This window comes from Euleptes europaea, chromosome 5 (genome assembly GCF_029931775.1).
Source record: "Euleptes europaea isolate rEulEur1 chromosome 5, rEulEur1.hap1, whole genome shotgun sequence".
NCBI lineage: Eukaryota > Metazoa > Chordata > Lepidosauria > Squamata > Sphaerodactylidae > Euleptes > Euleptes europaea.
In genome coordinates, this window is record NC_079316.1 from 89,726,445 (window position 1) to 90,014,802 (window position 288,358).

At 43.9% G+C, this 288,358-nt stretch overlaps 5 protein-coding genes across 6 annotated transcripts; 2 read left to right on the forward strand and 3 right to left on the reverse strand.

Annotated features, from left to right (window-relative positions):
- The first annotated feature begins 5,370 nt into the window (after positions 1 to 5,370).
- Positions 5,371 to 92,032, forward strand: ADAMTS14 (ADAM metallopeptidase with thrombospondin type 1 motif 14). Of its 2 annotated transcripts, none has more exons than XM_056849706.1 (22): positions 5,371 to 5,465; positions 10,433 to 10,851; positions 36,340 to 36,496; positions 36,990 to 37,180; positions 54,391 to 54,474; positions 55,893 to 56,049; positions 61,839 to 61,944; positions 65,184 to 65,327; positions 65,577 to 65,709; positions 67,568 to 67,681; positions 69,621 to 69,769; positions 71,559 to 71,734; positions 73,727 to 73,860; positions 78,440 to 78,563; positions 79,803 to 79,886; positions 81,566 to 81,729; positions 82,237 to 82,402; positions 83,740 to 83,872; positions 84,736 to 84,943; positions 87,951 to 88,080; positions 88,778 to 88,888; positions 91,428 to 92,032. In XM_056849706.1, exons 1-22 carry the CDS (start codon positions 5,378 to 5,380, stop codon positions 92,030 to 92,032), a joined length of 3,777 nt encoding a protein of 1,258 aa, XP_056705684.1. In that variant the 5' UTR covers positions 5,371 to 5,377. The 2 variants fall into 2 exon arrangements, with proteins under 2 accessions (XP_056705684.1, XP_056705685.1); XM_056849707.1 differs by having other exon boundaries at positions 55,893 to 56,040.
- An 11,424-nt stretch (positions 92,033 to 103,456) lies between these two features.
- On the reverse strand, positions 103,457 to 138,138 carry LOC130478150 (microsomal triglyceride transfer protein-like). Its single transcript, XM_056850281.1, has 18 exons — positions 138,072 to 138,138; positions 134,318 to 134,505; positions 132,380 to 132,514; positions 130,042 to 130,149; positions 128,312 to 128,428; positions 127,440 to 127,579; positions 126,166 to 126,316; positions 123,308 to 123,465; positions 120,411 to 120,579; positions 118,375 to 118,482; positions 118,032 to 118,244; positions 115,580 to 115,794; positions 113,527 to 113,627; positions 112,696 to 112,817; positions 110,433 to 110,657; positions 107,705 to 107,829; positions 106,023 to 106,187; positions 103,457 to 103,601 (listed from the first exon to the last, which is right to left on the reverse strand). The coding sequence occupies exons 1-18, from the start codon at positions 138,136 to 138,138 to the stop codon at positions 103,457 to 103,459; spliced, it is 2,652 nt and encodes an 883-aa protein (XP_056706259.1).
- A 7,864-nt stretch (positions 138,139 to 146,002) lies between these two features.
- On the reverse strand, positions 146,003 to 164,867 carry TBATA (thymus, brain and testes associated). The gene is made up of 9 exons (XM_056850299.1): positions 164,728 to 164,867; positions 160,784 to 161,031; positions 159,740 to 159,910; positions 158,329 to 158,414; positions 154,816 to 154,980; positions 151,265 to 151,346; positions 150,263 to 150,422; positions 148,988 to 149,040; positions 146,003 to 146,082 (listed from the first exon to the last, which is right to left on the reverse strand). The coding sequence occupies exons 1-9, from the start codon at positions 164,865 to 164,867 to the stop codon at positions 146,003 to 146,005; spliced, it is 1,185 nt and encodes a 394-aa protein (XP_056706277.1).
- Positions 164,868 to 196,469: 31,602 nt separating this feature from the next.
- Positions 196,470 to 238,050, forward strand: SGPL1 (sphingosine-1-phosphate lyase 1). The gene is made up of 14 exons (XM_056850507.1): positions 196,470 to 196,511; positions 200,687 to 200,852; positions 204,158 to 204,225; positions 210,921 to 211,068; positions 212,925 to 213,004; positions 219,894 to 220,022; positions 224,548 to 224,636; positions 228,596 to 228,701; positions 229,939 to 230,037; positions 232,283 to 232,432; positions 233,949 to 234,187; positions 235,242 to 235,388; positions 237,685 to 237,805; positions 237,910 to 238,050. Exons 1-14 carry the CDS (start codon positions 196,470 to 196,472, stop codon positions 238,048 to 238,050), a joined length of 1,725 nt encoding a protein of 574 aa, XP_056706485.1.
- A 2,270-nt stretch (positions 238,051 to 240,320) lies between these two features.
- PCBD1 (pterin-4 alpha-carbinolamine dehydratase 1) lies at positions 240,321 to 246,760 on the reverse strand. The gene is made up of 4 exons (XM_056850053.1): positions 246,751 to 246,760; positions 242,766 to 242,897; positions 241,431 to 241,511; positions 240,321 to 240,433 (listed from the first exon to the last, which is right to left on the reverse strand). Exons 1-4 carry the CDS (start codon positions 246,751 to 246,753, stop codon positions 240,335 to 240,337), a joined length of 315 nt encoding a protein of 104 aa, XP_056706031.1. The 5' UTR covers positions 246,754 to 246,760; the 3' UTR covers positions 240,321 to 240,334.
- Positions 246,761 to 288,358: the final 41,598 nt, after the last annotated feature.

Consider the following 288,358-nt stretch of genomic DNA (forward strand, 5'->3'; position numbering starts at 1 on the left):
TACTCAGATGTGAGACCACCAAGGAAATCCAGGGTTGCTGAGCAGAGGCAGGCAATGGAAAACCACCTCTGTTTGTTTCTCACCTTGAGAACCCTATGGGGTCACCATAAATTGGCTACAACTTGATGTCACTTTCCACCACCACCACTTTGTCCCCACAGCATTCTTCAGTAGCAGCTAATGATGGTGTGGGAAAATGTGGAACACTGATTTTGCAAACTGGGAAAGTACTGCTAGATAAAGAGGAAAGCTAGATGGATAGCGAGATATGTGAAGCGGGGGCATGAAGAAAATAAAGGAAGTTATTTTAAAGGACTTTTCCCCCAATGCAAAACTGGGTAAGGTGTTGTCAAGTTGCAGCCGACTTATGGCGACCCCTTATGGGGTTTTCATGGCAAGAGGTAGTTTGCCAGTGCCTTCCTCTGCCCAGCAGCCCTGGTATTCCTTGGTGGTCTCCCAGCCAAGTACTAGCTAGGACCTACTCTGCTTGGCTTCTGAGATTTGACAAGATCAGACTAGCCTGGGCCATCTAGGACAGGGCTGGAAATTTTAAGGAACACTAAAAATAAAAACCTCCTACAGAATGTTTTCTCTTTCAGAATGAGTTAAGCACTTTTTAAAGACGTTTTACTCAAAACGGGTCATATGAAGCCATTTATGTACGACAATCTACAACACATGATAATGATAATTCCTGTGTTCAGTGTAGGCATATGCAACATATTTTCAAGCTATATTTATAGTTAAAATGTGACTAATTTTGTCTTCTGTTACAGCATAATCCTAAACAGAGTTACATCCTTCAAAGCCAGTTGACTTCAGTGGGCTTAAATGGGCATAATTGTGTTTGTGACTATACTTTCAATAAGCTACAATGAGCATTATGTGCTTTTTAAGTGTAATTTGATATCCAAATTTACCGTCCTACTGTGACTGAGACTGTACCTGTCCAAACAATTCTTTATTTCACTACATAATTTGTTTTCTATTTTCAACTTTTGTTTTTTTTCCCTACCCCAGACAGCAAAAATGTGATGAGCAAACATAGGATTTAGCAGTTTTCAGTGCTCTGTTTCTCCAGTAGTGGGTATATTTGCGGTCTGGATTGTAGAAAGCTAACAGTTCAATACTATGCACCCTGCTAAGTAACTCAACGGGTTGGGAAGCATGCAACTCTGTTTCAGATCACACTGTAACGTTCACATATGCAGGAATGCATGCAATAATAATTCAGTAAAGAAGAGGGTCAATTCTCTTCTGGGTCAATTCTCTTCTGGGTCATTTGGTACTTTCACTCATGTTCTCCCCAAACCGGTCTGTCTCGGTTGTTCCTTGGAGTTATGCATGAGTTTTCTCTCCATTAGAGATGACCTTGCTGCCAGCCCACACAAATCCTGGGACTTCTCGTCCCTCTATTAACTCGATTCTTCCCTCTCCCCTAAGCTCAGCCCGCTTGAAATCCCTATGCATAAGGCAAAGTGTGGGACACAGAAGCTTGGTTTCTCTCACAGCCAGCAGATGGCCAATTACAAAGGAGCATGTCAAAGGGCAGGGATTCAAATGCTTCCCACTTCCTCTGAGTTCTTTCTGAGCAGAAGGCTTTTAAAAACGAGGGTTGTGTTTCTCCCCCCACCCGTTCCTTTCAAATAGCTTCATTTTTTGTTTTTGTTCTAAAAATGCTGTTTTGATGCAGCAATTGGGTTTGGGGGGGGACTTTTCTCTCACTACAGCCAATTACAAAGCAGCATTTAAAGGGGCGGGGATTCAAATACTCTTGATATGAGCTTGGAGACTGCTGGTGCATAGACTCCCAGCAGGAAGTGTGGGTCCAGCGAGCAATGAACCTCAGGTAAAACTCCCATGCATAAACGGCCCTGGGTTACTTTTCTCTGGCACCTTTCCTACCATCAGAGAGTTTGATTCACAAACCTGTGACTTCAACTCCAGTGCTTTGAAAGAAGAGTAGCATCATGGCATTTTCTTAAAAGAAGCGTGTTCTCAATCAAATTTTACTAATAATTTTTAATAAAGGGAATACAGCTGTAGTATAAGAGAATGGGGGGCACTTTTTAAAAGGGAACATGATTATCATCTATAGTCCACTCTTTGCTGTATTTCTTACTCTTACTGCATTACTTTCGACTTCTGTAATTCCATTCTTTTTGTATTTTTTAACAACCTATGCCTTGATTTTATTTGCATTGTTTCTAGTTTTTGTGGATTGTTTGTTGGATGGCTCACACTATCTGACTGTGTGGTTTTACACTGTGTAATCCACTTTGAGTCTGAGTGAAAAAGGCAGGCTATAAATAAATGTCTGAACAACAGAGTGGCAATTCCAAACACAGGATGAAGAGAGAGGTTCTGAGAACTATGCTTTGGCACCGTGACCACAAGCCCCTCTGACCTCTGAACCTGGGATGTGTGCCTTCACTATGATTACACAACCTATGCCTGTTCATTACCTGTTTGTCATCACTGCTTTATGTTTTAGGACTCAGAACACCTGTTTTAGTCTTCTGGGACAGGGAAAGCGAATTGAAGAGCTGCCTGGCTCTCATGTTCCCTGCCCACGGCTGTTTCGTATATGGTTGGATTCCTCAGCGTTAGGGCAAGGAAGAGCATCCATAAAAAACTACAAAGCAGGTTTGACCCAATTTTCCTTCCCAGATTGAACAAGGACCTGCTTAATCACTACAGCCATAACTAACCATTTTAGTAAAACCTGCAACTCCCCACCCATTAGAGCTGTAAGCGAGTGCTTGCCCTTTAGATTAGATTTCAAATTTGTACATAATTAATTTCACCCTGTACTTCTGCATTTCATGGTTGATTGACCCTGTTTTTTCCTGCCCCCTGCACCATTTATATGAAATGACTGCTTAGTGAGGAGCCACTCACTCCTTGCACCTGAAGAAGTAGGCACTTCTGGGGCATGAAATGCTGGAAATGATCCATCAACAGGTCCTGACATGTTTCAGTTGTTAACCTCAGATATCTCTGTGCCCACCTGGACTAGTAGGTTAGACAAGATTTCCCCTTCCAGTAGAGCGACTGAAAGCTGCAAGGAATAGTACTCAGAAAGCAAGCTGTAGTGTAAACAATTGCAAAACAAGATCTTAAATGAGGATTGGTCCTTAGTGATTAAGGACGCGTTCACCTCATTTCTTCCAGATACCCTTCAACAAAACTTTCTCCTTGCCAGATTATTTCCGCTGGTTAGAAATTCATAGGTTTAAATGAGCTTTCTTATTGGCAAAATGTAATGCCCCAGACCAGGGGTGGGGAACCTCCGGCCAGTGAGCCGTTTAAGGACTGCGACACCATTTGCTGCGGCCTGCAGACTCTCCTGTAGAAGCCGCCGCCATTGCCACCGCAGGGCCATGTGAGTGTGTGCGTGTTTGTATGTAACCCAGGAAGACTTCACCCCAATTGCGCCAGGCTGCATGCGCAGCGGGGTGCATGCATGCGTGTGTGCGGGGGAAAGCCAGGAAGGCTTCACCCCAATCGTGCTGCACCTGCGTGTGTGTGGGAAGCCGGGAAGGCTTTTCCCCAATCGTGCCGGTGTGTGCATCCATGCGTGTGTGTGTGTGTGTGTGTGTGGGAAGTCAGGAAGGCATTTCCCAGATTTTGCCGGGCCGCTTGCACGGCCGAATGCATGCATGTGTGTAAACTGGGAAGGCTTTTCCCGGATCATGCCGGGCTGCTTCCTTCCTTCCTTTCCTTCCCTCCCTTCGCTGCATAGCCTCTCCTAGGGTTGCCAACCTCCAGGTGGTGGCTGGAGATCTCCTGCTATTACAATTGATCTCCAGCCAATAGAGATCAGTTCTCCTGGAGAAAATGGCTGCTTTGACAATTGGGCTCTATGGCACTGAAGTCCCTCCCCTCCCCAAACCCTGCCCTCCTCAGGCTCCACCCCAAAAACCTCCCTTTGGTGGTGAAGAGGACCTGGCAATCCTAGCCTCCCCCCCCCCAGCCGGGAGATCTATGCTTGGTATGGCCCCCGAATGATGTTATAAATATGCAAATAGCCCTTGGCAGAAAAAAGGTTCCCCACCCCTGCCCTAGACTCAGCTGAGACACAAGGGTGATACAATAAAATTATTGCAGAAGAACAAAAATGCCCATTTTGTCCGGATCAAATAGACTCCCTAGCCCGCATTGTTTTAGCATGTCCACAAAAGAATATTGCACGAAATAAATGCATCACTCCCTGGATAAAACAGCTAAATACACTTTCTGAGAAGCGGATACTGCATTAACGGCTGTCAAATAGATCGGTCAAGCGGCAACCTTCCTCTTTGCAGCGTCAAGAAAAAAAATTAAATTTCATTTCCCCCTTGCAAAGCGTGAAGCGCTTGATGGACCGCCAGCGGCGGTTAAATCTAGGGAAAGGAAATGCTGGAGTGAAAAGGCGGCTCCTCTTTCATCCCCTGCCCCAGCCAGCCCACTCCTGGCCGCTGAGCAGGGTCAGCCCCGGTTCATCCTCGGATGGGAGACCCCCAAGGAAGGGACACCCTCGACGTGACTCTCAGGCCTCCCCAAGCCCCCTGTTCACTTTCGCTGCAACAGGCCAAGGGGGCTGGAAAGAGAGGCGCCCCTGCCCTGCCCCCTGGCAGGCCTCCCGGGCCTTGCACAGGTGCGCGCCAGGCCGGCAGCCAGCAGGTGCCCCTTCCCAGGCCCAGAGAAGCCTCCCCCCCCCCCCAGCAAGCCGGGCCGGGGCCTCCAGGGTGACGTCAGGCGTCCAGGGCGCGGCGTCCAGGCGGCAGGTGGGCGCGAGGCGCGGGGAGGACGCGCGCGCGCGCTGCAGGGGCCTGCCGGGGGGCCAGGGGCGCGAGGAGGGGGCGTGGCCTGCGCCCTTTGGGGGGGGACCCCGGCGGGCGAGGAGAGGGGCGGAGCTTGGCCCCCACCCCACCCCACCCCGTCCAATCGCAAGTGGCGCAGCGCTGGAAGCGCCACGTGCAATGGAAAGTCCTCTCTCGGCGTGCCTCCTGTGGAGGAGAGGAGGGGAGGGGAGGAGGAGGACGGGGGGGGGGAGGTCGTGGCGGCCCCCTCCCCTTCACCTCAGTTGTAGTTCACTGGCACACACACACACACACACACACTCAGGCGCGCCGCGGCTCTCGCCCCAGCTGGCACCAGCCTCGCCCCGCCGCGGGAAGCGCCTCCTCCTCTCCTCTCCTCTCCCCCCCGGCCGCCGGCCCTTGGCGTTGCATGGAGGGGCCTTGGCCGGGCGTGGGGCGGCGAGGGGGCCGGCGGGAGGGCGGGCTCCTGGGGCGCTCTCGGCGTCGGGGCTGAGCGGCCGGCGAGGCGAGGCGAGGCGCTTTCCTCTCCGCTCGCTCGCTCCCTCCGGCCGGCCGGGCTGCTGCCTCCCCCAATGGATTATCCCCCCTTCTATGTGATGCTGTCGTGCTTGGTGCCGCTGCACTGCTGGCTCGCCGCGGGCCGGGGAGCCAGAGCCCAAGGTAGGGGGGCGGGCGGGGGGCGAGGGGGGGGGGCAAGGCGCAAGCGCGGACGCCGGAGGAGCGGCTGCATCCCCGCGCGCCTCGCGGCTCCCGGGGCTCCGCGTTCTCCGGGCTCGCAGGGGCCGCGTTGCAGCGGCTCCCCTCTTTTGCAGCGGAGGGGCCGGCTTGGGATGCCCGCTTCCAAGCAGCGGTGTGTGTGTGTGTCTGCAATCTGTGTGCGTCCGGAAACAGCTCAACTAGATGACAGGTGTCCAGGACTGCATACCCAGTAAGGCCAGGGTCATCTGTATTGCACATTTCAGAATCGGTGGGTGGAAGGCAGCTGTCAAGACCCCTTTGTCTGGCTGGACCTTCCAAGAACTGGCTTTGATGCTAGGAAAGTTGTCTTCAGCCCTCTTGTCCCTTGTTCCTGGCACTGATTTCCCTGGCTGGCCCCCCTTTTTCTACTGTCTTCACCCCAGTCCCCGAAGCGGCTTTCTGCCTTTGGGATCGCGTCCCTCAAACAGATCTCGGAGTCGCAGGCGCCGGCTCCGTGACGCATCGGCGTCAACCTTGAACGGCATAAAAATGGTCGAAGGCTTTCACGGTCAGAGTTCATGGGTTCTTGTAGGTGATCCGGGCTGTGGGACCGTGGTCTTGGTCTTTTCTTTCCTGTCGTTTCGCCAGCAGCTGTGGCCGGCATCTGCGAACGTCAGGAAAGAAAGTACCAAGACCACGGTTACACAGCCCGGATAACCTACAAGGCGTAAAAATGGTTACAAAAAGGGATCATAAAACATAAAACCGGTGAAACAAAACAAAGAGCAATACAATCAAATATCAGAGCAAGTTTTTGCACTTTCAGCCGTTGCTCCCTGCCCTTATGCCCGAAAACACGTGTGGGCGTCAAGTGCCGTCAAGTCGCGGCCGACTTATGGCGACCCCTTTTGGGGGTTTTCACGGCAAGGGACTAACGGGTGGTTTTGCCAGGGCCTTCCTGTGCACAGCGACCCTGGACTTCCTCGGTGGTCTTCCATCCCAATACTAACCAGGGCTGACCCTGCTTTGCTTCTGAGATCTGACCAGATCAGGCTAGCCTGGGCCACCCAGGTTGGTGCTATGCCATAAATATGGGAAGAATATTATAGATATATTGGTGCTTTTTACACAGCCCAAATAATGCACTTTCAATGCACTTTGAAGGAGGATTTTACTGTGTGAACCAGCAAGATCCAATTGCAAACAATCGTTAAGGTGCACTGAAAGTGGATTGAAAGTGCGTTATTTGGGCTGTGTAAATAGCACCAATGATTGAGACTTTATTCCCCCCCCCCGACCCCAGAAGTGGTTTGTGTGTGTGTGTAAAGTGCTGTCAAGTTAGTATCCGACTTATGGTGACCCCTTTTGGGGTTTTCATGGCAAGAGACTAACAGAGGTGGTTTGCCAGTGCTTTCCTCTGCACAGCAACCCTGGTATTATTCCTTGATGGTCTCCCATCCAAATACTAACCAGGGCTGACCCTGCTTAGTTTCTGAGATCCGATGAGATCAGGCTAGCCTGGACCATCCAGGTCAGGGCAGAAGTGGTTTACAGTGCTGCAAGCAAGTACCCAGCTTGCTGGGGGTAAAGGGAGGAGGACTGGGGAAGGCACTGGCAAACCACCCCGTAAACTAAGTCTGCCTTGGAAACGTCAGGATGTGACGTCACCCCAGGGGTCAGGAATGACCCAGTGCTTGCACAGGGGACCTTTACCTTTTTTAAAAAAATGGGAGAGAGCACCAAAGCATTTTATCTAGCACCAGCAGCATTTTTGTTGGAAGTCGCATTGTAAAGCCACCTCACTGAAGCTACGCAAGTCTGGGTCTGGCTAGTGTGTGGGTGAGAGACCTCTTGGGACCCCTGTGCAGGCTGCCTTGACTGCCATGACGCAACAAAAGTGGGATATAAATGCAATAGAACAAAGTTACTTTCCACACACAAAAAAAAGTTTTATTTATGTGGTTGTGGTGGTGCATGGAAGTGAAAGGTCCTGGTCAAAGCTTGCAACCTGGCATTACGTTTTGACTCCCTGTGACTACGTTGCCAGATATTCAAAGTATCATTTGACCTCTGATTTCAAGGATGTTTCCTTGGAGGTCAGTCACAAGAATTGCAGTAAAGTTTATTCCTGAAGACGTGTGCTCAGGTCCATTTGTGTGTGTTTAAAGCGGCGTCAAGTCGCAGCTGACTTTTGGCAACCCAGTAGGGTTTTCAAGGCGAGAGAGGTGGTTTGCCACTGCCATCCTCTGCATAGAGACCCTGGTATTCCTTGGTGGTCTCCCATCCAAATACTAACCAGGGCTGACCCTGCTTAGCTTCTGAGGTCTGGAGCCATCCAGGTCAGAGCCAGGCCCATCTACGTTGAATATTTGATCTTGTATTTTATCATCCTCTGTTTATGGCATTTTGTTATGCCAAGACTGATTATTTTCTCTCTCTTAATTAAAGCACAGAAGTCTTTTTAAAATTTATTTTTTAAATGCTGTTCCCTAAATTTGTTTGGATATTTGATGTAATTGTTGATTTGGCTGTATTAGTAAACTGAATTTTGGAGCCAGTACATGAGACCTTATTGTGAGCTCTTTCAAAGAGTGTTGTGATGCTGACATAGGGTTTTTAAAATAATAATAAAAAAAGAATTTCAGTGGAATTCTTTATTTTAGGGGAATGATGTTGCATGGATGCTGTGCAATGAATAGTTTGCATGCTTGGTGTTAGCTGGGCATGTAAGAGGCATAAGTGTGTGTCAGCATGAATTTTTTCTGCTGTGTTGAACATACCCAGTCAACACTCCATAAGCCACAGCTTATGAGGGGGAAGTAATAAAGGTCCTGCAGGTGGGAGGAATGGCTGCCCGCTTTTCCTATAGGCCCCCAAACAGGAAAAAAAATGTTATCAGTAGCCTGCCTCTATTATTTCAAGGAAAGAAAGATTAAATTAAGAATAGTGGTGGAGAGTGCCCTCAAGTTAAGTGTCAGCTGACCCACGGTGACCCTGTAGGGTTTTCAAGGCAAGAGACAAACTGAGGAGGTTTGCCATTGCTTGTTTCTGCGAAGCCACCCTGGACTTCCTCAGTGGTCTCCTGTCCAAGTATGAACCAGGGCCAACTCTGCTTAGCTTCTGAGATCTGATGAGATCAGGCTAGCCTGGGCCATCCAGGTCAGAGCAATTAGGAATGCCCGCAGAAATTGTGGGCAAATTGTGAATTTAAACCAGAACCTTTCAGCCGGAAATGTTTACCAGTTGGACATCTCTGCGTAGGGCTGTCTATATGCTGGGATTCTGCAGTAGCACAGGAAAAAATAGTTCATTCTTTTGCACAGAATTCAACTCACTGTGATTTTCAGCTTTAATTTAAAAAGCCATCTACTTAGAAAGTTTGATGTAGGAGAGTATGTATTTTTTTTTTAAGTTCCAAGCCCTTAAGGATGCGAAGTATGTGGGCAATACCTGATCAGCTGCTAGATCTGATATGCAGGGAAATGAGGTGGTAAGAGGATTTCACAACCAGATTTCACTACCAGATAGGGGTTTAAAGTTTTTGAATGCCCCCTGATGTTAAAACTATTGTCAATTTTTTTCACACCAAAGGTGGCAAATATATTCCAGGGGCTGTTCAGGTTTTTAACCTGAAAATTACCCCAATTATCCTCTTTGGTGTTGCCATCTGGATTACAGTCATCAATGAATCTATAGATCGTCCACTGCTTCAGTTCTTACGAAAACTCCTAAATGCCCCTCGATGTGTTGCTGGCGTTACTCTTCGTTCCGAGTTTGGCCAAATGTCACTTGAAGCTAGGGCGTGGTTGGTCGCTAAACTGTGCTTTAGCACTGAGGGGTTCCTAGCTTCTCTGAAGCATGACCCTTTCAAATCCTCATGGCAAAAAATCTTAGATGAGAAACTGGCGTTGCTGGGCTTCTCGCAGGATATGTTATCAGATCTTGGGACAACTGAAGCTTTTGCCAAAATTAAAAAGTGCATTAAAGAGCTCGATTATAACTGCACTACTTTTCGTGCTCGTCGCGTCTGTTCATCCCAGTTCTTCGGAATACCCCCTCCACGTGATCTGCCTGCCTATACATATTATCTGACAACTCCTCGTCTCTGTAGAGCTTTTTGCTTGGCTAGATTGAATGCTAACCCTTCTATGGTAATGCAGGGCAGAATTCTGAATATACCATACTCAGACAGGATCTGCCCTTGCTCTTCTGGCTCTATTGACACATTAGCCCATGCCCTTCTGGAATGCCGCTTTTACGAGGAACTTCAATCGCACTATATTTCCCCCCTTTTAATATACAAATCCAATGCCTCTGTGACTGACATAATGCCTTTTTTACTAAGCGACAGGGACCCCAAGGCTACATTGTCAGTGGCAAGATTTGTTTCAGTCCTTATATCCCTCCAACACTAGATATATGCTGCTCAAGATCAATTGATCAAGGAGCTTCTAAGGGATAAAAGGAAAGGAAAGGAAAACTCACTACCAATGGAAAGACAGGGCAGTAATCACAGGGTAAGGCTATATAATGTTTCTTTTCATGGTTGTGCACCTGTGGACTAGCTCAAAATTTCTACTTGCTTGTTCCCTTGACTAGCAAAACCAGAATAAATTATGCAAAACAATGAATGATACGAAGTAAATTTTGCAGGATACAATAGATTGTGAAAGGGCAGAATTTAGGGGCTGTTGGAGAAGTTTTAACTTCTGTTAGTTTCCTTTTTGTGGTAGTGTGCGTTATGGGATGTCTTGAGCAAGATAGTTCCTTCAAACTATTGTCGTGGAAGGAGCTATGACTTGGCCTTACGCGAATGGCCAATGGAAGAACCAAGCTCTCTAGTGCTGAAGTCACAAGCGTACCTGAAGAGGGCAGGCTTTTAACCCAAAGAGGATTTCTCTTTGTTTTGAATGTATTGAAGTGTGTCTATCTGTATTTATTTCCACTAGAGCTCCTCCTGTCTGGAAAGCTAAGTGAATATGGTGTGATTGTGCCCTTCAGTGCAGATCGCCAGGGACGGTTCCTCTCACATATGGTGTCTGGCTCAGGGGCAACAAGGAGGGGGGAAGCCAGCCGCCCCTCCACCGTTCCGTCACACCCAGGTCGACACAGAGTGGTCCGCAGTGCACCTCTACACCAAAGCATGCCCAGGAACCACTTGTTCTACTTCAATGTCACTGTTTTGGGGAAGGAACTGCATCTTTGGCTCAAGCCCAACCGGCGGCTGATATCCCCAGGGGCTTTGGCTGAATGGCAAGAGGACTTCCAGGAGGTCTTTCGGGAGCCCCTGCAGCAGGAATGCGTCTTCACAGGAGGTGTCTCGGGCATGCCAGGAGCCGTGGTGGCCGTCAGCAATTGTGATGGGCTGGTAAGCGAAAGGGGGATTCTACCCTCGTGTATATTTCCGCACTGCTCACCTGTTGCTCAAATCAGCCTTGCTTTGTCCTGTGCTCCCTCATGAATTTTGCAAGTAGAAATCACAAGATGTGTTGCATGCAGAACCGGCCTTAATTGGATATGGATTTTATTACAGGTTGCCACTTCTGATTTCAAAAACCAGAAGTGCCTGGGTGGGAACTGGGATGAGGCCAGCAGGTGGCACTTGGTGAGCTCTGGTGGGTCAGGAGGGATGGGAGCCAGCATGGTGTAGTGGTTAAGAGCGGCGGTTTAGAGCGGTGGACTCTGATCTGGAGAACCGGGTTTGATTTCCCACTCCTCCACATGAGCGGCGGAGTCTAATCTGGTGAATTGGATTTGTTTCCCCACTCCTACACATGAAGCCAGCTGAGTGACCTTGGGCTAGTCACATTCTCTCAGCCCCACCTACCTCACAGGGTATCTGTTGTGGGGAGGGGAAGGTGATTGTAGGCCGGTTTGATTCTTCCTTAAGTGGTGGAGAAAGTCGGCATATAAAAACCAACTCTTCTTCTTCTTCTTCATCCCCTTGCCTGTAGTTTTAAGTGGTACAGTCCCAAGGGGGGGAAGGTGGCATGGTATAGCTCTTCTTCTCCTTTTCCTTCTCCTTTTCCTTCTCCTCCTCCTCCTCCTTCTTCTCCTTCTTCACCAGCATGAGGGCAGTGTCCCTTGCAATACCTCTATCACCTATCTTTTCCCCCTTCTGATCTTCTGCAACCCTGTTTCTCACAGCTCAGTGGAGCCTGAGTAGTAATGGTGGAACAGACGAATCCATCTGTAATAGTGTGGAATGATACAGCAGAGGCACACTCAGTGTTTAGTTCATGTGCTTAGGAATGCTACTGTTAGCTTTTACACACACACACACACACACACACACACACACACACACACACACACACACACACAGAGTTGGTCCAAAAGTCAATGATTGTTTTCTGACCTGTTGGCAATTCTATTTTGGGATCTTGTTCAAGAATATAAGGGGCAAGTGTATTGACCTTGATGGGTCAATGGAACATGTGAAGAGGCACTGAGAACCCGTTGCTGGGGAGAAACAAAAGGGGGCTTTGGTCATCCCCCCCTTTGTGCCCTGCCTGAGAGCTCCAGAGGGTGAGATAGAGAATTCTGGCCTAGGGGAACCTTGGCATGATTTTATTTTTAGCAAGGGGTCTTTGTGACCCATTGACAGGGCCATGGAACTGGACCACATGTGGACTGGGTCTGAGGGCAGTGGTCCCAGCTGAAGATGCCTGCAGGAAATGTGTGCTGTTTTTCAAATTTTGGAAACAACATATAGTTGCAGACCCCTAAATTTCTTATTTATAGCTGAGTCTGTTCCAGTTCCAAAGAGCTGCTTAGGTTCAAGTGATGGACTTGTGGTATTGGGATGTTTTCCTTCGGATGGCTGTCCCTATATGACTGACCTCACTTTCCAAAGTAGTTTGCTGTGTGCCATGGGAAGAGGGGATGGACGCTGCATGAGGAAAACCACATCTTAAGCCCCCTTGCATTAATTGCTTCTTGGGTTCTGGCCAATCTGCGTACCTTCTGAATCCATGATCACGACACCCAAGCACAGCATTTTACACTGAGAACACATTAGAAACGGACAGAGAACACATGAAGCTGCCTTATTGTCAGACTTCAGTACCTCGTTGCATCTCAGCAATAGTAAACTTCACTCCAGACGTTGCAGAGAGTTTAAAGTTTTATTAAGAAAGCTAACGGGTTCAGTAGATCTATACAAACTTAAGGTCAGAATACAGATGGGGGGAATACTGCTCATATTTATAGGGAACATACAATACAATCGATTACATCAAGGGTAGGACATGAAAGGATGAGGTGCAGCAGAGTTGTTTTGAATGTGAAAGGATACAAGGTGATAATAAGGAAGTGTTCGCAAGGGTAGGACATGAAAGGATGAGGTGCAGCAGAGTTGTTTTGAATGTGAAAGGATACAAGGTGACAATAAGGAAGTGTTCACCGGTGATTGCCCACTACTAAACCTCCTGGTGAAATTGACTAGCAAATGACCGGGTGATCTCTCGGGCTCCCAGGCATTTGTTCTGTGGCGCCAGAGATCTCACAGCGGACCTGTATTGAAATGCTAATGCCTGGCAAGCAAAAGAATGAGAACGGGGTGGGTGGGTGGGAAGGAGACAGGGCTTGCTTATCCGTGGCCCGACTGGATTCCCTCGCTGACACTTATATTGAATCAGACCCTCGGTCCATCAAAGTCAGTATTGTCTACTCAGACCGGCAGCAGCTCTCCTGGGTCTCAGGTGGAGGTCTTTCACATCACCTATGTGCCTAGTCCCTTTAACTGGAGATGCCGGGGATTGAACCTGGGACCCCCTGCATGCCAAGCAGATGCTCTACCACTGAGGCACAGCCTCTCCCTGCCATGTATCTTACCTAAGTAGGCTTCATGCTGTTTTCTTCCATTGCAGGAAAAGCCCCTTAAGTTGGAGGAAGGCTTCAAATTTTGTTCAGTGGAGTGGTAGGATAAAAGGTAAAGGTCCCCCGTGCAAGCACCAGGTCATTCCTGACCCATGGGGTGACGTTACATCCCGACGTTTCCTAGGCAGACTTCGTTTGTGGGGTGGTTTGCCAGTGCTTTCCCCAGTCATCTTCCCTACCCCCAGCAAGCTGGGTACTCATTTTACCGACCTCGGAAGGATGGAAGGCTGAGTCAACCTCGAGCTGGCTACCTGAAACTGACTTCCGTCGGGATCGAACTCAGGTCATGAGCAGAGCTTGGGACTGCAGTACTGCAGCTTAACACTCTGTGCCACGGGGCTCCTGGAGTGGTAGGATACATGTCATAAATTCATCATTTAAAAAAACTTCAGTTTTGGTTTTCACTCATTAGGTTTAGAGGCCAGTCGAGCCGCAATGCAATGAGAATTGGGGTCCGTTCAGCTAGCCCTGCCTCACTCTTGTTCACTGGTTTCTGGGCTCAGCTGATGTTGGTTCCTGGGTCACATTTGCTTAAGCGCCCAAGTCACATGTATAGAACGCAAGCCATCTTATCTATGCACCACATAATAGGTAAAACTGTATGCAGCCGTAATGCTCAACTCACAGATATCAGGTGGGCTGAAGGCAGGGTGGATGTGCCCTGAGGACGGAAAGGGGGAGCAAGGTGAGTTGGATCAGGGGCTGTGGCTCAGTTTGTAGAGCATCTGCTTGGCATGCAGAAGGTCCCAGGTTCAACCCCACATTTCCAGTTAAAGGGACTAGGCTAGTAGGTGATGTGAAAGACCTCACCCTGAGACCCTGGAGAGCTGCTGCTGGTCTGAGTAGAGAATACTGACTTTGATGGACCAGTGGTCTGATTCAGTATAAGGCAACTTCATGTGTTCATCATCTCTGCTGTATACCATACATTTGATCAATTGTCTGTGCATAATTTAACTTTATCAAAAATAGACTAAAAAGCAGAATTGTGATGTTTTTCCCTGTACCAACTCTCTGTGATTACAAATCTGTTGCTACTAGTAGACCCTTTTCTTTGTATTTCTAAATATAAGTAAGTTACAAAGTCCTTTTATCAGGTAGAGTACAGCTTTGACTGGATAGCTGCCTCTATGCACTATACTTTCCAGTGCCACATTACCGGCAGTTCAGCGAATGTGCAAAGAGGGTTCTGCAGGAAGTCTGGCAGGTAAATTATGTTTTCCGTCTTGGATTCCAGTTGGGAGTACCTGATGGCTTTGTGTTCAACTGCTGGCATTCACTTTCTACCCTGTAGGTCTGTTCTGCCTCCAGAATTCCCCATGGTCCTTCCTCTGTTACAAAAATATATTGATGCTTTTAGTTGTATAAAGAGGAAACACGACAGACTTTTTCCATAAGTACTATTCTGTTGTGCACCTCTCAGCCCACTTTCTCTTTTTTGTAGCCAAGAGAGCAAACTTTTCTTAGAATAATAACTACTTTGGATGCAGGGAGCTCATGCACACTGGCCTGTTTCACTTGGAGTTGATTTGGTGATGGAATACTTTTAGTAAGTCTGAGTGCATAACTAGATACGCCATTTTAATAGCAGCATAATAAAGCCTGAACATTTTTAGGCAGGTCCATCTTAAAGCATGGGAACTCTGGGCGGTTGCCTGGGGGCCCCACGAGCACAGGGCCCCCATGCTAATCTATGTATGTCGTGACTTGTTGCAATGAATAAATAAATACTATACTAAACTATAAATATTTGTTATTGGAAAATGCATATTTAGCGTGTGTTTTACTAAACTCTGATTTTGTTGGGAGTAACAATGAATATATCTTTGATTTCATCGACCATTTACATTTTTATTCCTGTGAGTGGTTGTGGAGGTAGGGGCCTTGGGCACTACTTTGCCTGGGGGCCTATAATGCTGTTAAGATGGCCCTGCCTTTAGGAGAATGTTTAATAAATAATTGTTATGCCAAATTAATTATTTCAAATTCTACAATATTTAGGTCCACAGTCTCCACACCTACTGAGCTACTGTTTCAAATTTTGCAACCTCTTTTCATGAAGCACTTCATTGACGGTAGTCCCCTGTACAAGCACCGGGTCATTACTGACCCATGGGGTGACGTCACATCCCGATATTTACTAGGCAGACTGTGTTTACGGGGTGGTTTGCCATTGCCTTCCCCAGTTGTCTACACTTTACCCCCAGCAAGCTGGGTACTAATTTTACCGACCTCGGAAGGATGGAAGGCTGGGTCAGCCTTGAGCCAGCTACCTAAAACCTTTGGGATCGAACTCAGGTTGTGAACAGAGCTTTTGACCGCAGTACTGCAGCTTACCACTCTGCACCACAGGGCTGGTATAAATGAAGAACATATGATCAGCATAGGAAATAATGCCCTTCTGCATGTTGTGTACCTCCAACAGAGCAGCTGGAATAGCCCAGACTAGCCTAAGCTTGTCAGAGCTTGGAAGCTCAGCAGGGTCAGCCATGGTTAGTGTTTGGATGGGAGACCATCAGAGAAAACTGGCTGCTGGGAGAAATAAGCTGCTGCCATGCTGTCTTTGAACTGCTGTTCCAAGTTGCTGGATTTTATGTTATCAACAAGATAAAACATTTAGTTCTTTTGTAAATAGATGCCCCCACAATCTTCCCTAAGTAACCATCTTAGCCCAGTTTGAATGGCTGATCTCAAAATTTGAATTAGTAGCCCTAAAATTAAACCAACAGAAAAGTTGCTTGTCTTTCAGAACTGGTGTTGGCTGACTATTTGGCTAGGCAATTAGTGACCAAGGAGAAACAGGCATTTTAGCGGTATGTACCACCCCCTTCCAATATTTTTTAAGGTTCATAAACAGTTTTACAAATGTTGTTCTCATCCTCAGGGATGTGGTGGGTTTAAAAGAATAAATACAGAGTGGACCTCTCTTTGAAGTTAAAGATCAGGCGACAACTAACAGTAATTACAAGATATGTAGGAACAAAACACCTTCAGCCCCATTTCCACGTCCACCAAAATACCTTTGTACTGCTCTACCATATAATTATCCAGACAGGAATGAAATCTTTCAAAGTGATTTAGAAAATTAGAACTTCTAATTCCTGTGGCACTGTGTGTCCTTTGTCCTACCGGTATATAATTTTGCAAATCGTAGCACTAGGCCAGTTGAACAGGTCTGGAATGAACAGGGCCTGACCAGGGGCTAAGGGCTTCCTATGAGAGATGTTTTGCCAACTGTTCTTTTAAACCATGGTTTGTCTATGGATGTCACCACAGTGTGCTTTTTTCTTTCTCAAAAATGAGAAAGAAAAACAGAGACTGACCAAGCTGCGTTGGATAATGCATTTTCAATGCATTTTCAGTACACTTTAGCAATCACATGCAAGTGGATTTTCCCATGTGAAACAGTTGCAAATGATTGCAAAAGTGCATTGAAAGTACAGCATCCAAGGTGTGTGAAGGCAGCCCAAAAGTCAGAGACACGTGAATGGCAGATACTAGGATGGGGTTTTGCTACAGCATAGTGTGATGTCGAATTGTTGGCAGAACTCTTGTGCCTGGATCTGCACATCAGCAGATCCAGTGGCGGTGCTGAGTGTGTGCACTAATTTTATTATTACCATTTACAGTACTATCTAAGCCCCCCCCCCAAATCTTCCATCTGTCCATCTTTATGGCTTTCAAGTAGGGTTGCCAACCTCCAGGTAATTGATGCAAATAACAGCAGTAAAGACAAAATATACTAGCAAAACAGTGATATATGCAAATAGTGAAATTCATTCAAAGTGCTATTTCCATTAGTATATGTTGAACACAATATAGTTAACAACAATATAATTCCAATATACACAGTGGTATGGTCGAAGTCCAAGGATAGAGTAAAAAAAAACAAGATACTCCTTGAGACCAAGGAACCTTATCCCGCTATTACAACTGATCTCCAGCCGATAAATATCAGATCACCTGGTGAAAATGGCCACTTTGGCAATTGGACTCTATGGCATTGCAGTCCCTCCCCTCCCCAAATGCCACCCAAAAACCTCCTGATGGTGGCAAAGAGGGACCTGGCAACCCTTCTTTCAAGGTGTACAACTTCCTTCTGTTGCTTTTTTTCCTGAAAAGTATGAGACAAATTCTGGGGGATGAAAACTCATGAGGCTGTGCTCATCTGGCTTCCAAATGGGTGCTCCCTGCAGGCACAAAAGTCCTGGTCTTTTCTGTGCCAATGAAATGGAGCAAAGCTTGAGTTGGCTCTTTTCTCCGGAAAAGCCCAGCGGCTGCCATACTGAGGATCACTGGTGGATCAGACGTTACGTTTTTAGAACTGAAGTTGTGTATTAGATGTATTTTAGACCATCTAAAATAGCTGCTGTTTGGTAGGCATCACAGAACTGCCGCCTCATCTTGGCATACTTTTGTGCTGTTGGCCGGTCTGTCTACTAAGAGAAAGCCAAAAATCATAACAGTAGAGGTTTTGGCAAGCCAGACGGATGTGATGGACAGAACTATGTCCAGGCAGTAGACCAGAAGAAGAAGTGGAAGGTCATGATTGGAAGTGTAGTGGCAAAGCTTTTCAGGAAAAATCTAACGTACTGTCTCAGGCAGGTTTGGAAACAGACTGGGCAGACGTTGTGGTTCAAAGTCCTTCTCGGAATATTCCACCCCCCCCATCTGTTTCAATAAAGAGGGGAAAAACCCCAGTTCTCTGCCTGCATGAGGATATCTCATTGCTTACCCTGAGCGCTCCCCTGCTTGTGAAACAGAATGACAAAGCTCTGTTTGGGATCTGTGTATGGCATAAACCTAAATATAATCTGCACCGTGATGGAATTTATCAAGTATTCAATGAATTTTATCAGGTGTACTGTTCTTATAACAACTTTGGTGGATGGACACATTGCAGTTACTCAAGCAGTGCCTTAGGGCATCAGGATTGGAACTGCTGTGGGGCTAACCCAGCAGTGAGCCCTTCAGTCTGTAGGGAAAGTAGATTCACAATCTGTTAGTTTACCCTTCTGGTAGGAAAGAACCCGTGGAGATTCCTGCTCCTGTACCAGTTGCTTATGCTCCCGTCCCCTGTCTAAATCCTTGCAAGCCCCATTGCCTCGAGAACATGGCCCCTGAGGCTGAGCACTTTACTGTTGCTGCACCATCACAAATTCCTAGGTGCTTCCTGCTCTCAAGTTGTGTGAGTCAGCGTGGTGTGGTGGTTAAAAGCGGTGGTTTGGAGCGGTGGACTCTGATCTGGAGAATCGAGTTTGATTCCCCACTCCTCCATAGGAGCAATGGACGCTAATCTGGTGAACTGGATTTGTTTCCCCACTCCTACACATGAAGCCAGCGAGGTGACCTTGGGCTAGTCACGATTCTCTTAGAGCTCTCTCAGCCCCACTTACCTCACAAGATATCTGTTGTGGGGAGGGGAAAGGAAGGTGATTGTAAGCCGGTTTGATTCTATCTTAAGTGGTAGAGAAAGTCGGCATATAAAAACCAACTCTTCTTCTTCTCTCAGGATTTGAGCATCCATCCCTGTGAGATTCAGATCCTGGTCCCAGCTAATACAAAAGCTCTCTTGCAGTCTTCTGCATGGAATTGCTAAATTCTTGTTTACATGGTGCTACCAGTATGCTCAGTGCTTTATAGAGTTTTACATGAGCATGCTGAAGAATCCACCTAACACTAGGCCAGGCCATCGTTCTGTCTCTGTACATCGTTCTGTACAGTGGTTCCCAAAGTAGGCAATACCACCCCCTGGGGGGGATTACCTAGGGGGGCACTAAGAGGCAAGGGGGCAGCAGGAGGGTGCTAGAGGTGGGCCCCTTCAACTATGTTGTTGGATAGGGTAGGGGGCGCTGGGGTTAAGTTTGTGGAACCGGGGGGCCATGGCTTGAAAAGTTTGGGAACCACTGGTCTAGTAGAATGCTGTCTGGCTGCTGCTATTCAGGGTAGTGGTCAGGAGTCTTTTCCTGCATGCTTCCCTTTCTCCAAAAGCCCAATCCCTCTCGCCTGGGAAACATGGCCACCAAGCCTGAGCACTTTAGATTTGTCACATGGCCACAGTTTCCTAGATGCCGCCAACTCGAGATCCTTTAAAACTGAGGAATAATAGATAGGATCTGGAGCCTTTTGCATGTAAAGCGTGAGTTTTCCCACTGTGATGTGGTCCCTCACAAGCAAGAAAGGCGAGCCATTGCCTCCCAAGGAGTTCTTATTTCAACTTCTGGGAATATGGGTGGAGTTTTCAGTTTTTTGTATAATTGTGCAGTCCTAAGCAAAGCTCCACCCTACTAAGCCCATGGAGCTCAATGAATTTACAAGGATTTAACTCTGCTTAAGATGGCCTTCAAATGTGCAGGATCTCATTTTACATTGAAAGCTGTAGAAAACGTCTTTGGAAAAAAATGTTTGGTTCGTAATACACTTGAGTCTCACATGCTTGTATTCCGCACCAGGTAATTATAAATGATGGTGACATCACTAGCTTTGAAGAGAGATCTAGAGAAGGAGAGATTATGGGGGTCTTACATTTATGTTTAGGGAAGGGAGTCTGTGGTCCCCAGACTGCCTTTACCCACAGGGATTTGCTATGGAAGGAAATGGTCCCAGGTGTTTTGCTTTGACTGCATTCACCAGCATGGATATCCCTAGTGTTATGTATGCTTGCATTAGCATAAACCTGCAAGCGTTTAAGTGAACGGCATCATATGCATGATACGTTTGTGTGCCCTGTCACATGTGATGTTAAAGGTCCACATACTTCCATGATGCTCTTGCTAATACTTGGATTCTGAACATTCATGCTGCATTTTTCCACTTCTAAATCCTCCTGGCTTAGTTAGGCTGCACCCGACAGGAAGCTTAGTTAATGTTTTCATTAACGGCACCAATGTGTGTGTTAGTTGAAGACCACGATGGTTCATAGTTGTCTGATACTAAGCATTACAGGTAAATACAGCTGGATCCTCAATCAAATTTAAAATTATATATCATGCTGCCATTGATATCATATGCAGGTGCCCCCAGAGAGACAAAACTATGAAAACAATCTCAACCTGTCTTGATAAGAAGAATTAATTCTGTCTCTCTTCCCATTCCTCCCCAGTGCATAGTTTCTAATCAGCCTCTTGGAGGTTCAGAAGAACCAATCTCAGGTGCTGGTGGAAAGTGCCATCAAGATGAACTCACTTGTGGTGACCCCATAGGGTTTTCAAGGCAAGAGAAGTCCAGAGGTGGTTTGCTGTTGCCTGCCTCTGAGTAGTGTCCCTGGACTTCCTTGGTGGTCTCCCATCCAAGTACTAACTAGGGCTGACCCTGCTTAGCTTCAGAGATCTGATGAGATCGGGCTAGCCTGAGCTATCCAGGTCAAGGCAAATACAGGACTGTCTTCTTCAACACTGGTTCCAGGAAATTGGGTGGCATTTAAAACAGGGATGGTAGAACTAGCAATGGTGGTAATGCACATTAATAGTCAGTGTGCGGGAGGATCCATCTTGCCTTGACAGGCAGGGCCAATTCCTGAGTTGTCTTCCAAGTACTGGAAAAAGGTATGTAATTATTTGAGCCTCTGTCTTTCAGCCTTTATAGCTCTCCTGCGTGCGAAACCTTTGTAGCTCTGTCAGTGTGAGAGACATTCAGCCTTTCACGAAAGGGCAGGGGAAGCAACCTCTTCACGAGCTCAGAGATTTTTTTCAGGTGCTCTTAACAGTATACAAAAAGCCATTCCCTGTAGCCAACTTGGACTGATTTGTGTGTCTCCTGAAAATGCCTCTCTGTTTGGCTGGTGTCATTCCAAATTCTTTTTATCTGAGTGAAATGTTAGTTTCAGTGGGACTGTTCTTTTCAAGTCAAGGCAGCCTTCCTCTTTCCCCTGCTGTCGGAAGGTAACTTTAAAAAAGAAATGAAAAACAACAACAACACCATCAGGTCTCTCACATTTCAGCCATGTTTCAGTGTCAGCATTTTGGTGAGTTGTGTGGAGTGTCATAGTCTTTTTCCTCCACTCCTATTGATTTATTGAGGAGTCACTATAGAGGGCAGTAATTTTATCTGTGGCACAATGGATAGCGGCTGTGCCAAGCTGTCTGACTTTTCATTAAAAGACTGGCACATCTCCAGCATGGAGGATTCCACTGCTGTATTTCAAAGCAGACAATCAACTAAGTTTTTTTTTTAAAGCAAAATCTGTCCATCCTCCATTCTCTTTCCATAACATCTTTTCCTCTTGACAGTCAGACTCTGCTTAAAATAAGTTTGTTTTAATATTTTTAAAAAGCGAATTAACAGCATTCACGCTGGATTCCTGTGATAAAGAAGTGCTGATTGTGACAATGCCTGACTTGATAAGGGCTGCTTCAAATTACGCAAAGCTTGTAGGTTTCTGAAGCACATTCAGTCATCACAACACCTCCCGCTGGCTTTTGAAAACCCATCCGAAGAGATGGTTTCTTTGAAGTTCAAAGATAAAAGAGCTGGACTCCTTAAGTAATGTGGCAGACATCTCCTATTCTGCTGCAGGACTACTAACCTTTTGTTACATTGGCCAATTCGCGAGAGGGATGGTGTGTGTGTGTAAGTGCCATCAAGTCGCTTCTGACTCATGGCTACCCTATGTCCTCCAAAACGTCCTATCCTTACAGCCTTGCTCAGATCTTTCAAATTGAGGGCTGTGGCTTCCTTTGTAGAGCCAATCCATCTCTTGCTGGGTCTTCCTCTTTTCCTGCTGCCTTCATCTTTTCCTAGCATGATTGCTAGCATGAGAGGGATGATGGTGAATCACAAAGGTAAAGGCGTGACTTCTTTCTTCTAGGGGTGGGTGGAACTGCTGGATTCTGCTGCAGGCAAGGTCGGTGGACCTTATTCTGAGCAATACTGTTGCATAGCAGAGCCTTATTATCTGACGAAAGAGGCCTTGACTCTTGGTAGTCTCTCAGCTGCTACTGGCCTTGAGTGTACTGCAGACCAGCACAACTACCCTCTTAAGCCAACTCACTTCTTCTAGTCTTCATTTGTGCACGAATGGGCAAAACATGTAAATAAAGCTATCTTGTTCTTTCAAATGGGCATGCTTACAAAATGTTAAGTGCCCGACTTCCTTGGCAGAGACTGAAGGGGCTGCTCTGGAGTCCACTTGGATTTTTGCTTTTTTAGAATACTCTCATTGTAAGTGAAATGTGTGCACCAGTCATTATTCCATTTAGAGTGTAATGGGAACTTGTTGGACTTTGATTAATGGATAGGGATGGAAGGTTGCTTTTAACTTTCCCCCGTAGCCTTTACAAACATCACTGAGTCCGCAGCTTGTACAGATGTTGCTTTATAACTGCATAAAGCAAGGCTCAGAACTTGTTGCTGTTTCTTCGGCAGCAACAGCATGCAAGATCCTGTTTATTCTAGGACTGAGCAGTGGCAAAAGTACCCCCCCTTCGTCATTTTGCAGGGAGGGTGCTGTCAAAAAAAAAAAAAAGGATGAAAGCAATGACTTACTGTATTGTGTAGGGATTATGAGTGACTCATCGGGAGTGGAGGCAATGGAGGTACAGGTGTGGGTGGGGGAGGAGCCACAATGTGGCAGACAAGGATGCGCTGGCTCATGGCAGTCACTGACTGCACTATGATGGGACATCAGCTCACTTGCGCATTGATCCCTGATTGATAAGAGTTTGCTAATCCCAGGAAGATGAATTCTGTTGAGATTGTGGTATTAGTCTGGTGCAGCCAAATCAACAAATCTTATGACACCTTATAGATGAACAAGTTTATTGTTATGCATTGTTATCAGATGCATGAAGTGATATATCTGATTAGCTACAAACAGCAAAAGATTGTTTGAGGTTAAAAAAAAAAGTAAAGGTCGTGCCCTGTGCAAGCACCGGGTCATTCCTGACCCACGGCGTGACGTCACATCCCGACATTTACTAGGCAGACTATGTTTACGGGGTGGTTTGCCACTGCCTTCCCCAGTTGCCTACACTTTACCCCCAGCAAGCCGGGTTCTCATTTTACTGACCTCAGAAGGATGGAAGGCTGAGTCAACCTTGAGCTGGCTACCTGAAACTGACTTCTGTCTGCATTGAACTCAGGTCGTGAGCAGAGCTTGGATTGCAGGAGGGGGGATTAATTAGCAAAATAGGATGTATGTGAATAATTTACATAAACCTGAGAGGAGGGATGCCTACTTTTTCTGGTGAGCTAACCCTCTTCAAATCTCTATTGTGTCCACATCTGATAGTATGAATTCCAACTCAGCAGCTTCTTGCTGGAACCTCCCTTTAAAACGAGGGTTGAAACTGGCTGTAATTTCAGTTTCCATAAAATGGAATATTCTTTCTTACTAAAGTTGTAGCAAAACAATATAGTGGTCACCTCTGCAGAGTCTATCATTTGCTTACGCATTGGCCTTAGAGTTAGCTAATACTTAAAATAAAACTTTCTATCCCGGGTAAGATCTACTCTGCACTCCTCTTGGAGAGGCTACAGGATTGGCTTGACGAAGAGGCCTATCTCCACCCTGAACAGTGTGTTTTCCGTCGAGGTACCTCTACCACAGACCATTGTCTGACCCTCCTTCAGTTGGCCTCTAAGTATTCGAGTCGCCCGAGGGGATGTTTATATGCGGCCTTTATGGACCTAAGGGCTGCATTTGATTCTATCTCCTGACATAGACTTTGGAAGAAACTGATGAACACCAGTATAGACCGCAGACTCCTAGTTTTGATTATGGCCCTTTACTCTAGAACAACTGCCTCAGTGTGGGTTGATCCCAGTGGTACACTGACAGATTCTTTCCCAGTTCAAAAGGGGGTAAGACAGGGATGCCTGCTTGCTCCCTCTCTGTTTAACATCTTTATCAACGATTTGGTGCCGCATATCAAAGAGGGAGCAAAACACCCCCCATATCTGGCCGGTCAGCCCATACCACTCTTATTATATGCGGACGATGCGGTTTTGTTGCCGACATCAGAAGTGGGGCTGAGGTCCACTATCAATCTCTTCTTGGAATATTGTGACCAAGAAGCTCTCACTGTGAATTATGCCAAGTCAAAGGTGCTTCGCTTTTCTGCCACCAAGAGAAGAGGCTCCCAGTTTTTCAAGGTCAAAAACGGACAACTCGAATGGGTTTCCACCTTCCGCTACTTGGGCATTGTCTTTAGTTACACCTATCTTGGTCTGCCCATCTGGACCATGTGAAGAAGACAGCAAGATCCACCAGTATAATGGTAGAGAGGTTTTTTCGAACCAAGGGGGCCAAGAACATCCCGTCTGCCATTGATGTCTTTAACGCGAAGGTGGTTTCCCAGATTCTGTATGGAGCAGACATTTGGATTTCTGGTGTGGATGAGAAACTACATTGCCTTTTGAACAATTTTCTCAGGAGAATTACTGGAACCCCTAGGTGTGTTGCTGGGCCTGCCCTCCGTATGGAATTGGCCCAACCCTCGCTTGAGGCATGTGCATGGAGGAGAGCAATTAAGCTTAGGTTTAAGTTTCCTGACGACAATCTCCCGTCCCAGGCGGGGTTTCTTCATCTTACTCTTAAGGACCCGGCCCCCAACCCCTGGCTGAATCTGTCAGCGGAAAAACTAAAAGTACTGGGACTCCCAATCTCTGCTCCCTCTGGCAACCTGGTTCCATCTCATTTAGTGGCAATCTTGAAGAGATTGAAGGAGTTAGATTGGGCCACTACGGTTGGGAGGGCCAGATGTACCTGCTCCGGTCTTGGGATTCCTCCCCCCCCCCACCAGAGAAGCTTCCAGAGTTCCACTCTACGGTTTCAGTCTTCTCACATCGTCGGGCTCTTCTTTTAGCTCGTTTAAATGCCTTTCCATCCATGGTCATGTTGGGCAGATATACCGGGATACCTTTTCCGGACCATCTCTGCCCATGTAACACGGGCGAAATTGAAACGTTGGACCATCTGATGCTCCCCTGTCCTCACTGGTCTCAAGATAGAGATGCTCTTATTGCTCCAATCCTCACCAGCTTGAGCCTCCCTCTACATGCCTGGGTGCTGCCTTTTTTGCTTGGCGACTCAACTAATGGTGCAGCCACATCGAATGTTGCCCGCTTTTTGGCCAGAGTGGCTGCTCTTAAGAAGAAAGAACTCTCAACGCCTACCTCTGACAATTTTTAGTCAGTTCGCTCCGCCCCAGTTTATTTTAGTTAGGATTTTTACTTATTGGGCTGATGCCCAATTTTTACCATTATTAACATAAGATTGTATTATCCTTATCATGTTTACTGTGTATTATGCTTCCTATCCTCCCTCGTCTTCTCCTCCCTTCCTTTCCTCCCCCCTTGGTCAAAGGCTGCGGTCATAGATCTAAGAATAAATTTATTGTATCTTTGTTAAAAACTTTCTGGTACTTGAGCAGGGCTGGGGTGGAGCCCCATTTGGGGTTAGGGATGTGGCCAGCACTTTTTGACAGAGCTGAGCTGGATCACTGTGATTTGGGCAGGAGAGGGGCCTTTGACAAGTGCGAGAGTTTTCATTTAAGCTGTACAACTAAAATAAGGTGGGGTGCTGACATCGCCCCTCCCTCCCAGGCCTTGGCAGTTGCCTGAAAGTGGTTACAAAAAACAACCACACCATGTTTGTGTTTTTCTCATCAGGCCACCTGTTGCTGACATGATGGGTCACCAGGGCAGCAGATCTTTTTCTCCTGTGGGAGAAGAATTGTTGGACACTAACCTGGAGCCTACTTACCTATTTATGGATATATTTTTTAAAGGCCCTACTGACTAGCCTGAAGAGGAGAAGACTGAGAGGGGATATGATAACCATCTTCAGGTACTTGAAGGGCTGTCATATAGAGGATGGTGCCGAGTGGTTTTCTGTTGTCCCAGAAGGTCGGACCAGGACCAACAAGTTGAAATTAAATCAAAAGTGTTTCTGTCTAGACATTAGGAAGAATTTTCTAGCAGTTAGAGTGGTTCCTCAGTGGAACAGGCTTCCTCGGGAGGTGGTAAGTGCTCCTTCCCTGGAGGTTTTTAAGCAGAGGCTAGATGGCCATCTGTCAGCAATGCTGATTCTATGACCTTAGGCAGATGATGAGGGAGGGCATCTTGGCCATCTTCTGGGCATGGAGTAGGGGTCACTGGGAGTGTGTGTGGGGAGGTAATTGTGAATTTCCTGCATTGTGCAGGGGGTTGGGCTAGATGACCCTGGTGGTCCCTTCCAACTCTATGATCCTATGATTCTAACTCCCTTGATGTTGTTTATGGTACCAAAGCACTGCCTTCAATTGAGCTTTTATTGTGAGCTTGTAGTGCAATTTGAGGAGCAAATTGTGAGCCAAGCCTTTCCTGGTTTGAATCTTGCATCTTCTGTGAAGTCATCAGGTGGTCCTAGACAAGCCAGGACACCTCACTCTCTACTTTTCCAAGTGCAATTATGGGGGTAATAATGTCGATCAGCGTGACATAATTGACATAAGAGTGTAGAATAGGTGTTATATAAATGGCAAGTTGCCACTGTTACTTTCAGGATAGAGGTGAGAACCTGATAAATATGGAAGACCTGTGCAACCCTGTGGCTAGAATGTTGGATTCTGATCTTGGAGTTTTGCTTCAATCTGTGCTTAGATTTGAATGTACTAGATAGTCTTGGGCAAGTCGCGTACTTTTTCGGTCCCACTGGGAAAATGTATGACCCTCCTTGCAAAATCCCTAACTTAGACTAGGCCTGCCTGGAGTCCCCGACTTGGAACTGTACCACTTCAGAATACAGGTGACAGGATCACACACTTAAGTACATCTCACTTCAAATTCCAGATATGTACAGGTACGCTGCATTGCTTTGTAGGCCCTTTGTACATATTCATGCACTCACTTGGGTGTGACTTTATGTTGCAGGCAGGTCTGAGTCATGTGAAAAATAAGCACCCTGGCTAAGATTAACCTTAATTTTTGGAGGAGAGCAATGAGATGGAGAGATTGTTTAAAGATACTTAATGCAGAATGGGAAAATAGGAGGTTCGGATAGGAATGGAACAGGAGAATTTCCTTTCTTCTCTTGTCCCTATGTACTCATAAATAGGTAAAAGGTAAAGGTCCCCTGTGCAAGCACCGGGTCATTCCTGACCCATGGGGTGACCTCACATCCCAACATTTACTAGGCAGACTTTGTTTACGGGGTGGTTTGCCAGTGCCTTCCCCAGTCGTCTTCCCTTTACCCCCAGCAAGCTGGGTCCTCATTTTACCGACCTCGGAAGAATGGAAGGCTGAGTCAACCTTGAGCTGGCTACCTGAAACCAACTTCCATTGGGATCGAACTCAGGTCTTGAGCAGAGCTTGGACTGCAGTACTGCAGCTTACCACTCTGCACCATGGGGCTCATAAATAGCTAGGAGGAAACTGCGAAGCAAGTCTAAGGAGTCTGCAGTCCATGCCAGGACAGCAGCTAGCCCTGTTTTATTTTTGGCTGTTCAAGACCAGATGAAGACTGCCTTGAACAGAGGAAAGGCTATTCCTTCCTCTGCCCATGCAGATTCTGAACAGCTGGCAACTTTAATGGATCCAAAGTACTTGAGCACCGAGTGCTGCTGGCAGATTTTAAAGTCAGGAAAAATCATGTGATACTAAAGTCCAGAGGGACAGCTATGCTGGTTTGCTGCAGTAAGATCAGCAACCCTGTGACATCCTAAAGACGAATACAGTTGTTGCATCCGTCTGGAGGTCTGGCCAAGAAGCACTGATGCTGTAGTACATGTTAGTCTTTAAGGTCACACAAGATTCCATGTGGCTTTAGTGCTCTTGGGATTGTGGGTGTGCGTAAAGTGCCATCAAGTCACAGCTGACTTAAAGTGACCCAAGCGAGGAGCTTTCAAGGCAAGTGAGAAGCAGATGTGGTTTTCCATGGCCTTCCCCAGCAAAGTCTTCCAAGTACCTGCCCTGCTTAGCTTTAGATATCTGATGCGATCGAGCTATACCATGTCACCTTCCCCCCCCTTGGGACTGTACCACTTAAAAATACAGGCAAGGGGATGAAGAAGAGCTGTTTTTTATATGCCAACTTTCTCTACCACTTAAGGGAGAATCAAAGCAGCTTACAATCACCTTCCCTTCCCCTCCCCACAACAGACACCCTGTGAGGTAGGTGGGGCTGAGAGAGTGTGACTAGCTCAAGGTCACCCTGCTGGCTTCACGTGTAGGAGTGGGGAAACCAACCCAATTCACCAGATTAGTGTCCGCTGCTCATGTGGAGGAGTGGGGAATCAAACCCGGTTCTCCAGATCAGAGTCCGCCGCTCCAAACCACTGCTTTTAACCACTACACCGTGCTGGCTCCCACATGCTTAAGAACATCTCACTTCAAAACTACCTCTACGTTCAGAAAAGGGCTAGGTTGGAACCCTTCCTGATAGGCTGGCTTTTCACAGGGAGAGACAACTTTGTTTTACATTGGGTAGCATTCCAACATGTAGTCCCTCTGTCTGCAGTGGCACATTCTCGGCATCACGTTATTGTCTTAAATATGTAAATCAGCTTTGATTGAGTTTGGATTCATACACGGTGCACTTCAGTTCTTTTAGAGGGCAAAATCTGGTAGTTTAAGGGTCAGCCATATCTTGCTACCACCGTTTTGACTAAAAATGTTTAAGTCCTCGCTTTACCAGAGGGCTGGCAAGCAGCTGCAAATGTTGGCAGGGACTACTGAAGCCTTGTCTCCTGTGTGCCCGAGCTGGGGGCTGCCGGGAGCTCCTGCCAAGCAAATCTCTCTTGGCGTGGAGTTTGCTTCGGACTCTGGAGCTGCTCAGCAGACGGGATTCCAGAGGAGAACGCACTTGCGTGAAATGTCTGGGGCTGGGTCCGTTGAGAGAAGTGAAAATAATGGGATTAGGCTTCTGTTTGAGTTCATTTTGGGATATTTGCTTTCACGTCTGTTGTTTTGGCCCTGTCCCAAAAGAAAGGGAGAAATATACAAATAATGGAATTGTGCTACTACAGCTTTGTTTTTTGAAGGAATCCCATGTTTTATATGTAGTCCTAGCGATGTTGAGTAAGCCAGGTGATTTCTTGAGTATTCTGTGTCTGCAGTTGGTCTATGGTAGAGGAATCGACTGAAGACTTTCAGTTCTCCATTTTGGTCATTCATTCATTCATTTTTTAAAAAATTATTATTGCTTTCTTCTAGAAAAAACCCCCAAGGTGACATAAATCCAGAAATAATTTTTTTAGAAATGCTAAAGTTAACACAATAATGATTCTCTCAAGGAAACGTACAAAGCTTGGCAGTATGAAGGGACCACACCAAATAAAAATGCCTGAGAAAACAAAGATGTAAATGACCACAAACTACTGCAATTATTGCAAGATGACATTTACTTAAAAAAAAATTCATGCTGCTGCTCCATGCTTACTTAATTTCTCAGAGAAACTTTCTGTTCAGCCAGTTGTGACTATTCCAGTCTATGCAATCTTAGCTATAGTAACTTTGTGGGGAGGTAATAGTGTGAGATGATTATTTTTATTGGTATTCATTTAAAGTATTGTTTGGTCTTGGGTTTCTGAATATTGTTTTGTCTTGTTTTAGACATTCTGGCTTCTCTGTTTTGCTCTATATAATTTCTGGTATTTTTTTACGGAACAGTTACTAATAAACACTATAAAATAAAAAAGAACTCAAAGTTGTCAGGTCCATCAGGTTTTCAGTCACTCTACCATCTGCCCCTCTACCCTGGAAATCTCCTGGTTATCAGTTAATGGGCCTCTCCACATTGGACTGGATCAGGGATCTCCAGCAGTTATCTTGTGCATCCCCTAGAAGGCCCAAGAAAAGATTATGAAAAGATCTGCTCTGTGTTCCTTTTTTCGTTTAAAGCTTTATGTGATAGGATTTTTCTCTGTGCTGCTTAGCTGATAACTTCACTCCTGGTGTTCTTCCTAGTCCTTATGATGTTTCTAGGGCAGAACAAAACTTGGTGGCATGATGGTGGTGGTGGGGAGGGAGCTTGGGTAAGGAACTCTGATTGAAATAATGCGAAGGAACTCTGGTTGAAGAAAAGGCTGGCCAGTTCTGGATTGGATGCTTGGACAGAACAGCGAAAGAGTGCATATGCACACTGCCACTGTACTGTTGTCCAGTCTTCCCTATAACTTTTCCTCCTCTTCCTTTAAATACTGATGTATTTAAAAAGCTTGCATCTTGCATTTCTTCAGAAAAGGGTTCAAGGTGGCTTGCAGAAAAACAAGCTAAAACAATGGTGCACAATACATCCTAAAGCATATCAAAATGCATTATAAAAAACAATCCCCAAGCCACCAAGAGACAAAACAGAAGAGCCAGACCTCTAATTAACTTAAGCAACTATGGTAGCAGCCTGAAGGATACTTCCCTGAGACTGAGATAAGCCCTGCTGAATAAATGGGAACAACTTCTGATTAGCTGGAATGTGTCTAGAAGAGGGCAACGAAGACAGTGAGGGGACTGGAGACCAAGTCCTATGAGAAAAGGTTGAAGGAGCTGGGTGTATTTAGCCTGTAGAGGAGACAATTGAGAGGTGACATGATAGCCATCTTCAAGTACATGAAGGGCTGTCATATAGAGGATGGTGCAGTTATTTTCTGTTGCCACAGAAGGTCAGACTAGAACCAAATGTTTGAAATTAAACTGAAAGAGGTTTTGGCTAAATGTTAGGAAGAATTTCCTGACAGAGTGCTTCCTCAATGGAACAGGCTTCTTTGGGACGTACTCCTTTGGAGGTTTTTAAGCAGAGGCTAGATGGCCATCTGACAGCAAGGCTGATTCTATGAACGTAGGCAGATCATGAGAGGGAGGGCAGGAAAGGATGAGCAAGTGTTTGGCTCTTGTGGCCCTTTCTTATATGCGCAGGCTAATTCTGATCGCCACTTTGGGATCTGGAAGGAATTTTCCTCCAGGCCAAATCAGATCCTGGAGATTTTTTGCCTTCCTCTGGGCAGGGATCACTGGGGGAGTGGAGGGGGAGGTAGTTGTGAATTTCTTGTGTTGTGCAGGAGGGTTGGACTAGATGACTCTTGAGGTCCCTTCCAGCTCTATGTTTCTATGCTTAGACCAAGGGTCTGATTCAGTATAAGGCAGCTTCATGTGTCCAAGGCCATTTATGCATGGGAGGTTTTGCCTTGGATTTGCCACTCTTTAGATGCACATTTTTCCCATCCAAATTCTCAGAACTCAACAATAAGCACCCATGCAGAGTTTTGAGAATTTGGATGGGGAAAATGTGCATCCAGAGAGCAGCAAATCCAAGGCAAAACCTCCCATGCATAAATGGCCTAAGTAATTGGATGAATTGGGTCTGCAGGCAATTCTTGCTCATGTGAAAGGAATGGGTTATGGCATGGCTGACTTGCACAATACATTCTATTTGTAGAATCTGGCTTTTTTTGGCTTGTAAAGATTGGAGGGACTTTTATAGTGTTTGATTGTAGATTTTGGACCAAGTGTTGTATTCCACTCATTAGCAGAGGCCCACTGCCACCTGCAGTTTCGTGGCCTTAATCTGTTCAGAGGAACTATTAAATCATGGAAAAAATATTGCCCAGCAGGCAACAGATCATTAAAATCAATTGTCTAGACTAGCTAGCTTTTTGGTCTTTCCAGGATGTTGACTATGTATGTAAGAGGTTACAGGGAGTTTCCAAAAGTCATAAAAGGTGCTGTTTGTATTCTCTGCAGAAATGTAGTGCAGCCAATAACATTAGGGCAGCAGATCACAGGCACCTTTACCAGGAAGTAAGGCCTATTGAGTTGGTCTGGGAACTTCTAAGTAAACAAGAATAGATTCTTTGGGTTCTTAAAGAGATTGAGTAAATTGCTAGCTTTTTTAAAACATGCCTTTCCAACAGTCTTTTGCTGTTTTTCAATATCTTTTAGGGCTTCTTAGGCTTTGGATGCCAAGTAGTATACTTCCTCCAATGGCCAAGTTGCATTTTTATGGGTTATTTTTCTTTAGAAAATAACAAACATTAACTTCTGGGTTGTTGTTTTTTAAAGAGCAAAGGGAAATGAATTTCTAAGACGAATGCTTCCATGGATTATAATTACTAGTTAGGTATTGCCAGCACCAGCTTGGGGAGGTTTGGGAGCAGAGCTTGGGGAGGGGAGGGAGCTCATCAGGGATGTAATGCCATACAGTCTACCCTCCAAAGCTGCCATTTTCTCCAGAGGAAATGATCCCTGTAGTCAGGAGATCAGTTGTAATTCTGGGACATCTCCAGGCTCTGCCTGCAGGTTGGCAACCCTTATCCTGGTATAGGGTTGGCAGGTCCCTCTTCACCACTGGCGGGAGGTTTTGGGGGTGGAGCCTGAGGAGGGCGGGGTTTGGGGAGGGGAGTGACTTCAATGCCATGGAGTCCAATTGCCAAAGCAGCCATTTTCTTTAGGTGAACTGATCTCTATTGGCTGGAGATCAGTTGTAATAGTGGGAGATCTCCAGCTACTATCTGGAGGATGGCAACCCATATCCTGGTACCTATATAAAAATGACTTAAAATAGTTCAACTTTGGTTACTTCTGTATGGGTTCATTACTGTTTGTTGATCTAACATATTTATTGTCCACTTCCTTGTAAAAAAATGCTTAAATATGATATAAGAAATACCTCATCTCGTTGAAGCTTTAAAAAAAATTATTGGTTTTTTAAATGAGGGGTACAGAAATTAAAAAGGGATATTGGGAAGGAAAAACAAAAAAAATCATAAACATAGGCCAAGTAAAACAACCACCTGAAGCATTATTATTGGAATCCCTGCTATATTCACTACTTGGATATATTCTATCATTATTAAAAAATATTACTGAACAGAAATATAAATTACCTGATTTTATACCAGTTACTACATTGGTTTGAACTTTAAGTACAATATCATATTATTTGATTTTTAAACAGTTCTGCCTTTCTGCATCTATATTTGTACCTAACTATGACAAAAAGCTTCTGTTGTATATATCTCACACTTTATTTCAATTTGGTTATGTATCTTCCCAAAATTGGTGCATTTTCTTGATCTCTTAGTAAGTTCTCATTTTCATGTTATAGCATTCATATTATAATGTTATATTTCCTTATTTCACCTCTATATATTATCAACATCATAATTCTTGATGTTAGTATTCTTATATTGATTATCTTAAACAAATTATGTCATCCACTTGAAGCTTGATATGCAGAATATTTTAGCCCAGTGAATCCAGTGTAGGGTGACGCACCTTACCTTTGGTAGTGCAATCACCTGACGGCTATAGGTGCTTGGCACCATTGAAATCCTACTGTGGTCCAGCTGGTATGCTTGGAAAAGGTTGTGGCAACAGATTAACCCTGGAGTGTAATAGACTGGAGGCCACCAAATATGGTAATATGGCAGATCTCAGTTTCAAATTCCCAAAGAGTTCTGTTGATTTAGTGGGGACAAAAAATATTTCTTAAAAAAATAGTCTGGATTGTTGCAGAGCTTCAAAGGGTGTCTCTGGTATGTGTTACAAAAGCGGTTTCTCTTAGCCAACGGATGAAGTGAAAGTGGATAGTGAGTAGGCAGAATCAGTTGACCTCTAGGTCAGTATTGTCACCCTTGCCAAAACCAATCCATCTCCAGTGCATGTGATTTGACTTCCTTCCGATTGCCCAAAGCAAAACTGTAACTAGACCGAGTTTCAGAATATAACTGAGCCTGCAGTTTCAGTGCAGATTTGCTGGAAGCTTAATTATTATTCCTAACAGCTGGCATTTCAGGTATTTCTGATGTCTCTGGTTGTTTCACGCATCCACTTCTTTGTCCAGGGCTGTTCATCACTGTAATAGAAGAAAAAGAGTTGGTTTTTCTATGCTGACTTTCTCTGCCACTTCCCCTCCCCACAACAGACACCCTGTGAGGTGGGTGAGCCTAAGAGTGTGTGACTTGCCCAAGGTCACCTAGCTGGCTTCATGTGTAGGAGTGGGGAAACAAATCCAGTTCACCAGATTAGCCTCCTCAGCTCATGTGGAGGAGTGGGGAATCAAACTCGGTTCTCCAGATCAGACTCCACCGCTCCAAACCACCGCTCTTACCACTACACCACGCTGGCTGTCATAGTTGGCATTTCTAAAGCCAGCTTCTGGTTGAATTGGTCAAACTGTAGGATGTCAGAATTGTGATGCTATTAGAACCCAGAAAGCCACCTGAAAACTTAGTTTTGAAGAGTTAGAATTTGGGAGTGGCCTTCTTACTGTGCAATTCTAAGCAGGGTTACACCCTTCTAAATCTATTGAATCAGTGGGTTTAGAAGAGTATAACTCTGTTTAGGATTGCACTATTAGTCTCATGTTGAGAAAATACAGGAAATCTGGAAAGAGTTTAGAAGCTCCACAAAAGATTCTGATAGCTCTAAATGAGAAGAAAGTAGAAGAAAAAGAGTTGGTTTTTATATGCCGACTTTCTCTACCACTTAAGGAAGAATCAAACCGGCTTACAATCACCTTCCCTTCAACCCCCCACCACAGACACCCTGTGAGGTAGGTGGGGCTGAGAGAGCTGTGACTAGATCAGGCAGATCTTGATAGGACAGCCACATTGATGGTTATGCAAACGTCCCAATCTCCTGTCCATTGTCCAAGATAGATTCCAGTTCACTTCCTTGTCATGATCCATATTGCTGCTTGCCATGTGCGAAGTCCTCCTGGCTCCATACAGCTTGGTCCAGGATAGTGTCTGGGTCACTTCCATCCTTGGGCACCTGTGCCGTGGGCCCTCTGTATGCTAGTCCATGTATTGCCAGGAAAGGCCAGATATGGTAGGATAGGGTCACATCGTCTAATAATTTGCTGTATTTTTGGTTGTTGTTTTTTTGCCTTTTCTTTGTAACAAATGCAGTAAGTCTTGCCATGTTAATAGTTACAAATTTATATTTCTCTGCAACATATTGAATTAACCTTGGTTACTGCAGAATAAATAGCACCTATGGGATCAAAGATTAGAATAAGCTGAAGTTTTGTTTAAGTCACCACAAACAATGTGTGCATTTGTTTTGTGTACGGAAATATATTTTAACTAGTTGTGCTTTGTTGTGTTATCTTTAAAAATACCTTTGGAAAGCTTATTTTGAAGCGACTGTATCAAATTTTTAATGTTTGCCGCCTTGGGGACCCTGAATGGGGTGGCAAGGCAGCATTACAATGTTTTAAATAAATAATAAATTGCTAAAAATTAATTTAATAAATGTGTTCACTATTCCTTAATAGTGATTCCAAGTGGGAATTTAACTGTGTATGGGCCCCAGCGGAACTGATGTCTGATTGCATTTTCTTTTCAGAAGCAAGTTAATGCCTAAATTCTAGAGTGTCTAATACAAGAAGATCATAACCCAACTGCTGCTTTACTAGCAAATGATGTCACTAGGGCTCTTCATGGTATTAAGCCTTACAAATAATAATTAGCACAACCAGTGTGAGGCCTGTATTTATACTTCAGAGGGAAATGGAGTCAGGGACATGCTTGTTGTCCTTAGTTCATTTGACTGGGACAGAAGATACCCCGTGGTCTATGTATGCATTTATTTACATTATTTATTGTCTGCCTTTCTCACTGGGACTCAAGGCGGATTACACAGAGTGAGTCAATAAGATCAACAGGATGGGACTTTCAACAAACAATGAAATAGGATTTGGTTTGTAGAACCTACCAGCAGTCTAGAAACAGAACTGAAGCAAGGCATAAGTGTTAACATGACACATTGCATGATGCACAATTACACACTAGGATCCAACCCACATCAAACTATACACGATAGGACAGACCACTGTCCCCAATAATTTATCCAAGTAACTTGTGACGCCTTTTGTGACAGTGCTACCCTATTGCCTGTGTAGAAAAGCACTCTTGCGTAATTCAGTTTTGCATAGTTTGCAGAAAGCCAGGAGAGCAGGAGCCTTCCTGACCTCCTCAGATCATGAACTTTCCTGCAAATACCACAAATAAATATGCACTTTATTTTCATGTTCCCATTATTTTCTGTGCTTTTTCAGGCAGGCCTGATTCGAACAGACAGTGGTGAGTTTTTTATTGAACCCCTGGAGCGGGGTCAGCGGGAGACAGAAAAGAATGGAAGAGCACATGTGGTCTACCGCAGGTCTACCATCCAACAAGAGAAAACAGAAACGTTCAAGGATCATCACAACAAAGGCAGGACTATGCCTACATGTAACATTGTGTAGAATAGATGATGGCAAATTTCAAGTTTCTTCTTAATTCCTCCCGTCCCATGTCTGTTCCAGATGGCATTGGCAACCCTTGATTCAGAGGCAATGCCCGTCACTTGAATATCTCCAGAGCAGAAAGGTAGAAAAGTATCTCCAGTGTAGGCATGGCAGTGTTGCATGTACCCCTCTCCCATCTACCATGAAGCTTATCTGGGGTCTTGTCCGGGAAACTTCTATCCTGGAACATTGCGTTGGTCTTTAAGTTGCTACTGGACTCCAGTTTTGTTTGCAAAGTGTAACTTTGTGTTCATTAGCTTGACTCTTTTAGGAGGAAACTGCATATTCTATTTATACAGAGAAGCCCCTCTTTTGTCAACCTTTTCAGAATCTAAAAAGATACCAGGATAATAACGGAAACTTCTTCGCTGTGCTTATGGTGTCATTCTGTCTCTCTCTTTTTACCTTCATAGTTCCAGCCTTTAGCCTGGGTCAGCTCCCAAACACTCTGGACATGATTGAAGACCAGCTTGGTGAAGCAGAGCGGAAGAAACGCCATGCCAAGAAGGATGACTACAACATAGAGGTTCTGCTAGCTGTGGATGATTCAGTTGTGCGGTTCCATGGGAAGGAACATGTCCAGAACTATGTCCTCACCCTCATGAACATAGTGAGGCCCTTTTGGTTTGTTGTTGTTGTGTTGCAGTTGTTACTAATGGGAACCAGAAGGCAGTTGTGTGTGAGTGTGAACATGCCTGGTTACGACATATAGTCTTCCTTCCACTGGTGTGTATGCTTTGCTTCCTTGTATGTGCATACTCTCAGGCTGTGGTCATATTCTAGTGTGTGTGTGTGTAAAGTGCCTTCAAGTCGCAGCCGACTTATGGTGACCCCTTTTTTTTGGGGGGGGGTGTTCATGGCAAGAGACTAACAGAGGTGGATTGCCAGTACCTTCTGCACAGCAACCCTGGTATTCCTTGGTGGTCTCCCATCCAAATACTAACCAGGGCTGACCCTGCTTAGCTTCTGAGATCTGACGAGATCAGGCTAGCCTGGGCCATCCAGGTCAGGGCCATATTCTAGTACAAGGTATGAAATTTAGATGTCTGTGGTTACAGCACATCTTGGAAGGGAGGAGGGAATTTGTGCAGAAGATGAAAGGACAGAGAGATGAGGAAATCTGCAGTGCATTTCCCAACTTCAAATTTCAGTTCAGAGATTAGGAATGTTACTTCTAAACTGGACCTTAAAATACCTCTTGGTTCATTTGGTGTATATAAATTTACCTTGGCTGGAATACTCATTCTCAAAACAAATGCCTCTCTTTCACCCTACCCCCTTTTTTGCATTGAACAGACAGTTAATACAAATGGCACAAAGAAGTCTCAATAGCAGCTTATGCCTTGTGTTGGAAAATGACTGTAGAGGATGCTTTATTTTTCCAATACGTATGCAATTATGTTGGAAGATTTCTCTCCCCTGTGCCTGATCTCTCCTGTGTGCTCCAAGTAATCTGGCTCCTTTGAAAGCTATGATATCTTTTTTTGTGTGTGTCTCGATTGCTTAGAGGAACTTCTGTTTTATTCTTTTATTAACAAAGAAGGAAAACAATAAGAGATACTCCCCAAGTTCTAGAGAATGTGGAAGACCATTATTGATTTTGTCTCTCTTAATTTTAGAGATTATTTGCTATGTTCCACTTCTGGCATCTAAATATCTTCAGACACTTTCTTAAAGATTTCAGTCTGTTTCCCTTCCTCTGATTTCAGTTTGCTCATTCCTTCCTTTCTTCCTGGCTGGGTAGAATGGTAGAAGTCAGTAGGATGCAGAGTCTGGGCACCAGATGGCCCCTGAATAGTTCCTGATGCTCTTTTGCCCCTCTGATTGGCTGCTTTTCTGTCTGGAGTGCAGAGACGAGGGCTCCTTCCTTGGACTTCTGCTTTAATGGGCTCAGTCACCAAGCAGTATTGGCTAGACGAGCAGAAATGCTATAGGGTGGTTCAAGATAAAGAGGAAGGTGACCGATACTGGGAAATATCTCCCCTGCATGGTGTAGTGGTTAAAAGCGGTGGTTTGGAGCGGTGGAGTCTGATCTGGAGAACCGGGTTTGATTCCCCACTCCTCCACATGAACTGCGGAGGCTAATCTGGTGAACCAGGTTGGTTTCCCCACTCCTATACATGAAGCTAGCTGGGTGACCTTTGGCTAGTCACAGCTCTCAGCCCCACCTACCTGACAGGGTGTCTGTTGTGGGGAGGGGGAGAGAAGGTGATTGTAAGCTGGTTTGATTCTGCCTTAAGTGGTAGAGAAAGTTGGCATATAAAAACCAACTCTTCTTCTTGTTCCTTCTCCCTTCTTTCTTCTTCTTCCTTCTTCCCATTGCAAGTGTTTTTCCTCTTGCACTGTAGCAGAATGTCTCCCTATAAGCATGATAAATCTTTGCAATGATCTTATTTAGGGGTGCGGGAGAAATATCTTGCCCCAACATGGAGGCTGGGAGAAAAGGGCCAGAGAGTTAAGCAGATGAGGATGTGCCATGCTATCCTAGAAGTAGGCCCTCTCCACACTACAATTTGAGGCCAATATGAAGGTTACTGATGAGGCCATATGAAGAAATGAGCTGTGACTCACAAAAGCTTATACCCTGCCAGAAATTTTGTTAGTTTTTAAGGTGCTACTGGACTCTTGCTCTTTTCTACCAATATGAAGGTAACTGATTAAAATGAATAGTGTTATGTCATGAGGCATTTCAGTTCATAGATTAAAACACTGAGCAAGCTGTAGTATATTTATAATTTATATTCTTTGATTTTTTTTAAAGCAGTTGGTCTGCAGCATTGTGTGGATTATGGAAGAAATACTCTGTTAGGTGAAGGAATGGAGAGAAGACAGATGGGTGCATATTGTGCATGCCTTTGTTGGGAGTTTCTGGAGGGTGTGTGAGCTAGTTATGGAAGGAAAAAATATCAAGTGAGAATGGAAGAAGGAAATGCTTGAAGCAGGGATGCAGAAGAGTGGAAAGCACTTCCCTACCATCAGATTCCAAGGAGGAAATGTAGATGAAGCAGGGAATTACTCAGAAGTAGTTTACAAATAAAGTTTGATTCATTATCAGAAGATTTGATTTGGAGGTTGGGAGTAATGGGTTTTCAAATTGGTCTTTAAGTCAGGATTGTCATTTCAAGATCCTGCTACAGATTTAGGGGTTTCTATCCTCATTGCTCTTATCAGCATCTCCACTGTACATGCAGACCCTATCTGAAAGACTGGATGATTCTTGACCATAGTTAGAGAGCAATCCTAAGCAGGTCTACTCAAAATCCTGCTCAAGTGTATTCACTGGGGCTTACTCCTAAGAAAGCATTCTTAGGACTGCGCTGTCAGATGTTTGGATATATAATGGAATTTGTTTGAAGTGATCTGCAACGGCTGAGTTTACCTGAACTTTATAAAAATCAAACAAATCACTGCTGAGAATTGAAAGTCCTAGAACTAGAACAGATTGGTGGTAGTCAAGTGAATGATCTTTTTTTGTTTTTGTTTTGTTAGAGTTGAAATTCCCAGTCCAACTGCTTGTGCAATTTCTGAAAGACTGTTAGAAAGGACTGGTTTTTTTTCTTTTTGGTCCAAACTTATTTTTCATTTTTTATGGTAGCTGTCAAGGGACCGTTCCACGTTTTACACCTTCTGTGCATAAACTTCTAAATGTGCAAAGTGACCATTTGAAATCTGTTCGTATAATCAAATTGTGTAGTCTTGTCAAATAACAAAGTGAAAATGCAAATATTTCTCATGTATATAATGCTGATGGCTAAAGCCGCCCAAGCTGTGGAGCAGAGATAGGGCTTCAATGCCCTGGCGGGGACTTTTCCTTTTCCTTGTCTTGGTTGATGTCATTTTTGTTAAGGGTGTGTGCTTGTGTGTGTTGTTAGGGGGGATGACGGCATGAGAAGCTCAGAATTGTCAGGCTTAATCAAAAGCTTTATTTTCAACCTCATTTCATGGGTTATACTCAGCAGGGAATGCTTTTCACTGTGTGAATGTTCAGGATGCTATGGGGGGAACTGAAAGAGGGGCAGCTGCCTTTTCAGATGGAAAAAGGACCCATTGGGGAGCTTAATGAGCTAACCGAAAAGATCAATAAAACATGACCTCTTTGGGTAAGATGCAAAACGGGAATAGTTTACCAAAGCATTATTTCCTCCATCAGCCTTTGGGCAGGCCTTTCCCTTTGTTCCCTGCTTCTGATTCTGACACTTTCCTTTTGCGGTTTTGTCACATCTTCCGGCAATCAGTCGGCAACACCCACAGTTTAATGACCTCGCCTGCTAGTTATCCGTCATTGCTGGTGACCTTTGAGAGGCTCTCTTCAGGCTGGGCTCCCACTGTGCCATGACGTCAGCTTGGGGCCATGGTACTTCAAAAGGCACTTGGGCCTAAATTGTTTCCCAAGCAGCTTTCCTTAAAATTTGACAAGGCTTCCTTCAGTGCTAAAGATTAGAGGTGAGACAGGTTTTTAAATTCATATGAATCTGGGGTAGAAATTGAGGGGATTTTATTTATTTAATAACTTCATTTATAACTCACTTTTCTCCCTAGGGAAGACTCAAGGTAGCTTACGTCATTCTGTTCATCTCCATTTTTTTCCTCACAACAACCACGAGGTAGGTTAGGTTGAGTGTGTATGACTGGCCTAACGCCACCCAGTGAGCTTCCATGGCAGAGTGGAGTCTACCAGATCTTAGTCCAAATGGGAAGATGGTTGTAGTGTAGCTTAGTGGGTGAGAGCAGAAAGTGCCAAAGCAGGATTACAGCAGAACATCAAGAAGATAAAAGTACTGACTACTGGGGAATTACACAACTTCTCTCTCAGAGGGTCCAAAGGGCATCTTCATGAAGGGTGCTTCCATTTCCTCTTAACTCGGGAGACAGGAATAAATATTAAAATTGTCTAGCCCCCTGGGGTAAACTCCCCTATTGCCATTCTACTTCCTGCCTTTATCGGGAGAGCAGCCTTTTTCGCAGCTCTCAGCTTAAAAAGGGATTAGATAGCCTTATTCTTTCTATCTTTTCTTATATTCTATCCTACTGCTAAATTCTTTACTTATCTAACTCTCTCTCTTTCTTCCTTTCCTAATAGTTTAGGAAAATAGAAAAGGGAAAAGAGGGTAGTCATTTTTTACTGTGCAACAAAGTGGCTGCCGGGCAAGAGGATTCCTATATTGCGCAGACAGATTTAGATCCTAGCCTTCTGTCGGCAGCTCCACGGAGTTCCCCTCCGGGCTCCAACCAGCCTTCTTGCAGCTATGCAGCCGATTCTAAGGGGAAATCGAAAGTAAAATCAGGCGCGAGTGGTGCCAACAAGCGCAAGAGAGCCGGCTCGGCTACCAACAAACGCGCTAAACGATTCCCCGCCACCGCCCGCTCTGCAAAAGCTGCGCCGCCCAAAAGCAGAGAGAATTCCGCAGCGTTTTGCAGCGGGGATACTACAGCGGCCGAGTTCGTTACTCCCTTACCGCCTGAAAGGGGAGAAGTTACTGAGGCTGGTGGCTCGCCCTTGCCTTTGGAAACCCCGTCCACAGGCGGCTCGCCTCAAAATCAGGGACGGGACGCGTCAGCGGAGACTGCGACTTCTGGTAGGACAATTCCTCCCCTGATCCAAGAGAGCGGTTTGGCCTTTCTAAAAGCAGAGCTCTCCACTTTAATCAGAGACGCCTTCACAGAAGGCTTAAGGATGGCTCAACCTCCTCCTCCTTCCTCTTCTCCTCAGGGAAGCTCCTCCTGGGGGGCAAGGGCTATAGAAACTTCTGCTGATACTGCAAGCAGGGCAGATACTTCTGGGGATAGTAGATGGCCCACAAAGGTGGCTTTAAAAGACACTTCTGGGTCTCAGTCTTACCAGATGCAAGGTGGCAACTCCTCAGCCTCATCTGGAGAGAATTCTGATAAAGAGGAGGGAGAGTTCAGTTCTGACGGAGAGGACATTATTGAGCAACCCAAACAATCCAGAATTTTTAATGCAGAGAAATTTCCTCTTTTACTCTCCAAAACCTTAGCAGCCCTAGACTTGGCAGAGGACTCTGAAGCTTCTCACCCAAAGAGAAAAAAGGGAACCAAGGAGTTCTTCAATATGCATGACACCCCAGACAGGGTAGTCCCAGTACCAGACTACTTATTAACCCTTATGAAATCAGAGTGGGAGAAGCCAATGACTTCCAAGCAATTCCCACTCACATCAAAAAAGTTTTATAACATTGACCATAACACCTCAGAGTTACTGAAAGTACCCTTTGTGGAAGCACCAGTTACTGCATTACACACATCTGATTTGGTAACTGAAGAAGGCCAAGCTATGATCAGGGACCCTGCAGATAGGAAAGCAGAGCTAGCATGTAAAAAAGCTCATGAGGCTTCTGCTCTAGCTATCAGCGCTTCCATTACCTCTGCACTAGTTTCTAGGGCAGCTATTATTTGGGCAAGAAAACTGGCACAGCTCATTCCTCAGGAGGAGAAGCAGGCCTGTGAAGGGGTATATAGACTTCTGAGAGCAGTCTCCTTTCTAGCTGATTCTACACTAGACACTATGTCTTTTGCTGCTAGAGCCTTAGCCACGTCATCAGCAGCCAGACAAGCACTGTGGTTACGCCCTTGGCAGATCGAACATCGTTCAAAATCTGTCCTCATGGGCTTCCCTTCTCAAGGGAAGAGGCTCTTTGGGGATAAGTTGGACCCCATTCTCATTGAGACCAAGGATAAAAAGAAAGCCTTACCTAAGAGCCTTCCAAAAGAATCCAGGGGCTTCTCCCAATCCACTTCCTTTAGAACTTACCACACTCTTCAGAAATACAGACCTGATCAGCGCTGGTTTCAATGGAACCAAAACCGCAGCTCCTTTCGTAGAGGAGAGAGGTTCAATAGGACAACAAAGTTCTCCCTTTTCCAAGGCAGCAAAGGGGATAAACCCAGCTGCCAAAACAAGCAATGACGCCATATCTCCTCTGGTGGGAAGAAAGCTCAGCCTGTTTCTACCTCAATGGTCTTCCTCCCATCCAGACCAGGGGGTAGAGAGCATCATCACTCATGGCTACAAAATAGAATTTTCACGCATACCACCCAACAGAGTAGTTGTATCCCCAACCTCAAAGAACAAACTCAAACTACAAAGGACCTCAGAAGCTATACAGCACCTATTAAGCATAAAAGCCATAGAGATAGTCCCTCCAATGGAGCGTTCATCAGGAATTTATTCTATTTTCTTTACCGTTCCCAAAAGGGACGGGGGATGGAGACCCATTCTAGATCTCAATTTTTTGAACAAGTTCATTCCCTTAAAACGTTTCTGGATGGAAACACTGAGGTCAGTCACAGAGGCTCTTTGACCATTGGACTTTCTAACGTTTATAGATCTCACCGAAGCTTATCTACATATTCTCATTTACCCCACACACCGCCGCTTCCTCAGATTCCTGTATCAGGGAATGCAGTTCCAATTCAGGGCCCTCCCATTCGGATTAACTTCTGCTCTGAGGGTATTCACCAAAGTGTTAGTGATGCTCATAGCAGTTCTACGCAGAGAGGGGATCAGAATATACCCTTATCTCGACTACATACTAGTATGCACAGACTCAAAACAGCAAAGCCTAGAACACACGCAGAGGGTAATAGAATTGTTGACAAGTCACTGTTTCATCATCAACTACAAAAAGAGCCAATTATCTCCTGCCGAAAGACTGAGACACCTTGGAGTAGACATAGACACAAAACACAGCAAACTCTATCTCACACAAGCAAAGGTACATCTAATCACTTCCCTGGCCAAAAAAGCATACACTTCCCGATCCTCCAAGCTAATGTCCCTAGCAAAGCTGCAGGGGCACATGGTAGCATGTATCCCGACCATTCAGTGGGCGCGTTTGCATGCAAGGCCTCTACCATGGCTTCTCAGACCTTACCAGGGAGACATCCAGCAGAAAAGAGACAAAAATGTCCTACTTTACAAGGAAGCAAAAAAGAGTTTACAATGGTGGTCTGTTCCAAGAAACCTATCCAAGGGACTTCTGTTCATCTGCCTCATCCCACAGACGCTTGCCCTACAGGTTGGGGGGCAACATTACAGGATCTCCCGACACAGGGCACTTGGAATCCCCAGGAGCAAAAACTGCACATAAACATTCTCGAAATCAGGGCAATCTTCAGAGCTCTTCAGGCCTTCCATCCTCAAATCCAGGGAAAGGACGTTCTAATCAGGACGGACAATGTAGCCGCAAAGGCTCACTTAAACAAGCAGGGGGGATCGAGGTCCTCAGCCCTACACAGAGAAGCACTGAAAATACTGACATGGGCCGAGAGCAATCTGGCCTCCCTCTCAGCCGAACACATACAGGGCTCTGTCAACATCCAAGCCGATTGGCTTAGCAGGGAGACGCTCAGCGAGGCAGAGTGGTCCCTTCATCCGGAAGTTTTTCACATCATCACTCAGAAATTCGGAACACCACAGATGGACCTGTTTGCCACAAACAACAACAACCAAATGAACAGGTTCTTCACCAGGTACAAGCAACAGGGAGCAGAGAAGACAGATGCACTGATAGCTCCGTGGCCCAACGAACTGCTATATGCGTTCCCTCCCTCTCATACCAAGAGTCCTGAGAAGGGTACGTCTCCTAAAAGCACACGTATTGTTCATAGCCCCATTTTGGCCCAGACGACCATGGTTCTCATGGTGACTTGACAGCACTTAATACACAGTGGGTGAGAGACTGTTCTGTGTACCAGAAAATTCCTGGTTCAAATCCTGCCTTTAGAACAAACTCATTCGGCGATATTTATAAGCCATTATTATGTCATCCTCATTGTCTCATCTGCAATGTAGAGATGATGAAGATGATAATTAACGATAATAATAATAAATTTTATTTGCATCCCGCTCTCCACTGACAAACTGGGCTCAGTGGGGCTTACATCATATATCATCATATAATGATATTGCGATGCGTTCCAGGGTTGTTGTAAGTGTTACTGATAGATATAATACATGGGATCGCCCTTTAGGGTCTTTTCAGAAACTTCAGTTGTTCCTTATGGTAGCCAACCTCCAGGGGGGGCCTGGAGGTGTCCTGGAATTACTACTGATCTCCAGCCTAAAGTCCCCCTGGAGAAAATGGCTGCTTTGGAGGGTGGACTCTATGGCATTATATCCCATTAAGGTCCCTGTCCTTCCCCAAAGTCCGATTGGCTCAGCAGGTATCCCCAGTATCCCCCACCAAATCTCCATGAATTTCCCAGCACAGAGTTGACAACATTATCCAACATGCATCTTCCTTGCTTATTAGTAAGCGTGATCCAGTAGTTATAAACCACTCCTCTGCTGAAATAATAGTACTGGCTCCCAGGTGGTTTCAGTACATAACGCAAAGTGCTGGTGTTAATCCTAAATGACCTGGATCCATGATATCATGAGGGGCACCTCCTCCCTCATGAGCACCTGTGTACAGTAAGGTTAACAGTGTTGTCTTCGTTCTGAGTTACATTGCCAGTTACATTTGTTAAGAGAAGAGGAAGGGCCTCCTTAGTGGTAGCATGCAGGCCAGCACCCTTCTTAAAGAAATTTATAAAGCTTGCTTGCTTAATTATTTGTTTAAAAATTTCTATCCAGCCTTTTCATAAAAATTGTGAGACAGCTACTAATCCTTTAAAATAATACAATACAATAATAAATATTACCCACAATTGTAAAAGGTAAATGCTGTACACATAAAAACACATCTCTAAAAGTGCAAAATATAATAAAATAAGACAATAAATCAAAAGAGCAATAAGGCAAAACAGCAGCACCTATCTCCAATAAAATGCAGTGTGGCATAACGGGGCTTTTCCACCTTGAAAGGACTGTTGAAAACTCCTGTTTCAATAGGCATTTGGGTGTTTGGCCTGAATGAATGTTTTATTGATTGTTTTAGCAGCTGCTGCAAATTGACTGATTTTGCTTTTAGCTACTGTGCTGTTGGTATATAGGAGAGAATTTTAAAAGTTTGGTCTGTTGCAAGTTGCCTTGCTTGAAGTCGTGCAAGCAAATGGAAAAGTAATAAATAAAGGGTTTTGAACACTCAAGTGCTTTCTAAATGTTAAATGTTACATATAGAAATCAGAAAAGTGGGGGGAAGTCTCAGCCATTGAACAGAGGAGATTGAGGTCATATGGAGTGAGTGAAAGATGAGAGCAAGCTGGGAGGTTAACTTTACACTGAAGTAGCTTGTTCTCTGTCTGCCCGTGTCTCTCAAATAGGAAATATGCTGGTGAATGCACACTTAAGCAGAATGCCCTGTGCTTTTGTGGGAGAGCAAGATGGTGTAGGGAGTTCATCAGCAAGGAGCACACAATGGAACCATGCCAGCAGCTATAAATCACAGCCTCACCAGGACCACACAAATGAACACTAATCCTATTAGTTCAAGGCCAGGCTAAAGAGGGGAGTCTTGGTTCGGCTATTGTCAGACTGTAGGAAAAAAGGATTTGATGAACTGGCTGCTTGGGCTGGGCACAGCGATCAGAGATTGCCGCATGAATAGAGAACAGAGAGCAAGGCAGAGCTCAATTGAGAGACAGACTTTCTTAGAAAGTCTTTGAGATTTTCATTACAGCTGGTTGTTGAAAGGGGATATGTGAGCCCTGAACGTAGAACCCAGCAGTAGTTGTTTGTTTCTTCAAGGATGTTCCTGTAGTGGGCTTTCTGGAAAAGGATGTTCCCTAAAAATGATTGGGGCCAACCACAGAACGTCTCTATATTACAAATCCCTGCAAATGAAAGTTCTTGAAGGTCGCTTTGTTGAGTATAGAAAACAAAGTTGAAAGTTCCGAAAATAAGGTGTTTAGTTGCTTGGTATGAAGGATGTTTTTTTGTAAAATAAGTTAAAAATTCCTTAGCATTAAAAGATGATTTTCCTACCAGATATTAGCTCAAAAAAGGGGACTGCTATAAGGTGCAATTTCCAGGGGTTCCTGGTGGATGGGAAATCATCTGTATATTTATACAGTGCCTGCTATACCTGACATACTGCGTGTGCATAAGGAAATCTGCATGTGCAAAGGACTACACACATAGGTCAGTTGCATCCATGTCGATGTTTTGTTCCACCTTGACCCTCTAACTGGAGCAGTGATGTTTTGAGCATCTAAACGTCTTCTTCCAGTTTTCCACTTCCCAGGGCTTTCCCTGCTTTGTTTCAATTGTTCTCAAATGTGATTTGCTATGATTGTCCTTGAAAGATGACAGCCAGTTTACTGCTGTCATCCCCTTGCAGGTGCCATTTTCCCCGCTATAGTGATATAGCAACTACCGTGCCCCATGTTCCAGGAAATTGGAGAAAGCGATTACCTAGTAGGGCTCATGGTTGGCAGGTGGTTTACACCTTGAAACAGCTGCTGCTGGAGGGATTGGAAGAGGGGTAAACTGGGAGGGGTAAACTGGGAAGCATATTGATATCGAAGAGTTAAAGTGCAAATATTTTTTCTAGAAATTTGTAATATATGTTAGGTGGCTTGCCGATGTTGGAAGTTTTGACATGTTGCGCTGTTGGAAAATGAGAGCTTAGTGAAATAATTTTGCAGGACTCAAGAAGGGAAAACGTTCCCAATTGATCCTCTGTGTGCGATAGGGAGGTAGGAGGAGGCGTTTGAGGCTGCTGTCTGGTGAAAATGCTGGGTTTTCATGAGGAGGGCCCACTAGTTCCTGCCACCCTAATCTGATTAGTGGGAGAAAATCCTTCTCTCCTATTCTTGCAATGGGTCTGGGTCAAATCTGTAACAGTTACCATTTGGCACTAATCAGGAGGCCCGATTACCGTCAGTGGTCGAAACACTGGCTTTGGAAATAGTAGGCGCTCTGTTCAGGAAAGTTGGGAGACAGCAACGTGCAAGCTTGGAGAATGTATTATTGCTTTGCCATTGACTGCATTCAGCACTGCTGACTGTTGTCAACGTTGGAACTGATCTCTTCTTTTATGAGAGTGAGAAAACCCCTTTACAAAGTTAGCTTTACCTACAATTTGGGTCATTTATGCATGGGAGTTTTACCTGAGGTTCATTGCTCGCTGGACCCACACTTTCCTGTTGGGAATCTATGCACCGGCAGTCTCCAAGCTCAAATCAAGTCCCCGCCCCTTTAAATGCTGCTTTTTTAATTGGCTTACTTGTAGTGCTTACTATGAGAGAAAATCCCCCCCCAAAAAAACACAATTGCCACTTACAATTTTTTAAAGAACAACAACAAAAACAGAGCAATCTGAAAGGGGAGGGTGTGAATCCAAGCCTCGGTTTTAAAAAGCCATTCCTCTGCTCAGAAAGAGCTCCCAGGAAGCAGGAAGTATTTGAATCCCTGCCTCTGGACATGCTGCATTGTAACTGGCTGTGAGAGAAAGCAAGCTTGTGTGCCCCGCACTTTGCTTTATGCATGGGGATTTCGCCTGGGCTTTGCTTAGGAGAGAGGGAAGTGTTGGGTTAACAGAGGAATGGGAAGACCCAGACATTGCAATGGCTGGGCACGAGGTAATCTCTAATGGACAGAAAACTCATGCATAACTCCAAGGAACAACCGATTCAGACCGGGGGGCGAACGTGAATGAAAGTACCCATGCATAAACGACCTTGGTGTCATTGGGATTCTGAGGAACTCCCTCTGTTATCATTAATGATGCATTCCTTTCTATCGGAAATATCTTTACGTGTATAGGGGCAAGCTCTGTGCTGTGATATCTGAACTTGTTGCTGGAATAGTACAGTGTGAGAAGGTGTCCTTCTGGCATTTGTGTTGCAGTATTATTTTGGATATCTGCTTTGTTAGTTCAGTAAGTGTTCTTGCAATTCTCAAAGCCAGGAATGTGCAGTTCTGAAGTCACCAAGTTAAATACACCCCCTCCAGCTATGTACTGTGGCCTGCCGGAGGGTTAATAATGCTCCTGTTCTTGCAAGTCCACATTAGCAGCAGAACTGGAGAATTAAAAACCCTGGTAGGCCACCATATAGCTGCTTTGCCTCGTTCAGAGACTGATGAGCTACACATGGTGTGGGCCTGGTATGAGTGTCTGGATGACGGGTGTTGGAAGTTCAGTTTTGGGGGGAGGGCAGCAGCAAACCAATGAATCTAGAACTGCCTTAAGATGAGTCACTCCAGGTAAAATAATAAGCTTGTCAAATAAATTGATACGGTTCTGTTAAACTGCAGTTCCAAAAGCTGGTGATATTTTTCCAGGCCCTCTGTGTGATGTGCGGCATTAGGCCTTGTTTGGCAAGGAACAAAGATTGGCTGCTGCAGTAGCAATGAAGTCGTTTCTGCCAAAGGAGCAGGGAAAACCAGAACATAAAGGGATTTTATTTTATACAGAGGGTCAGAATAGAAAGCTGGATTCTGTGCATGTATATTCTTTTTTAAAAAATTGGATATTAACATTGTACAGGTTTTATGGAAAGAACAGCACCCAACTCCCTGAAGCCCTTCTCCTTTTCCCAATGACATGCAGACTTCATTTCCCTTAAAATATTTATTTCCGTCTCCTAATATGTAAGAAAAGAAAAAGAGAGGAAGTTTAGGGAAAGTGGTGGCTTTTAGGTAGGAGATGGAAAACCTAAAAAAAAGGGAGGGGCTGTGGCTCAGTGGTAGAGCATCTGCTTGGCATGCAGAAGGTCCCTGGTTCAGTCCCTGACACCTCCAGTTAAAGGGACTAGGCAAGTAGGTGATGTGAAAGACCTCTGCCTGAGACCCTGGGGAGCCGCTGCCAGTCTGAGTAGACAATACTGGCTTTGATGGACCAAGGGTCTGATTCAGTAAAAGGCAGATTCATGTGTTCACGTGTTCAGTTATTCCAAATGCCATCCTCGGTCCTCTATTCCCATATTTTCATATGCTTTAAGGTTGTTTCCGTGACATCTTAGATAGGTACCATGTTATAAAGTAAGCGGTGAAGCCTGTGCATGAGAAAAGCTCCCCTTCAGTTTTGCCATCTTAGGTGGTGCTCCAGAGTGTTGGCCTAATCCCCAGTCACCATGCTTGTTAGTTGTTTTTGGCCATTTCTTTGGGTAGCCAAATGCCTTACCATGAGGACATGGAGGTTGAGAATAAGAGCCCAGCCCCCTGTTTTTTACCCTAAATATGACACAATAAGGGCAGAAAGCCTTGTCCTTTCCCCTTTTAAACGTTATGATGATGCAGGCATAGCCAGTGAGATTTGCCTGAATGACATGTGTGATCAAAAGAGAGTGAGCCAATATCTTCCACAGTACCTCTTAAATCGCCCCATGTTAGTTGTAAACAGATTAAGAGTGAGAGGCACAAACTGCCCCCAAAGTCTGAGGGTGAGTTTTTGTACCATCTGTTTCTTTCAGTCTGACCCTTTACAAGCATTAATAGAGCAGAACTGTGCTGTGTATACATGTTGACCTGCTCTCTGTGTCTTTAAAAAGTATCAGAAAGATTAATTCTCTCCTCCCAGCCATGAAAATGTTCTCTGGAGTATGTAGGAACAAGTGCACAGCACATTTCTGCCAGCTGTAGAGATTCGGTTCTTCCACTCTGAGCGGCCTTGGGCATGCTCCAGGGTACGCTGCAAGGAAACTCTTTCTTTCCTGTTAGTAAGGGGGAAGAAAGTCATATTATCTTGGAGAGAGTAAGCGAGGGTTTCTTCTGCCCACCCTTTCAGCTTCTGTCTGAATTAAAATCATGTGCATGTGCAGCAAACATGTCAGTCACTTTGGAGGTGGGAAGGGGGAATGAATTTAGCTCTTAAGGCAGAGTGAAGCAAAGTGCTACCAATTGGCAGGCCCCTTTTGTTTGCTTAGCTTAAAGATTAAAGACATAGTTTTGCTCTCTCTTCTCTCATGCAGCCCTCATTCTTTCCCCTTTTTTCTTGACTCGCCCTTGTTTGTAAGCTGCCAAAGCTTTTTGGAGGCACTTCAGGTCAGAGCCGACAGGTTCAGAGAGGCGTTGGCATGCCCGGTGTTCTCCCCACACCTCTCAAATAGATATTGTTTGTATCCCAAAGGCAAGGAGATCACTAGGCTGTGTTTTTTGCCATATGGTCTTTCTGATTGTAACCAGATTCATTACGTTGTAAAGGAACAATTCTCTGCTTTTTAATTTTTTTTTTTTTTTGCCAAATGAGCATCTGACGATTCAGCTGGAATCCTTAACTATATAGCTGTGGACATACATAATGTATGCATTGGAGAACCCATATGCCCTAGAAACTGCCTATTTTTGATGTTGTTACAACCTCTGGTCCTAGTTTTTTCTAAACAGGGAGGCATAATACGGATCACATGTTCAGAGCTGGATGAGCAGTTCCCAATCCTGGGTGTGCAGTCCAAACTGATGGATGCAGAGATCCAGCTCTGAGTACTGTGTGAAGCTCTTTTTCCGTAAGCGTCTTGCCGTTAAGAAGGGAAGGAATATGTGAAAGTCAGCTTCATACGCACTGTCATCTCTAGATCTGTTCACCTCAACCCACTGAGAAAAGCCACTGGGTTGTGCCCTTAGTACATACAAGGGTAGAGAAGAGGCAGTTCATGGTAGGTTGGAGGTCCCTTCCATATGACGTTTGTTAAAGTCCAAGGTTTCCCCCCCTGTAGATGATGTATATTGACAAGTACACATCTGGTGTGGAAAACTGAGGTTCTGGGTGTCTGCTTATGTCCACATTTCAGCCACCAAAATATATATTGCTCATGTATTGAAACTATTCATAGTGTGGAAATTTCTGACGGTGCACAAGGGAAATATTTCCGTCTTGGATATGTGGAAAATATTTTAATCAGCTTGTTTAGTTGCCAGATTATTAGGTTTGTCTCCTCTGTCTGAAAGGAGAACCTGCTCCTGATATACATGTGTGAATTCATATAAATATATGTGCCTGTGTTTAGTGATAAAAAGTCTGAGAAGAGAGAATATGCACATTACCTAAAGGTCATCTGGGGGAGGCTTGTTGAACAGTTAAGAGACTGCTCTAAGTGAAGGATGTATTAATTTGAGATGCTGTCTCAGCTGGTCCAGGACAGCTGATCTCCATATACCCACAGTGAGCAGTGGGGGATCTGCAGGAGTTGGACTGAAGGGAAGGAATTTGGAGGAAGGGAAGGAAACACTTCCCCTCTGCCTCATTGTCTTCAGCAACCCTGTGTGCAGCACATGTGAACGAAACTAGTAAGATTCCCTCTGAAGCCTGGTTCAGGCACATGTGTAAAGGGCCGTCAAGTCACAGGTGACATATGGCGACCCCGTAGGGTTTTCAAGGCAAGAGACTAACAGAGGTGGTTTGCCATTGCCTTCCACTGCATAACGACCCTGGTATTCCTTGGTGGCCTCCCATCCAAATACCAGGGCTGACCCTACTTAGCTTCAGAGATCTGATGAGATCGAACTAGCCTGGGCCATCCAGGTCAAGGTGTTCAGCCACAAGGAAGTATGAGTGAGTTGGTAGTATGCGTCAGTGGTAAAATGGACTGCTCCAGTGTAGACTGCAGGTGAAGGATCAGGATTTCGAATGTTGCCGTGTATTTAAAAACTCATTGCAAATAGAAAGCCAGCAAGCAAAAAGGGTGTAGAACCTCTCTCCTTGTTGTCTTATTTTCTATTTGCAGGGAGCTTCTTTTTGTAAATGTGGAGGACCATTCAAAACTGGATTCTCACCTCTAATCAGAAGAGGGGTAGCTCTTGGTTCTATGACCTCTTTCTCTTACACACATTAATCAAGCATTAAATTGAGTTTCCAAGCCAGACTCTAGTTTGGGTACTTTTCTCCTGAAATGACCAATTTGGATGTGAACAGTTTCCCCCCTTCTGGTGGATGAATTCCATCCATTTCCTGGCCATTGTATCTGCTGAATGCTAGTAGGATGTTCCATAGCTGATGATTCCGCATAAGAAATCCAGCTGTTCTCAGTTCCTTTTGGTGATATTATAATGGTTATTATCATCTAGCCTTGTACCCTTATTTGTATAGTTTGTTTGTTCAAGAAGACTGGCCTGTGGCCTGTTTATTATAAGGGAAGATACTCTTTCAGCACCTGGCAATGTAGGGTAGGAGTGGTGGGGAAAGGGCATGGAGGAAAAGGAAAGAAGGGAAATTGAGTAATGTTTAAATATTGTGTGATTGAGAGTACTTGGAAAGACGAGCAAATCTCTGTTAAGTATTTATTTGCTGTTATGCTTAAGGAAGAGTCTGCCTTCTAAACAATTATTCTAACAATCAATTCATGGACTAACTTGGGTACCCTCTTCGGAATAATTCCACTATCCTTTAGAAATGTTAAAAATTATTTTCATTTCTTTTTTGTGATAAAGAGGATATGAAGGCGTATATAGTCCAAGATGACCAAAGCTTCCTGCTTAGATATCATTTTGGCAAAGGAAAGTGACATTCTTCCCTTGTTTACATTACCCATCCTGTTGTGCGAAAGTCTAATTTGCAAGCCTCTGCGAGATTTTTTTTTTTTTTGCATTTGATACATCATGTCATTATATTGATATTGTATAAGGAAGGGCCCATATGTGAGAATATTTTGTGTTGTGTGACCAGAATACTTTTCTCAGAAGATCTCTTGCTATCTTCTTTGGGAGCCCTTGTTTACTATCTGAAGCAGTCTCCTTACTGAGTTGCCATTGGCCTTCCCAGAGGTCACTTCTTGCGCAACAAGAGTTGGATCTAGGGAGCCATGTTGAAATCCCTGCTCAATCATGGAATCCTTGGGTTGCCTTGGCCGTCTTTCCCATTTTACAGAAGGAGAACTGTCGATGTGAAGATGAATGAGGTAAAAGGTGAAAGGTACCTCACGCTCAATAATGGTTACATAAGGAATTTTAATATATATTTGCCTGATTTTTTTTCTCCTTAGGTAGATGAAATTTACCATGATGAGTCTTTGGGAGTTCACATCAACATTGTTCTGGTTAGAATGATCATGGTGGGCTACAGACAGGTAAAATACTGAAATACTGCTAGCACCCACATATCTCTTTGTCTAGCTCTCTACATTCAACAAATGTGTGGACACAGCCAGTATGTTTAAAGGGAAGCGTGTGTATACTGGCCCCACCCATGCTGATAGTTGGGTATGCCGGCCCCATTCCTCACCTACTCATGTTCACCATACATAGGCTCAGCACCAGTGTGTGTACATATGTAGTCCCGTTCTCCATGATTGGGAATGCTTCTTTTCAAACATTCCTGATCATAGGAATGGAGTTTATGTGCATGCAGGGCCGGCTGGCCCACCTCCTGTCTCTGTATGATTACTTGGTCATCTGCAGAGTGTGACACTGTGGAGGGAGTAGCCACGTACATACCCCTCCTAGTGGTCAGCATTGCAGATCATAGGGAAGGAGTGAATGAGTGACCATGGTCGAACTCTGTAGACCGGGCAATCATGTGGGGGCAGGGGAAGGGGCCAACATGCTTGTGCTTGTTGTTCCTCCATGTGCAGTGTCAATGTGCAGTGTGTGTGTGTATGGTCATCTATACTATGCTTATTTGTCTCTTTGATTTGGGCAGAGAAGATTCAAACATGTTGGTTTTAAAATAACATTTTTATACTTGCTATTTCCTGTTTAGTTTGACATCAACATCTCTTGTGTTAGAGTAGAGATAATGATAGTATTGAATTGTATTTTGATTTGAAGATCCCCCAGAAACTGAACAATGAAAACATTGTTTTTAAAGCTGATGTAGCCTTTAGATGATTCACATGGTTGCCACATTTGGCTGCATGGAAGTGGTTTTTATTCTTTAAGAAAGGTAAAGTGTGCCATTGAGTCGCAACTGACTCATGGTGACCCCATGCATTTTCACCGTGTGCGTTTTCAAGGTAAGAGATGAGCAGAGGTGGTTTGCCATTGTCTTCCTCTGCATAGCAGCTCGTTTTCTTTGGTGGTTTCCCATCCAAGTACCAACCCTGCTGTTAATGCTACTAATTTAAATAAAAACATCCTGCCTGCATGCCAAAAGGCAGATACAGGGATCTGGTGCTTTTTATTTAAATGGACTAGGGAGGAAGATTGTGGAAATCTCTTGTTGGCTTGTCATGCTATGATCGGCACTTTAAAGATTCTGCCTGTTTCCATTAATAGTGTAGGCAGTGGCCTCCATGCATGTGTGGATGTTCTTGCTATAGACTCATATTTCTTAAATAATGGAAGAAATAAACAGATATCTGATCCTGGTTTTTGACACTCAAATGAACATGTGTTTTCAGCCATCCATTACTCAACCTCTAGCTGCTAGCCTTGGTAGTTCAAGCACAGGATTTTGAACTGTCCTTTTTTGAAACCGCAGTCTAAACTCTGGTATGGCCAGTTTCACACTTCCTGAATTAAATCCTTTTTTTCTTGCCTTCTACAGTCAATCAGTCTAATAGAGCGTGGGAACCCCTCTCGGAGCTTAGAGCAGGTCTGTCGCTGGGCCCATTCTCAGCAGCGCTCAGATCCTGAACATGCTGAATACCACGACCACGCAGTGTTCCTCACCAGGCAAGATTTTGGTCCCGCAGGTATGCAAGGTACTGTATTTATCTCGATCAGGTACGTGCCGTTCATTGGGCATCGGAAAGGGCCATCAATCGGAAAGCACTGCCCATTGGCACAGTCTGTAGGGCTTTGCCACTGATGTTTGACAAAAGACCATATAGGTTGGTATTTGATTAAATTGGAAGCATAGGACACAGAGCTGTGTTTCTTCCCCTTGCATTTTTTATTTCGTTGTGGCCTTCTGCCACAAGAATAGGGTTGCCAGCTCTGGGTTGGGAAATACCTGGAGATTTGGGGAGGTGGAGCATGAGGAGGGCGGGGTTTGGAGAGGGGAAGGACTTTAATGCTATAGAATACAATTGCCAAAGCAGCCATTTTCTCCAGGGGAACTGATCTCTGTTGCCTGGAGGCTTGCAAGCCTACACAAAAGAGAGAGGGGACAATTGTTTACCCTTGCCCAACTTAGTGGGCTCTGCCTGACAAAGAATTTTTAGGCCTGTTTCAATAATTATGGGTGGCAGGGAAGGTGAAGAAACTACTGCTGGTCGAAGAACATTTGGGCTAGTCAATGTGATATCAACTGTAAAAAGAAATATAGTCGTTATATCCTGATGGGCTGGCTTCTCAAAAGTGGTATCTCCTGAGACCTGATGAACTGATTCTCTTTGCTAGGGAGGATATACTCCCCTGCCATGTATACTGCTCCATCTATTAGGAGCTGACCCGCTTTTGACAAAAGAAGTACCAATGAACGAATTTTGATCAGAATCGGCAATGTCTTTTGGGGTGCCAAGAAATCCAAGTAGAAACTGAGCCATGTTATATTTTTATTTATAAATCCCTGGGGCTCTCCAACACAGCTGCAGTAGTCACAATTATGACAGTGTTTTATTAAATCCAATTTACATTTCCTTGGCTTCCTTATCAGGAATCGGATCCTACCACAGTGCTCATTGAATGAGTTACTAATAGACTTTTGTTTTGAATGAGCTTCCCAGGACTCTGGATACTTTTTTATATATACCCCTCATTTTATTCCCTTTGTTCAGTCCTGCTAAACCCAACCATTGAGTTTATAAATCTGTTTCAACCAGAATGCATTTGTGCTAATATAGAGCCCTTTGCCTGATAATTCACATTTGTTCTTCTGCTGTTGGGTATCTGTGGAATGAACCAGTTGGAAAGATATTGGCATGGCGAGGTCAGGATAAGGTAGATGGTTCTTGGAAAAAGCAGTCACACCACAATGTTTGGGCTCAGCACAGGGATATCAGCCAAGGGAGGTAGTCAGCAAAACTGCAGTGGTAATTAGAGCGCACACGCTGGTGGCTGACCTTCTTTTTAAAAAAGGGAGGGTAGCGTTGATCCTGCTAAAACCATTTACTTTAATAGAAAGTGCTCTGGGCCTTTAAAGCCAGTAGCTATGCAGTGCCTTGTAAATGAAAGATCAAAGTTACAAAGGTGGCCATTCATGACTTTGGCAGCATTCCCTGACTTTTCAGTTTGATTTTGGCAATCCTGCCTGCTTTAAAATGCTGAGGCCTCTGTTTGTTTGAAATGTAGTGCTTGGGGTTGTGTGTGGCAGTTTACTATGGGGAGGGGGGAAGGGTTCATTCCTCACCAATGCCCTGCTGTTTGTACAAGTTCTGCCATGTTGTTACAATGAGCCGCCAGGACAACGTAACCTCCACCTGAACAATTTTGCCTCCCTTTTCCCATGCCAGCATCAGTGATCTCTGGGAACATGGGACACAGCGTTTCCTGTGGGAGTATCTCCTGCGTGAATTGCCATGCACAGGGAAATCTTAGGTTTTCTTCTTCTGCATTGCTGACTACTGACTGACATTGTTCAGGTTCTTTTTAAGCTGACTTTATTTGAGCCAGTTGTTTTGTCTTTCATATTTGAATCTGTTCTGCCTTTGTTTCTGGGTACCCAAGGTTGGGTGGGATAAATAAAATATATAGATAATGATAATTGCACACATTTTATATGGGAGACATATACAGCCCAGCATAACAACTTGACACAATCTCACCAGATGTTGGTAATATATTATATTGGTAATATATTATATTGTATAATTGGTAATATATTATACAACCTATATACATGCCTGGTCTGATATATATTGTGTGTATATATATCTGTAAATGTGTGTATGTTTTACATGGGTTTCAATTGACCACTGAGGAAGGCCAAACAGGCCGAAATGTGTCTAGCATGTGGTTATAGATATCAACCTTAGGAAATGCCATTCTGCTGTCTTAACATTTTAAAAATATTTTTTTTATCTTGACATAGCTCTTTAAATAAATTATATTTTCCTTATCTATATATTTTATCCCACCCAACCTTGGGTACCCAGCTTTTGTTTTCTAGGTTGGGTTTCATTTTCCTCTTTTTTCTTCTGCCTTTGTTTCTGTCTACTTTGTATTTTTCTAAGTTGCTGCAAGTATTGCTTTTTAATAATTTTAAATTATAATAATAATTGGGAGACATTTGTCTCCCAATTACCAGCAGCTGCCCATAGGAAGTTGCCGTGCTGAGGTTTCACATACTCCTGCGTAACATCCTGGTTACAAAGTTGCAGAGGTTACTACTGCAGCGTATGGATCAGCCATCAGCTAAATTTGTTTTATGCAGCACATGTAATGCCATGAAAACGTAAAAGTCAGGCCACAGAAATCTCTGACTGTAAGCAAGAGTGTTGTTCCTCTGCCTCCATTCTTTCTTGAAATGGGCTGGGTTCACAAAAACTAACCGAAATTCCAGAGGGGTAGCCCTGTTCAAGAATAATAATAATAATCTAATGCCACCTTAAAGAATAAACAAATTTTATTCCAGCATAAATTTTTGTGGGCTTTTTTTTGTCGTCATCAAGTCATAGCTGACCTATGGTGACCTCTGCTGGGGTTTTCAAGGCAAGAGGCGTGGTCTGCCATTGCCTTCCTCTATGCCATTGCATATTGACCCTGGTATTCCTTGGTGGTCCCTCTTCCAAATACTAACCAGGGCTAACCCTGCTTAGCTTCTAAGATCTGACGAGATCAGGCTAGCCTGGGGCTATCCAGGTCAGGGCTTTGTGGACCAGAGCCCACTTTTTCAGATCCTATGAGTCGATCCTCATTATGCAGACGTATTTTTTCTGTTCCTGTATTTTTCTTGATTAGATTTGAATTTTGCATAATTATATTTCACCCTGTACCTCCTGCATTTCATGGACCATTGTCCTTCCTCTTTGCTTTTTTCTTCCCACACCTCCTACATAAGATGTTTACATTAAGAGGATCCACTCATAGCATCTGAAGAAGTGGGCCTAGTCCACAAAAGCTTATGGCAGAATTAAATTTTTCATCTTTTAGGTTACACAACTCTGCTGTTTATCAAAGTCAGCAAAGAAGCTGCAAATTCTCCCGACTTCCTATTATTTCCAGGTGGAAGCAGAATAAAACAAACAGCAGTGGGATTTAAAAACACAATCTGATTGGTTAAAAGCTATTGCCATTAACACCGTGGAAAAAATTAGGAGCCTATATCTATTTCTATCCTTGGCAATGAAAGCCAAGATGACTTCACTGGAAGTCAAGTCTATGTGCCCTCTTGGCTGCTTTCCAAGTGTTTCCCCAGCTATTTGGCAAAGTCCTTGGTTTATTCTTCTTCCTTGGGACAGAGCTACTCACAAGATTAGAGACAGGGAGTAGTTTTTGAAACAGAGAGTGAGACACACGTTTTTGTGAGTTTTTTTGGTAGGGTGAGAGAGTTTATGAGAAACAGGTTCCAGGAGAATGAGGAGAGGTGAGTGTTTAATGTTTCTTGCTTTAATGCTGCTTATCCAGCATCCATTGGTTTGATGGTGCTGTTGTTATTGATTGTATTATTTGCAGTTATTTTATTGTATGTTGCCTTGAGAACTTTTTGTTGAGCATTACTGTAGAAACATCTGAGATAAACCAATAAGAGAAGGAATGGTGGTGGCGGCAATGCCTGTGGTCAGTCATGAACTCATACTGATGTGGGGGTTATATGTGGGCCTGCTTGTTTTTCTGGATCAGCTCAGGCAGACACTGAAAAGAAGAGATGGTGGTACAGCAATAGTGGCAGTAATGTCTCCTGTGGGGGAGCTCCTACTCTAGAATTTGTAATCTTGTGCACTTGAAGGGTCATCAAATCAGCACCCCCTGCCTCTGAGGCATGCTGTTACCTTTTCTTGTTCCCCTTCCGCTGTCCATCTGCTGTAGCTTCCAGTACCAGCCACTAGTCCCTGGCTTTTGCTGTTCTCCGCTCACAACAGACTAGCACTACATTCTCCCCTGTCTTCTCGGTCATGCACTCCGCCAGACCGCAAGGGCTAGAATGGCTCTGATAGTATGTACTTTCCCATCCTGTGAAAACTAAAATAGTGCCCAGTAACGAAAAAATGTTCTGAGTGGTACTTTGAGCATCATGGAGCCAGGAGTTCACAGTCCGAGCCGGGGTGGTCAGGGTGGTTGCTGCTCACTTATGGTCGATAACAACCATCTCTTTCCCTCCTGATATAGCAGCTTCTTTATGTTGTTAACACAGAAGCTGCCATGTTGAAAAGCAGTCTTTCCCAACTTTGCACCTCCGCTTTAAATTGGATGGGGTTGAAAGCTGATGTAGCACAGTGGCTAAGATGTGAGCTGCAAGCCAGAAAAAAGCTTTGGTTCAACTGTGGATCATAGCAGGGATTCCACTTAGGAGCAAGGTATGAAGTCAACAGCCTTCTCTCATCCCCAGAATCTGGTATTCAGAGGTATGCTGCTTCTGGACAGGGAACCTCTTAAGAAGAACCATTCTGTTTCTGCCACAGTTCTGCATCCACAATAAGGGGTGGTGATAATGGTTTTTCTTACAGGTTTGTTTTGAAGATTACTGAGCATTATGTGAAGTACTCCAAATGTGCTATGCAAATGCTAAATGTGGTATTGTTAAAAAGAAGAAGCTTTCATCTACAGACAAGCGTTTTGGTTCTTTCAGCTTAAGGCTTTTAAGCAGAGGTGTCTTTGTGATGCTGTAAATTGAGCTGAGTCCGATGCTCGATGGTGATCTAAATAATTCACATATGTAGAACTGGGTCTTGTGGACGCCTCATTGCCCCCATTTTCCATTAGATTATTTCAGGATGTCCAGTGTACAGATCTAAGACTTGTGTGCCAAAATTGTCATACAGCCAGGAGCCTCAAGATATACACCTTTCACCATTTGCCAGTGATCTTCTGTATTCTCCACTTCTCCAAGCCTGTGCAGCTCGCAGTCATCCATCAAGCCTGAACACAGCCTGCTACCCAAATATGGTGACCCACCAGAGGCTGGATGAATTTCCTGCTTTTGCTGCCTCCCCAGGGCTGTGGAAACTGGAGAGTTGTGAGGCACCTGGCAAGTCACTGCATACGGCTGGTGGTCTGTGTTCAGCTTGGACTGTTGTTTCTGTTAGATGGCTTGAATGATTTCTCTGCTGTGTCTCTGTGAGAATGCCAAACGGAAATGAATGCAAAGTAATTATCGTACGGGGGTGTATGGTGAGATTTAAGTCATTTTATAATTCCCTCCAAGCACACAGCTCTCAGGCAATATGAGCAGTGGAATCTTTTATGGGTTTTATTAATATTTCCCAAGCATCTGTGAGGTTTGTATTCCTCAGAGGGAGCTGGGTGTGAAATAGGATTGGAACATCTCCAGTATGTGGTTTTTTTCTTTCTCATGTGACCTCTCCCTTCTCTCTCTCTTTCCCTCTCTCTCTCTCTCTCTCTCTCTCCTTTTTGTGCTTTTTCTTTGCTTTATTTCTCTGCCTCATTTCAGGATATGCCCCGGTCACTGGGATGTGCCATCCTCTGCGCAGTTGTACCCTCAACCATGAAGATGGATTCTCCTCTGCATTTGTGGTTGCCCATGAGACTGGCCATGTGTAAGTTGATGTGTTCAGTTGTTCACTGTGTCTCACACATCTTTGCTAGTGCTTGGAGCCTTAATGGGGCATCTAATTCCAGTCCTAACAGCTGCTCTTAAAAAGTGCCAGCTTAATGAGGACTTTCATTCCAGGTCTTGGCTTAATGAACCTGGTAAAAGGTAAAGGTAAAGGTCCCCTGTGCAAGCACCGGGTCATTCCTGACCCATGGGGCGACGTCACATCCCGACGTTTTCTAGGCATACTTTGTTTACGGGGTGGTTTGCCAGTGCCTTCCCCAGTCATCTTCCCTTTACCCCCAGCAAGCTGGGTACTCATTTTACTGACCTCGGAAGGATGGAAGGCTGAGTCAACTTTGAGCCGGCTACCTGAAACCAACTTCCGTTGGGATCGAACTCAGGTCATGAGCAGAGCCTGGACTGCAATACTGCAGCTTACCTCTCTGCGCCACCTGACCCATCCCAAAAACTTCCCTTTTGAGGTGAAAAACTGCCATTTACCCTCTCGAGTATACTTGGAGGTATGTAGACCCATGCCAGTAAAATTACTGTCATGGTTTGGAAACCGGCAGGAGAAACTGAATGCTGCTGATGCAGAGAGACAATTCAGCACCCTGAGTCACGTTCCTTGTGTGGGGATGATGGCTGTAGAAAGCCACTAGGTGTTCATGGCATTGATCTGAAGTGGACCTGTTTATTCCTGTCAGGGTTACCAGAGCAAGTGTACATGAGCAGTTAACCATCATCTGGTCAAAAGTCTTCCTGTGGGCTTTTTTTTTTTTGCAAGTTACCGCCTGATCCCTGCTCCTGTTCAATACACATATAAGGCAATGTAGTATGGCTCCCATGTTATCTATCTATCTGTCTGTCTGTCTGTCTGTCATCTGTCATTAATCTATTTATCATCCTATCTATCATCCTGTCTGTCTGTCTGTCTATCTATCATTTTAAAAGCTGCTTTTTCACCCAACTAAGGTCTCCCTAAAGTGATGAACCATAAAACAATATTAAAAATACATATAAAGAAAAAGCAATTAAAGCAGAAGGTATCAATAAACACATGGCTGAGGAGAAGGGTAAATGAGAATCAGTGAGAGCACATCAGACAAAACAAAAACAAGTCTTCACCTGCTGGCAGAAGACAATGACAGAAGGGGACAGACTAATTTCCCTGCGGAGGGAATTCCTTAATTTTGGTGCCACGAATGAGAAGGCTCTTTCCCAGGTTGCCACCCATTTAGCCTCAGATGGTGGGGGGCATCTGAATCAGGAGCTCCAAAGATGACCATAGTAGTCAGGTACGTTCATATGTGAGTAGGTGGTCCTTAAGGTATGCAGGTCCCAAGTTGTATAGGGCTTTAAAGGTCAATACCAGCACCTTGAATTGAGCCCGAAAGCAAATTGGGAGCCAGTGTAGGTGCAACAAGACTGGAGTAATATGGTCCCTAAGACCCACTTCAACCAGATTCTGCACTAACAGCCCAATCCAAATGGGGGCCCGAAAGAAAATAAGAGCCGGCACTAAAGCTGGCGCGGGGACATTCATGCCGATTCTGGGGAGCTGTGCAGCAGTGCAAGCTGTGGGCATGGGCGCAGCCTCACCATTAGTGTTTTCCCCGCACAGAGGCTCGCGCCAGCATCAAAAGGGGCATTCCTGGGGGTGGAGCAGACATTAGTCAACTCCCTAAGCCCTTTCGACCTGGTAATGCTCATTTCTGCAGGTGCCAAGTTACACCTGCAAAAAGGCAGGCATAGCGCCATGGAACTCTGGAGAGTTTCACAGGGTTTTCTCTAAAATCACATTTTCGGCTTGCTGCATCCAGCAGCAAGCTGCTCAGGAGTTGGTGCAACTGGGCCATCCCCATCCATGGCAGAACTAACCCCCATTAGGATTGGGCTGTAATTGTAGCTTCCGGACACTCTTCAGGGGCAGCACCACATAGAGTGCGTTGCAGTAATCTTATGTAGATATGTACTAGGGCATGCACCACCATGGAAATAGTCTTTTTGTAAAGGATAAAATGATGGTACTGCTAATTCCCATTATCATTTCTGTGGACTCAACATGCGCAGACAAGAATTAAATAAGGCATGTTGGCTTATCTTGAGAGATACGTCATTGATGAGGACCAGCCTTCCCTGGTCCACTTGATTTGTACACTATCTAATAGCAACCAATAAATCTATTTGTATTATATACTGTGCACAATTGCGTTTAAGAACAAAAGGCCTAATATACAGGCTTCCTAAAAAGCACAAACAAAGTTACAAATATAACCAGCACATAACAGTTGATGTTAGTGCATAAAATGACCAAAAACTGACCAGACACGTTTCGGCTTTTTGTAGGCCTACCTCAGTGGTCATACATACACAGTTTTACAACACACAGAGACACACACACACTTTTATTCTGTGTGGCTTAATGTTAAAATAGTTTGTCCACGTGCCTTAAAACATGGCTCATGGCTCACATCTTGTATATGGTATCCAGCGTTTCAGGATGTGTATACCATCAACAAACGTGGAGAACAGAAGAACACTTGTAAAACTGTGTATGTATTTCCACTGAGGAAGGCCTGCAAAAGGCCGAAACACATCTGGTCAGTTTTTGGTCATTTTATGTATTAACATTAACTATTATGTGCTGGTTAAATTTGTAACTTTGTTTCTGCTTTCTTAGGAAGCCTGAATATTAGGCTCTGGATAAATTAATTCATTTGTTATCAAAAGGTAAAGGTCCCTTGTGCAAGCACTGGGTCATTCCTGACCCATGGGGTGACGTCACATCCCGATGTTTACTAGGCAGACTTTGTTTATGGGGTGGTTTGTCAGTGCCTTCCTCAGTCATCTTCCCTTTACCCCCAGCAAGCTGGGTACTCATTTACTGACCTCGGAAGGATGGAAGGCTGAGTCAACCTGAGCTGGCTACCTGAAACCATTGGGTTCGAACTCAGATTGTGAACAGAGCTTTTGACCGCAGTACTGCAACTTACCACTCTGCGCCCCAGGGCTTTCTTTAGCTACTTGATTTGTACTTGATTTGTAGCCTGAGACCAGTCTTTCATCAAGCCTTATGCCTAGGAAGTCTGGTCAGGTTATAATGATGACCAAGATCACTTTGATACCAGTTTCGGGCCTGAGGCAATGACCTTGTGAGAGGTGGTGGCTCCTACTGTTTCAGTATCCATTGCTATTCATTATCTACTTGGAAACCCCACTAACAGGTTTTTTTAACAGGTTAGGTATGGAACACGATGGGCAAGGTAACCGATGTGCTGATGAGACCAGCATGGGAAGCATTATGGCACCATTGGTGCAGGCTGCATTTCACCGTTACCATTGGTCCCGATGTAGCAAGCAGGAGCTGAACCGTTATATACAGTAGGTCTGCTTAAATAAAAATTCAACTCTTGCAGCTGGGTTTTTTTGGTGTAGCATGAATGAGTGGAGAGGGAAGGTAATCATGGAAATAGGAGATATTTTTAATTTGCAGTGTACTTCAGATGACAGTAGTATCCAGAATGCACATCTTATGAGTGCCAGGATCTTTGGAATAGACAAAATGAAGAGGTCAGAGTTGCATGACGAATAACCTATGTAACACGCAGTCTTTGTTCTTCTGTGGTGTAGCTCCTACGATTGCCTCTTGGATGATCCCTTTGAGCACAAGTGGCCCAAACTGCCGGAGCTGCCTGGAATCAATTACTCCATGGATGAGCAGTGCCGCTTTGATTTTGGTGTGGGCTACAGAACATGCACAGCTGTGAGTACAGAAGCTATTCTCTTGCTACACTTGTATCTCACCTTCCCTCCGAGGAGCTCAGAGCAGCGTACATAGTTCTCCCCTCTTCCGTTTTAGCCTCACAACAAGCCTGTGAGGTCGATTAAGCTGCATTTACTGCAGCTCCATGTTGATTGCCAAGCCACACAGTGTGTGGAAAGAGGGACGTATTTTTCTATTCGGCAGTGCCCTAAAGGCTACTCTTGAACTGATAACCAAAAGGGTTAAACCATTTGGGAATCACTTTTCATGAGAGTATTATTGCCTGACTGAATGTCAGAGCTGGCTATATTTTTTACCAAACAACAATCCTTCTCACAAAAGCACTTCGGTCATGACTCCTTTGCTTTCACACTTTAAAATTAAGGGACATGGACCGACTGATTTCCAATTTTTTGCTACAGAGAAATTGTTCATACATCCGTACAATCAAGTGGATGTTGATAGATGCTTACATCAACGTGAATCCTATTGGATATACATTTTGCAAACTTTGGTTCCCAATGGTCTGTATTTTCACCACACCATTCTCCTGGCAACGATAGGCACATTCTGAAGCACCTTTCACCTTTCTCTCAACTGTGGATTCACTGGATGCGCTGAAACGGTGGCCTGGATTTCCAGAACGGGTTCCTTTATAGATGTTACTGCAGTGGATTCATGATTGAGAGAACATCTAAAACATCTTAAACCTTCTTCCTGTGTGGTTGGATGGCTCTGATGTCAGGGCTAGCAATCACACACAATACACATCTCTCCCCCAGCAAGGCTGAGCTCCACCTGTGTTTGTGGAAGCTGCAGCCAAGCAGGCACCCATGTAGGTGGGTGGGTGGGATGCCTTTAGAAATTCCATTGACTGATGTTGGAGCAGCTGTGGGAGATGCTGCAAATGTGCTGGTAAGAGAACATTGAAAGGGGGCCTCACAGCTGACTAGATTTAGATCTGTTTTGTTGTTGTTAATCTGGCCTTATTTCTGTTTCTTCAACAGCAAACTGGCATGCAGGATTATGCAGGCAAAGATTTTTTCCTCAAAATATAATATATAATGAGGAAAGCTTCACCTGCTAAAATTTTGGATCTATATTAGAGACAGGGAAAGCTTCACGTGCTAAAGGAAGTAAAGGAAGACGGCAATCCTAATTGAGACATGACCTTAATATTAAGAAATTGTTTGACTGTTTGATCCCCAAGACTCTCTATATGTATACATCCCATAATGTAGATTCGTAATAGGCCTGTGGCAGCTCACAAGTTGAGATGCAGCTATGAATGAGCTGCTGAAGTTTTTTTTTAGGTGAAAAGTACAGAGAGACTTTCAGCCCATCCCTGAACTTTTTGACGGCTGGGGACGGCGTAGCCGAGGCACCACTGTGGCGCCTCCAAAGCCGTTCCCCAGCCGCTTAAAGGCTTAAAAAAGCCTTTTAAATTTTTATTTTGGGGAAATGGAGGATTTGGCCCCATTGAAAACAGCGAGGCTGTGCCAGCAAAAAGCTGGTGCAGCAATGCTCTTTCAGAGAAGGGGAGGTCCCCACCCACAAGGGGTCAGGAAGCTGCTTATTGGCAGCTACGCCCCCAGAACACCCTGGGAACGCCCCCCAGCATGCCGGCATGCCCTGGGAACGCCCCCAAGGATGCCGGCCATGGCAGCACAGGGAGGCCGGCATGAACGCCCCAACTCTGGCGTCCTTGCCTTTCGCGGCAGCAGAAGTGGCCCAGGTGCTGGCGCAAGCAGCCCGGACACCTGCCCGGGCACTTGCGCTCCTCCTGAGCTCTTTCTGGCCAAGAGCTCAGGAATGGGCTGTTAATTTGATGCATACTGCTTCTTTTTCTTTTTCATAGTTCAGAACTTTTGACCCTTGCAAGCAGCTGTGGTGCAGCCATCCTGATAATCCCTACTTCTGCAAAACAAAGAAAGGACCACCCTTGGATGGAACTGAGTGTGCATCTGGCAAGGTACCCCATACTGCTGAATAGAACCTTGGTCAATTTCAATTTTAGTAGGAGTCTGGTGCTCCTCCGTGCACACTTCTGTATGCTTGTGTGCATGAGGGCCCACAGATATATCACCCCATAGGAATATAAACATGCATGTGCCTGTTCAGGCAACATTACACTCTTCTGTGCACACACCTGTATTAATCTACAGCATTCACAACCACAGTACATACAAATAATTTCCCCCCTGCTGCCACATTGCCATATGTAGTTAGGGGTATGGAACAAGCACAGTTTGAGATTTGTACCATTGAGAATATATTTTTAAAATCAGTACAAAAGTACCAGGTATTTACAGGCAATGATGCAGCACGGGAACTGAACGCTGATTTACTGAGAATCCTCTCCACACTCCACTATGAGAACTGTTGCATCACAGTGTATGATTTATATCTTCTTTCTAACACTTTGCTTGCACATTAATGTCAGCAATAAAATGCTTCTTCATTTCTGTTCTCACCATCTGAGTGAGGATAAAGTTACCACTGTTTCCCTCTCCTTTGCTCCCAGTCCCAGGACAAAAGTAAGAATGATGTGTTCCAAAATGCAGGAAATGACTTTTGTCAGGTGTTAGTTATGGGGGACATGCAACAGCTGTCCTTCGTGAGCTGCATTGGTGACCCAGGTGTTTTTGGAGCTACGTTGGTCTAGATGCCACTGCCACCAGAAATAGTCTTTTCAGTCTGGGTTATAAATCCATCTTCCTAGAGAGGCCCACCAGATCCATTCTGTTGAGAATTTTAGATCTAGAGAAGATGCATTTATTCCACTTAGCTGTCAATTAAAATTTAATTCTTAGTTTTAATGTTGTTCTTCTGTGTTGTTTTAAAATGAAATGCTTAAAAAATTAATTCCTTTATGTTTTAATTCTCTGTAGCACACTGCTTTAACCAACATGGTAGAAACACAGGCTATAAATGCAAATTAAATCATAATGATAATAATGTCTTTACACTGTTTTTTTTTCTACACTGTTTTTTTAATATGAAGGCCAGCTTCCTATTACATGGTCAGAGCAACTACTGCCCTTAGGGGAGGGGCTGTGGTTCATTTTGTAGAGCATCTGCTTGGCATGCATAAGATCCCAGGTTCAATCCCCAGCATCTCTAGTTAAAGAGACTAGGTAAGGAGGTGATGTGAAAGACCTCTGCCTGAGACCCTGGAGAGCCGCTGCCAGTCTGAGTAGACAGTACTGCCTTTGATGGACCAAGGGACTGATTCAGTATAAGGCAGCTTCATGTGTTCATATTACATAGCAAATATGTTTATGATGGCCATGCTGGCTTTACACTGTTATTACCCACAGTGAGTCTGTAGAATGTGAAGAGCCAGCACCCACCTCTAAACATTCATGGGCACCTGCCAGAGTATCTTGATCAGCCAGTAACTCCCTTGTGCACGTCCACTTCATTTTTTGGACCAGGCATATGCTGTTCACGCTCAATACATTTATGGTTGCTCATGCAGGTGCAGCCATGGCAAATATATTTGCTGATTTATCCTTTAGGGTTCTGGTTTTTGGACTTTTTCAAGTATATACTGCCAATTTGCAACCTGGGAAAAATAATCAGGGCTAGGATAAGGGGAGTTGACCGCAGTGCCGTTTTGTGTTCACAATCTGTGCCAGGGTGTAAATCTGGTTCTCCAGAGGTGACAGGCTTATTTCATGAATGCACTGTGCCATCCAGGCCCCCTGAGACCTTTCTTTATTACTTTAAGGTTTCGTGACTTCACAGTCGTCACTGTCCGCCTGACCTGTGAGAGTGGGAGAAACAGATTCCGAACCATGTTGTAAAGCCGGGTGCTTCCGTGGCTGTAGAACTGCTCTCCTCACTAACACTGGACAGTTATGAAGAGGCAGGTGTTCAGGTAACCCCTGTTTCTTCTCCTGTTCCAGTGGTGTTTCAAGGGTCACTGCATCTGGAAGACTTCAGAACAACCTTACAGCCAGGATGGCAGCTGGAGTTCCTGGTCCAAAGTTGGTTCCTGCTCCAGGACCTGTGGGGGTGGGGTACGCTCCCGCAGCAGGAACTGCAACAACCCGCCGTAAGTTTGGCCTTCTGCTAGATAAGCCATCACTTGGCAAATTGCATCTAGTAGGAGACATAAGGGGATGCTTTTCCTTGAATGGGTCCAGTCACAAAAAAGAGGAGAGAGATAAGGCAAAGAAAGGCAGAGGATTCAAGGAATTCATTCTTTTCCTCTCTTGGGAGTGGTAATTTTTTATATAATTTCCTTTTTCCTTTCCTTTTATTTCAAGCTCATCCGACCAAAGATCTTGAGCGCAACATACATAAGACAAAAAACAAAATTTACAACATCATAGAGTTAAAATATTTAAAAGATACATAAGATAAAAACAAAATTTGCAACATCATAAAGTGATAAAATATTATAAACAATATGGCTTTAAAATCTTGGGATTTATAAATTATTTTAAAATTTCAAATATAAGAATAAATAAATATCTTTATAGGGAGCACTATAGACAATACATAGATGATATTTCTGTTTAGCACATGGTTAAACTTTATTGTGCCTTTAAAGCCAGGACTATTGCCAGATATTTGGCAACACCTCTTGTATTCCTGGGTTCGTGTCTCCCATCAGTAATGAAACTACCCAGGGGTCAGCAGGAAGATGGTGTTTTGATATAATCTAGAGTCATAATATAGAATTAGAACTCTAAATAGTGGACTTTATTTCTGGGCATGGACTTGCGTATGGAACAGGGTTCAACCAATGTTACAAAAAGATTGATGGGATTGTACTAGTTAAAGCCGAAGAGAAGAGAGTGATGAAATTTAGGAAGCTAGAAAAAGAAAGGCTTTCTAGTTAAAAGGAAAGGTTGCTGTAAAAGTTTAGTTTTCGGTAGAATATCACAATCTTTTACAGGTGGTTGAGCAGCTGGGTCAATGAACTCTTTGTGTTAGTTTCTGAAGCAGTCCACTTCCTTGTGATACTAAAACGTATTTAATGGTAGTATGGGTGGTCTATGGCTTTCTTCATAAATTCTTCCTTTGTAACGAAACTGGTTTAAAGTATCCTGTCAACTTCTCGTGCCTATTACCCACTTACCAAGAATAGGGCAGGAAACGATTTATCCCTAAATTGGGACATCACTTTAGGCTTTGGTAAAATGCATATTTGTGTGGGCGTGTGAGTGTGCAGTTTAAAGAACAGCTCCAAGTGGTGGTAGTGGGAAGGAGGAAGGCAGCTGGTGGGAGGTAGCTGATAGTGAGAAGGACGCTGAAATGCCCTGCCTGGATCCACTACCTAGGAAAACTGGGCAGTTGGCAGAGTGTGGTGCTGCTGACCATTTTGCCACAGTCAATAGCTGGACAGGAATATCTAATCCTGGCTATTTTGGAACTACTTCTTCATTCGCCCACACAAAAGCTGCAAATGCCAGCATGATGTAGTGGTAAAGAGTGGTGGTTTGGAGTGGTAGGCTTTGATCTGGAGAACTGGGTTGGATTCCCCACTCCTCCACATAAGTGGTAGAAGCTAATCTGGTGAACTGAATTTGTTTCCCCACTCCTACACATGAAGCCAGCTGGGTGACCTTGGGCTAGTCCTCCTCTCTCAGCCCCACCTACCTCACAGGGTATCTATTGTGGGGAGGGGAAGGGAAGGTGATTGTAGGCCGGTTTGATTCTTCCTTAAGTGGTGGAGAAAGTCGGCATATAAAAACCAACTCTTCTTCTTCTCCTTCTCCTCCTCCTCCTCCTCCTCCACCACCACCACCAAAAGCATCAGACTGAATGTGGTTTCCAGCTTTGTGATATTTTGGGGGGATAGGAATGTGTAATACAACCTTGATTTATTTTTCCAGCCCGGCCTATGGAGGGCGCCAGTGCCCAGGTGCCACTTACGAGTACCAGGTTTGCAACACTGAAGAATGCAGAGGGCCCTATGAAGATTTCCGTGCCCAGCAGTGCTCCAAGCGGAATTCTTACTACACCCACCAGAACTCTAAGCACACCTGGCTTCCCTATGAACACCATGATGGTAAGCTACGAAACTTGCAGGCCTGGGAATAGATAGCGAGTTGGCTGTTGTCTTTTCAATGCCTTTATATCTGTCTCTGAGAAAATGGAAATGTGTGGCTCTTTGAGCATAGCTGGCCTTAGTTTATGTCCTAGGGGACATTGTATATGTAAAGATGTTTGACGCTAACTGACTGTGGCTCAGTGGCAGAGCATCTGCTTAGCATGCAGACGGTCCCAGGTTCAATCCCCAGCATCTCCAGTTAAAGGGACTAGGCAAGTGTGTGTGTGTTAAGTGCCGTCAAGTCGCTTCCGACTCATGGCGACCCTATGAATGAAAGTCCTCCAAAATGTCCTATCTTTGACAGCCTTGCCCAGATCTTGCAAATTGAAGGCTGTGGCTTCCTTTATTTACTTGCTACTAGGCAAGTAGGTTATGTGAAAAACTCCTGCCTGAGACCCTGGAGAGCCGCTGCCAGTCTGAGTAGACAATACTGACTTTGATGGACCAAGGGTCTGATTCAGTATAAGGCAGCTTCATGTGTTCATGTGACACACTCATATGAAGATTGTTAGGGTACTTCCACACTGGTCAGAAGTCTGAAATTTGATATGCACATAGTCAAATACTTTAGAAAAATCTGAATTTGGAACACTTTTAATATTGTTATCAAAATGGGGAGTTTGAAGGTATTGGGCAACTTCATGTTAGCCAGAAAGCTAAAATATGGTTCATATGTAATCCAAGACATTGATTACTAGACAAAGTCTTGAAATGGCACATGGGGATGTCTGTCAATCAGCACTTGGGATCTGACATTTAACTCTCATTTGAGAGGTAGAGCAAGCCAGACGACACATGGGAAAGGGCTGTGAGTGTTTCGCTGCTTCTGCAGGCACTTAAATCAGTTCTGAATTGAGTTCTGAATGGAAAAGAAATGATTTCCAGTAGCAACCAGAAGTGCAACTATATATACAAAAGCCTTTATTGGCATTAAAAAGGACATCATGCAATGCAGTTTACAGTACAATCATATTATAAAAGATATGCAAGTATCATACAATAAAAATTACAATAAAATGATATTGTAGAAACATACAGATACACTAGGTTGGTTATCACTATCCCAAGTCAGCCATTATGTGGTGCAAACTTATGATCGCGTTCTCTGATTGCGAGCTGGAGGAACCTTGCCACCGAGTCTATTATTAATGGGTCCCGTGTGGTCATCAGGAAGGACGCCTTAGTTTTAGCAGGTAACCATTCCCTGTCAGCAAATAACAGGTCTATAAGTTGAGATCGGCCCCTAGCATAGAGTGAACACTTAAGGAGGACATGACAAACTGTTTCTATATCACCTTCCCCACATGGACAAACCAGAAGTGCAGAATGCAAACTATGTTTGCTACTATTTCAGTGGGATCCCTCTTCCCAAATATTGGAAATCGTCTGACCCTCCTTGGCCTCTAGACACGTGGTTTGTTCACCATCTTTCCACTTCCTGCCTTCCAATATAAACAGCATCACACTGCCATGCCCTCGTTCTTCACTGCTTTTGTGTTGGAAAAGTGCGTGGACCAAAGTTAGACGGAGAGTGAAAGCCATTCCCACCTGATGCTGCAGTAAAAGTGTTGCCTGAGGCAAACAGTCATTCGGGAATAAAGCACGCTCTGACCCAGAGTGACCCCAAGCGCCTGTTGGGAGGATTTGCGTGCTGCAGAGCTGCCAATGCTACCATTTCAAAATCCATTGTATTTTCCTCTGTGGCTTCTATAAGAGTCCAGGGCAACGTCCACCCCTCTGCTTGTCTGTTATCCAAATTTCTGCTTGCTTCCCTGTCCTGTTTAGCCAGGGTGCAATATTTCACATTTTATATCCACAATAAATGATGCAAATTAGATATTTTTGTATGTATTTACGGCACTTTGCTTAGTTACGTTGTTTAAGTCCAGATTCTCACACAGTATGGGTTTGGGTGTGCATATTATTTTGTCTGTATCTATTTTGCTACAGATGCTCAGAAGTGTGAATTGATTTGCCAGTCTGAGGAAACAGGAGATGTGGTATTCATGAACCAGGTTGTTCATGATGGCACCAGATGCAGCTATAAAGATCCATACAGCGTCTGTGTGAGAGGGGAGTGTGTGGTATGTAACGAAACCTGGATGGCTATCGATTTTCCCAGATTTTGTTTTTTGTTCAGAAGAAAGCGAGAGAGCAGGCAGAGGATGCCTTTACCATGTCAGCTTAATCTTCACAGACTTTAGCTTTTTTAAAAATATTATTTATTATACAACAACAAAAAAGGAACACAAATGGTTAACTGGGAAACTATTTGGGGCAAGTAAACGCATAATCTAAATAAAGGGGACTATATGCTAATAAATACAGCAAGAAATGAGCTTATCTGATTACTCCCAACTGTCTAAAAGGTCTAATGGCAATATTGAACTGCAAAGCAGGAACTAATACAACAACAAGCTACAAAAAACTAATCACAACAACCTAAGAAATAAATGATGGTACACAAATTAAAACAGTGAGTACAAAATGCAAAAATCAACAGCTAAAGTAGCAAGGGCCCTGACCTGGATGGCCCAGGCTAGCCTGATCTCGTCAGATCTCAGGGTCAGGGTCAGTCCTGGTTAGTATTTGGATGGGAGACCACCAAGGAATACCAGGGTTGCTGTGCAGAGGAAGGCACTGACAAACCACCTCTGTTAGTCTCTTGCAATGAAAACCCCAAAAAGGGTTCACCATAAGTCGGCTGCGACTTGAAGGCACTTTACACACACACACACACAAAGTAACAAGGGATCCAATGATTTCTACATTGAAAATGTAGAAGTTGGGAGAATCTCAACAGTTGAGGTTCTCTAGAGACTTTAGCTTTTCTATACAGTTTTTTTGGGAATACAGTTTAAAATAAATCTGTGCTGAATGTTCCCCTGTTTTTCTCCTTGCTTCAAAAATATCACAATTGATGCAGCCAGGCAGATTGCTGAAGAAATATTCACCTCACAGTTCATGTTACTTTGTTTTAGTTTGGCGACGTTTTGTTCTTCTGGCTCCATTTTCTCCTTCTGTGCCCTCATAGTTCTTGGATTCACTTGTCCGCTGTGCTGTTGAATTTGGTTGCGGTAATCCACTTAAGGTTGTTTGCGTGTCCAGGATATCATTAGTCAGAAGTAGCATTGTAAAGACATCAATATGCACCACTGCAGTCAGTAGTATTAAAGCTTGGCTAAGGATTGTGATGGCAAAGAAAAATGAAAATAGCACCAAGAAGACCTTCAAAACATTGCAAAAATTGCCAGAAAAGAATGACCAAAACAGAGTGGCTTTCGACAAACACAAAGAAATAAGCAACAAAATAGAAGTTTCAAATTAGCCCTAATTTAACATTCTGTTCAGAATTTAAACTTTGTATTGAAGAGAAATCAGTGGCATGCTTCTGGGGTATGGCTAGCTAAAGAAATATATAGCAGACAGGCGTGCCAGATGGATAACAGAGGAGTGCTCTCTCCTGCTGCCGAAGTCTCTGTGTTTGGGGCATGTTAATGCCCTTCTTAAATACATTTCACTTGGGTCTTCTTGACGGCATGGATGGAACTTCCTTCTAACTCAGTGTCCTGGGGCTATATTTTCCTTTCAGAGAGGCTTTTGAAGTAGGCCTCTGTCTTGCTGTTTTGCAGTTGGGCGAACTGATCTGTGAGAGGCTGTACTTGCATAAGGCTAAATTAGTGGCTGTTGAGCTTTGGCCTCTCAAATGCAACACTCTTTCCACCTCATTTCATTGTTCTTTCCTTTGGCTGTAATTCACTTGGGCCACACATATGCTAGTAATTATGAGGAACAGCAATACATCTTCTGGCTTAGTATTGTAATATTTATGTGTGTGTGTGTGTAAAGTGCCGTCAAGTCGCAGCCGACTTATGGCGACCCCTTTTTGGGGTTTTCATGGCAAGAGACTAACAGAGGTGGTTTGCCAGTGCCTTCCTCTGCACATCAACCCTGGTATTCCTTGGTGGTCTCCCATCCAAATACTAACCAGGGCTGACCCTGCTTAGTTTCTGAGATCTGACGAGATCAGGCTAGCCTGGGCCATCCAGGTCAGGACATTGTAATATTTATAGTAGACTGCAAAGTAACCCCTAGAGGCTGAACAAATTCTTGTTGCTTACGGGGTCACAGGAGGGGTTTATTTTGTTTTTGTTCTGTCTTTTATAATCTTATGCAATTTGGATAGTATTTTTTCAAACATCTAAAATCTCTTGGATTATAATGATGTTGGTAATACAGATGGTTTTGACCAGATATTTTGGTGTATATTTTTTTTCATTTGGATCTGCCATTAAAGATGTTACCTTCACCTATAGCATCAGTGGCTGTGATAATCTCAGAGCAATACAACACACATCTCTTATACAAGAGAGAGTGCCACTTCATATTGTTCTGCATTAGTTGTAGTTTTAAGTGACAAATGGCCAGTGTTCTTATTTTCGTGGCCAGTTTATTCTCTAGAACAGTGGTTTTCCAAGGTGCTTGGGTTTCCTCACTGTGAAATGGCAGGGCAGAAATGGCAGCCCAACTTCTTTGAAAGATAGCTTGAACACTACCAGTGTTCCCATGCCAAAGAGCTATTGGTTTCTAGGTCTCAGTTCAAATGTGGTCTACAGGCCTCCCAAGTGAGCAGAGTAAGCTAAAGTACAAGGTTTTCTCTGCAGGTAAGTCAAGGTAGAAAGAGTGCCATGAAGAAAAGTTCTGTAGGTAGTCATATGGGGACCAGGTGTAAATTACACTTCATCTTCCCCATGGGTGGTCAATTATATAGTAAGATATCCCAGAAGTTGGGATATTATATAACAACTCAAGAGACTATTAATCTTATAATATGTAACTTCTTTGTCCTCTCAGCTTTTGAAAACTGTATTTTGCTTGGCTGAACCTATGTTGGCAAAAACTAATTGGTTCTATTTTTGCTGGTAATGTAAAATCAGAGGTACCAAACCATGAAGTACAGTTTCCCCCTGTAGTTCTCTAGGATTTTTGACCTGCGGTAAGCTGCTCTGAGCCAATGGCTAAAGCAAGATATAAATCAAAGCGATTAAAGAGATTAAATCTGCTACTGAAAACATGCATATTAGATCTCAGAACAGGGTAAGTCCAGCAGACTTCTTTGGGATTGGGTATCTGGTATTACAGTTTGCTGAGGACTAGGGACTCTCTGTAAAGTTTTGTATGTTTATATTTGAGAATTCTAATTATAAATCGATTCTTTCATTTCAGTTTTTCTCACCAGGTTTTCCATGGCTCCATATAATGATATTATTTGGAGTACAATATGTGATCAACAAGTATTACGATGTTACAGATGCTTTTAATAATGTTGTGTTCTGTATTGTAAAGTGACACATTTAGGGAACAGAACTGTGTTAATATTATTGTTCATTTATAGATTGGTAGGAAACATTGGGAGATATAAAAAGGCAAGTGTTTGAACTGAGTTTAGCCACCAGGTAGGAGTTGAGTTTGGCCACCTATTTTATTAATGCCTTCTGTAAACATATGGTAATTTCCATGTTGTTTTGTACTATATACAGTTGTAATAAATGTGTATTAAGCAAGTGGATTACCCTATAATTAAAATAAGACATTTCCAAATAATGAAGTGTGTTAGCTTGGGGAGAAGCCATCATTAGGGGAATATGCCATAGCAAGTAAGTATTTGTTTATTTGTTTAGCCATAGGCTATTACAAAACTTCCTTACATAAATACAGAAAACTTAAAATGATATATAAAAAAAGATAGAATTACAGCAGTATGCATTTCCCTGGTAAATCAATTACATACGCAATCTCTGTTAAAATATTATTTGGATTCCTGTGCAGAATTTTTCTTAATAACTTCAAGAGCTCTAATCTTCCTGGCTGCAATAGCAAATTGTGATACTCTCACAGGCCATTCCTGAAATTGCAGCGTGCAGAGTCAGCGGGAAAGAGGCGTTGCGGCGCCTCTTCCTATGCCGAATCGCTCACACCGCAAAAAAAAAAAAAAAAAAGCCGTTTCGTGGCTTTTTTTTGGTTTTACTGGGGCCTTTTGCCCCATAGGGCAAGGCTGTGCCTGCTAAAAAGCTAAAAAGCAGGCGCAGCGCTGCTGTTCCCGGCACCGGAAGCAAGGGCCGAAATGGGATAGGAAGCCGCCTACCTGGCGGCTTCTCCCCCTGGAATGCCTCCCTGCGCCGGCACGGCCTCTCTCCGCCATGGCCTGTGCCACGGAGAGGCTGCGCCGGCGGAGGGGCGAGGCGCGGTCCCACGGCGCTCGATTACACGCACGATTACACGCACTTACGCTGGTGGCGAGGTCACACTGCCTCCAAAGAACTATTGGCCCAATTCTCAGTAATGGGCTGTCAAGGTTACATCAGAGTCAGAAAGTAGGAAGATCAATTTATCAAATTCAGAACAAAAAGTTACTCTCTTCAGAATTCCATCCAGAAATTTGGCTCTAGGCTCACTATACAGTGGACATATTATGATCATGTCAGTTTGATAAAAATGACTGACATGAGAGTATGAAAACGAGTACTGCTGAACTCTTGACACCCAGATATGATCTCAGGAGTGGGAGAGTGGCCAAATCCTGTTAATGAGGACGCCCTTTTGAAACGGTGTCCTTAACACCATATTTCTGTGTTTTTATTTCTCTTTTTTTCATAACGACAGCACGTCGGTTGTGACAAAGAAATTGGCTCCCTGAAGCAAGATGACAAGTGTGGGGTTTGTGGTGGTGACAATTCCCACTGCCGGACGGTAAAAGGGACTTTGGTCAAATCTCCCAAACAGCCAGGTGAGGCTTCAAATTTAAAATTAATGGAACAAAACCAAGTCAGTGAGTTGGAGAGAGTTAAGGAATACATCCATGTGACGTAATGCTAGACAAGGTACAAGTGAACGGCGCAGATAGGTAATTACTTTGTACTGTCTGGCCAATGTGCACAGGGTTCGAGTGGAGGGGGAAGGAGAACTCATCCATGGTGTTTCATACATTAGTCAATATGCAAAGGATGGGTCCCCCTCTGTTTTTTATACCAGTGAAGATTCTTTGCCAGCAAAAGGGCCACTGGTGAAAAAAGCAGGATGGGGGGATTTGGGCTAGCTTTTCCCGTCTTTATTCCTGACACCCATGTTGCATGGCTTTTTGCCCACTGTATACCCAAGTGCTCATCCTCACCTTTTGGTGCTTCTGGGCTTTTGGAGGAAGCAAGAAAAAAATCTACTTCTACCTGTACTTTACACTGGTGGTGCATAGAATCAAACCCAGTGTCTCCAAATGGAGGCAACGAAAATTGGCCAAGCCAACTGTAAAAAAGCCTGTTTAATCTGTCAATTTGTGCAGGTTTTATGTGACATTGCAGGCAGCGTGTGAGTATGGTTACCAACCTCCAGGTGGGGCCTCGAGATCTCCCACTTTTACAACTGATCTACAAATGACGGAGATCAGTTACCCAGGAGAAAATAGCTGCTTTGGAGGGTGAACTCTATGGCATTGTTCCCTGCTGAGGTCCCTCCCCAAATTCTGCCCTCTCAAGGCTCCACCCTCCAAATCTCCAGGTATTTTCCAACCCAAAGCTGGCAACCCTACATATGAGATTTTCTGCTTTTGCTGTCCATTTAAGCAAGTTTTCCATACAGTTCTCATTAATTACATGTTTTTTCATGTGCAAGTGTGAATCTCAGTGTACAAGAAATAATATGGTGGTTGTTCCTCAGCCTGTTAGCTCAGGAAACTGTTCACTGCTTTATTGTACCTGAGCTCTGTAGAACTGGAGTCCAGTGGGAGCATCTTCATTTCAGCATGGTTTGTGTAGTAGGTATTCCCAAGGAACTGAGTACATAATAAATATGGCTCAGAAAATGCAGCAAAGCCAAGAGATAAAATCTTTTAAAAAAACCAACAACCTGTTTATATTTCCTCTTAGTAAAGATCCCCGCAGTGTCAGAGTCTCATAGGAAGTTTTTGTGGAATTCGTATCTTGCTGTAGCGTAACCCATTTTGAGAATGGCTTCCTTTCTTTGCATTTTGCAGTGGGTGCTTTGAAAATGTTTGAGATTCCGGCTGGCGCCAGGCATGTTCAGATTGAAGAAGTGGAGCCTGCATCCCATACAATTGGTAAGAGCCAACCACGGGCAATAGGTAGACAGAGAGTGAATTCTGCCTAGCACTATTTATGTAAAGGGACATTTAACTGTCTAGTTCTTAAAAAGAGCTTGTTGAAAACTTGCAGAGTGCAATCCAGCTATTATTAAGTATTTGGGAATTGCACTTGTTTTCATTGGTAAATGAGAGATGTGTAACTCTCCTGTTGAAATCAGGACTGTTTAACTGGATTTTATTTTTTCTGGGAGCTGTCTTTAGGAATTAGATTGGTCCTTGTTAAACATTTTAGTAACTCACAGTGGGTAGCTGTGTTAGTCTGTTTGCAGTAGTCAAAAAGGGCAAGAGTCCAGTAGCACCTTAAAGACTAACAAAAATATTTTCTGGTAGGGTATGAGCTTTCGTGAGCCACAGCTGAAGAAGTGAGCTGTGGCTCACGAAAGCTCATACCCTACCAGAAAATATATTTGTTAGTCTTTAAGGTGCTACTGGACTCTTGCCCTTTTTGACTATTTTAGTAACTGTTGATAAATATCCCAAACATACAGTGATTTTTCTCTCTTTTTCTATGTCACTTACATACAATTATTTCCATAGTTTAAATAAGCCCTGCAGGATTGATTCATGCAGGTGTGAATAAATGATGTATGCCCAGGGTGGGTGGGGGATGAGGGGACACATGGAATTAAACTCTAACAAAATATTCTGTATTGTAATCAAAACATTAAGATGTAGTGTTTTGACATCACACTACTTAAATTCATCTATAAAATATAAGATTTGAACCTTCAGCTAAATACAGTGGTCAGTTACTACGTATGATTGATGCTAGGTATAGATTATCATTTATTATTTCTATACTATAATCTTTGTACAACATACTTTAAAGATGAAAGCTCCCAGTTAAATTGGCAAGTAGAAATATAGGAGATGCTGTGTGATCCTTTCTTGAGTGGTCATACAATGCTTCTCTATGTGCTGAACAAACTTGAAGAGGGCAGAACTTGAAGCCAAATCTCTCTCTCCCTCTTGCTTATAGGGAGGGAGAGTGTGTATGTTTTCTTTCCACTCAGAAGTGCTATTAAGTTGGAAGATGACTTGGAATACCAGGCAGGACTTGGTATGTCAGTGGTACAAACAAGCCAAGCAGGCACTTTAAAGGAAATGAAAAGCAAGTTGAAATTTAAACCAGAGGGCAGTTGGAACAATGGGAGGAGAGGGAATTTCAGTTCTCTTAGCAGGTGAAGAAAAAAATATCTCCAAAATGCAAGGTTTAAAAGAAGGATTTTATTAAATTCTAGCAATACGTTCGCCATTCTAGTTGATAGGGTGTATAAAGAGGGAGGGCTTGTGTATTACAAGGCCCCCCTCTGCAGGGTGTGAGTGTGCAATTCACATCATAGTTTTGCTGTCACTGTAACAATTCCCCATGAGGGACATGAGATCTGAACCTGGGGTTTCTTGGTTCATGGGGCTCTTAGGCCCTTTCACTAATAGATAAGCAGGGAAGGAAAGGCAACATTCTGACTCATAGAGACCATGGAGGGTGGCACAAAGGTATGCAGCACCAAGTGAGGTTAAAGAGCTGAAACAACACTAGGTAAACAGTTTTGACATTTTGATTGCCACTTGTTCTGCTGTAAGTGAAGCATGTTGATCGAGAGGAAATTGCCTCCATGAACTTCTTTCTCCAGCTGTTAAGAACCAGGCCTCTGGCAACTTCATCCTGAATCCCAAGAGCAAAAGTGCCAAGAGCAACACCTTCATAGAAATGGGGTTGGAATGGGAATACACCGTTGAAAACAGCAAGGAAAGCTTGAAAACCAGCGGCCCCCTGCATGAAGCCATCAGTGTGCTGGTGAGTTCCAGAGAGATGTCCTGAGTTGACGTGGATGAGCACATACAAAGGGGCCTGCAGGCATGTTTCTCTGTGAATGTTTTGCTGGGTTTACATGGATACACAACTTCTTGAGATAGATATGCTTTTAAGGCACTTTGCAGTCTTTATTTTATTTATAGACTGTGCAAAGCGGGATTATCAACATCGTTACTCTTGTTTTACCAATGAGAAGCCGAGGCTGAGAGAGGTTAACTGGGCTATCTTTGAAACTTGTGTCTCCTGCCTTGTAATTTCCTCTCTTCTCACTGGATTACATCTGTATCCTTTTAAAGTTCCTGCTGGTATTTAAGATTTTTTGGAAACCTTGCTCTTTAAACTTGCTAGTGGGGCTATGCCTTTTATCACTAGACATGGCAACTCTCTGCTATGGTGAGCTGCCTGTGTGCGTGTGCATTAGTGCACATTTGTGTGAAGAGAGGATAGAACTTTCATACTGCAATGTCTTCCTTTTTCCTCTGCTTCTAGGTTGTCCCACAAGAGGATGATTCTAAGAGCAGCCTCATGTATAAGTACATCATACATGAAGATCTCCTTCCTGTCATTGGAAACAACAATGTCCTCCTTGAAGAAATGGATACCTATGAGTGGGCTCTGAAGAGCTGGTCTCAGTGCTCAAAAGCTTGTGGTGGAGGTATTTTCTTTTCTTCTTGTCCTGCTAGAAGAACATATGAAGAGCCCTGATGGATTAGACTAAAGATCCATCAAGTCCTGTTTCACACAGCATCCTGTATCACACAGCATCCAACCAGTTGCCCTTGAGTGCCAACAAACAGGTACAGAAACCAAGGCCTTCTCTGATGCTGCCTCCCAGCACTGGTATTCAGAGGTTTGCTGCTCTGAATATGGAGATTCCCTTTAGCCACCATGGTTAGTAAGCATTGACTAACCTCTCCAGGATGAACCTGCCTAGCGTCCTTTCAAAACCATCTATGCTTGTGACAATCAGTAAGTCCTTTGGCAGTGAATTTCATTGTTTAATTACTGAATAAAGAAGTATTTCATTTTGTCTGTTCTTAACCTGTTTCCCAGCAGGTAGGATCTTAGGCTTCTGTTTACCTATCCTAGGGTGCAATTCCATACAATGCCCATTTGTAAATTTGTGAAATTGTAAATATTGAGTAAATCGGAGCATTTAAATGGACAAAGTAGGTTTTTGAAAAGTCAAGTTAGAATTTGCTGGCTCAGGATTTTTCTCTGAACTTTATTTACTTTTATGATTCTCCACAATGGGGGCCCAGAGTAGCTTACTTTGTCCTCCTCTTCTCCATTTTAACCACACAACAACCCTGTGAGTTAGATTAGGCTGAGAGTGTGTAACTGGCCCAAGCTCACCCAAAAAGCTTTCATGGCAGAGTGAGGATTCGAACCCGGGTCTCCTAGATCCTAGTGTGATACTCTAACCACTATACAACACTGGCTGTCAGGATGTAGTTATATATTCTTACATTTCTGGGGATATTTTCTGGGGACAGTTGGTGCAGTGGATAATGTATTCCTGATTATAGATTGATATCTGTTTCTATTCTTTTTTTGCTGGAAATTGAATTACTCATTTAAAACACACATAGGGCGAAAACGCATGGTCACTTTAGCCTCCTTTATTCCCTGTTTCAGCCAGGATCCAGCCAGGATCGAACACATGCGTTTTCGCCAAACGTGTGTTCGATCCTGGCTGAAACAGGGAATAAAGGAGGCTAAAGCGACTATGTGTTTTCGCCCATACTCTTCCTGTATCCCAATGTACCCTCCCCTCCTGATACTTTTTTGGTGAGGTTAAGAGTGTGTACTTGCAGGTAAATTTACAGACAGTAGCCACCCCTGACTGTCAAGTGGAATCACAGATTCTGATCTAATCAATCTTGCTTGTTGCTGGCTAGGAGGGAATGATGCTCAACATATATTTCTTGCCTTTCCCCAGTTTTAAACGTGCCATTTCCCTCATTTTAGTGTTGCTCCTGTGTTATGCAGGGATCCAGTACACCAAGTATGGCTGCCGGAGAAAGAGCGACAACCGAATGGTGCATCGGAACTTCTGTGATAGTGGCAAGAAACCAAAGCCAATCCGCAGGAGATGCAACATGCAGGAATGCTCTCAGCCAATGTGAGTTCTGCTCTCTTCCCATTATGTCATCCTTCAGCTCTTCCCGAGGTAAATTGCACCATTTAACAGGCTTGGGGGCCCATCCATGCAACCACTTTTGAAGTGCCACCACCTTTCCATTAATATTCACATGATAACAGCAGTCTTCTGAAATGGCCCCTTGTGATAAAATCTTTCGAAGCTGTAGGGGAAAAAGACACTTTTTCAAGTGAATTTCAAGGGAGAAATTCATCATGTGGCTACTCATATATTAAACATGCTCATGTCAGTTAGCCCCTAATATTGTTGCTGAAGCTTATTCCATGACGAGCAGAGTGAAATCTGTTCAAAAGTCAGTCCTGTGTCTATTAGCTTCAGTGGAGGTTTGACAGTGTATTCAGTCAGGATTTCACTGCAGAACTCTTAATAGTGTAAGAACAGCTGGCTCACAGAAAAGGTCTGTCTAGTCCAGCATTTGATTTTTGGTGGCGGCCACCAGAATCTAGAAGCATGGCCCCGTACTTTGAAATCCCAGCCCCTACCAGGTTTGCAACCATGATGGCCTAATTCTCACTAAGGTACCACTTCAGACTGCAATCTGAAAGAGACACATGATCAACTGCTTCCCGGTTCCAAATGACTAAATCCTCACATGCAGAGAACTGGCATGGCAGGAGAAGGCTAGACTGAAATCCTCTTCCCTGATGCCTAGTTTTTTACATGCAGGGATTTGTTAATTTTTTTGTATGGAGGAGCATTCATTCGTGTGAGCCCCCACCTGCAGTCTGAAGTGCTGCCAGCCCAGGCACAGGTAAGAACCAGGCAGATGAGTCGTTCCTCATTGCTGGGCTAATAGTTCAAGGGGTCTATGATTCTTTCTGCAGGTGGGGAGCGGAGGAATGGGGTGCCTGCAGCAAGTCCTGTGGCAAGCTGGGAGTCCAGATCAGGGTGGTACAGTGCATCCAGCACCTCCAGAATGGCACAAATCGGACAGTGCACACAAAATACTGCCCAGGAGACAAACCAGACACCCGCCGGCCCTGCAGTCGCATCCCGTGTCCTGCCCAGTGGAGAACAGGGGCCTGGTCTCAGGTAAGAAGGTGCTGCCAAGGGTAGCTGGCCTTGTGACTTTCAGCACCCTGGGCAAAATACCAATATCCCCATCCCCTTCTTGCTTCTGCACCGTGTTGTGGAGCTCCTAGGACTGGCAGCTCGGCTTGCTCACTGCAGCAGGGTTGCGCAAAGGCAGCAGGGTGTCGTCTTTGCTTCCTGCTCAAAACCTCCCATCCCCTTTACCAAGCTGCCTCTTTCTGGGGCTCCCTCCATAGAACTCCCAGGGAGGTGTGGTGCCTGGTTCCAAACAGGCCGCTTTCTGCATTTTGCTTTGCCCTACTGAGGTCATTTATGCATAGGAGTTTTGCCTGAGGTTCGTTGCTCGCTGGACCCACACTTTCCTGTTGGGAATCTGTGCACCAGCACTCTCCAAGCTCAGATCAAGTCCCGCCCCTTTAAATGCTGTTTTGTAGTTGTCTTACTTTGTCGTGCTTACTGTGAGGAAAAAAACCCCCCTTAAACCCAACTGCTGCATAAAAAAGCATTTTAAGAACAAAAAACATAAAACGGAGCAATCTGAAAGGGGGGAGGAAGAAATCCACGTCTCAGATTTAAAAAGCTTTCCTTCTGCTAAGAAAGAACTCTGAGGAAGCAGGAAGCATTTGAATCCCTGCCTCTTTACACTTTGCTTTGTAATTGGCTGTGAGAGAAACCAAGCTTGTGTGTCCCGCGCTTTGCCTTATGCACAGGAATTTCACCCAGGCTGAGTCAGGGGAGAGGGAATAATTGGTTTAATAAAGGAACAGGAAGCCCCAGACAGGAACCCCCGGGATTTGTGAGGACTGGCAGTGAGGTCATCTCTAATGGATGGGAAACTCATGCGTTAACTCCAAGGAACAACTGAGACATACTGGGGGCAAACATGAGTGAAAGTACCCATGCATAAATGACCTAGGTGTCCTTCTCTGCTGCTGCCAAAACCCTTTGTTTATCGCCCGCATCTTTAATGTCCCTTGATAGCACTAAGGCTCTGTCCTTTTTGAGCATTGCTGTTTTTGAATGCCTCAAACACATTCACTAAGGCAGTGTTAGGTCACCGGCTTGCCCTGAGTGCCACAGAGCCTGTTGAATTGGGTTTGCTGTTGGGGAAAAGCCTAGCTTAGTTTATGGCATTTGTTGCAAGCTTGAAGGATTCAGAAGCATTTTGTGTGCAAATAAATCTGGGGTTTACAGTTGCAGAGAAATTTGAAAATGTCTAGCTAAAAGATCAGAGAAATTTGTTTTATTTACATTATTCATAGTCCATCATTCACTGAGACTCAAGGAGGATTACACAATGTAGATGCACTCAGTAGGATGATACATTTAATAAGCAATGTAATAGGACTAGGGAATGCAGAATTTTGAAATGGAGCTACTATCTGATTCAAGCATAAATATTGAACATAATCTTCAATAATGCAGAACATGGTATTGCCACAGTAGAAACACAGTGCATAGCCCTGGACCTTTTAAGATGCAGCTCTGTTTCCTTTATAAAAATACCCTTACAAACAATTCTGTTTTATGCAGTTTGTGAAATGCCAGCAGCATGGGAGCCTTCCTGACCTCCACTGGCACGTCACTCAACAGGGTGGGGGCTAGTATAGGGAAGGCATGTGTATGGGCAGTTGTTGATACTGCCCATCTGCAAGAGGCCCTGCTCAGATGAGCAAAGTTGATGTGGTGAGACAGGTGTAGAGGCAGTGCTGCAGATATGAGGGTCCAAGGCCATGACGGGCTTTGTATGTGGTAGCCCAGGCCCTGTGCTGTGCTCAGGAACTGATAGGCAGTGAATGGAGTGACGACAGAATGGGTGTAATATGGTTCCTCTGCCTAGTTCCTGATAATAATTGAGCTGCAGCATTCTGCACCAACTGGAGTCTCCAAGTTGGTTTTGAGGGGAGACCTGTGTAGAGGGCATGACGCTACTCTAGTCTTGATGTTACTGTGGCATTGATCCAGGTGGCCAGATTGACTGATTTACGGTAGGGGTCCCATCTTCCGGGCTAAACTAACTTGGAACAAAGCGTTTTTAAAAGCCATGTTAACTTGCTTCTCCAGCTTGGTCCACTACAACCCCTAGGCTCTTAAGTGAGTCAGTAAGCATCAGCTGAAGCCCATCAAAAGAAGGAAGCACAATGTTGTTTAAGACATCAGGTTTCCCAACCAGCATTACTTCCATTTTGTCTGGGTTTGGTTTCAACTTGTTCACTTTCAGCCATTTAACCACAGCGGTCCAAAGCTTACAAAAGATTTATTTGAAAAGCTTTACTTCTTATTTGCATAATAAATGAGAACATAGGTTTTAGCTTACAGAGTGGTACAGAGTGGTAAGCTGAAGTACTTCACTCAAAGTTCTGCCCAAGACCTGAGTTCGATCCCGACAGAAGTCGGTTTCAGGTAGCCGGCTCAAGGTTGACTCAGCCTTCCATCCTTCCGAGGGCAGTAAAATGAGTACCCGGTTTGAGTCTCCCTTAAGTGGTAGAGAAAAGCAGCATATAAAAACCAACTCTTCTTCTTCTACCCAGCTTGCTGGGGGTAAAGTGTAGACGCCAGGGGAAGGCAATGGCAAACCACCCCGTAAACATAGTCTGCCTAGTCGACGTCGCAATGTGATGTCGTCATCCCATGGTTCAGTGATGACCCGGTGCTTGCCCCTTTACCTTTTAAATCTATGTATCAACACTTATGATGATCCTGTCTCTGCTTCTTCTTTTGCTGTCAAGTCACAGCTGACTTATGGTGACCCCGTAGAGTTTTCAAGGCAAGGGACATTCAGAAGAGGCTTGCCATTGCCTGCCTCCATGTCACGACCCTGGTATCCCTTGGAGGCCTCCCATCCAAGTACTTGCCAGGGTCGAGGCTGAGTGTGTGTGACTGGCCCAAGGTCACCCAGCAAGTTTCCATAGCAGAGTAGGGATTCAAACCTGGGTCTCCCAGATCCTAGTCCGACACCTTAACCACTTCACTACCACTGGCCCTTACCCCTCTTCCTTTGTATTAGTGCTCTGTCAGTTGTGGAGAAGGGATCCAGCAGCGCCAGGTGGTGTGTAAGTCCAGTGACAACAGCCTTGGTCAGTGTGAGAGCGAGAAGCCAGAGACCATCCAGGTTTGCAGAATGGCAGCATGCCCAGGTGAGGCTGGAACTGTGCAAAGCATTTCGTAAGTATGAATGCGCATGTGTGATATGGATAAAATGGCTGAGGTGTTTTTTTTTTTTTATGTGTGCTTGAGGGCTACCGTGCTTGTTTATACATAGCAAGTAGGTTTGTTTGCACTGTGGACAATATGCATGTGTAGTATCCCTAAGGAACTGTGGCTGCCAGGAAAAGCAGGTGTCCAGGACTGGAGGATGCACCAGGACAGCAGGGTAGAGGGTAGTGCAGAGTTGCCCCATGTAAAAATTGCAGGAATTAACTGCTGTAGGCCAGGCTAGATTTAATTTAAAGCTGAGTATGCAAATCATGGGCAATAAGAGGACATTTTATTCCTTATTTTTATTCCTTATTTTTCCTAGTTTCTAGCACCTTAAATACTTGGTGTGCCTTTAGTATTCCTGGGTCTAGATGCTGCTGCTTGAAGTATTTTTCTCTGAATTTGTCTGGGATTTCTTGGATGCTGTTCTTGGCCACCAGTATTTTGGATGGCAGACATATGAGTTAATACGCATTGAGGTCTGTGCTTTGCTGTGTGAAACCCTCAAAAGAGTTAATCTGTATCACCAAAGATTGAGAAGTATCACAAGAACAGTCTCCAGAACAGTCACCTGACCTCCAGTTATTTCACTCTGCATTGTGATCCAGACACGGTGGCCTAATTTTATACCCCCAGGAAAGCTATCAAGCATCACGGCAACTGCAGACACCGGTGATCATGTGACTCCGAAGGTCCAGTGGGTGCCACAGGAGAGTGCCAAGAACCCAGTTATGAAGATATCATCAAGTAAGTGCAGTCCTGCTTCTGAACTTTGCATTGGGATCATCATCTGTTTCTACCGCACCTCTTTTTGTTGTTGTTGTAAACCTTGAAATATTCCGCTGGCAGAATAGCAGAATTATTGTTTGGGCTTTGACAGTCTGCGCAGTCATGCTGCTTAACTTCCTGCATTGTCTGTGTAGTCTCTCAGGGAAAAAAACACTTGTCGGGCTGCTGGTTTGTAAGCATGGAAAGCAGCCGTCTTGGTTATGCCCTTCTTCTGTCATGTCATATTAATGCTGTAGCCAGAGTTCAGTGGATGGAAATCAATATATATCCCACTGCAAATTGAATACTCTGTAAATCAGGCCTGCACAGCCTGTAACTCACCCTGCTGAATGCAGCTCACCAGCCGTGCATGCAGTGTGATCTGCTGGGCTGCCTTATGTATCTGTCTAGCACCTCGTAATGTTCCCCTTCCTTCAAGGAGCTCAGAGTGGCATACATGTTTCTCCCTTCCCCCTATTATCCTCACAACAGCACTGTGAGCAGTAGAAAAGAGCAAGAGTCCAGTAGCACCTTAAAGACTAACAAAATTTCTGGCAGGATGTGAGCTTTCGTGAGCCACAGCTCACTTCTTCTGTTACAGCTAGAATGTGAGTCCATCCATCCTTAAGTAGAGACGAGTGAATTAGACACACAATGGCAACAGAAATAAACAAATTTTATTTGCGGCTAGTATGCCAGTTAGGCAAGGAAAATGTCAACAGCAAGTAAATGGCATTAGCAGGCATGATTGGATTAGGTGTGATATGCAGAGGGGTAGTAATGGAGAAATCAGCGTTGGTAATGAGACAGGAACCCCAGATCTCTGTTAAGTCCAGGATAATGCATTGTCTTGAGCTTCATTATTAGTTGTAATTCATGAGCTGTAATTGGTGAGCTGTGGCTCGCGAAAGCTGCCAGAAATTTTGTTAGTCTTTTAGGTGCTACTGGACTCTTGTTCTTTTCTACAACTTGTGACAGACTAACACGGCTACCCATCGTGACCTAACATCACTGTGAGTAAGGCTAGGCTGAGAGTGACTAGCCCAAGGTCACCCAGCGAGCTTCCACGGCAGTGCGGGAATGTGAACCTAAGCCGGCCAGATTCTAGTCTGGCTCTCTAGCCATTACATCACCCTGGCCCTGGGCAACCCCTTCCTGTTGCTTCCCTGCCTGCGATTGCAAAAGCAGAAGGTTTATATAGATGCTGGGGAACTGCATCTGGCTTGATGGATCACATGTTTCCCAGGAGTGCTGTAAATAAAAATGAAGTAAAATAAATAACTTCCTGCACCTTTATAAGCCCAAATCAGAATTTTGTTCCTGTGACTGCTAATGACTGTGGCCTATGTGCTTTTATCACCTGAGTGCTTATAATTAAGTAAATGAGCAATCCTTTGGAGAGACAGGCCTATGTAGCCTAGGGAGTCAGTAAATCCTCCCACACCTTACAATAAATTGAATAATGCTGGAAGTCTTCAGCTATCCAGATGCACAGTCTCAGTTTAGGACGACTTCGCGCTCAGTATCGATGCAAGAGCTTAGAGAGGATTGCTTGTGCATGAAGCCCTGTTAGGCATTCAAGTGCCATCTAGTGTTCCTTGGCTCATCTGCAGGAGACTTTAGCTATAGTCCCCCCCCCCGGGCCGTCTCTGCATAGTACATAAGTATTTTGCATGCCTGCTTGCCTGTCTTTTGAGCAATCGTCACCCTTGTTTCTCCCCGACTTCTACATTCCATTTTTTGTCTTCCCATCTTCAGCTGCTATGCTGAGACGCCGCAGTTGCTGACATACCCATAAGCCTAATGCCATTTGGCGTATGCTATTATGCACCTCGTCTCCCATAAACAGTAAAGAATGCAGTGGTTGTCTCTGCCCATGCCATCATTTTGCATCCTCAGTGCTTGTGTTTCTAAATGAGCTCTTATTTCATTAGGTTTCCCTTTGGGGAATAAGACACAAGTCTTGCAGTTAACTTGTAATGCTGGAGGTGCCCAGGGAGAGCGTTTGAAGAGTGACACAAAGCCATCTCCTGAGTAAAACTGCTATATAAGGCCAGGACTGTAGTGTGGATGGGGGGGGGGACACTCACCTTATCCATATCCCCTGTATCTCTGATGCCCTGAGCTGCTGGCCTCAGAGAGATTGTCGTACCTATGGCAGGCTTCAATTGATGGCCGTTCTGCAGGGCTTGATCTGGCTTTGTCTCTATCTCTGTGCAATTCTCTCCCCCCACCCCATTTCCCTATTGCTATTATGTATATAATATTTAAAGTATATGCCACCCTCCAGCACTGCTCAGAGCGGTGTAGGCCAGGTTGGCTTGAATTGAACCCAACTGCATTCATGCGGTGTACAACATGGAAATTTGTTTTCACAGCAACACACTGTTACCATTTACAAGCCATCTGTGTGCAGTACTTTGATGTCACAATGGATGTGGTGGCAGTTTGCCAGTCTGATAGATGCATACGCTCGCTCCCCTTACAAAACCCTCTTTGTAACTTTTCTTGTTTGCAGAGGAGCCTTGCCTTGGAGACAAGTCCATATTCTGCCAGATGGAGGTCTTGGCTCGCTACTGCTCCATCCCTGGCTACAACAAGCTCTGCTGTGAATCCTGTAGCAAGAAGGTCTCCACCACCAGTCAGCCGCCCAGCACCAACCAAGGAGTTCTGGAGACGGGGACACGCGGGGATGCTGTTCTTCCCAGCCCTCTCCCCCAGCTGCCTTTCCACCCCACCATTATGAGCCACCTGCAGAGGATAAAAGGCACAGTTCCCAAAGAGACAGAGGCAGCCCATGGACCCCTGCCTGCCTCAACTGCCCTTGGGTCCTGTCAGGCTAAGACTGCTTCACAGTTTCCGGGCAGTTCCAGCAACAACTCTTCAAAAGATGACATGTCAAGAGTTCTACCTCCTACTCGACAAACGGCGGAAGGGAGGGGCCCTAGAGACCTCCGGAGCAGCTCGGCTTCCCGACACCTCCCAGCGGTCTTGGACAACCCTTTATCTGTGTCACAAAGAGAAAGCAAACTTCTTTTTCTCCCTCAAGGACGAAGGAAGGACATCACAGAGTCCAAACAGTCAGCTGGCAACCTTAGGACTTCCTCGCCTGTAGGGACATGAGAGAGGGTTTCTTTTTCTAGTATCTTCACTCATCGTGCGCTCTTTCTCCACAGTTTACATTGGGCAAAGCCACCGCATTTCTGGGCCCCTTTCCAAAATGGGAAGGAATACCAATTTCAAACACAGTCATGTTAATTTAATGATACCGACATGTGATTTTTTTCTTTTTTCTTTTCTTTTTGTCTGTGGCACTTTTAAAAATGCTTTTATTTAAAAAAAAGAAAAAGAAATTCAAAGGAAGAGACATGCAGGAAAAGAGCTGTAGCAGCCATTCCGTTGCAAACAAACCATGGTGAGCTATTAAATGCACAGAGCTCATGTAGCCCAAGTTCAGAATGTGGCTTGAATCGGTCAGGATTTTTCTTCAAGGGTGCTACAAACATATTTTCAAGCAATACGATTTTGAGAATGCCAAGAGAGGACCCTCTTCCTCCAGTTCCTGCTCATCGCTGCTGCGGTTCCAGCCACCAGGAGCATGCTGGGTTCTGAAACGGTGCTGCACATGTCCCTGTTGTAGTCTTTCCTATGGTGAAGCCTGGTGTGTCTTGGTAACAGACGGCCCCAAGAACTGATGTTTGTCGTGGAGGGAGAGATAAGGAAACTTAATTTGGATGGCATGGAGGGATAGTGTGGTATTTGACCCAGCGGCCCTCTGAGTCAGCTCTCTATCGTCCACATGTCGCTGAGGTGCTGTGTTAAGACTCTTGGGGAAGGGGAGTGTTTGATTTCACAACTCACATTGAGTGTCTCTTGAACTGCGTACGAATAGCAAGTACTGGTTCCTTTAAAACCAGCTCTCTCATTTTGGGGCATGATGGCCTTTATTTAGCATGGCAGTGATACTTGTCAGTCACATAGAGGTGGGACTATATGGTGATAAACAGAGACTTGCCGGATCAGGCCCAGTATCCAGCTACTCCACTGTTTAGTCTCCAACCCTGGCCGTATAGTCTCCAACCCTGGCCGTATAGAAACTGACATGCTAGGAGTCATTCATTGTTTGCCCCCAATTTCTGCCCTGTATTATCATTCAGCCCTGAAAGGAGAGTATATGAGGAGACTTGTAGGGCGGGCCAGGGAACTGGAGGCAGTAACAATGCTGACAAATACCTCTCTGTTTAAATAGTGACCCTCCTGCAAATAATTTGGTTGGATACCCTTTGTCTCTCACCGTTCTCTTCATTTCACTTTCTAGTTAGAATTTGAAGGTATTTTCTCTTGCATTTTTGAGGTGCTATTTTGGACCCTGCTGAGATGGGAAGTGAGGCTAGTGCCCCTGGCCTGAGTCAAATATGTCTAGCAGGTGCCTTCTCAAACAGTGCTGAAGTGACATTTACCCAGGAACTGTATCCGCTGCAGTCAATAGCTTTGGCAGTATCTGAAGATGCAAACCACATTGTGCTGAGCAGTGGTGGCAGCAAAAAGCTGGAAAATGGTAAGATGGTAAGAATGGACCGCGGGGATAGTGTTTGTCCTGCTATTGTAGACAGCAACATAATTTTTTTAGCTGGGAGGTAGAGGCCAGCTACCAGATGAATTTAATGTTAATACCCTTTTCCCCACCCCCTCTGCTCACACACTTAAAGTCCTCCTTCATTTTCCTTTAAAGATGTTTACTACATATGGCATCTGAAGGGCATTGTCTATCCTTTCTTAGACACTTTTAAGCACCACCACAGGTGTAGTCTCAGGGATCAGGACAGCACTGAGCAATGCCCGGTGAACCACATGAATCTTTACTTTGCAGCACATGTGCAGGCTTTTTTAAAAAATTTGAGAGAGATACTTCTGACATAGGCTCAGAAAACCAACAAAGTTCCTAATGTGGCCATTGGCCATTTCCACACAGGTTATTTGCCCTAGTTTGGATGCTGTTAGGAAACAGGCTTTTAACCTGCTTCACCCCAGAGTTGTGGCCCATTTGTGTACCTCCTGGGAGTTCACTGGCTTTTCCTCAATCTTCCTCAAACATTGTTTGCTCCAAAGTTTTGGGAAATATTATAGCAAAGCCTGGATGGTTGTTATGTGGGTGGGAAAATTCAGGTTTCCCCACATGGCAACCATTTTTCCCACAGCGGTCATTTCCTCGCCCAGGTTCCGGGGGGCTTTTTTGATTTTTAAGTGGCAACTGAATACCATTATATTGATATAATGCTGTAACAGTATGTGTAGCAGGTTCTCAGATTCCCAGCTTTCATTTTACCCCTTTAAAGTTCATTTCTATCTTGTAGCAGAAATTTAAGGGGGAAGGCATATCTCCACAACAGAAGGAGGCAGAGATTTCCTTTTTTTAAAATGGAAACTGGGAATTCAGAGAACTTGTTACACATAGATATCATGTTAGGTTGATATAACAGTATTCAATTGCCTATTTTTAAAAAACCAAAAAAACCCTGGAAAGGCCCTGGTGGGTAGGGGAGGGGGAATGGCTGCTGCTGAAGGAAAAACTATGGGGCAGGGAAACTGTGAGTAAATCTGCCGTGTGGAAGCCTAGTTGCTGCTCTACTATGTTGGCTGCCACAGTAGCAATGGGGAAACTACGCTTGCCTGTCCCCATGTGGAAAGCACCATTGTAAGACCTAGAAAAACAAACCTTGGCAGGAATTCAGATGAGTGCCACTCTAGAAATCTCTACAAAGATGACATGTCTGCTCAGAGAAAAAGAGAGGCACATATTTTAAAATGCATCAGTTAATGTTTATGAAGCATAAACTATTCTCTCCACATCATCTGCTACCATAGGTTATACATGCTCTGTTATAGGTTACAGTGAATGCACATATATCCTGCATGTATGTGTGTGATCTGTTTTGTAAGGAAGAGCCAATGTGTGTTCACTTTACAGGTGAAACTGCGGAGTAGTAGCTGGATAAATGCGGGGTTTAAATCACATGTTTAGCTGTACATGTGTTAAATGTAACATGAGAATGACTGAACAGACATATAAAGAAAAATCAAGCATACACTGTACATTGATTGCATGTGTGTTCACTGTAACTTGTGAACAGGGCTGCAGAAATGGTCTTTGCAGTGTAAACATTGAAATTTATTGTACAAAATTGAGGAGACAGATGAGAAATCTAGAGTACAGAAGTCCAACGCATATGCCAAGAGCTAAAAAGTTGGTTGGTTATGGATGTGGGGATTTCAGCCTTCCTGGGCATGTGGGGCTTCTCCTGTGGCCATTTTGTCTCTCAATTTTCTTTTCCCCTCTAATAACCCTCTGATTTCTCTGGAGCACAACCAATCCTCCCTTCCTAGATTCCACTGCTTCCTTTGGCCTGCTGCCACGTTGTGTGTGTGTGTGTAAAGTGCCGTCAAGTTGCAGCCGACTTATGGCGACCCCTTATAGTGTTTTCAAGGCAAGAGACTAACAGAGGTGATTTGCCAGTGCCTTCCTCTGTATAGCAACCCTGGTATTCCTTGGTGGTATCCCATCCAAATACCAGGGCTGACCCTGCTTAGCTTCTGAGATCTGACGAGATCAGGTTAGCCTGGGCCATCCATGTCAGGGAACTGCCACTTTAGCTCCCTGTTTTCTTCCCTGGGCCCTGCCTGCTCTCCCCCTGTCTGTGATATGAGCAGCTCAGCTAAAGGCAGATAGGCAGGGACCTTTCTGTCCACTCTGACCTTCTGCAAATGTACAAGAACTCCTCCAAGATGTTTTGTTGCTGTTGCCCCTCCACATTCCTGTCAGCACATCAGTTAGTGCATTACAATGTAGATCCTGAATAAGCCAATCAGAATTTGATAGACTGTGTAACCCTTCAGATGTTTTATTGCTGCATGCTCTAATAAGGCCAATAAGGCTCATATCTATAGTACAGCCAATCCCAAACTCTGTGGTGGGGCACATTAGTGTGCTATGATGGAAACCTTTAACCTGCCACAGGGGAAGTAAATAATTAAAGGTTCCTGAGGGGTTGTGGGGAATACTGTCCACTGCATCTCTGCATGATGTACTGTCCTGTGTGTGCCTTTCTCCAACCAGCCGCTGCAGGATTGCAGGTAATTTTGCCATGTTTTTTGTACTGAGTGTGATTGAATCAGCCACTCCCAATATATAAATGTGGCAGAGTGACCCAGTGTAGCACACTCTGGGGGCAGGAGAACATCATACCTGGAGGCCATGGGGGTCTTTAGATCCCAAGCCCAGTCACTGTTTCATTATGCCAGTTATTTGATCCCTGAAGGTGTGGTTCACTTCATCCACCTTAGGGTCACACTGGGTTACATAAGTAACCTCCAGGTGGTAGCTGGAGATCTCCTGTTATTACAACTGATCTCCAGCCGATAGAGATCAGTTCCCCTGGAGAAAATGGCCGCTTTGGCAATTGGAATCTATGGCTTGGAAGTCCCTTCCCTCTCCAAACCCCGTCTTCCTCAGGCTCTGCCCCTAAAATCTCCAGGTGTTTCCCAACCCGGAGCTGATAACCCTAAAGAGAAGAGCCACGGCACTGCAACCAGCCTCCTACTTCTGCTTTCTTCTCCTGCCAGCAGCCTCCTCCCATTTCCTCTTCCTCCCTAGCTTTACACCTTGATTAAACTCCCCCCTCTTCTCCTCTGTTCCCTGCTGCAAAACGCCGAGTCATTGTTCTTCCATCAAGGCTTGCTTCCTGCCACCACGTCCTTCCCTGGGCCTGACTGCAGTGGCTGCCCTGGATCCCAACCTGCTCCTCCCAGGTGAGTCTTGCTGCTGGGTCCAAGGGCCTGTTCTGCCCTGTCAGGCAGTTTGTTTCCAGGTAGCCTGCCACACCAGCCTCCCAGGAGGCTCTCTGACTAAGCTGCTTTCACTCAGGTGTATGTAGGAACATAGGCGTTGGGTCTACTATGGTTCTTACCTACACTCCTCTGTGGTTAAAAATAGGAAAGTGAGTGAAATATGTGCCTCAGAATTCAGAAGAGAAGTGTGCCTCCGTTATAAGACGTTTGAGAAGCACTGCCTTCGCTTCAAACCTTTTCTTGGCCTACAGAATTCTGGTTCTCACGTTCATTTGGAATCAGTAGTGAAACAATGGTTTAGGTTTCATGCCCAATGAAGTGCCAGCTGTGTCTCCCAACCAGTGTCCTGGCCCTTTTCAAACACTGGAGATCAAAGTGGTCTTCCACTTACTTTGTCAACAGGCAGCTTTAACCCCTGGTTTGAGATTGGTGTATGTGTGTGATATATATATATTACCAATGCCTTTAGCAATTTACATTTATACATTTGCATGATCTGTATATAATGCCAGCGTGGATGTACATGAAAAATGAAGGCAAAGAATACACCCACAACTGTCCCTTTGGTTCAATAAACTGCCCTGAAATCCCACTCCCTATGACTGCCACTCTGTGTACAGGATAGGGCTCTTTTTATAGCTGAGTGGAGGGAGATGTGAGAAAGGAGGAGGGGGAGGAAGGATGTTAGGATGAAGCCTTTATCCATATCTATCGGAATATATATGTAGAATGCATACACATCCACATGTGGAAAGTACCCAGGACTTTTTACGCACTTCAACTCTATTTATGCACTCCAATGAGCATGCATAGGTCCAGGACCAAATTTCCCTTTGTAATTCCTCTTTCTCCTTTGCACATTCACAGATACACACACACCACTTAAAACATCTGAAAAGGGCTTTGAGTTTTTCCACCCAGTAGCCCTGGAGCCAACCTTGGCTGTTGAACAGTGGCCAGAAGCCAGATGAAAGGCTAACAAATGAATGGTGGTCTTGTTTAGTGGTAGCAATACTGTGATAGCTCTTTTTGGGAACACAGAACTATCTTGGATTCTTTATTATGGGAAACAATGGTGAGTGGCTTTTCTTAAAGCATTAGCTTACTTTACTTGACCATCCTTTCATCATTTTAAGCTCTATGTTTACTTGGAATGAAGCATTCACTGTCAGGAAGGGGGTGGTACCTATGATACCACTTCCTAGCGCTATCTTGCTTTCTGTGCTGTGGGTAGTTGTAGTAGCTCCAGGATATCACTATATAAAGCTAAGAAAAAGGCAAAAGAACCAGTTCCTTAAAACTTATTTGTAACTCTGGTCATTTCCACAGAGGTTATTTGCCCTGAGGTTAATGCTGTTGGGAAGTAGGGTTTCCCCCCCTGCTTCCCCACAGTATTGTGGTGCATTGGTGCACCTCTTGGGGTTTCCCTGACCTTTCTCAAGTCTTTCTCAAAACTGTTTTGCTCTGATGTTTTGGGAAAGATCACAGGGAAGGCTAGATTTTCAAACCCACATGGCAGCCATTTCCCCTGAAACTCCCCCTGGCAGCAATTTTCTCTCCCCACGCCAACCATCAGGCTTAAAAAAATAAGCACTAGAATATTATTGTAGCAATATACTGCTGTAACAATCTGTACAAGGTTCTCTTCTCATCTTTGTGTTTTTAAAAAAAGTCAAGGGGAAAGGTGTATTGCTGCAATGTCTTCCAAAGAGATGAAACTGGATTACAGAAAGCGAACAAGGTTGGCTGTTTTGGCTTCAGATGATGACAACAAGCAACCGTTAGTTTAGGAAACCCCTCACAGAGAGAATAACAACGTGTTTCTTTGCTCCTTTAGCAGCTGCTGTGACACAAAGTTAAGTCTAAGTTAAAACAGGTTATTTTCATTTGAAAGGACGATTACACCTGAACTAGAAATACTCTGATCCTTACTCCACATATGTAAAGCAATACTCAAAAAGGTCACATATGCATAGCCTCTTGCACCTATACCAAAGAATCATTTGGGTCATGTGGCTGGGATGGGATTTCCTAGTTCATCATCTTGACCATTCTTTTCCAGCTGCATTGGATAATGTTGGTTTTCACCTTCGCAGCTTAACTAGAAGCCCCAATGCCCACAACAAGGCTAAGCACTAAGGGAAATTAACTGTAATGAGGAGCCCAAGGACACTGGTACCGTCAAATGTTACTTTAGATACACTGAGGCGGCCCAATCATGGAAAAGGTGGGGAAATTGCATTGTTACAATGCAAGAAAGTGTCCCTTCTATGTTCTCTTTTTGCGAATATGTTTCTTTGTGGAGTGGGGTGCTGGTCATTTACCTATCAGGTTGCAGTTGCCAGGAAGGATGCATCCACTGACCTGAAAGTCTGTGAAACTGACCGGTTGAAATGCTTTGCTCCCTGCTGCAGATACAGTGAGCCAGGCCTCTGCCTGCCAGTGTGATCTGGTTTTGCTTCTCACTCATCTGGAAGTGGCTGTTCAGAGGCTGGAATGTCAGGAAATTTCCTCTTTTCTAGGCAAAATCATGCTTGTGCTGTAACCTTGTCTGGTGTTATGATGTATAAGAATTTTGTATATATGAGATTTGGAGCTTTAAAAAATATTTATTAACTTCATTGACTTTCAGTTGTCCTTTGTTGGAAGGGAAATGGAAGTTGACCTTATCGAAGAAAAGCTTCCAGCAATAAATGATTGAGGTTGGTACTGTTTTTTAAAGGGTAGAGTAAAATAGCTCATGAGTCACTCATAACCTGGTTGAGTAGTTGCTGAAAGAAGGACTGGCACATAACAGAAAAAAATGTGCAGCCACAGTCAGCCCCCAAATGCCTAGCCTATTAGAACGACTGTGATAGAAATCCTATTCTGAAGATGCAGGGTGTTTATTTTTATGCATGTTTAAGCATCTACACAATGGTGTCCCCTAATTGTCTACTTTGTCCTCCCTCCCTCCCCGGTCTTCAGGAATCTTTCTCAAATTTGGTTTTGTATCTTTTTGGAAAGATTACACTCAAAGCATGTTCATATTCTGTGAAGATAAGAAGGTGTGGATTTTTGCAGCTCCCACTCATGTCAGTTTCTTTTCTCAGCTCATCCAACACCACTGGAGGGCTTTGAAGGCTTTTTTAAAAAAAAATCAGCAGTTAAAACATCACTATAGCATTATAAAGCTAGAATCAACTATGGGTTAGTTACTCTGAATTTAAGGGCCCCTGAACAGGGTGCCCCCAGCCACCCTCCATTATTTCCTGTGTGTGTGTGTAAAGTGCCATCAAGTTGCAGTTGACTTATGGCGACCCCTTTAGGGGTTTTCATGGCAAGAGACTAACAGAGGTGGTTTGCCAGTGCCTTCCTCTGCACAGCAACCCTGATATTCCTTGGTGGTCTCCCATCCAAATACTAACCAGGGCTGACCCTGCTTAGCTTCTGAGATCTGACGAGATCAGGCTAGCCTGGGCCATGGGGCAAAAACAACCCCTCCAAGCTCCTTCCTGGGCAAAACCAAGCTGCAAGCAGCAATCACTGGTGAAATGTCTCCCATGGAAGAACTAACACAACAAGCCCAACAGAACCAATGCAGAACCCATTAATCCCACTATAACCATAAGCAATTGTCCAAGCCAAAGAGAACCAAAATCAAACCAGAGAATCTTTGCAGTGAAAACTGTTTTGCAAGCCCAACAGAACCAGTGGCAATGTGCAGAAACCCAGCAGAACCTAGAACCACTGTGACAGTGCAAGCCCAACAGAACCAATGCCAAACCAAAGAATATCCATCCAGAAACTGACGGTGGGGGGTGCACTTTTGCAAGCTGAGCAGAACCAATGACCATGTACATATGCCCAGCACACCACAGTGTTACTCTGATAGAGCAAGCCCAACAAAAGTAATGTCTAACCAGAGAATCTCTACAGTGTAAGCTCAAAGTAGGGGGCACTTTTGCAAGCTCAGCAAAACCAATTGCAATGTGCAGAAGCTCAGTAGAACCCAGTGCCACTCTGGCAGTGCAAGCTCAACAGACCAAAGTAAAACCAGAGAATCTCTACAATGGAAACGGAAGGGAGGGGGGCTTCGCATGCCCAACAGAACCATTGGCAATGTATAGATGCCCAGCAGAACCCAGTGCCACTGTGGCTAGTTCAAGCCCAAAAGAAGTCAAACTGGAGAACCACAGCAGAACAAATCCAAGCAAGGGGACAGGGGACACAAAGCAACTCTGTCAAAGAAAAAAAATCTTGAAATTATCAGACTTGAAATAGACGGAAGCACCCTGGCAAGCTGATAGAGAAACCCCAGGAGACACAGAACCAAAGAAAAACAAATAAAGGAAAACTGGGGGTGTAGAGAAAAAGCAGTCTTGGGAGCCTGAAAAAGCTGCTTTCCAATCTTGTGGGTTGATCCGGATATTTCCAGGATTTTTTGGAACCAATTTTCGGTATCCTGAAAAATTCTCAGATGTATTTGAGATGCCGAATATACCCCCAAAATACCAATATGGTATTTTTCGGGGTGTATTCGGCATCCCAAATACATCGGAGAATTTTTCAGGATACTGAAAATTGGTCTCAAAAAATCCTGGAAATATTCAGGATTAACCCGCAAGATCCCAAATACATCTGGTATTTTTCAGATGTATTTTCGGTACTGTTTTACTCGAATGCACATCCCTAATCCATCATCCTTGTAACAATTCGGTAAGGTTGGTATTTTGATCATCCCCATCTGGATCACTTGTTGGATAAGTCTGTTTGATATGACTAGAAGTGGACTGTAGGCATAATCCTTGGCACAGGCAGATCTGGCTTCAATGTGATGACTGCAAAGGGACTTGCAAATACACAGCTATAGTCTGCCACCCAGCTCTTGAGGTCATCTTAACCAGGCACAGTCACAGTGCTATTGCTTTGCACCATACCATGCTGGGGTGCACCCGGGAGCCTCTTTGAAAAGCCACAGCTGAGGTTTAGATCACGGGACCCACCCCTCTGAACACGACAGGCTAGTAGTTTAGCTGTTTTGTGTAGGAGTGGCTATGACAAGAAAAGCTTAGTGGGCGCTACAGCGAGCTTTCCTTCCTCACTGGCTGGTCTAGGAAGGCAGGAACTGCATGGCTGCATGCTATTCAAACCCCAATTTATTACAGCTGGCAAAACAATACTCTGGAGGCTGAAAACTGGAGATGTGCAATTTTGTTGTAGCTTTCATTCCAGTTTAAAAAATTGCCTTCATTTTTAATAATATGATTGCAAGCTTGCTTTCATTATTATATTTGTTTTGCTACTGTTACATCCTTTCTCTCCTCTTTCCTCACCCCCATAGATGCTTATTGGGCTTCACCAGAAGTCAGCTTCTGCAGCAGTGAGAGGGCTTCAGGCTTCAATCAGCAAACCAGTGGGTGGGCAGAGGATCTAATGCTGTGTCTCCCCCACCCATTTCTGCCTTAGTGCTGCTCAGGCACTTTGTCTAGAACCTCTGGGCTACCCTTCCCAGGGTGAACAGAGGCACTGAGAAGCAGGGGGCACAGACTGAGGTGGTGGGAGACAGATCCTCTGTCCTAACTGTTGGCTTGATCTGGATGTATGGCTGCCAACTCTGGGTTGGGAAATTCCTGGAGATATGGTGGTGGAGCCTGTTGAGGGTGGGGTTTTGGGAGAGGTGTGAGCTCAGCAGGGTATAATGTCATAGAGTCTATTCTCCAAAGCAGCCATTTTGTCCAGGGGATCTGATCAGCTCAGTTTGTAGAGCATCTGCTTGGCATGCAGAAGGTCCCAGGTTCAATCCCCAGCATCACCAGTTAAAGGGACTAGGCAAGTAGGTGATGTGAAAGACCCCTGCCTGAGACCCTGGAGAGCTGCTGCCGGTCTGAGTAGACAATACTGTCTTTGATGGACCAAGGGTCTGATTCAGTATAAGGCAGCTTCATGTGTTATGTGTGTTCAGTCATCTGGAGAGGAAGGGTAATAATGGGAGATCTCCAGCCCCCATCATCAGCTTAGAACTGTCCTGCAACAGTAAGTTTTGTGGGGAAGGAGAGGGGAGCAAGACGAAATAATCAATAAATGTTCATTTATCATTATTCGCCTTTTGTTTTGTTGCCAAAATGACTGAAACAAATGGAACCTTTTCCAGTGCTGCCAGCAGTGTGTGTGAGAGAGATCTTTATTCTCTCCCCCCCCCATGCCATTTTTCTGCTAATAAGTCCTTTCCCCCAAGCTGCTTTCCTCCCCTTGTTGTCAAAAAGCAAGAGCGAGGAGGAGGAATTTTAGCAGAAAAATGACAAAAAAAGGATTTAAAAAACCTACCTCTCCCCATGCCTAATGCTAGTCTTCCGCTTTAGTTTGCAGCTTCCACAGTTTGTAACAGACAAGGAAGCTGTATGGAGCATATTGCGTTCTTCGGGCTTGAGAAACTTGATCTAGGCAGAAACACTAAACAGTGAGACTGGAAAGATGGGTTGTAGGGATTTCTGACCCACTTTTTTGTAGTGTTCAGTTTCTGTTCAGGTTGCGGTTATTTTAGCATTATCAGATATTTTTTAAAAGCTGGCATGCTCTTTAGGAAAGCTGGACCTCGGGCTATCTTCAAAACTCTTTGGCCTCAGTTAGGCATGGAACAGAAAAGAAGAATCACCAGTCTCAGCTGATGCCATACGGACATGGTCTCCACGGTTCTGTCTCAGCTGATGGATGTCACGCCCATTATTTTGTGTTTGCAAGCAGGATTTTGCACATTTCAGAGTTGGCCCTGTGGAAGGGGAAGGCCCGCCCAGGGATGGTGGCCCGCCTTCCTTTGTGGATGGTTGCGTTGTGGCTTGCAGAGGCTTCAAAGACGGAGAAGATTTCTCTGTGAGGATTAAAAAACAAACAGATGTTAAGGCCAATTTTGATCTAATGTTTGGCATTGATGGGATGGTTTTCGCAATGCATATTACAGCATGATAATGTACATGAAACACTCTGACACTGGTGCTAAGAACTGTTGTGACACACATGTAAAATGTTAACTGGAAAGAGTTATCCGCACCTATGGCGTTATAGATTATCCCATGTGTTGAAGCTGGGTTTTCAGATAGATGTCATTCACAGAATTCCCTAAAGCAAACTGCATTGGGGAAACTGCATTCACAGAAATTATTCTGGGAGTAACATAATTGATCAGATCCAGGCTAAAGTTTCAAAAGGTGCAAGGATTTCTGCCCACAGTGCATGATTTTCCTGCCTCCTCCCTCCTGCAGCAGCCCCAAATGCCCCCTGATATCCTGTTCTTGGGGTGAGGAAATGCCCAGGAACAGGTTTGGGTTTTTTTTTGGGGGGGGGGGTCTTTACAGCAGGAGAGGGAGAAATCACACCCTGTGGTCAGAATTCCTTGTTCCCATGGGAACGTCTTGTCTACATCCAGGCAATGTTACTTTTGAATCTTTATGTTCGTCTCGTGAGGTATTTACTTCCCACAATAGTTAATTTCCCGTTTCACATGGTGGATGCAGTCTTAATGTGGTGATAGTCAGAGGACATGCAGCACTTCACAGTTTTCCTCCCTCCTCTTCAAACTGTTTTATGTTAAGAGACATTTTATCTTGGGAAACTCTTGGCAATTCCCATCTGCAGCCTGCTCTCCACAGGAGTTTGATTTTGAGTCCTGGGAAGGAAGTCAAGAGTAACAATTTATGCAGTGTCAGATGGCAAGACTGTATTACTTCCAAGAAAGAGGGTGAGGGCAATACACAATGCTTGCTTCTCCTTGCTGCTGAATCCTCAACCTGTGGGTAAACCTGTGGGAAATATTCCTCTCACATCTCTAAGGAGGCTGAAAGTACCAAGACTTTTTTTTTCTGGGAACAAAGCTTGAATTAGCCCTGGGATTCTCGCCAAGTGTGTATCTGCTACCGCTGCCATAAAGCGAGAGAAGCCTGCTCTGAGTCTGTTTATGTCAAGAGGCATCCATGAAAGATTTATCAGCAAGAACAAGAAAGCTGTGATGTTATGTCTGGTGGGGGAAATGAATCTTGGCACTAGATGCAGCCATAATAGTACCACAGAAGGGATTTGTTGCTATAACACTGAAAGAGAAGCCAGCCTTCTTTGTACGTAGGGCTCTGCTTGAAGTTCTGTGGTCAGGTATTACCCAAGGCTTCCGTTAACTTTCCCATGACGGTTGCAGATGATAGTTCAAAGAGAACCTGTGTTAACTCAAGTGGTGGGTACTGAAACCATTATTACTTGTTATCAAAGACAAGGCCAATAAAACATTGGTGCACTAAAGTACTTTAATGATACTGTTCGTATGGCCAATTCGGCCCTGAACAATATGTCACACTGAGATCAAAAATGAAAGAAAAAGAACTATTTAGATAACCCATAAGAAAATTAGTATTTTTAAATCTTGATTGACTGGGGGAAAAACTTGGCAACTGCCAATGTAGTATTAAAATCCACCCCTGCTAAAAGAACCCTCAGATTATCCAATTCACAGATTCCCAAATAAAAGGCTTTATCTATCTGTCTCTAGCTTCGTTGAGCAGGTCCCAGCTAAACAAGGAATGCTGAAGAGTGTCTATTTGGCCAGAACCACACCGGCATACTCCCTCGCAATATGGTACCCTATTTAAACGGCCCATTAACTCCCCTGATGGAATGGCATTCAGTCTAGCCAACATAAATAATCGTCTATATGGTGGGATTATCAGAAAATCAAAATACATTGGGAGGGATTGCGGCAAGTTTAGACCGAGGTATAGAGGTGAGCATACTCTACATGCTCTTACTGTAGTACTTCTAAAGTGAGGGAATACCCCAGCCTTCCTATGCCAGTTGTTTTATCATTCTTACCAAACTCATGTTCTTATGACTCAGTTGAACTCAGGCCATAAAGTCATCCAGTATGTGGGACATATTCCCATGATAAAAGCAGCAGGCTGACAAGCAGCAGAACATTATAGGGTGGCAGAATACTACAGCCAAGCAAGAGCCAGTCCACAGTTACAAGGCAACGAACCTAGGTTTCCTATTCAACAGCTGCAGCCAATCTCTGATCTCTTTCAATTGTAACACACATAGGGCATGTTCACACATACTGAATAATGTACTTTCAATCCACTTTTAATGCACTTTAATGATCCTTTGCAAATGGATTTTGACCTTTCACACAGTAAAATCTGGCTGCAAAGTGCATTGAAAGTGGATTGAAAGTGCATTATTTGGCATGTGTGAAAGTGCCCATCATGTGTGTCCATATCTTTCTCCTGACTTGAGGGCTATAGCTTACCTGCAAGAGCCATGTTCCTCTGTCATCTGCAGACATACGAGACCCCCAGAAAGCTGTAGAAAAGCGTTCAAATTTATGGCTGATTCTAATTCTGACTGGCTTTGAACCGTGGCTTGAAAGAATGGAGCATCTATTTCTGCTTGGAAATCCATGGTCATAGCAGCCCTGTAATTGGAGGAAAAAAACACACACACATGCAATGCTTTTTCAAGAAAGCTGGCTGTCCGTGGTTGGTGAAGGGCAGGTATTTTTGAAAGGTTTCCATTGCATTAGATGAACTTTCCTTATAAAAGAGCAAGAGTCCAGTAGCACCTTAAAGACTAACAAAAATATTTTCTGGCAGGGTATGAGCTTTCGTGAGCCACAGCTCACTTCTCCAGATACCCATCTGTTAGACAGACTAACACAGCTACCCACTGTGAATTTCATTATAAAATAACAGAAATTAAGTTGAGTTGGCTGGAGCTGAATACAAAATGGCAGATTATATGGAGAATGTGAAAGATAACACCAGCTGAGACAAGAATAAACAGCTATTAAGAATTCAACTCAAAAAAATTTTTGGCCATCAGGTCATGGCTGATGAATTCCAACCCCATAGGATTTTCAAGGCAAGAGACATTCAGAGGTGGTTTGCCATGGTCTGCCTCCGCATCATGCCTCTAGTATTCCATGGAGGTGTCCCATCCAAATACTTTCCAGGGTTGATGCTGAGTTCAATGTTATTACCTGATGGTGTTTAGTTAGCTCTGCTACTAATTCATCATATTGGGTATCAAAGAGAACCCTCTGGAAACAAAGGTGGAGACCCACGTCAATATGTCTGTCAATATGTCTTCACCACTTAAGAATTTGAATAGCACTAGCCTATCCACTTCTACCTCTCCTTCTGGCTGCTTGATCTACCAAACACATCTCACAACTGGTTCTTGTAGGTTATCCGGGCTGTGTAACCGTGGTCTTGGTATTTTCTTTCCTGACATTTCGCCAGCAGCTGTGGCAGGCATCTTCAGAGGAGTAACACTGAAGGACAGTGTCTCTCAGTGTCAAGTGTGTAGGAAGAGTAATATATACTCAGAAAGGGGTTGGGTTGAGCTGAGTTTTGGATTTAACTCATTCAGATCACTTCAGGATACAATGGTTCCATATTAACATACCACACCCTCATTAGCACATTATCTTGATATTTACAGGACAATGATTAGCACATTATTTTTGATACTTTTTGCAGGACAATGATTCAGCTCAACCCAACCCCTTTCTGAGTATACATTACTCTTCCTACATACTTGACACTGAGAGACACTGTCCTTCAGTGTTACTCCTCTGAAGATGCCTTCCACAGCTGCTGGCAAAACGTCAGGAAAGAAAATACCAAGACCACGGTTACACAGCCCGTATAACCTACAAGAACCAATGAACTCTGACCATGAAAGCCTTCGACAACACCTCACAACTGTTACAATCTGCAGAACTGGTAGAAAGCCTCCTGGTTGTAACTAGGGATGCCAAGAACTTCCTGATGAACATGTTTGGCAGGCAAGCCTATCTTGTTCATCCGTTGTGATAATTTCCTTCTGCCTTGTGGCTGCTTTTGTACCTGAACAGTAAGGAAAATAGATTTTCCCCATATGGTTGGGCCTTTAGGCTTGGGAGGCAGAAATAGGATCTTATCCACATACCTTGCTTTAATGCTTGTTTTGAGCTCTTGCTCCCACAAATTTGCGTCGATGTTGGATGAAATGTCTAGTCCAAGGCCTCCCTGAACGGTAAGTACAGCTTGCAAGCCAGACTGCAGTGGGATTACCTGTGCAACACACCAGTATGCATTCAATTACTGGATTATCCAAGTCTTTAACTGGAGCTGAAAAACTCTTTGAAGTCACAAGATCTTGGCCATAAAGTGGTAATGTAACATTTGTCCGAATGGACAGCCAGTGTGGTTGCTGTTAGAAGGCTGTTAGACAGGCTGTTGTTGTTTCTTGTTACGTTTCTTATCTGCCTTTTTCTAAAGCGTAAGTTCAAAGTGGATAGCAAACTACTAAATCAATAGTAGTAAAACAATTAATGCAACAAAACTGTCATCAAATATACAGTAAAAATTAAAAACAAAAAAGTGGAACTCCTGAGGGTTTCATGTGTCGATGCATAACAGAACCTCTACCACAAGCCCGTAAATTGGTATATGCGAGTAAAGTGCCGTCAAATCGCAGCTGACTTATGACAACCCCTTATGGGGTTTTCAAGGCAAGAGACTAATGGAGATGGTTTGCCAGTCCCCTCCTCAGCATAGTAACCCTGGTATTCCTTGGCGGTCTCCCATCCAAATACTAACCAAGACCCACCCTATTTAGTTTCCCAGATCTGACGAGATCAGTCTATACCATGCTGCCTTCCCTCCTACATGCAGTCATATACTCAGAGCTAAGTCCTAGGCTTGTAAACATTTGCAGAGCTTGGGGGAAAGATATGGACATTGCACTTGGCTCATCTTTGGATAGAAATCTTGTAAAATAGTGTAAAAGCAAACATCACTGGATCCATCTACAACTGATATGATACAAATTAAGCCTACAAATATATTGGACCCATCAGCTTAGTGAGGTTGGGCTTAGTATCATAGGACTTGCTGCTGGTGCTGCCACGAGGAAAGAGGGACCTCATTTTCTATGATGTGGTCCTGCCCTGTGATAGCCCTGTCATGATATAGAGATGTAAGGTGCTGTGACGCTCACCAGGGAGTTCCTTTGGACCTTGGCAGCCACTTGCTTTCCCAGGGAAGAAAGCCATAAAATTCACCAAGAGGTCAGCAAGAGCAGACATGCATTTCCTCATAGAGATAAACATTTGCTCTATCTGCCAGGAAGGGCAAGATGGATAGCTGTTGTAAAACATGAACTGGGTATTGAGATGTGTGGAATGTGTGCCCTTGGTGGATTGGGAGATCAATAAATATTTATTTCAATACAGAATCAGCTCCATATATAAGTGAAAGGCAATGAAATGTAAACTAGATTAATAGTATTAATAGTAGGTTAACAATATTATTAATAATAAAAATAATATAAAAAATAAGCTATAAAAGGGGAGATAGTACCATCTATGGGATAAGACAATTTATCTCAGTCAGCTGTTTATGTATCCCACACATCTGGAGACAGAATTTGGCTACTGATTGGGAGATCAGGGTTCGTCTTTCCATGTGGCAGCAACTTCTTTAATCTGGATTGGGTAAGAGGCTTCCCGCCAGCTAAGGAAGGAAGTCTTAACAGGGTTGAAAATATCCAGTAATGTGGTTCAAATGCTAAGATTCAGCTGCATGGAGCGGGTGTGTGTGTGTGTGTCAGGATTTGCATTTGCTTCACAGACATCGAGGGAAGGATGTCAGAGGTAAACCTTCTGTATTGTTAAGTTTAGTTTAGTGAGATAAATCACAATGAAGAAGTGAGCTGTGACTTTTGGCTCATACTCTGCCAAAATTTCTGTTAGTCTTTAAGATGCTACTGGACTCTTTGCTCTTTTCTTAGCTTAGTGAGGTGATTCTTTTTGTTTTTCCCCTTAGATCTGTAAATGAGTAGGAATTATAGTTATTTTCCCTGTCTTGTGCTCTAGCTTAACCTGTAGCAATAAAGTTTTCCTGTTTAAGAGCACAGACTGTGCTTCAGATTCCTCTTCATGTGCCTCAGCCACTTGCTCACACTAAACACACATGCACAGGGGAAGAGCTAAAGGAATTGGAAAACTCTGCCCTTTGTATTTGCTCAGAGGCAGCCTTTACTAGTGTTCCCCAAGCCACTGGTAACATGGGAGGATGGAAGAGCATGCTTTATCTGCACATGAACAAGCTACACACATGTAAACACACATAAACCCAGGGCAGATTTATGGCAAGCTCCACTGTGTCATGAAATGAAAAAGCAGGTAAATTTTCTTTTAAATATGCATTTAGAGGTGTCAGCAGTGTGTTTATTGCTCTATTCATCTGGTGTGGTTGTCTTAGAAAGAATAACCAATTATGGATCTTGTGGGCAACAGCAGTAGCCAAAAGACTAGCCCTGCGGTGTTGGAAATCCAATGCCACGTCACATATACAACTTTGGAAAAAGGGGAAGTTGAATTTGGGTACAAAAGAGCGTATAGGGCTTTCCAGAAGAGATGTGAACAAGAAACATGAGAACACTTTGTTAGACTTTTCACAGTAATATGTCTTGGGTTGACTAGTTTCGTATAAGTTTGTGTGGGGATCCCATTTGTTGGGCATTTGTCATGTTGCTTACTTTTAATAAATTTACAATGCTTTGACACAAGTAGGACTTAAGCTATTGGACAGAAAGCCCCCTCATGATGGTTCTGGACTGCCATCACATGCCAAGACATCATTGGGATGTATGGAAAATTAAGTGTTAATACCTGTTGATGATCCATCAGTAGCATATTCCCTTTGATTACGGTGGTAGGCTCAGCACCACTCAGAAGGACCTTGGACATTAGGTCGGTGTACCCTTGGAAAAAAGTAACAGGCCGTAGCTGGACATCAAGCAAAACAGACGACAGGCCAGCTGTGATTTCTTGCTCCTCTTCATCATCATCACTACCGCCCATCATACTCTCAATCCCTGCTGCTTCAGTAACCAACTAGGAGACATTAAAAGGGAGGGGGGAGAGGTTGTGTGACGCACTGGGCTAACACCTCTCCTGCAATAGGAGTGTATTTCCTTTTGTATATATAATATTTGTTCTTTAAAGGAGTATATTAGGAGCCCTGTGGCACAGAGTGGTAAGCTGCAGTACTGCAGTCCAAGCTCAGCTCACGACCTGAGTTCAATCCCGATGGAAGTTGGTTTCAGGTAGCCGGCTTGAGGTTGACTCAGCCTTCCATCCTTCCGAGGTGGGTAAAATGAGTACCCAGCTTGCGGGGGATAAAGGGGAGATGACTGGGGAAGGCACTGGCAAACCACCCTGTAAACAAAGTCTGCCTAGTGAACGTTGGGATGTGATGTCACCCCATGGGTCAGGAATGACCCAGTACTTGCACAGGGGACCTTTACCTTTACCTTTTTAAAGGAGTATACTTTTCCAGTGATCAGCACTTCAGTTTTGGAGCAGGAAAGGACAAAGAAATTTCCACTCACTACAGCCAAACTCCCCCATCTTTCCTCTCTCCATCTTACTGCATTAGGCTTGTTGGAACACTTTTCAGGCATCAGGGATACTGTCAGTATAAAATGGCCCATGGGGGGCAGGGAGGGGACTGCTTTGGAGGCTTTTCTCTGTTTTTTCAAAGTTGAAGCACTGGTGCTTATGTTTTGAGAAAGTGAATGGAAGGAATGATCTGGACAAAGTTAAAGCGCTTTGCACTGAAGTTCTTTGGAGAGTTATTCCAGTCTAAGCTGCATGAATTTAGACTGTAGTAACTCTACTATTTATTATTTAGATATTTATACTCAGGTTTTCTCCACAATGGGGGCCCAAAACAGTTTGCAGCATTAAGAACATAAGAAAAGCCCTGCTGGATCAGACCCAGGCCCATCAAGTCCAGCAGTCTGCTCACACAGTGGCCAACCAGGTGACTCTAGGAAGCCCCCAAACAAGACGACTGCAGCAGCACCATCCTGCCTGTGTTCCACAGCACCCAAGATAAAAGGCATGCTCCTCTGATCCTGGAGAGAAAAGGCATGCATCATGACTAGAATCCATTGTAACTAGTAGCCATGAATACCCCCACCTCCATTTTATCCTAACAACCACTCTAGGGAGCTTGGGTGTGTGTGTCATGGGGGGGGGGCTGGTGTTGCATGCGCCAATGACATCACAGAACTGGGAAGAGTTGATGTTGTATTGCCCCAGGGCATATCTGGGTGTTACATCACAATCATTGCACAATGCTGTAGGAATCCCTTCCATCTCTATGGCGAAAACTATAGAGATTAGGGGAATTTCTAGAGCACTCTGTGACACTGTGTCACTTCCCCTACTCACCCAAGGATGATGCCACGGCTTTGCGTGATATTGTTTTCCCTGGTCTCTGATCCTCTAAATGTTCCTGCCCTCCAAAGGCTACTGTCTGGCAAACCTAAGGTCTCTGACCCATAGAGTTGCCAGATACCAGGTAATGCTGGGCAATTGCCTGCCAATTAAGGGGTCTGCCCACCACCCCTCAGCTGGCCTGCGGGTGGAAGCAAGCCAGCTGAAGTGGGGCGGTGATCAATGTCCCTTCCTGGTTTACTCTGGAAGTGACTGGAGCGCTCTAGCACATTCCTCCAAAAACTCTATGGTTTCCATAGAGAAAGTTTCCATTGAGTTTTTTTGGGAACATGTTAGAGTGTCCCCGTTGCTTCCAGGGTAAACTGGGGAATTGTGCCAATCAGCTCCCTCCAGCTCCACCACAAGGAAGGTCCTGCCGGTGGCGAGGGGGGACCTGGCAACCCTACTGACCCATAAGAACAGAAAACTGGCCAGACTGAGCTAGTGCATATTGTGATATCATCTATGAATTCATTTATGTTTGGAGATGTCATTGGGGCCATTATCAAGGACCAGAAAATAGTTTGGCCTTTCCCCACTGATTTAACGTAAGACCAAGGTGATCTCTGAACAAAACATCTTGAGAGGTGTCTCGGGCCTTCTGGTGGTGCGGGGCAAGTTGCAGGGGGAAAGACACATAGCGTAAGACCTGAACAACTTGGAGTTGATGGCCATGGCTTAAGACATTCAAACTGGTGATGCTTTTTTTCAGGAGCCCACTCTCTGTGAACAGGATCTCTTGGCCATAGGTAGAGAACACGTCACTGGTGACTGAAAAAGAAAAAGGGAACATAGTATGAAGACATGCATAAAGTTATGGGAATTGTAAGCCCGTACTTCAGAAGATTTAAGAAAGGAGTAAAGGTGTGTGTGAAGCCTGTGGTTGTCTGGCTAAATATTGTAGAATCTGTACTTTTGAGGTTGTACTTCATGGACAGATGTTTCAGGAACCTTAAATTAGGGTTGCCAACCTCCAGCTGGAGCCTGGAGTTCTCCTGGAATTACAACTAATCCACAAGCTACAGAGAACAGTTCCGCTGGAGATGATGGCAGCTTTGGAGGGTAGCCTCTATGGCATCACATCCCCGTTGAGCTTCCTCCCCTCCTCAGACTCCACCCATAAATCTCCATGGATTTCCCAAACTGGAGTTGCCAGTTCCACTTAATATCCATCTACTTCACTGCTCAATGAGGCTTCCCGTATATAAAGGGACATGAATTTGCCACATTAAGCATCTGAATACCATTTAAGTTCCAACCTAGGTTTATTGTATTTCTTAAACAGGTATAAAAATGGCTGCACAACTCAGCCTAATAGCAAGCCAGATCTTCTCCGTCTACTTTCTGTTTTCTGTTCTACTATACTACACCTCCCAGCAAGCAGTGCTCCCCACTCTGTTTATGGCCATCCATAATCACCCCAAATTGAATTCTTTCTCTTTTTTGAGGGATGATTACACAGAACTGCCTGGTCAGTCACCTTTCAGTGGTCCTGAGAAGACGTCAGAGCTGCCAATCTGTGTTGAGAGGATGTAGTAATTATTTATTTGTGGATCTTTCAGAATGCCTCTAATAATCTGCCTGAAAAATAATTAGGAGAATGATAAGGCAGAATGGGAAAATATGACTGGGAAAAATATGTACTGGAAAAAGTTAAATTTACAAATATATAAATTTTAATAAGGGGCACATGTAGATTAAAAGCATAAAATTCCTAGTAAAGGCCTTTACTAGGAATTTTATGCTTTTAATCTACATGTGCCCCTTATTAAAATTTATATATTTGTAATTTTAACTTTTTCCAGCTCAACCTCTTTGGCTTGCAATCGGTATTTTGGTTGAGTTCCATCAGGATTCCCCCCACTTTTGTTGTTTTTTAAAAATATGTACTGACCATATCTTCATAAGTGAGCTACTAGTCTCAGAAAATCAGGCTGAGGTTTAGCATTTGAGGAAATAATAAACACAGGTAAGCAGGGTGTGCAATAGTTCTTCCCCAGTGGGGGTGGGGGGAGATCCTATTCTTGCGAGTGTGTTTCATCACTCAACCAGTAAGGATTTTTTAAAACTGTAATTGAGGTAGGCTGAAACCAGCCATGAGCTTTTCATCCAGGGAATGTCTGCCAGATGCATAGGGTTGCCATCCCTGGGTTGGGAAATACCTGGAGTTTTTTTTTGGGCGGGGGCGGAAATTGAGGAGGGCGGGGTTTGGTGAGGGGAAGCACTTCAATGGGATATAATGCCACAGAGTCCACCTTCCAAAGTGGCCATTTTCTCCTGGTGAACTGATCTCTGTCACCTGGAGATCAGATATAATGGCAGGAGATCTCCCACCACCACCTGTAGGATGGCATCCCTATGGATGGGTTAGAGACAACAAACATAAAAGGAGAAGATGTCCAGCTCCCACACAGAGTGAGACACCTGGGAAGAGAGAGACCCATTTCCTATTCTCTTCTGCAATCCAATTGCTAGAACTAATTTGCTTAGGCAGCAGTGGTAGCTAGGTACTTGACTTTTTGCACCCCTGCAGATAATGCCCTTGAAAAATACTTTTTCAACAAAGAGAAACAACTTCTTCAGCCTGGTCCAGTCCACAGCTCTTGTTTTCCCACGGCGGAGGAATAGGTGGGTGACCCCTCTTCCACATTCATTATTTTAATTTGCTTCAAATGTTTTTATTCTGCTTTTTCTGCACACACTGTGGTCTCCAGAAATATAAAACACGGTGAAACAATTACAGTACTAAAATGTAATATATGATGTGTGGATTTTGAACAGGTTCTCTGGAAAAGTGGGATAGAACTCTTCTAAATAACGAATAATTCCAAGAAGACACCTGTATGTGTGAAAAGTCAGATTCCATGTACTGATCCACCTTCCTTGTTAAGGGAAATAATTGTGCTACGTGGACCTCTGTGCATGTAGGAGTCTGCAACAGAGCACCTATGCAAAGTGTAATGTTTCAAGGGGACATGTGTAGCCATTTCTCCCTCACAGGAGCAGGATATTTGGTCCAGGTAAGGGTCTGATCCAGGCTTTCCCTTGTGCCTCTCTTTTTGTGCCTTTAATTGGATTTAATGTTGGAAATCTCACTCACTGTGCTTCGGGTAAGTCTAAATATTTCATATGTCATTAACAGTTAATCACACCATATCGAATATTTGTGTGGTCTGTTCTGAGCTTACATTCTGTCTCCTGTGGTCTGATGCTGGTAAGAAAAGAAAGAGCCTCAACCTTGTTCTTTGCTAGTGAAATGTTATTTGCTTCTTCATTCAGCACTTAAGTGAGGTGAGCCATTTGTCTCAGGCAACAGTTATAATCAGAAGGACTTGGATCTCTTCAGATAAAATGGGAGAATCTCCCCCCCCCCCAGTTGTTCTGCTGGAGGAATGGGGAAGGGGTTTTCCAATGTCACCTGAAGAGGACTGAAAACTTCCTTGGTGGCTGACAGTGTAGAGAGTTCCCACAGTGAGTTTCTCCCACCTCCCATTGTTTTCAGAAGTGCATGTGTGCTGGAGGTGGTGCATTACCTGGTTGGATGTTGGTGGGAGTGTAGAATGCTTTTGATTTTTGACAGCAGTAATCTTGACATTTCTGGTTGTAGTTCTCTGGTAGCCAACAGGATATTGATGAAGTCAATTGGTGAGGGCTCATTGTCTAACAGGATTTCCGCAGCGATCAATCTTGACGCTTTTGGATAGAGATGCTGAGTTTGATGGAAAATCCGATTCATTGCCATTTTAACCTAGTACCAGAAATACAGGTGCTAAAATTCAGTTCCTTTCCATGACTCACATCGAATGTATCACATATCTCTCTTCAGAATCATTGGCTGTCTATTGTAGTTTTAATATAAAACCCCAACTGATAGCCCAATTGCCTCACAATTAGATTTGCATAGTGGTTTTCCAGATGCCAATGAGTCATTATTCTAGGCTAGAGCTTTCTCTGTGTCCTAGTTTTCTGTGGGCAGGAGTTTGGTTTTTTTACATAATAAGTGGTATTCAACATTATGAGCAAACATTTTGCAGCTTGAATTGTAATTGGGTTGCCAGTTATGACATAAGAACATAAGAAAGGCCCTGCTGGATCAGACCAAGGCCCATTAAGTCCAGCAGTCTGCTCACACAGTGGCCAACCAGGTGCCTCTAGGAAGCCCCCAAACAAGATGACTGCAGCAGCACCATCCTGCCTGTGTTCCACCGCACCCAAAATAATAGGCATGCTCCTCTGGTACTGGAGAGAATAGGCATGCACCATGACTAGTATCCATTTTAACTAGTAGCCATGAATACCCCTTTCCTCCATGAACATGTCCACTCCCCTCTTAAAGCCTTCCAAGTTGGCAGCCATCACCACATTTTGGGGCAGGGAATTCCACAATTTAACTATGCATTGTGTGAAAAAAATACTTCCTTTTATCTGTTTTGAATCTCTCACCCTCCAGCTTCAGCAGATGACCCCACGTTCTAGTATTATGGGAGAGGGAGAAAAACGTCTCCCTGTCCACTCTCTCCAAACCATGTATAATTGTATAAACCTCTATCATGTCTCCCCTCAGCAGCCTTCTTTCCAAGCTAAACAGCCCTAAGCATTTTAACCGCTCCTCACAGGGCAGTTGCTCTAGTCCCCTAATCATTTTGGTCGCTCTTTTCTGCACCTTCTCAAGCTCTGTAATATCCTTTTGTAGGTGTGGTGACCAGAACTGTACACAGTATTCCAAGTGTGGTCTCACCATAGATTTGTACAAGGGCTGTATTATATCAGCAGTTTTATTCTCAATTCCTCATCTAATTATGGCCAGCATCTATGACTGCTCAAAACGAAGATTTACTGAGAGTTCTAAACTGGCTCCCCTTTTTTGGTGCTGCTGGTTGGAATTGTAGTGCAGGTGTGAGAGAAAGCGTTACATTGCCTCTGCAACCATGTGACGCCCCCCTTGCCTTCCATGTGAGTGGTGCTTCATGGCATCCTTGACATATGACTGGTTCCTTGCCTATACTGTATGCTGAAGAGTCAGGATCTCCTTGTGGAGGAGGAGGTCACATATACATAATGCCCCGGGCATATGAGATTCTGGGTGTTGTATTATTTTGTGTATCGTGTGTGTGTAAAGTGCCGTCAAGTCGCAGCTGACTTATGGCAACCCCTTTTGGGATTTTCATGACAAGAGACTAATAGAGGTGGTTTGCCAGTGCCTTCCTCTGTATAGCAACCCTGGACTTCCTTGGTGGTCTCCCATCCAAATACTAACCAGGGCTGACCCTGCTTAGCTTCTGAGATCTGACGAGATCAGGCTAGCCTGGGCCATCCAGGCCAGGACATTTTGTATATTACATCCCCATTTACAGAAAGCTCAAATCAAGTTTCAGCACTGGGTTTCATGGAGATTAAGAGATTAAAGTAATTAACAGAGAAACACTTGTATTTTGAGCCCTGTCTTCATCATTTATGTTCCACTGTGGTGCTGGTACATTCCCAGGGAAACCACACCACATGCTTTTCCCTGAACACATAGTTCAGTTCTCACTCTTCCTAGCTTGGGGGGAGGGGGCAACATCACATGAACACATGAAGTTGCCTTATACTGAATCAGACCCTTGGTCCATCAAGGTCAGTATTGCCTACTCTGACTGGCAGCAGCTCTCCAGGATCTCAGGCATCACCTACTGCCTGGTCCTTTCAACTGGAGATGCTGGTACCTTCTGCATGCCAAGTAAATGCTCTACCTCTGAGCCACAGCCACAGCCTGTAATTGGGTTTAACAGACAGAGGGAGAGGGAGAAGAAGCAGGTAGAATAGTTCAAGAAAAAAAGAAAGCAAAAGGTGTGTGGAGTCGGTGGAATTGTTTTCGGTAAGACACTAGACAAAGGAAGAATTGAACTGCCCCTGCAGTTCTAGCACCAAGCGCTTGGAACACTTTGTTAAATTTTAAACTCTAAAGGAAAAAAAGACCTGCCTTGTGACAAGACCATCTCATACCTGGCCGGTAATGTGCTGAGTGGAGTACCTCTGCAGTGCGGAGAGTGCTGCAGCTGAGACTGCCGTAGAGCCCTCCTCCGCGTAACGCAGGAAGGTAGGGATGGTTTCTGGGAGCAGAGCATTTTTCAGGGCTAACAAATAGAGCACCTTCTCGGTGTTGTCCCTGGTGCGTTTGAGACTTTGCAGGATTGCCTCAATTACAGTCTTGGCTTCCTGTTTTATTGGAGAGAAGGAAATGAGCCAATGCAAAAGAGGAGGGCAGTAAAGCAAAACCAGCCCCCAACCAAATTGTCAGTGCTGAAAACCGGCAGCCCATGGAACGAGCGACTGGGCTGGCCCTTACCTGCAGATCGCACAGTTTCATCCGACACAGCTTGCCAACCAAGGTGCCAATGACTAAGTTTCCTGTTTCCCAGATAATTGGATCTAGTTTCTTCCCACTCATCTTATCCTGGAAGAGGAACGTAAAGTGGTCAGAGTCCCTAGTTTATCAACGCCTTACTGACATTGAGCTGCACAACGAGACAGCTCTCCTTCCAAACCTATACATGCCTCTAAAGTCGTGGGTGAGAATCTCTGCTGCACCATATTTGACAGCTATCACCTTCTCTAAATACAGATGGGCTTTCTCTAGAGCTCAGTTTAATGCCTTTCCATCAACCCTGCCTAGTGGAAGATTCCAACACTGGCCTGTGGAGGCACAGTTATGCCCCTGCAGTTCAAACACAATCGAGTCAGTTGTTCATATTTAACTGAACTGTGAATGTTATAGGGATCTCAGAAATCACTTAATCTCACCTCTGCTGTCCAGGTTCCCTGGCTACACTAGCCACTCTAGTCATGATAGTGTTTTAATGGTGAATTTTCTGCTTGAAGACAAGAAGCCCACCGTCTCTCATACAGTGGTAAAGTTTTTCTATATTGCTACCAGAATACGGAGATCGTTGCTGCTATGTGAAACAGCTCACTAATTATACTGTTGTACGATTGTGTACTATTGTGATTGCTTTTTTATTGTTATGCTGATCAATGACTGCATTTAATAAACCTTATCTTATGTAAAGTGGTCAGAGAAGATTTATTCTTATTTATATTTTTACAAATATTTATTTGATGCAATAAAAAGATATCCATAATAAATAGACTATGCATAATAGGTACAAGGCCAACATGTCTTTTTGAACCATAAAAACCCTGTGAAATTAAGAGCTTCATTTCTCACATTTTGAGAAAGTTCCATTCTCTGCATAAACCTCAACCGTACTGAGTCGACCCTGGAAGTTTCTCTAATATTCAGAACTGAAGGTAAGGAATGCCACCTCCTTCAGCTTTTCACAGTGGATGATAGCTTAACATTCACCATAGTATTGTGTGATTTACAGCACAATGCCAAGCACGGTGACTCCAGTTTAAGCCCATTTAAGTCAATGGACAGAGACTCCACTAACTTTGCCAGATAGCTAGGATCAGCATAGAAAACAAAAGGCTACACCCCAAGGATCAGAAGAATCCCTCACTTGTTGACTGTAGCGTTAAGTGGTGACTTGCATGTGTGAAAGACCTGTCCCTCATTAATTGCCACAGATACTTCCTGCCACAGATACTTCCGTGGAAGATCAGGGCCATGATAGAAAGCTGTCGGAAAAGTGAAAGGCTGCAGGCTTTGCAGAGAGCACTAAGTGATGATGAAACCAGGAATACCTGAACGCCTAATGAGTGACAGTTGGTGTGCATTAAGATAAGGTCTATTTAGGCAGGCAATGAGCTCAGCATTTTGTGGGAGCAATTTGTTCGCTTACAGCCACCTCGGGTCTCTGCTATTCTCTGGACTCCTGGACCTCTGCTACCCTGACCCTGGGAACTGAATCTGACCTTGAATTCAGATTACCCCTCTGCTTAGACGTTGGGCTCGAACAACATGGTACCCAACCTTGGACTGTTTCCTGATTATGCTGCCTGCCTCTGGCTCTTGTCTCTGCCAGCACCCCAGACAGTCCCTCAATGGGCTCCATCGGCAAATGGGAATGTGAACCTGGGTTTCCCATCAGAAACTGTGGCATTTTCCAGACAGCCTTAATGTTCCAGTTTCATTTCCCCTTGTTATCTTCCCCCCCCTCGTTTCCACACAGATTCATTAGCAATCCCTTGTTGTCCTTGTTTTTCAACATCCCCCCCACTCTTTCTGACACCTATCCCTACATTTCAGAAACACTGGGGGCGGTGGGCGGGGAGGAACCTTAAAAACTGGAACAGTGAGGGATTGCTAATGAAGCTGTGTGGAATCAGTGGGGAAAAACAGTAACAAAGGGAAATGAAACAGGAACATTAAAGTTTTCTGGAAAATACTTGCCTACCTATACTACACTCACTAGTACTTACTAGCACCAAGCTGAACAGTTCCTTGGAAGGCCGGGGAGATAAAGCTGCCGCATAGAGGAACTTCTCCAGCAAGGGTGTCTGCCTCTCATTCCCAAAATCTAGAAATTCAGATAGTGCCATCAAGGATGTTGTTGACTGGGCAGCCACTGCAGCGTCTACATAGAAGGAGCTAAAAGGAGAGAGGAAGAGAGGATCAGGTAGAAAGAACATTGTGGAGCACTTGGGACTTTTAAGTCAATTGCAAATATAAAACTCGTACATTAGTATAAATCTGGGGAGTGCTTGTGATATCATTTGAAAGGTATAATACTTCTGTACAGCTTGTGAGCTCACCAACCTGAAGGTACTCTATCATCTGTGCATTGGGTCTACTAGGTACTTGATGTTACTTTCCCTGCCCCTAGTCCTTGGCAACAGTACCAGGAACTGAAATGAGCCACTTTTGGGCCATCATATATGGCTTGTGGGCTGCATTCAGCAGGTTTGGCTTGATGTATACCTAGAAGCCGTGAATTATGAGTACCTATCAGCCCATGAGAAAGGGTGGTGATTATTGCCATGCTAGTTTGCAACCAAGCTCGCTTTGCTGCTATAGTGACTAGAAGACGTTAAAGATCAGGAGGTGATTTTTCCTATGTTACTGCTCTATCTCCCAGTCAAAGAAATCTTAGTCGGTTAACTGCATCAGTTTTAAGGAATTAACCAATTAAATCTGCATACATCTACATGTGCATAAAACAATGAAAATAGCATGTTCTTGTTTTTTAGGTGATAAGCATATGCTGTACTAGGCACTGTCATAGAAGAGCTATTCCCTGCTGTGTGAAAGAAAAAGAATTATACTTTAAAAAGAAGGAGTGCATCCTGCCTATAGTTTTGTAAGTATTACAAAATAGTTAATAAAATAGTTCCTGCCCAGCTTACTTAGGGATGCCTTATTTAATTGAATGGAGGGAAGGCGACATTGTATAGCCCAATTTCTCAAATCTTGGAAGCTAAGCAGAGTTGGTATTTGGATGGGGGACCACCAAGGAAGACTGCAGAAGAAGGCAATGGCAGACCACCTCTGCTTCTCCCTTGCCTTGAAAGCCCTTACTGTGGTCGATATAAGTTGGTTGCGACTTGATGGCACTTAGGTATGTATTTAATTGATTAAAAATGTTAAGGGAGCAATCGTAAACATGTCTACATTGAAGTAAATTCCATTTTAAACTCCCAGGTTTGAGTTCTTAGGTTGGCCCTGTAAATCACTTGAAATATCATTACATAAATAGAATTTTAACCATTTAGTCTAAGTATTTAATCTGAGAATGCTCAGATTACACACACAACACTAATTACGATTTCAAGATGTTGCCATTAAGCCTCCATTTTGCTTTGTCTTACACTCCTCCTCCATCAAGATGTGGAACCACCTCTTTCTGATAGTTTCAGAAACTAACATGAAACTAACAAGTGATCCTGCCATGTTTATATTCTGCCAAAGAAGGAATGATAACCACATGAGTATTTCTTACAAATAGAAATAGATTGTCCCAGTAATGTAATCTGGACCCTTTGAATTCCACTGAACAATGAGGTTCAGTGGACAATTCAGTGGACAATGAGGTAACCTCATTCAGTGGACAATGAAGTAACCAAGACTTCTTTTGAACACACCACTGACTTTCCTGGTTATGCTCCCCTCTCTTGTTTTGGAAACGTTGTCAGAACCCTACCCTCTTCCTAAGTCAATCAGGTAACATATATTAACAATCCTATCCCCTCTTTCCAAGCCTCAAAAGAAAATAGTCTTTTATTTTTTACTCAGATGCCCTATAACCAGAGTCAGAACCTGCCCCAAATGGTATTCTGTTGGTTCTCCGCCTTGCCATGTCACCTGAGGCATAGTACTCTTCTGAGATCAGTTGTAGTACAGTTATGCTTTTTTTACACCTAGATGCTCCTAGATACGCTTCCTCAGTGACACATCAGGTGTCTCCACCTTCTTTTGGCTCACAACAAGATTTGGCCTTATAGCACTGATCCTTTGTACTGCCTTCTAGATGTCCAGGTAGTTATAACTTTGCTGTAGGAACAGGACCTTAGCTGATCTTGTACAAATATTGCCCATATTTTGCTCTTACAATACTTTGTTGACTTTATGCCTCCACCAGTTTAGAGTGGAGTGTGTGGTGGTTTGGAATATTTGGTCCCTGGCCCTAAGAGTGTGCAGCTGTCCTCCATGAGAGCCAGGGCCTTTTCGGTCCTGGCACCGGCCTGGTGGATTCTCTGTCTGGTGACATCAGGGCCCTGCGGGACCTTAAAGAGTTCCACAGGGCCTGCAAGACAGAGCTATTCCACCAGGCCTATGGCTGAGGATAGCTGCAAATACCATCTGCTGGCCTCCCTATTGCCCCTCCTCCTGTTATATTGTTGATGTCAATGGAGGAATAACCTGCTGCAAATACCCAGCAATGCAAGGATGGTTAGGCGCCATTTGAAACTTTGTAATTTTGTGTTTTAACTGGGATTTTATTGTTTTAAATGTAGATTCTTGTTGTTGGTGTAGTGATGTTTTTATATGATGTTACCTGCTCTGAGCCAGCTTCGGCTGGGTAGGGCGGGTTATAAAAATCACAAAATAAATAAATAAATAAAGTGGTCTTTACAATGATAGGTATTATTACAATGATAGGTATTATTACTTTACAATGAAAGGTATTATTTTAATGGCTTGCATTTTGCTTATTTGCCAGCTCAGCTTCGGTTAGTTTTCATTCTGTCAGTATTCCTTCCAAGCCTTTCCACTTTGTCAGCAGATCCCTTATAGACATTGGTGTGGGTCACTGCTCAGATTGAAGTTACTCCTAGGAGTCAGAAGTGGACTTCTTACTTATACTCAGCCTGTTACTTACACCATATTATGTGGTGCTTTCTTCAGCAGTGCAACAATGTCTTTCTTCTTTGCATCACGTAACATCTGGACAACTCTGTGAAATTTCCAGGTGGTTGATGCCTTAGAGACATCCATTTTGACTTTCTTTTTAACAAGCGATTTCAAGTAGTTCTTCAGCTAAAAAACAAACATGTCAAAAACAATTTCTGTGTTCCAAAATGCAAACATGCACCGACTACACAGGCGTTTGAGACTGAGGTCCAAAGTAGACGTTACAACTTCTGCAAGTCCACCACAGGGGCTTGTAGACACATTGGGTCTTGAAGTTCTCTATATGGGAACCCCTTTATAAAATAGTGTGGGGAGAGGAGGGTCTCCTGCCTCCCCACCCACACAGTTATCTGAGCCAAAAGGTATGTGTCAGGGGGGTTATTTGCCCTGTCAGAGAATAACCCCTTCTGACTGGGCAAATAACACCCCCTGTGCAGTTTCAGTTAGGGAAATGCCATGGGGGAGGCAGGAACCCTCTCCCCCTTGTGCCACACTCCTAGGCCAAATTGAGTCCCCTCAGTACTCCAGTGGAGACTCCGAGCCCCAATGTGTCTGCAAGCCCACATGGTGGACTTGCAGAAGTTGTGACGTCTAGTTTGGACCTCAGTTTCAAATGCCTTTTAAAGCCAGTGCTTTTTTGTAAGTAGAAGTGTCCAGTACTCATATATAAGGTGGCACTGATTGCCATCGATTTCCCCCCTCCCTCTGCAGATCCCTACCAGGCTGTTCTTTGGCTGAGTAGGGCAAGCTGGAGCTTGAAGATCAGGACCTCAAGCTGGAGCTTGAAGATCAGGACTTCAAGCTGGAGCTTGAAGATCAGGACTTCAAGCTGGAGCTTGAAGATCAGAAGATCAGGAGAGCCCCGAAAAAGGTGCTGGTATTCAGTAATGGTCAGGGCTGGTGCCAGTCTTTTTTGCGCCCTAGGCAAGGCTAACTACTTGTGCCCTCCCCATTGCTAACCAATTTTCAAAAAAAACCAGATGTCTTGTAGAAAAAATGAAAGGCTGATGCATTTTTACAAAACTTTTTATAAGACGTTATAATTAATTATATTCCATAGCACTGTTGTGGTACTTATCTTAAAATTAAAAAAATACATAAATTGTCAGCTGCATTTTTTTCCACGAAACTAATCTGTTTAAAACTGTGCCCCCTCAGGCCAGTTCTGCGCCCCTCTGAGGTCTGCGCCCTAGGCGACCGCCTAGCTCGCCTCATGGTAGCACTGGCCCTGGTAATGGTGATTAGTGTTACACTCAAAAACAAAACAAAAAAACCCTGTGCGTAAAACTGTATGAAAGCAATCTTTCCATCCCACTGAAATCAAACATCATCTCAAATGGAGGATGAATTTTATTCAGCATGTGACATCTGCACCTTGCAAAGTATTTTCCTTCTCAGGTGTTCCACATGGCAGAAACTATGCAAATGCAGCTCCGCCCCTCTTTCCACAATCTCTCTTGCATGTTTCCCCTGCCTGACACCTTTCCCGAGAATGGGTTCACTCGGCCCCACAGACCCTACTGTGAAGGAAAGTGTACAAAATGAGCAGAATCAAGCGACAAAACTTTCTCTAAATGGTGTCACTTCAAACTGCACTTAAGAACATAAGAACATAAGAAAGGCCCTGCTGGATCAGACCAAGGTCCATCTAGTCCAGCAGTCTGTTCACACAGTGGCCAACCAGGGGCCTCCAGGAAGCCACAAACAAGACGACTGCAACAGCATTATCCTGCCCGTGTTCCAAAGCACCTAATATAATAGGCATGCTCCTCTGATCCTGGAGATAATAGGTATTCATAAGAACATAAGAAAGGCCCTGCTGGATCAGACCAAGGTCCATCTAGTCCAGCAGTCTGTTCACACAGTGGCCAACCAGGTGCCTCTAGAAAGCCCCCCAAAAAGATGACTGCACTTAGGTGGTGGTTTGGTGTGCTGATTTCTGAATGCTTCCCAACGAAACAAACTCTGTGCACGCAGAAAAAGAACGTGGTAGGATAAAATTTCCTCTTTGGCATGCAAGCTTTGTGTGCAAGATTGTGTCCTCATGGGAGAGCAGGGAAATATCTGATCCCTCACCTGTAAGTCTGAAACGGTCCATTCCAAGGGGGGGAAAAAACTACCATTTGTTTCTATTGATTGTATAAACTGGCCCTGAATCTGGGGAAGTTAAAACTTCCCCAAGATTGATTAACATTGTATTTATTCATTTAATTTCTGTTTATTTCTTTTCCCTAGATTTAATAGCCACTGGCTATCCATCAACCACTTCACACTATAAAAAGGGGAAATGAAATTTATTTTTTCTTGACACTATAAAGAGAAAGGTTGCCACATCTCTCATGCAATTGACTAATCTATTTGACAGCAGATAACGCAATATCTGCTCCTCGGAAAGTGTCTTTAGCTGTTTAATCCAGGGAGGGATACATTTATTTCATGCAATATTATTTTATGGACATGCTAAAACAATGTGGGCAAGGGAGTCTATTTGATCCAGCCCTTGTGTCTCAGCTGAGTCTAGGGCATTACATCTCGCCAAATTTCTGTTTATTTGTTTGCTCTCACATTTGTTTTGGAGGCAAAAAAAAAAAAAAGATCTGAAATTAATCTGAAATATATTCCTAGGAATATAGCTGCTGCCCACCCATTTTATAATGAGGAAGCCGGCCCTAGATTCACACTTGTGAGCAACGTGAAGGCAACCAAAGGTTGATCTCTCGACACTGAAATATCCTGACACTGTTTCTAGGCTAGGCTCCAGTACTCTGAAGCTTACTTAGCATATTGGTCAATCTAGACCTACATAAGAGTTTTGTTGCCACTCACTCTTGGGCACTGTGTACAGATCCTCTTGGAAGGCTCACTCGCTATATCAGTAGGCTGAGGTTTTTCCAATATGGCAGCCAGTGCTTCCTGAAGACTCTTTCCAGGTAATTCTTTTGATCCAGGCTCTTGAGTCACAAGCTCAAGATATTGCCTGAGGAAAGAAAAGAAGGTGATGATGATAGAGCCTTTGAAGACATGAAGCTGCCTTATACTGAATCAGACCCTTGGTCTATCAAAGTCAGTATTGTCTACTCACACCAGCACCGGCTGTCCAGGTTCTCAGGCAGAGGTCTTAAACATCACCTACTTAGAATCATAGATTTGGAAGGGACCACCAGGGTCATCTAGTCCAACCCCCTGCACATGCAGGAAATTTACAACTACCCTCCCCACCACACCGTCAGTGACCACCCCCCCAATACATGCCCAGAAGATGACCAAGATGCATTCCCTCTCATCATATGCTTAAGGTTATAGAATCAGCATTGCTGACAGATGGCCATCTAACCTCCAGGGAAGGAGAGCTTACCACCTCCCAAGGAAGCCCGTTCCACTGATGAACCGCTCTAACTGTTAGAAAATTCTTCCTAATGTCTAGACAGAAACTCTTTTGATTTAATTTCAACCCGTTGTTTCTGGTCTGACCTTCTGGAGCCTAGTCCCTTTAACTGGAGATGCCAGGGATTGAACGTGGGACCTTCTGCATGCCAAGCAGATGCTCTACCACTGAGCCACAGCCTTTGTCTCCACTTGGTTGTGTGAATAGTCTGATCATGTTTCCGTATGCTGAAGACAAGGGAAGGCAATATGCAAGCCCTTGGGAGGTTTTCGTTTGAGAGGCTCTAACCAGACAATATGCTGGGAGTTCCATGGTTGGAGCACCAAGCATTTCTCTAAACTCACAAGGTGTGAGGGCCCCAGATTGGGATCATGGCAGTGGCACACCATTTCTCTGCACTATTTTCTCCCGTACTATTTTCTCAAATTAAAATGTCCCTGACAGCCACCATTTGTCCTATTGAAAACTTACATGAACAGGTACACATTCTGGCGTATTAAGAAATGGCGAGGAGCCCTCAGGAGCAGATCTATTAACCAGTTTCTTGTCACACCGCTGTTCTTGCTTTTGGCTTGTATGCCCCACCTCAAACTTTGCCCTTAGCATGCAGGGCATCAAGATTACCCAGGACTCTGTTTTCGAATCCTGATCGAGATGGCATTATTCACCGTCTCACACAGGCAGATCCAATTGAAGGCACCAATGCAGGACTTACCTGGAGGTGATATTGACTCCCATGGAAGATTTCAGGCTTAGTAAGATTCCATGACTTTCTTCAGCCAATGCAGATTTGAGGAGACTTCCATCCACAGAGTAAACACTTTTACTTGTTGGTTGCCACAGGACTTCAAAAAACTGTGGAAGGTAATGGTATTTTTTTTCTCTCCACTATCCTTTTTGGTGTTTGACAATTTTAAAAGATGTTTATATCATTTATTTAATTTATACCTTGCCTTTCTCCCCAATGGGAGAAATGGCTTCCATCAGACTCCTCTCCTCCATTTTATCCTCACAACGGCCCTGTGAGGTAGGCTAGGCTGAGAGTGTGCGACTGCCCCAAGGTCACACAGTAAGCTTCCACGTCAGAGCGGGGATTCAAACCTGGGTCTCCCAGATTCTAGTCCAACACTCTAACCACTACACCATGCTGGCCTTAATGTCCTTGAATATAGTTTTCCTGTGAGTTTTATGTTGGGTGGGGGGGAATGCTGGAAAGGAATGAAACATATCTTCTTCTGAACTCCCATAATATTTGACTGTCATTCCAAGCTTAGTGATTAAAGTGGGTGAAACGTATTTTCTGTACTCCATTACATTTTGTCTAAATACCAAAAGTGTGGCCTCTGCTTCTAATTTTTCACCAGTTATTTAATATGAATGTAGATCTGTGAGAATGATCTTTTAATTTGCCCGGGCCAAAAGTCCATGAAAGAAATTTCTTCCATCATACCAACAACTAAATATCCCCTCTCTCTTTTGACAGTTTCCTTTCAGCCTTTCAAAAAACCCACTACTGAAGTTTTTTCAAAATGGTATGCCACAGATGTAATATGGGAAGAAACACAATAAATAAATAAATTCACTTGCTTTGTTCACAGAGCTGAATCCAAATTTTGGTCTTATGCAGCTATGAAGGTCTTTTGTCTTCAGAACAGAATTCTTGGAGATGGTGTAAGTTACTTGACAGCTCCCAGAAATGTCCCCCTAAACAAGACAAACAATACAGCATGAATTGAGTTCTGGACTTTGCGCTGTATATGCAGTTGAGGCTGCTTTGACGGCAGCATATTGGATTGGAGTCCTTGTATGTATTACTCTTCCTACAGATTATTTTTATAAATAGGAGTCTATGAGCTACTCTTCCTCCATGTTATTGTTACATATAGGATGCTAATGGGTTGACGATTTTAAAAATCCACATTTCCAATATTTTCCCAATTAACTATTCTCATGTGGAATGTACAGTCTCTATGCTGATTTTAGGAAGAAAGCACTTCCTCTTTGATAAAAATGAAGTGGGACTTGATGGGTGGGCCTGGGTCAGTAAGAGACGTTGAGCCAACAAAATCCTCCCACGATATTACTCTTGAATTTTGGCTTGATTTTGTGACGGGTACATTTTGATGGGTGTGGCATGGTATGGTATAGCCCAGGGGTCTGCAAACTGCAGCTCCTGAGCCGCATGCAGCTCTTTGGCCCATTGAGTGCGGCTCTCCGAACTTGGTTCGGAGCCCCTGCTCTCGCGCCTGCTTGCGCCAGCAGCTGGGCTGCGGAGCCGGTGTGCCTGAGAGAGAGTGAGAGCGCGTGAGCGCGAGAGAACAGGCAAGTGGGCACGCTGTCTCTCCCCCCCGCCCCCGCCATGGAGAATGGCCAGGTCCCCCTTTCCCTTGCCCTCAATGGTTGGAAGGCTAAAGCCTCCCCTCCCCTCTAGCCGCGCGATTGCTGGGCAGGTGGCTAGGTGGTTCCTGCCCGCCCCCTTGCCCACCTATCAGCTGTTGGGCGGGGCGGGCTTCCTTTGGTGGACCTGGCCTCCGGCTGAGTCCCATTGGGAGGCCATGTCTACCCACTGGGTTTCTTGGCGGTAGACCTGGACTCCGAGGAGGGGAAAGTCCCCCTTCAGAGGCCAGGTCTACCAATTGGCTTCTATGGACCTCCGGAGGCCAGGTCTACTGCCAAGAAAGCCAATGGGTAGACCTGGCCTCCCAATGGGACTCAGCCGGAGGCCAGGTCTACCAACAGGCTTTTATGGCGGTAGACCAGGCCTCCTGACGAGGACTCCAGACGGGGAGGGGGAAATGGCAGGGACTTACAATTTAATTTTTATCAATAAATAAGCTCACTATTAAGTATGATATCAAGTTTTATTCAGTGTACCTATAGTTTAATTAAGACTTAAAACTTTAATTAAAGTTTATTAAGTTAATAAACAGTGTACCTACCTATATAGTTTAAGTTTAAGGAATTTGGCTCTCAAAAGAAATCTCAATCGTTGTACTGTTGATATTTGGCTCTTTTGACTAATGAGTTTGCCGACCCCTGGTATAGCCCAATCTTGTCAGATCTCAGAAGCTAAGCAGTGTCAATCTTAGATAGAAGACCACCAAGTAAGGCTCTGAGGAGGAAGGCAATGGCAAACCACCTCTGCTTCTCACTTGCCTTGAAAGCCCCTTGCTGGGGTCACCATAAGTCAGTGACTTGATGGCACATATATACATAATATATATTTTGAAAGAAAAATACCCTCTCAGTGCTGAAATTATAGTTAACAAAGGATTCCAAGATTCCAGGTGACATAAAAATTTCTTTTCATAATTTACCTCAGTCTCGTTTCCAGAATGTGTCTGAAACTGGAGAAGGCTGGCAAGGCCTCGCTTCAGCTCCAAAGTTAGGGGGCTTGTTGCTTTGTTTTCATAAAAGGCTACAATCTGCAAGGTAAAAGCCAAGTTTTATGGGAGAGAATAAAAAAAAAATCACAAGAAACTAGGACATGCTACAAAGACGCAATGTACCACTAAGTAATTGTTGTGCATCCTTTCCTCTCTTGTGAGGCGTGTCCCGTCACAGACCCTCCACCCTGGTGGACCTTAAGTTGGGAGTAGCAAAAGCCACTCAACTGCGACCCCTGGCTGGCAGGTTTTCTGCACCTTAGCACCTCCCCAGCCTCTTTTCCTCCTTGGCCTTGCCTCTGGTCCTCATTTCAAGGGAAGTTGCTCCACTCCCCTTTATCCCTTCACCAATGGACCTACCCTTCCCATAATCCTTCTCTCCCCAGAGGAAGAACTTCCACCCCCTTGTCCAGTCCCTTTGCTGTACCCTACCAGGCTGTCTGCTCTCACTCCCAATATTCCTGGACTCCACCCTTCTCTGGGGAAAATATCCCCTTGATGCCCAGTGGGGCTTCTCATGAGGTGTTCCTGCCCTCCTGCTCTGCTTTGGCTGGGGGAAATGTTCCTTTGATGCCCAACAGGGCTTCTCGTGAGGTGCTCCCACTCTCAGGTTGCCAGCTCTGGGTTGGGAAATACCTGGAGATTTGGGGGGGTGGAGCCTGAGGAGGGAGGGGTTTGGGGAGGGGAGGGACTTCAATGCCATAAAGTCCAATTGCCAAAGCGGCCAATTTCTCCAGGTGAACTGATCTCTATTGGCTGGAGATCAGTTGTAATAGCAGGAGATCTCCACCTAGCACCTGGAGGTTGGCCCCAAACCCCACCCTTCTCAGTCTCTGCCCCAAAAACCTGCCGGTGGTGAAGAGGGACCTGGCAACCCTATTGGCAACCCTTGCCCACTCTCTTGCTCTGTTTTTGTCATGGGCAATTGGCAGTCTCCTGACACTTCCTCTCTGTCAGCCTTAGAGGAAGGGCCTTGCGCTTTCCACCCCTTGCCATTGCTGCTGGGAGAAACGGGCCCACGGGGAATGGGGCTGTCGAGGATTCACCTGTCAGGAGGTGGGGCACAGCCTGCCAGGCCAATGAAGACAGGGACATTGAGGAGCTGTCTGGAGGTAAGTGCAGCAACGCGGTTGGCACTGTTGGCATGGCTTGGGGTGCTGTGGAGGTGCCCTGAGGGGAGCAGGGCACATTCAGTGCTGCCCCTGGAGAAGTCCAAGGCCAGTGCTTGGGGCGGCCTTGGACCATTAGATTTTCCAAAACACATGATCCCAAAGTACAGTGCCATAAAGTGGAAGAAAATGCAGGAAGGTTTTGTGCAACTGTAAGAACTATGAAAAACGTTGGTTGTCATCTCAGTGTTTTAGAGATACACACTAGCAGTAGAACAAGTAGAACACAATTGTGGGACTACTACATGCAGAAGGGCCCTGATCTGGATGGCCCAGGCTAGCCTGATCTCGTTAGATCTCAGAAGCTAAGCAGAGTCAGCCCTGGTTAGTATTGGGATGGGAGACCACCAAGGAAGTCCAGGGTTGCTGTGCAGAGGAAGGCACTGGCAAACCACCTCTGTTAGTCTTTTGCCATGAAAACCCCATAAGGGGTCGCCATAGGTCGGCTGCAACTTCATGGCACTTCACACACACACACATATAGAAGGTTCCAAACAGTGGAGCCAATGATTTCATTTTGGCACATCTGAAGAGCTAATCTTGCAAAAACTGTTTTTATATTAATGAATGTCCTACCCTATGCATATGTAGTGAGGGCAGAGGTGTTCCCGTGTCTTCATTTAATTCATATGATGTATACCATGGTATAATGTATACCATGAGAGAAACAACCATTTTAACCACAGTAATCAAGGACTGATTACTAGCTCTATCCTATGTGTAATTGAGAAATATTTCAAAGAGTAAAATGATCAGGTGAGTGAACTATTATACAGGAATCTCATATAGAATCACTTTGGTCTCCTCCCCTGAGCTTTTAGTGGTTGGACTGTGGAGGTGGAGGGTGCGTTACTTGTTTACTACCAGGGAGTGGTGCCAGATACTGCATGTACTCCCACTAGCTGGTGGAAAGCGGTCTTTATATACTCTGAAGAGTTTCTTCTTACTGTGGTAAGCACTATGCACATCAAAATTACTATTCCAGTGAGTAAGGGTGACAGTGACTCAACTGTACCCTGAAGAATGCTAGTTAGCTTGGATGAACCAGAAGCTGGAGTGAAAATGAGAATATCAACATGCACAAAGAAATATCAACATACCTTTCCATTATTACAGTGGAGGAAAATGGGTTGCTGCAGTTCAGTGATGTTTGGTGAAGCCTCTGCAGAGGGGCCGCTGTGACTGGTCTGATTCTTCTTATGTTCTGGATTGTGATGTACTTGAAAGTTATGTATCTAAGAACCACAAATGGATGGAAGGAAATTTGGAGGATTCAGTGCTACACAGTGTGGATTCTAACAGCCACCAATGTTAAGGGGAATGACACTGTGTCTGTTTTTGTTTCATTTCCCACGTTATAAGCTCTATCCAAATGGAGGTTGCATTGGAGTCCCTCTTGTTGTTCAGATGAAGACTTAGGGGTGCTAAGTATTTATAAACTGAAGGTATAATCTACTTCTCCATTAGGGTTGACAAGTGAAGGGAAGATGTCGGAGGCTGCTGCTTGGCACCCCCATTTCCTTGCGGGAACAGTGCTGCTTTGCAGTTGCTGGGAAGTTATAGCAGCAGATTTTGATGCCTGCCTGCTCAGGAGGGTTGCCAGCCTCCTGCCGGTGGCAAAGAGGGACCTGGCAACCCTAGCTGACAACCTCCATGTGGCATGGAGATCTCCCACTATTACAATTGATCTCCAAACAACCAAGATCAGTTCCCCTGGAGAAAACGGCTGCTTTGGAGGTTGGACTCTACAGCAGTATACCCTGCTGAGGTCCCTCTCCTCCCCAAACTTCCCCAGGTTCCACCTTTCAAATCTCCAGGTATTTCCCAACCCAGAGCTGGCAACCCTGTTTTCCATCAAACCTGCACAATATGCATTGTAGAGCCCCCTGCTTATTCCCACGTACTCTTTGGGCCCTCATACGATGTGTTTTTAAATGACCTTTTAAAAATACGCAGTAAACTGCTATCAGGAAATGCCAGGAGATTTGGGGTGGGGATGTGGAGCCTGGGGAGAGTGGAGTTTGGGGAGGGGAGGGTGCTTAGCAGGGATGTGCTGCAATAGAGTCTGCCCTCAAAAGCTGTCATGTCATCCAGCGGAACTGATCTATGTGGTCTGGAGACCAGTTGTAACCCCAGAAGAACCACAGGCTGAACTTTGAGGTTCAAGCAAAATAGGGCGTACTGAAAGAAAGTAATATATAGCAAACCCCGTTTTAAGAGCGTTGTGGAACTATAAAAATATTAACTAACATTAGTGGGGTTTACGTTACTGAAAACCTTTCCCTTCGGGGTTGCTATATATGAACCTTGAGGAGCTCCAGGTTGGGAAACTCTTGGAGATTTGGCGGTGGAGCCTGGGGAGGACAGGGACAACCTGGAAACTGCAGCTGCTTCAGAGTGTAGCAGCCTGATTGTCAGGAGCTGGCTAATAGGAATACATCTGGCCCGTTCTAAAACACTGATGTTGGCTGCCAGGTTGTTACCAAGTCCAATTCAAGATCCTGTTTATGACCTTTAAACTCCCTCGTGGCCTACGAACTACCCATCTGAAAGACTGTCTTTCTCCATACTTCCTTTGCACCACTTCCAGCCCTCTAGCTGTCACCTACTCGTCCCCTCTCCACGTAAGATTTCTCGCTTTGCATCTGCCAGAGCCTGTTCCTTTTCGACATTCAACCTTGTGGAATGGGCTCCCTGAGGAAGGTACCCTCCTTTATTTCTGAGTGTTTTTAATGGGGTTTGAGCTGCAGCATTTTCTAGGGATCCATGGGGTTTCATTGTAAAATGGATGATTTTAATTTAGCATGGTAAGTCACGAGGGAAAGGCAGGATATAATTATTTTAATAAATAATGAATAAATAAATAAATAAATACAAGGGTTTGTGGAACCATGCTACTATTTTCCTAGCACTCCCAGTTCTTTGGAGTCAGCCCATAATGTCTGCCTGAATATGGTTTTTAAAAAATCCCCAGTATTCAATAGTGCTGGAATATCAGTATCTTTCTCAAGGGCTTAAAACCAATTCAGGTCACTGACCTCGACTTGGAGAAGGTGCTCCCTTGCATCACTGACATTTCTCCACAAGAGGTGGACATGAACTAAGGCTTCAGACTGAACCTGACTTCTTTGCCATGATGATCTCGAGAGATGATTGAACTGGGTATCTAATGAGTATCGGTACTGATACAGGACTCCGGGCTGAAAAGCTGGGGCTTCCACGTTTTCTGCAAAAGAGCCCACATTGAAATAACTTAAACATCTGTAGGTAAGACTGTGAGTTAAAGCTGTTCCATGTGAACAAGATGAGGGTTGGGTTTGCTGGAAATGCAGAATGCAGGGATCCTCCCCTCTTTGCTAGATGGTCACAACAACCCTTTGAGAGAGGTTGTGTTTGTGTGTGTGTGTGTGTGCGCATGTATGTTAAGTGCCGTCGAGTCGCTTCCGACTCATGACGACCCTATGAATCAATGTCCTCCAAAATATCCTATCTTTAACAGCCTTGTTCAGATCTTGCAAATTGAGGGCCGTGGCTTCCTTTGTAGAGTCCATCCATCTCTGGTTGGGTCTTCCTCTTTTCCTGCTGCCCTCAACCTTTCCTAGCATAATTATCTTTTCCAGTGCCTCTTTGTCTTCTCATAATGTGACCAAAATACAATAGCCTCAGTTTGGTCATTTAAGCTTCTAGGGTCAGTTCAGGCTTGATTTGATCTGTAACCAACTGATTTCTTGTTGTTGTTGTTTGGAAGTCACAGTATCCGTAACACTCTCCTCCAACACCACATTTCAAAGGAATCTACTTTCTTCCTATCAGCTTTCTTCATTGTCCAGCTTTCACACCCATACATAGTAATAGGGAATATGATGTCATGACATGAGAGAGGTTAGTCCAAGTCAATGAGTGGCCCAAGGTCACTTACAGTGATTTGATTTATCTGATTTATTAGATTTGTACCCCATCCTCCCCAGCACAGCTGGGCTCAGTGCAGTCCTGTGCACACTAACCTGGGAGTAATCCCCATAGAATACAGTGGGGCTTACTATCCCTGGCATTTCCAGTTAAAGGTTTGGTTTATTGCTCTTTTAACAAAGCCATAAGAAAAAAAAACCACAAGCAAATACGCATAAACTTATAGATTTCCAGTTAAAAGGATAGGTAGTAAGTGATGTGAAAGATCTCTGCCTAAGGCCCTTGAGAGCCACTGCCAGTCTGAGTAGACAATGCTGACCTTGATGGACTATTGGTCTGATTCAGTATGAGGCAGCTTTGGGTATCCATGTGATTAAATATGTTTTAAGGAGTATTTTTGCAACGCATGATTTAATGTTTGTAATAATCAAATATTCATTTTTATACCTTATTAAATTAGGAATTCACATAGCTTCCCTATTCAAGTATCAAAGGGGAGGCATTTCTCTAGCCAGCAAGGTATAGTGGCTAGCAAACCAGACTAGGACCTGGGAGAACCAGTTTCAAACCCCCATGCTGCCATGGAAACTCACAGGGTGGCTTTGGGCCAGTCACTTTCTCTCACAGCCCATTCCTGAAAGGGGGACGAAACTCCTTTCGAGCTGGCGTGATCCTGTGCTGGCGTGTGTGTGTGTTAAGTGCCGTCAAGTAGCTTCCGACTCATGGCGACCCTATGAATCAATGTCCTCCAAAATGTCCTATCTTTGACAACCTTGCTCAGGTCTTGCAAATTGAGGGCTGTGGCTTCCTTTATTGAGTCCATCCATCTCTTGTTGGGTCTTCCTCTTTTCCTGCTGCCCTCAACTTTTCCTAGCATGACCGTCTTTTCTAGTGACTCTTGTCTTCTCATAATGTGACCAAAATACGACAGCCTCAGTTTATTCATTTTAGCTTCGAGGGTCAGTTCAGGCTTGATTTGATCTATAACCCACTGATTTATTTTTTTGGTGGTCCAGGGTATCCGTAACACTCTCCTCCAACACCACATTTCAAAGGAGTCTACTTTCTTCCTGTCAGCTTTCTTCATTGTCCAGCTTTCACATCCATACATAGTAATAGGGAATACAATGGCATGAATTAACCTAATCTTGGTGGCCAGTGACACCTACACTGTGACACCTACACAGGTGGCACCTACACTGGCACGGGGGCAAACATGCTGGCATCCGGGCAATGCCAGGCTTTGCCAGCCCCTGCCGCCAACACAGCCATGTCAGCATGGGAGGGGGCGATCCCGGGGCATTCCCAGGGATGGAGCTGCCTTAGGCAGCTTCTACAGCCCTTCCGCCCTAGGAATGCCCCCTTGAGAGGTGGCAGGGCTGCGGCACCTTTTGTTTTGTTGGTGCAGCCTCACTTTCTTCAATGGGGCCTTCCCCCACTTTTCCTGTAACTTTTTTTAAAAAGTGGGGGGTTGTGTCTGCGGCAGCTGGGAAGCCTCTGAGGAAGCACCACGGTCCTGCCACTACTGGCTGCCACAGATCTACCCCCCCTTTCAGGATCGCGCTCTCAGTGTAGCCTAAAGACCAACTTTGTATGGGGTTACATATGATAACTGCTGTTAGAACAACCTTTGCCAGGCATTGGAAACAAAAATTGATTCCAAAGATAGAGGAATGGCTGGTTAAAGTTAAAGAAATATATGTTTTAATTAAGCTAACAACATATCAGAAAAATAGAGATACAATATGTTTAGATGAGTGACGGTCACAAACTATAAATAAAATAGAGAATTTTATAAATAAGGGCGAGAAAGGGGAATGCGTTGTGCTCAGGCAGGACAGAATGATGAATATGAAGAAATAAGCTGTAACATAGGAATCCCGTTGTTATCTTATACTGTATATAGATATATTGTATTTTAAATCATGAAGATTGTCATTTTTTTCTGCTTCTTTCAGTTGCTGTTATCGTTTATTGTTATTGTTATTGTTGTTCTCCAATAATTTTTTTAAATTAAAAAAATTATCTAAATTAATTTGCATCAATATGGTCCAAACATAATTCCCCTGGGTACAGCATAAACTTGCAACGTGCCCCTCACTTCCGCTTCTCATTCCATCTGCACAATCTCATGTCCCCACCCCACCCACTGAACTAAGAAAAATACTCCGCATCATGGTAATGGACTTGAAGCCCTGCCTGAACCGCAGGGAAGTGTATTCCCTTGCATGCGAGGGACCTGTGCGGGGCCATTCAGTTGCTGTGAATAGTGATTGCACTTTTCAGCACCATTCAATTCTGTATTTCTCAGTGTCGCTGAAGCCCACTGCCCAAAGAAAGCTCAGAGACCACGGTTTGAGTGCCAAGAACGTGAAAGTTTGAGAGGGTGGCCGGGTTGGTTTGCATTCGTCGGTGTTCCACTGCAAACCAACCCGGCCACCCTCTCAAACTTTCAGATTGTTGGGGCTCAAACCCTGGTCCAGTAGCACCTTGGGTTTTGGGAGATATAAGCTTCTGGAAGTCAAACCTCGTCAGAAAGATCCATAAAGGGAGCTTTGACTCTCGGAAACTTGTATTGCAAAAATCTTGTCGGTCTCAGTGGTGCTACGGGATCGAGCACCAACCTGAAAGAGATTCAAAGAGAGCTGTCTGTGAACCCTGGAGATTCACTTGTTGTTCGTTGCCATGCAAATTATCTGGAGATAAAAGGACGAGAAAAGTTAGCCTTTTTAGAACTTGGCTGCTTTTCTGATCTGGAATTGACATGAGCACCTGACTACTTTGTATACGATTTGTGTACTCCATAGACAATTTAAAACACTCACACACCCCAATTTCGCATTTCATTCCCCCTCCCCAACGCAAATGTTGTGCTGCTCTTACCTGTTGTGGTGCTGGGAAAGACAAAGAAAAGTAACCATAAACATCTTGATGCTGCTTGACAGTTCATGATGTAGATTGTGTGCTTAGATCAAAAGGCAAGGCGAAGTTGCTGGACAGAGAACCCAGCCTGTTCAGGGATGCGGGGGGGGGGGGGGAGAGAGAGAGAGAGAGAGAGAGAGACCCTATAAGAAAGACTGAAACAGACTATTCATAATGCCATGTGGGCAGATCTGATTTGCTCCCTATCCCTAAATCACACATCACAAGCGAAGCAAATGATTAATCGGCAGCAGGAATACAAGAATGCAAGACACTCAGGAACTGGAATATGTGTGAAAAAGCCTTTGGGTACAAAAAGCATTCTGAAGTGGAGCAGACCAGCCTTTGGGATTTGCCTATGTATGTTCCATACGAAGAGCAGTCCTCTCTCCCCCTGTCTTGTAAAATGACCCGTTGTATTCCCTTCCCCTCGGCCATTTCTGTTGGGTAAATGCAGCAAAGCCCCCCCCCCAAGGGAAATAGCCAAAGCAAAGGAGTGGGGGTGCCTCTCTCCTTCCCCTGGTTTCAGAGACCTCGGTGTCCCAGCCACCTGGATCAAGTCACTTCAAGGGGCTGTCTGCAAGGCAGGAAGAAACAGGGCTTTGTAAACATTGTGCTACTTCAGCCAGACACATTCATCGCAGGTCCTGTTTATAGTTTGCATGCAGGGCTTTCTTCGTCTGCACGCATTAAGGGGAACCACTTGACAGGACATAATTCAGAACAAAAATATATTAAAGTTGGGAGGGTGCTGCTTTTGCACACCAGCAGACACTTATAGGCCGGGGCAGCCAGTTTTGATTGTTCCTACCATGTGGTTAATTTGAGGATATCATGGGTCAGTATGTGACAGCGCAAAAACTAGGTGCTTTCCCAGTAAAAAAGGAGGAATCTTGGGGTTTTTTTTTTTAATTGATGGCCTTGTGGCGCAGAGTGGTAAGCTACAGTCCTGCAGTCCAAGCTCTGCTCACGACCTGAGTTCGATCCCGACGGAAGTCGGTTCCAGGAAAGAGTACCTTTTAATCTGATCTAGATGACATTGCTAACATAAAGTGTAATTAATTATATTAATAGAATATTGTGATTGAAACTTAACTGAGATATAAGAATAATTAAGATCAGATCATATCACGATGGGATAGAATACTTTATTAAGAGGCGGACGGAGGTGATGGGGAAGTCAACAAATTTTCCTTTATTTTTTATTTTATTAAGTACTTAAATAACTATAACAACATTACTTATGATTTAGCTTTTTATATTACTTTTATTGTTGTTTGTCAACATGGAAAATTTATATTATAAAAACCAATAAAATTTTCAAAAAAAAAAAAAAAAAGGAAGTCGGTTCCAGGAAGCCGGCTCAAGGTTGACTCAGCCTTCCATCCTTCCGAGGTCGGTAAAATGAGTACCCAGCTTGCTGGGGTAAAGGGTAGACGAGTGGGGAAGGCACTGGCAAACCACCCCGCAAACAAAGTCTGCCTAGTAAACGTCGGGATGTGACATCACCCCATTGGTCAGGAATGACCCGGTGCTTGCACAGGGGACCTTTACCTTTTTAAGCTCATGTGCAGGCATTTTTCATCCTTGTGATGCGGCTTCAAGATTCCATTAAAAAACTTAGATGGCACAAATCTAGAGGCACTTTTTAATCACAGTTGGTGGACATTCAATAGAATTCAAAATTTTTGGAAAGAAACTCATAAAAACATCGAAAAAATATTGGGAAGACATATAGACTTTGTCCCGAAACTATTTCTTTTGCATAAAGTGCCCGACGATATAAAAAATGAGCACCATGATTTGATTAAATATTTAGTAACAGCAGCAAGGACAACAATAGCATCTACCTGGAAGACAGAGACTGTACCAGATATGCAAACATGGCTGGAAAAATCCTTGGACTACATAACAATGGCAAAACTACCTGGCGGATAAGACACAAGAATATCACCAAGAAAAATGGAAGTCTTTTTATCAATTTTTTGGCAACATCTCTCTAAGATAAAGGATTAAAAAGTGTCTAGTATTGGTTAACAATCTTCTATATAACAAAAATGAATGACTGTCAATATGTAAGGCTACATAAGCTACAAAAAAACATAAACCAAGGCAAAATTTCAACATAGAAAAGGACGAAGATACACAGAAATGTATGTTCCGTAATGTGTGTGTTTCTTTCAAAACTGAATAAAAAGAATATAAAAAAACCTGTCAGATTCTAGGACTCTGTTGCCTCTCAGGAATCATCAACTTTACTCCAGACATTTGCAGAGAGTTTAAGAAGAATTTATTTGAAAGGAAGAGTACAGTAATCTAAGAAACACAACGTTACAATGGCGCAAAATCATTTGGAGGGCATTCTTATAGAGTACACAAGCTAGAAATGTTTACAAGTAAAAGCTTTGAAATGCAAAACATTAGAGGTTCCCCAACACCAAGAGAGAGAATTCACACCTTAAGATCAGAGCAGGGTTACAATCAGGAAGTCACTTTGAAATGGAGATTTCTCGAGCCGCTGGCTGTTGCCCCTTCCTTCCTTTCTCTTTCCCACGGGAAGGAGGGGTGAAAAGAAAGTCACCTCGCTATCCAGGGTTCGATTGCATGCCCTCGCTGACAAAACCTTAGATGACTTAGAGACCTTCTTTAGTCATTTGTTCAGCGAATTAGAGATGGCTGTGGCATCTGCATTTGAATGGCAGTTTCCCACATTCTTAGTTCACTGTGCCTGTGCTATGTAACATAAGAACATAAGAAATAAGAACATAAGAAATGCCCTGCTGGATCAGACCAAGGCCCATCAAGTCCAGCAGTCTGTTCACACAGTGGCCAACCAGGTGCCTCTAGGAAGCCCACAAAAAAGATGACTGCAGCAGCACCATCCTGCCTGTGTTCCACCACACCCAAAATAATAGGCCTGCTCCTCTGATACTAGAGAGAATAGGTATGCAGCATGACTAGTATCCATTCTAACTAACAGCCCTCTCCTCCATGAATATGTCCCCTCCCCTCTTAAAGCCCTCCAAGCTTTAAGTACATAGGGATGAGTATATGGCTCGATCTCTCACCACTGAATACCCAAAACAGACTCCACAGAAGCATGGAGTTTGAGATGATAGGACTAACTATGGTTATTGTCTCTGTGGAGTTTCATGTGAAACATACAAGCTCATGACTGATGTCTACCCAAAGCAAGCTCCATGGCTCAGCTCAAGCATTTTGGACGTTTACCAGCAAACCATTACATTTAAAAGAAACCTTGTGAAGCGGGTCGTGCTGTTCAGATGACAGGCTCTTAGAATGTATCACTTATCTTATTCAGTTATCTTATTCAGCCAGTCATTGAGTAAGCAGGACTCAACAACTTTTAAAAAGCAAGTCTTTTTATTGATATACTTCTAGTAAAATATGTGTAAATGCAGATTATCAAGTCTTTAACACTTCTATAAAAACTCTTGTCAAAGTACAATGTATGTATTTACAATGTATGAAGTTAAAGCAAGCAAGTCTTACATACTATTCAGTTTCAAAATCCAACTTCTAAAATATAACAGTCAAATTATTCTGATTCAGTTCAAAGTATCTAATTCATAAAGTCTCGAGTAATGTATTTAAGCCATACATACCAGTCAGCCTTTTCTTGAGAGCCTTTGGAAGGTTCTGATTCTCTGGGCTTACTGTGGCTGTATTTATACTGTTTCAGACTCATTAAGAGTGTTGATTTTACCATCAGGAGGGATATCTTCCTCCCTACTTTCCGATAACATGAGCAGTGCAATGTCTTAGTTGCAGCTGTTCAGGTTATTAGCTTCTCCCCATGACCAAATATGGGCTTCCTTTCCTTTCAGTCTATTTTGCTTAAAGTATAAACAATCATTTCTGAGCTCCATGATCATATACTCAATTTTCATACCATTCCCATCTTCAGTACAATACGCATTAAATGAGACTATTTAGAAATCTACAATACAATATATAACTATATAAATCATAAAACACAATTATTGCTCACATTGTAACATGTAACCATCTGGTCAGTAGGAAACATAGCCTTCAGCAAGGTTATAGAAAGCAAGAAGCTTACTGCACTTATAGCCTTGAGGTCTTTGAGTATACCTTCTCAAGGTTTGAGGATAGCAGGACATTTCTGCTCTTGAGATATGAGCAGTTGACAGCTGGCAGCTGAATCAGAAAGGGTAATTTCAGATACACCTTTCTGGCAGATAGTGAAGAATGACTCTGTTCTTCTCCCTTCAAGGACAAGACCAGGGTAAGTTAGTTAGCTATTGAAAGAATTCAGACCTTGAGAGAATTCAGTCAGCCTGTTCTAAGGACATTTGCATTTTGCAAGCTGTTGCCAGGCTTTTCATTACACAAATCTCTGCAGTTTGTGGTTCAGTTTGTATGTTGTGTTCAAGCTCTACATGGAATTAATTCTGCACATGTACACAAAATACCATCATTATGTGAGAGACCGCAACACTTGTGACACAGACGTACATTTATTAATTCGTATATTTATTCTGAAATGTCTTACCTAGCTTTTTCTTTAAAATGTTCAGAGCATTTTAGAACATTTCAAAATCAAATTCTTTCAGCGTTTTAGTGGAATCTTCCACCTTTTTAATTATTTACAAATCAAAGACAACATTTTTCCAGCCTTGAAAGTGTCCAAAATTGTGAAGAAAGCAACTGTTTTTCAGATAAGCATTTGTACATCTCATGACTGTATTTAACAGCGATAAGAGAATTCTCAGTTGTCTGGAAGATAGTGTACTGAAATAGTTTTGCCTTTGATATGCTCTTGTTCCCCGTGCAAGCATCTGAACCCTTAGCCACTTCCCCTCATCCTACTGCTAATGATTGTAGGTCACAATTCCCAAACTGGGGGAAGGGAAGGGGTATGGGATACAGCAGAAACAAAAGGTCATAGCAGAATGTACGTGTAGGAGAATAAGGCAACTGTAGAGAGCTGCTGCATATTGTGAAAATAATGTCTGAAAATAGCTTCTGAAGTCCGGGAGTGGGCATGGGTACTGAAATGAGGCTACTGCAACTTCTCAGCTCCTTTCTGAACCCCTTGGCTGTGGGCCACAGGAGAGGAATGCTAGCTACATCTTCTCTCTGTGCTGGATCTGGGGCAGTTCTCATTTGGGGAGGAGTTGCAGCATGGATTCTTCCTACACAGTTCAGGGCTTCTCGATTTCCAATATCCTGACTTACCCCAGAGGTGTCTGCCCAGCCCAAAGACGTTGCTATTTCATTATCATTAACCAACTCCCGGTTCCTCTTCTTACTTTTTTTACTCAATCAAGAAGGACACTCAGGCGATTAATTTGCCCTCCATCTTATGTCAGGAGTTACGTTGCCTCACCCAGACCTTTGTGTCCCTGCAGATCAAGCTCACTTCAACCTAATTAAAGTATGTTAATCATGCTGCCGCCCTGACCTGGATGGCCCAGGCTAGCTTGATCTTGTCAGATCTCAGAAGCTAAGCAGGGTCGGCCCTGGTTAGTATTTGGATGGGAAACCACCAAGGGATACCAGGGTTGCTGGGCAGAGGAAGGCACTGGCAAACCACCTCTGTTAGTCTCTTGCCTTGAAAACCCCATAAGGGGTCGCCATAAGTCGGCTGCGACTTGACGGCATTTTACACACACACACACACACACACTCATGTTGCCTCACCCAGCCTTTTGTGTCCATGCTACTTAAATTAGTTAATGGTGTTGCCTCTTTGTGCCCTCATAGATTTGGCTCACAATAGCCTAATCAAGGTATTTCCCCCAGTTTTCCCCACAGAGGTTTGACAGCAGTTAACTTTAAACCAGCCAGTGAGATTTGAAATTTTTATCTTGACCCAATCCAAAGTCGGAGTTGGTCAAACTCCCACCTACTCTGGGGTCCTTCTGTCCATAAAAGAAGGGCTCCCCAACCCAGCAAATGGTTCCTCAGATCTAGGTGTGTGCATATTGATAAACCCGAACCGAAAATAAACCCGAAATGAGCCATTTCTGTAAATTTCCAGTTCAGGTTTACCGAATGCACAAATCTGGGGAGAAAGCCGAAGCTGAATAGGCAATTCCGGGAAAAGCCAAATAATTATTCCAATTTTTTCAGGTTCTGGAGGGTTGTCATTTTTTGAGGTAGAGCCCCCAAATTCACAGCATAGCTTGAAGGGACTGTCCTTGCACAAACCCCAAAGTTTGGTGAAGATTGGGTCAAGGATTTTATGGAAGGGGACACCCCCCTCCATGGGCAAGCATTAAGAAGTTTGCAATGGCTGTCTATGGAGGAGGGGACAGCCCCTTCTGGACCCCATAAAATCGGACCCCCTTCACCAAACCTTGGGATTTGTGCAAGGACAGTCCCTTCAAGCTATGCTGTGAATTTGGGGGCTCTAGCCGGAAAAATGACCTCCCCTCCAGGGTTGACGTTTTTTGGGACATCGGAAAATAAGCCCAATGCTCATATTTACTGGTATGGGTATTCGGTTTATATCAGGTTTCCTGAAAAAAACCGGGCCCAATAAACCTGAACCCAAAATTTACCAATTTTTTTGTTGCATAGCCCTACTCAGATTTCCAGTCCAGATTTCTGATGGTCAGAACTGTGGTTTCCGTCCGAAAACCCCTGCTGCTCCCCCCAGGTTTTTCCTCCTCGCTCTGCTCCTTAGGTCTTTGTTGCATCTATGCCCAGACCTCTCCTGGCCTCCAGCCCCGGATTTAAGGTTGCATGTCCCTTCCCTAAAACTTCTCAGTTTCCTTTCTTCTCCCTTATAAGTATGCCCTCTTGTTGGTATGTGTGATTACTTAGGGAATTAGTTCTCAGGTGCCTAGTATAGGTTCTTTAAATTTTTATTTCCTTTTTTATACAATAAAGTTATTTGTGTTTACAATTACTCTCTTTCACTCTCTTCATAATTTTATGTTGAGGTACGCCTACCAATATCCACCCTGGTATACAGAGGCTGCAAGATCTCACATTATTCCTTTCTGGAACCCTTTTAAAGCTAATTTCCCCTTCTCTGGCTCCAGTTTGGGTAACATCCCACAGAGGTCAAGGAAACTGCCATTCCTCTCTGCATTTTAAACTGCTAATGTGGGATAGATGTCCTTTTCCAAGCTGTGTAACTGGCCTTTATGCTATTGTTAATACTGGCTGGTGGCCTTAAATAAGCTTCCTGGACATTCTGGCTGAAATGTGGTTGCCTTCTACTCATAGGATTCCAGCTGTCCAGTTCTCCTTGGTTGTGCTCTCCATGAATACAGTTTCTACCAGCTGCAGAATGTCTCTTCTATTCAGCTATCAATTATCTAAGGGCAGATGGTCAACTTTGATTCAGCTTACATTCTGGTCTTGGACCTGTGCCTAGAGGGGTTCCCTCCAGACTCTAAACATGTATTCAAGCTCATACCTCTCTTCTACAGGTCTACTAATCTACTAATCTGTCATATAGCAGAAAGATAATATAATAATTGCCCTATGATATGCATAAGGAACCCTCAACTCCACCTACATTCTACTTATATTTTTTTAATGAAGTCAAATGTTTTCAAAGCCTATTCTGCAAGCTCTGAGCCATTCTACAGAGTTGCTTCCACTATATTTAGTATATAATACCTTTTTCTGTGTCTCCCCTAACGTAATTGCCAAGCTGGAACACATCGTAGTGGAAGTAATCATTTCAGCAATCTCAGAATTGCACAGAAGTCTGATAAATAATATATTGGGATGCTGGTCCCTTGAATTTTGCAATGCTTCTACATGACGGAATATTAGTTCTCAACGCAATCGCTTTTCATGTAGCATCGAGTATTATTTTTTCATTGGGTGAACAGCAGAAGAGAAACACGCAGCAAGCATGGTATCATCAGGAAAGAAATTTCTCTTTACTTGGGTTGGTCTTGTTGGTTTTGCTTCTCATCCAGGGATGAGTGGAGCTGGAGGATGTCTGCTGTGCCGATATGCACTGAAAATGGAAAGCATGTTCAAGATGAGGACAGTTTTTTTACATAGTACATAGAGCAAGAGATTGTAGCCAGTTTTGTTTTTTTAACCAGAGAGAAGCACCATTGATGCCCCAAACTCCACTAATGACATCGTTAGGCTCCCAAGTTCAGGCTAACTAATGTCGTCTGCATGTATGATAACCATTTGGTTATATCCATTAGCATTTACCTGGGTGATAGCTTTCTAGATCAGATGGGAACCAGACCCCTTCATGCCTGGATCTGCACTCAATTTAAATTTGTCATTTGATGTTGGATTCCTGATTTGGATTTGGGAGCTAATGTTTGGCTGAAAAGTGGGCATGTATATAATTAATGAATATAAGCTCGAAATTAAGAGAGTAGTGACAATACATCTTGATGCCAGAGATGGAAGATCCAAATGACACAAGAACTGGTGGTAAACACACAGCAATAAACTTATTTTTTTTTTAAAAAAAAATGCCAAGCTACATACAATATGCCAAAATCTGCCATTTGATGTGTGTTGTCACACCCTGCTTAACTATAGGGGTAGCTTTGATTAAAAGCCTACATTTAGACACAGATGCTGGAAAATAGTCAGGATAATTCATTAAGGAAAATAACGTGCAGGAAGATTTTAATAAGTTTGCCCGCTGCTTTTCGAGATACCAGTTTAGTAACTTTAAGAACACTGAGAGTGAGTGAAATGTGTCTCATCAGGATTTACTTAAAACATTTCTATGCCTGAAGATTCGGAAGTTCTTCAGTTCCCAGCCTCCTTCTATTCGGTTTCTAATTTAGTTAATTTACTTAATTTACTCCCCAATGGGGATCCAAAGCTGCTTAAATCAATCTCTGCTACTTCATTTTATCTTCACAACAACCCTGTGAGGTAGGTTAGGGTGGCATTGTATGGCTGTTCCAAGGTCACCCAGCATGTTTCCATGGCAGAAGTGGAATTTGAACCTAGGTCTCTCAGACCCTAGTGTGATACTCTAACCACTACCCCACACTGTCTCTTATTACGTTTGTGATAACGTTTCCCCTTCATCCCATGTGGTTTATGTCTAGAGTATATGTGCATCTCTGTTATACTGACAAGTACAAGAAGTGAAGCTATGTGTGGGATAGATAAAGTGTCTAGCAAGGGCTATAAATGATTAATGTCTTCCAGGTGCCTGGGACATCTAAGGTGACCACACATTTGAGGAGCTATGTGACTTTTTATAAAATACCAGATCCTTCCCTAAGAAGATAGTGTTTGTGGATTCTGTCTGGGCATAATGCCAAGGTTAAATAAAGCAAACAGAAAGTTGTTCAAGTCAAAGATCATTTTGATAAGCCTGAAACTTTTGAAGGAAGTGCCAGCTTTACTCTTTTAGGGATGTGGATCACTTAAAAGTTTGGCTTCATATAGACTTCAGATTATGACATGTTGTTTAGAAATCCAAGGTAAGTTTGTAACGGTATGTCCCTTTGACTTTAATAATAAGAAGAAGAAGGTGAAAGCAAATTCATCTCTACTTTGGTGATTTTGGAAATCTGACCAGGCAGGCATTTGTATAGTAAGAACTCTGTCATTTCACTGTGTAAGCATAAAAATACAGGACCCTGTAAATCTCAGAGTCCATGTAAACAATCCATTGTTCAAGCTTCTTGTTTCTAGGCTTCAAAATGTGTGCAAGGCAATACCTAGCGAGATCTCATAAGAACATAAGAAAGGACATGCTGGATCAGACCAACGTCCATCAAGTCCAGCACTCCACACAGTGGCCAACCAGGTGCCTCTAGGAAGCCCACAAACAACACAACTGCAGCAGCATCCTGCCTGTGTTCCACAGCACCTAAAATAAAAGGCATGCTCCTCTGATCCTGGAGAGAATAGGTATGCATCATGACTAGTATCAATTTTTACTAGTAACTATGAGTAGCCCTCTCCTCCATGAACAAGTCCACTCCCCTTATCTCAGAAGGTGGCGCAGGATCCCAACTTTGTACACTGTCCATAGGTTTGGACCATACATCGAAAATGGTGGTGGCCACCTTTATGGGCATGTGCCACAATTAAAGACTAAGGTATGGAATGGTACCACTGTAGCACCCACGACTGTACTTATACTGCCCACCAACCCACCTTGGGATGGTTTTTCTCTAGTCACTATAAGGGGCAGGTAACAGCACAGCACGGTAGAGGCAGCCTGACCCAAAGACCCTGCAGCCCGTCTTCATGCCACAGTTGTAATCGCATATATAGAGGATAATGCCCACCGATTTCAGTGAAACTTCCATTCAAGCATGTACGCTTAGGATCAAGGCCCAAAACTTATTTGTATGTCTGTTAAAGACTCCCATACAAGGTATTCAAATAATTTCATCAATGATCATAGCACATTTTGGCATCAGGGTGCTATCATTCGGCACTGCCCTTGGCGCAGAGTGGTAAGCTGCAGTACTGCAGTCCACGTTCTGCTCATGACCTGAGTTTGATCCTGATGGAAGTCGGTTTCAGGTAGCCGGCTCAAGGTTGACTCAGCCTTCCATCCTTCCGAAGTTGGTAAAATGAGTACTCAACTTGCTGGGGCTAAAGTGTAGACGACTGGGAAAGGCAATGGCAAACCCCCCCCCCCCAACACCATCTGTCTAGTAAATGTTGGGATGTGATGTCACCCCATGGGTCAGTACTACTTTTACTTTTTACCATAGCACATTTTGGCATCGGCATGCTATCATTTGACACTGTGCTTAGCTTCTAGTGATCCTTAATTGGTTTGTCACAATACCACCTTTTGAAACGCATGCAGAAGTTGCTTTCTTATAGGGTTAATTAAATGATGTCTTTCAAAGTATTTCCATTCATTTCAACAATAATAAAAGGCATAATATGTTCAATAGTATTTTTACCTGGCATTTCTTCATCTGGGATAGGTTCTTGTTTTCGTTTTGTGACAGACAGCCTTAAATCACATAAACCAGGACTGACACAATTAAAATTATTATTCACATTCCGATTTTAAGCAACAGAACAGCTATGAAAACAAAAACTGATAATTTTAATTATCAGGACTTTATCATCTATTCCTGCTCCTGCTTACTCCCATCATTTACATACATTTACATAGCCTTGTGTGTGTAAAGTGCCATCAAGTCTCAGCAGACTTATGGCGACCCCTTTTTTGGGGTTTTCATGGCAAGAGACTAACAGAGGTTGTTTGCCAGTGCCTTCCTCTGTATAGCAACCCTGGTATTCCTTCGTGGTCTCCCATCACAATACTAACCAGGGCTGACCCTGCTTAGTTTCTGAGATCTGACGAGATCAGGCTAGCCTGGGCCATCCAGATCAGGGCTTACATAGCCTTACAAAGTGCTTAAATTATTACAAAAATTCATTCCAGCAGAAGCATCCTCTCTATTCAAGGACTATAGTGTTTGGATACACTATAGTATACCCTAGTGTTTGGGTACAGTATTTTCAGTGGTTATTTTGTATTTTACATATAAGGTAAACACTGAACCTTTGGGACCCAACCAGTTCTATCAATCAACCTGAATCCCCAGTATATCCATAGTTCAAAGGTCCATTATGATTGCCATCTGCCACAATGAATTAACAAATAGTAATAAATTACTGCAGAAACACAAGAATCTCTTTTCCATGGTCTGGTGACTAGTCCCATGGTGCATTGGTAGTTTCTCTGCAGGATCCATGTGAGGAGAAGAAGAGGAAGAAGAAGAGATGGTTTTTATATGCTGACTTTCTCTACCATTTAAGGGAGAATCAAACTGGTTTACAATCACCTTCTCTTCCCCTTCCCTACAACAGACATCCGGTTAGGTAGGTGTGGCTGAGATTGCTTTAAGAGAACTGCGACTAGCCCAAGGTCACCCAGCAGGCTTCATGTGTAGGAGTGGGGAATCAAACCCGGTTCTCCAGATCAGAGTCCACCGATCTTAACCACTACACCATGCTGGCTTTCATTATGGTTTCTTCTCAGTTCAGTGTTCTTCTTAGGTAACATTTGCAATGAGTATTTAGACTAATTTGAACTGTTTGTCTATGGGAAGAACTTATTTAAATGTTATAATCTGCACGTTCCTGAATCAATAAGGTGTTATTTCCCATATATCTGTAAAGGATTTTTTTTTTTGCAAACAAGAAAAAAGTATTGAAAATGGCACCTGGTTAAATGATTTCTTCCGTGTTGTTTAGAAGTGAAGCCTGTGCCATTTTGAGAAAGCTGTGATGGAAATCTCTCTTCCATGCTTATGGGCAACTCCTGGGGCTCAAGATGTAGGTTGGCAGTTGCAATCTTCAGCAATCCCATAACAAGATTCTTTTCTGTAGTGAGAGGAAGTGCTTTTATGACTCAGAAAAGCCAACCTGCTCCATTTGAATGCATAATGGTCCATGCTAATGTTTCCTTTCATTTCATTTACCTGCACGTTCATATGCATTCTTGAACAACCCAACAATTTATCTTTTCCATCTGCATCAGTTTGCAAGAAACAATTTACATATCAAGGTACGAGGTGTACATCTAAAATGAGACAACTGTGTATCAGATGGGAACACTATGTATCAGATATGTATCATATGTATCAGATGGGAGCACTAACCGGAGAATGCGGGATTGGCTGCAGGCCCCTGCCACGTGTACTCTTGGATGCAAACCCAGATTGTGTAACGCGTGGAAAAATTTTAAGCAAATGCATTAAAGATGGCATTCCCACCCTCTTATCATTAGTGCAACATATTTAGAGATTTCCAATTAGAAGAAGAAGAAGAGTTGGTTTTTATATGCCAACTTTCTCTACCACTTAAGAGAGACTCAAACTGGCTTACAATCACCTTCCCTTCCCCTCCCCACAACAGACACCCTGTGAGGTAGGTGAAGCTAAGAGAATGTGACTTGCCCAAGGTCACCCAGCTGGCTTTGTGTGTAGGAGTGGGGAAACAAATCCAGTTCACCAGACTAGCCTCCGCCACTCATGTGGAGGAGTGGGGAATCAAACCCGGTTCTCCGGATCAGACTCCACCGCTCCAAACCACTGCTCTTAACCACTACACCCCTAGACAGCAAGCACTGAGCTAGAATTACTTAAAGAGTGAAATAGGACAAGACTGTTGGAAGCTAGGTGAAGACAGGAAAAAAGTGGCAGCCACGGCCCCTCCTCCCTCACCTTTCTGACCAGCGGTCAGCAGCCAGTGCTGGATAGCTGTCAAGGAATCTGTCTGCAGGATCTGACACAACAGTTCTAAAATCTGTTGACAGAAGAAGACAGTAGAAAAATATTAGCATGACAAGGTCAGAGTGACACTCAACGACAGCAAACAAAGGCTCAAGAGGTTAGATACATACACCGCTCCTGCTAATCCCAGTGCTTTCTGTACTGTTGTGAACTTTGTCCTTGGGATTTATTTAATGGAACACCTTCAGAGGAATCAGGAGGACTGTCTGTGTCGCTTTTAACATTGCCTTTGTGCTTTAGAAACATTTACAAGAAAGTGGCTAGAAGATGTGCGAATTAATTCCCTTTTAAGGTCAGAAGATCAGATACAGTTTGTGACCCCCTAAGCCAAATACAGGCCAGTAGCCATATGGTTTGTGGGGCGCTGGGTAACCCACCCACTCATATCTTTCTGGTTTTGCAGCCCCAAGCAAGCAACGATCTAGGGAATTTATTGAACCCTATGTGGGCCACCTTGCAAAGTGTGTGTGTGTGTGTGTGTGTGTGTGTGGTGGGGGTCATCTGAGCAAGGTGCAAGCCCCTGTCTTAGGGTAATGCTTATGAATTCCAAAGAAGACCCTGAGGAGTTTTTGGTTCATTCTAGATGTAGAACATGGGTATGGAGAGTAAGCCCTGTATGAAGAAGAATATGCCGATTTTCTCTACCTTTTTAAGGAGAATCAAACCAGCTTACAATCTCTTTCCTTTCCTCTCCCCACAACAGACACCTCATGAGGTAGGTGAGGCTGAGAGAGCTCTAAGAGAACTGTGACTAGCCCAAGGTCACTCAGCTGGCTTCATGTGGAGGAGTGGGGAAACCAACCCAGTTCACCAGATTAGAGTCTGCTGCTCATGTGGAGGAGTGGGGAATCAATCCCAGTTCTCTAGATTAGAGTCCACTGCTGTTAACCACTACACCACACTGGCTTTCAGTGATGTATAAACCCAGACAATGGGTTTATATTGCTTGTTCCATGCACATGCTTGATTTGTATTCTTGGCAGTGAGTTTCCACCTAGCTAGAGCATATGATCAGAAGATACAACAGTGTGGTTTTGTGGGGCTTCACTTTTTAATACATGCACTAATTTAAACACACATTTGAATGTCCCCTATATAAACAAATTCCTGTACATACAAAACTAGCTTGCCAAGAAGGAGGCTAGGCTAGAGTCCTTTTCCATGCCATGCTGGCATTTGGGGGTTCAGGAGGCACTCCCAACCTCACCAAATCACCAGAAATGAACAAAAGAGGTAGATTGGGAGAGGGAAGCTTTGAGAAGCAGCAGTCCTCTTACTGGGGTTGCCAGCTCCAGGTTGGGAAATACCTGGAGGTTTCTGGGGCGGAGCCTGAGGAGGATGGGGTTTGGGGAGGGGAGAGACTTCAATGCCATAGAGTCAAATTGACACAGTGGTCATTTTCTCCAGGTGAACTGATCTCTATTGGATGGAGATCAGTTGTAATAGCAGGAGATCTCCAGCTAGTACCTGGAGGTTAGGAATCAACACTAAGTTAGCCTGTTGTAACATAGGTAGTAAGCAAAAAACAACAGAAAGGAAGTAGCACAAGTAAATGCAAAGAGTGAACGTTGTTGACAAAATCCGAAAAGTCAGAAATATGCTGACTGTAAAGTGCGAAGTACAAAGTGCAACAGTACACAGAAATATATATAGTAGTACAGATAGTCCAAGTCAAGTAGTCATATTGTAGATCAAAGCCAGTGTGAAGCTGGTCTTATGAACAAGCCTCCAAGGCAATCAAACGACGTGCTGTGTAGCATGCGTTCTTGGACATAAAGTTCTGGATATAGGTTCCCGTGACCTGTATCAAGAGTGCAAGCAATACAGGGATCCGGTAATCTTCCTGTTTCGATTATGAAACTGCCTCAGAATTCGACATGGTCTGCTTAGTGGCTAGTTCACATGTCAATGTGAGAGAGGCAACCCTACCTCTTACAGAGGAAAGAAGGGAGTAAGCAGCACCTATCCTCCATTCATACCTGTGAGCAAGAGGGAGGCCTGTTCACATGCAATAAGTTTGCTCATGAGCAAAGGATTACTTGGGACTAAAGTCCTATTTGTGAGCAAGAGAAAGGAGGCAGGAAACAGGTATGGCAGGGAAGCAGCTGATTAATGCTGAATCAGGAAGAAACTCTGTGGTTATTTTCCACCACCCCAAGTGGAGAGTGAGGAGCCTGAAAGGAGAAGGAACAAGGTGTTACAGGTGTTACTCATTCCTTTCCCTCTAGTGTTGTCAGAGGTACCCACAACTTGTCATATCCCTTCATCTCCCTTTAGAGTAGATCGGGTAGTTTAATACAGGGGAATGTTGCACCATGCACTTTTCCATTTGTGCTGTTCAACTAAAGTTGCCAGCTCTGGGTTGGGAAATACCTGGTGATTTGGGGGGTGGAGCCTGAGGAGAGCGGGGTTTGGGGAGGGGAGGGACCTCAGCGAGGTATAATGCCAGAGTCCACCCTCCAAAGCATTTTCTCCAGGGGAACTGAGCTCTTTAGTTTGGAGATGAATTGTAATTCTGGGGGATCCCCAGGTCCCACCTGGAGGTTGCCGACCCTATGTACAACAGGCGCTACACCATATGAATCTCCAGACTATAAGGCAATATTCAGGCTTCATAGGTTGGGCGAGGGGGGGGGAATGGTGCAAAAAGAGTCATCTGGAAACTTCCCCCATGATTTTTCTAGTGTAGATAATTCTAATATGTTTCTGAGAAAGTGTTACAAAGTCACTGACATCAGCTCCAGTTCTTCCTCCTTGCACTTCAAGACTTTCATCGTTCATTTTTCCAAAGCAAAAGAGACATAGGAAATATCTATTTAGACCTTGTGTGTGTGAAAGAGAAAGTAGCAACAACTCTCTCGTCGGTCCAAACACAGTGTTGCCTTTCCATTATTTAAACATCAGGGTCCTTTTTATTCCAACAGCACCCTGATGCAGTTATCAGTTTTATATTTCTAATGTAATAGACAATTCCGAGGAGGAGCTTGACTTATTTATTTATTCTATTAATTAGACTTATAACCCGCCCTCCCCAGCAAGTTGGCTCAGGGTGGGTAACATCATTTTAAAAATACAAATATAAATATACAGTAAAATCCATAATGAAACCATCAATAAAATTCTAAAAACCTAACATGGTGGCGCACAAGTCTAAAAGCTGTAGGGAATCGTACAGGTGGCAACCCTTTGGTATGTGTTGTTCCCACTAAGGGGAAAAGGGGGCGGGGGAGGCCAGTAGATGGTATAAATAATATGAGCAAATATGGGCAGCTGTCCTCAATTGTAGGCCTGGTGGAAAAGCTCTGTCTTGCAAGCCCTGCGGAAAACTTTCAGATCCCGCATGGCCCTGATGTTACCAGGCAGAGCATTCTTCTCCCCCTGGGTCTTGAAATACAGCTTTATCTCAGTTATGGTCATGGACGGTCATGTGGGATAATGGCAAAAGGCAGCAGTTGCTGCATTTCTCTCTATGCTTTGCTTACGATTAGTTCTTGATCCTGGAAAGACCGGATAGGATCTTTGTCCTTGTTCTTGGCATTATTCCGGTGTACTCGGCGGGATGAATGGTGAGTGGTTGCGCGAGAGGAAGGTGGAATGAGACGTCCTGTTTCTTCAGAGTACTGAGTCTCTCTCTGAGGCTTCTGTGTCTTCAAATGCAACCAGATGCAGTCAAATTAGGAGTCCCACAAACCTGGCAAGGTAGAATGCTATGGGGGGTACATCTGAGGTCCCACCACCAATAAATGACAGAGCTGTTTCTCAGGCATCAATTTATCTTTCTTTGTGAATGTGGTTTCTTTTTTCTTCCCTTTCCCTTTCCCTGGGCTCTGTCCTGAAATGTCCCTTAAAATTCCTTCCCTTAATTTTTTTCCATCTCCCCCCTCCCCCAGGATTATAAGACATCAACAAAGGGGTACAGAGGCACGAACACCCTGGTTAACATTCTCCCTAAATGTGGAGATTTTTGGTGCCATCGGGGTGGGATTGTATTTATTGTATTGTATTTTTAAATTGCCCTGACCTGGATGGCCCAGGCTAGCCTGATCTTGTCAGATCTCAGAAGCTAAGCAGGGTCAGCCCTGGTTAGTATTGGGATGGGAGACCACCGAGGAAGTCCAGGGTTGCTGTGTAGAGGAAGGCACTGGCAAACCACCTCTGTTAGTCTCTTGCCATGAAAACCCCAAAAAGGGGTCGCCATAAGTCGGCTGCGACTTGAGGGCACTTTACACACACACATTTTTAAATTGGTTATATTGGATTGGTTTATGGAATTGTAATTATGATGTTTTTATATAATGTTAGCAGCCCTGAGCCCAGTTTGCTGTGGGAGGGCGGGATACAAATAAAATTTATTATTGTTATTGTTGTTATTCTAAAACCTGATTAAGGTTTAATTGAAACCATTCTTGAGATGGAATTTGAAAACTTTTTTTAAAAAGTGCAAAAGAAGAGTGTTAAACTTTTCCTGCTTATTCTGCAATGAAGTATCAAAGTAGCATGTGTAGCTAAACAGACATAAATGCGTACCAAACATATACTGCATATATTGCAAGAACTGTTCATGAATGGTTCTCCTCTCAAACAATATTGGACTCTGATTGAATATCTTGATTTATTCTCAGATGTTGCTGATATGCATATAGACTTTTGATGATAGTTGTATTGACATACAATTGGATAGTATTGTGTATGCTAGTACTTGCAATATATGTTTGGTAGGCATTTATGTAATATATATATATACACACTCTTTAATTATATCTGTTTAGCTACACGTGCTGTTATTTTTGATACTTTATTGTATTCAGCATAGGTTTTTGTTTAATATTCTGCAACAAACACACCTAATTCCTTTTCAAGAATTCAGGAGCTCCCTTCTGAAAAACCGAACTATAGGTCAGAGTAAAACACTATTTTTCTAAAACCACCTGGCTTCAATAGTTTTGAAGTTCGGAGCAAACACTAAAAAGTTTTTTTACAGTTAATTTATGCTAATTACTTTTGACAAACAAGCTTGCCTCTTCTTAATTGCTTCTTAATTCCTTTGGGAGGAACACAAGCCCTATGCTGAAATTTAATTTGAACTTTTAACATCAATTCCTAACTCACCCTTATTAAAAGTAGCCTCTACCTTACCAGAATCTCAACAATTAAATGGCTTAACTGAAACCAACAGAATCACAACAGGAAAAGAACCCCCCCCCCAACCAGTTCTCTAGAAATTAAAGTGGGGGAGGCAACAATAAACAAATAAAACCAGAGAAAGTTAAGCCAAAGGGAAGGAGAAGGAAAAAAATATAACAACCAGAGAAAGAAAGGTAAGCAACAACCCCCCAACGAGACCCAAAAAAGAAAAGGAAAACAACAACAACAAAGGATAGGAATGCTAAGGGGGGAAACCCAAAGTAAAATAGTTTGGAAAAAACCAAGCAGAGCCCCACTGAAACCCCAAAAATACAAAAAGCAAGTTTAACTACAATGCAAGCAACACAATAGCAAAAGCAAAGAATCAAATAGAAGGAAACAAAAGGCCTTTAGGCATTATTAGGCCCTTTGGCCTCCCCCACCCCACAACCCATCACCCAAAGAACAAATGTAAAGAACTAAGAAAACTAAGCAGTTTTAAAATGAACCAATTTGTTCTAACCAGTCAGTGATTGATGATCTTCTCCAGGCAGGCAGGCAGGTTCCAATGCAGCTCCAGGCAGCAGCAGGAGACCTCCAGAGGCTCAGAGCAGTAGCTGAAGCCAAGCTCAGCAGTGTGCACTCCAGAAACCTCTCTCTGTATGGAGTCCAGCTGCAGCCAGGAACTGCTTTCATGCTCTTTGCCCATGCTCAGAAGAATTTGAAAGAAAACCAGCCATGAAACAACTCCTGTAATCGGGCAAAGAGCACTGCTCCCTCGAATGTGCAGTCCCATTTGCCACTGCCTCCTTCCTCCCACCCTCCTGTTCCCTGGGAAACCTGCTAATGGGGGGGGGGGAAGGTTGTTGGACTTTACATTTGAAGCCAAACACCCTCCTGGTATATCCCCCCCCCCCCAGAGGGCATGATGCTCCACGAATAATAACTTGCTGGTGGCCCGAAGAGTGTGCAGCTGTCCTCGGCAAGGGCAAGGGCTTTTTTGGCCCTGGCCTGGGTCTGGTGGAATTCCCTTCCTGGTAACATCAGGGCCCTGCGGGACCTTAAAGAGTTCCACAGGGCCTGCAAGATAGGATTATTCCACCAGGCCCACAAGTGAGGGCAGCCGCAAGTTGCCAATTGGTGCTGGCCTCTCCCTACTTTCTTTGTGTGGTTTAGCTGCCTGACCTGTCATCTGTGGCTGCTCTTATCACCACTGTTACTACCTGACTGAGAGCCATCTTGGTATTTTATTGGGTATTTATTTGATACTCATTTATATTAATATGAGTTTGATGATGACTGTTGGGTGTTTTAATTTGAGTTTTATGGTTTTATGCTGCGTGAAATGTTGTTATCCACCTTGAGCCTGGCTTGGCCGAAAATGAGGTTGGGTTATAAATTAAAATTAAAAAATAAAATAAAATACAACAACAGCTATGATTGGGGAAACAGTACAAGTCCCCCTAACGTGCTCTTCTATTTGCCTGTGAGAAATGCCTCGTCCCCCTCCCTCTTGTTGCCCCAGAAACCAGTCCAAGGCAGGGCATAGGGCAACTGTAGGGCCCTTTAACTTTTGTTATTCAATATTTCTGAATATTCCAAATTTTTTTCAGGATCAGGATAACTGGCTAGCATTGGAGATTCTCTAATGTGCATTCTGCTGAAAAAAATACCCCCAAAATACTTGTAAGATATTTTTCGGGTATTTTTTGGCTGGGTTATACCCAATGCACATCCCTAGTCTGTACCTTATCCAGTTCTTTTCATGCATTATTAAAATTAGACACTGATTATTTGAATCTATGCTTGCAATACATTGTTGTGTCATGGTAGATGAGAGAGAAGCATCTCAAATAAATAAAAATACTTACTGTCTCCTTTTTCTCTGTGAAGGAAGCAGCTCTCACTCTTGCAGTGAGTTCTCTCAATTCATCCCTCCATGCATCAGACAAAGAGCCTTTGATAGAGAGAATGAGATCAAAAGGAAGGGAAGAGCCACAAGGAAAAATACCGCCACTAAATGGCAGAACACAGGTGTGTCCACATGAGCTCCTGCATTTAGTCCCTGGCCTTCTCAGTGAAACAGTGTTCATGAGTTGCATTTTTCAGGAACACACTTAAATTGTTTCAAAAGTACACCTATGCCTAAACATGTAAAGTGTGCAAAAAACAGACACGTATTTGGAGGCACATATATTTCATAGGTATGCTCATACGGAAGCCAGGATTGGGTTGTGTGCCTTGCTGAATGTATGCTCAGATCCTAATCTGGGTGACATGAAAAAACTCTCAGCACGTTTTGTTCTAGTTTTCTCTCTGATATGCTGGATTTTAAATGCACAGGGAATATTGTATACCACAGAGCTTTCTGTGGGCTGCTCAGGAAGGCAAGGTACTTTTGAGAGTTGTTGAACCATTGGTAATAATTTGATGGCAAGCTCTGAAATAGTCCAGAGCCAAAATATAATCTGTTGAGATCTTGGAATGCAGTCCTAGAAATTGTTTTCCTCTCTCTGCTTTAATTAAGATGGTGCTAATCATGAATGTTCTCGGGAGGCAAATTCATCTTGATGATATTTAATGGTGCAGTCTGTGGTTTAATTGACGGTCCTTGCTGATTAGGACAGATTACAGGCACTGAAGCGGCTCTCAGATCAGGCTCGTTGTGCTGATGCATGCTCTGTGTGGTAGGAGAAGACCTGTGGCAGAAGTCACAGAAGACCGACTTCCTATGGCAGCTGGGATTGTGCAAAGCAATCTCTTTGTTAAAGACTGTATGCTCATAGCGGGTTCAAATGGGCAGGAGAAACCTTCACCTTGCAGAGACCCCCATTTGAGCAAGTCAGCACTGATACTGGTTACAGCTACAACCTTTTTGTGGACAACAGCTCCTGGAAAACAGGCATAACCATTGCCATAGTCAAGAAGGGAAAATGACAGGGTCTCTTGCTTCTTCTGTCCTGCAAAGTTCCTGTGCCCCCCCTGACACTGCTTTTCCATGGTGAAACTGTGGATGGTCATTCCACCCTCTTGTTTGCAGCTGAACGGGCGAAAATGTATGGTCGCTTTAGCCTCCTCTATTCCATTTCAGCCAGGATTCAGCCAGGATCAAACGCACGTTCGGCGAAAACGCATGCGTTCGATCCTGGCTGAATCCTGGCTGAAACAGGGAATAAAGGAGGCTAAAGCGACCATGCATTTTCACCCAACGTCTCTCTTGGCCCTGAACATGGCAGCTTTGGTGAGTGTGAATCTAGTTGAAGAGCACACGTTAATACTGACCTATGGATAGCCTGGGGACTGGAATAGGCTGAGGATCTCCAATGGGCATTTGGACTCCAGGGCCTCCCAAAACTGAAGTACGAAACTGGCTTTTTATCACGGGATGAGGTGGAAGCGTGGCCTGCTCAGACCATTCATCATTAACTTTGCAAACGAGAGCACCGTTCAAACCTGCAAAAGAAAGAGACATCCATGGTACGACACAGGAATGCAATGAAGAAGATCTTCAGTTAGAGCCAGCTGGAGCCACCTGCTTTCCCTCTGCTCTGGAAAAGGCTTAATGGACTCAGATTTGTCATTCTGGTGTCTGCTGAACCTTTTGCACTCCCTCCTAGAGCCTGTCTCAGATTCTGAAAGCTGTATCCCTGCCACCTTTAATTATACTGTTAGATGGGGCTGTTTTTGTGGCATAATAATGCCAGGAACGTTGCAGATGCAGGGCCTCTTGTATTCTAGGAACCTCCGGCATCTGGATTCTGTTACATCTTTGATCCATTCCGGCAGGGAACCTAACACACTGCTTCATCCATTGTTGCTTCTCTACAGCAAAGCAACATTCAGAGATGATTGGCAGTGAAGAAGCAACTGTTGGGGGACTTAACCACCCCCAACAATTCCCCCCCTCAGTTCCCCCATATTGCTTCTGTCCCCAAATGCTGGTTTCATGTGTTTGTGATATACAAAGCTCGTACATAATACGTTCTGGGCAAAAGAGTGTGTTTGTTGGCTACTGACATTAATCTGCTGGTTACTAACATTCATCCTCAGAAACACTAGCATATGGAAACATACTAAAAACAGATGTCGATTCCAAAACTTTATTCAATCGATTGCATTTCACATTTTTATAATCAGTGCCTGAACTGATTTTTATCCCAGCCTACTTTGAAATAAAATCAGAATGGCTTACAAGTATGTCAATATAGCCTATAATTGTGCTGCAGCGTCATACGCATTCATTTGATTTTGTGGTTTCACTCCTGAACTTGGCTCTTCCCCCTTTTTTGCACAAGAAAAGTGCCTTCCTCAGTCCTAAGGGCTTACCTTGGATGTGAGTCACTCGGTGAGGGTGGGGGTTGTGTCGTGAGAAGAAGGAGTGGTGGCTGAGACTGCCGAACCGAGCAGCGCTCTTTGAACGGGGACTCAGGGCCTGAATGCTAAACCGGAGTGGAAGATTTAGGGCCAGGTGTTTCAGCTTCCCAGCTAAAGCTGCCATGTTGTTGCCTTTGAAGGTGCTAATAACAGGACCCTTCGGCATCTCCATTTCTTCTTTTGTCGATGTTTCCTCAATTCTTGGCCGGGGGGGGGGGGGGGGGAAGGAAAGTAGAAATGGTCATGAACCTTAGAATCTGACACATCTTCCAGAAAAACACCATAATTTAATCCCCCCCTTTTTTTCAGTTTATGTAATACAATCCCACCTTCCAGGTTTATCACTTCAAATCAGTGAAGCGCTCCATAAGAATGCAGTGAAAATAATTCAAAAGATTTTAAGCAACGGTAAACACCAGTGATTCTAAAAACCACAAATGCATGTTTAACTTCCTCCCTCTGAAATCACTGGATCTAGAGACAGCTTAACATTGCCTGACAGGCTATTTTTTTTAGCAGTCGTTTATATCCCAAGGAATCCAACGAGCCTGATAGCATCTTTTCCTTAGGCAAACCAAGGGGGTTCATTATGTATTCCCACCGATGTATTAAGAGTTTGAAACTGTTAGAAAAAATACTGTTCACACTTTGTTTGGCCCCTTTAGCTATGAAGATGTCTTCCAACCATTTTTTAGCCGTGGCATCCAAAAACCCTTTTAAAGCGATGTTTTTTATAACATTTTCAAACTCTTAATACATCGCTGGGAATACATAATGTGGTAACCCCCCAAGAAACATACTCCTTTTAGAGGGTATTTCCCCCCATTTGTGAAGTTAGCACTTACCTGCAAGGCTGTGGCGAAATGGATTATCTTTGAGGAAGAGAGTAGTTCTAGGTATGCATGTAGCACAACTGTATACTAGAGAGGTTTGCTGTGACTATATGAGGAAGCCATAGTTACGTGAGCGTGGAACCTGAGACCTACAAGCTCCAAAAAAAATGTGCTGAAGAGTCCACAAGCTGAACATTTAAGAACTTCTTCTCTTCTTGCATTTTGGAAAGGTGACACAGGGTCTCCACCATACCACGTAGTGAGATTATGTTCTCAAACTTCACCATCCTCCTTCATTCCAGGACATATTTGTTGGCTAGTCATCAAAAGGGACTTGCATCATAAGCATAAATAAAAGGGTATGGTACCCCTGTGAGGAACCATTGAAGCATTGCGTCTCTGCATCACTTGTTCCCACAGGTAATGTTTCAAAATGGAAAAGCAGAAAGATTACTTTGCATGTGTCATTTGGAACAGACAGTTCAGCATAACCTGCGCCTTGATGATGTTACCTTGCCACTGATATGTACACAGCTTGCTGTCTGAAAATTGTGTGGTTAAATTAGGACACGAGGTTTTTTTTTAATTGTTTTTGTTTTAGCAGAGATGAACAAGCTGTTGCTGGAGCCAAAGATCAATGCTGGGACCTGTTTTCAGTGCTACGGTTCCACAAACTGTGAAATGGTAATGTCATTGCATAAGGAAATCTTCCAGACCTCGGCTAGCATTTTCCCCTACATTATTTTTGAGGGATGTACTGCTCATGACCTGAGTTCGATCCCAACAGAAGTTGGTTTCAGGTAGCTGGCTTAAGGTTGACTCAGCCTTCCATCCTTCTGAGGTTGGTAAAATGAGTACCCAGCTTGGTGGGGGTAAAGGGAAGATGACTGGGGAAGGCACTGGCAAACCACCTTGTAAACAAAGTCTGCCTAGGAAATGTCGGGATGTGACGTCACCCCATGGGTCAGGAATGACCCGGTGCTTGTACAGGGGACCTTTAACTTTACCTTTACTGTTACCACAAAACTACAGTCCAGTGTCATGGAAGACACAGGGGTGGCATAGCTCAGACCCCATCTTGGCAAAATCAAGGGAACTTTAAGTGACCCTTTCAGGAAATATAAATGACCCAACAATTACTTCCTATAATGAGGTTCTGAAACCGCTCTGCCAGAAGTCTTGACATCTTACAGCCCATTCCTGATTTCCGAGGATGAAATTCCTTAGGAGGCCAGGAAGGGGCTGTGCCGGTGTTGGGGCTCCCCTGCGCCGGTGCCCAGGCGACTTACACTGCTGTGAATGGCCCAACGCCAGTGGGGAGGCCCGGACGCCGGTCCCCTGGCGCTGCCATGGCAGCGCTGCCCAGGGATGCCAGCTGGGCCTTCCACTGGTACCCCACCGGTGCAAATCCCCGCACCGGCATTCCAGGGGGCATGCTGGCAACCCCGGGGGGCCTTCCCGGGGCATGCTGGGGGGCAGAGCTACCTGTACACAGCTTCCTGTTCCCGCCGGCATTGAGAATGGCATTGCTACCACTGCTTTTTAGCAAGCACAGCATCGCTGTTCTCTATGGGGCGTTTGGAGGCACCGCAGCAGCGCCTCAGCCACGCCATCCCCGGTTGCCGAAAGGTGAGGAATGGGCAGTTAGTCACTGAGAGTACCCCGAAGTAATTACCCCAGGAGAGCCAGTGTGGTGTAGTGGTTAAGAGTGGTGGTTTGGAGCCATCCATGACTACTAGCATGGTGATTAAAGGGAATCTCCATATTCAGAGACAGCAGACACATGCCGAATAATGCACTTTCAATCTACTTCCAATGCACTTTGGAGCTGGATTTTACTGCATGAAACTGCAAAATCCACTTGTAAATGATCGTCAAAGTGCATTGAAAGTGGATTGAATGTGCATTATTCAGCATGTGTGAAAGCAGCACAAGTGTCTGTAGAGCTGGATCTTACTGGGTATTTTTGCTGCTTATACAGAATCATTTTATTGCTTGCATTGCATTTTAATGACTTCTTTGTCTTTTTATTTATCCCTTTGTAGTCAATAAAATGGAACCTTGGAATTTAGAATTGCCTCCTCTTTCCATGATATCCCCTCCCATCATGCTTGTGCATACCTATCCTCACTGATCCTGGGTAAGGGTAAGGTGTGTACTTACGAAATGCACTGTCCCCTTATTCTGGGGTAACAGTATGGACCTGTATATGATTTACCACCTAAGGAAGTGTAAAGCAAAACTCATTTAGGTTTGTGAAAAAATACCCGTCTGAACATAGAGGAATGGTGCAGCCAGTTTTGATGGCTTAGTTTGAGTCATAGCTGACCAGTATCTGACCTGAAATTCATTTTGGAATTTTCCATTTCAAGCATATACTGAACACATGAAGCTGCCTTATATTGAATCAGCCTCTTGGTCCATCAAAGTCAGTACCGTCTACTCAGACCGGCAGCGGCTCTCCAGGCAGAGGTCTTTCACATCACCTCCTTGCCTAGTCCCTTTAACTGGAGATGGCAGGGATTGAACCTGGGACCTTCTGCATGCCAAGCAGATGCTCTGCCATTGAGCCACAGCCCCTCCCCTGGTAATGTTTTTCTAAGCCAACTGGAAAAGTGTATGTGTCTGAATGTATGAAGAATGTCCTCTTACTGTTAATTCCCTGCAACCATTTCTGAGTTCCTCCACCAGGGGAAAGGCTTCAAGGTGGGCTTGATCCCTGACACTTCCTGATTTATAACTATAGGTCATGATCCGGCTTTATTGTGTTTTTAAATCTCAGTGTTTTAATATCTCATTGATTCCAGTGGCAGATGTTAAAGCAGTTGTTTAACTTTGGAAATTAATGGAACTTTAACTTTGGCTAGATGATACCCATAAGTATTGAGGAGGAATATCATGCTGTAGCACCAAGGAGACAACCAATTTATGGTCCCAGAATACGCTTGGCAGTAAAAATGACAATTTTTAACCAGAATAATGGGAGGATGTTCTACCCCCTGGACCAGCTGTCTAGAGCCATTCCTATTGGAACAGGGGAAGTGGGGTGACTTGGCTACTCACCCTATGTGTTGCAGATGAGGGCTGGATTTCTTCATATCTGAAGCCATTTTAAAATGTCTATAACAATAAAAGAGTGAGCCATTGCAATTGCATTCCTGTTTGGCACACAATAGGTGCATGGATATAGGGAAATACTCCATGTCATCTGCAAGGAAAGGAAGTATCCTACAGTTTGTTATGATGTAAGGTCAACTTGTTACGATGTAAGGACAACATAGCATAGCTAATGCAAAATAACACATTAACTAACAAGTCAGCCATTCTTTCCTGATTACATGCAACTATATTTTCTGGATTTGCTTTTTGTAATTATTGAATGTTGTTATGTTTCCTTATATGCCTACTTCCAGATAGTTCTGATAGCATCTGCTTTTGACATGCAGAAACCACAATGGTGTATTTCTCCAAGGCAATTCCAGCTAGCAGATAGAACAACAAAAGCATAAGCACTCTAAAAGAAGCAGAGGTGTGGTGCTTGCTCAAACGCTGCAAGTTTATTATTACTGTAATTATTAAAACATTATTAAGAGAATGCTAGGTGTTGTATGAGAGTCAGAGTGATGTAGTGGTTAAGAGCGGCGGGACTCTAACCTGGAGAACCGGGTTTGACTCCTCACTCCTCCACATGAAGCCTGCTGGGTGACCTTGGGCCAGTCACAGTTCTCTCAGAACTCTCTCAGCCCATGCAGAAGCAGGCAATGGCAAACCACTTCTGAATGCCTCTTGCCTTGAAAACCCTACAGGGTCATCAAACTTGACGACACTTTACACACATACACAGGTGTTGTATGTAACACAGGTGACAGGCCCCATCTTTCCAAACTATTGGTTTGCCATCATAGTGCTGAACTACATAAGAACATTAAGAAAAGTCTGCCAGATCAGACTGGTGGTCCATCTGGTCCGGCATCCTGTTTCACATAGTGGCCAACCAATTCCTGGGGTGGGGGTGGGGAAACAAACAAAGTATAGAAGCCGCAGCCCTCCTGTGCTTCTGCCTCCCAGCACTGGTATTGAGAGGTCTCCCGCCTCTGGATATGGTGGCTCCCCATGGCCAGTAGCCTTTAATGGACTTCTCCATGAATCTGTCTAAGTCCCCATGAAAGCTATCTATGCTCATGGCCATCACTACCTCCCCTGGCAAAGAATTCCACAGTTTAATTACTCATTGAATAAAGAAGTATTTCCTTTTGTCTGTCCTGAACCTATTTCCCAATAACTTCATTGAATAGCTCTGTTTTAGTATTATGGAAGAAGGAGTCTCTGGAGTGATAGAGGATACAGTGATGAAGACATGAAGGGGGGCAAGCAGACTTTATACATATATGGTGGAAGTGTGAGAGAGCTATAACGTTCTGGACTGAAATAGTGAAATACCTATCTGTTGGAATGGAGACTGACATCCCATGTAAACCTGAGATACTCTTATTAAATTTAGCCCCTAACCTAACTAAAGATAAACTATGTATGGGGTTACACATGATAACCGCTGCTAGAATGACTTTTGCCAGACACTGGGGGAAAAAAATGACTCCAAAGATAGAGGAATGGTTAGTTAAAATTAAAGGAATATATGTATTAATTAAGTTAACAACACATCAGAAAAATGGTGATACAATGAGTCTAGATGAGCTATGGTTACGAACTGTAAATAAAATGGAAAATCTTATAATCAAGGGTGAGGACAATGTGTTGCGATTATAGTTTAGCTATTTTACAGAGGACTAAACCATGTATTTGGTGTTGTAGTATGAATGAGGATATTAGAATACGGTAAGTTGTATTATAGAAATTCTGTTTAAATTTTTAAGTTTACATATATATATTGTATTTTAAACCATGAAGATCGTCGTATGTTTTTTTGATGTTGTTTATTTTATTGAATAAATAGTTAAAAAAAAAAAGACATGAAGGGGGGAGGAGCCAAGGAGGAAGTAGGATTGGGGCAAAATAGCTATTATTTGTTAGAATATAAAAGTTTCTGAGTGTGTTAAGTGCTGGACATGCAGAAGGTCCCAGGTTCAATCCCCGGCATCTCCAGTTAAGGGGACTAGGCAAGTAGGTGATGTGAAAGACTTCTGCCTGAGACCCCGGAGAGCCGCTGCCGGTCTGAGTAGACAATACTGACTTCGACAGACCCAGGGTCTGATTCACTATAAGGCAGCTTCATGTGTTCATGTGTCAAGCTGCTTCCAAATTATGGCAACCCTATGAATTAATGACCTTTGAAACTTGTTAGAATATTTTAATATTTTTATATTGATATAATGTTATTCCAGTAATTGTACCAGGTTCTCTGAATTCCCAGTTTTACTTAAAAGCCAAACTCAGTCTCTTTATCCGGCTAACTGCTTTTTGAAAAGAATTCTGCAGACACAAGGAGGGAAAGGGGGGGGGGGAATATCTCGCTCCTAAAGGAAAACCTGATCTGCTTCAGAAGCCAACTTAGACCCGAGGTCAAGACAGGGTTCCTGTGAAATCCCTGCACAGTCTGTGGTGATAGGGAGCAGAATGCTTGTGCTTCTTTCCCAAATCTCTTATATTGAGCTGTTCCTGACGGTGCTGCCTTAATTAAAGTAACATCTCGCAACAGAAAATGTGCAGTTTCACCGGGGGTGGGGGGCTGGCTTTGTTGTTCCCCCTTTGCCTCTTCATGTTGTCCCCCCCCCTTTCAATTAGATTGGGATTAGTCATGTTCCATAGTGGGTCATGTTGTGCTGCAACTAGTTTCGGGCTGGAGCTAGGGGTGTGGATGCCATGTATTCAGCATCGGTCCTTTTCTGCAGGTTTTGTGCTTTTTTTAATGCAATCAGTGGCAGACCTACGTTTTTGGGACCTTGATGCTTGAACTGTTATGGGGGCCCCTTTTCAACCAGCAACAATAGGGCAACATCCAACAAGATCCAAAGGCCCTTGCAAGGACCTCAAGGCCCAAACGGAGAAGAACAGGGTGGTGGGGTGGAGTCCTTGAAAATGGGCCATACAGTGAGTCCCTTCCCACCGGCAACGAGGTCTGGGTAATCACTGTTAACTTCTTCAGTGAGGCTGTTCTATGGCAGATGTATTGGTTTATTCTCTAATAGAGAGCTAGAAGGTCATCAGAGGGGGCTCTTTATTAGGATAAAGAGGTGAAAATCTGATTTTTGGTGTTAAAAGGCACAAGCGAGATGAGTGCAGTCTGAATTGAGAATTCAGATGTCTTTTCATGTCTTGGCTCTAGCGTAAGGGCTGAGCTATAGAACTATTAAGCTGTGCACCAACGAAGGATTTGAGGATCCAGCTGCCAAAACGTAGGCTATGAATAGACTCTTGTGAGCCCAACGAACCCATACAGCTGGGGGTTCGAGCGCTGCAAGCCCCCAAGAAAATTTTGAAATTTGACCAATTAAAGGGACATTTTGAGGCCTATGAAATGGGTATTAGAGCTTATATTAAGGTCAATATTAAGTACAGCAACCCATTGGCTTACGATTCTATCGCTAAAATAGCCTTGTTTTAATTACAAACACTCCATTGATTTTGTTGAAAAATTCACTCATTAAAAAAAAAGTTGCTTCAGGGTCCTTCCGGGATTAGGGGCCCTGAAGCTTAAGCTTCATTAGTTTCAAAGTAGATCTGCCACTGAATGCAATGTGACATAAACTGCTGGAGACACACAGTGGTCTGGTATCATACCGGCTGTGCTTTGCATATGTGCAGCGCAAACACAAAAGAAGAGATGAGATTTGATGGAGAAGTAACGGAAGCAAGAGAAGGTGTGGTGAATCAGAATGAGAGAAAAGCTGGTGTGGGCAGATCTATGTAAGAAGAAATGCATTTTGATGGAGAAATTGAAAGGAGAAAAGGAAGTGATTTGATTGATGGGGTAGCAGCTACAGACTCAGTGCAGGAAGAAATTCAATCTGTGTACAAACAATATTTTTCTGAAGCAACAATCATAGATCTCCTCTTACTGCTACCGTCCCCATCCTAATCCATTACTGTACTTTGGTTCCTGTACAGACATGATTTGGGGGCAGAGGGAAACCCTGGCCTTTTATGCATTCTTTTTGCTTCCGTAGAAGTCAATGGAATGGGGAAAGTGACTAGACCACTTTACAAGCAGTTTTCAGTCTAGTTAATTTCCACACTTGCCCAGCAAAGGCTGAGCTGCCTACCCGCACCCCCCCCCCTTAGAGAGTAACACTACTACAGTGAGGGGTATACACAATCATTTCTTGTACAAAGTGGGTGGGGGATTTTAAAAAGAGGATATTAAAAAATGTTCTGGGTATAGGAATGGGAGTGAGAATGTGTACATTGTCAAAAGTATCATCCAATCCTTATTTGCAATAATCACATAAAATACAAAATTCAAAAGTAGAAATGGGACAATAGAATAAAAAGCTATAATAGCGTTTGATCTGGCATAATTAGAAAGGTCTATCCTACTCTCTCCACCCAAACTGGTTGAAATGGTATTATTATAATTATTAACATTTGGAGATCACCGTGGTTTATAAGCAAATGGTTTACTGACCAGGTAATTTACATGCATAGAATGAAACACAAAGAAAAATTTAGATGCTCTCTCTCTCTCTTTCTGTTTTACACCCAATCAGGTTAATAAATACTTGATGTAACAGGTGTAATATATACCTCCCTTCCCAGTTGCTAGTTCTCAGAAAGCTGTCATTTTAAGGTGATTGGCATAAAATAATTTTGAGGGCAAGGGTCGTATATGAGGGGAACGCCCCAAAGTGACAAATGCCAGATGTGCTTCTTATTTAATATTTATAAGCGAGCTACTCACCACTCAAACTGCTGTTAGAATCATGGGTGTCTGCTTTTGCTTTATGTTCTGGAGAATGGCTAAAAAATAAGCTCTCTTCCGTGCAGACTGTGTCAAAGTTGCTAGGGAACACTTTTTCTTGACAACAGCCAAGCACTTCCCATCTCTCTCCCTCCACCCCCCTCATCTGTTCTGTTTTGGCTTCCTGTGTTCAGGGCTGTCTCCCCCCCCCCCCAGCAAATGTAAGTCAGATTCTGGTTTCTTGTTGAGTTGTTCAGTAGAAGAAACTATTTCAATTAAGCAAAATCATGCAGGGTTTATTAAATCCCCTATTCTCCCTGTGTTGCGCTGATCCAAAAAGGTGCCATGGGTGCTTGCAATTTCCGTCTTACAAACAGAAATCTGTGAACCTAGTCACTACTGCTTTGGTCCTTCGATACTTGCAATATGAAAAATATGTGAACCAGCAAACTGTTATATGTTTTGATTTCTAGCTACTGCTACATTTCCAGTTTCTGTGCTGCTGTCAGTCATGGCTTTGTATGCAGCACCAAATAACTTCCTAGGGCTTAGTGTAATGTTACTCGATTAGGAGCTACTAAAAGGTGTTTTGAGTGTTCTCAGCGCTATCTATATTGACTGCGCTTAGATTTGGGTGCCAGCACTGAGGTTGTCAGAGAAGTCATTACCTGAACGAGCTGCCAGGACTTCTAAGTAGGGTTGCCAACTGCCAGGTAGCAGCAGGAGATGTCCTGCTAATACAACTGATCTCCAGCCGAAAGAGATCAGATCACCTGGAGAAAAATGGCCGCGTTGGCAATTGGACTCTATGGCATTGAAGTCCCTCCCCTCCCCAAACCCCGCCCTCTTCAGGCTCCGCCCCCAAAATCTCCCACCGGTTGAGAAGAGGGACCTGGCCACCCTACTTCTAAGGCTAACTACATAACAGACAGGAACTGATTGCATCGCAGCCATTGCTTCTTCCCAGGCAACGGTAACTCTTCTGTGAACAAGGCAAGAGATTAAGAATTCTCAGCACTTTTGGCCATGTTAACATCAGTTCCTTGGATTCCTTTGGGGAAACCATAAACTAGTATAAGACTAATCTAAGTCTAAAGATAATTCACAGTGGGTAGCCGTGTTAGTCTGTCTGCAGTAGTAGAAAAGGGCAAGAGTCCAGCAGCACCTTAAAGACTAACAAGAATATTTTCTGGTAGGGTATGAGCTTTCGTGAGCCACAGCTCACTTCTTCAGATACAGCTCATACCCTACCAGAAAATATCCTTGTTAGTCTTTAAGGTGCTACTGGACTCTTGCCCTTTTCTACTAAGTCTGTAAGATAGCTGTCTTCTTAAGACCCGAGGTGAGGTTTGAAAAGGGAGTTGAAGGAGGAGAAGGGGTATCACTTAGATATACTGGGAGCAAATTCCCGGTATAAGAGGCAGCAAGGAAGAAGGAGTGAATCAGTTGAGAGAGAGCTACCTGAAGGCAAGACCCTGTGGGACTTCCAAGATCAAGGACTTTATGCTGTAGGGATTTGAGAAGAGGGTTGCCAGGTCCTTCTTCGCCACCTGCGGGAGATTTTGGGGGCAGAGCCTGAGGAGGGTAGGGTTTGGGGAGGGATTTCAACACCAAAGAGTCCAATGGCCAAAGTGGCCATTTTCTCCAGGTGAACTGATCTCTATTGGCTGGAGATCAGTTGTAATAGCAGGAGATCTCCAGCTAGTACCTGGAGGTTGGCAACCCTACGGATTCGCCTTAAAGACAAAAACCTATGGATTGTGTCACGGGTACAGTCCACTCAATCAATGCCTCCTCAAATTTAAGATGCCACAGCACTCCCTTGATTCGTGGTATTTAGTGTGAGAGTGTGTGCGTTGACACATAGCTTTTAATGTTATTATTATTAGAAAAGAGCAGGAGTCCAGTAGCACCTTAAAGACTAACAAAATTTGTGGCAGGGTATGAGCTGTCATGGGCCACAGCTCACTTCTTCAGCTACAGCTGGAACGGTGACCTTCCAAATGATATGTACATAAAGAAAGGAGGATTTGAAAGACACTGTTAACAAAGCTGGTCTGAAGTCACTGAGTTGCAGAGATATTGGACAGATAGTGTATCTGAAGAAGTGAGCTGTGGCTCACGAAAGCTCCTACCCCCGCCAGAAATGTTGTTAGTCTTAAAGGTGCTTCTGGACTCTTGCTTTTCCCCCCTGCTAGTGACACACTAACACGGCTACCCATCGTGATCTATTATTATGACTGTAAGCCTGCAGCTGATAGGAAGAAAATAGATTCCTTTGAAATGTGGTGTTGGAGGAGAGCGTTACGGATACCGTGGACAGCCAAAAAAACAAATCAGTGGGTTATAGATCAAATCGAGCCTGAACTGACCCCAGAAGCTAAAACGACTAAACTGAGGCTGTTGTACTTTGGACATATTATGAGAAGAGAAGAGTCACTGGAAAAGACAATCATGCTAGGAAAAGTTGAGGGCAGCAGGAAAAGAGGAAGACCCAACAAGAGATGGACGGACTCAATAAAGAAAGCCACAGCCCTCGATTTGCAGGATCTGAGCAAGGCTGTCAAAGACAGGACATTTTGGAGGACTTTGATTCATATGGTCGCCACAAGTCGGAAGCGACTTGACTGCACTTTATCCCCATCCGAATTCTCAAAACTCAACAATAAGCCCCCCCATGCAGAGTTTTGACAATCCAGATGGGGAAAGCGTGCATCATAGAATCATAGTTGGGACCACCAGGGCCATCAAGTCCAATGCAGGAAATGCACAACTACCTCCCCCCCCTCACCCCTAGTGACCAGAAGATGGCCAAGATGCCCTCCCTCTCATCATCTGCCTGTGTGTGTGTTAAGTGCCGTCAAGTCGCTTCCGACTCATGGCGACCCTATGAATGAAAGTCCTCCAAAATGTCCGATCTTTGACAGCCTCGCTCAGATCTTGCAAACTGAAGGCTGTGGCTTCCTTTATTGAGTCAGTCCATCTCTTGTTGGGTCTTCCTCTTTTCCTGCTGCCCTCAACTTTTCCTAGCATGACTGTCTTTTCCAGTGACTCTTGTCTTCTCATAATATGTCCAAAGTACGACAGCCTCAGTTTAGTCATTTTAGCTTCTTGGGTCAGTTCAGGCTTGATTTGATCTAAAACCCACTGATTTGTTTTTTGGGCCGTCCACGGAATCCGTAACACTCTCCTCCAACACCAAATCATCCGCCTAAGGTCACCGAATCAGCATCTAGACAGCGGCCAGGATGAAAAAGAGAGAGGAATATGACAGCCAGACTATGTTGTTGTTGTTTTCAAAAGACCGTTTGGAAAATTCAATCTAATTTTTATATATTTAGAATATTTATATGTCCCCTTTCCTCCTGACCAACATGCAATAAGACCATGTAAAATCACATAATTAAAAACACAGTATTAAAACAATAAGCGGCCGCGCACAAGTCTGCAACTTGCATAAGCCGCTTTCCCTGGATTCATTGCCTGATAACTTTAAACTTGGGACATTTCATAGCAAGTATAGAAACAGAACGATAATAATGGCCTACTTAAAACTTACAGGTATATCTACAATGGCTTGGAGGCTTTTTGAAGAAACATACATGAATTCAGTGCATACAAAAATGCTTCCTCTTGTATTGTTTATATCACTGGTTCCCAACCAGGGGTCCGTGGACCCCCAGGGGTCCGCGAGAACTAAATTGAGGTCCACGAAACAGTTATTAACCCATAATAAATTAACATTTTCAATTAAAAGTTCTCTATTATAAAATGTATATATTCAAATATTATTCTAAGCTTAATGTTTAACTAACAGTTATGATTAAAGTTTATTTTCAAATTCTCGGAATTTTTATTTTGAACCTTGGGGTCCCTGAACAAAAAAGTCCTAGTGGTCCCTGGTCAAAAAAAGGTTGGGAACCACTGGTTTATATGGACGGCCATTATGTGGTCATGAATCTTAAAAGATGTCACACTGGGGACCTCGGATCAGGGGTTCACTGCCTCTGCTCGAGTGGAAGGGAAAGCCCTGCAACACTCATGCAGCTCCCTGCCACTCACAGCTCGTGAAGCCCCAAGCGCCTTGACTGAGAGGATTCCTAGGATGGGCGGCAGGGGGCGCTGTGGCTGCGGGCCGCAAGGAGGGCGCCCGGGCCTGTTTCCGGGCCGGGCCGGGCCTGGCGCGGGCGGCGTCTCGTTTCCAATCTCAGCAGGGCCGCGGGGCCGGCGCGTGGGTGGGGGAGCCTCCCTCCCTCCCTCCTTCCCTCCTCCCGGCCACTTTAACGCCAGACCGGCGGCCGCGGCCTCCTCCTCCCGCTGCAGCCGGCCCCGAAGGCTCAAAGCCCCGCCGCCGCCGACTCGGGAAGGAGGAGGAGGAGGAGGCGCCCAAGCAGCGTCCCCTACTGACCCAGCGCTGGTCGGGGCCGAGCGACGCGCCGCAGAGTCCTCGCCATGGTGAGCGGCTCTGAGGGATGGGTGAGGGGACCAGCCAAGGGGGGGGGGGCGGCGGCGGTTCATCGCCCTTCTCTTTTTTTTGACACCCCCCCCCCACTTTGTGAACTTCTTCTGTCTTAGTAGAAAAGGGCCAGAGTCCAGTAGCGCCTTAAAGTAGCACCTTAGTAGAAAAGGGCCAGAGTCCAGTAGCACCTTAAAGACTAACAAGAATATTTTCTGGTAGGGTATGAGCTTTCGTGAGCCGCAGCTCACTCCTTCAGATCTGATTCTTCAGAAAAGGGCCAGAGTCCAGTAGCACCTTAAAGACTAACAAGAATATTTCCTGGCAGGGTGTGAGCTTTCGTGAGCCACAGCTCACTTCTTCAGATACAGCTAGAATGTGAATCTATCTGTCTTTAAGTATAGTATATAAGTATAGTATATTCCTATACTTAAAGACAGATGTAGAAAAGGGCAAGAGTCCAGTAGCACCTTAAAGACTAACAAGAATAGTTTGTAGTAGGGTATGCGCTTAAAAACAGATGGATTCACATTCTAGCTGTATCTAAGTTAAAGTTAACTCAAAGACAGATGGATTCACATTCTAGCTGTATCTGAAGAAGTGAGCTGTGGCTCACGAAAGCTCACACCCTGACAAAATATTTTTGTTAGTCTTTAAGGTGCTACCGGACTCTTGCCCTTTTCTACTACTGCAGACAGACTGACACGGCTACCCACTGTGAATTTTCTTCTGTCTTATGCTTCTGCCTCCTCTTCCCCCCCACCACTTGCCCCACCACTTGCCCCACCACTTGCCCCACCACTTGCCCCACCACTTGCCCCACCGGCAAGCCATCTTCGCAAGCTGGCCCGCGTAAGGAGAAGAAGAAGAAGAAGGAGTTGGTTTCTATATGCCGACTTCCTCTATGTCAGACTTCGGTACCTCGTGGCATCTCAGTAATAGTAAACTTCATTCCAGACGTTGCAGAGAGTTTAAAGTTTTATTAAAGCAAACGGGTTCAGCATGTCTATACAAACTTAGGGTCAGAATACAGAATGGGAAAATACAGGTCATCTTTATAGGGGACACACACTAGAATTGATTACACGTAATGGCTTTGAAATGCAAAACATCAGGGTTCTTTCAGGTTTCTAGAGATGCCAGGGTTCCGGTTGAATTGACACCTTGAGAACAGATAGCAGATTTACAATAGGAAGGCTTGTTTTGAAGTGGAAGTATTAGTGCCTCCGGCTTTTACACCTTCCTTCCAAACTGAAGAGACTTTCCCACGAGACCAGGAGGGGGGGAGAAAAGAGCACGGGGCTTGCTTATCCAGGGCCCGACTGGGTGCCCTCGCTGACACTCTACCACTTAAGGAAGAATCCAACCGGCTTACAATCGCCTTCCCTCCCCACAACAGACACCCTGTGAGGTAGGTGGGGCTGAGAGAGCGGTGACTAGCCCACGGTCACCCAGAGCTGGCTTCGTGTGGAGGGGTGGGGGAAACCAATCCCATTCACCAGATTAGCCTCCGCCGCTCATATGGCGGGGGGGGGGGGAATCAAACCCGGTTCTCCAGATCAGACTCCGCCGCTCCAAACCACCGCTCTTAACAGCGACACCAGAGGATTCTGTGCTGTTGGCATACTCATCCCGCACTGAGGGGAATACAGCAGGGGATCGCCGACCCTCTCTCCTTTTCACATTCACAGTGGGTAGCTGTGTTAGTCTGTCTGCAGTAGTAGAAAAGGGCAAGAGTCCAGTAGCACCTTAAAGACTAACAAAAATATTTTCTGGTAGGGTATGAGCTTTCGTGAGCCACAGCTCACTTCTTCAGATACAGCTAGAATGTGAATCCATCTGTCTTTAAGTTAAAGTTAACTTAAAGATGGATTCACATTCTAGTTGTATCTAAGTTAAAGACAGATGGATTCACATTCTAGCTGTATCTAAGTTAAAGTTAAAGACAGATGGATTCACATTCTAGCTGTATCTGAAGAAGTGAGCTGTGTCTCACGACAGCTCATACCCTTCCAGAAAAGATTTTTGTTAAGTCTTTAAGGTGCTACTGTACTCCTTTGCACATTGATCATTACAACAAAACAGGTCTTTCCAGTGATGGGGCAAATATGGGGCGATAGTTATCTCCCTGCACAAATCTGGTCAAGGAGGACACTCTGCTAGGTGCATTCAACGCGCCTGTTTCTTTGGTGGTAGAAGAAAGATTCCTGGGTTCATCTGCCTCAGGATCTTATTCCCATCTTACCGCAATTCTCCCCTTCAGAGATGGAGTGTCTCCCTAAGGAGGGACTGACCCACTGTCCTACCTACCTTGTCTGTGCTGATCTTTCTTCTGTCTCGCCCCTCCTCCTTCTCCCCTGTGCCTTTGTGCTTTGCTGTGTTGGTTCTCTAGTCACTTATCTTTTTTTGCTTCCCCCACCCTTCTCTGTTTCTTTCCCTCCTGTGAATCCCCTTTCTTGCCCAACAATTAAAAGAAGGAAGAAAGAAGAGAAAGTCACCAGGTTGAGAAAAGGGTGAAACTGTCTCAAAAGGGTATTCTGTGAATTGTGGGCAAAAGCCCGTTATGGAGACTGAAGTGAAAGGATTCTCTCTCCCTCCCCCCTTTTACTAAACAAGGAAGCAAGATGAGACAGAGGGCATTGGGGCTGGAAGAGGCAAGTGTCCTGCTCAAAACACCATTCAAAGCTTAATCTTTTAGTATAGCTCTTTAAGAGAACTCCTGGGGAGTATCTTGGTTTAGCCTGCCATGGATTGCGTTTTTTAAGCTCTGCCAGTGATTATGTTGAAGAAACAGATTGGGGCAGTTTTTGTGTCTGTTTTGGTATTCGAAGAAACTAAGGGCAGGTTCGGGTCTGTTTCTCTTCGTGCATACTGTTCTCAGGTACATAATTGCACGGAGCAGTATTTCTCTGTGCAGTATCACACAAGCATGTTTCTCAGCAATTCCTGTAATTTTAGTTGTTCCAGAAAGGTATTATAGAAATTACTACAGGATGAGTCGGTTTGATGCTTCATAAAAACATAGGGAGACAAATTGTTGCTCACTTTATATAGGTGTAATTGGGAACAGTTGGCAAGGGGAATGGAGATGAAAATGAAGTAACCATTCCTGCTATTGGAGTTGCTTGTGAAAGTATTGTCAGGATTGTAGAAACTAGTGCATAGTGTACCTGTAAACTGTTTGTTCACATGCTTATTTAGGTGATCAGCTGTGAGTGCTACTATGGAGAACAAACATTAGCCAATTTTCCTAAGTTCCTGAGTATTAGTGCTTACAGTCATGGCTTCGCACTGCCTGTTCACCTAAGCGACATGAATATAAGAATTTGTTGCATTCGATGGTGAACACATAGGCAATATCCATATAGGAAAGTGTTCAGGTGTGAATGTGGTGGATGTGAAATAAGCATTGCTTTGTTGTGTACCTGGTCCCACTATCTAAATGCTGTACAGGAAAGAGTGGTTGAGGAGAGGTGTGATACTGGGAAATTTTTTTTTTAAGATACCGGTAGTTGTGTGCAATCACATCACTATTTTCAAACTTTGCTCATCCATTGTATAAACTGGAGATGGACAGGCATTTTTTTGGGCTGAGTGCTGAGTCTACCTGTGAAGATGCTACCGTGCTGAGAAATACAAGGAAGGACAAGTGCAGAAAAAAACAGCCCAAATGATCAGGGGGCTAGAGCAACTCTCCTGTGAAAAACGGCTAAAACGCTTAAACTGTTAAAATGCCCTGTGGGGAACGGTTAAAATGCTTAGAGCTGTTTAGCTTGGAAAGAAGGCAGTTAAGGGGAGATATGATAGAGGTCTATAAAATTATTCATGGTATGGAGAAGGTGGGCAGGGAGAAACTTTTCTCCCTTTCTCATAGAACGTGGGGTCATTGCTGAAGCTGGAGGGTGAGAGATTCAAAACAGATAAAAGGAAGTCTTTCTTCACACAGTGCATAGTTAAAGTGTGGAACTCTCTGCCCCAGGATGTGGTGATGGCTGCCAGCTTGGAGGGCTTTAAGAGGGGAGTGGACATATTCATGGAGGAGAGGAGTATTCATGGCTATTAGTTAGAATGGATACTAGTCATCCTGCATACTTATTCTCTCTTGTATCAGAGGAGCATGTCTATTATTTTGGGTGCGGTGGAACCCAGACAGGATGGTGCTGCTGCAGTCCTCTTGTTTGTGGCTTCCTAGAGGCACCTAGTTGGCCACTGTGTGAACAGACTGCTGGACTTGATTGGCCTTGGTCTGATCCAGCAGGGCCTTTCTTATGTTCTTATGAATACCTATTATCTCCAGGATCAGAGGAGCATGCCTATTATATTAGGTGCTTTGGAACACGGGCAGGATAATGCTGTTGCAGTCGTCTTGTTTGTGGGCTTCCTGGAGGCACCTGGTTGGCCAGTGTGTGAACAGACTGCTGGACTTGATGGGCCTTGATCTGATCCAGCAGGGCCTTTCTTATGTTCTTATGGAAGACCAAGGTTGGTGCCAGTGGGGTTCACCTTGAACCTGGCTGGTGGCCAGGGGCACTGATGAGCATAAGCCCTGTCTCTTATCTTCTCCCATGTCATTGGCTCCAGTAGTGCTACTAGTGCTTTGAGGGCGTACTTCTGATTGGTTGGGTGGAGAACTAGGCCTGCATGCTGAGTAGAGTGGTCAAGTGTGCCACTGCGTTTGGTTGCCTGCTCCTAGTATAAACCAATTTTCATCATGATTGCCCTTTTCAGAAAGTGTGTGTTTCAGCCTATGGGTTTTTTCTTCAAGTGATATATCTCATTGTTTAGGGTAGCTGCAAATGAGCCCTGACTTTTAAGTGTACAGGCATGAATTCTGCTCTGGTCATTTATGTAGAACTACTAGTGTTTGTGAGATACACATGTGCATCAAGCGATGTATCCATCCCAAGCACTGTTATGCGAAACCAAAGGTATACATGGAAACCCGTTTCCGTGTTTGGGTTTCCTGACTGGATCAGCCCACAATGGCAGTGTGTTCAGTATTAGATAATGAAAATTCCAGACGGTAAATAGCTCACAAGGTGTTCTTTAAAGTGGCCATCATAAGTATCATTATTTGGAAGCAAATTCCATTGTTTCTACTTGTTTCTACTCTGTTTTGGAGAGGTTCCCCCCATGGACAATTGAAACATAAATGTCTGAGAGAGCCAGTGTAGCGTAGTGGTTAAGAGCAATGGACTCTGATCTGGAGAACCGGGTTCAGTTCCCCACCCCTCATCATGAGTGGCGGATGCTAATCTGGTGAACCAGGTTGTTTTCCCCACACCAACACATGAAGCCAGCTGGGTGACCTTGGGCTAGTCCCACTCTCTCAGCCCCACCTATCTCACGGGGTGTCTGTTGTGGGAGGGGAAGGGAAGGTGATTTTAAGCCGGTTTGATTCTTCCTTACGTGGTAAAGAAAGTCGGCATATAAAAACCAACTCTCCTTCATCTCCTCATTTGTAGTTCTTTTCATTCCTGGGGTATGCTAGTATATTTGCACAACGTATCTTTTATGTGGGTTTTAATTTTCAGACTGTCTCCCTTAAATTATATAACTTGCTGTTCATTTGTATATATTTTTAATCTATTCAGGCATATGTAGACATTCATCTCAAGCCAAGGAGCACACACAGACTACTTGGGCTTCAGTTTTTCTGTCTACATGCCATGTGTTTTTCTGTTATTTTTAATTATAGGTTTGCAACCCCCTCTTACTGCAGACTCGACTAGTCTCGCCAGTCTGACTGAAGGATTTTTCTTACAGTAGGTCAGTAAGACAGTGAGGTCACTTAGGGTATGCTGAAATGAAGCAAGAATGTGTATAGCTGTGTACGTGACCCACTAATTAGCATGCCTATGGGTTGTACCACTTAGAGGGCTCACATGATTAAATGTTCATCTATGAAAAAACATTTCTCTCTCCATATAAAATTAGCAGGTCAGGGAGAAGGGTTCTAGCGTAGCATTTTTCCAGACATGGTAATTTTCCATGTATGAGATTCCCCACCCCGGGGAGAACCAGTGTTGTGTATTAGTTAGAATGTTGGACTAGATCTGGGAAGATGTGGCGTGAAGCCTCCTGTCTGCTGTGAAATTCACTGAGCCAGTCACCTTCTCATAGCCTGAACTGACTCAGGGGGCTGTTGTGAGGATAAAATAGAGGAGAACTATGTATACCACTCTGAGCTCCTTGGAAGAAATGGGAGATAAAATTAATTCTTATTTGCCGTACCAGAAATGTTGAATGCAATAACGCTTCATATCTTTTGTTTGAAATGAACATAAGAACACAAGAAGAGTCCTGCTGGATCAGACCAGTGGTCCATCCAATCCAGTATCTTGTCTCGCACAGTGGCCAAACAGTTACTATAGAGGGCCAACAACAGGGCATAGAGGCTAAGGCCTTCCTTGATGTTGCCTGCTGTCGCTGGTATTCAGAGGTTTATTGCCTCTGAACCTGGTGGTTCCCTTTAATCGCCATGGCTAGTAGCTACTGATAGCTATGGGAATGAATTCCACATTTTAATCATTCATTGTGTAAAGACGGATTCCCTGAGTTCTCTACCCATCAACTTTGTTGGATGCCCCCAAGTTCTAGTTTTTTTGGGAAGAGGAAGAATAAGTTCTCTTTGTCCATTCTTTCTGTTCTGTGCATAATTTTATAAATTTCTATCGAGCCTTTCCCAATCGTCTCTTTTCTAAAAGTATATGTATGTAGTATCTAAATGAAGCAGCACCATAGCTCTGTTCAAGGTAATAATACTGGGTGTTTTATTTTCAATCTCTTTCCTAATAATCTGCAGCGCAGAGGTCCCCCCCTCCAATGCTGTGGGCACACTGGATAGGCACTGTGACCACAAGGTCTCTTTCCTTTTCTGCTCAACAAATTCAGACCCTGTTAGCTTGTACTTGATGCTGGGATTTTTTTGTCCCAGTGTGCGTCACTTTACACTTAACTATATTAAACTTTATTTGCTGCATGGTAGCTCACTCACTAAATTTGTGGAGGTCCTTCTGGAGCTCTTCAGAGCCTTGTTTTTTCACCATCTTGAATAATTTTGTGTTGTCTGCAAACTTGGCCACTATACTGCTCACCCCCAGTTAAAAATTGTCTATGAACAAATTAAATAGCACCAGCCCTAATACCGATGTTCCTTTCATCAATTATTAATCCATAAAAAGACCTGTCCTCTTATCCTCTGACTGCCAGGATTACTCAGGAGGCTTTGCTGAGTTACCGAGTTCTAGTATTATGGAGCTAGATCACGATGGGTAGGCGTGTTAGTGTGTCACTAGAAGTAGAAAAGAGTAAGAGTCCAGTAGCATCTTAAAAACCAACAAAATTTCTGGCAGTGTATGAGCTGTTGTGAGCCACAGTTCACTTCTTCAGATACAGCTAGAATGCGATTCCATCTATCCTTAAATAAAGGTAAGGTAAAGGTCCCCTGTGCAAGCACCGGGTCATTCCTGACCCATGGGGTGACTTCACATCCCGTTTACTAGGCAGACTTTGTTTATGGGGTGGTTTGCCAGTGCCTTCCCCATCATCTTCCCTTTACCCCCAGCAAGCTGGGTACTCATTTTACCGACCTCGGAAGGATGGAAGGCTGAGTCAACTTTGAGCCGGCTACCTGAAACCAGCTACTGTTGGGATTGAACTCAGGTCGTGAGAAGAGCTTGGACTGCAGTACTGCAGCTTACTACTCGGCACCACGGGGCTCTCATCCTTAAATAGAGATGTCTAATTAACTCGTCTCAATTTAAGGATAGATATTGGACTCATGTTCTAGCTGTATCTGAAGAAGTGAGCTGTGGCTCACTAAAGCTCATACACTGCCAGAAAGTTTGTTGGTCTTTAAGGTGCTTCTGGACTCTTTCTGTTTTCTACTGCTAGTATTATGGGATAGGGAGAAAAAGTCTCTGAAGTGGAGCATAGGCTTGCTTAATCTGAAGCCTAGCTCTGGACAGGGAAATCCTGTGAGCTATGGTTTGTGCTGCCTGGGACAACAAGCTGTGGATGATGGTAGGGCTGAATGCCTTATGTTTCGAACTAGCCAGCCATTTCCTCAGTTGTAGGCTCCTTGTTGTAGGCTCCTTGTTGTACAAGTGTATTTGAGAAATGGTCAACATTCATCCAAGACAGTTATGTCAGTATTCCATTGCTTCTATTGTACCATGACTAAAGACTGACAAACCATGTGGATCTTATCTTTAATTACACCAGAGTAAGTTTTCAAGCTCTCTTGTTTGGAGAGAGAGTTCTGAAAATAATAATGGCAGTGTTACGATGCAGCCATTGTAGTTGCATGAAAGAGCTAGAATACAAAAATGGATGGCCTTCAAAAACATGGTTTCATATTAAATTATAGCCATGAAACTCAAGTTTAGGTGGCCTTCAGCCATCTGAGCATCAGCTCTTTATTTGTACTATATCAATAACTTATCAAGCTATTGGGAAGCTGAATGCAACAGGAATTTTAAGATGCTTTGTTTAGGGGAGGGGCTGTGGCTCAGTGGTAGAGCATCTGCTTGGCATGCAGAAGGTCCCAGGTCCAATCCGCAGTATCTCCAGTTAAAGGGACTAGGCACGTAGGTGATGTGAAAGACCCCTGCCTGAGACCCTGGAGAGCCGCTGCCAGTCTGAGTAGAAAATACTGACTTTGATGGACCAAGGGCCTGATTCCGTATAAGGCAGCTTCATGTGTTCATTAAAAGGACATTAAAGGAATAGACTATATCCTTTGTTGCAATCAACATAACTGTAGATTCCTGGCTTGAAGAGAAAATATGGTAAGGGGCCCCAACTTGTCCTAGTTCACATGGAAAGGTTTGAGGTCCTAACAGAGATGTATCAAGGAATTGCCTAGAGGCCTGGTGGGGGAGGAGAAGATTTTTTTTGGGAGGGGCTCTTTTCCATTCCCCCCTCCCCCCGGACTTTTCAGAGGTTTTTTATGGATACATTGATTTTTAGTAGCACTGGAATAAAAAAAAAAACTTCCTATAAACTATTTTCCCCTTTGGAATTAGTGAAATACTTTTTCTGACAAGGCTTTACTCTTTCAAAATGTGTAGTATGAATATCTTTGTTCAGCAGTGTGAGTTTTCTGTAAAAATTATGATTGGAAAATTTTCTGCAGTATTATCCGATGCCCTAAATAGAGTGTGTTCTGATTTAGAATATTTATTTTGATATTTAGTGAACAAATTTTAAAAACATTTCACATTAATTTTATGCCCCTACAGCAGCAAACACTTGAGCTGAAATAATGTGGTTTAAATGTTCAAACATATTCACAGCTTTAGGTGGAAATAATTTTTTATTGGAATAATACCTGTAAAAATTTTGGGCAATGTAGTACATTCTCCCCTTATACATTTTAAATTTAGGAACAAAATGAAGGCACTGAATACACTCAACACACATATTTTAGCACACCCAGAGAATTGTGCGTGATATGCTGTGGTCGTAGTTGTCCACTCAGGTATTTCTGCAGAATTTAGCTCTTTGCCATGGATGAGTAAGCTGAGTGTAGGCTTGATAATAATTGCATATTTTTCAACTCCCCCCCCCCAATGACTTTGTTTCCAGATAATAATGGTAAAATCCTTTTTGCCCCAGGGCTTCAAAATTTTGGGAATGGTTTTCGTCCCTATTCAGTGGAATCAAATCAGACTGGTTAAGTGTTAAAGGCTTATGCCATGAAATACTTAAGGCTATTGTAATGCTGATTCTAATATTCCTAATATTCTCTCATTATTGATGAATATGTTGGGGACAAGGAGGGGGGACATTTATAACACAGAGGCTGCTTTTCTTCAGCATCCTGAATTTGCTGCTTTAAAAAAAAAAAAAACAGTGGGCATGCATGATCCAACCCCCCTTTTGCCAAGCAAGGAGAGCAAAGTTCTGAAACGTCCATATGTGGAAATCGACCGGGGGGTGGGGGGTGGGAGGGCGGTTGCCCGTGTCAGTGGCATTCCCAATCAGTCTCCATGAACTGTGCTGCGCGTCTTGCAAATCGGTGGAGCCAAGCATGCATTACATAGTGGGCGTTGAGGTAGATTACTGAGAGTAATGCAATGGGATCGTGTTCTTTTGCTCCTCGTGAAGTAACGTGATCACATGGTGTTCCAGTCCCATTGCCTTTAATGGATATCAGGTAGCAAGATATAAAAGATGCTGCTTGGTCTGCTGTAAACCTGCTCGATATATCTTTTGTGTAACTCCCACATACTTTCCTACTGAACATATTGGCGTTCATTGAGTAAGAGAAACTGTAAACAGTAAAGAAAAGCTGGTGCAGTGCCTGATTCCCACGGTATTATGTGTATGATGGCAGAACTAGATTACCCATTACTATCTGGCAGTGCTGCAAAGTAGGAAAACACAGATTTATTTATTGGGGTGTTTTTTGTCCTAATTTTGCCCTATTGGGGACCCAAATCATCTTATCAAAAATACTGATACAGTTGAAATGAGCAAAATACAATGTAAATAAACAGACATATATGCTGGGCTGGGATCTCCTGGCCAGTACTAGAGCTTGCTCACTCAACCTTTTATCGTTACCTAATCTGTAGGGGAGCCAACTCCTGGTTGGGAAATACTCAAAGACCTTTGGGGTGGTGCCTGAGGAGAGTGTGTTTGGGGAGGGGAGGGGCTTCAGTGGGGTATAATGCCACAAAGTCCATCTTTTAAAGCAGCCATTTTCTCCATGTGAACAGATCTCTGTTGCCTGGAAATCAGTTGTAAAAGTTGGCAGCCCTACTCATCTGGGATTTACTGGGACAATCTCTCAAGGGCACAGGTTGCAAGCCATGGGGGTAGAAAGAGCCCTTTGGCTTGCACCATAAAGACGTCTGTGGACATGTCCAGGCTGGGGGAGGGGAATAATCAATGGTTATAGTAGGAAGAAAAATTATTTTATATAGTTATACTGCCGCCACATATTTTGCACATGCATCTTCAGTGGGATTTATAAGAACATAAATAAAAACAAGAAAAAACAAATTAGCATTGAAAATTAGAATTAAGGAACTTAGTAGAAAAACACTGAGCGTGTGAAAAGTGCATAAGTGTATTCATAATCACAAATCCATATTTCATATCTTGGTGTATTAAAGGAGCATTACATAGAGTACATAGGGATGGATTACTTTGAACTTTCAAAAGATAGGAAAATATACAACTTATCCTGTAAAATTGTATAGCCAAAGCAGTTTTCACAGCAACAGAGCTTTAGAGGGAGAAGTGTGAAACATGATGCTGCCTTATATTGAATCAGACCCTTGGTCCATCAAAGTCAGTATTGTCTACTCAGACTAGCAGCGGCTCTCCAGGGTCTCAGGCAAGGGTCTTTCACATCACCTACTTGCTAGTCCCTTTAACTGGAGCTGCCAGGGATTGAACCGGGGACCTTCCGCATGCCAAGCAGATGCTCTACCACTGAGCCCCTGTGATGGTTTGACTCAGCTTTTATCTCATATAAGATATAACGGTTTGAGGCTTTCATTTAACCCATGAGGGACTATGGGTCGCCAGTTGGAAGCCATCTTCCCCCTGTGCCCCTAATTGCTGAAAGAGCTTTTGGCCATACCAGTATTTAATTACTTGCAACAAAAAGCAACCAAAAGCTCAGCCCTAGACCTTAAACTGCTAACCATCATTTCTCCACAGTTCCCCTCCCTTGCATAATCATACGAGGCAGTGACAGTAAGTGCTGCTAGACCTTATGAAAGGGGAAGGAGGCATTCTACATGTGGGTTCTGTTTTCAGTGGTTTTTTCTAGTTTTTCATAGCTTCTGTGGTGAGATCACAATAGATTGTGGTGACAAAGGTGCAGAGTGAATGATTTCCAAAATAACAGTATTAAATTTATGGAGTAGATAGCTTTTTTGAGGGAGGAGGGGAAGTTGTATTAAACTTGCATCAGGCTCTCCTCATTTCTAGGCTTGGCATGTTCTTCATGCATAAGATAGGCCACAGTAGAATGCATATTGTAGAATTAACTACCTTTTGCTACCAAGATGTGTTGGAGCGCACAATGACACAGTTACAGAGACTATTTGCTGTGCTCTAATCATATTTGTTAGTTTCTGTTAGTCTCATTGATGTGCTGAATGCTTAATGTTTTCTGGCCAGGAGATAATTCTTTACTCATTAAAGAATTTTTATTGTTTAGAAATTACATCCGAAGTATCGGTGTGGCAGAGTGTCTAGCGAAATTACCTATCGGAATCATCCTTGTAGCATTAAACCAATGATGACATTGTACTTGCAGCATAAAGTGAGGTCCAGCTAACTCGACTACAAACTGTGGGACAAGTTGCACTTGATTCACTTAATGTTCCTGATTGAACTTGATACACATAGCATGTCCCTTGACACTCAACATTTTGCCCTTTTTTCATTAAATCTACTAGGAAGAAGAGCAAACCAGGAGAAACGTATTTTCAGTGCAAGCTAAATGAATGCAGCCGTTTTTGTAATTCTGTACCCCTTCATTATAGGAAAGAATCCAAGTTCTTGAGAATATCTTTGATTTGGTGCTCAGATAATTCTCCATGGGGTTTCACAGGCATTCCTCACAGTCCATTATTTTGGCTCTTATTGATGTGCACAAAACCTTACCTGGACTGTGTGGGAGCCGGAGTTTATCATTAATTTTCATAAAGGCTTGGCATGCCTTTATAGAAGGGAGAGGGAAATTGGGCTCCTTCACCTCAGATTACTCCGGTCCCATTAAAGATTATTACTACTTTAACAATGCATAAGAGCTCTTTATTCTTTCCAATTGATGAACTGAATTTTCCAGTACTGTTCTGTCCTTATTTCCCAGTATTTCATTTTATTTCCCCATCCTTTGTGTTCACAACTATATTCCACACAAAGTGCATTTACATTTATTTACATTATATACACACACATTTACATATATGTGCCTGGTTTCCTTCCCAGCCTGACCCAAGGATCTGCTGTAGATTTTTAGAAGTTACAATACAACCACTTTGTGTATCACTTAGATACTGACAGAATGACTTTCTCAGTGCCACCTAGGAGATTTGTGGACTTTGAGTGTGACTTTCTCATATCTGTAAGATCTTGGAAATGAATCCATCTGCTTATCTGTAAGATCTTGGAAATGAATCCATCCTGCTTATCTGTAAGATCTTGGAAACGAATCCATCCTACTTATCTGTAAGATCTTGGAAATTAGTCCATCCTGCTTAGCTGTAAGATCTTGGAAATAACTCCACCCTTCTCTTCCTCCATGGTATGATTGGGATGCAGGATGGTGTGCTTCATCACTGTGAATCCATCCCATCTCTCGTGTGATTTTCCTCCTACCTTCTCAAATCATCGTTAAACATGGCTCTGTCCTATGTCTGCATCAGCATTAACCATAATGAGCCCTAAACCAGGGTGGATAAATTGAGCGTGCCTAGCATTTTTGTTCTGAAGGGAATGCTGTACTCACACAAGCCTTTAGTGTTCCTATTGATCCGTCTTCATTAGCTGTTAATGGATTTTTCCTCATAAGAGAAGTGTCTCAGTTGCTTCTGCACTTCAGACATCTGCATATAAAGGTTCTTCAGCTGCATACAGACTTATGGAGCTCCCTGAGCTCGCTCGCTGTGAAAGTATTTTCATAACCATTTAAAAATGTATAGTTTCCTCCACTGGATCAGACCCAAGGGACTTGTTTTCCTGGATTTCAGCAGAAGCCAGATTTGTACAGCCCTGATTGGTTGGCCCTTGTGTCAGCCAGTCTAGACTGGCTAGAAGGGAACTAACTGCCTTGCTTCCTGGTTAGAGCAGGTACTTATTGGTTAGTGATGGTGTCAGGCACAAAGACACAGTCCTTGCTCGCCAATCGGTTTTAAAAGTGTTTGACATAATGTTATAAAAACATAAAGGAATTAATGAAACCAACCATCATTTTAAAATGTTTAGTCGGATAAACATGCCAGCCACTTGAAAGAAGAAAAAGTCAGACATCCTGCCAGAAGCATTAGGGGATGGGAGACCAGAAAGAGGCAATCAGAATTCAATCCACAGACTGTAAAGGAGATCTGTGAATGATGGAGAACATAACTCACTTTGTAGCCCTAAATCCCCTTCCTGTTCAGGGGTATTTCTATTTATTGTATCTGCTGTCACAACCTAGAGCAGGGATCTGCATCTTATGGCTCTAGAGCCAAATGTACCTCAGTATGGAACCAAATAAAGCTCTTTTAAAAAGATAATGACATCTTAGGTTATATTGGAAGGGTAGGGGAAGTGCTAGAACAACCATTAAGTGAAGACAGGGCAAGCAAAGATTTTTAGAAGACTAAAGGGCTTTTTGCAGATATTTAGTTAGAAAGGGAAATGATAGAGGTGAACAGTTGCCAATGGTCTGTGTGCAGATTTATGCCAGTGAGCTAAAACAATTGTCCAAGGCTAGCCTGTGTATGCCCTGACCTGGATGGCCCAGGCTAGCCTGATCTCTTCAGATCTCAGAAGCTAAGCAGGGTCAGCCCTGGTTAGTATTGGGATGGGAGACCACCAAGGAAGACAAGGGTTGCTGTGCAGAGGAAGGCATTGGCAAACCACCTCTGTTAGTCTCTTGCCATGAAAACCCCAAAAGGGGTCGGCATAAGTCGGCTGCGACTTGAAGGCACTTTACACACACACACACACACACACACACACACACACACACACACACAGCCTGTGTATATTACTTACTGTGAAACCTCATATGTGCCTTTTACTAATAAAGGACTCACAAGAAGCAGTGTCTGGGCTGCAGAAACCTCATGGATCATTAATCAACATGTTGGCTATCAGCGTGGCATAGTGCTTAAGAGCAGTGGGCTCTGATCTGAAGAACCGGGTTGGTTTCCCCACTCCTGCATATGAAGCCTGCTGGGTGACCTTTGGCAAGTTCTCTCCGTACTCTCTCAGCCCCACCTACCTCACAAGGTGTCTGTTGTGGTGGGGGGGGGGGAAGGAGATTGTAAGCTGCTTTGACACTCCTTAAAGGTAGAGAAAAGTGGGATATAAAAAAACAACTCTTTTTCTCTGATGTAATACTGTATATTTTCTTTAATGTAAATAAGCCTTCGTACACTGGCTCTTTGTTCATCTCATGCTCTGTATTTTGGCGTAGCTTGGCTCTTTAGTTCTAAAAGGTTGCTGACCCCGATCTAGGGGATCCAGCCACTTTACACAAGAGGCTGAGAGATCACTTGCCTAAGACTGCATAATGGCAGTCTATGGCAGGGTTGGAACTTGAAACCACATGTCCTAAATTCATTCATAGTCAGACACCCAGGGAATAGAGAGCTACCTGACAAGAAATTCAAATAATTAAATGATGATTCTGGACACCTGGCAAATACGCTATGTACTGCTGCTGCTAATATGAAGTCTGCCGCAGGCAGAATGGAATTATATATAACAAGTCGCAGCCGACTTATGGTGACCCCGTGGGGTTTTCAAGGCAAGAGACGTTCAGAGGCTGTTTGCCATTGTCTGCCTCTGCATAGCCCCCCTGGAATTCCTTGCTGGTCTCCTATCCCAATACTAACCATGCTTGGCTTCTGAGATCTAACCAGATTGGGCTAGCCAAGGTCAGGGTGCGTAATGTATATATAGAGAGATTTGGAGGGTTATCCAGGATTGGTAGATTGGCGTCTTCTCTGTTCCTGTTTGTGCTCAGCAGTTTCATTGTGCCATGCTGCTATAAGGCTGCAATAAAATATATGGGACCTTTCAGGGAGGCGATTGCAAGGTAGGGGAATTGTTATCTCTTGTAATCTGGTAGAAGACACTGGCTTGGCAGGATTTAATCATTTGATCTGTCTTGATACACTGACAAATAGCAGATGGAGTAATATATGCTGATCTTTGATCCTCTTTAAAACTGGAACGTGACCCACTGTTGCATAAAAGCACTGATGTGTAAGACAAACAGATTTGTTGTCCAGCAGTGAAGCAGGCCTGTCAGCTTCTCTTTGAAAACAGGCCTTAGAAAGAACAAAAAAATGTGTGTTGTATCTACAGCTGGCAGAAACACATGGCTTCAAATAGTAGGCTATGTAAGTTACTCAGGTTAGATATGCAACATGTGGAAAACGAGTGGATATGTATTGAAGGGGTGTGTGGGCGAAAGTAAATTGCTACTTAAAACAGTTGCCTTCATTCACCAACCAAAGTTAAGATTTAGGTTTTTTATAACTTTTCAACATCAAGCAACAAAACATATATTAAGAATTCGTAAAAAGTAATTGCAATATGTACACGTTAACAAAGAAAAGTCAATCAGTTTCAGATGCAGATTGTCCCTGGTTTAAATGTTTATTTTTTAGTGTTCTTCAGAGGTGGGTTTCAAAGGCAAAATTTGAAAACGCAGCTCTTAAGCAGAATTCTGAAATACTGCTGAATATCAAATTGATGTGAAATATTATTTCAGCAGTTGCATCTAGCACCCCCCCCAGTGTGTGTGTGTGTGTGTGTGTCTGTATAAACACACACACATGTCCTGATAGTAAGCCCTGATTGGGTGGAAAGGAGGCTTAAAAATATTTTAAATAAAATAAAGTAAATATAAATTTGTTTTGTTTAAAAAAATTTAAACTGCCTGTTGCTTGATGGTTGGTACCTGTTCCATCGGTGAATCTTCAGAATTGTTAATCCAAATGTAAATGTTCACGGAATAGCTACCTTGTTATATTATACATATATCTGATAATGCTGACTTCTAGAAATAAACTGATTTACCTCTTTGTTGTGGCAAGTACTCATCCGGTTTATTTTATTCCAGAGATTTATGTACCACCTCTCTGAATTAACTGCCTGAGAGAGTTTCTGACAATAAAATGCAGTTCTAAAAATGAAAAATAAATAAAGCTGGTTGCAATTTTTATGATTAATTTTATTTTCTTCTGCATCAGTTACAACGCAGTAAGGCAGCAGTGCTACCTGAGGGATCAGGCAGACCTAAGAAATGTGAATGCTTAGGAATAGGTTGGTCTTTAAGATGTTCAGCAGACTAGTCACCTCACTACTAGTCTTTTCCTTTTGTGGGGGTGCAAATGTAGAAATGAAGTATAGAGTTTCCATAATACATGTCTTGTGGTTCATGATGTTGCTATGAAAGCCTCAGTGAAAGCAAAATACCACACTTTGGCAGGCACCTTTTTTTGAATGGCCTTGAGTAGGTTGGAAGCTGAACAACAGGTCTGAAGAGCAACGTGGAGCAGGGCAAATATGTGTTTTTGTTGTGTATCGTTAATGGGAACTAGGCAGAACAGGCTTGGTTGACAGAGGAATCTTGTAGCACAGCTATGTTGCTGACATTTTCTGGAGTTTGTTTCTTTAATGGAAATTGGTTAACACAGAGGAAGGAGGAGGAGGAGAAGGACTTTTTTCTAAACTCTACAAAAACATTGGAAGCAAAACTCGGGAAATACTTTGGTTAGCACTATTAAAGGAGCCCCGTGGTGCAGAGTGGTAAGCCGCAGTACTGCAGACCAAGCTCTGCTCACGACCTGAGTTCGATCCTGACCGAAGTTGGTTTCAGGTAGCTGGCTCAAGGTTGACTCCGCCTTCCATCCTTCCGAGGTCGGTCAAATGAGTACCCAGGTTGTGGGGGTAAAGCGAAGATGATCGGGGAAGGCTTTGGTAAACCACCCTGTAAAGAAAGTTTGCCTAGTAAACGTCGGGATGTGACGTCACCCCATGGGTCAGGAATGACCCGGTGCTTGCACAGGGGACCTTTACCTTTTTTAAAATTAAAGCCAAACTTCTCATGTTAGTTACAGTGGTTAATGTTAGCAAATACAGCATATTTTGTTTTAAAAGCTAAGGCTTTATAAAGCCATGGGTCTAGGATCTCAGAAAGCTATGACACATTTAGGGTTGCATTTTCTTCATGTGGTGTTTGAGCTGTAATATCAAGGAAATAAGTGCTGGAAGGGAAGATTTAGCAAAGAAAATCATAAAGCCTTTGTTAAACTAATTGCCTCTGGGAATGATAAGCTTTCCTGAGCTTGATCAGACAAGTTCAGGGCTTACATAACTTCTGTTTCCTATGACTCCGGGAAGTCCCTTGCCCACAGTACCAGAGAGCCTTAAATATACCTTTGGGGTGGCATTTGCTTATTCTGCTGGAGCTGCAACCAGTGTCTGGGGCTATAAATACATTTAAGATAATACAAATACAAAAACCTTTAATGGCATAAATACAATATTTCTATTTAAAATTCCTAAAACAATAGGTAGCAAAAGCTAAAATATATCTGCATCCAGTGCTGCATGTACAGTGCAGGGTACCATTTAGTGTGGCATGCTTAGCGAGGTTACAAGGAATCTAGCTACCGCCCAAGTTACATGCGGGTTGCCTTCGTTTAGTAGATATCGTACAAGCCCTGCGTCAGTTTGAGCTCGGCTGTTGATTAAGAGAGGTACGATATATTTCTCTCTGGCTGATGTATGGAGTTTGCAGTGCAGGAGGATGTGACAGCTGATTCTGGTTATTTTTTGGCACATGAACAAAGTCTCTCCTCATAGGGGATGCTTGTGTACCTGCCTCTTGTAACTGCAGGCGGTAGGATGCTTAGACATGCCAGCATAAACTGTCGTCTTAGAGGTGGGGAGATAAGGGAGGAAAAATAATTTGGTAAGCTGCCTCTTTCTGTGTTAATCCCAAAGTGTAGTGGGGAGCATATTCTCCGGGCCATAAACCGTAACTTCTGTCCTTCAGTATCAAGGATCCTTTGCTCAAGCAATCTATAAGGTTGCTGTTCGTTTAGAACACTGGTTCCCAACCAGGGGTCCGTGGACCCCCAGGGGTCCGCAAGAACTAAATTAAGGTCCGCGAAACAAAGTTATAAACCCATAATAAATTAATATTTTCAATTAAAAGTTCTCTATTATAAAAATATATATTCAAATATTATTCTAAGTTTAATGTTTAACTAACAGTTATGATTAAAGTTTATTTTCAAATTCTCAATTTTTATTTTGAACCTTGGGGTCCCTGCACCGAACAAAAAAGTCCTAGTGATCCCTGGTCAAAAAAAGGTTGGGAACCACTGGTTTAGAAGGAGCAGCGATTCAAAGGGTACTCCTATGGACTTAATTTTTGTTAGGATTCCTTCTCTCCAGGTAGAGTGGTAACTGTCGGAGAGGAGCCACCAAATCAGCCCTAATTCTGAGGCTTGGAAATGTAATCGCTACCAGAACTTGAGTGTGCATAGCCATACTCTGGTTTCCAGAAGATTTAAGCCCAGCTCAAGACAGAGGGTATGATATGCCACACAGTTGGGAATGCCTAATAGGCATCTTGCAAAGGTTGCTTGGCATTTTTCGATGCTTTGGGCCCTCTCTGTCACCCATATAGGTGCTCCATATAGGAACTGAGGAAGTAGCTTGGCCTTTAGAATACGGATGGCTGCTGGGACAGATTGCCCTCCACGGGCGTTAAATTTTTTTAACACTGCCCCCATATTACATTTAATTATGTTAGTGACTTGCTTTCTTTGGGTGGTCCAGTTTAAATTATAGTAGAAGTTTATTCCCAGATATTTAAAGGCCTTAACTTGCTCAATTTGGTTCCCGTTTAGACTTCAAGGCGTAGGGCGCCATGACTCCATGACCTCACGAAAACTAGTACTTTGGTTTTCTCATAATTGATAGATAGGTTTTCGATGCAGAATGTTGCGAATCTGTGCAGGAGGCGATTTAGGCCTATTTTGGTGAATGATAATAATACCGCATCGTCGGCATATAGCAAGTGGCACAGGCTGGGTGCTCAATTTGGGAGGATGCCCCTAAACCTGGCGTAGATAGGTGGGAAGGTCGGCCAGGAATAGGTTAAAGAGTTGGGGGGCCAGCACACATCCTTGTTTAACTCCCTTGTTTGAACTTATCTCTGGCGTGAGGTGTCCTGCTCTGCTGTATCTGATTTTGCAGCTGGTGGATACATGAAGCTGGCGAATAAGGAAGAGCAGTCGGGGGTCTATCTTCATATTCTCCAGTTTAGACCAGAGGCTCTCCCTCGAAACTGAATTGAACACCGTCCTCAGGTCCAGAAAAGCCGCATAAAGTTTCCCTCCCTTGGCTCTGCTGTATTTCTCGGCTAGGTGATATAGTGTGGCACAATGGTTGAGAGTAGACTTGCCCTTCCGAAAGCCTGCCTGCTCATATCCTAACAAGGGGGATCCCCATGCCAAAAGTTTAGTGAGCAAGTGGTTCGCGTATAGCTTACCCATTATTGAAAGAAGGCTAATGGGACAGTAATTTGAGGGCACAGATGGATCTCCCTTCTTGAAGATTGGAACCACTATGGCAGTTGTCCATTGCTCAGGTATCAGGCTACTTTGGTTAACCCAAGTAAAAAGGGAACCCAGAGGAGGGGACCACTGTTCCGGAAATTTGAGCAGTGTTTCGGCAAAAAATCAGTCGGGTCCCAGGGCCTTGCCCGGTTTCAGCTTTTTTATCAGCAGCCTGACTTCCTCCACTCCCACTGGGGGCCAGGGGGACAATTCTTGTATGGCTTGGTTCATGGGGGCCTCGGATGGGATGTTATATCGAAGAAAATTCTTAGAAAGTGATCCAGCCAGGAGTTGGCTGAGATTTGTGGTGATAGCATAGGTAAGCGGTCTTGCATGCCTCCAGAAACGATTCTCCAGAATTTCTTGCTGTTTCCGGCCTGCATCGCTTCGATGAGTTGATCCCAGTATTTTTTAATCTGTTCCTGCTTTTTTGTCGCAATCATCTGCTGGAAGTGTTTCCTGCATAATAGATAGTTTGCGAACTGGTCAGGTGCATCCGCTCCCCTATACTGGCTGTATAATCTCCGAAGCTGTAATTTTTGCACTTTACATTCTACATCGAACCAAGTGGTAGATGGGGGGTGGGTGCAGGGGCTTTTTGATCTCGGCCTGTCCTTGATATGACTGTGATATAATTGTTAGTATGTCTTCGTATAGCTGCAATGCTTCTTCAGGGAATTGTAACATTTGAAGGTTCTGAAAATGGAGTTGTAGATGTCCACCAGTCAGAAGATCATTAAGTGCTCTTTCTATAGGTCATGACCATTTAACATATGTAGGACAGTCAGTTATTTGACGGATAGGTGATAAATTTCCCAGCTGACTGCTGGCCACTTTGGCCACTAAAGGGCAATGGTCACTTTCAGTTTGTATTATCACTTGGAAGGAAGTGACAAATTCCCTCAGGTCAGGGGATGCAACCATGTAATCGACTACACTTCTGCCTCTAGCTGATCCAAATGTAAACTCACCTGGGTGATCCTTCGGGTGGGACCCATTTAGGATGGTTAGTTGGGTCTCTAAGCAAAATTGGACAAAGAAAGAGGTGGCTTTGTTCATTAATGTATCTTTAGAGGCTCTTATAAAGGTCAGGCAATCTGGGTGTGTGTGTGTGTGTAAAGTGCCTTCAAGTCGCAGCCGACTTATGGCGACCCCTTTTGGGGTTTTCATGGCAAGAGACTACACAGAGGTGGTTTGCCAATGCCTTCCTGTGCACAGCAACTCTGGTATTCCTTGGTGGTCTCCCATCCAAATACTAACCAGGGCTGACCCTGCTTAGCTTCTGAGATCTGACGAGATCAGGCTAGCCTGGGCCATCCAGGTCAGGGCCTGGATGTAGCTGGGGGTAGCTCCTCTGTAATCAGATCTAACTTTTGGCACAGTGAGTAGTCATCCTCTCCTATCCTTGCATTCATATCTCCCGCTACCAGAAAGTATGCCAGTGGAAAGCGCAACTCCAGTTTCGTAACATATGAGTTGAGTTGGGACCATTGATTTGATAGGAGGCTATGTTCAAGGTGAGGTGCCATATATGTATTGACTATTACAATCTGGTATCCTGGTAAAGAAAGGAGTATGGCTTGGGCCAATGGAGGGCATGGATCCAGCTTAATCAGATTATGATGTAATCTTTCAGACACCAATGTGCAAAGGCCAGCTCTGTGGCATCCCATCTGGCTGATCTTTGTGGTGGGGAGGCTTTGTGATTCATAGCCCTGTAAGAATATCTCCCCAGCCTCACAAGTTTCGTGCAGGAGTATGTTATCAAAACCTGAGATAAAGAGTTGTAGATCAGTATCCCCAATGAGGCGCTTCCAGCCAGCAATGTTCCAAGAGAGACATTTTAGCTGGGAGGACGCATGACTCTTCTGTAGTCAGTCCGAGCATGGGGCCTTTTCTGCAGATTCGCTGGGATTTCTGGTCGGCTCGGATTCTTCATGCATTAGATGGGATCTATTTGTAATGGGTTCCTCCCCTGTTTAGATATTGTTCCGAGGTCTGTTGGCCAGCTGCCGTCTATCTCCTTGAGTTCCTGCGCCAAGGTCTTAATTTCCCCGATATCATGCAGATTCTTGCTTGAGTACACCTCGTGTAAAGGGCGTGAGTCTAGTTCACACACTGCTTGCAGGTCTGTTGGTTGAGTGAACTCAGCATTTCTCTTGGGGACATGGCCGTTGTCGCAGTCCTCTTGGGAGGCGGTCCTCCTCTGGTGAGTGGTTACTGTCTCTCTTTTGGGGCTAGATGTCCATTGCCATCTACTCTGTTCCTCATTTCCTAACAGACTATGGGATGACTCTAATAGCGGCATGGAGTTACAGGTGTCAAAAGGTCCCTCTTGAGTGTCCATTGGGGTATCCAGATTCTTGATTCGTTTGGTGATACGTTTGGACCCTGCATGCTTCCTTCTTCTGGTTTTGGGAAGGGTTACATTGTTGTCTAATTTTGCCCTGCAATGTCTGTGTTGTTGGCTGCATTTTATCTGTAAGATTCCCTGCCAATGATGTTTCCTCATCACAGGACTCATTCATGGTGATAAAACAATTTTGTGGAAGGTTCGGCTTCAGTTTGCATAATGGAGGGCATATGCTATCTTGGAAGACTCTTGTCAGGAGGATTCCATATCTCTCTAAAGAGGCTCTTCTGCTCAGGAGTATCCGTGGAACTTTATCCCTCATAAAAGTGACGATCAGTCTCTTGTGGAAACCTCCGCTTGGGAGCCACAGAATACTTTAGATCTCCAATTGGTGTTTATTGCATTTCAACAGTTCACACAATGAGGTTTCAACTTCCCTCTTATTTGCCCACCAATTTTCGTTCACTCTTGATCTTCCTATGAGGAGAGCTAACTTCTTGTTCAAGAGCCTTCGGGTGTTTTTGGTTGTTTCAGGTACTTGGGAGATCTTATGCTGGAGGGTAGTCACCTTAAATTGTGGGTTGTTGACATTATTTTCCCTTTGGGACTCCTGGGAATCTTTCTATTCCCTTGCTTTGCCGCCCAAAAGTTTCACCTCAGGTCTCCCCGTTCCTTAGCACTTGCATCGTTTCCTAACTAATGAGCTCACTACTTCCTTTAGTTCATCAAGTCTCCTGTTTATGTGGTCCAATCTGATGTAAAGGTTTGCCACAGTCTCTGTTATTATTATTATGTAAGATAATAGCACATTGTGTTCATGTTCAGAAATATGGCGAGCTAATTTGTCATGATGTGACGTCACCCCATGGGTCAGGAATGACCCGGTGCTTGCACAGGGGACCTTTACCTTTAATTTAGAACTCGGAGGGGAAAGCGATGCTCCACGTGTGATATAGGTGACCATTAGGAGGAAAGCAAATTTGTATTTCATTCCCAGTTAACTGAGTTTTGCTGACATCACTAATACAAATTATGGGATCCTTGGTGGCAAATTCGGTGAGAGGCGACCATTGCTATTTGGATGAGATGAACATGGAATCGGTTTCTCCTCAAGAAATCTAAGGAGCTAAAGAAAATAATGGCTAAGGTTACACTGGATAAGACGCTTACAGTGCCAGCCTGAACAGGTTTACTCATATTCCTACTCAGGCTTATTCAGTGGGCCTTTTTTGTTGTTGTTGTTGCCATCAAGTCCCAGCTGACTTACAGCAACCCCGTAAAACCTCAGCAAGGCAAGAAATGTTCAGAGGTGGTTTGCCATTGCCTGCCTCCGCATCTCGACCCTGGTATTCTTGGAAGTCTCCCATCCAAATACTAGCCAGGGTCAGGTCTGAGAGTGTGTGACTGGCCCAAGGTCACCCAGCAAGCTTTCATGGCAGGAGTGAAGATTTGAACCTGGGTTTCCCAGGTTCTGGCTGACACTTTAACCACTATACCCTGCTGGCTCTCCAGTGGGGCTTACTCCCAGGAAAATGTTCTCGGGATTGCACAGGGAGAGATCTATAATTTGATCAATTTGAATCAGAAACACATGAGACAGGGAAAGGGAGATTTTATCCTTCTACCCACCACAGTTTTGTCTATTGAAACCGCCCTCCTCTTCCTGCTGTTCCATCGAAATAAAAAAGGTGGCCCATATTGGGTGTCTGTCTTTTTCCTCTTTAAGAGTTAATAGTAGGGTTGCAGAGCCCCATGGCGCAGAGTGGTAAGCTGCAGAGTGGTAAGCTGCTCACAACCTGAGTTCAATCCCGACGGAAGTTGGTTTCAGGTAGCCGGCTCAAGGTTGACTCAGCCTTCCATCCTTACGAGGTCGGTAAAATGAGTCTTCAGTTTGCTGGGGGTAAATGGGAAGATGACTGGGGAAGGCACTGGCAAACCACCCCATAAACGTAGTCTGCCTAGGAAACGTCGGGATGTGACGACACCCCATGGGTCAGAAATGATCCAATGCTTGCACAGGGGACCTTTACCTAGTAGGGACACCGCAGGCAGTATTGATAAGCAAAACCATATGAAAGTGGATGGGTTAACTTCCCTTTCCCTTCACCAGACTGGATCGTACACAGCTGTAATTTAGCTTTAAAAAAACAGTGGGATGGTCCAGTCACAGAACTCCCATTGTTTTGGCTTGTTTAACTTTTAAGGGCACTTTTCCCCATCACAGCAGTTGTGAGCATATCTTTATAGTTTTGCGTTGTTGTGGAGACTCAAACCTGCCACCAAGGAATGAAGATTTACTCACATTAAATAGGCCCCTGACATTTTGCCACTTTTGGCTTCTTATGATGGTGTACATGTAATTCTCCCAGGGAGTTTCCATTAAGAACGACTTCCTGTTTCTGTCCATCCAGTTTCTGATCTTCTTCCTTGTTTGGGGTCTAACCACAGTTCTCAGTAAATTTTTACGATTATAGTTTTATGGCTAGGCAGTCTCGCTAGCTGAGAGACTTCTTCTGTGAACCAAATTATCTTACACACCAGACCCTTCATTTTGCAAGTTGTATTCCCTTCATGGAGAAACAGCCTCCTTAGTAGGTTTCTGCCTGAGCCTTCCTCCTTTTTATCATGCTATATTTCTCTGTGTCCTCTTGCACGAGCACCTTAACATAGTGAGAGGGTTTTTGTGTGTCAGCGAAGCTGAGAGCAATGCTGTAAGGAGTTTAGACTCTTGTCAAGAGGCTAAACTCCTAGCACAGTCACTCAAGGTGGATTGGTCACAGCTGAGACATCAGACTAAGATGCATCCACCCTCTTCGGGGATCAGCAGAAGAGAACGGACAGTTCCAGTGGTGATGGGAATGGAGGAATTCTTGAAGGGTAGCTACTGGGCAGCAGTATTAATGGAAGGTGACACTGGTGGAGGATCTTTCATAGACAATGTCAGTGCAACTTTAGCTAACCCTGGTTAGTACTGCGCAGAAGAAGGCAATGGTAAACCACTTCTTATCTCTGACCTCGAAACCCCTATGAAAACCCCAGCTGAATGTCTATCAGATTTCTTAAAAGATTCCTTGGGCCCATGGTGTGTAGTGGTTAGAGTATCGGACCAGGATCCAGCAAACCCAGATTCAAATCCCTGTCTGCCGTGGAAGCTCACTGGGTGACCTGGGGCCAGTCACAAACTTGCAGCGTACTCTACTTCACACTGTTGTTGTGAGGATAAAATGGAGGAGAGGAGAACAACGTAAGTTACTCTGAGTCCCGTTGGGGAGAAAGGCAGTATATACATGAAGTACGTAAATACATAAGTAGAAGTATTACATGAAAATATATGCACTATTTGGAAAATTAAAAAGAACCATTGGTCTGATTAAGTTATTGGCTCCCTGTAAACTGTGGATAGCAAATGAGGAGCAGACTCCAAGAAAATGTGCTCCTCCCTCATTCCTCAACTTTAACCATAATTTAGCATTACATGTGTACCTTCTGTGAACTGAGGTCAATGCTAACTAGGGTTTGCAAGTCTGCTTCAGTCCCTGATTTCCAAATCTGGTTAGGATAGGAACATTGGTTAAAGATAACCATCAGGACAAATGTAATGCTAAACAATGTTTAAGGTCAGCAAGGCAAGGGAGCAGATTTCTTTCTGTCTCCCCCCCCCTTTTTTTTTTTGCTGGGGTAAAGAACGCAGGTGAAGCAACACGTGATCCAAAGGCAGCTCCCGATTTGCAAGCCATACTTTGCAGAAAACAGGGTTATTCCTTGTTGAGAATTTGAATGTGTTGATCGTGTGTCCTGCTATCCTCTTAGCAGTGCTACTTAAAGAGCTGCTGACTCAAGTATGGGTTTATTCTACAAAGTTAAATCCTGTGCTTTTCTTTATAGAACACAAAGGAGAATATATTTATCACTGTGAAAAATCTTTGCGATACATGCATGGAAAGACTGAATACGTCTAATATGCAGGCAACATACTCGATTCTGACTTGACCTGACTCTCTCTCTGACTATTTGCCTGTTCTCTATTCTAGGATGCTCTTATTTCATACAAGGAAATCTTCCTGCACTATTTAAACCACGCAAGAAGTCTTGTAAATGGAAAGGTTGCTGGGATTGAACCATGGCAACTCATAGCATCATCGGTTACTGCTACCCTTCTGGGGGTATGGCTATATACGTTCATCAACCAACCAGAGAGTAAGTGTTTTCCATGTCTAATGAGAGGAAAGAGTTGACTATACAATGCTTTTGTGTGTGCCGTGCACTTTAATCAGTGTTTCTGGGTATAAATAGTGGTTTGAAATCTTGTGCCAAAGTTCTTTAAGAAACCGGGGCAGCAATAGTTCATACTGCAGATTAGCGTAGTGCTAGTTTTCATGTCGAAAAGCAGCTAGCCCTCATGGTTGCAAAGGGATGCTTGAAAAGGTAAGAGGAAACATACAGATAATCAGAAAGGTGCTGAGTACTATCTCACTGTAGTTCATTTTAACTATAGTTTGATCTTGCAACAGCTGACTCAGGTTCTTGCTGCAAGTTGTGGAATGAGGCCCGTCAGTTCACACTGATCACACACGCCTTAGTTGTGCCCCTTCCAGTTCAAGGTTATTTCTAGCCTTGTTAGTGCTGAACATGCCCAGTGCAATAGGGCATGGCCATTCTAGATAGGTGTAAGAGTGCATATGCATGACTGGTGTTAGAAGGGACTTTGTACTTTAAGATTAACGTTTTGAAATCAGGTTTGTGTGGGAACATTCTAAAACCAACAATTCTTCGTTAAGTTTTTTTTGGGGGGTGTCTTCATATAGCCTTTTCCTTTATTGCACATGTCCCAAATGCATTCTTTGTTTAAAAAAAATATTTTATTAAAATTTTCAGGAAAAAACAAACAAATACACATACATTCACACAGTTTATACTCCTTCAGGGAGTCTATTTCATCTTACATTTGAAAACATCTTGTACATTGTCGTTATATTCTACATTTTGAGCACAAATTCCTTCTGTCCTAAGTAAAAAATCTAGATAGCAATCTTTTTTGTTTAACATAATCAAAATAGCTTTCCCAATTCCGTTGGAATTCTTCAGTCGTCTTCTCTTTCAACAAACTGGTCAATCTGTCCATCACAACAAATTCATCCATTTTTTTGTTGCCATTTGTCTAAGTCTGGAATGTCTCCTTGTTTCCAAAATGTTGCCAATACTAATCTGGCCACCGCTGTCAAATATCCAAACAGTTCTCCGGAGTTTCTGTCCAAATTATCAGGTTCAATTCCTAATAACAGAATTTCCAGATTCAGTGGAAATTGGATTTTTAAAATTTTTTGCATTTCTTGATGAATTTGTATCTGAAATTTCTTAACTTTCTTGCATGTCCACCATAAATGAAAATAAGTTCCATCTTTATCTTTGCATTTCCAACACCGACTATCATAAGACTCATTCATTTTTTTAATGTCCATTGGTGTAATATACCATCTATAAAACTGTTTATACCAGTTTTCACTGAGATTATGACTAGCCGTAAATTTAATTGACTTTGTCCAAAGTCTTTTCCATTGTTGCAAGGTTATCTCCTTTTTGAAGTTTTCCATCCATTTTACCATGCATGTTTTAATTTGTTCTTGGTCTGTTTCATTTTTGAGTAGAAGTTTATAGATTTCCCCCAAAATGTGATCTGTTTCTTTGCTAATTAAATCTTCAAATTCTGTGTTCTTTCTTATCTTGCCTTGTAGTAAACAATCCTGTTGCATTTTCATGATCATTTGATTGTAAGTCAGCCAGCCAATATTTCTGCTCGTCCTAATGTCATTCCACGTTTTTATTTCTCCTTGTTCATTCAGCATATCTTGATATTTCATCATGTCTACATTTGTCTTCTCCCCCTTGGATACATATGTATCTGTGGGAGACATTATCCGTGGAGGTGTAGGACTCAAACTGTTTCTATTTCTAAGCCATATCTTCATCAGTCCTTCTTTATTAACATGTTTCTCTCCAAAGATTTCTGAATTCTTGGCTTTCCATAGATAATAATGGAATCCCTTGGGCCATGTGACCTTTTCAATATTAAAATATATTTCATCTGGTTTCCTTATCCACCCCTCTATCCACGACAATCCAGCCGCTTGATAGTAAAGGTCCCAAATGCATTCTGAGCCTTTTTCCAGTTTTTCAGACTGGAAATAAGCTTTTAAACTGGATTTATTTTTCCACTTGCAGGATAGAATTTGAATCTATACTTGCAAAATAGAATCTACACTTGCAGGATAGAATTTGAAAAGTTTTGGTGCACTCTTTTAATTGTTTCAGCTATGCCAAACACATTGCAGTGAAGACTGGCATGTGCCTGTTGTGTGTTCTAGCTACTCATTTGGATTCCCCCCCTCCTCCATATCAGAAAGCGTCTGAGTGGCTATATGACTGAGACAGGTCTGGATGCTGGCAAAGACATAACAGCTCATCTGGCAATAGAGGTTAAGGATAGCTAACCTTTTTGAGTCTGCATGCACCGTTGGAATTCTGGCACAGTGTGGTGGGCACGGCCACCAAATAGCTGCCATAGGAGGTGGAGCCAGCCACAAAATGGCTGCTGTGGCTTACCTTTGGTCACAGATTGAAGATCTTTGTGCTGTGGTGGGAGCTGCTGCCAAAGCAACATTTTTAAAAATATGCAATCAAATATCTAGTTAATAATCAGAAGCCTTGCTGGGAAAAAGCTTCTCCTGGCCCCACCCACTTTCTAAAAGCACTTGGAAGACACCAGGAAAGGTGTTAGTGGGCACCATTGCACCCACGGGCCCCTAGGGTTTAGAACTTCAAAATAGTACCGGAACTGCAGAAAATGGACCTTACAGAAAAGGTTGGCATAGCCAGGGTACTGATTTGTCCTGTATACGCTTTGCTGTTTGTGTACAGCTAGCAGTTTCCTGAGCTGTACTTGTAGATATTTTAAGAACTGGAGAATGCTGTGCACAGGTCTCAGCACCAGATTTTTAGGAGCTTGGATGATGAGTTTTCTTGTTTTTTTTTTTGTTTGTTTTTGCTATAAAGATTTGGCTTTCCTTCAGAATGAAAGGTGTGTCTGTAATTAAAAACTGGCTTTAGTGAAGATAGGATGTGTGTTTAATTGTGCAGCTGAATGCTTAAGGACCTTGTGAGGGAGAAATCTCAGCTGTTTCTGTATCATTTAATAAAAGGTGTGGAATGTGTAAAATGACTTGGACGTGTAGATAGCTTGAAGTCATTGTCTTATTGACTTCCTCATCACTCTGTCAAATGCTTGTATCCTGCCTTAGGCTGGAGGAAGTTTCTGCAGCCTAAGGAATCCTTCCTCCAACCCAAGTGGCTCTTCCACTGGAGCAAGAGTCAGGTGTGTTGGTGGGGGAAGAGTGTTTAAATTAGATGAAGAGCTTAAATTCTGCTCATTGGAATGGTAGGTTACACGACTGTCTTTGGAAGCCATAGAATCACATGACTTCCTTTCTTTTGTACTTCCTTTCTAGGTTTAACATCACGGGCTAAGAAATGGTTCTTCAGACTATTACGAAAATTGCCTTATATTGGCCCCATGGTAAGTATTGTCATAGCTACCCAGTTAATTCGGTAGCAGCAAAATTTCTTGTAATTATTGTTTGTTTCGGTTACGTTTGTACTCAAAACAGCAAAATGAATAAAAATGTATACAAATAACTCGGGTAACTGCTAGTGCCTTGTATGCTGGCACAAAATTGGATTAAAAATAAGATCAGTATTTTCAGTAGCCAGTTATTTTCCCTTCCCCAGCAGTTGTCTTCAAAAGCCTCTCTAAATAATAACAGTCTTTTAGTTAAAAACCAAGGGGGCCAGGCATGCACTCCTTGGTAATAACTGAGAAACTCCATAATCGTGCAGAAGATGAGAAAGGAAAGGATAAAAACAAGGCACCTCCATCCACACTTGACATCTAGGGAAGTTTATATGGAAACCTCTCCAAGGGGCATGAGGGGACTGATAGAGGTCAGTTTCCCCTTCCATTAGAATATCTACTCTACGTAGGGCTGCCCCTAAAACTGAGCCGGACACTCCAGCTAGTACAAAATGCTTCAGCGAGGGTCCTTACGGGGTTCCCACCAAAAGCCCATATCCAGCCAGTGCTATGTCAGCTGCACCGACTCCATCCGGAACACGGGATTGGGTTCACGGTGCTGGTTTTGACCTTTAAAGCCTTACACCGTCTGGGACCTTCATATCTATGCGACCACCTCTCCTGGTATATCCCCCAGAGGGCGTTAACACTCTACAAGTTGCAACCTCCTGGTGATCCCTGGCCCTAAACATGTCCAGCTGTCCTCAAGTAGGGCCAGGGCTTTTTCGGTCCTGGCCCTGACCTGGTGGAACACTCTTCCTAGTGAGATCAGGGCCCTGCGAGACCTCAAGGAATTCCTCAGGGCCTGCAAAACAGAGGTGTTCTGCCAGGCCTATAGTTGAGGGCAGCTATGGTTTTCTATCAATACTGGCCTCCCTACCCCCCCCCCCACCCCATACAGTTACCAATAGATTATTCTGACTAAAGGTGGGGGGCCAATACTGTTTCCAGGCCCACGGCGGGTTACTACTCCCTAATAAATGTGTGCCATCTACTTATTAATTGGTGTGTTGGCAGAATTTTAATGCCAACTGTTAATTGTTTTATTTATATTGTATTTTATATTGTTTGTTGGTTTTATGTATTGAATATTGTTGTTAGCTGCCCTGAGCCCAATTTTGGCCGGGGATTGAGGACGGGTTAAAAATCTAAATAAATAAAACTTAATTGGAAACCTAAAGAGGTTAAGGTTAACAATATAAAAAGGAATTAAACAAAATATATATTTAATCCAGCAGTGCACTTAAAAATACATTAAGAATAAAACTGGCTTCTAGGCCTGTGGTCAGCAGACTCATTAGTCAACAGAGCCAAATATCAACAGTACAACAATTGAGATTTTTTTTGAGAGCCAAATTTCTTAAACTTAAACTATATAGGTAGATACACTGTTTATTAACTTAATAAACTTAATAATACACACGCTGACTTGGATAATTAACCCCCCCCCCCTTTCCTCAACACCTTTTAACAACCATTCATGCACGGAAGGTTTTGCCTTGGATTTGCCGCTCTCTAGGTGTACATTTTCCCCATCTGCATTCTCAAAACTCTGCAGGGGGGCTTATTGTTGAGATTTGAGAATCTGGATGGGGAAAATGTGCATCTGAGTGGCAAATCCAAGGCAAAACCTCCCATTCATAAATGGCCAATAACCCCCCATGCAGAGTTTGGAGAATTTGGCTGGGGAAAATGTGCATCTGAGTGGCAAATCCAAGTCAAAACCTCCCATTCATAAATGGCCAATAACCCCCTGTCCCGGGTCGCCCTCCCGCCTGGGCTCCCTGGGCCATCAGGACCAACCCCGACCCCAGCTCCAACCCCCAGGAGAAGAGGGAAGAGCCCTCGAGCCTCCACTCACCAGGAGAGCAGTCGGGAGAGGCGGCGAACGGCAGCCAGCTAGAGCCTCCTCCCAGTGTCCGGGGGGGCGGGCCAGAAGCCCCCACAACCACCGACAGGCCTGCTTGTCAGCTGGCAAGTGGGAGAACCACGCCCGGCCGACGGGGCGCCGCAGCGGCCGCGACGTTCCCTGCCCCCCTGGATGGCCAGCCAGCCGGGTCCCCAGGGAGAGGCCAAACAGCCCACCCATCATCTGGCTGGCAGAGGGGGGAGAGCGCTGGGAGAGGGACGCACCAGAGCGGCAGACGGTTCAGCGCGGCTCCAGCCCCAGCAACCATTGGGAAACAGTTGGCGGATGAGGGAGAGAGCAGGCGAGGAGAGGGGCGTTGGCCAGGACAGGCGGGGCCCCGACAGGAGAAGCTCCTCTGGAAGGTGCAGCCGTACCTGAGAGCGCGCGACACCCCCCATGCAGAGTTTTGAATCAAACATTGCTTCCCCCCCGGGCCCCGACCTCCTCCTCCTCGCCGCCGCCGCCTGGGCTCCTTCCTTCCCTCCCCGGCTGGCCTGCCGTCCGCCCTTTCTCAGCGCCTCGGCCTCAGCCTCCTCTGCCAGCCAAAACAAGCGCAAAAAATCCCGCCCGCTGATTGGCTGCCGCTCCCTGCCCTCGAGCCCGCATTCAAAACCCGGCCGCACTGTGAGGGGAGGGAAAGGGGGGAGGAGGGGGGTGGTGCTTTACCTCACACACCGCCCCTTTTGTGGCGGGGAATAAACCCCAAATGGGGCGATGAGGAGAGGTTTCGTGGTTGACTTTTGGTGGGGGGGCGCGCCTCTTCCTCCTCCTCAGAAACGTTTCCAGAGCCGCACTCAAGGGGCCAAAGAGCCGCATGCGGCTCGGGAGCCGCTGTTTGCCGACCCCTGTTCTAGGCCATACAAGTCACAAACTGTGCACTGCACTTTACACCTATTACAGTTCCTTTAAGTAACACAGATTAATCCAGTGAAACAATATACATGGACCATATGCATTTTGGCCTAGAAGGCCTTGCTCATTGGTCACAACCTACTAGTACATACGCACTAGATGAAGGATTAAATGGTGTTGTAAGCTGGGTGAGTTAAAGTGGTTGCATTCCCAAATATATATTAAAGTAAAAATAACTCAGAATTTTACCTCTGGCTCATGTTCTTAACAGCCACATCAAAGGGAATGTAAAGGTATGCTCATTCTGGACACAGCAGTTCCTTCACTTCAGTGTGCATGTGTGTACTGCAATTTGATCTTGTTACATTGTTTAAATAGCCTCTATAATTGTTTTTGGTAGACACTGAGAGTTTATGAAACAGAGTATGAACTAGATGGATCAAGAGAGTTCCAAAATGTAATTACTATATAAATCTGCCGTTGAACAAATACATAACTTCTATATATTTGGAAAATGAAAAGTATATTTAGCTGTTATTTCCTTAACCAGGCAACTGTGAGATACAACTGCTAGTAATTCTTGCGCTCCTACAGTAGGGTTTGAATTAGGGAGGTAAAATTTCTATAAATTTTGAAGCCATGGAGAAAACTACTTCTTTTAAAGAAAATAACTGAAATTTGAGAAGAAATTGAAATGTTTGCAATACATTCTTAACACTAGTCTTGTTCCTTCAAGAACTCTGCTTCTACTTTAAGAGGACCCAAGTCCAACCCTTGTGTCCTAGTTATTTGGGAGAAAGGAGGGTGTATAAGTATTTTAAATAAGTAAATGTATTGTATGTAACTGTAGGACATAAAATTGTACCATTCGATTTTATTCATGAAATGAAAAGTAAAAATCTCTGTTTTAATACAACAATAATTTAACCCTTCTAAACCCATAGACTTCAGTGGACTTAAAAAGGCATAAGTGTGGTTAAAAAGGGATAACTGTGGTTAAAAAGGCATAACTGTGGTTAAAAAGGCATAACTCTGGTTAAAAAGGTATAACTCTGGTTAGGACTGCAATCTTGATTGCCAGCTAGGCCCTCCTAGGTCACCAACCCTCCTGTCCCCAATCTCTCTTTTAAGGCTCTCTTCCCCAGCCTTGTTAGGCTTCTCTCCCTACTTCTTCCTCCCCTTTGTTGTTTCTAGGAGAAGAAGAAAAGAAGGAGGAGTTGGTTTTTATACCCCCCTTTTTATAACCCGCTTTTCTCTACTGTAAGGAATCTCAAAGTGGCTTACAATCGCCTTCCCTCTCCCCCACTACAACAGGCACCTTATGAGTTAGGTGGGGCTGAGAGAGTTCTGAGAGAACTGTGACTGGCCCAAGGTCACCCAGCTGGCTTCATGTACAAGAGTGGGGAAACAAACCCAGTTCTCCAGATTAGAGTCTGCTTCTCTTAACTACTACACCATGCTCGCTCTCAGGACATGGGTCCCCTCCCTATGTCCTCACAGAGCCATAAGTTGCTGACCTCTTGTGAGAGCGAATGACTGGCTTGAGGTCTCCCAGTAAGTTTCATGACCAGTGGGGATTAGGACTGGGGAGATGTGGCTTCAGGTCTAATACTGTGTCACACTGGAAGTTGTCACATAAGAACATAAGAAAAGCCATGCTGGATCAGACCAAGGCCCATCAAGTCCAGCAGTCTGCTCATACAGTGGCCAACCAGGTGCCTCTAGGAAGCCCACAAACAAGATGACTGCAGCAGCACCATCCTGCCTGTGTTCCACAGCACCTAAGATAATAGGCATGCTCCTCTGATCCTGGAGAGAACAGGTATGCATCTTGACTAGTATCCATTTTTACTAGTAGCCATGAATAGCCCTCCCCTCCCCTCTTAAAGCCTTCCAAATTGGCAGCCATCACCACATCCTGGGGCAGGGAGTTCCACCATTTTACTATGCGTTGAGTGGAGAAATACTTCCATTTATTTGTTTTGAATCTCTCACCCTCCAGCAAATGACCCGGTGTTCTGGTATTATGAGAGAGGGAGAAAAGCTTCTCCCTGTCCAATCCCTCCACACCATGCATAATATTATAGATCTCTATAATGTCTCCCTTAACTGCCTTCTTTCCAACCTAAGCAGCCCGAAGCGTTTCAGCCGCTCCTCATAGGGCAGTTGCTGTAGCCCCCTGATTATTTTGGTTGCTCTTTTCTACATCTTCTCAAGCTCTGTAATATCCTTTTTTAGGTGTGGTGACCAGAACTAGACACAGCATTCCAAGTGTGGTCTCACCATAGATTTGTGCAAGGGCAGTGTGATAGCAGCAGTTTTATTCTCTATTCTCTGTCTAATGATGGCCGGCATGGAGTTTGCCTTTTCACAGCAGCCGCACACTGGGTTGACATCTTCATCGAGCTATCCACCACCGCCTCAAGATCCCTTTTTTGGTCTGTTGCTGGCAGCACAGATCCCATCAGTTAATATGTGAAGTTGGGATTTTTTGCCCAATATGCATCACTTTACACTTGCTCACATTGAATCTTATTTGCCATTTTCCTGCCCCCTCCTCCAGTTTGGAGAGATCTTCACAGTCCATTTTTGTTTTAACCACCGTAAATAATGTCACGAAGGGTCTTGGGTCTGGATGCCGGGAGGGTCTCTGGCCTGGAGGAGGTTGGGGCTGAGACAATCTCCTCCGCCTCAGACCAGTCCGAGGGGGAGTCGGAGCTTGACTCTCCCTCAGGCGTCGCCAGAGTGCCGCAGGACACACCTTGCGGTCAGACTCCAGCCTGTATCCTCCCCGGCAGTCAGACTTCTCTGGCCTTATATAGCCTCCAGGCCAGAGAAGTCTCTCCCAAGCTCCGCCCCTAACCCTCCCCCCGGAAGCCCATATAAGGACTGGTAAGCCTTGCCTCCCCAGCCCTGGAACATCGGGCGCGGCTTGCGCCCCTGCCTTGCTCGGGCTCGCCCACCCGACAGCTGGGGGTTGGAGGGGACGACCACGGCCGACCCTCCCCCCGTGCCGCGGCTGCGGTGCCCCCCCTTGGCCAGGAGTGGGGCCGGGCTGCTTGTTACCCCCGTGGGGGCTGTGGCGGGCCCCGCGGGTCGGCGGCCCAAGGCTCCAGAGGGGGCGGCGACCGGGCCTCCTGGGCGTCAGCCCGCTGCTCCCGTGGCGGTTGTGGCTGACCCCGCGGGTCGGCGGCCCGCGGCTCCAGAGGGGTCTGCGTCCGGGCCTCCTGGGCGTCGGCTCGCTGCTCCTGCGGCGGCTTTGGCGGGCCCCGCGGGTTGGCGGCCCGCGGCTCCTGAGGAGGCGTCGGCTGGGCGTCCGGGGCGTCGGCTCGCCCCTCTCGCGGCGCCTCTGGGTGGGCTTGCTCTCCCCTCGTCAGCTGCTGGGGGATGAGAAAGCCCCGGTAAGTCACCCCCCCCCCGGGAAGCCCGGTGAGTGTGGGGGCGGCGGTTTGGCCCGGGAGGGGGGATGGGGAGCCCCCCCCGGGACAAATAATTTAGTATCATCTGCAAGCTTGGCCACCTTGCTGTTCACCCCAACTCCAGGTCATTGATGAACAGGTTGAAATGTGACAGAAATGTGACAGTGGAGAGGACTCACTATTTGTTCCTAGGTCTTTATCACAGAATTAAAGAACTGCACTTTGAAATGCACATGATAGTGCGGAAGAGAAAAATCAATCACATGACTACTCTCTAGAATCCCAAGTTTCAACCACTCTCAAGATATTAAAGGATTGTTTAAATATAGAATGCTTTCAAGAGCCCCAGTAGGATGCCAGTGATGGTCCTCAAGCTATTGTTGCAAGGAATCTGCAATTGAAAACATCCCTAGGATGGGAAGTATCCATCTTGTAAATTTTGTATTTTTCTTTTCCTGTAGATACAGAAGCGTTTTGACAAAGCCGTGGATGAAGCGCTTTCTAATTTGTCTTTTCTGAAATGTGAAAAGGCTTATATCAAAATGCTGCCTGCCAAAGGCCTGAGCCAGCCAGAAGTGTTACAGATGTTGAAGGATTACAGCTCAATGGGTATGTCTGAGAATGTGCTGGTGTGATAAACATGTTCAATAGTCGGTTTCATGAGTTCTGTTTGCCTGTGTGGAGAAAGCCCTGGTACTTCATAACTAACGTTTTCTGACATCCGCCTTTGTTTCTAAGTAGTTTTTTCTTTAGTTTCAAAGAGGAAAAGATGGTGACAAAGAAAGCCTTGCTATAGTCCCATAATTATGGAGAAACACAGTGAATTGAATGGGTATGCAGAAATCTTAAGTTGGTTTAGGTGTTTTGGACCTCAGCCTGACATATTGTAAAAAGGAATACTTTTTACATTTGCTTGCGGGATGCCTGGGTATAAACTCTGGTTATAAGGTAAAGGTTGCTGGGTACCCAAGGTTGGGTAGGAATATAAAGGTTAAAAATATTTAAAAACCTTAAAATAGCACTATGGCATTTTCTAGGGTTGATATCTGTAACCACATACTTAACATGGGTTTTAATTGACCACTGATGAAGGCCCAATAGGCCAAAATGCGTCTGGTATGTGGTTACAGATATCAACCCTAGGAAATGCCATTGTGTTATTTTAATGTTTTTAAATATTTTTAACCTTTACATAGTGCTTTGAAGAAAGTATATTTTCAGTCTCTCTCTCTCTCTCTCTCTCTCTCTCTCTCTCTCTCTCTCTCTCTCTCTCTCTCTCTCTCTCTCTCTCCTCTCTCTCTCTCTCTCTCTCCCTCTCTCTCCCTCTCTCCCCTCCCCCTCCCTCCCTCTCTCTCTCTGAAATCATCTTCCGTCAGGATCGAACTCAGGTCATGAGCAGAGTTTTTGACTGCAGTACTGCAGCTTACCACTGCCCCACAGGGCTTTATTTTTGTTTTATTTTTATTTTGTTTGCATCTAGTTTTCATGAGTTTTGGCACCAGTGAAAACATACTGCCTGTTGTTAAAGAATTATAAGTAAGCCAGGGGATCACATGCTTCTCCTCCTTGTCTGTTCCCTGCCTCCAGAGCTTGGCTAGCCGGGCTCCACAGTAGCAGGCTACAGGCTAGGAGAATGGCTTTGGTCCTGGGAATGGCTTTGGTCCTGGTTTTGGGCCACTGGTCCGCTTTCCCTTGGCAAGTAGCTCGACAGGCTCCAGGGGGTTAGCTAGTTTAGTGCCCAGGCCTCTACGGAGTCCCCATTTTTCCATCACTGCTGCAATCACTTGAAAGACCTTTAGCTGAAGTAAAGATGGAATAAGGGGTAAAAAAGCAGACACGTGTTGGTTTTGTTGTTGATTTTTAATAATGCTTAAATGCTCTGAACAGATTTTTTTTTGTCTGGAGCAGCCATAAAGAAATGCTTTAAATAAATTAAAATTCTTTAAAGACTAAAAGCAATAACCAGGGTTAAGCATTGTTTACTTAATCCTGGTTCAGAGATCCAAACCTGTTAACTTCTGTACTAGCCCAATAAAGAGAAACCTTAATATGCAAAATTTGGCAAATGCCTACACAGGGGTGGAGGAAAAAGATGTCGTCCTGAGCAGACATACCGGTGCGTCGCTCCTGCCTGTAATGTGGTTTTAAGATAAATATTTTACCTTACTTTAAGTTTTTCTTCTGCTGGACAAGTTTGGAAGTGGAATCGCCGCTTATGACTCCTAGATTGCTTTGCGTTCTCTTTTGGTAAACCAATTCTAAGTTGCCTACGCAGGATTTGAGAGAGCTTAAGGTATTGGTTGTTTTGATTAAGATGCATTTGTGTTGCAGTTTGAAGATGGCAGAGTGGCAACTTCTGTAGTCATTGCAAAGCAAAACAGTGTGAACAGTAAACTTCAGTTTTGATCAGTAAAGTGTTTTTAAATAAGATGAATACCAACCAATTTTTATTTCACTATTTTCAGGAGACGTACGCTGGCAGGATGGCAAAGTTTCAGGGACGGTATACAGTGGGGAAGAAAAACTTACTAAGCTGCTAGTGAAGGTAATGCAGTTTGTATTTAAGGTTATTGAATGTGTGTGTATTTTTTTTAAAGAAACAGCTCAGATGAAATGAGTTTTGTCCTGAAAAGTAGTTACTAAAAATACTCCCACCCCCAAGTGCTCATCAGAAGATGAAGACAAAAATTTGGAGAAATGCAGGTAGAGAAAAGAAGTATTAGCGAAATAGCTACCAAGTAAAGTACATTTGCACAAGACATGCTGGGCAGCACATCACTGTCAATATTCATGAAAGGGTGCAACAAGACACGTAGTGCACCAGAAAGGAATGTATTCATTGGCTGTATCCTGCTGTGGCTTCATTGCAGTTGATTGGCGGTAACACTAAGTACTGGTTGTATCATACTTAATAAGACTGTTTTGAGAAGCCATACTAATTAATTTTGGCCCTGCAAGGCAGGGAACTTGCTCTGCCAGTCTTGGGTTTCAGTTGGAGGATCAACTGGTGGCTGCTGCCCACCTAGGATCCAGTTTAGCCTGTAAATATTCAAGCATCATCCATGGCAAGTGGGAAGGACCCAGATCTCTTCCCCCAACATGGGCCTAAACTCCATAATGACACCTTAGGATGGGGAAACAATGTGAAGAGTGCCTTTCACCCATTTTTTTCTGTTCTACAGGGACACTTTGCATTTAATTTAACAGGCAGTTCAATAGATCTTCTGATGCAATTCCTTTCATATCATAGAATCATAGAATTACAGAGTTGGGAGGGACCACCAGGGTCATATAGTCCAACCCCCTGCACAATGCAGGAAATTCACAACTACCTCCCCCCAGTCCCTGCTAGACTGCTCAGTGTAATGCTAAACCTAGCCCTAGATATGTGGGAACTGAGCGCCCTATGCTCTCATTGTGACTGGCTGAATAAGTGCTTAAAACTTCCTGCATATAGGTTTTCATCCTCACATGGACACAATGGGCATTGAGGATCTTATGCCAGGCGGTACTTTCCACAGCCTACCTCTTAAATTAAAATCACATTGCTGTGTTTCGTTACGTAAGGGGAACTGAGAACAGAAACTATTCCATAATTTATGTAACATGTGCTTCCTGATAGGCCAGCAGTCCTAGTGGCAACGTTATGCTACAAAAGTGTATTTTTTACACCTGTTAGTGTATATATTTGGTCCCCCCCCCCCCGGCCTTCCTCAAGTAAAAACCTGTGGTGGGGACATCTACAATCTCGCCTCTCTGTATTTGAGGAGGGTTCTTTTGGAGTTTTTCACAGACTTCCAGATGTTGCTCCTTCTCATTTTCTGTGCTGTCTGCACTGACTGGACTCCAATAACTAGTTTCAGATTGGACGTGCATGGCCTCTCAGATGTTTGTGTTTTTCATTGTTCATGAGAAGAGATATTTACAGTGCTATTTAGTAGAGATTCCATTGAAGACATAAGTGTCCGTTGAGAGCAGTCTGCAGAAACAGTTTAATTATTTAGGAAGAGTTGTAGATCACTGGTGGCTTACCTGTGACACTTATAGTAGGGTTTTATACCCCATCTGGATGGGAGCTGGAAAAGCCAGAGGCTGCTCTGTGTCACATGGTTGGCCCCTGTGTTCCTGCCTGGCTCTTCTTTGTTGTTCTGCTGTCTGCTTCCCACCTTAGTAGACTGGAAGTAAAACCACTCTCAGGGCACAGTGGCCTGTGTGTGAACTGTGTTGGAGTGATCCTCTTAGAAGTTAAAGATGTCACCAAAAAGAGTGACCATTGGTTGTGCAGAGTTATATGGCTGAAATCTGTTAATTTTTAATTAATAAGTGATAGGCGTGGAAAGACAGCTGTTAAGGTGCATGTGGAACATGCTGTTGCTTAATAAATGTTTGTATAACACCCAGGCTTATGCATGCACAGATTAATACATGGTATTATTCTTCAGGATCAGCTTATGATCTCTGTATTGTATGTATGCCAGAAAAGTAAAATTATGCACGTTGAGTCAATTTTTATGATTTTCTTTTGCATAATTTTGCCATGTTTACTCTTTTGCGGGATTATTTTATTTCTGCTAATTGTGACTGGGGGAAAGACAGGGAGCTGTTCTGTCACTATGCATTGATGTTCTGCCTCCAACCAATGGCAACCTTATTCAATAATTCTTCTGGCTTCTGAGGTTCCAGCAGGCATTATCCACCATCAGGAGTATCTTTGCAGCTTTAAGGGCTAGACATCTTTGCACCGTGACTCTTGAGATTCTCAGGAAACTGAATTTCATGCCGGTATCATTTCCTCCTTTTTTTTCTGTGCTCCTCTGCAGTGTGCCCTAGCCATGCCTTGGCTCTCTTTTTCATCTTGCAGTCAGTCGATTCACTGTCAGTCTTTTTCACAAGGTTTATGATGGTGGAATAGCCTCTCGAGTGAGATCAGGGCCCTGCGGGACCCTAAGGAGTTCCACATGGCCTGTAAAACAGAGCTATTCCGCCAGGCTTATTGGTTGAGGCCAGCTACGGTTTCATATAAATCATTGCTGGCCTCCCCAACCCCCTCACCGTCACAGTATTTTAATTCCATCTGCTTGCCTAGTTAAACCTTTTTACAATTAGAGGCGCCAAAGTAGTTTTAGGATTGGTTTTAGACTTTTAGGGCTATTTTAAATGCTGTTTTAAAAGGTTTTATCGATTAAATGGGTTTTATTCCCTTGTAAGCCGCTCTGAGCCCGGTCTTGGCCGGGGAGAGCGGGGTATTAAATTTAAACAATCAATCAATAAATATTTGCTTATTTTATTTTATTCGATTTTTACCCTGTTCTTTTTCCTGGCTAAGGCTGGGCTCAGCTAACAGTAATTGGAAAAGATCCAGCATCATAAAAAACTGCGAACTGATCAAGAGGATCTGAGGCTGGGACGAGTGTGTGTCTGCACCATACCACTGCATCTTCTCTGGTTGCTGTGATGCCCCTCTAAACTGAAATAGAAGTGGGGGGGACACATCTGTGTTCTGATTCCAAGACTCGGTGTGCTTCTTTTCACTTCCTAGAGTGTCTGAATTCAAGGCAGACAGCTTATCTGTGCTCTTTAGAGCACTGCCCAAGGGCTTCCCATTGCACAGGCAGTACGTTTCACCATGGAGCCACCCCCAATTCTGGTTCTCAAAGGCATGCTGGGAGAACGTAACACCATGCGCATGCCTGAAGAGGAGAAGACTGAGAGGGGATATGATAACCATCTTCAAGTACTTGAAAGGCTGTCATAGAGAGGATGATGCCGAGTTCTTTTCTGCTGCCCCAGGAGGTTGGACCAGAACCAACGGGTTGAAATTAAATCAAAACAGTTTCCGTCTTGACATTAGGAAGAATTTTCTGACTGTTAGAGCGGTTCCTCAGTGGAACAGGCTTCCTCGGGAGGTGGTAAGCTCTCCTTCCTTGGAGGTTTTTAAGAAGAGGTTAGATGGCCATTGGTCAGCAATGCTGATTCTGTGACCTTCGGCAGATGATGAAAGGGAAGGCATCTTGGTCATCTTCTGGTCACTGGGGGTGTGTGGGGGGGAGGTAGTTGTGAATGTCCTGTATTGTGCAGGGGGTTGGACTAGATGACCCTGGTGGTCCCTTCCAACTCTATAATTCTATGATTCTTTGCTTGGCCAAGTGCTATGAAACAGGAACTGTTGGCTTGTGTGAGTAAGGATGGATGTTCTTACTAGGGAACTAGCAAAGCTGGTAAAATATTTCTTGTTTCTAGGTGCCTGGGATTTTCCCTGTCCTGTCACAAAATATGGCATAACTGCCCTCCAATAAAACCCTCTTATGAACTATGGAGGAAAGGCCTTATATTGAGAAGCTGGTGAGCTGGCATGTGGCTATTGTTTGTTTAGGGTATGTCTTCAGCAGCCTTCCCTCATCTCCATATACTTCTTTTCTCTCATCACAAGCAGCAGGGGTGTCTTTTCATATTTATGGGTTATTCTGTTTTAGTTCTCTTCCCACCCACATTTAAGTGCCAGTCTGCACTGCTTCTGTGTTCTTGCACGGTGTTTCCAAACTACATTTAATGTGCAAGAGATGTGTATAGCCCTATGTGCATAAATTTCTTTCCAGGTTCTATCTCAAGTCTCTGTCCTTAGCAAAACACAGTGGTGTATTCTTGTGAGCGCGCACATGCTCTGTTAAACCTCCCACCCTTGTTAAAAGCACGTTAAGTGAGGTTGGAGTTGAAACAGAATCCATATTGAGTCACAGGTTTTTTTTTTAATTAGGTGTCTGTGATAGTTACTCCACTTCAGTATAAAAGAGAAAAAGTGAAAATATATTCAAGATTCTTGTTTATCGTCTAGGCACAGAATTATACAGTGCTGGTATCAGGGTTTGTAACGATAACAGGTTGAATCAGAAATGTTATATGTGTACTTTTCCCTTCTCTATCACCATCTGGAGGAATGAATAAAGTAGCACTACTGAATGGTTAATGTCTCCTTACGTTAACTGCTGCATCCGCATAAAGTAGCTATTGACTTGCTGGGTCATTTTAGATGCTAAGTACTTGGGATGCACAGTGTTTCCTTTTTCTCACATTCACTTATATTTAGTCCTCAGCAACCTTTTAGTGAAGCCCCAACCATCTCTTTTTCTCTCTCCCTCCCCAGAACATTCTTCCCTCCTTTGTTTAGGGGTTTTTGTCGGCATAGTTTTATACTTGTTTGGAGTTTGTTATGACCCCAAATGCATCGGATGGTTCAAAGAAGTCCCAGTATGGTCTAGGAAATTGAGATACCTTGGGACTTAGTCATGGACTACTGGATCTGGAAAGGGAATGGAGGATGCCATATGTTTTGAGTACCTGTTAAAGAAGGATCCAGAGTATGCATGAAAGATGATTGCATCAATATTTAGGACATAACTATGTGCCCAAACATATGTCATGAAGTGTTGACTTCAAAAAGCTGCCTCAGGAGAGTGCAGTTTAAAATGTGGAAGGGGGTGCTTAATCCTCTGTCCCAGCAGCTCACCTCCCACCCCAACCAGGACTCCAACCCATGTTTACACTTGTAAACATGTGCATGGAGGAGAAGAATGTGCTGTCTAGTTGCAACTGATTTATGGTGACCCCAACCATGGGGTGTTCAAGGCAGGAGATGAGCAGAGGTGGTTTGCCATTGCTTTCCTCTGTGTATCAACTCCAGTCTTCCTTGATGGTCTCCCATTCAAGTACTGACTGTGGCCGATCTTGCTTAGCTCCCTCCCCTCAGGAGAAACCTGTCAGTGGATTGAGCAGAATTTGAAGCCTTCCTCCAGCCTAATAAACCTTTGTCCAACAGAAGAGTCACATAAGTTGGAGAAAGACTCTTTAGGCACGAGGATGTTCCACGTAGGATACGTGGCCAGAATTTGGGATGTTAATTTGGAACGGGGAAGCAGGAAAAGGGTTAAACGTGTCCACAAAAAATTACACCATGGCTCTTCTATTTTTCTTTATCTTAAAAAAATTGAGGTTTGCGTGTAATCTTTACATATACCCCTGTTACACCTGTTGTGTAAAGTTCTGCGTTGGCAAATGGTGAACAAAATCTGAAATGTCGTTCTGTGTACTAAAACACCCCACACAAATGTCAGCTGGGTGTGTACCATGTTGACGTCCTTCTCCCCCCATCCCCTGAGTGTGTGCTGCGAGTTGGTGAAAACGACTCATTTCAATGTAGTGTGTGTCCCATTATGTGAACGCCATCTTTGTAAGATGCTTTTTATTTTTTAAGTTACCTTATGCGGTGGCTTCACTTCAGCAAATTGCTAATGTAGTGGATGTGTTTTCTTTTATCATGGAAAGGAGAATTCAATGAGGAAAGAAGCAGGTATATATTTAAAGGTAAAGGTCACCTGTGCAAGCACCGGGTCATTCCTGACCCATGGGGTGACGTCACATCCTGACGTTTACTAGGCAGACTTTGTTTACGGGGTGGTTTGCCAGTGCCTTCCCCAGTCATCTTCCCTTTACCCCCAGCAAGCTGGGTACTCATTTTACTGACCTCGGAAGGATGGAAGGCGGAGTCAACCTTGAGCCGGCTACCTGAAACCGACTTCCATTGGGATCGAACTCAGGTCATGAGCAGAGCTTTTGACTGCAGTACTGCAGCTTACCATTCTGCGCCAGGGGGCTCCTGAGGTATATATTTACCTTTCAAAAAAGCTTACCCTCTGCTTCTCCTGTCAGTTCATTAGAACATGAGCAGAGAATGGTTTTTTTTTTTTACACTTTGTAGGCGCCTCTTCGGTCTGCACTCAGAAATCCTATTAGGCCAACCTTTAGCCTGACTGTGCGTGAATCTGACTTGATGCCGGCCTCTAGCATGCTTCCTCCCTCTTTCCTTCTCATGCAGCCAGTGCTGAAAGATTTCTGATTTAAAACTAACTGCAGTTATCTGTGACGTACAAATGTGGGTGCACACTTTAACTGGAATTAGCTTTCCTACCACAAGTCATGATCCTAAACCAAGGTTTAATCCAAGCTTGGACTCCTTATGTATGGATGTGTGAGGGGGCTAATTCTAGTTCCGCGAGCAAGGGAGAGGAGAAGCACGAGCCCACGGACTAGCCGGTTTTGTGTACACGGAGGCTTTGTGTGAATCTGAACTCAGCTTCCTAAAACAAAAATGTTAATTGTAGGAAATGACAATAGCATTCGTTGTATGGATGGCGTAGTCAGGATTTGTGAAGCCTTCTAGGAAAACTCCATAGAACTCTGGGATATCCTCATCAGACTTCACCAAGTTAAGTGCTCCTCTGTGGCGGGAGAGGCTAACAAAATTCTTCTGTAACAAAAAGTAGGTGGATAGTTCAGACTATGGTCGCTATTTTGGGGTGGTGGTGGTGATGGAGTGATTTTATTAACATTTCTGGTGTGATCACAACCTAACCATAATGCACTGATATTTCTTCCTGAAGGTTTATGAGGAATTTGCGTGGAGTAACCCTCTTCATCCAGATGTATTCCCAGGCTTGAGGAAAATGGAAGCAGAAGTAGTAAGAATGGCTTGCACACTCTTCCATGGTGGACCCGATTGTTGTGGCACAGTAAGTAAGACGGTCCCCTGAGCTTTCCCAACATAGTTTGGATTCTTTATCTCTTAGCTAGTTGCAATGATAATATTTCCCTCTCAACATTAATAGTTCTATGCAGGCAGCTTTTAGTGTCTTACTTGCGAAACATCCCAGGGATACGCTTTCATCAGCTGAATTTGAATCTGCCCATCGTGACTGATGGTGCAAATGGGTTTGCAGTGTGCTAAGGTTGCTGGGTTGTTGTCGCTGCCTTAGTAGAAATAGTTACCTTGCCGGTTAATGCTTTGCCAGCAAATTGATTGCATGGTGTGTGTAAATAAACAAATGGCGAACTCATTTATTACTGCTGGTAATTTAGAAGGCCTCCGGTGTACCAGGTGACTAATTAGCTGTGATTCTGCAGGAGCACTTTGCTTGCTCTCCCAGCTTGAGAGCTGCTGAACTAGTTAGCTTTCATAAAGGCAGAGGTTGTGCTGTACGTTGAGCTTGTAAGTGCCATCTTATAGAATCATAGAGTTGGAAGGGACCACCAGGGTCATCTAGTCCAACCCCCTGCACAATGCAGGAAATTCACAACTACCTCCTCCCCCACACCCCATGCTTGTAGTTTCTAGCTAAATAGGACATCAAAGGGTTGTGGATGTTGGGTAACAAAAATTTGCCAAGAATGCAAAAGAACTGCTGAGTTGGTCTTTTCTCCTTGGAGATTGCACGGGATAAATATGTTGGGATGTTGGACCACTTTGTGGAAAAGTTTCTGAAATTCCAGAAATAAAGTTGCTAGTGTCAGCATTCTCTGTACGCTGTTACCAAGAAGGGGAAAAGATAAACAAGAGAGCTCTTAGATCAGCTTCTGAGCAGTGCCTGTTGCTTGAACAGTTTGAAGACAGTCTTTTGCCCCTGAGATGCAGCTGCCAGTTCTTCATCAGGAAGAGTAACACACAAAACTTGCTGCCCCACAACCTCTCCAAAGAAGATCTTTATGGTCATCTGATAACAACTTACTGGTGGTCCCTGGTCCTAAGAGTGTGCGGCTGTCCTCCACTAGCCGGCCTGGTGGAATGCTCTGTCTGGTGACATCAGGGCCCTGCGGGACCTTAAAGAGTTGCACAGGGCCTGCAAGACAGAGCTATTCCGCCAGGCCTATGGCTGAGGATAGCCGCAAATATCATCTGCTGGCCTCCCTATTGCCCCTCCTTCTTGTTATATTGTTGATGTCAGTGGAGGGGTAACCTGCTGCAAATACCCAGCAATGTGAGTATGGTTAGGCGCCATTTGAAACTTTGTAATTTTGTGTTTTAATTGGGATTTTAATGTTCTAAATTTAGATTCTTATTGTTGGTGTAGTGATGTCTTTATATGATGTTACCCGCTCTGAGCCAGCTTCGGCCGGGGAAGGTGGGTTATAAATCACAAAATAAATGAAATAAAAATAAGAAGCGCCTCCTTTGGAACCAGGGAGCCAGTAATTGCATCTGTGCTCCAACACTTACCAGCTGAACTTGGGTACAAGAGTGTCAACAACACAGCAAGGCTGGTACCAGTAGCCATCAGTTTACAGTCACTGCTTGAGAACTAGCAAGAGAGCCAGAAACTTTGCAACCTGGGTGGGACTTGGATGCTGGAAGGCAATGCAGTCCTACACAAAGTTATGCCAGTCCAAGCCCGTTGATTTCGTTGCTCTTAGACTGGTGTAACTCTGCATAGAATTGAACTGTGAATGTTGCACATTATCATGGAATGTGCATAACAGGGTGTCAGCGGAGGAGGGCCTGAGGGAAGAGAGAACTGGGAGATGATTCCAGCCCTTTGTAACTTCCTGAAACTAATCTTGCCAGTTTGCCTTGTCTCTTGCAACCTGGAAGGAGGCAGCAGCCAATAAACAGTCAAACTTTGAAAGGAGATTAAGTTAAAAGGACTTGGTGATAAGGTTGGAGGTCAGTAGACTTAGCTTTTTGCGGCATGCAGGCTGAAGATGAAGTGTGAGAAAAGATTTGTTCCCTCTGACTAGCAACAGATTTTTTATTAATTACACTAATATTGCATTTCCTCCCCCAAAAAATGTTCCACGTTTGCCGGGGGACGGAATAGCTCATCCTCTTAGTTGTGGTGCCTTCAGAGCTGCAGTTTCTGTTTTGCATAACATCACTGAAATGTGGCTTTCAGAAGAGTCTAAAAGCCATTTATCTGTAGGTTGGAATTATTCTAGACTGAACTAGACGGCCTTTATTTTTTTACTTTGGACATGCTGAGTCATTCTGTGGGTTACATGGAATGGCTGCCTAGATCTTTCTGCCCTATTATGGAAATTGGTTGATTTCATATTGTTGTCTCTTCCTTTGCATTATGTTATCTTCCTTATTTTATTCTTGCGACTTATTTCTTGTAACTAAAATGTTAGTGTTCGAAACTCTCAGTGTCCTACTCCTGTTCCTTTCATATCATACTACTCAGCTGGTATCTGGGGACTCAGCTGCCTTGATTCTTTTTGAATGACTTAGTCGGCTCTTAGCCTTGATATACTTCAAGGCCATTCTCACAATACTTGGCTAATGTACAATAACATAAAAGCATATAATTCAATCTCTCCACTTTTAGACATTCCTGGAGTAACCTGGCATTCCCCAATGCCTGTAATTAGTTCTGTGTTGCTTCAGAAATGTTTCAAGCCATGTGGCTTTGCTTTATAGCATGTTTACACCACATGCTAATGACTTCCGCTCATTGGGTGGTGTATAATTTAAACCAGTATCAGTTTCAACAAAAGTCCTGTCAAACAGTTGCAAAACCCCTTTAAGTCCCCCCCCCCAGCTATTCCAGCTCCAAACTGTCCCTCTTTCGTCCTCACCCAACGACATGACATGTGTCCGGAATTCTTTTAGCTAGGTATCGACCAATCATCAAAACCCATTGAATAAAAACCCATTGAATAAACATCTTCAAGCCATTACTTCCATTTAGGAAACATGTTTATCTTAGTACTTAAAACTAGACAAAAGGTCATCACCTTACCTCATAGCTGTAAAAATATTGCTATTGCATGACTAAGGAATCCCAGGGTGATGCTGCACACCTACTTTATTGGCTCCCTGTCTCTGCTCATTCTGCATTTTGAGACTCAGCAGATCTCTCAGGTATACAGAAGAATGAGACTTATGATTTTTCCCATTCACTCCAGAAAGGGATGGGAAAATCGAAAGAGTTGGATGCATAGTGCCTGCTGCAAGGATAAATTCAGCCTAAGCAAAAGTGCTTGTTGGTCGAAATAAAAAGTTCTTATAATATCAAGAACTGGATATGTAGATGACATGAGACCACAGTCCAAAACAAATGCTGTCTGTCCAGTTTTTGCTTTTTGTCCATTGAACGTCTGTTGGTGTTAGTTGAGGGAAATGGAGATGAATGCCTGAAAAGGCTGTCAGCTGTTGCTGAATCATATGCAGATATGAGAGGAAGTGTCCTGTGACAGTGATTCATACTGTTCCAAGCAGATATTGCAGTCTCTGCTGGAAGACAAACAAACAGTAATGTGGCCTGCAGTTTGAGCACAAAGGTTTCAGCGTGTGACGCAATATCATGCGTGGTGGTTCTGAAGCAATTGTGCCCAGAAACTGCTCGGTGTTTAAGTGGTGGAGAAGAGCAAGGGGCTCAAGGGAACGCCGTAAATGGGCAAATGTTTGCTTAGATTCTCATGGACCTTTTCTTGTTAATTTTTTTAAAAAATGTCTCTTAAACAGGGTTCTCAAATTGTTACAAGATTTTGCCCTTTTCTGCTTTTCACCTTATAATCTGCTACAGGTAGTTGGAATGTTTTGAAAAGAAGTGTGACCTGGCCCCACGACGCCATGCCAGCGAATGTGTTGCTTGACTTCATTTCCCATCTGACTAAATACACCTCTTTCTATCTCTTCTTGGTGTAATATTTTTGAGTGTTTCCTTGTGATGACAAGTTTGTTCCTGAAGCACAAGCCAAGTTAGGTCTTGCCCGGCTAGAAAAAGGTGTTGTCGTAACTTGTGTTTACATTTTTTTTTATTAGAAAGTTTTGCAAAAATTGGAAGGCATCTGTGGAAAAGGCCTTGCCACTTGAATCTACAGGAGGGTTTTTGGGGTGAGTGGGTGGGGTTATTTTAAATAGCTGGCTTCTGTTTAAATCACCAAGGTACAACTTAAATTTTTATTTACATCAGTGATTTGCTATTTATTATTTAGATACTTCCTAAGTAAAAGTGCATGTGAATTGGTTGCTATAACCATCCAAATAGTGATTTAAAAACTGAATAGACTCTTTATGCAACTTGAACAGGTATACATTTTAAAAAATATTTATTCAGTATTTTTTAATGTTTTAGAAAATGAAATTTTCTGATTTAAAAAAAAGTAAAAAAAAAGCATAGACCTTTCTTTTAGTAAAACTGAAGCTCTTTCTAGATCTAGGGTCATAAACTCAGCTCACAATATAATACTGTGTAAGCCTGTGCTACTATATCGTTAAGTGATGGTTTAAGTGTACATATTTGTTAAATTCCTTCTTAACAGTTGACCAGTGGTGGAACTGAGAGCATCTTGATGGCATGTAAAGCCTACAGAGACCTGGCTTATGAAAAAGGAATCAAGTACCCAGAAATGCAAGTACCTCTCTCTTTTTTAAGTGTTCACTTTTCTCCTAACAGAATTCCTTGTTTGGGGCAACTTATCTTTGTCCATCATCTCTTCCATCTAGTTACTACTTTGTCAATCTTTCAAATGCTGAGCTAAAATGTATGCTGATAGAAATGGGTTCAAAAGCCATTTAGGAAATTTCGATTTATAATGGTCTAAATATTAACGATCATGGTTAGAATTCAAAGAGCTGCTTATTTACTCGCTTGAAGCTGAAACTATACCACTAATCTTTTCTTGCTGAATTTGCAAGCTAACCGAGAGTTCAGACACTTTTCAACTCTTTGATGACTTCAAGTTGCTTTCATCTTTGACAGTTAATTGAAACAGTTACAGAAAAGTTAGATTAATTGCTTTTTAATCGTTAAGAGCTGAGAGTGGCCTTCTCATCTTGCTATGTCAGATGCAACGCATATGCACATACTGTTTGGGTTATTTGTGTTTTTGTTGATTGTCGCAGATTTAATTATGAACCAATCCGTTATCTAGATAATACAATAGAAGAGATTTAGAGAAGGGTAAGACTGATATTTTTCTATAACTTGCACTCCTGTGACATGCAAATCAGATTTCTCTGGTTGGAAGTCTCAGAAGAAGACTAGCTGAGATAACTTGGGATTTTTGATAAACCCTAAAAACAGCGAAACAGCACACTGACACCTGATTTGCTTTTTAAACTATTATTTATTATAATACGATTAAGCAATGCTAGGAATTTTGATAATTTTAGCATTTATTTTCACAGTAATTATAGTGTGTGTGTTTTTTGTGCTTGTATTTTTTCTGTCTAGCTCAATAAAAATAATTGCTTTTCTCAATAAAAGATAAAAGTTCCTACAGGTGTTCTGTTTGATTTGCTGGTTAATAGTTCAAAGAACCAAACTCAAACCCCCCCCCCCCCCGCTCTCTTGTGTTATCAGAATTAAAGGTTGTTAATCACCCTCTAATAAGATAAATCCTGGAGAACTCTGCTGCTAAACTGTTTTGCACAGGCAGAGCCTTTTAAAGTGTTTATTGCAGGTCTTCTAATTGGATGCAGGAAGAAATCTCTCATTACACTCTGGGACTTGCATCTGCTAAATAGGATTTTTGCCTTTGCACAGACAACACACTCACTGCATGCAGTTTCAAAAATTCTTAGTCAGGTGGAATATGTGGTTACAGTTTTGGCTATCAGACCTCAAAGCACCTCTAGGAACTAGTGTGTAGTTCTGTGGATCCAGCACCCTATTTTAAAGTTCTGAATTATACTGGCATGTGTGCCAACCATCTGCACAAAGAAGGCACACCAGTTTCCTGCATTCCTCTCAGTTCCAAATCCCTGGAAAGATCATGTGGTCATGGGATCCATGTGGAGGAACAGCCAGGTGGGTCACTGGGCTGAAGTGAGGAGGGACAAGAAGATGTGAAATCACCCCCTTTCCCCAGCAGAGCTGTGCTTGTGGAAGAGAAAGGAGGACTGATTTCTTACCCTTGTTGTCCCTAGCCCTGCCCAGCTTGTAATCCTGGGAATGATCTTTTTAGGGAATAGGGAAGAACACAGGAAAATGCTGTGTTCCATGCATGGAGCAGTGGGACACATGTCACTGACCTTGGGCGTGCAACATAAGTTTGGTCAGTGTATATTCTAGAAATGCGATTATTATGTAGACTTCAAAGGTATGCAGCACGAAAGTTGACTGATGACGTCCTTTATCTAACTGGTTTGCACTCTATGTAAACCCCATTCAAATGAATTGTAATTACACGCTTCTAGCAAAGCCTCCTTTGGCTCATTTTTATGCTGCCTGAATCATTTACTTGTGAGGTTTACAAATGTTATCTTTTGTGGATACTGTTTTGCCCATAATTTTGTTTCTTGCTATCTTCTGCTGTTGCACCTTCAGAATACCCTTTGGCTTAAGCAAACGTTGTGGATTCTTTTGTGCTGTACACCTTTGGGTTTGTTCAAGTAGATGCTGACAGGCTAGGGGCTAACAAAATAGCTCTTGTTCTTATTTAACTAAAATCAGAAAAGAGGTGCTGACCTCTGATACACTACTGTTTTTAGTATTCTGTATATTTTCTTTAATTAAGTAAAATACACTTTTCTTTGGCAAGCTACTCACAATAATGACAGCGAGCCAGAGTGTGTATGAAAAGTACACATGAACACATGAAGTTGCCTTAAGCTGAATCAGACCACTGGTCCATCAAAGTCAGTATTATCTACTCAGACTGGCAGTGGCTCTCCAGGGTCTCAGGCTGAAGTCTTTCAGTCTTTTGAGTTCTCTAATACTATTTTTATTGATTTTATTCTAAAAAACAAACAAACCTTCTTTTGTCTGTTGCCTAAATTAGCTTAATCCCATTTTATTACCTTACAAAATAAAAGTTCCTAAAAGCTCTGACTAAAATACATTTTTATAAACATCAATATTTATCGTAGAAAGGTTGCCATCTCTGCTTATGTTCTTCGATCATCTCATAGTGTAGCATAGCCGAAAGTTTTGACATCGATGCATATTCATGCATTTTTATAGTCCACCTTTTTAGATCGGGTATCTCCTTATCTTTCCATTTTTGTGCCAGTTCCAGTCTCGCCGCTGTTATTGCATATTGGTACAACTCTTTAAACTTTGATGGAATTTGGGTTGGGATTATTCCCAATAGGAAGTGTTTAGCTGTCAGGGCTGTCTTTTATTAGCATTGTTTAAATGCTCATCTGAATTATGGAACGAGGTAGATCAGTGGCACATATGTACAGAACACTCAGCAGCATGACCTCAAGTGTGTCTGTACATATGTGAATAAGACCATATAGGTCAGCATTGTGTAGTCTGGTGGCGGCACTTCAGGAAGTGAAAGGTCTTTGCTGACATTTGTTTAACTGGTGATGCCCAGGATGGAGCTTGGCACCTTTTGCACTGCAAAGTGTTCACTCTGCAGCTGGCCCCTGTAGTTCTCTACAACTTTTGAACAAAAAATTCAGTTCAATCTAGAGTAGTAAATTCAAAGAGCTCCTTAAGACATTCTCGAAGGTTTGTGCGTGTCCTACAGGATTTTTGAGAGGTTTTAATTGGTCGGCTAACTGCGGTGCCGCCATTCAGCATTTTTTGAAATTCACCAGTTCCCAAGCTGCTTGTCATACTTTATGTGTGTGTGTAGGAAAAGTCCTTGCTGAGCATGTTGAATGAGTTTTTTAGTACTCTAAATTGCAACCGTAGACTAAAATGACATAGCAGTACTACATGAAGAGTGGAAAGTCGTATCTTTTTTGTGTATGTGTGTGTGAGTGGCTTAAACACACCATAAAAAAACAAAACAAAGGAAATAAAGATGCCAGGTAACAAGGGACAGCTTTATTGTCTGGTTTGGGGCTTTGTGTGTGTTGAGTGCCATCAAGTCGCTTCCAACTCATGGCGACCCTATGAATCAATGTCCTCCAAAACGTCCTATTGTTAACAGCCTTGCTGAGTTCCTGCAAACTGAAGGTTGTGGCTTCCTTGATTGAGTTAATCCATCTCATGTTGGGTCTTCCTCTTTTCCTGCTGCCTTCCACTTTTCCTAGCGTTATTGTCTTTTCCAGTGAGTCTTGTATTTTGGTTACATTATGAGAAGATGATAGCCTCCATGTAGTCATTTTATTCATGACAATAAGCTGTTGCCTGGCATCTTATTTCATTTTTTTGGGTTTTCTGACATGTTGCTAGGTTAGCCATATTTTTCTTTTGCTTAAACACACAATACCAAATATCCCACAGAGGATCAGATCAGTTTTAAAGCAGTCCATTAGATAAAGATGTATCCAAACCCCCAGTTTCCTGGATTTTATTTTTGTCCAGTAAGATAGGGACGGGGCAAAAAGGTGAGCATAGATTGTAATCATCTGCAGACATTTGCTGAGGTATGTTGCATCCTTTTTTTTTTTTTTTCCTTTTTCCAGATTGGCTCCAGTGAGCGCCCATGCAGCTTTTGACAAAGCTGCTGCCTATTTTGGGATGAAGTTGGTGCACATTCCTTTGACCCAGAATATGCAAGTAGATGTGAAGGTATCACTCTAGTATTTCCAGACATCTATTATTTATGCTCAGGATTGCTCCACTAATAAGTTGGGGCCTGGGTTAAAATATTAAACAGCATTATTTTGAATGAGGAATGAACTAAAAAAAGAAGTTTCCTTTGAGTTGTTGTGTGCTTTTTAATTTCTTGACGTTCTGAGGGGATAGATTGATAGATTGATTGATAGATTGATTGATAGATTGATTGATAGATTGATAATTTATTTGCGGCACTTAGCCAGTCAAAACATGATAAAACGGAAAGCATGGACTAATAGACTCTTACAATCAAAGAATTACAGTCCGAGTCTTAAAACATTTTTAAAACATTTAAAAAAAGAATTACAGCTGGGACACATCTGTCAATTGCGCTGTTGTAAGGCGACAAATTTTCATTGCTGCTAAACAAAATTTCGCAACCTGAAGAGTGGTTGAAGGATTACCCCCTTGTAGGAGCATCTCAAACCTTTCACCTACCCTGTCAGGTCTCAATCTTGATAAAAGGGGCTCAATAAACTTCGAACGGGGTAATGTATAGAAATTGCAGTTCAGGAAGGCATGCTCAACAGTTTGTAAGTCCCCTGATTTGCAGGGGCAGAATCTCTCTTCCCAGGGTGTCTTCTTATATTTCCCCTCAAGCAAAGCAGATGGTAAGGCTGCACATCTGGCCAGGGTAAAGGCCCTTCTATAATTATTTATCTCTAAATAGTGGAGATAGGCTGCTGGTGCTAGGATGTATTTAGTATGGAGGGGTGCAGTGAATAGAGGCGCCCTTGCTAGATCTGTTTGTCTCTCGATGTCTTTGATCCTTTGGGATATAATTAACTTAGCTTGTTCCCACCCTAACTGAAGTAAAGCTGGGGGTGTAAAACCCAAGTTGTTTAATTTGACATCTATGGCTATCACCCATCTGGATCTAAAGGAGTCACATAGGATCAGTGGGAGAAGACCATTAGGGTTGAAGTTAATTTTCAGCCAGAGAGAGATCGAGGACAGGACAATCCTTGCCTCCACCTTCATCATGACAGTTTCTAAATGTATCAGAGCATTTGGAACACATCTTGGCAATTGCAGGGCAGCTCTAAGGAACTTAGATTGCACACGTTCAATGGGAGTAAGTCAAGAGGGTGAAGAGTCGAGTTGTGTTCCATATAGCATTTGTGTTCTGAGGGCTTATATGTGGAGTAGGTTGAGTAGCTAATCGTGTCCTCTCAATTTATTTTTCCAGGCTATGAAGAGAGCTATTTCCAGGAACACGGCAATGCTAGTCTGTTCAGCCCCCCAGTTCCCTCATGGGATCATAGACCCAATCGAGGAGGTGGCAGAGGTAATAGCACTTATCAGCAGTTTTCATACACAATTGCCGTAGTTCTCCAATGAAAGGGAAACAAATGCAATTCTTGCAGTCCAGAAGATTGCATTCATCTGGGATTACTATTGCTGGTTGTAGGAGGGAACGTTGTTAAGCATGCAGGATTTCTCCCCTTTCTGTAGATGAAAAAGGGAAAAGCCCTGTTGAATGTTCAGGTCCAGTGTCCAGAAGCACACAGAGCATGCAGAGTAGCTACAAAAAAAGGCTGTTGCGGCCTGATTCTTTACTTTTATTGTTATTATGGTCATTGACCAGAAAAAACATATTCACGTATATAAAACATTCAAGTGAAGATGGGACAACACCAAAGGACTAATTCATGATAACGTAAAACCTTTCAGCCACTTGTATAATTCCAATAACAATAGAGTCAATAAATAAATTTGTAAAAGCTAAAATAAAAATAAAATACAGTAAAAATATGAATATGAAATTTAAAATTTAAATTCATTTAGCATTTTTATCATTTGACCTGTGGCACACTTTACTTACAAAAGCACAGAATTTAGCGACATTACTTGTGACTTGTGGATTTTCATCAGAGAGGAGTTTTGCAAGTCGGGTTTTTTCAGAACGACCTGGGATTTTCTTTAATGAAGGGTAAGTAATCTTCATTCACATTCCATTGTAAAAAGGATGACGAAAAAACACATGTTCTCGAGTCTCTACTCGATTCTGATGTAGCTGAATGCTACTTCACGTCTACCTGTGAGTGATTTGATATCACTATTTTGTGGACTTGCACATTTCAGCTTTTCATTTACACAATGACTCAAGTTTTCACAGACACACTGCCAGAATTATGCCACTCAGCTGTGGCGCAACGTTTGAATGATTAAGTGATGACCCTGCTGGCTCACTTCTGGAGAGAATATGCTGGATCATTGTGGGACGGTGGATGCTTTTAAGTAAGGGGTTGATAACTGGGCAACCTGAGCTTGTTGAAGTGTGAGAGCTAAGCAGGGTCAGCCATGGTTAGTACTTAGATGGGAGACCACTAAGGAAGACCAGGGGTGCTACACAGAGGAAAGCAATGGCTTCCTCTGCTCCTCACTTACCTGGATCGCCCCAGGATTGGGGTCGCTGTGAGTTGTTTTCAACTTGATGGCACCTTCTTCTTTTTCTTCTTCCGATCAATTACTATTTTAGTCTGGAAACTTATTTTAATTTGTGAGTGGTCTGCTTTTGTGGTCTTTGTTTTTATGTTGGGCTGGGTGTGTATTAAGTGTGTGTATTAAGTGCCGTCGAGTCGCTTCCGACTCTTGGCGACGCTATGAATCCGTTTCCTCCAAAACATCCTATATTTAACAGCCTTGCTCAAGTCTTCCAAACTGAGGGCTGTGGCTTCTTTTATAGAGTCAATCCATCTCTTGTTGGGTCTTCCTCTTTTCCTGCTGCCTTCAACTTTTCCTAGCATCATTGTCTTTTCCAGTGACTCTTGTCTTCTCATAATATGATCAAAGTACGATAGCCTCAGTTTAGTCATTTTAGCTTGTAGGGTCAGTTCAGGCTTGATTTGATCTAGTAATAGGGAAAAGATGGCATGAATTAACTTGATCTTGGTTGCCCCCACTAATGCTGGATTTTAATTAATATATATTTAATGTTTTGTTTTGATTTATTTTGTATTCTGCCTTGGAGAGGAAGCATAACTTTTTTTCTAAATAAATAAAATAATAAATAAAGTGTTGGTGGTAGAGATTTTGTAAGAAGTACCAGTGAATATTTGGATGTACAGATTCATAAACTGAATAGGCTGTTCCCTCATGTATACTTCTTGGGTGGGCAGAATGAATACCAAAATTCAGCATATGAGATGGGAGCAACTGAGATTGTGTCAATGAAACAAGACAGGGCTGCTCTGGAGAAAAATGAAAACAAGCATAATATGTCACTTGTGGAGGGGATTTTTTTGTGGATGAGGTTGAACAGGAAACAACCCCGGATTGATGGAGTCTCCATAAGCCTCCTACTTGTAATTTCTGAATTGTTATTTTCTCCAACTCTAGTGAAGCCAGCTAGCAGCAGATCTGTATCAAAGTCTTGCAATCTGCAAGTTAAGATGGTGCATTTTCATATCTTTGTGTATGATTTAATTGGCACTTTAAGGCTGAGACTCAAGCAAGAAGTTAAATTTATTGCTTTGGTTTAGCTTAAGATACTAAAACCAGTTGTTTTTTTTTTTTAAATTATCGTATAGCTCGCAGTGAAATACAAGATTCCCTTCCATGTGGATGCCTGCCTAGGAGGATTTCTCATTGTCTTTATGGAGAAGGCAGGTTTCCCTTTGAAACATCTGTTTGACTTCCGAGTGAAAGGCGTCACCAGCATTTCTGCAGATAACCACAAAGTGAGTGAAAATAAGCTTGATTTATTTGCACTTTCCAAACTGGATCAGAAATATTTGCTTGTGTCTGGAAGCAGTATTGGAATTCCTAACTCTGTACGGTGTGAGAAGAAGTTGTCCTATTAGTTCTTATGCCATTGATTGAAGCTCAGACATCTAAGATTTATTTCAGCCCTAAGTATATGTTCTTGAAAACAAATTTAATTAAAATCAATTGAAATGTCATGCTTACAAATGTAATGCAAAGTGGGTATACTGACTGCACTCAAATTTCCATGCAATTAAAAATGGAAAAAAAATACAGAGACATCATTTGAACACCAAATATATTCATTTGCGGCATTTAAATTGTTTGGCTCCGGGAACACATGTGATGAACACTTTATATACTTAATATTATGACAGAGACATTTTTTGGCTTGTATCCAATGTAGTGTCTACAGTAGGCACAGAGTTTACCCACATTCCTCTCAGTGGCTCCTACAGTCCCTCCTTGCTCCTGGGGTCACATATAGGGTTGCCAGGTCACTCTTCACCACTGTTGAGAGGTTTTTGGGGCGGAACCTGAAGTGGGCAGGGTTTGGGGAAGGGAGGGACTTCAATACCATAGAGTCCAATTACCAAAGCAGCCATTTTCTCCAGGTGAATTGATCTCTGTTGTCTGGAGATCAATTGTAATAGCAGGAGATCTCCACCTCATACCTGGAAGTTGGCAACCCTAGCCACAGAGCCTGTATGGAGGAATGGCCACGTAGGCTGTGGGGCTGCAGTGAAGATGGGAAAGGGGGTAACATAATTTAATCCAAAAGAACTAGTACCCTAGGCAGTTGCCCAGTGTGCCTCAATTTGTTAGGTTAATGGGACAATTAGCAACTTGCTTAATAGATACCTGTATTAAAATGCTTATGTCTGCCATGAGGCGTTCAAAATCCTAAAGAGACCAGGGAATTCCATATAGCCAAAACCAATGCACATGCTGTGGGTAAAAAAATATAAACTTTTATTATCCTGATTTATAACAAATTAAAACCATTTGTTCAACTTATAGTATATATGTGGCATCAGGAATGCACATTTAATCTTAAAATCAATATTCCCCCAGAATTTGCACACTGATTTTAAGGAATTAGGCTGGAGCGTCAAGTGCACGGGCATTGGTAATTGTATCACTTAGTTCCGTAATTTTGGTCCAGGAGCATTTTTCAGTTTTAAAATTCAGTTTTTATATTATTTTGTATAGTTTATGTCATATATGTATTGTATATTGCTTGTATTTTTTTTGTTCAATAAAATTAGTTTTTTAAAAATAATTTAATCCAAATGAAGTCAGTTTTTTGGGGGTCTGTAAGGACTGCAAGAGCAGCAGAGAGAGATTGGGAACTCTTTGTGTACCAAGAGCATTTGGTTGGATCCAGGCCAATATTTCTCAATGGACTGCCTGGCACATTAAGGCATTTGCTTGGAAATGTTATGTAAACCTCTCATGTCGCAATTTGAACCCCTCCTGTCCTCTTCACAGTATGGCTATGCTCCAAAGGGCTCCTCGGTGGTATTGTACAGCGACAAGAAGTACCGGTACTATCAGTTTTTTGTGGCTACTGACTGGCAAGGAGGAATCTATGCCTCCCCGACCGTGGCTGGCTCCAGGCCTGGGGGCATCATCGCAGCTTGCTGGGCAGCAATGATGCACTTGGGAGAAGATGGCTACGTGGAAGCCACCAGGAAGATCATTTCGACTGCACGGTTCATTGAGTCAGAGTACGTAGCAGGCTTCCAATACCTCCCCCCCTTTAATTTCCTTTCTCTCCCCACACAAAGACAGGCCAGCCCTTCAGCTCTTTTATGTTGTTCTGTAGCTGTTTCTGTAGCTGTTTTGTTCTGGGACGCAGATGCTGCAGATGCAAATGTTATTGGGGGCTAATGTACATACATATTATCCACTAAGGCCACTCAGGGTTGGAGGGGAGTAACCCCCCCCCCAGAAGCTGCAAGACATGGTCTCTTCCTTCCCACTTTGGCTTTTTCCCCTCTGTCATTCTCTTGGCTTTTTATAGCTTTCATAAACTGGTGTAGCTTGAGGACATGCTGACAGCTTATCTGGTCCCTCAAGAGCAGGCGCTGGCAGTGGTGCTGTCTGTGGAGAGAAGGACATCCATTCATGTTCGGAGTTGTTATAAGCCACGTAGGCAAATCCATCTTCTGAAAGTCAGAATTAAAAAAATTATCCCTTCTCTTCCTTGTCCTCACTTCATTATGTGTGCCCTGTCTTCTGCCTTGCCAGATTGATTTGCCCAAACCCGTGTTTGGGATTGCTAGCTCTAATTCACAGTACTGAAATGGCCTGCTAAAGCCTTTATTTGGTTTACCTAGAAGACAGTCTTCTGGTAAATATAAATGTATTGGATCTTCCTTTGGTAAACATGGAGGCATTTTGTTCCACAAGACCTTGTCCTGGAGCACCCTGATGAGCAAACGTTCAGAGCCTTTAGATGTAGGCAGGGATGCTGAACTGCTGAGAGTACTGACTGGGGTGGCCTTGGGAGTCAGCCACCCTTCCGCAGACACCCCCTTCCCTCACTTCTGCACCCCTTTAAGGGAGGATTGAGGGTGCTCCTTGATTAAAATGTAGAGAACCTAGCCATATGAATAAAATATATTCCAAACCACGGTCTGTACTTTTAAAGATTTTTGTTTTACCAGAACTGAGTGTGTGTGTGTGTGTGAGTGAGCGATATGGAAAGAAAGCTTGTGTGTACTTTCTTGCTTTCTTAAAATTATAATATGAACTATACCATTTAAAATTTTCATTAAGGTTGCAGAAAATTGGCCACATCTTCGTCTTTGGAAAACCCGAGGTATCTGTGATCGCTTTGGGGTCTGATACATTTGACATATTTCGGTTGGGAAACACGTTATCATCTAAAGGATGGACTTTAAGTATGCTGCAGTACCCTTCAAGGTAAGTGTGCTGTGATTTTAGGTGTGGTTGATGACCAGCAGTCAGGAGGTGGGGACAAGAAGCAGTTGTCAAGGAATGCCTTCCCTGTGTCAACACTTGTACTGCTGTATTGTGATACATGCATGGGTTACAGCTTCTGATTTTACAAAATATCAGAGAAAGAGGTAAAAGGTAAAGGCAAGCACCAGGTCATTCCTGACCCATGGGGTGACGTCACATCCCAACATTTACTAGGCGGTCTATGTTTACGGGGTGGTTTGCCATTGCCTTCCCCAGTCATCTACAGTTTAACCCTCAGCAAGCTGGGTACTCATTTTACTGACCTCGGAAGGATGAAAGGCGGAGTCAACCTTGAGCCGACTACCTGAAACCGACTTTCGTTGGGATTTAACTCAGATCGTGAACAGAGGTTTTGACTGCAGTACTGCAGCTTACCACTCTGCGCCACAGGGCTCTCAGAGAAAGAGGAGTCTGTCTTAAAAAGCATGCATATGGTGTGATCTGCTGCAGAAATGGATGACTGGTACCTTGTGGGCTGAATCCTCTCTCTCCAAACTACTTTCTTTGGTCTCTAGCAAGACTATCACATGTTAATCAGAATGAGTTTTTAAAGGTTTGTCCACAGTTTTGTCTAGAAAGGAAAGGAGCATTATATGATTTGATCAATTTTTTAGGCATTATTAGGCAATTTTTTAGGCATTATTTATATCACCATGGTGGTACTTTGAAGATAATCCAATAGATTTTAATTTAATCTTATTGTACAGGTGTCCCATGTGCCTTGTGAGGAAAAGGCACAGGACTTCTGGGAATCTGACTTTTTGAGGAAGCATATTTGCTCCTCAGGTCTCCATTCTTCTTGGTGATCTTGTGCTATGGAGGCACACACATGCTTTGCACCTGGTAACACCTTAGGTAGAGCCAGCCTGGCCCACTGGTGAAGGGAACTCATGGTGTCATGACAGGCAGAGGGCCTTCCCTCTCCCCAGAATATGGGTGCTCCCTTGTCTAGATTTTAGCTGTACCACTTCCCTTTTTCTCACTTTCAGGAAAGGCAGGGATAAAGCCCGACTGTGACGGGGAGTGTGCTAAGATGTGTGCTCATGCCGGACAATAAATGCTTGAATGCAAATTCTTCAGATTTAAAGCAATGAAAGATTTGGGTGTCCGTTTTTATATTACAAGGGTGAAATATTTTAAGGCTACTGTCGGTGCATGCGAATGTTCCCTTTGGTTGCAAAAAATACATTCCTTTTTACCCACTTTATTTTTAGCTACGCTGAACAATTCTATTTAATTCTAATCAAATACGTGATAGTTTAATGTGGTCAGAACAAGGTGCAGAGGCAGGGATGGGGGACCATGCAGTACGTTTTACCTCCCAACTGCTGTTGGATTTAGTTCATGAACTTTGACAGGACCTCAAGAGCATAGAGGAGAAGGTCTGCCCAGTGCTCTGAGTATCAGGAAATCTTCCCTGAGCCCAGAAGTGCACCATTTCTCTAGGCACCTGGATCACTCTGCAAAGTGTGTACTCACTTCTGGGCTCAGAGACTCTGTGCCAGAACTTAACAGGGCGGCTCCCCAGAATTACCTCTGATGACCAGTTTAAAAGAGGGACCAGCGTGGTGTAGTGGTTAAGAGCAATGGTTTGGAGCGGGGGACTCTAATCTGGAGAACCGGGTTGGTTTCCCCACTCCTCTGCATGAAGCTAGTTGGGTGACCTTGGGCTAGTCACAGCTCTCTTAGAGCTCTCTCAGTCCTGCCTACCTCACAGGGTGTCTTGGGAGAGAAAGTCGGCAAATAAAAGCCAACTTTTCTTCTTCTGAACAGGCTTCTTCAGTCATCCCTAGTTAAATCTACATCCTTGTAGAATATTTGTTTTCAGTTTATTGGCACTTGCAGTTGAAGGCAAAATGTTTGAAATCATTGAATTGAAGTGATATTGTGATGCATAACCTATTCCACACATACCTTATGTGTTATGAATGCTTTGTGCCTTGTAGAGCTATTGGCACATCATCGTTCTTTAGATGTTGTTTAAGAGAGCAGGTAAGACAAAGACTAGGCAACTAACACTTCTGCCTCTGCAATGCCGCATCCAGAATTTGTGTGGCTATCAAATATAATCTGAGAATTCTATATGCACTCTTGATATATTGGATGGTGAACAAAAAAAAATACTTTTCAGGCTTTGTAGAGATTTTGTAAAGAAGGGCTGCATGCACAACAAAAATGGTTTCTTTCATTATTAAAAAAAAACTAACGTTTTCTGTCATTGCCATCTCTTTCATAGTATCCATATCGCCCTAACATTATTGCACACAAAACCTGGGGTGGCAGAACAATTCTTGAAGGACATCCGAGAGTCCGTCTCTGAGATCATGAAGGACCCTAAAGCCAAAACCACTGGCGTGGTAAGGCAACTTCCAGGGGAAGTTTAGATTGAACCTAGAGTGGAATATGGTTGGTTGGGACAGCAACTGAATGTTAATTTATTTTTTGTTTTTTGAATTTATAGGGTGCTATCTATGGTATGGCACAAGCCATCCCAGACAGAAGCATGATCACGGATATTTCTCATGTATTCCTGGATGCTTTGTACAACACGGATCCCCTTCCTGCCGCCGCGCTCGTGAATGGGTCTCCGGGATCCCACTGATTCCGCAGAAACTTGTGCCTTCCAACTAGCGGGTGGTACTCTGAAGATTTCTGAGGAAAGAGAATGTCTTTTAATAGCTGTTCTTCCTGCAGGTGCAGGGCATGAGGCAGCTCAGTGACATCCCTCTGTCTGAAAGTGGCACAGATTTCACACGAGGGTTGTTTTTTCGGCTGTTCGTTGTGAATTTTCACAACTAACATAGAAATTTAATACTAATTTTGTATTGTTTTCAGGTGAGGGCACACTGCCATAGGCCTGAAATAAATAGCCATGGCTGATTCATTCTGTAGCCCTTCATAACTCAGGTGTTTGAAATCTCTTCATTGCCTGCTGTGTTTGCTTTAATTGATCCTGTAGTGTAGTGCATTTTATTTGTTTATTTCAACCACTGAAAAACTTTCCTTCCCACAGGGAAGGTAGAAAGAGGAATGTTTTTTCAGATCAGTGTGGAAATTTGTTCTAATTCTTGTAGTCCTGCTTCTTCGTTCCTTTCCACACTTGCACTGGTTTTATTACCAATGTCTAGCTTATAGCCTTGTTTTCTCTGGAGTTTTTACAATACCACCCTCCAGTCTTGTTGAACTGAGCATATCTTTGGAGGGGTTGTGAGCAAAACGGTTATTTGTTCCCCGGTTTGCACTAACTGAAGATGGTGCAGGCAGCATGCTTGGGAAAGCTAATTGCGGTTCCTGGGGGCCAGCTTCGTATCTTGAGCCCAGATCCTAGAGCGACCCCAGCTCAGCAGTTGGCAGTGTTCGTACAAGTATGGCACAAGAGTCAACTTTCTACCTACCCCTTTGAGTGCAAAACAGTCACCTTTATGTGGCAGTGGTCTGTACTGTGTTGTTTTCCTGTGCTCACCGTTAGGCTTATTTTCAAAAGGGGACTTACAGATTTGCCTTAATGCTGATAGCAGTCCTTCTGGGATGCCAAAGAACAACTGTTGACTGATAAACGTCTTGATGGTACTACGCTGAAAATAACCTCAGTGGCAGATTAGCCTCAGGTATAATACACTCCGTCCTCCATGTATTGTTGTCCTAGCCTGGCCTCTTCACAGGTTTTCAGTTATCCCTCCCTGTTGCATTATAATCCCTTTCAACTCTAACCCCGTTGCGGGGAGGATTGTCATGAGGGGTTTTCTAGTAACCAAGTAAGACTTTAGTTTTTACCCGCAAGCGTTGAAGTGAGGGTAGAGTGTCGTTTCAAAACAGCACTTTACCTGTTTCTGAATACAGCTAGATACACCCAGGAACTGAAGGAGGCATGATTGATTGTAAATGCTTTCAGCTTGATGGGTTCAGGACAGGTGTGATTAATGTGTTCACTAGTCTTAATTTTGGAAATGTTTGTTCAGTATGTAACACTTACCTTGAACATACTGAGTTCTAAGCAAATTGAAGGCTGTTGTTTGAAGGAAGAACTGCAACCTGGTTTCAAAAGGCGCACACATGTAAATTTCTGTATTTTCTCCCTTATGTTGTTTGTGAAAGGGAAACGTCTCTGTATCTTCTGAATAATCGATCCAAAACTAAGTGGGTTCAACAAACTACAAATGTTTCATGTTTTGGCAAAACTGCGTTGAGCTTTCTTGTCAGATTAGAGTTACAACTCTGTTTAGATTTTATTTAAAGAAAGCTTCACAACAGACATTGTCTCTGTAATACTTATTCCTGGTTTACTTTTATGTAACTATGCACTTTTCAGTTTAAAAAAATGTAGAAGTTATTCAACAAGTCTCGGCTAAATACACACCAATTATTGAGCTGAAACTAAAAAGCAAGCTCGGAATGAGATGGAAAAGGAGATCGTTATTTTTAGAGTATTTTTATGAGCTGTTGCACACAAGTCTCCATAGCAGTGGTTCGAGAGCGTGTTTTTTATTGAGCCACCAGTCCAGCAGAAAAAAAGTGAATGCCGGTAACAAATTTAGCGAGAAATTTACTGTAAACACTTCAACCAGATACAATGTAGCTTTATTTAGGTGCTTCTACAACTGTACTTTGACTGGGCTGATGCAATACTGCTTGGAGAATGACAGATTAACAACATTGCCTACAGCAACTTGACATGAGATGTTTTCCACGGTAAAAAAAAAAGACTGCTCAGTATGGATTCCCTTACCAAGGCAACTATGGTGGGTTTAGTCAAGGGCGAGTTCCGTGACTGAGAAGCAGCAGCAATACTGATACTTGGTTAAACATCTAGATCAACATCTTTGGTTCAGACAGTCTGTTTGGCCAGATGCTCCTCAGACACAAGAGGGGCTCATGAGCTTGCAGTTTCAAGACAAAGAACCTGCAACTTGCTCTATATAACTGGCCAGGTTGATGTCCCGTTCAGATAAGCCTGCACACTCATGGGTGCTTAAGGTTATATGTACCTGCAATACAAAAAAAGCATCCAGTTAGACCACATCTTACGCGTCAATATTTACTGAAACTGAACAGCTTTGCAGCAAGCTTGGGGGATTTAAGATTAAGGCACTGCTAACACCCCAAAGCACATCATCATCTTATTGGCACCACACCAACATGTAATTGTTTGGAAAGCACAAGGACTAGGAGGCTGGCTCAGTGTGGTTTTAGGGGAGTTCCAGACAATGCTGAAGCAACGTAATAAGGGAGGCAATTCTCCTTTGAAGAGGGGGCAAACCGTATTGTACTGCAGCCAGGGTTTCAAACAGCCAATAGCCCCTGCTCCTTTACAAAGTGATTTATTTTTTCAAATTTATAGCCCACCCTCATTCCCAGCAAGCCAGGCTCAGGGCAGGTAACATCCATTAAAATACATAAAACCCACCAGACAGCAATAAAACATCATATCAATCAAGTTTTATTTCGATACAATATCAGCTCTGAATAAAATCAAAGTTGGGTTTAAAATAATAAAATAATAAAAGTTGATGATTCTGGGAAGGATGATTTGAAGAGGAGGAAGAAAGATCTTCTATGGGGAAGCAGGTGGCCTTAAAATTTCCCAGGTGATACCATGGGATAGGATTTCAGCAGGTCAACCCCCCACAGATGTCAAGAGTGAGGGGATGGGGAGGCCAGTAATAATGGGTCCACTTGCGGCTGTCCTGGTGGAATAGTTCCTCTTTTACAGGCCCTGCGGAACTCCTTAAGATCTCGCAGGGCCCCAATGTCACCAGGAAGACTATTCCACCAGGCCGGGGCCAAAAAAGCCCTGGCCCTTGTTGAGGACAGCCTGTGCCAAGCAAAGCACTCCTGCTTTTCGAGGCCTGGAAATGGGGGGAATGCTGAACGGATTTAGTACTGCTGGAATGGAGGTGAGCACATGTAACTGTCTTACCAAGCAACTGGGCTGGCCATTTAGAATGCTCCATGAGAGCTGTAACCAGCTTTCTTCTCTCTTACCTTGTTGTAAACATTGAACCACTCAGGGTGATGGTCCAGTTTTTCTGCCTGGAGAGCTACTCTGGTCATAAATCCAAAAGCCTGCCAATGAGGTACAAGATAAGTTAGGAAAACCCTTTGTAAGCTCTTATCATGAGAGAATGACTCAGCTTTTAAGCTGTTCCTGGAATATGTCTCTGTCCCCCTTCCATGTGGAAGGAGTCTATGAGCACACCACTTCTACCACTGATGCCCACAGAGTGTACTAGAATAAGAGTTGGTTTTTTATATGCCAACTTTCTCTACCACTTAAGGAAGAATCAAACCGGCTGACAATCACCTTCCCTTCCCCACAACAGTCAACTTGTGAGATAGGTGGGACTGAGAGTGTGACTAGCCCAAGGTCCCACCCAGCTGGCTTCATGTGGAATAGTGGGGAAACAAATCCACTTCACCAGATTAGCCTTTGCTGCTCATGTGGAGGAGTGGGGTTCACACCCGGTTCTCCAGGTCAGAGTCCACTGCTGCAAACCACCGCTCTTCACCACACCACCATGCTGGCTCTCTTGATGTCCTCTGCAAATGTGAAATATGGATTCCAACCATATTTGTGTGCAAGTTGTGAAGAGTTACAAACTTGGACCATTCATATGATTAGTACCATAGAATAGCATGAAATAACCTGAGTATGGAATACAAATTTTCCCAAGGACATACATAGGATCATGCTACTTTGAAGAGTTAGCACATGGAATGCAACTACCAATGCTTCACCATCAATTTCAATAGGATCTGGATTGTACCCATGATCAAGCACATGAACACATGAAGCTGCCTTATACTGAATCAGACCCTTGGTCCATCAAAGTGAGTATTGTCTACTCAGACTGGCAATGGCTCTCCAAGGTCTCAGGCAGAGGTCTTTCACATCACCTACTTGCCTACTTACAGAAGCTTATTAGGCCAGACAGCTTATTAGGTTATACAGAAGCTTACATTCTGCTTCTGTATGGCCTAATAAGGTGAAGGTATTTCCAGGCTGATGGAGAACAGCTACAGCATCCCAGCACCCCAGTTTCTTTTGCAGTGTTGCAAAAGATCCTAAGCAGTATAAGCATGCGTGGTCAAAGGAAGCTATGCCATGCCATAACTGTACCCCCAAGTACTCTGTCAGGGTCACATGCTGAGGTGGTTTCCTTTGGTCATCTTCCGCCACACGAGCTGCATGGCAGGCTTCTTCCCCCACCCCACACAGCTGGTAATTTGCACCCCTGCCGAGCCTCAACTCCTGCACTGGTAACTAAGGGCCTAGACGTTTCCCTAGAATTGACAAAAAGGAAATAAGAATTTGGTTACCCGATTGAAGTCCTTGAAATGGAACTCTTTGTAAATGGCATCTCGGCCTTCCACCTCATTCCATCCCACAGCTCTGAGATTTGGCAGCAGCTGTTCTCTCTCTTCACCGCTTAGTCTGTGAGCTTTTCCTGCCTACGAAAGAAAAAAGGAACCGCACTGATTGAGATTTAGGAGTTCAGCTTAATTTGTCCGACATGAAATGCGCACTTGCAGTATGAACCCAGAGGATGGTTTCAGCATCTACTGCTTTAATTGAGAAGTAATATGGTTGAAAGTTAGATCTAATGGCTGATTTGGGTTTGTGTGTGATGCTTTATAGCAGAAGGGGAGCGCATGCTTTATAGCAGAAGGTTCTAGGTTCAGCCTTCAGCCACAAAGATCAGGCAACAGCTGGTAGGAAAGATCTGACAAGATATGAATCAGTTGAGGGAGTCTGTAATGCAGCTTCATATTGCCACTTGCACAAAGTGGATATGTCAAGCAACAAACATGACTGTGGAACTCACTCCACACAGATCACTCCTGTTACTGATGCTTAGACAAAAGTTAGAGCCTAATCCAATTGGTCAGAAATCAGATTAACGTGGTAGCTACAGCCTGCAGCTAGCAGGTATCTCTGTTTCTATGAATTGGAAAACACTTCCCTATTAGCCAGTTTTTGTGTTTGGTTAATGGTTAAAAGGGTTTGCTCCTTCCTGCTGGGAAGAATTGTCAACAACTCGGAATGCGACAGTCTTTCCCAGCATTTTCAATACCACATTTGAGAACCTTTAAATTCTTTGAAGGAGAATTGTGGGTCAGCTTTTGCTATTTTGTGTGTCTACCATGCTTTCTCCATTCCTTGTGGAGCAGCCTGGCTTAGAAGGTCAGGAAGGCTCCCACTCTCATGGCTTTCCGCAAACTATGCAAAACTGAATTTTTCAGAAGGGCTTTTCTATGCAGGCAATAGAGTTGCACTGTACTAAATGATTCACAAAGTTACTTAGAAAAATTATTCGGGACTGTGGTCTATACCAGGACTTCTTAAACCTTTTTCACTTGCGACCCCAGGTATATAAAATAGGTATACAAATCAAACATTTACTGATAATAAACCATAAAGAAATTTATTTTAAAACTATTCTTTGATATATATATAATTTTACCGTTTATTAAAGACTAAAGCAAATGTTTTGCGACCCCCACATTCAGTTACACGATCCCAAATGGGGTCGCCACCCACAGTTTAAGAAGCTTTGGTCTATACTACTGTGTATAGCTTGCTGAAACAAGGATCCTACTATGGAATGTTGCAAAATGTGTCGTGTTAATATTTATGCCTTGCTGTCAGTTCTGTTTTTAGATTTCTGGTTTGGTTCTACAATCCTAATTCTATTGCTCTGTTTATTGAATGACCCATCTGTCAACTGTATTAACTCACTCAGGCTAATCTGCCTTGAGTCCCAGTGAGAAAGGCAGACTATAAATAACGTAAAATAAATAAAATTTGGAAGGGGTCAGGGAATAAGAATAGGAAAAAACCTACAACTATATGGTGTTTTAACAGACAGCCTTAAGGAAGTGTTAGCAAGTGGCTCCTGACTCCGCACAGCCCTTTCTAGACTATGTTTAAGATATTTATTTATGTCCACATGGAATGTCAGGCAGCTATTAAAAAAGCCACAATTAAGCCAGCCCTTTCCTCCCCGGCAATTAACTGCAGGAAATCCGATACACCAGCCTATCTCCAAAGCCTTCTGAAACAAGACAGGTTTAACTTGAAGTCTAAAGAAGGCCAAGAGGGAGGGCTGCAGATGTTACAAACCCGCCCTAGAATACCTAGCGCGCTCTCATCCAAGTGAAAGCAAACCTGTTGAGTGCTGCCTCTGCGACATCTCACTGGTCAGGGAGGAGCCCACAGCAGTGGGACACAAGTTCATGCTGTTTGCCCAAGAGGTTCGGGGATGGCTTTCCAGTTTCCCCATTTCAAGCCCCCAGTTTCCCCATTTTAATTGCTGTACCAGCTGAAGTTGAGCTCAACAGTGAGGCAGAGGTACACAGGCCTGCGGCTGTTCGGCACAAAAAGACTCCAGCCTTTGCCCTTGCAGAGAGATCGCTTGATAAGCTGGTTCAAAGTATCCTAGCAACTGGGGCTAAAGGAAGGGAAGGTGACAAGCAGGCTCGACAGGAGGCTGTCAGCACGATCACAACCCCACCCCCTTCAGGAGCGCACAGTTAGAAGGACCACAATCTTTCAGAATTTGGGAAGTGCGGAAAGGGGCTCCTTCTGGATCACAAACAGCAGGTATTCAAGTTTTGCCTGCTCAAGACAGAAGAGTGTACACTTCAGGCACCAGTGTGAGGATGCCACTCCTTTACCCAGGCTCACTCCACCTAAAGCCCAGCGATACAATGGCTTGGCAGCGCATTGCTTAGTTGGCCTTGATTGTGACGAAAAGGAGATAAGACATCAGTGATAAGCAAGGAGAATATTGATTTTCATTCCGCTTTCCCATTGGGAGGAATGAGCACCGCCTCTTGTTCTGGGTTACGCAAAGTAGCACTTGTTTCACAACACATGCACTACTTAAATGGGATTTTATAGCGCCAAGCTGTAAATTTCTTCTAAAGAAAATGCTACCCCTTTCCAGGTATAGTTTTCCTACACTCTAGTTTGCACTCTGAATTCTGCTCTACCTCTTTGATTTTGTATAAAATGAAGGTTCCTGGTTGTAACTAGTTACTATTTTAATTGTTTCAAAGCTCTGAAGTGTACACAGGATTCCTCAAATAATGCTTTCCAAATGCTTCCCTGTGGTCTTCCAAAGACATGTGCATCTTTTTACAGCAGATTAGAAACAGTTGGAGGGATGACATCAGCAATGTTGCTTTTTAACCCCATGAACCCCGCTACAAACTGAAACATGAAAACCAGATCAGGCAGAGAGAAAAGTTTCCCAGCCCTCATGCTCAGAGCTTTAAAAAGGCAGCGATCCCAAGCTTCAAATGGGACTTTATTACCCCAACACAGCTTAAAATATCAAACCCCCCCCCCAAAAAAAAACCCCCCTCTACATCCAACTCCATAGCTGAAGTTGCTGGCTTCAAGCATCTCGGGCGACTGATTGAGTCTCGTTTTAGCCTTGACAGAACCTTCTGGTCCAAGCACAGAAACCTCATAGGGCTTTCAGGCAGACTTTCAGGCCACTTTTATTCATGGAAGGTTTTGCATTGGATTTGCCACTCTCTAGATGCACATTTTCCCCATCCGAATTCTCAAAACTCTGCATGGGGGCTTCTTGTTGAGTTGAGAATGTGGATGGGGGGGGGGAGGGGAAGTGCATCTAAAGAGCGGCAAATCTAATGCAAACCCTTCCATGAATAAATGGCCAATGGTTTGCATTAGATTTGCCACTCTTTAGATGCACTTCCATTTATTCATGGAAGGGTTTGCATTAGATTTGCCGCTCTTTAGATGCACTTCCCCCCCCCTCCACATTCTCAAAACTCAACAAGAAGCCCCCATGCAGAGTTTTGAGTCCATCTCATCGTAGAATGTAAACACCCAGCTTTACGTTACCGGTGTGACTGCACCGCGAGGAGGTGTCCAGGCCTACGATGTTGCAGGATAGCACCCACAGACCAGGAAAGCGCCCGGGTATCGCTTCGAGGACTACTCCGAGCCCGCAGCCGGCTCTGCCCACCCCCACCCGCGCCTTATAAGCAAGTCCTCCACAGAGCAAAGGGTGGGCTCAACCGGCGCCCAGCAGCAGACTGATGTTAGATATGGTCAGCAACGTTAACCGATTTGAGAACCAGATTGCATTTTGACCCCACGCTCACTAGGGCTAAGATCTCATTTAGATTCTTCAGCTAGTGACTGCAAATGAAAAAAAACCCTTATTGCAAGCTACATGAGCTCATGCTTCAAACCTCATGCTCTACAAACTGTAGTAATATTGAATATTCTTGCAAGCATTGCAGCCCGCCCCAAAGCCGCACTTACCATGCCTGCAGCGAGCCGGCGACCCCAACCCGGGCGCGCGAGCAACAAGCAGCCCCCCCCCTTCTTGGGCGCCCCCCCCCCGCGGGCTTTAATGCCCAGGCGTGGGCGGAAGAGGGCGCGGCCGGACAATTGGCCACCCGGCGCTCTCGCCCGGGACGGCCAGCCAATGGCGTGCGAGCAGGGGCGGGATCGTCAATATTCCGAGAGGGCGTGTCCTCGGGCTGGATGGTCATCGGAGCGGAGGGGTGGGCCGGGCCGGTCTGGCTGGGGGGGTCGCGGGGCTGAGATTAAGGGCGGAAACGCTTTGGCCGCCTTTCTTCCCTCTTTCACCCTGACCTCGTAGTGGGCAGCCGTGTCAGTCTGTCTGCAGCAGCAGAAAAGGGCCAGAGTCCAGTAGCACCTTAAAGACTCACAAGAATATTTCCTGGCAGGGTGTGAGCTTTCGTGAGCCACAGCTCACTTCTTCAGATACAGCTAGAATGTGAATCCATCTGTCTTTAAGAAGAGGAGAGTGAAGTCAGACAAGTGTTAGTATGTAAATGTTAACAGTATGTAAACGCCTGCTATTCACATTTACATACTGTTAACATTTACATACTAGATAATTCACAGTGGGTCGCCGTGTCAGTCTGTCTGCAGTAGTCGAAAAGGGCAAGAGTCCAGTAGCACCTTAAAGACTCACAAGAATATTTCCTGGCAGGGTGTGAGCTTTCGTGAGCCACAGCTCACTTCTTCAGATACAGCTAGAATGTGAATCCATCTGTCTTTAAGTAGAGGAGAGTGAAGTCAGACAAGCGTTAGTATGTAAATGTTAACAGTATGTAAACGCCTGCTATTCACATTTACATACTGTTAACATTTACATACTAGATATTTCACAGTGGGTAGCCATGTTAGTCTGTCTGCAGTAGTAGAAAAGGGCCAGAGTCCAGTAGCACCTTAAAGACTCACAAGAATATTTCCTGGCAGGGTGTGAGCTTTCGTGAGCCACAGCTCACTTCTTCAGATACAGCTAGAATGTGAATCCATCTGTCTTTAAGTAGAGGAGAGTGAAGTCAGACAAGCGTTAGTATGTAAATGTTAACAGTATGTAAACGCCTGCTATTCACATTTACATACTGTTAACATTTACATACTAGATAATTCACAGTGGGTAGCCGTGTTAGTCTGTCTGCAGTAGTCGAAAAGGGCCAGAGTCCAGTAGCACCTTAAAGACTCACAAGAATATTTCCTGGCAGGGTGTGAGCTTTCGTGAGCCACAGCTCACTTCTTCAGATACAGCTAGAATGTGAATCCATCTGTCTTTAAGAAGAGGAGAGTGAAGTCAGACAAGTGTTAGTATGTAAATGTTAACAGTATGTAAACGCCTGCTATTCACATTTACATACTGTTAACATTTACATACTAGATAATTCACAGTGGGTAGCCGTGTTAGTCTGTCTGCAGTAGTCGAAAAGGGCAAGAGTCCAGTAGCACCTTAAAGACTCACAAGAATATTTCCTGGCAGGGTGTGAGCTTTCGTGAGCCACAGCTCACTTCTTCAGATACAGCTAGAATGTGAATCCATCTGTCTTTAAGTAGAGGAGAGTGAAGTCAGACAAGCGTTAGTATGTAAATGTTAACAGTATGTAAACGCCTGCTATTCACATTTACATACTGTTAACATTTACATACTAGATATTTCACAGTGGGTAGCCATGTTAGTCTGTCTGCAGTAGTAGAAAAGGGCCAGAGTCCAGTAGCACCTTAAAGACTCACAAGAATATTTCCTGGCAGGGTGTGAGCTTTCGTGAGCCACAGCTCACTTCTTCAGATACAGCTAGAATGTGAATCCATCTGTCTTTAAGTAGAGGAGAGTGAAGTCAGACAAGCGTTAGTATGTAAATGTTAACAGTATGTAAACGCCTGCTATTCACATTTACATACTGTTAACATTTACATACTAGATAATTCACAGTGGGTAGCCGTGTTAGTCTGTCTGCAGTAGTCGAAAAGGGCCAGAGTCCAGTAGCACCTTAAAGACTCACAAGAATATTTCCTGGCAGGGTGTGAGCTTTCGTGAGCCACAGCTCACTTCTTCAGATACAGCTAGAATGTGAATCCATCTGTCTTTAAGAAGAGGAGAGTGAAGTCAGACAAGTGTTAGTATGTAAATGTTAACAGTATGTAAACGCCTGCTATTCACATTTACATACTGTTAACATTTACATACTAGATAATTCACAGTGGGTAGCCGTGTTAGTCTGTCTGCAGTAGTCGAAAAGGGCAAGAGTCCAGTAGCACCTTAAAGACTCACAAGAATATTTCCTGGCAGGGTGTGAGCTTTCGTGAGCCACAGCTCACTTCTTCAGATACAGCTAGAATGTGAATCCATCTGTCTTTAAGTAGAGGAGAGTGAAGTCAGACAAGCGTTAGTATGTAAATGTTAACAGTATGTAAACGCCTGCTATTCACATTTACATACTGTTAACATTTACATACTAGATATTTCACAGTGGGTAGCCATGTTAGTCTGTCTGCAGTAGTAGAAAAGGGCCAGAGTCCAGTAGCACCTTAAAGACTCACAAGAATATTTCCTGGCAGGGTGTGAGCTTTCGTGAGCCACAGCTCACTTCTTCAGATACAGCTAGAATGTGAATCCATCTGTCTTTAAGTAGAGGAGAGTGAAGTCAGACAAGCGTTAGTATGTAAATGTTAACAGTATGTAAACGCCTGCTATTCACATTTACATACTGTTAACATTTACATACTAGATAATTCACAGTGGGTAGCCGTGTTAGTCTGTCTGCAGTAGTCGAAAAGGGCCAGAGTCCAGTAGCACCTTAAAGACTCACAAGAATATTTCCTGGCAGGGTGTGAGCTTTCGTGAGCCACAGCTCACTTCTTCAGATACAGCTAGAATGTGAATCCATCTGTCTTTAAGAAGAGGAGAGTGAAGTCAGACAAGTGTTAGTATGTAAATGTTAACAGTATGTAAACGCCTGCTATTCACATTTACATACTGTTAACATTTACATACTAGATAATTCACAGTGGGTAGCCGTGTTAGTCTGTCTGCAGTAGTCGAAAAGGGCAAGAGTCCAGTAGCACCTTAAAGACTCACAAGAATATTTCCTGGCAGGGTGTGAGCTTTCGTGAGCCACAGCTCACTTCTTCAGATACAGCTAGAATGTGAATCCATCTGTCTTTAAGTAGAGGAGAGTGAAGTCAGACAAGCGTTAGTATGTAAATGTTAACAGTATGTAAACGCCTGCTATTCACATTTACATACTGTTAACATTTACATACTAGATATTTCACAGTGGGTAGCCATGTTAGTCTGTCTGCAGTAGTAGAAAAGGGCCAGAGTCCAGTAGCACCTTAAAGACTCACAAGAATATTTCCTGGCAGGGTGTGAGCTTTCGTGAGCCACAGCTCACTTCTTCAGATACAGCTAGAATGTGAATCCATCTGTCTTTAAGTAGAGGAGAGTGAAGTCAGACAAGCGTTAGTATGTAAATGTTAACAGTATGTAAACGCCTGCTATTCACATTTACATACTGTTAACATTTACATACTAGATAATTCACAGTGGGTAGCCGTGTTAGTCTGTCTGCAGTAGTCGAAAAGGGCCAGAGTCCAGTAGCACCTTAAAGACTCACAAGAATATTTCCTGGCAGGGTGTGAGCTTTCGTGAGCCACAGCTCACTTCTTCAGATACAGCTAGAATGTGAATCCATCTGTCTTTAAGAAGAGGAGAGTGAAGTCAGACAAGTGTTAGTATGTAAATGTTAACAGTATGTAAACGCCTGCTATTCACATTTACATACTGTTAACATTTACATACTAGATAATTCACAGTGGGTAGCCGTGTTAGTCTGTCTGCAGTAGTCGAAAAGGGCAAGAGTCCAGTAGCACCTTAAAGACTCACAAGAATATTTCCTGGCAGGGTGTGAGCTTTCGTGAGCCACAGCTCACTTCTTCAGATACAGCTAGAATGTGAATCCATCTGTCTTTAAGTAGAGGAGAGTGAATTCAGACAAGCGTTAGTATGTAAAAATGTTAACAGTATGTAAATGTGAATAGCAGGCGTGATGGGATGAGGTGTGGTGTGCAGAAGAGTCTGTAAGGTCCAGGGGAGAGATGGGTGTGGAGAAATCAGCATTGGTCATGAGCAGTGAATGCAAGGTCTTTATTCAGCCCAGGTAAATGCATTGGCTTTAGTTTGAATATCAATTTGAAAGGGTAAGAGATCAGTGAAGAGGGACTGTTTGGATTTTCTGCTGTTCGGCTAGGGGTGGGGTGTTGCGAAAAAAAGAATGCAGCTTTTTTTTCCCCAATGGGAGAGTTACACTATCATAAATCTAGAAAAGGGCACGAGTCCAGTAGCACCTTAAAGACTCACAAGAATATTTCCTGGCAGGGTGTGAGCTTTCGTGAGCCACAGCTCACTTCTTCAGATACAGCTAGAATGTGAATCCATCTGTCTTTAAGTAGAGGAGAGTGAATTCAGACAAGCATTAGTATGTAAATGTTAACAGTTTGTAAACGTGAATAGCAGGCGTGATGGGATTAGGTGTGGTGTGCAGAAGAGTCTGTGATGCCCAGGGGAGAGATGGGTGTGGAGAAATCAGCATTGGTAATGGGCCATGAATGCAAGGTCTTTATTCAGCCCAGGTAAATGCATTGGCTTTAGTTTGAGTATCAACTGTAATTCAGCAGTTTCTCTTTCCAGTCTCCCTTTGAAATTCCTTTGTAAGAGAACAGCTACTCTTAAATCTGCAACAGAATGTCCTGGAAGGTTGAAATGTTCTCCCACTGGTTTTTGAATATTGTGGTTTCTGATGTCAGACTTATGACCATTTAATCTTTGTCGAAAAGACTGACCTGTTTGTCCAATATAGATTGTGGAAGGGCATTGCTGGCATGTGATGGCATAAATCTTAAATTTATGCCTCTACTTAAAGACAGATGGATTCACATTCTAGCTGTATCTGAAGAAGTGAGCTGTGGCTCACGAAAGCTCATACCCTACCAGAAAATATTCTTGTTAGTCTTTAAGGTGCTACTGGACTCTGGCCCTTTTCTCAGATCTCAGAAGCTAAGCAGGGTTGGCCTTGGTTAGTATTTGGATGGGGGACCACCAGGGAATAATACCAGGGTTGCTGTGCAGAGGAAGGCACTGGCAAACCACCTCTGTTAATCCCTTGCCATGTAAACCACAAAAGGGGTCGCCATAAGTCAGCTGCGACTTGACGGCGCTTTACGCACACACAATCCCTGTTTCAGCCAGGATCCAGCCAGGATCGAACGCACGTTCGGTGAAACGCATGCATTTGATCCTGGCTGAATCCTGGGTGAAACGGAATAAAGAAGGCTAAAGCTCAGGAGCCCCATGGCGCAGAGGGGTAAGCTGCAGTACTGCAGTCCAAGCTCTGCTCACGTCCTGAGTATGATCCCAACAGAAGTCGGTTTCAGGTAGCCGGCTCAAGGTCAACTCAGCCTTCCATCCTTCCGAGGTTGGTAAAATGAGGACCCAGCTTCCTGGGGGTAAAGGGAAGATGGCTTGGGAAGGCACTGGCAAACCACCCTGCAAACAAAGTCTGCCTCGTCAATGTCGGGATGTGATGTCACCCCATGGGTCAGGAATGACCAGGTGCTTGCACAGGGGACCTTTTCCTTTTAAAGCGAGCATGCATTTTTGCCCTAAATCGCATTTATTCCAAAATAAGAGCTCCGCTGATTGCAGAGGGACGTGGAAAGATGCAATTCCAGGCCCACTGGCGATGGGGAACGGCCGCTGAAGCATTTGCGTAAACGTGATTAGGGTGGATCGGAAAGAGTGCTTTAGGCTGCGGTTCGAGACTCGCTTTTCTGGAGCGTATCCACACGTCGCTGCCGCTAGTGTTGTCCTTGAGCTGCAGCAAAGATTCGCGGCTGGCTTTCTCAGCTCACTTTAATGGAAGCTGGCATGTGAATAAAGAGTGCTGAATAAAGAGTGTGGGAGTTGGGCTGTATTCCCATGGAAGTAACCTTGGGCGCAAGCCACTGTTTAGCCCTTTGGAAAGAACTCAACAAATAAAAAGAGGCACCAAGTGAAAACATTATACTGGAGGAAACTCCTTAGGCTGGAGGAAGGCTTCAAACTTTGCTGAGTCTAACCGAAGGATAGAAACCATCAGATTTCCACTTGAGTCTGGAATAGGGTTGCCAACCTGCAGGTGGTAGCTGGGCTCTAAATTCAAAAAAGTGTTGAAAAACACTATAGAAAACGTATAAGTATACAAAATGGAGGGTAGAATAGGTATTTAATTAAACCAACAGTAATCAACAAAGCAACACTGTGATTCCTGCAACATAGATAAGCAATTGTATGCATGGCTGATACAGCTCATTCCACAAGGAAAAATACATACATATATTACTGATAAAGCTCAGTCATGGGAAATAACAGGAATAACCCAAAACAACACACATTTTTTTTACTGATTCAGTCTCAGTGAAAAAAGCAATGCTCAGGGATGGAAAATAACCTTAAGCAACACAAATAAAATCAACTAATTCAGTCTCAGTGAAATAAGCTCCATAAATGGCAAGGAAGGGAGAGGGAGTATGATACTTGACTCAATGTGGTCTCCTTCAGCAAAAATACAAATTGTCAAGTTTCTACAAGGACCCGAATGGAACCAAAGTTTCTTCAAGGTTAGGCAGACTGGAAAGCTGTCTTGCCGCGGATCGGGTCCCAAGTGCGGTGAAAGAGAACGTGTAACTAGTCAGAACACGTCTCGATTACTTCCCATGACTGAGCTTTATCAGTAATATATGTAAGTATTTTTCCTTGTGGACTGGGCTGTATCAGCCAGGCATGCAACTGCTTATCTATGTTGCAGGAGTCACAGCGTTGCTTTGTTGATTACTGTTGGCATGTTGGTTTAATTAAATACCTTTTCTAGCCTCCATTTTGTATACTTATAAATTTTCTATAGTGTTTTTCAACACTTTTTTGAATTTAGAGCCCAGGTGCTGCCAATTCCCTTAGTCTCCACTAATTACAGCACTGGTACATTTCCTATCTTTAACCTGCAGGTGGTGGCTGGACTTCTGCTATTACAAGTTACAACTAATCTCCAGCCAAGAGAGATCAGTTCACCTGGAGAAAATGGCCCTGTTGGCAATTGAACTCCATCACATTGAAGTCCCTCCCCTCCCTAAACCCCCCTGTCCTCAAGTTCTACCCCAAAAATCTCCAGGTATTTCCCAACCAGGAGCTGGCAACCCTAGTATGGAATCTAGAATAGATGGCTCCTATTAATAAAATATTGGAATGGTATCAAGCCAAACAGACCAATGCAGGCCTTGGACATTGTTAGTTTGAGATTTCTGCTTAAATTTAGAGATTTGGACATTATAAAGATTTTTATTACTTGTTTTTGACATATGCATTTTGTAATGGACAAGATGAGTCCATAGGTGACAGCTTAGTCCATCATGGCTTGTGCACATCCAAAGAGTGGTCCGAAATGGAAGACAGCTCCCTCCCTCCTCTCCCGAGTTTTTTTTTATAACCTTCTTGCTCCCCCTCCCCGTTTTGGATGGCTCCCCTGCCCCAAAGGAAGAATTTTCTTTCTATCACTTTAGTCTTCCCAGATTTATGGCTCCAGGTTTCCTTTTCTCTTGAATCTTGCTGTAATGGCAGTAACACACGTCTGCGTTACCAGATTTGTTAGCGTCTGGCATTGAAACGATTTTGATGGATGCAATTTCTGGGTCCCGCACTACGAAGACGTGTGGGTGGGTCCCCAAAATACACAAATCCCTGTCTGCCAAACCTCTGCTGATCTCTTTGAACTTGCAGTGAGGTCCAGTATGACCTTGATGACGTTTTCAAACCCACGCTAGATCTGCCAGTAGGTTATGAAATGACGGATGCTAGCATCAACCTTAATAGGCCAGATACCTCTGAGCGTGCCTGGGCAATTACAGGACCTTGCAGAAGCCTTCTGGCTGCTAATAAGCTCCGGTTCGGTTTCACACACAGCTCTGCCTCTTGTGTCTTAATACATTTTTCAGTACTATGCTTTCTGACAGCTTTACCGCATTTTTGCAGCACTGTGGTTCATTACAATCCAAACTGCTTTCAGGTAGCAGCTGGCGCTATTGTCTGAAGGACATGGCAGGAACTAGCCCCCAAAGACAAGCAGGAATAATGGCCAATGACGTTCGACTGTGCCTTGGATCTTCCCGAACATTTTTGTCAAGAATATCGCCTTGTTAAGTGCAAAGATATCTGTTGTTTCTATAGGGTTGCTGAGAAAATAATAGTACAAGGCTCTCAAAATACTTGCAAAAACCTGTATTGACAAATACAAAAGTGAAAGTGAGAACGTGTGTTAAAGGAAACTTATCGATATTATAAACGGACACGATGCTTACAAAGCAGCCAAGGCTACTCAAAAGCACCACCAATATGTACAAATGCACAAGCCAACTGTAATAAATAAAGCTCAATTTATGTGCCTTAATATCTGGCCAGAAAGACTCTGCTTCATTTTCACTTTTGTATTTGTCAATACATGTTTTTGAAAGTATTTTGAGAGCCTTGTACTATTATTTTCTCAGCCTGACTACTTTAGTACCCGTGCATATTTATCTGTTTCTATAGGATTGCCAGGTCCCTCTTCGCTGCCGGCAGGAGGTTTTTGGGGCGGAGCCTGAGGAGGGTGGGGTTTGGGGAGGGACTTCAATGCCATAGAGTCCAATTGCCAAAGCGGCCATTTTCTCCAGGTGAACCAATCTCTATCGGCTGGAGATCAGTTGTAATAGCAGGAGATCTCCAGCTAGTACCCAGAAGTTGACAACCCTATGTTTCTACCCACCAACAAAAACACCAGCAACCGAAACAAAGCCTCAAAATCCAGCACAGAGTTTGAATGCTGCTGAATTTGGTGTAATCCCTGTTCTAAATGGCTCAAATATAGTTCTCCTGGTTCCTGTAGCTTAATATTGGCACCAATTTCTTCGATTGATTTAATCTCCTAACCTAACAGCGTGCATGACAAGATCAGAAAACAAGAGCTCTTCTCCTTACCTGTTGCCATAGTGTTAATAATTGTCAAAGTTCAATTTTCTAAACTTTGAAGAGTTTGACACTGAAAATATGTTTGAGGACATATGGTCTGTTGCAACAGTGCTGGAGAATAGTCATAATTTTAATGCTGTGTCTAAATTGTTTTTTTAAAGAAAGGAAATAAACCACTGTGGAAAGTGAATATGAATTTAAATATCCTAAGCAGAGGTGGGAAGCAATAGGAAGCTTAAAGCTGCAACTTTGTGTATACTTACCTGTGAGGAACACCTATTGAATATAGTGGGAATCAAAGCCAAATGTTATGTTGCAAAAACTGTTATCAGGTCATCCCTCCTCCCAAGGGTTGCCAACCCCCAGGTACTAGCTGGAGATCTCCTGCTATTACACATCTTGACTTGCGAATCTTATCAGCCCAGGGAGGCAGAGCAAAAAAGATAAGCCCTACGGGGCTTCAAGGAGCCTGTGTGCCGAAAATACGCCGATGAAGCCCCTGGTGGCGAAAACGCGAACAACAACCTGGGAAGCGTTCCAACTTTCCCCTCTGGCTGTGAAAGACTTTTTTTGAAGCTATATTTCTGTGTATACAGCCTTCGCGGCTGGTATAAGTAAATCAGAACTCCTGTCATCTAGCGCTGCTTTGCGCATGTGAATATTCATTGTACATAGAAATCATATTGAATGTGATTGTTAATTGTTTGTATTGTCATCATTGCACTGTCACCTTTGGTGCATGGACACATTATTCACTATGTCTTTTGTATAGCTGATTTTGTAATATAGAATTTGCAATTATCTTTGAGCCTTGTGCTAGTGTTTCTCATTACCTTGTTAGTATAGCATAGGTGTTAATTTCTCTCCAACCCCCAGGTACTAGCTGGAGATCTCCTGCTTTTACAACTGATCTCCAGCCGATAGAGATCAGTTCACCTGGAGAAAATGGCCGCTTTGAAAAGGCATTGAAGCCCCTCCCCAAACCCTGCCCTCCTCAGGCTCCGTCGGTGGCAAAGAGGGACCTGGCAACCCTACTCCTCCTTGATGTTGTCTAAAAGGCAAATCCAATTTGGATAAGGTCTATATGTGAAGGAAGAGAGGACTTAACTTTCCAGGACTCTCTCTCCAAACATGGGCAACAAGGGGCGGTCTTAACCAACGGGCAGCAGGGGCAGCTGCCCAGGGCCCCATGCTTGAGGTGGGGGGACCCTTACAGCCCACAGCACTACCCCTAAGGGGAATGGGAAAAAGAAAACAAGTGCACTGCCACCACTCACAAAAGGGTTGCCAGCTCCAGGTTGGGAAATACCTGGAGATTTTTGGGCAAAGCCTGAGGAGGGTGGAGTTTGGGGAGGGACTTACTATAAAATTATATTTTACTCTATCCTAACCAGAAATGAATTTCCTACAATAAATGAAGTATTTTAGTTGAATAGACAAAAGGCTCCTAGCAATTTTGTTCCTGGCACACACAGAGATTTCGGATGGGCTTCTGCGCACAGTAGCCTTTGTGCACTCTGCTAACTTAACAAGGATTTCGGCATAATGAAGCCCTCATAGTCCAACACAAACATACCTTCAGATTAACGTGGGGAATTAGCTTTTGTGTTTGTGCAGGGCGCAGCGGTTTGTTTGTGCACCCTGCACAAACGCGCAAGCTAATTCCCCATGTTAATCTGAATGTACGTTCACGGCCCACATTCTCCACCAAGACTGAGGTACCTGAAAAACCTCCTCCTCCCATCTCCTCTGCCAGCCAGCTGAAATCTCATTTGCAGGCCCTTCTCTCTATGCTCCTGCCTGTGATGAGTGGTGATGGTGCTTTGCCTTTGGGATGCCCCTCAAGGCTCACTTGCTGCCGACCGTATATTCATTTAGGTGCCAGGCCACAAATCTCTTTAGCCATTTTTTCAACTAGTGAGCTCCACCTTTTTTTTTTTTTTTTTAGTGGATTTATGGTCAACTCTTGGCCAGGGAACTGTTTTATCAGCCATTTTAGATTGTTCGATGTGCTTTTATGTAGGAAAGGGGGCCTGGTATAGCCCGATCTCATCAGATTAGTACTTGGAAGTAGGGTTGCCAGGTCCCTCTTCGCCACTGGCAGGAGGTTTTTGGGGCAGAACCTGAGGAGGGGGGGTTGGGGAGGGGAGGGACTTCAATGCTATAGAGTCCAAGTGCCAAAGTGGCTGTTTTCTCCAGGTGAAATAATCTCTATCGGCTGGAGATCATTTGTAATGGCAGGAGATCTCCAGCAAGTACCTGGAGGTTGGCAACCCTACTTGGAAGGGAGACGATTGAGGAAGACTCTGCCGAGGAAGTCAATGGCAAACCACCTCTGCTTTATCACTTGCAATGAAAGCCCCTTCTTGGGGTCACCATGAGTCAGCTGTGACTTGACAGCACTTTACGCGCACACACTCACACACACACACACACTTTTATGCCCTGGCTTGTTTTCATTGGCTGTTTTCATTGATTTTTTTTTATTCTTATTGATATGATTTTAAAAATGTACCAGTATTTGTATTGTTGTATTTTAAAAGTGTTGTATTTTCTAAAGTGTGAACTGCAGCCCTGGAGAAGCTTTTTCTACCCTGCCCCCTGCCTGGTGGAATAGTCTTTCAAATGAGACCAGGGCCTGGAAGATGGAGCTATTCCACCAGGCCTATGGTTGAGGGCAGCTAACCATCAACGCTGTCCTCCCCTCCCACCCCCCTTGCCTTCAATCTATTTTATATCAATGGTATGGGGGGGGGTCCTGACTGCTCACAGGCCCTGCTGGAGTGCATATTTCTGCAATTGGTGCCATCTGAATTATGAATTTATGAATTATGAATTAATGAATCATGCTTTATGTATTATGGTTGTTTCATGGGGCTTGTTTTAATTGGAATTATTTAATGCCACTTTATTGTTCTTTATTATATTTTATTGTATTTATGATGTTGATGTGCTGTGAGCCGCCCTGAGCCCGACTTTGTCAGGGAGGGCGGGAAGAGCAATAAATAAATAAATAAACAGCTCAGGAGAAATGTGATGCCACAGAGTTTGCCTTTTAAAGTTACCCTTTCCTCAAGGGGAACTGATCCCTGAAGTTTGGAGATCAGTTGTAATCCTGGGAGAACTCCAGGTTCCACTTGGAGGCTGCTGTACCTAATCCCAAGAAAGAATGACCAACCTATTCCACCAAATGTAATGTATGTACCGAGACCTATTGTAATAGGGTTGTCAACCTCCAGGTACTAGCTCAGTGGTTCTCAACCTGGGGGTCGGGACCCCCAAGGGGGTCGCGAAGTGTTTTCTGGGGGGTCGCCGCCACTGTCCTCGGACAGCCCCCATCCCGGGCTGTCCAGGACTAACCCAGACGCCCTGTAACCCTGATCCGTCTGCTAGGGCAGGGAAGACCCCAAACAGAGAGGTGAGGAACTGGCCGACCGACAGCCAGAAGGAGCCGGGCTGCAGAGACGCGGTGGCGTGCCACCGCACACCAGCTGTAGCCCCACTGCCCAGCTGAGAGGCGGGCGGGCCAGCCCTGGGCGCTGTCGAACCTGCGCCGGGCAGATGATGCGGCAGGATGTGTGGGAGGCTGAGGAAGCTCCCCTGGCTCGGCCAGTTCAGGTCTCGGAGAAGAGGGCGGTCCCCTTGAGGCCGCTACAGCCACGTTGTAGCCGCGCTCGGGTGGGGCGGGAGCTTCAGCCTGGAATCCAAGTGCGCATGTCTGAAGTGTGGCTTCGCTTTTCTGCCCTGAGTCATCAGTTCCGCTCTGGCAAGGCCAAGGGGGAGAGAGTCGAGGTGCATGCGCAGTTCGGGATTTCCCCCTCGAGCGCACAGGTTCGGTGAGCCGCAGAAGGAGCGGTGACTGGCGGAGGGGAGAAAAAGGCACGAAAAGTCCGAGCGGGATAAGCGGCCCTCGGCTCTTTCCTGGCCCTTCGCTCTCGTGAGGTGATTAAACGGAACTCCGCTTTGAGGGATAACTGCAGTTCTGTGCACAAGCAGTGTCCCAGTCACAAGAGAGGGGGTTTCCTCGCGAGAGCCCCGGCCTGCTTGGAAGAGTTTTTGGGGAGAGAGGGGAGGACAAGGAACGCAGTGCATGCTCAGAGGCACTCTTTTCTCCATGCCAGGAAAGGTTGCTGAGCCACACAGTCACAGCCGCTGTGCAACAGGTGGTAGTACCGTTTGCTTGTTTGTTTTAAACTTTAAAATTTAAAGTAATTATATATATGGATACCCTGGACTGCCAAAAAAACAAATGTGTTTTCTTTATCCTATTGAAAATGTCATTTATGCAAATTTATGCAAATGTGACAAGGGTCGCAGGTTACTTGGCAATTGTAAAAGGGGGCCGCGACTCGAAAAAGGTTGAGAACCACTGTACTAGCTGGAGATCTGCTATTACAACTGATCTCCAGCCGATAGAGGTCAGTTCACCTGGAGAAAATGGCCGCGTTGGCCATTGGACTCTATGGCATTGAAGTCCCTCCCCTCCCCAAACCTTGTCCTTCTCAGGCTGCATCCCAAAAACCTCCCGCCAGTGGCGAAGAGGGACCTGGCAACCCTAGGTCTTAACCAGCCATAGCCAGCAACCAACATAACAAGTGAAAGGGGAAACTAACGCAAAAGCTTTTGCCTCAAAGGATCATGTTAAAATAACTATACAGTACAATAAGGGAGAATCACTACATTCACAACTCCCCACTGTGAATAATGTGGGTAGTATACCTTCCGTAGATCTGGGCTATTTGTTTACATGTTGGAACAACACTTCTTTGGCCACTAGAGGTCAGGAAATAGCTACTGGAGAATCCATAAAAGTGGATTTATAAGAAAAGCCCCCGTTTATTTTATTTTTAAACAAGAGAAAAGCTCTTGAGACGGTGACAACCAGAGTTATAAACTCAGTTAGGGATCTTAAGGAAAAGTACACCTAGAAAATTTACTGTTTGACAATACCCACCCCCTTTTTACAGTCCGGACCTTCTGTCAATATGTTAAAATGTGCTCTGTAGGGTGGGAAACATAATATATTTAAAGCTCCCATCAGCACTTGTAGAGACAATAAACGTCAGCGATTGAAGGGGTCCTAATCACTTTCCCTGGTAAGTACCTTGTAAATCTTACCGCCATGTGCTCTTTTCTCTGAACCAACGTGAAATACAGAAACAGAGATTTTTGTTTCAAATTCATATCACTGTTGCCTTTTGGAAAAAAAAAATCCTAGTGAACAGGTCTACTTTCTTGTTCACAAAATGTGTTTGGGAGGCATCTTTTTGCCTCTAAACATATGTTTTCCCAGGTAACACATTGGAGTTGGCCAAAATTACACTTGGCAAATTACACTCCCCACTCTTACATGTGAAGCCAGCTGGGTGACCTTGGGCTAGACACAGTACTCTCCTTCCATCTCCACCTACCTCACAGGGTGTCTGTTGTAGGGAGAGGAAGAGTTTGATTCTCCTTAAAAGGCAGCGGAAGTCGGAATATAAAAACCAACTCTTCTTCTTCTAAACGAATAAGCCTCCTTGGCTTTGTTCAGCTGAAGAAGACTACTGGAGATCCAAAGAGACTGCAGGTGACTTAGGAAGTCTCTGGATCAATCTCAACGGTACCTTAGTAAGCTTCTATGACTACCCCCTCCTCCAGCTATGCTCTAGAGCTAGTACAAATATAGGGTTACTGTAAGTATTGTTGAGGTAATGTAGGTGAAGGGTTTGAGCACCATATAAGTCATAAGTATTACTGTCCCACTTAAATAATGTCAATGCCTGTTTGCATAAACCATGAAAGCACTCACCAATGAGTAAGAAAACACACATAAACCAGCTTTATAATGAACCTGTGTGTGTGTGTGTGTGTGTGTGTGTGTGTGTATAGACATATAAAACATTAATGATTTAATCATTTGTAATGTTTGCGGTACTTCATGTATCTGACAAAATGTGACCCATATTTAGATATGGGGTTGGATCCAGACGAAGTTTTCCACTAATAAAAGGGGTGGGGTAATTTCCACGAATTCCCTCTTCCTGCCATAGATGCCCAATTTGTCTCTCACGCCGTTGTTGAGGGTGACGTGTCTCCCAGGAGCAGTGTTTTGGGACAGTATAGTCACAAAGGTTTATGCCTCAATATATTTGCTACTCTTTCAGGGGCCACAAGACTTTTCATTGTTAAGAAAGCTAGTACAACATATCCAAAGTCTAGTGAAACAATAAATATTATCCCATGTAAAGGCTATTATTATTTCTCCCAATTTGCATGATAAGATACTACTAAAGGTACAAAACCATCCTTACTTTGCACTTGGGCCATTGATGCATGGGTCCTTGGACTCACGTTCACCCACTGTCTGGCTTGGTTGTTCCTTGGAGTTCTGCACGAGTTTTCCATCCATTGGAAATGACCTCACTGCCAGCCCTTGCAATGTCCCGGCCTTCCCATTCCTCTGTTAGCCCGACTCTTTCCTGTTCCCTGAGCTCAGCCTGGCTGAAATTTCTGTGCAGAAGGCAAAGCACGGGACCCAGGAAGCTGGCTTTCTCTCACAGCCAATCACAAAGCAGCGTGTAAACAGGCAGGGATTCAAATGCTTCCTGCTTACTCCGAGCACTTTCTGAGAAAAAGAAAGGCTTTTTAAAAGCGAGGCTTGGATTTCCCACCCCCCTCTTTTTTCTAGGGTTGCCCACCCTCTTCCCCACCGGTGGGAAGTTTTTGGGGTGGAGCCTAAGGAAGGTGGGGTTTGGGGAGGGACTTCAATGCCATAGAATCCAATGGCCAAAGAGGCCATTTTCTCCAGGTGAACTAATCTCTGTTGGCTGGAGATCAGTTGTAATTGCAGGAGATCTCCAGCTAGTACCTGGTGGTTGGCAACCCTACTTCTTTGAGATTGATCCGTTTTTTGTTTTTTGTTCTTAAAATGCTTTTTTATGCGGCAAGTGGATTTGGGGGGGGCGTTTTCTCTCACAGTGAGCACTGCGAAGTAAGCCAATCACAAAGCAGCATTGAAAGGGACGGGGCTTGATTTGAGCTTGGAGTCTGCTGGTGGGGAGATTTCCAGCTGGCAAGTGTGGGTCCAGCCAGCAACAAACCTCAGGTAAAACGCCCATGCATAAATGATCTTGGTCTCCCATTCTGCACCCCATCTGGCTGGGGAAAGATACAGAGGCAGGAGGAGCTGGGACTGGATTATGCCTAACAGCATTTGGGTGCATACGCAGTGCCAGGAACACTAAAAACATGGAATGCTAGAGGATGTGGCAACGGCCATTGGTTTATGTGGCTTTAAAAGGGGATTAGATCCCTTCCTTAAAAGGGATTAGATCCCTTCCGTGAGGAGATCAGTGGCAATTAGTGATAATGGCTAAATGGAACCTTCAGAAAGAGAGTATATCTATATCTATAGCACTGGTTCCCAACCAGGGGTCCGTGGACCCCCAGGGGTCCGCGAGAACTAAATTAAGGTCCACGAAACAAAGTTATAAACCCATAATAAATTAATATTTTCAATTAAAAGTTCTCTGTTATAAAAATATATATTCAAATATTATTCTAAGTTTAATGTTTAACTAACAGTTATGATTAAAGTTTATTTTCAAGTTCTCAGAATTTTTATTTTGAACCTTGGGGTCCCTGCACCGAACGAAAAAGTCCTAGTGGTCCCTGGTCAAAAAAAGGTTGGGAACCACTGATCTATAGAGAGAGTCACTTTCAAACATGCGGAACAATCCATTTTCAAAGCACTTTAGCAATTGGTTGCAAGTGCATCCTGCCATTTCACACAGTAAAATCAGGTTACAAATCGTCCTGAAAGTGAATTAAAAAGCATTATTCAGCATGTGTGAAAGCACCATATGCCACTGAAGACCAGTTACTCCCTTCCTTCCCAGCTTGTGGATTTCTTTCTGGGTAGCCACTGTGAGAAACAGAATGCAGGATTAAATGGGTTTTAGAGAGGAGTAACTCTGCATGGGATTACACGGTCAGTTCCTGACCTTAGGTGTCCGGCATCCTTGGAACTATATTTCCCAGAATGCACTAGGTGCCACAGATGCTGTGTGTCCCACGTGCAGGGTGGGGGAGAGGAGGAGGAAGGGAGGCAGGGAGAACCTTCCTCCTAGATGGCTAGCCGGTCCACCACCAATTGCCACAGTCACCACGGCATGCCTCTGTAGGAACTGGTGTTGCCAGGTCCCTCTTTGCCACCAGTGGGAAGTTTTGGGGGCGGAGCCTAGGAGGGTGGGGTTTGGGGAGGGGAGGGACTTCAATGCCAAAGTGGCCATTTTCTCCAGGTGAACTGATCTCTATCAGCTGGAGATCAGCTGTAATAGCAGGAGGCGTCCAGCTAGTACCCTGAGGTTGGCAACCCTAGTAGGAACAATAGCAAGTGTGTTGGAGAAGAAAGAGAAGAGTGAAAGATGAAATTCTTCTCTGGTTTGCCTGCACCAGCTAAGCCAAAGAAGAATATGGCAGCTGTGTAGTGTTTGTCTCATTCTGAAAGGAAGCACTATGAGTTGCTGAATCAAAATTAGGAGTCATCTCTGCTTTTTGCAGAAGAGCTGAAACTCAATCACATGCAATACTGTTTGCTATCTGGATAGGCATTGTGTGTATGGGTGGAAGTAAGTGAAACTAGCGCACCCTCAGGCACCTTCATACATCCGTCCAGCAAAATCTCCACAAAAGACAAAAGAAGGACAAAACAAGATCAGCGCCTTTCCCAGGGCAGGTACCTGAAAATAGGAGTGGTAAATGGAGCATGCAGGAGAGGCTGCCCTGAGTTCCTCAACATACCTAGAAAGCAGAATAAAACTCTGTGCTGAAAGCAGCTGCATTTTGTGTAGATTATTAATTGCTGGAATAGACAAAAATGTCTATTCCATGTGCAAAAATGTGCAAAAAATGTCTTTGGAAATAAATGTGGAAAGGAAAGAAATTATGAATTATAGAAGAGAATGACTTGTGCATTGCTTCTGGGCTGTTACCCTTTTACACGTTCTCAAGTTTATTTTTTTTGCAAACAATTAAAACATTTGCTGCTAGAATGTGGCAGAACCTTGGGCATATACCTGGAACAGCAGAAATCTGGATAGATTGTAGAAAAGGGAATTCTGGTCATAAAGACAAACATCTCCCCAAGCTGAGCAAATAATCTAGATGTACCCTTTCACTGGTATCAAAAATTTAAATGAAACATGAAAGGTAGAATAGAGGAATTTATATCCCATTATTAAGTGTGGAGTGAAATACCATATCTAGTTTGTGCTTTTTACTGAAGGGTTGGTATGCTACCTGTTTAATAATAATAATTATTGTTATAAAGTGCTGACAAGTCACAACTTATTTACGACAACCCCTCATGGTTTTCAAGGCAAGAGATGAGGTATATAGCAACCCTGGACTTTCTTGGAAGTCTCCATCCAACTACTAACCAGGCTGTCCCTGCTTACTTTCCAAGTTTTGACAAGATCAGGCTAGTCTGGCTACTAGGCTGCTACCTATTAGAGATCTAGTATTCCCAGAAACAACATGGCAACAGTGATCCTGAGCTGTGGAATGGATTGGATACCACCAATCACTTCCTTGAGGGAAAGGCTTCGAGCAGGTTATAGGTGCCATGACTTGTCACCTGACTGTAACTGCATGCACACAACTCTAGATCCTGAATAGGAGTGTTAAGGATGGGAAGAAAGATATGTGGAAGTCCACTGCTGTGCATACATTTTGCTGAGTCAAGGATACAACCTGTCTTCTAAAATCGCTTCCTGGGCTACCCCCACCCCATTGTGCACGATGATACTGTGACTGCCACAAAAGATTTATTTGAAAATCAAATTTGCCCTGCTTACAATACCTGTTTTTTCTCAAGTTAAGCACCACATATGCTTAGATTAATGATTTGTTTACAATTCAAAAGGAGCAGTAGTTGAAGTGATTTTACATCTGTGTAGTTGGCAGCATTCAGTATGGCAGGTAGGGTTGTCAGGTCCCCTTGGCCACCAGAAGGGATTGGGGTGGGGTAGGCTTGCCAGCTCCAGGTTGGGAAACTCCTGGGCCATTTATGCGTGGTAACTAGCAGCGCATTCCAGGATGAATTGCCTCACATATTTTTTTGAGTTTTTCACACTGAACCATCATTCAGGAAGTGACTGAGAAGCTGGTGCATACCCTGCTTTGCATTTCTTAAGAGCCCCTTTAACGCGACCTTTTGTGTTTGCTCTGCCCCTGCACCGAAGAATCTCCTCAAGCAAGCATGCGAAATCACAGCTGAACGTTAGCTATGCACACGCTAATGGCTATGCAAACAGGAGCGAAAGAGGAGGTGAGGGTTGGTGGTGGAATTTATCCTTTTGCATCGGGACCATGAATATGAATTTTAAAGGTCACATTTTTAAAAAGAGCTTTGAGCGAGCATCAAAATTGACCCTGCATAAATGGCCCTGCAGTTTTAGGGGTGGAGCTTGGGGAGGACTGGGACCTCAGTGGAGTACAATGCTGTATAGTCCACCCTTCAAAGCATCCATTTTCTCCAGGGGAATTGATCTCTGTAGTCTGGAGATGGGCTGTAATCCTGGGAGATCCCCAGGCCCCACCTAGAGGCTGGCATCCCTAATGGCATATGGGCAGATACTTGCTATTGGTGAATGCTTTAGTGGGTTGCTGGATTATGTAAACTCCCAGGTCTGTGATGGGCAAGTAATGCATCATTTAGCTTCAATTGCATTTTTAGTGTATTTGTGTTGCTTGTGGGCCTACATAGTCTGCTGCATTCATTGTGTTGTTACATGGTAAGAACGTCATATTTTGAACTACAGTTCCCATGTTGCAATGCGAGAGCGTGTAAAGTATTTGTGAGCCAATTTAGAATATACTTTTCTTTAAGAGTCAGGCAGGTGAAATGGGCGAGGCAGGAATACTAGAGAAGCCCCACTGCGGGAGGATTGAAACAACCAAGGAAAGAAAGCACCTGTTATGTACGTTTTTTTTAAGGGTGGCTCTGGTGGGGGCGGGGAGGACAGCAACAGGGGAGCAGTGTGCAAATAGGCATCCCCAAGGTGTTTGCAATACAATTTAGAACAACCCTGAGGACTTGAGGTTATGTTATGTTATTGAAGGATTTACACTACACATTTAATATAATTTCAGTCCACTCAGGTCACGGTGTTATGTCTTCCTGCTTAAGAATCCCAGGAATTAGGATTCCTGCTAAGAATTCCTGCTAAGAATTTAGTGAAGGGATTCGGATTGTCTTGTTAGATTTCCCTTGCCCCATCACAGAACTACACAGACTTCCCAGGGGAGAGGAAATGACTGTCAAAACTAGTCTACAAATGTAATGTGGGTATGCCGCTATGGTGTCAAACTACAATCCCAGAAAACTCTAGGGGGATGAGCAGTCCATATCATTTTTCTAGCTGAAAAGAAAAATGCTAGAAATAAATAAGGGCCTTCTAGCCAGCAACAATGTGAGGCATAAAGCCCATGAGTTTCTTTAACCGCCTGCTTTTGGGGTTTCTGAAAAGAGCCTAGAATAGCATTGGAGACAGCAATCCCTGGAGTCATCCAGTAAATACAAAATAAAATCTGGAATTCATGAGTTCTTTCTGAAAGGTTTACTGCTCTGCTGAACTGACAATTTCTAAAGCTCAGGTGAGGCATAACTTATTAAAAACCTATTTTTAAATATTTTGGGACTGAAATGATATATTGGTCCCTGCGTGTTCTGAAAAAGTGGCTTATATTTCCCAAGAAGATTTTAAAACTCCCTGGTATTTTCATAAAACTTGCTCTGCAGTTAACAAGAGTTAAAATGCCTCAGTGAAAGTAGAATGAATGGCAATCTTTTCCCTGCTGAAGTTTGATGCTCACAGAGTTCTCCAGCTGCAGGAGGGAAAAACCCTCCGAAATCATTATGCATAACGGCAGAACTGAAAATCCAGACGTCACCCTTATTTCACAAGGAGGACCACAAGACGGCAAATTGTGCAGAGATGCATGAGGGTGAAGAAGGCGGAGGGAAAGAGATCGTACCGAACGGGTCTTTGGATTTATCTGTGTCTATCACTTACGTGTAAAATGTGCTTTGTCGCTTTTATTTGGGCTTTGTGAAACCAACAGGAAAAATCTGAGTTTACATTCTGTTTAAAAGAAGTATCACACTAACAGCCTGACTCTATGCAGAGTTTGGCGTGCCTAAGCCTGTTGATTTCCAAGGGCTTAGAGGACCTAACTTTGGCTAAAGCTGGGCTGCACAGATGCAATTCTATGCCGAATTAGGTGCACTCATTGAAATAAATTGGCTTTGGTCTAGCAAACTTGACAAAATATCAGACTGTAACTTCTCAAAAATAGCAATAGTGCTATATGGAGGAGTCTGAGGCCTACTATTATGCAAGCTAACAAGTCTGTTCTTCCCGGAGGTAATAGCCCAAACAAGAGAAGAGTTGGTTTTTTATATGCTGACTTTCTCTACCACTTAAGGAAGAATCAAACCCGCCTACAATCACCTTCCCCACAACAGACACCCTGTGAGGTAGGTGGGGCTGAGAGAGGTCTAAGAGAACTGTGACTAGCCCAAGGTCACCCAGCTGGCTTCATGTGTAGGAGTGGGAAAACCAGATTAGAGTCCGCCGCTCATATATAGGAGTAGGGAATCAAACCCTGTTCTCCAGATTACAGTCCACCGCTCCTAACCTCTGCTCTTAACCGCTATACCGCGCTGGCTCTCAAGGTGACATGGAGAGAGGTGAGTACTTCTTGCCTCTTCTAGGCCAGAGGTAAGGTGACAGAAGCCACAGCAGGGAGTAAAGAAGCTGGGCAAGCGAAGGAGGCCTGTGACACACTGGTCTATCAAGAACAGTATTGTTCACTCTTACTGGCCAATGGATCTGTAAAGTAGGGGTTTTTCACATAACCGGTTAAATGATCTTTTTAAATGCAGATACTGGTGTTACCATGGAACAAGGGGGGGTACAGATTTGCAAGTACATGATTAACCCAGGCATGGGACCTTTGAGTCTGTGCTTACAAAACCATTTCCAGAAGCGATATCATGCACAAGAAGCAGCCATTTTTAGGGTTGCCAACCTCCAGGTAGTAGCTGGAGATCTCCTGCTTTTACAACAGATCTCCAGCCGATAGAGATCAGTTCGCCTGGAGAAAATGGCTGCTTTGGCAACTGGACTCTATGGCATTGAAGTCCCTCCCCTCCCCTCCCCAAACCCCACCCTCCTCAGGCTCCACCCCAAAAACCTCCCACTGGTGGCAAAGAGGGACCTGGCAACCCTAGCAATTCTAGATCCTAAGGTTCAAATTCATAGGCTAAAACAGATACATAAAAGGTAAACAAGAAGCAATTTTGAAGTGCAATGCAAGAATTAAAATAGTTCACCAAATAAGCAGCAAAAATACACAGTTGTAACCAGTCCAACAGGCACTCAGTGTTATGAAAAGTACTTGACACTGCCCCCCCCCCCAATATGGTAGTGTGAAAGGCATACTTCAAATATAGGAAAGCAGGTAGATTAAAGGAAGGGGAGAGAGGAAAAAGTGGCTACTAAAAGTGGAAAGAGACAGACAGGCACAGAGTAAGAGGGAATACAGACAGTTGGGGAGACGTGTAATGAAAAACAACCCTTGCCTTCACTTTCCAGTTTTGCATACTTTGCTTTCAATCAGAGAGGTGAATGGGCTCGGGGTAACGTTCATCAGAAACCATAGCGTCCTTTAAACACCATTGTGCCTCTCCAAGCTCTTTCAAGTGCCCAACCATATGGCTTTTCAGCTCCAAGGCTAAAGTTAATTTTGGAGAAGGCAGCCATTTATCTTTGGCCCGTCCCTCGACTGCAGGGGTCAAAAAGGTCCTGCTGCTGCAGAGTGTACCTGCTGCCTTTGTGACTCCGCTTGAAGGTGAGCTGCAAAGCTATGCTCTTCTCTCATCCTCTTTACCCACAAGCTCACCTGGCTTGATTGGATCTCTATTATTAGTAGCTGAGATGCCGTTAGCGTTCCTCTCCTTGCGTCCTTTGCTAATTAATCAACTCTCCCAGTGACGGCCCTTGACCATTAAATAATTTTCATTAGCACTCAGAGGCCAACTGTGTGGATGGCTTCATCCATCTTCATTAACTCTCTTGTTCTGGAACCAGAGAGGGACTGATGGATAGCCATGGATAGCCATTGGGCCAGCCCAGAGAGCAAGAGTGGTGTAGCGGTTAAGAGAGGTGGTTTGGAGCAGTGGACTCTGATCTGGAGAACCGGGGTTGATTCCCCATTCCTCTGCATGCGTGGCGGAGGCTAATCTGGTGATCTGGATTTGTTCCCCCACTTCTACACATGAAGCCAGCTGGGTGACCTTGGGCTAGTCACACTCAGCCTCATCTACCTCACAGGGTGTGTGTTGTGGGGAGGGGAAGGGAAGGGGATTATAAGCCAGTTTGATTCTTCCTTAAATGGTAGAGAAAGTCGGCATATAAAAACCAAGTCGTCTTCTTCCTTCCTTCCTTCCTTCCTTATTTTGGCTCCTCCCTTTTTTCTTCCATTGCCAATGGATAACCTGTGGGGTTACTTTTAGGGTTGTTCTTAAAAATGAATTCTGAATTACTGGTTTACTTCTGGACCACAACAAAAATATTACTTTCATCACTGACCAACGACTTATCTTCTCTTTCTCACAATGCCTGTGAGCTACATGCACATGATAGCTAGATTTGAGTCAGTAGCCCCTTAGAGATTTTTGGATTATGAGCCAAAGCCAAAGCTCCCTTCATCAGATATGATCATCATATCTGAAAAAGGGAGCTTTGACTCTCTAAAGCTCATACCTTGAAAATCTTGTTGGTCTCTAAGGTGCCACTGGACTCAAATCTTGCTCTTCTACTACAGACCAACATGGCCAGCCTCCGAAACCACAGACATATGATAGATGCTAATGTTGGGCTTCAAGTATGAAGTATGCCTGGGGTCACAGCCCAATGCTATGCCAATGCCTGTTGCTGTAACCAATAAAGTTGTGGCCGTTCTTAGGTGTCTTCATTTGCATGCCAGGGTCAGCTGTACTAAGGGGAAAAGGGGGGTGATGTGGTATTTCAAGGAGGGTTGGAATGTGGGTCCAGGTGTGGGCTCTATACGCTCCCCAATTAGGCTGTAGATCAGAAAAGTGTACTAAATGGGTAGATATGTTGGAAGAGAATAATTCTGCCATTTCTTCTCATCAACTCCCTCCCTTCAGCCAGACTGGTTTGTGTTGCTTCAGGACAAAAATGGAGAATGAACCTTTTAAGAGGTGGATAAATAATGTATAGTTTCCCTCATTTTGTAAGTAATCTGAGAATGTTTTCCTAGGTCAAGAAGGAAGATCAATATTCATTGATATCTGAATTACTATTCTCCCAGACTAAAAATTGACTTCCCCACTTGCTCAGCAGAACCCGCTTGGGAAATAACCTGTAGACCTCAGGAGTCATGCTGCTAGAGCCACAAGCATTTTGTGGAAACGTTCCTTCCCTCCTAGTTGCTGTGTAATATATTCTCATCTTGAGAATGGCAGAAACTGGTTCCCTCCCCTCCTCCTGAGTTTTCACAACAGAACTCTCTTTTCAATCACACACTTGGCTTTATTCTGCCACATCCCTAGAAACAGATGGATAAAGAGAAGCGATTCACCTGTGCATGCTGCGCTAAAACAGCTGAAAACTATGTCTCTTCATGCATTTCCAAGGCTGAGGTGACACTTCAACCCCCAATGTATTCAGGAAGCACCCTTTGAGTTTTCTAGTTGTACTGCAGTCCAAGCTCTGCTCACCACCTGAGTTCCGTCCCAACGGAAGTCGGTTTCAGGTAGCCGGCTCATGGTTGACTCAGCCTTCCATCCTTCCGAGGTCGGTAAAATGAGTACCCAGCTTGCTGGGGGTAAATGGAAGACGACTGGGGAAGGCACTGGCACCCCACCCCGTAAACAAAGTCTGCCTTGGAAACGTTGGGATGTGACGTCACCCCATGGGTCAGGAATGACCCGGTGCTTGCACAGGGGACCTTTACCTTCATACAACTGTAAGGAATATGAACCCACAAACCCCATAGGCCCTTGATGAAGAGGAAATTCTGTTGTTGCAACAAACAGTGAATTGCTTGCTGTCTCTTTCATTAAACTGTAGTGCTCCAAGGGCAACAATCTTTGGGTCTCAGGTTTGACTATTTTTATAGTTAGGGATTAGGGCCGCCACCTGTTATTCTGCCGGGCTTTTGTGTCATTAACAACCTCATTACAAGCAGAAGTGCATCCACTGGATCTTGGCCTGACAGTTGTGGAAATCAGAGAAAGTCTGCTAGAGGAAAAAGGCAGCAACATGATTAAGTACTTTGGTACTACAAAACTGCATGAAGAATACGGAACAGGTGGGGAAGCGCGAGCTCAGAGACAGAGCAGCTGCTTAGCTTTCAGGAAACCCCAGGTTCAATCTATGTAATCTCTTGTTAAAAAGATCTCAGGTAGTGGGACTGAAGGAGCCCCGTGGCGCAGAATGGTAAGCTGCAGTTATGCAGTCCAAGCTCTGCTCAAGACCTGAGTTTGATCCCAATGGAAGTTGGATTCAGGTAGCCGGTTCAAGGTTGACTTAGCCTTCCATCCTTCCGAGGTCGGTAAAATGAGGACCCAGCTTGCTTGGGGGTAAAGGGAAGATGACTGGGGAAGGCACTGGCAAACCACCCCGTAAACAAAGTCTGCCTAGTAAACGTTGAGATGTGACATCACCCCATGGGTCAGGAATGACCCGGTGCTTGCACAGGGGACCTTTACCTTTTAGTGGGACTGAGGACAGCTTTTGCCCAAGGGTTTATGATTAATCCCATTGGTATGACACCATTCTCCTGTGTCTCCAGAACAGCATATATGGGATGATTATCCTATTTTGTCTTCACAACAACCCTTTGAAGTCTGTTAGCTAGTGACCAGCCCAAGGTCACCCAGTGATCTTAATTGCTCAGTGGGGGGTTCAATGTCCAGTGACACCCCATCACCTACACCACATTGTCAGACCAGACCATACTGGCCAAGTGGCAGCTTCATCTATTCATACAGAAAAAAACTTTGGTTAGAGAGAAAAATGTGGGTAGCAGAAATCAATTACATTGCTGGCATAAAAAGAACACCACACACCCAAGCTTAGAATACCTAAGCATCTTTCTGGGATGATAATATGGCCAAATAGTATAAATGTGCATTTTAAAAATATTGTCGAAGGCTTTCACGGTCAGAGTTCATTGGTTCTTGTAGGTTATCTGGGCTGTGTGACCGTGGTCTTGGTATTTTCATTCCTGACGTTTTGCCAGCAATGTAATTGACACTGTAAGTGACATTGTCCTTCAGTGTTACTCCTCTGAAGATGCCTTCTGAAGATGCCTGCCACAGCTGCTGGCGAAACCTCAGGAAAGAAAATAGCAAGACCACGGTCGCACAGCCCGGATAACCTACAAGAACCAGTGCATTTTAAAGTCTGTCTTTTCTGCTTCTGCGGAAACCATTTTTGTTTGCAAGATTACTTAGACCTGGGAAACAAAAATATCCCTTATTACGAGTCAAGGAATCAACATAGCCAGTGTTTCTTACCTAGGAAGGTTAATTCCCCATCAAAGGAAAAAAATTACAAGCAAGGCTGCCCTTTCTATTCTGAACACAGAGGAATTTACTTTCTTGAGTTAAATAGGATCGTTATTTTATTTTATTTATAGGCCACCTTTCTCTCTGAGACTCGAGGCCGGCTACAGAATACAAACAATGTACTCATACAACATAAACACCTGAACACACCTTATACTGAATATATATACTGAACACACCTTTGGTCCATCAAGGTTTGTACTGTCTGCTCAGAGTGGTCATGGTTTTTCCAGGATCTCAGGCAGAGGTCTTTCAAATCACCTGCTGTCTGGTTCTTTTAACTGGATCCCTCTGCATGCCAAGCAGTTGCTCTACCACTGAACCACAGTCCCGTCACACTGTAATAGTACAGGATTAAAAGACAATTGGAGCAACAGTCTGCCTAAGGCAAGGTATACCGTAAATAGTGTAGCAAGTGGGATTAGGAAGGTAGAAGACAATGCAGTAAAAGCAGAGCAATACCTAGAATGATCATTGTAGTAGATCACAGACCTAATTCTATTATAAACGTGCTCTCCTGGGTGGAATATTGTGAAACCATCTTTATTTTCTGTGAGAACTCCTCCCAGTAGTTTTTGATGCAAAATATTTGCTTAACGTCTCAGAACCCAGCTGGAAAATGTTCTTTAGAGTTACCAGTACAAGTTATTTATAGTGTTTAGACAGAGATCCAGACTCTTAATACAAACTTGTAAATCACACATCCAGATACAGCTATCGGTCACAAACTATAAAGTTTCATTGGGCAGTATACATCACTTACTGTCTTTCTTAATGTTTGTATATGTTTAATTTTCCGCAGACTTCTCCTGCTGTTATCTCCTTCTGATTAAACAGTAAATCTAAGGGATTTCAGAAGACATTTTGCTGCAATGTTGTAAGTGAAATTCTTTTTAAAGAGACATGCCTGAGGTATAAATCTATACCTTGAATAAAATACTTCCTTAGCTGTGTTAATAACGATGGGTATAATTCAGTGGAAGGCATTTTAGAAACTATACTCCTTGCTTGTTTGTCTACTTTTCAACAAGGCCTTTCAAATACATTTAACTTTCCTATTCTCTGTTTTGAATAAAATAAATGTCATTCTCTTAACTGAGTTCAGGTTTTTCAGAAGTACATATTTCCATTTTTTAAAAATTATTTTGTCATTCCTTCAACTGTTTTAAATTACTGACAATAGTGAGGCTTGTGGTTTTATATCTGTGAAGTACAAACGTTACTTAGGCAGAAAAGATTACACTGACCAGGTCTAAATTCTCTGTTTCGTAAAATGTACTTGTCGGTAGAAGAACACAGTTCGAATCCAGGAACACCTTAAAGACAACAAGATTCCCAAGGTATAAACTTTATCTAAACAGGAATCTCTCAAAAGTGTGTGATGCAGGTCAAGGAAGACTTAAGATGGGTGGAGTGGGAAGTGGAACCACTTGGTCTTCCCAGCTGCGGCACCTAAGGCTGTAGCAATAAATATACGGAGGGGTGTTTTTGCTAAGATACTGTTAGGGTAGGAAACGAGGAAATGTCAGGGGTAAAAGCAGCAATGCCAGCCATGAGGGAAGTCAATGAGGATGCAGCAAGGACATGGTACTTGTTGTCCAGTGCCTCACCTTTGGAACCACCAGCTGGGGCCTGATCTCCCAGAATTACAACTGATCTCCAGGCTGTAGAGATCAGTTTCCCTGGAGAAAAGGGCTGCTTTGGCATTATGCTAGGGTTGCCAGGTCCCTCTTCACCACCGGCGGGAGGTTTTTTGGGCGGAGCCTGAGGAGGGAAGCAGCCATTTCTCCAGGTGAACTGATCTCTATCAGCTGGAGATCAGTTGTAATAGCGAAGTGCCCTGGTTGTCTTATATAGTCCAATGATAGACAACAAGGAGGAGGTTAAAAGCAACAGTTCTTTATTTAGCTAAACACAGACCTGGGGTGAAATAACCAAAGATAAGATGCAGGGTTATTCGCCAGAGAACAAAGGAAGCTCAGTATCATTTATGCATTCGGATGGGGCAGGCCTATAGCTGCAGACAAGCAGATTGATACACGAAAGCACCAATGCACATTAGGTGTCTACTTCACATTAATTAGCATAGCCTATAGGTATTGCCCGAAGGCGTCTCTAAGCAAGTGCTAGGTCTTGTGATCTAGGAAGTAGAAAACACATTCCTGAGGTTTGAGATAATTCAGAGCTCTCTACTGGTGAAAGGCCATACCAGGCAAGCAATGTAATCTGTTGGCCTCTTATAGTTGTGGATGCCAACGTTCCCAAAGCTTCCATGTGTGTGCGTATGAATGCATAGTGTTCTATACCAGCCCTTATATCTGGGCATTACAATAGCAGGAGATCTCCAGCTGGCACCTGGAGGTTGGCAACCCTACATTATACCCTGCGGAGGTTGCTCTCCTTCCCAAACTCCACGCTCTCTAGTCTCCACCCACAAAGCACCAGGAATTTCCCAAACCAGATTTGGCAACCCTAGAAGCATCTCTGGGCCCTCTCCCATGATAAAGGCTTCAGCAAAAGGCCCTCCATGCTGACCCTTGACATTGGCTCTGCCAGCAGTGCCTGTATCCGGACAGTTTCTTTCAGCTTGCTTAAAAACAACAGTCTGCCTCTGGCCTGTATTTCCTGCCATTCATGCATTGTGAAACTAATTCCTGTAGGATAGCAATGGCGCCTCTTCCTTCTCTAGGTAGCTACCCACACTTGCCTTAGTGGCCAGTGACCCTGTGAGAAGCAATAAGCCAGAAATGTAGATGAAGACATCTTACTGGTTTTGCCCATGCTGTACCTTCAGCTCAGGTTGCTTTTAATTAGGCAATTAAGATTCTCATGAATGCTCTCTTTTCGCTGCTATTAACTGGGAATGTTACATTTTCCCCTGGCTGAATCCTGCACGGGGATTGCTCCCAATTAACAATGCACTTGGGTGGAAATAGTAGGATTATTTCATCTCTCCCGCCACTCTTCCACCTGCATTGCTCATTACCTACAACCCTCCCTCTTTAGTTTTCCTTACCTTTTTTTTCTCCCAACCATTTGGGAGTGAATGGAAAGTGTGTTGCCATAAGCTTCGGAACTAAGAGTGAGCCTCTGCTATCTTCATCATGGCTGGGCTTACCAAATTCAGGCAAGAATATAATACCGGGCATCATCTGTCCTCATTGTTCTGTACTGGAAGGGAAATCATATCTGACTGAAGTCTCCCATAGAAAGGTAGAAAGTTAGATTTGCATCCAGTAGCACCTTAGTGCCCTGACCTGGATGGCCCAGGCTAGCCTGATCTGGTCAGATCTCAGAAGCTAAGCAGGGTCAGCCCTGGTATTTGGATGGGAGACCACCAAGGAAGTCCAGGGTTGCTGTGCAGAGGAAGGCACTGGCAAACCACCTCTGTTAGTCTCTTGCCATGAAAACCCCAAAAAGGGGTCGCCATAAGTCGGCTGCGACTTGACGGCACTTTACACACACACACAGCACCTTAGTGCCTGCATAGTGTATTGGTTAAGACTCTAATCTGGAGAACTGGGTTCAATTCCCCACTCATCCACATGAAGCCTGCTGGGTGATCTTGAGCCAGTCACAGTTCTCTCAGAACTCTCTCAGCCCATGCAGAGTCAGGCAATGGCACCTCTGAACATCTCTTGCCTTAAAAACCCTACAGGGTCACCATAAGTCAGCTGTGATTTGACGGCACTTTACATACACAGCACCTTAGAGACCACCAAGCCAATGTTTCCTATTCCAGTCTTTATTTCTTTGGCTACTTTCACATTTGAATAAACTTTCTGTCTTCTTACTTTGACTGCTCTGGCTACTGGATGTTTACTGCACCGTGCACACACTTTAGCTCAGAAAAGCTACCCTTGAGAGTTAGTCATTGCCTGTGGTTTTATTTTCTCTGGTTGCTGTTTTATACAGTGCTAGCCAGAGTGCTGAGGCATGAGGGAAGCCCAGAAACCAATCTTTTGGGGCTTTGGGGAACAAATTCTGTGCTTGGTAACTGGGTATCTTAGGCTTACCATGTCTCTTCGCTCCACCAGCGAAAGCTCTTTAGCAGCATGCGACATGCACGCGCGCCGCGCCCACAATAAACCCGGAAGTGACACGGACGCGCTACCAATCTCTGCCCGGCGGAGGTTGCTAGTGCGTCCGCGTCACTTCCGGGTAAAACTGAAAGTGATGTGGGCGCGATGCACGGGCACGCGGGCACATGTTGCCTGCCGGCCCTCAGGTGGTTAGTGGGCAGCCCCGTGGATTGGTGGGATTTTACCTGCCACCACCGGGCACTTGGCAACCCTAGGTCATCTATTTCCCTTTTGCTTTTCCCGTGACCAGACAGATTCCATCCCCTCCAGAACACCACCACGGGGCAGTGTTTTTACCATCCCTGTATGCAACTGGACCTTTAAGTCATGCAGAAAAAGGCTTGGCTGTGCTAGACTGCTTGGTATATGCCTAGGCCCTGGGCCTAACATGTGTTCTCCATTACATCTTGGCCTGCCCTCTCTACACCGAGCCTCGGAATAAGTTCCTGGCAAATATCCTTTCCACTTTCCACTTATTATCTGATGCCGATAAACTAATTTTCTTGCTTTCCGATACTGACCCGTTTGTTTCCTGGAAAATGGCACTTTATGGCCCTTGCGGCCAGGAAAATCAGGGCAAAGAAAGCCATCGAATGAGGAAAGGAGCCAAGTTTTAATCTTATGACTTTTAATGGTTTTTTATATATTTTAAGTTGTTGTAATATTTAAGTTGTAATATTGCCTTGATTGTGAAGACCTATGGCCATGCACAATAAACATGACTGACTGATATGCCTAGGCTAGAATGTGGGATCCATTCTAGTTTCCACAATCCACTCCAGAATTTTAGCAGGGTAGAATGGTTCCCTTTTACTTTCTGCCAAAACTTTTTATAGCACAGCCAAGTGGTTTCATCCGACTTTACCTGTGGTGACAGGACTGATAAAGTGAATGAACAAAACTGTCTGAAATGGTTACATATGAATCAGCTCTGGTGGCTCTTCGGAAGCACCAATAAAAGGGAATCTTTGTAGTTTGCAAAGAGCAGAGCACAATGTTGCTTGTGAATGTGCTGGCTGCAATTCATTCTCATTTCAACCCTTTGTTTTTTAATGATAGAACACAACCAGTCTTTCTGCTGTACATCCCAACAGGTAGCATTTGGACACAGAAAATCACTGTATTGATCCATGCATTTGTAAAATGATGTATGTATTCATACATCAGTATTTCCACATGCAGATAGAGGCATCAACGTTCCTTTTTAATTCTAAATTTTTAAAAACATTAGAAAAAGATATTTCGTTCTATCTTTATATGATCACAGATTGTATTTCCATCTACAATTAATGGAATCCATTTTCTTTCCCAATTGAACCTAGGTTGTAAGTCCATTTCTTCACTGAATTTTGTCTGTAAGTTTATCCGTTTAAGCCATCTCTAGCTGTTTAATTGGCCATTCATCGGGTATCGGTAGGACTATTGTTCTCCATTGTTTGGCCAGGAAAATCGTGGCAGCTAATAATAGACTAGAATAGAACAATTATAATTTACAGTTTTATTCATACGGTCTGTTTGACCAGCCAAAAGATAATACATCAACTCAATGGGACTATCTAACTCAATGGGACTGCAAAATTAATTCTAGTTACAAAGTGTAATAAAAGTCTAAAATTATTAAAGTGTAAAATATTAATACGTATCGCAAAAAATTAACTTATCAACTTAAAATAGAATAGACACTTTGAAAATGATCATCAAAATAATCCAATAAAATAGTCAGCAGATGAGACCTTACATTAATTCCAGTAATTGGAAAGATAACCCCTAGGATACAGCACCAATGAGTCTATATATGATCATATTCCAGCCAAAGATGTAAAAGGTCTGCATAATCAGCTGGAAATTTCCATCATTGAAATCCATCCAAGTGAAAGGTTTTATTCAACCTGACTGAGAGGCATCAACATTTTCATTTAATTATGCTTCCAAATTCTCCATGAATGCAGGTTGCCCAAATCTTTCAGCAGATCTGAGATACTCTCCCTTTTAAAGAAGACATCTGTGTGATCATATTATCAAAGTATTTCATGTTACCCTGAGCTATGTCCACATGATGATACAATAGTATGGTTCTCGCTGATATGGGCTATGTGCGTATTGCTTCAGATATGGATGAGCCTGGGGATGTTCCTGGGGGAGCCATGCTCTTGCATGGATCCTCCCTTCAGACATCCTGAGCAAATTAATTACTTTCCCCATACTTTATGTCTGAAACATGGTTTGGTAACATGTCTGAATCAAACCTGAGTCAATGTTCACATCAACCCCTTTAACTTTGCTTCATTAATCTCAGACCTCAATGATTTAAGTGTTTATTATCTACTGGCCTTTCTAAATTATCTCACAATGAACAGATGCTTGTGCTAGGATATTGTCTCAGATGCCATAACGGGGCCTGTACCAAATGATTGTGACTGTGTCTTGGCCCATCCCAAAAGATGGCTTGCGTTTTGCACCATGATGAGATCTTTCACATTTGACTTGTGGGGGGGAGTTGAAATATTTGCATAAAGACTCCATTGAGCCAAAGCAATTAGGTAGAAAATATGTAACACTGATGTAAACTTAGCAAGAATTATTCATTTGGGAGTCAGGTGTTCAGCCACAAAAAAGCCCAAAAGTTTAAAAAAATCAACAGCATGGTTATCTCAGAAAATTCAGGGGAGAAAGTGACTGAAGGTGGAATGAAAGGGAAACGATTTTGCAGGAGGGGAGCATGAAGAACAAAGCTTCAGCAAAGGAGAAAAAATCACGCTTTACACCATCCAATTGAAACTGATAGTACAACAGAGTTCACACCTGGTGTATTGCCAAGAGGCAAATGGTTCTTTTCCATTAAGGGAATTGGAGACAATAAACATGCAAATGGTGAAGGAAACAGAAAGGTTTTATTGAAATCTCTCTGGTCGTTAACAGTAAAGAAATCAGTAAGTCATAAAACAGAGAATGCATGCTTACACCCTTTCTGTTGTCAGGAAACACCCTCCCTGCCAAATGACAATGGGCAGACCCCCAGTGCTGCTCTGTGGTTCAGCCTGAGCTGAGGGTTATTTATTTATTTGTTTAAACCATGTGTTAGCTGCCTTTCTACCTTGCAGAACTCAAGGCAACTTACAATGTGAATAAAAGAACTATAAAAAGCACATGTGGCACAGAGGCAGCAGTGGAAGAATGGGCATTAAAATGGCAGATGAGATTCAATGTAAGTGTAAAGTGATGCATATTGGGGCAAAAAATCCCAATTTCACATATACACTGATGGGATCTGTGCTGGCAGCGACAGACCAAGAAAGGGATCTTGGGGTGGTAGTGGATAGCTCAATGAAGATGTCAACCCAGTGTGCGGCGGCTGTAAAAAAGGCAAATTTCATGCTGGCCATAATTAGACGAGGAATAGAGAATAAAACTGCTGATATCATACTGCCCTTGTACAAATCTATGGTGAAACCACACTTGGAATACTGTGTACAGTTCTGGTCACCACACCTAAAAAAGGATATTACAGAGCTTGAGAAGGTGCAGAAAAGAGCAACCAAAATGATTAGGGGACTAGAGCAACTGTCCTATGGGGAGCGGTTAAGACGCTTAGGGCTGTTTAGCTTGGAAAGAAGGCGGATGAGGGAGACATGATAGAGGTCTATAAAATTACGCATGGTTTGGAGAGAGTGGACAGGGAGAGGTTTTTCTCCCTCTCCCATAATACTAGAACACGGGGACATCTGCTAAAGCTGGAGGGTGAGAGATTCAAAACAGATAAAAGGAAGTATTTTTTCACACAACGCATAGTTAAATTGTGAAACTCCCTGCCCCAAGATGTGGTGATGGCTGCTAGCTTGAAGGGCTTTAAGAGGGGAGTGGACATATTCATGGAGGAGAGGGGTATTCATGGCTGTTAGTTAGAATGGATACTGGTCATGCTGCATACCTATTCTCTCTAGTATCAGAGGAGCATGCCTATTATTTTGGGTGCGGTGGAACACGGGCAGGATGGTGCTGCTGCAGTCGTCTTGTTTGGGGGCTTCCTAGAGGCACCTGGTTGGCCACTGTGTGAGCAGACTGCTGGACTTGATGGGCCTTGGTCTGATCCAGCAGGGCCTTTCTTATGTTCTTATGTTGTTAAGTCCCTCTTCACCACTGGCGGGAGGTTTTTGGGGTGGAGCCTGAGGAGGGCGGGGTTTGGAGAGGGGAGGGACTTCATTGCCATGGAGTCCAATTGCCAAAATGGCCATTTTCTCCAGGGGAACTGATCTCTATCAGCTAGAGATCAGAATGGTAGATCTCCAGCTAGTACCTGGAGGCTGGCAATCCTAATGTGAGCATACAGGTTTCTTCCCTCAAAGCAATACTTCTGTTGTGAGGTTGTTGCATATACAGAGCACTCAAAACAACATTGTGTTTTACTGGGAGAAGTCCATGGTTATTTTTTTTAATTATTATTATAATTTTTTATTTTCATTTAACATTATTAACAATATCCAATACTAGAAGTAATAGTAGTAATAAAAAGAAAAAACAAGTAGTATCACTAATTTAACAATAAAATGACTTCCCTCTCTCCCTCTTCCATCTAAAAATAAATTGTATAAACTTTTGCTAACGGAACTAATCCCAATATTATTTTAATTAACTTGTTCTTATCCAACATTGTTAAATCAAAACCTAATATAAAATTAATACAAAGTATAAATAAGGGATTAGATCAAAGAGTATCCTTTAAATGGTCCCATTAACAATTGATTTTCACAGTAGATTCTCCACGCCTCCCATTCCCCCCCAAAATTGTAGATTACCATTCTGGTTTATCAAAGCTGTAGGAGAAGCCCATGGTTCCAGTGATGCTAGCAAACCCGACGGGCTATGCAGCATCCTCGCATCATCCCATGTCAAAAGTAATCTCTGATTTGTTGGGATCATTTGTCCCATGAGGCATTTCCCTGATTCTGAATCAACATCCTTTGTCCTCTCTGATTTCAACACACAGCCAAGTCGGATTGGCGTGGCTCCATCACTGTTGCGCCGCTGTGTAGCCATGTTTATTACATGATCCCTGATTGGCTAATATCACCCATGTTAGTAATGAAGGAATATAAAATGGAGAAACTGGAGGATAAAAATGGCACCAATGCGGCAGCAGGCAGGGGAAACAACGGCAACAGAAAGAACGGAAAATTCGTGACTATGAAACAATAAAACTTCCTCCTCCCCTTTCCCCCTCCCTTCCTCCTCCTTTCAACTAAAAAATCAAAATGGGAACATTCAGCACAGTCCCAGTTTGATGAAGATTGTGCTGCTGTCGCAAATGTTGCTTTAATTTGTTTTAAACGGAGATGTTATTAAACTGTAGACTGCAAGCTGCCTTAAGCATATTTTGTTTTATGGAAAGGCAGCGGAGAAATTAAAAATAGAAAATGCATTCACGTACACAGATAGAGAATAGTATTTCTTTCTGGGGCAGTCTGTATTCAAAGGTTATTTTAAATTTGGCAAGGAACTTACTTGTCTGAAGAGACATGGCAGCTGTAGGGTGGTCCGAACTTGCCCGTACTCTAGCGTTCAGCCGCTCATATCACATTTCATTACGTTGACAAGAGTGAGTGAATTCTTCCAGTCGTGTTAATTTTGCCCACAAGCCACTTTGTGTCACATTTCTGAGAAGTTTGTGACATTTCCTAGCCTTTGTCATCCCTCTAGGTTTTGAGGTCTATTTGAATGCATTTCCGAAGTGGAAGAGGGTTCGGCGTCAAGGGGACGCCGGCTCTCCACCATGGTGGGTGTCACCGCCCAGCGGGGCACTCCCTGGAGTCAACCAGGGAAATCAGATGCGCGCACCACCAGAGTGGGTGAGAAGTAGACTGGCGCACAGCATGTTTGTCTCCCCTCTCTAGGGCTAAGAGTGATGAGTGGCACATTTCTAATACCTGACATGAAAGGTCACACAGGGAGCAGGGGAATGGGAACTGAAGGGCAAGTCTTTCGAATGAAATTGATCCTTCTAGCAGACAGCAGGACAGAATAAAATGGAAACAAAGACTTCTTTCTGCAGTGGCAAACCACGAAGTCTGTGATACCCATAGTCATGTTGGCGGAGCTCCTCCCATGAATACTGATTTATGGATAGGGTTGCCAGCCTCCAGGTACTCAAATAACAAACAACCTGTGCTGAGAATTTTTACTACGAGATTTTACTATGAGCTTTCGTGCTGTTGTTTCTTGTTAACCTCCAGGTACTAGCTGGAGATCTCCTGCTATTACAACTGATCCCCAGCCGAGAGAGATCAGTTCACCTGGAGAAAATGGCCGCTTTGGCAATTGGACTCTATGGCATTGAAGTCCCTCTCCTCCCCAAACCCTGCCCTCCACAGGCTCCGCCCCCAAACCCTCCTGCCAGTGGTGAAGAGGGACCTGGCAACCCTATTTATAGATATGCTTATTTTATAACGTCACTGCATATCTTTCTGAATAAACATGCAGGCACTTGGAAACCATGTGGCAATTATTTAAATGACTACTTCCTCAACTGGGCATGTGTGGGCCACATCAGTGAGTATCCCCAAGATGGCCCCTTACCGTCTGTGGCCCCTTGCCCTTTCCTCTTACCCCTATAATTTTCTGTGCTGCTGAAGGTGAGTTAGTGATAGCCAACATGGTGGTACCCCTTATAGTTGTATCATCACCTCATTTTCATCTCTGTCTTTTATAAAACGCTTAAAATGTATTGGGAACTGCATGGAAGACAGGTTTCGCAATCTAAATTAAAACATGAGATGGCAGGAGAGCAGAAGGGGATATTTCACTGGAAAACAGCTTAACTGAGTAACATTGGCTTAGCTAGTCAACTCTCAGGTTTGACAAGAGGAATTTGTTCCTGGTTTAGGAGGAAGCTATGCCTATATACCACCTGATGACATATAGTACTGGGTACACAAGAAAGGGGAACTATATAAGTTACACCCCCACACCACATTTTAACAGATATTTTTTATATAAATAGAACAAAATTTGATGACGAGTCAATACCTTCTTACAATTAAACCAGTTGAAAACAGACTTAGGTTTATAGGAGTTAAATAACTTAACATTTGCTTCTCCTTTGGATCTTGTAGTAGTTTACAGTACAGAGGCATCCTACTAGACAAACTGAATAGATTCCTTAAAACACTAGCCAGATAGGCAGAGGGGAATGAGATCCAGATGGTCCAACATGTCCTCCAACATTTAATTTCATAGATGAAACTGGGTCATGCTTGAAATATGCTCATACTTGACATATTCTCATGCTAAGGACCACCAACCATCCATTTATATAGGCCATGTTCTTAAGGCTACCTTGTCCCATGTAGGGCTTCCTGCATAGAATGCTTTGAGAACTTCAATGGGTATAAGGTGTGGCTGGTAGGAATCAGCTTGCATCTTTGGCATGCTGGTAACCAACCTCCCCTCTCCCAAAGAAGAAGAAGAAAGGAAGCCATCCAATTGAAAAAATAAGAACCAATGTACCTTATCCATTCTTTGTGCAATTTGGACTCTTTCAAATGACATGGGGTCCGTCCGTTCCCCCGCGTCACTGTGCCATACCTAAAATGAGGTCATCTAAATGCAGTTTCAGATATCTACCATATGCACAGAGTCCTTTTTCTTTTTCTTTGGAACAACTAAGTATTTTTTGTATGAGGATTAAATGAAAATGTGTAAATGAGGGAAGGTGCTATTCCTTTAGACGTCAGATTCCCCTTCTCTAAAGGCACTTTTGCTCCGGCACCTTTTGCCTGCAGGCGATGATAAAGCTACTGATTAAATTTTAAAGAAACTGTCTTTGAACAAGTCAAGAGCTAGAACTATAGGGGAATACATTATTTAAGGGAGGAACCATGTGATTTCCAAGTCAGCAGTGGTCCTGGGAGTCCAAGGCTATAGTCCACCCCACAAGTAACCCTTCCAAGTAACCCAGGAAGAGCCCCACACTACAATATAGACTGAAATAACGCAATTACATCCTCTGATTGTAATTTTAACAGGGCCCAGTTTTATAACTAATATGCTAGAAAACCATAACCTCCTTTTTATGACGACGTAAGAAATCCTGCAGGAAAACGTGGATCACCTGAGTTTATCTTACCTCATCCATCACAGGACTAAATAGATTTTACACATAAAAATATACATCACATGGCGCTTGTAAAAAGAAGCAGCTGTAAATGGCCAAACGGTCTGAGGAGGGGGAATTGATGCAAGGAAATTGCTGACAGTGATGGATTTTACACCTGTTAGGGAGGCTGTGTATTGAAAGTTAGACTTGTGGTCAACACCGGGTGTTCTGCCAGGGTGTTTTACTCCATGCTATTGTAAATCAAAGGAATGGTGAATCTGGGTGTGTTTTAGATGCACGCTGGACAAGGCCAATCCTTAGGGTTGCCAACCCCCAGGTACTAGCTGGAGATCTCCTGCTATTACAACTGAACTCCAGAGGGTAGAGATCAGCTCACCTGGAGAAAATGGCCACTTTGGCAATTAATCTCTATGGCATTAAAGTCCCTCCCCTCCCCAAACCCTGCCCTCATCAGGCTCTGCCCCCAAACCTCCCACCGGTGGCGAAAAGGGACCTGGCAACCCTACCAGTCTTGGACAGGATAGATATTTTCAAGAGTGGTAAGAGCGTACTGGTCTGCAGCTGGGGGCAAGTGAGTCTCACTATCCAGTGAGAGATAAGAAAGATTTATTGGCACCTAACAATCATTGGATGGGTTTCTGTAACAGGATCTGCAGGGATATGTTGAAGCAGTCAGACGTAACAACAACACATGGCCTGCCTCTTCCGTGCATTACAGTTTGTTTCATCAGTACTACTTAGAAGACTGACCGTGGTTCCTCTCAAGCTCCTGCCTCCTAGCCTGGTATTTAGGGTCTCTGCCCTTCTAGTGTCAGCTGCCCAACTCTCCAGGCCCACCAACACCCCTGTAGGGCTGCCAACCTCCAGATGGTGGCTGGAGATCTCCCACTATTACAACTGATCTCCAGGCGATAGAGATCAGTTCACCTGGAGAAAATGGCTGCTTTGGCAACTGGACTCTGTGGCGTTGAAGTCCCTCCCCAAACCCCACCCTCCTCAGGCTCTGCCCCAAAAACCTCCTGCTGGTGGCAAAGAGGGACCTGGCAACCCTACTGTTCGGGTTCCCCTGTTCTCTCAGTCTTCTTCTCTTGGGCCTCTTCAGTGCTGCCCATTTTTCTGTCTCTGTTTCCCTTGTCTCCCCTCTCCCGATATCTTCTGTCCACTGGCGCCAACCTCTTCCTGCTTTCTTTTTTCTACCTGTATACTCTCTGTCAGGTTATCTCTGTTGTTCTGCCCCTCTCAGTCCCACCCCCACCCTCTCCATACCATCATCCTTTCTCCTCCACTCCTCCTCATTCACTCTGCCTCGGTCGAAGTCACATGGCTTCCTCCATGACATCTCTGCTGGCTGGGGTGTGCCTCCAGCTCAGCACCATAGCCAGAACCTCAACATTCAGAGGGAGTAAACCTCTGAACACCATGCCAAGAGGAAACATCAGGGGAAGCCTCAGCCTCTATGCCCAGATGTTGGACCTCCAGAGGAACAGGTTGGCCACTGTGTGAGAAAGGATGCTAGACTCAATGGACCACTGGTCTGATCCAACAGGACTCTTCTTATAGTCTTAGAACAAGCTGCCAGATTCAGCCTTCCACAGGCCAAGCCCTTGGCCTCTAGTTGGCCACAGAGAGCTTTTCCAGGAAAGGTTCTGTGAGGTTCCCTGAATCTGGATGTCTGTCACCCACTAAGCCCTACCTTGGGTACCTTTCTCTTTGTCCTCATCACAATCACTGCTGCTTCTGGGAAGCCCATTTTTACCAGCACAGCCAAGTCAACAGGGTAATGTCTAAAATGAGCAACATCTTAAGCTAATTCTGCACAACCTCTGATTCATTAAGCTGATCATAGTTCCTGCCAGACATGGATGGCAGCTCACCAAGGCCTTATAAAACCTACTTTAACTTTTCTTGCCTATAAGAGACCACGAAAGCTGGAGACATACTAAAGTTGATATACAATGATGGATTCAATTTGGCGGGTCTCAGGTTGTGGTGACCCACCGTAAATCATATTGTGCGATAAAATTCTATAAAAGAGGAAGATTTAAAAATATACATTATTAGGATTGAATGGACTAGATAGCTCAAATTTTGCCCCACTGGTTGATTTTGAAGCCAGAAAGACTCTGCAAATTAATGTCACCTTGATTATTTCCAGACGTTAAGGTTGTGGCTGCAAAATAGCAGGGTTCCATTATCGCTTCTCCAGAGTCATTCCTCAGTGTTAACTCAATGCGATTTTTTTTCAGAATTTGAGGGAAAACATTATTTTGTTCCCAGAAATTAGACTGGATTGAAACTGTGGAAGGAAAAAAAAAGGAGAGCGGGCTTGTTAAAATGCTGCTGGCATCTGGTAGGGGAAAAATTACATTTGGAAAGACTTCAAGGTGTATTAGAGTTTGTGTTGGCCTCTTCATCCTTTTAATTTGAAGTTACGTTAAGGTGAAAAATAATGTTATGTTAACATTTTTATTGGTAACCTGCAGTGCGTAAAAAAATAATTTACGAATGATTACGTTTGTCAAGTTACAATCAGAAAAGCATTTTCATTGGAAAGAGTGAATCGCTAGTTGGAAAGGGGGTAGCTAAGTAAAGTGTGGATTGATAATTGAGCAAAAGGCTCTTTCAGTGTCGTGTTCTACTGCAGCTAAGGACACTTAGACCTATGCCGCACACTGGGGTTACTCCTGATTTTCTTGGGAGTTGATCCACAA

Coding starts and splice junctions, on each gene's coding strand:
- ADAMTS14 (XM_056849706.1), top strand. CDS start 5,378: ATGGATTATCCCCCCTTCTATGTGATGCTGTCGTGCTTGGTGCCGCTG. Junction 5,466..10,432: donor CCGGGGAGCCAGAGCCCAAG/GTAGGGGGGCGG, acceptor TATTTCCACTAG/AGCTCCTCCTGTCTGGAAAG. Junction 56,050..61,838: donor TGGTCCCGCAGGTATGCAAG/GTACTGTATTTA, acceptor GCCTCATTTCAG/GATATGCCCCGGTCACTGGG.
- LOC130478150 (XM_056850281.1), bottom strand. CDS start 138,138: ATGAACTGTCAAGCAGCATCAAGATGTTTATGGTTACTTTTCTTTGTC. Junction 118,245..118,374: donor TGAAACTGTGCGATCTGCAG/GTAAGGGCCAGC, acceptor CCAATAAAACAG/GAAGCCAAGACTGTAATTGA. Junction 113,628..115,579: donor TCCCACCAACATCCAACCAG/GTAATGCACCAC, acceptor ATTATTTTTCAG/GCAGATTATTAGAGGCATTC.
- TBATA (XM_056850299.1), bottom strand. CDS start 164,867: ATGGAGTATTTCCCTATATCCATGCACCTATTGTGTGCCAAACAGGAA. Junction 151,347..154,815: donor TCCAGGATCAAGAACTAATC/GTAAGCAAAGCA, acceptor TTCTGTCAACAG/ATTTTAGAACTGTTGTGTCA. Junction 146,083..148,987: donor CCCAGATGAAGAAATGCCAG/GTAAAAATACTA, acceptor TTCCATTTTCAG/TGCATATCGGCACAGCAGAC.
- SGPL1 (XM_056850507.1), top strand. CDS start 196,470: ATGGCCGTTGTCGCAGTCCTCTTGGGAGGCGGTCCTCCTCTG. Junction 220,023..224,547: donor GACCCGATTGTTGTGGCACA/GTAAGTAAGACG, acceptor CCTTCTTAACAG/TTGACCAGTGGTGGAACTGA. Junction 234,188..235,241: donor GCACGGTTCATTGAGTCAGA/GTACGTAGCAGG, acceptor ATTTTCATTAAG/GTTGCAGAAAATTGGCCACA.
- PCBD1 (XM_056850053.1), bottom strand. Junction 241,512..242,765: donor ATTTCAAGGACTTCAATCGG/GTAACCAAATTC, acceptor CCTCATTGGCAG/GCTTTTGGATTTATGACCAG. Junction 240,434..241,430: donor GGTTCAATGTTTACAACAAG/GTAAGAGAGAAG, acceptor TTTGTATTGCAG/GTACATATAACCTTAAGCAC.